This window comes from Oncorhynchus masou, chromosome 29, assembly GCF_036934945.1.
Source record: "Oncorhynchus masou masou isolate Uvic2021 chromosome 29, UVic_Omas_1.1, whole genome shotgun sequence".
NCBI lineage: Eukaryota > Metazoa > Chordata > Actinopteri > Salmoniformes > Salmonidae > Oncorhynchus > Oncorhynchus masou.
The window spans coordinates 12,681,331-12,896,330 of record NC_088240.1 but is presented as its reverse complement, the minus strand read 5'-3'; the positions used below and the strand labels follow the sequence as shown (position 1 = coordinate 12,896,330).

The following is a 215,000-nucleotide window of genomic DNA, read 5'->3' as shown; positions in this document are numbered from 1 at the left end:
AAAGAGGGGAAATAGAGAAGCACCAGAAAGAGGGGAAATAGAGAAGAGAGAAAGATGGGGAAGCTAGCTAGGAGAGAAGGATGGAATGAAGCTAAAGAGATTGTGAGAGCACCAGAAGGATGTTAGAGAGAGAACCAGAAGAGAGAGAGAGGAGAGATCAGCGCTAGAGCACCAGAGGATGTTATGAGAGAGCGAGAGAGAGCGAGAGAGAGCGAGAGAGAGCTACTGCACCAGAAGGATGAGAGAGCGAGCAGAGAGCGAGAGAGCAAGAACTGCACCAGAAGCGAGAACGAGAGAGCGAGAACCAGAAGAGAGAGATCAGCTGCTACTGCAACAGAAGAGATGATCAGCTGCTACTGACCAGAAGAGATGTTATGATCAGAGCTACTGAACGAGAAGAGAGAGAGAGAGCGCTAGAGCAGAAGATGTTATGATCAGAGAACTGCAGAGAGAAGAGAGAGAGAGAACTGCAGAGAGGAGAGAGAACGAGACTGAGAGAGAGAGAGAACGAGAGAGAGAAAGAGAGAGAGAGAGAAAGAGAGAAATTAGAGAGAGAGAAAGAGGGGAACGAGAGAGAATGGAGAGAAAGAGAGGAGAGAGAAAAGAGAATTAGAGAAGAGAGAAAGAGAGAATAGAGAGAGAGAAAGAGAGAGAGAGAAAGAGAGAGAAGGGAGAGAAAGGGAAGAGAAAGAGAGAGAGAAGGGAAAGAGAGAAGAGAGAGAAAAGGGAATTAGAGAGAGAGAAAGAGAAAGGGAATTAGAGAAGAGAGAAAAAAGGAAATAGAGAGAGAGAGAAAGAGAGAGAGAGAAGAGAGAAAGAGGGAAATAGAGAGAGAGAAAGAGGGGAAATAGAGAGAGAGAAAAGAGAGAGAGAAATAGAGAGAGAGAGAACGAGAGAGGAAATAGAGAGAGAGAGAGAGAGAACGAGAGAGAGAGAGAGAAAGAGAGAGAGAGAGAACGAGAGAGAGAGAGAGAAGAGAGAGAGAGCGAGAGAGCGAGAGAGAGAGAGAGAGAGAGAGAGAGAAGCGAGAGAGAGCGAGAGAGAGCGAGAGAGAGAGAGAGAAATAGAGGAGAGAGAAAGAGAGAAATTAAAGGAGAGAAAGAGGGGAAAAGAGAAGGAAACGAGAGAGAAAGAGAAGGGAATTAGATAGGGAGAGAAAGAAAAGGGAATTAGAGAAGAGAGAAAGAGGGGAAATAGAGAAGGAGAGAAAGAGGGGAAATAGAGAAGGGAAATAGATAGGGAGAGAAAGAAGGGAATTAGAGAAGAGAGAAAGAGAAGGGAAATAGAGAGGAGAGAAAGAAAAGGGAATTAGAGAAGAGAGAAAGAAAAGGGAATTAGAGAAGAGAGAAAGAAAAGGGAATTAGAGAAGAGAGAAAGAAAAGGGAATTAGAGAAGAGAGAAAGAGGGGAAATAGAGAAGAGAGAAAGAGAGGGAAATAGAGAAGAGAGAAAGAGGGGAAATAGAGAAGAGAGAAAGAGGGGAAATAGAGGAGAGAAAGAGATGGAATGAAGAAAGAGATTGAGAGAGAACGAGAGAGAGAGAGAGAGAGAGAGAACGAGAGAGAGAGAGAGAACGAGAGAGAGAACGAGAGAGAACGAGAGAGAGAGAACGAGAGAGAGAGAAGAGAGAGAGAGAGAGAAGAGAGAGCGAGAACGAGAGAGAGAGAGAGAACGAGAGAGAGAGAGAGAGAGAAGAGAGAGAGAGAGAACGAGAGAGAGACGAGAGAGAGAGACGAGAGAAAGAGAAGCGAGAGAGAGAAGCGAGAGAGAACGAGAGAGAGAACGAGAAATAGAGAGAGAGAAAGAGAGGGAAATTAAAGGAGAGAAAGAGGGAAATAGAGAAGACGAAAGAGAGAAAGAGAAGGGAATTAGATAGAGAGAAAGAAAAGGGAATTAGAGAAGAGAGAAAAGGGGAAATAGAGAAGAGAGAAAGAGGGGAAAGAGAGAAGAGAAATAGATAGAGAGAGAAAGAAGAGAATTAGAGAAGAGAGAAAGAGAAGGGAAATAGAGAGGAGAGAAAGAAAAGGAAGAGAGAAGAGAGAGAAAAGAGAATTAGAGAAGAGAGAAAGAAAAGGGAATTAGAGAAGAGAGAACGAAAAGGAGAGAGAGAGAGAGAAACCAGGGAAATAGAGAAGAGAGAACGAAGAGAGAGAAGAGAGAGAAAGAGGGGAAATAAGAGAGAGAGAGAGAGAACGAGGAGAGAAAGAGAGAGAGAAAGAGAGTGAGAGAACGAGAGAGAGAGGAGAGAAGAGAGAGAGAGAGAGAGAGAGAGAACGAGAGAGAGAGAGAACAGAGAGAGCGAGAGAGACGAGAGAGAGAACGAGAGAGAGAGAAGCGAGAGAGAGAGAACGAGAGAGCGAGAGAGAGAGAGAGAACCAGAGAGAGAGAAGAACGAGAGAGAGAGAGAGAACGAGAGAGAGAGAGAGAACGAGAGAGAGAGAGAGAGAACGAGAGAGAGAGAGAGAGAGAGAGAACGAGAGAGGAGAGAGAGAGAACGAGAGAGAGAGAGAACGAGAGAGAACGAGAGAGAGAACGAGAGAGAGAGAACGAGAGAGAGAGAACGAGAGCGAGCGAGAGAGAGAGGAGAGAGAACGAGAGAGAGAGAGAGAACGAGAGAGAGAGAGAACGAGAGAGAGAGAGAGAGAACGAGAGAGAGGAGAGAAGAGAGAGAGAGAGAGCGAGAGAGAGAGAGAGAGAGAGAGAGAGCAGAGCGAGAGAGAGGGCAGCGAGCGAGAGAGAGGGCAGCGAGCGAGAGAGAGGGCAGCGAGCGAGAGAGAGGGCAGAGAGGGCGAGAGAGAGAGAGGGCAGCGAGAGAGAGAGAGAGGGCAGCGAGCGAGAGAGAGAGGGCAGCGAGCGAGAGAGAGAGAGGGCAGCGAGCGAGAGAGAGGGCAGCGAGAGCGAGAGAGAGAGAGAGAGAGGGCAGCGAGAGAGAGAGGGCAGCGAGAGAGAGAGGGCAGCGAGAGAGAGAGAGGGCGAGAGAGAGAGGGAGAGAGGAGGGCAGCGAGAGAGAGAGGGCAGCGAGAGAGAGAGGGCAGCGAGAGAGAGAGGGCAGCGAGAGAGAGAGGGCAGCGAGAGAGAGAGGGCAGCGAGAGAGAGAGGGCAGCGAGAGAGAGAGGGCAGCGAGAGAGAGAGGGCAGCGAGAGAGAGAGGGCAGCGAGAGAGAGAGGGCAGCGAGAGAGACCTAACCCACACTATTAAATTAGTCGAGAGGAACATTTTACATCTGTCTCGAAATTAACAAGGAAATTGTATATCTATATCCCCCCAGTAGAATCCCCATACTTTGACAATGACAGCTTCTCCATCATAGAGGGAGATCAACAGACTAGTCAGTGGTGACCTAAATGCAAGTGGACAAGTACCTGACAGTCTTAGCACACAGGGGGAAAAACACCTACCTGGAGGTGACAGCATTCCCTCCCAAATATGCCCCCCTAGACACAACTATGACAAAACAACCAACAAAAATGGGTCACAACTCCTGTATCTCTGTCGCAGGCTAGGTCTGTACATAGTCAATGGTAGGCTTCGAGGTAGGTACACCTAGAGCTCATCCCTTGGTAGTAGTATTGTAGATTACTTTATCACTGACCTCAACTCAGAGTCTCTCACACCGTTCACATTCAGCCCACTGACACCCCTATCAGAGCACCGCAAAATCCCAGTCTACTTGAACAGTGCAATAGTCAATGAGGTTTCAAAGCCAAAGGAATTGCATAACATTAAGGAATGCTACAGATGGTAGGAAAGTAGTGTAGAAACCTACCAAAAAAACAATTAGGCAACAACAAATTCAACCCCTTCTAGATAACTTCCTGGACAAAATGTTTCACTGTAATAGTGAAGGTGTAAACTTTGCAGTAGAAAACCTAAACAATATATTTGAGTTCTCAGCTTCCCTATTAAATCTAAAAATGTCAAGCAGACAACCTAAGAAAATTAACAACAATGACAAATAGGTTTCTGCATCAAACTAAGAAAGAAATTGAGAAACCTATCCAACCAAAAACAGAGACCCAGAAAACTTGAGCCTTCACTATGGTGAATCACTAAAACAATACAGAAATACACAACGTTAAAAAAAAAAGAAAGAAGGAACAGCACGTCAGATATCAGCTCAATGTACGTGAAGAATCCATAGACTCTAACCACTTCTGGGAAAATTGGAACACATTAAACAAACAACACAAAGAGCCATCTATCCAAAATGGAGATGTGTGGGTAAACCACTTCTCCAATCTTCTGGTTTCTATAACAAGAAACAAACAGTAAAAAAAACATATACATGATCAAATACAAATCTTAGAATCAACTACTAAAGACTACCAGAACCCACTGGATTCTCCAATTACATTGAATGAACTACAGGACAAAATACAAATCCTCCAACCCAAAAGGCCTGCGGTTTTGATGGTATCCTAAATTAAATGATAAAATATACAGACCACAAATTCCAATTGGCTCTACTTAAACTTGGGAACATCACCCTCAGCTCTGGCATATTCCCCTATAGTTGGAAACAAGGACCCCAATCCACAAAAGTGGAGACAAATTTGACCACAATAACTACTGTGGGATATGCGTCAACAGTAACCTTGGGGAAATCCTCTGCATTATCATTAGTCACATTGGCGTTTTACCAAATTACCGTACGACAGACCACGTATTCACCCTGCACACCGTAAATGGCAAACAAACAAACCAAAACAAAGGCAAAGTCTTTTCATGCTTTGTTGATTTCAAAAAAGCTTTTGACTCAATTTGGCATGAGGGTCTGCTATATAAACTGATGGAAAGCGGTGTTGAGGGAGAAACAAAAGATATTCTAAAATCAATGAACACAAACAACAAGTGCACATTTAAAATCAGCAACAAAAAAATGTTTTATTTCCACCAATTTCCATAAAGGAATTGGTGAAGGCACTCCAGTACCCGGCCTCACGCTACTAGAATCTGAAGTGAAAAGTCTACTGTTTGGTGCTTCTGTCCCTAACCAAGGAGGGCCTACAGCAACAACTAGATCTTCTGCCGACACTGTCAGACCCGGGCCCTGACTGTAGATCTCAGAAAGACAAAAAATAACAGTGTTGCAAAAAAGGTCCAGATGCCAGGACCACAAATACAATTCCATCTAGACACCATTGCCCTAAAAAACACAAAAAAAACTAGACTTACAGTTGAAGTCAGAAGTTTACATACAATTAGGATGGACTCATTAAAACTCGTTTTTCAACCACTCCACAAATGTTTTGTCAACAAACTATAGTTTTGGCAAGTCGGTTAGGACATCTACTTTGTGCATGACACAAGACATTTTTCCAACAATTGTTTACAGACAGATTATTTCACTTACAATTCACGATATCACAATTCCAGTGGGTCCGAAGTTTACATACACTAAGTTGACTGTGCCTTGAAACAGCTTGGAAAATTCCAGAACATGATGTTATGGCTTTAGAAGCTTCTGATAGCCTAATTGACATCATTTGAGTCAATTGGAGGTGTACCTGTGGATGTATTTCAAGGCCTTCAAACTCAATGCCTCTTTGCTTGTCGTGAGAAAATCAAAAGAATTCAGCCAAGACCTCAGAAGAAATTGTAAACCTCCACAAGTCTGGTTCATTCTTGGGAGCAATTTTCAAATGCCTGAAGGTACCAAGTTCATCTGTACAAACAATAGTACGCAAGTATAAACACCATGGGACCACGCAGCCATCATACCACTCAGGAAGGAGACTGTATGATAGAACCACCTAAAAGGCAGTGATTGCAACACTCTCTTTCATGTCTACTCCCCCTCACCAGCGCTCGACGTCACTGGTCTAACCACCGGTCCTGGCAACAATCATTGCGCACACATAAGTATTCAGACCCTTTACTCAGTACTTTGTTGAAGCACCTTCGGCAGCGATTACAGCCTGGAGTCTTCTTGGGTATGATGCTACAAGCTTGGCACACCTGTATTTGGGGAGTTTCTCCCATTCTTCTCTGCAGATCCTCTCAAGCTCTGTTAGGATGGAAGGGAGCATTGATGCACAGCTATTTTCAGGTCTCTCCAGAGATGTTCGATCAGGTTCAATTCCCGGCTCTGGCTGGGCCACTCAAGGACATTGAGACTTGTCCCGAAGCCACTTGAGCGATATCTTGGCTGTGTGCTTAAGGTTGTTGTCCTGTTGGAAGGTGAACCTTCGCCCGAGTCTGAGGTCCTGAGCCCACTGGAGCAGGTTTCCATAAAGGATCTCTCTATACTTTGCCCTGTTCATCTTTCCCTCGATTCTAAATAGCTCTAGGCTCTAGGGAGAGTCTTGGTGGTTCCACTTATGACCGAAGTCAGTTTGCATGCGCCCGGCTGCCACAATGAGTCGCTAGAGTACGATCGGACAAGGACATCCCAGCCGGCCAAACCCCCCCCCCCCTAACCTGGACGACGCTGGGCCAATTGTGCGCTGCCCCATGGGTCTCCCGGTCGCTGCCGCCTGCCACACAGCCCGGGATTGAAACCGTATCTGTAGTGACACCCCTAGCACCGCGATGCAATGCCTTAGACCTCTGCACCACTCAGGAGGCCCTATTAATTTGGCACTGAATAAGCAGTTAGTATAGTCATTTATTTAACCTCTTGAGATGGAAAAACCTTAATAGGTATTTACTATAGTAATTTATTGAACCTCTTGATGGGAAAACCTTTAACATTTGCTCTTTATGACCGAATGTTAAAACTAGATGAAATCAAACTTATTTTTTCACCAAGTTACACATCTCGAAAGTCACCGAATTGGTGGAACAGTCCAGAAGCCTGTTGGAGGGGGGAGAGCGAGAGAGAGGTTTCAGTCTATCTAGTGGTATATTCTCACACCTGGTCTTCTAACACAAGTTAAGCGAAGCAGGAGATTACAGTACTGTGTGGCAATCCGTGTCTATTCAGTGTCCCTATTATATGTGCCACCATATGTGATTGTACGCGTGTGTGTTTCTGTGCGCTTGTGTCTGTGTGCGTGTGTGTCTGTGTGCGTGTGTTTTTCTGTGCATGTGTGTCTGTGTGCGCGTGTGTTTCTGTGCGTGTGTGTCTGTGTGCGCGTGTGTGTCTGTGCGCGCGTGTGTGTCTGTGCGCGCGTGTGTGTCTGTGTGTTTCTGTGCGCGCGTGTGTGTGTCGTGTGTGTGTGTGTCTGTGTGTCTGTGTGTCTGTGCGCGTGTCTGTGCGCGTGTGTGCGTGCGTGTGTGCGTGTCTGTGTGCGTGTGTGTGTGCTGTGTGTGTGTGTGTCTGTGTGCTGTGTGCTGTGTGTGCGTGTGTGTCTGTGTGTCTGTGTGCGTGTGTGTGTGTCTGTGTCTGTGTGTGTCTGTGTGCGTGTGTGTCTGTGTGCGTGTGTGTCTGTGTGTGTCTGTGTGCGTGTGTCTGTGTGCGTGTGTGTCTGTGTGCGTGTGTGTCTGTGTGCGTGTGTGTCTGTGTGCGTGTGTGTGTGTGTCTGTGTGCGTGTGTGTCTGTGTGCGTGTGTGTCTGTGTGCGTGTGTGTCTGTGTGCGTGTGTCTGTGTGTGTGTCTGTGTGTGTCTGTGTGCGTGTGTGTCTGTGTGTCTGTGTGCGTGTGTGTCTGTGTGCGTGTGTGTCTGTGTGCGTGTGTGTCTGTGTGCGTGTGTGTCTGTGTGCGTGTGTGTCTGTGTGCGTGTGTGTCTGTGTGTGTGTGTGTCGTGTGTGTCTGTGTGCGTGTGTGTCTGTGTGCGTGTGTGTCTGTGTGCGTGTGTGTCTGTGTGCGTGTGTGTCTGTGTGCGTGTGTGTCTGTGTGCGTGTGTGCGTGTGTGTCTGTGTGCGTGTGTGTCTGTGTGCGTGTGTGTCTGTGTGCGTGTGTGTCTGTGTGTCTGTGTGCGTGTGTGTCTTCACTCACCCTCGATGTAGAGCGGCTCCACCACGTCGTGGTTGATGAGCTCAAAGTTCTCGTGGCCGATCCAGTGCTCCACGTTCCTCTTGCGGCCAGTGAAGAAGTTGTCCACCACCGTCACCTCATGGCCGTCCATCATCAGCTTATCAGTCAGATGGGAGCCAACAAAGCCTGCACCGCCCGTTATCTAGGGGATAGAGGGTTACACCATGAGGGAGGGAGGGAGGGAGACAGAAAGAGACCCCATGAAGACCACCCTGCCTATGATCTAGACCGGGGCATAGAGGATCACACCATGAGACGGGGAGGAGACAGAGGGCACCAAAACCATCTAGACAGAGTAACATGGATCTAGTTCAGGATAACCATTTCAGAGGGAAGACGGGAGAGAGCAAACTTTCAGTGTGTCCGAATTCTGGTAAAATCTTAACCTCAGATACAAGAGACAACTTGGGACATCTAACTTGGGGGAGCTTAACATGGGGGAGCTTAACATGGGGAGCTTAACATGGGCGAGCTTAACATGGGCGAGCTTAACATGGGCGAGCTTAACATGGGCGAGCTTAACATGGGGGAGCTTAACATGGGCGAGCTTAACATGGGCGAGCTTAACATGGGCGAGCTTAACATGGGCGAGCTTAACATGGGCGAGCTTAACATGGGGGAGCTTAACATGGGGGAGCTTAACATGGGGGAGCTTAACATGGGGGAGCTTAACATGGGGGAGCTTAACATGGGGGAGCTTAACATGGGGAGCTTAACATGGGGGAGCTTAACATGGGGGAGCTTAACATGGGGGAGCTTAACATGGGGGAGCTTAACATGGGGGAGCTTCACATGGGGGAGCTTCACATGGGGGAGCTTCACATGGGGGTGCTTAACATGGGGGAGCTTAACATGGGGGAGCTTCACATGGGGGTGCTTCACATGGGGGTGCTTCACATGGGGGAGAAAGAGAATAATAGTGCAGGCTGAGGTTAATAGAAAGCTGTTTATATTGAGATTGGGAAAGCACCATTTCAGTCAGACACACCTGCCTTCAAGCTAGTTGCTGTTGCTTGTCCATTAAAAGAGCAAGTGTAAAATGTTTGGATACGGGTCTAGCAGTCAGCCAACCAGCTGGACAGACACAACAGACCTGTCCGAAAGTGGAATCCCTAGTGGGAAATGATCAGATGTATCAGACGAGAGGATGTGTTTAGTATGGAACAAGGTTTGCCAGCCAGACAACTCAGTGGGGAGTCAACTCAAGTGTCAGTGAGTGGTGGCTTACGCAAGTCCAGGAAATCATGACCCTGTTGGGGCTCTCAGCCTCAGAGCAGCACAACAGGCAATGAAGTTACTGCCACAGGCACATAGTAACGTACACACACATTTCACACACACACACACACACGTTCCCTGACATGGTTTCAGAGCATATATATATATATGAGTGTCAAGCCAGGGAAGAATGAGGACCATTGAAAAGTAATTGGACGTCTAAGGGCTGACTGGCGGAGGGCAGCAGGAAAGGAGGATGGGTAGAAGAGATGGATCCATTAAACAGATTCATGCTTTAAGTCCCGGGTTGTGATCTCAGAGGTAAGAGAGGAACGTGTGTGTTTGTGTGTGGGGTGCATGCATTTTGAAACACTCACCAAAATCCTTTTACGATCCTTCTCCGAGAGGAACTTCACAGGGGGGTATTTCTGAGAGAAACTGGAAATCAGGATAAACATTACAGAAATTAAACCTTCGATCGGAGGAAAGTACATTAATACAAATCAAAGCCATGATATCCATCTATAAGTCATGTGTGAGCATCATGTTGATGAGAGCTGTAAGGCTACTGGGTCTATCATGCTGAGAGATGAATAACAGTCCAGAACAGAACAGTAAAGGACCTCTTTAGGGACATCATCTGGTATTATTATGAGGCTTGGCCTCTCTGGCCTGTGGGTTAACACTGATTGTGGCAGGGAGTACTGTGATTGTGGCAGGGAGCACTGTGATTGTGGCAGGGAGTACTGTGATTGTGGCAGGGAGCACTGTGATTGTGGCAGGGAGCACTGTGATTGTGGCAGGGAGCAGTGTGATTGTGGCAGGGAGCAGTGTGATTGTGGCAGGCAGCAGTGTGATTGTGCCAGGGAGCACTGTGATTGTGGCAGGCAGCACTGTGATTGTGGCAGGGAGTACTGTGATTGTGGCAGGGAGCACTGTGATTGTGGCAGGGAGCAGTGTGATTGTGGCAGGGAGCAGTGTGATTGTGGCAGGGAGCAGTGTGATTGTGGCAGGGAGCACTGTGATTGTGGCAGGGAGCACTGTGATTGTGGCAGGGAGCACTGTGATTGTGGCAGGGAGCACTGTGATTGTGGCAGGGAGCACTGTGATTGTGGCAGGGAGCACTGTGATTGTGGCAGGGAGCACTGTGATTGTGGCAGGGAGCAGTGTGATTGTGGCAGGGAGCAGGGAGCAGTGTGATTGTGGCAGGGAGCAGTGTGATTGTGGCAGGGAGCAGTGTGATTGTGCCAGGGAGCAGTGTGATTGTGGCAGGCAGCACTGTGATTGTGGCAGGCAGCACTGTGATTGTGGCAGGGAGCAGTGTGATTGTGGCAGGGAGCACTGTGATTGTGGCAGGGAGCAGTGTGATTGTGGCAGGGAGCACTGTGATTGTGGCAGGGAGCACTGTGATTGTGGCAGGGAGCACTGTGATTGTGGCAGGGAGCACTGTGATTGTGGCAGGGAGCACTGTGATTGTGGCAGGGAGCACTGTGATTGTGGCAGGGAGCACTGTGATTGTGGCAGGGAGCAGTGTGATTGTGGCAGGGAGCACTGTGATTGTGGCAGGGAGCACTGTGATTGTGGCAGGGAGCAGTGTGATTGTGGCAGGGAGCAGTGTGATTGTGGCAGGGAGCAGTGTGATTGTGGCAGGGAGCAGTGTGTGCCAGGGAGCAGTGTGTGGCAGGGAGCAGTGTGATTGTGGCAGGCAGCACTGTGATTGTGGCAGGGAGCAGTGTGATTGTGGCAGGGAGCAGTGTGATTGTGGCAGGGAGCAGTGTGATTGTGGCAGGGAGCAGTGTGATTGTGGCAGGGAGCAGTGGGAGCAGCACTGTGATTGTGGCAGGGAGCACTGTGATTGTGGCAGGGAGCACTGTGATTGTGGCAGGGAGCACTGTGATTGTGGCAGGGAGCACTGTGATTGTGGCAGGGAGCAGTGTGATTGTGGCAGGGAGCACTGTGATTGTGGCAGGGAGCACTGTGATTGTGGCAGGGAGCAGTGTGATTGTGGCAGGGAGCACAGGGAGACTGTGATTGCAGGGCAGTGTGATTGTGGCAGGGAGCACTGTGATTGTGGCAGGGAGCACTGTGATTGTGGCAGGGAGCACTGTGATTGTGGCAGGGAGCAGTGTGTGTCGTGACAGAGCAGTGTGTGTCGTGACTGAGAGCAGTGTGTGTCGTGACTGAGAGCAGTGTGTGTCGTGACTGAGAGCAGTGTGTGTGTCGTGACTGAGAGCAGTGTGTGTGTCGACTGAGAGCAGTGTGTGTGACTGAGAGCAGTGTGTGTGTCGTGACTGAGAGCAGTGTGTGTGTCGTGACTGAGAGCAGTGTGTGTCGTGACTGAGAGCAGTGTGTGTCGTGACTGAGAGCAGTGTGTGTCGTGACTGAGAGCAGTGTGTGTGTCGTGACTGAGAGCAGTGTGCGTCGTGACTGAGAGCAGTGTGCGTCGTGACTGAGACCAGTGTGCGTCGTGACTGAGACCAGTGTGCGTCGTGACTGAGACCAGTGTGTGCCGTGGCAGGGAGCCGTGTGTGTAGTGGCAGGGAGCCGTGTGTATTGTGGCCCTCCATATCCCCCCCAGGGAAGACTGGGCCACAGGGAAGACTGGGCCACAGGGAAGACTGGGCCACAGGGAAGACTGGGCCACAGGGAAGACTGGGCCACAGGGAAGACTGGGCCGGGAGATGGAAAAAACACATAACCAGCGTGACAACACACTCTTTTCTTTGGGGAGTTGCAAACCATCTACCCCCTAAACCATTCAGAAAAGAGGGAGACATATTCACTATTTCACCCTCATCTCACAGCCCATTCAAAGCCATTGTGGGGCCGATATGTTACCCAACAGAACAGGAGTCATTCCCCCCTCCAAGAACTGGTTGAGGTCAGGGCTTTGTGATGGCCACTCCAATACCTTGACTGTGTTGTCCTTAAGACATTTTTCCACAACTTTGGAAGTATTTTTGGGGTCATTGTCCATTTGGAAGAGCCGTTTGCGACCAAGCTTTAAGCTTTTCACTGATGCCTTGAGATGTTGCTTCAATATATCCAAATATATATTTGTGAAGTGCACCAGTCCCTTCTGCAGCAAAACACCCCCACAACATGCTCCCACCCCCGTGCTTCACGGTTGGGATGGTGTTCTTCGGCTTGCAAGCACTTTTTCCTCCAAACATAATGATGGTCATTATGCCCAAACAATTCTATATTTGTTTCATCAGACCAGAGGACATTTCTCCAAAAAGTATGATCTTTGTCGCCATGTGCAGTTGCAAACCGCTGTCTGGGTTTTTGTGGCGGTTTTGGAGCAGTGACTTCTTCCTTGCTGAACGGCCTATCAGGTTATGTCGAAATAGGATTCTTGGATATAGATACTTTTGAACCTGTTTCCGCCAGCATCTTCACAAGGTCCTTTGCTGTTGTTCTGGGATTGATTTGCAAAACCGATTGATTTTTCCTGCTTCGCAGTCCTTCTTGCTCATTACTGATTTGTCCCCCTCACGACTTACCTCTGAAAAATGTGCCGTTAGGGCGAAATTAGATTTCCATCCAATTTGGCCGTGTTTGGTCGAGACGGCATGGTGAGTCTTTAAGAGGCGTACTCAGGAAGTTGGGTGAACTTAACGTGGGGCAGACAGGTGCCCATAGAGGCATTGATATGGGATTTAGTTCCATGATTAATCATGTCTGGGGACCTTCTGATGACTCTCTCTGTGTGTGTGTGCGTGTGTGAGTTAGGCGGTATACTAGGGTATTTGTAAATAGCCACGGCTTTTCAAAACCATCAATAACGTTGAAATTACACTGAACCAAAATATAAACACAACATGTAGAGTTGGTCCCATGTTTCACTAATGTGTTGACTTCCCTGTTAGTGAGCATTTCTCCTTTGCCAAGATAATCCATCCAACTGACAAATGTGGCATATCAAGAAGCTGATTAATGATCATGCTGTTTACACAGGTGCACCTTGTGCTGGGGCCAACAGAAGGCAACTTTAAAATGTGCCGTTTTGTCACACAACAATGCCACAGAGGTCTCAAGTTGAGAGTGTGTGCAATTGGCATGCTGACTGCAGAAATGTCCACCAGAGCTGTTGCCAGAGAATGTAATGTTAATTTCTCTACCATAATTTTTGAAAATTTGGCTGTATGTCCAACACAGCTCACAACCGCAGTATGGCGTTGTGTGAACAGAGTGCCCCGTGGCGGCAGTGGGGTTATGGTATGTGCAGGCATAAGCTACGAACATCGAACACAATTGCATTTTATCGATGGCAATTTGAATGTAGAGATACCGTGACGAGATCCTGAGGCCCAATGTTGTGCCATTCATCTGCCACCATCAGCTCATGTTTCAGCATGATAATGCATGGCCCATGTTGCAAGGATCTGAACACAACTCCTGGAAGCTGAAAATGGCCCAGTTCTTTCTATGACCTGCACACTCACCAGTCACCCATTGAGCATGTGTGGGATGCTCTGGATCGACTTATACGACAAGCGTGTTCCAGTTCCCGCCAATATCCAGCTACTGCACACAGCCAATGAAGAGAAGTGGGACAACATTCCACAAGGCACAATCAACAGCCTGATCAACTCTATGTGAAGGAGATGTGTTGTGCTGCATGAGGCGAAAGGTGGTCACATCAGATACTAACTGGGTTTCTGATCCACCTCCCTACCATTAATTAAGGTATCTGTGACCAACAGATGCATATCTGTATTCCCAGTCATGTGAAATCCATAGATGAGGGCCTAATTTATTTATTCCTTATATGAACTGTAACTCAGTAAAATCTTTGAAATTGTTGCATGTTGCATTTATCTTTTTGTTCTGTACATTGTCTTAGAAGTTTTTTTTTTATATATAGATGTGAATATTTGTAGCTACCTTTTGAGTAAAATACCTGCAGTCAACTTGTGCAATACATTAGGAGATTGCATTCTTCATTTCACCTGTCACATCATTGTTCATAATGAAGCGTACTGGTAGACTCCAGTCACATGGTGTTTGTTTACAAGCACACAACAACAAGAGACCGGAGCCTTGCTAGTCACTCACTGTTGTGCAACACTCAGCATGTGATCTAGTTACAGTATTGAGTTCACAACTAAATGTTTGCCTGCTAGATCTCTCATAACTATCAAGTTTACTGTCTAAAATGTGATAAATGCTCTGCAGCTGTGCATTTGTTATGCTAATTTAGTAAATAGTTAGATATCTAGCTAAGTGGTTAGCTTCTTCTAAAACAGGGGTGTCCAACTCATTCCATGGAGGGCCTGATGTCCACTGATTTTTGTTTTTTCCTTTCAATTAAGACAGACAACCAGGTGAGGGGAGTTACGTAATAACTAGTGACCTTATTTCATTATTTATTTATTTTTAAGTCCAAGGAGGAGAGAAGACCACAGACACTCAGCCTTCTGTGGAATGAGTTTGACACATGTTCTAAACTCAAGCTTCAAGGTAACATCAGAGAACCCCCTCTTGGATCAAGAGCTTTGCGGTCTCATATTTGTTTTGTCCGTGCAGCAAACTGTGAGTAACGTTTTTTAAAGTTACTTGTATACATTTGACCTGGAATGCCTGTCCTGAAAATACTTTAGGCCAGAGACTGTTAGCATTTAGCGTTCTCTGTGGAATTTTACAAGTGCTTGTTAGCATTTAGCGTTCTCTGTGGGATTTTACAAGCGCTTGTTAGCATTTAGCGTTCTCTGTGGAATTTTACAAGTGCTTGTTAGCATTTAGCGTTCTCTGTGGAATTTTACAAGTGCTTGTTAGCATTTAGCATTCTCTGTGGGATTTTACAAGTGCTTGTTAGCATTTAGCGTTCTTTGTGGAATTTTACAAGTGCTTGTTAGCATTTAGCGTTCTCTGTGGAATTTTACAAGCGCTTGTTAGCATTTAGCGTTCTCTGTGGGATTTTACAAGCGCTTGTTAGCATTTAGCGTTCTCTGTGGGATTTTACAAGTGCTTGTTAGCATTCTCTGTGGGATTTTACAAGTGCTTGTTAGCATTTAGCGTTCTCTGTGGGATTTTACAAGTGCTTGTTAGCATTTAGCGTTCTCTGTGGAATTTTACAAGTGCTTGTTAGCATTTAGCGTTCTCTGTGGGATTTTACAAGTGCTTGTTAGCATTTAGCGTTCTCTGTGGGATTTTACAAGTGCTTGTTAGCATTTAGCGTTCTCTGTGGGATTTTACAAGTGCTTGTTAGCATTTAGCATTCTCTGTGGGATTTTACAAGTGCTTGTTAGCATTTAGCGTTCTCTGTGGGATTTTACAAGTGCTTGTTAGCATTTAGCGTTCTCTGTGGGATTTTACAAGTGCTTGTTAGCATTTAGCGTTCTCTGTGGGATTTTACAAGTGCTTGTTAGCATTTAGCGTTCTCTGTGGAATTTTACAAGTGCTTGTTAGCATTTAGCGTTCTCTGTGGAATTTTACAAGCGCTTGTTAGCATTTAGCGTTCTCTGTGGAATTTTACAAGCGCTTGTTAGCATTTAGCGTTCTCTGTGGAATTTTACAAGCGCTTGTTAGCATTTAGCGTTCTCTGTGGGATTTTACAAGCGCTTGTTAGCATTTAGCGTTCTCTGTGGAATTTTACAAGTGCTTGTTAGCATTTAGCGTTCTCTGTGGGATTTTACAAGTGCTTGTTAGCATTCTCTGTGGGATTTTACAAGTGCTTGTTAGCATTTAGCGTTCTCTGTGGGATTTTACAAGTGCTTGTTAGCATTTAGCGTTCTCTGTGGAATTTTACAAGTGCTTGTTAGCATTTAGCGTTCCCTGTGGAATTTTACAAGTGCTTGTTAGCATTTAGCGTTCTCTGTGGGATTTTACAAGTGCTTGTTAACATTTAGCATTCTCTGTGGGATTTTACAAGTGCTTGTTAGCATTGCTAACTTTTAGATTCTTGAAGGCTCATTGGTGGTTGAAAATAGCGCATTTTGTGTTCAGTGCCGGTATTACCGAATATCCCGGTATGGCACAAGGTCATTATGAAGGTATGGAAATCTGGATACTGACCAAACCTAGTGTGTGTGTGTGTCTCTGTGTGTGTGTGTGTGTATTCATTCATTCACTCGTGAGTGAGTGAGTGAGTGAGTGAGTCTGAAGGAAATAGCAGGAGGTAAGTGACTATAACTTCACAGGTAAATCTCATTGAGGTTGTAATGAGGTACAGTGGCCAACTCAAGAACTGCACAATGTGTCTGGAGGGCTGTGATGAACAAGTATGCCCTTATAGATGGAGCAGTGTGAGCTAAGACCAAGTTTGTCCTTCACACCTGATAGCCTAGTTAGTGGAATCAGATCTCTCCGCCTCAAGAGACTACACTGCAGAGGGGACTTGGGGGGCACACACACCCCAATGACAGAAAGATACATCAACACCGCTATCTGTTACCAAACTCCAACATGATCTTAGCCCAATATTTACATTTACACCTACTATCGTCCAGAAGGATTTAGGGTAGAACACCCACTATTCTCACAGGGCTTTAGTTTGCAGATTCCCACAAACAGACCGGTATCCCTTTCTTTTTCTTTCTAAAATAGTTGAGCTTTCAGTCTTTGAACAACTCTCTCAGAATGATCTTCTTGACCCTATCTAGTCAGGCTTCAAGACGGGTTACTCAACTGAGACTACTCTCCTCTGTGTCATGGAGGTTCTACGCACTGCCAAAGCTGACCCTCTCTCCTCTTGTTCTCATCCTCCTAGATTATGGAGACCTGCACTGCCAAAGCTGACCGTCTCTCCTCTTGTTCTCATCCTCCTAGATTATGGAGACCTGCACTGCCAAAGCTGACCGTCTCTCGTCTTGTTCTCATCCTCCTAGATTATGGAGACCTGCACTGCCAAAGCTGACCGTTTCTCCTCTTGTTCTCATCCTCCTAGATTATGGAGACCTGCACTGCCAAAGCTGACCGTCTCTCCTCTTGTTCTCATCCTCCGAGATCATGGAGACCTGCACTGCGAAAGCTGACCGTCTCTCCTCTTGTTCTCATCCTCCTAGATCATGGAGACCTGCACGGCCAAAGCTGACCGTCTCCCCTCTTGTTCTCATCCTCCTAGATCATGGAGACCTGCACTGCCAAAGCTGACCGTCTCTCCTCTTGTTCTCATGCTCCTAGATCAGGGGCCTCCAACAGGTAGAACGCAAGCTACGAGTAACTCATATCCCCACTGTGAGTAGCTTGCCAATCTAATCTGAAAGAAAGTACATGCGTTTTTCTATGTGTTCCATGGCAAACTGTCATACACATAAAGCTCCTGGCTACTTTCCAATCAAAGCCACATTGACATTATCCCAACCCTGGTTCGCCACTACTGGCATAAAAAGCCAGACTTAACACAATATCTGCTAATTCATTTCCAGCAATATTGCCCGTCTGTCTGTTTTGTGCGCTCATTTGTATCAGTCCATTTGTAGCCAGTTAGCGATGCAAATGATAACTGGCATCTTGTGGGTAGACAGAAATACATTCCCCATAAACCTTCGAAATGAAATGCAAACAGCAAAGTAGGCATACTTGACAGAACAAGACTATATCATGATTATTTGTATCAATTGGCTGGCCATTGTTTTGCAAAGATGACATTTTTTGCAGCAGAAACATCGCTAGACTGACACATTTCGCTCTTGCAAGATGTACAATTGGGAGGCAGATAGCCTCGTGGTTAGAGCGTTGGACTAGTAACCGGAAGGTTGCAAGATCGAATCCCTGAGCTGACAAGGTCAAAATCTGTCATCATTGAAAATAAGCATTTGTTCTTAACTGACTTGCCTAGTTTACATGAAAGTAAAACAAAACATGTTTTTTTTTAATTAAAAGGGGAATTTAAAAAAATATATATATATTTTTTTTTAAACTCTATCCCTCCTTCTCGTTGTTGTGTTGTGCACGTTCCTCTCTCATGCGGTCTGTGTGCATCAAACCTAACGTTGTAGTTGTAAAAGTCTCTGTCCGAGCCTGAAAGAACGGGCGCAATGGATTATGGTCATTGTAGTTAATTACCACGTTTCTGCAATGAGCTCGGTTGAATATTTTGCTTAATGAAAACTACAACTCTCTTACATAGTTCTTGATTTGATTTCTCTCGTGAATTATCCAATTTCCCTCTAGAGAAACAGAACATTGGGCTCTGGACAACAAATCAAATTTCATTGTTCACATACACATACGCATGGTTAGCAGATGTTATTGCGAGTGTAAGGAAATGCAACACCCTGTCATTCTCTGCAAACATCAAAGCTGTGACTTGCTCCTGCAGGTTCATGCTCTACAACAGCTGCAGAGTAGGACCCTACTGCAGCTCTCTGTTGGCTGGGCTCCCTGAGCTACCTTGTGCCATCAAACCTCTGCAACTTATCCAGAACGCCACAGCCTGCCTGGTGTTCAACCTTACAAAGTAACCCCATGTCACTCTGCACACTCCACTGGCTACCAGTTCAAGCTCACATCCACAACAAGACCACGGTGCATGAGAAACTGACCCTTCCTACCTTCAGGCTATGCTCAAACCCTACACCCCAACCACTCCGTTCTGCCACCTCCAGTGTCTCAGACACACACACACATACCCTCTCAGACACACACACACACCCTCTCAGACACACACACAGTCCCTCTCTCTCCGAGACACAGTCCCTCTCTCTCCGAGACACAGTCCCTCTCTCTCCGAGACACAGTCCCTCTCTCTCCGAGACACAGTCCCTCTCTCTCCGAGACACAGTCCCTCTCTCTCCGAGACACAGTCCCTCTCTCTCCGAGACACAGTCCCTCTCTCTCCGAGACACAGTCCCTCTCTCTCCGAGACACAGTCCCTCTCTCTCCGAGACACAGTCCCTCTCTCTCCGAGACACAGTCCCTCTCTCTCCGAGACACAGTCCCTCTCTCTCCGAGACACAGTCCCTCTCTCTCCGAGACACAGTCCTCTCTCTCCGAGACACAGTCCCTCTCTCTCCGAGACACACAGTCCCTCTCTCTCCGAGACACAGTCCCTCTCTCTCCGAGACACAGTCCCTCTCTCTCCGAGACACAGTCCCTCTCTCTCCGAGACACAGTCCCTCTCTCTCCGAGACACAGTCCCTCTCTCTCCGAGACACAGTCCCTCTCTCTCCGAGACACAGTCCCTCTCTCTCCGAGACACAGTCCCTCTCTCTCCGAGACACAGTCCCTCTCTCTCCGAGACACAGTCCCTCTCTCTCGGAGACACCCATAGCTCCATTTATGTATTACTATATATGAAATATTATAATAGCTGTTTACCAAAACTGAGGCGGGGTGATCTGCATTATTATTGTTTGAACTGCAGCTTGCCTGTGTAAGATATGGAGCATCTGCAGCACAGCAGACCAGTTATGAATAAGCATTCCACTGCTGGGAGATTAACTGTGTGTGTGTGTGTGTGTGTGTGTGTGTGTGTGTGTGTGTGTACTGTATTCTTCCGTATTCTAGTCAATGCCGTCCTGACATTGCTCGTCCTAATATTTATATATTTCTTTATTCCATTCTTTTACTTTTAGATTTGTGCATTGTTGTGAATTGTTAGATATTATTTCACTGTTGGAGCTAGGAACTCAAGCACTTCGCTACACCCACAATAACATTTGATTTAATGTGCGTGTGTGTGTGTTTGTTTACTTGCGTTTGTGTGTACGTGTGTTTGCTTGCAGGTGTGTGATGAAACAGACATACCTCAGCTCCAGATCCCGGATCTTCTCTCTGAGGGGAGCAACTGCCTGTGAGAAAGAGAGACAGATAGAGAGAAGAATATAAAGACAGATTAGACTGATCCTGCAGGGACAATGTGTTACCATGGTATTATCCTGCTGTAAGGACACACACAGTGTAAAGGTAATGCTCATCTGCTGAGGAGTGATGTCATGTGGAACTGTTTTGCCTGTCGGGTTTACAAAACACACCCGACGACAAGACTAAGTGACACATCAATCATTTAGTTTGTTGTATTCCCTTAAGCTTGCATTGTACGCACCACACACACACACACAGTTTTGCTTGTTACATTCCCAGACACCCCCCCCCCTATTTGCGTGAGACGTCTCATCAGAGATCAGTGTGTCTGGGGAGAAATGTCACCCTGGGTAAAAGCCTGCACAGACACCCAGACATGAGTCTTCAGAGACACTTTGAACCGTAACATACAAAAGAGCCCTATTCTAATGAGGAAATTGACAGAGATAAAGATGCCATTTTGATTCAGTAACAGACTGATAATTCTCTCCCTCCCACAGTGATAGCCAATCCATATTCACTACCTTGTAGTAACACTTGTAGTAACAAACCGTACACATTGCTAAACACATCCCAGGGTGACACAGTGTCCAGTATACAGGACAACTAGAAACAGGTGTGTTTAGTGCTGAGCTGGAACAGAAGCACAGTGTGACCTGCTAGGAGGAGTCGTCTCCAGACATCCACTCCTGCTCTAAATCATCGTTTGTAATGCCTCCCATTGGGCCTGTCAGTCTGTCTATATCGGCATCATTTACAGCTCTACCTCAGCGGGTGTTTGGGCCTTCAGGGTAAATAAAACAAAGAGACAGATAAAGAGGATAAAAACTAAACTTCGCAGCACAACGAGAAAAGTGGCAAGATGTTTGAACACCTCAGGTGTCAGGCCTCTGACTGGGAGTATTAATTAAAATGCCTTCACACACAGAGTCATGTCAGTGTGTGTGTACACTGTGTGCGTGTGTGTGTGTGTGTGTGTGTGTGTGTGTGTGTGTGTGTGTGTGTGTGTGTGTGTGTGTGTGTGTGTGTGTGTGTGTGTGTGTGTGTGTGTGTGTGTGGTGTGTGTGTGTACACTGCTGGACGGAGGATTTTGTGCTGGGGACATATTATTCATATTGATCATACACTGCATGATGGGAAAAACAGTAAGGAAGAGAGAACTCACCTCGTCAATCCTTTCCTCAATCTTCATCTCTCCATGTTCCTGTATGGATCTAGAGAGATAGACATACAGTGAGGCATGAATGAAACGCTAATCACTTCAGCCCAGAGTCAATAACTCACCACAGGAAGCCCACTTTTAGGTACCCACGCTTCCTCCGTGCGTCTGTCTGTGTCTGGTTGTCTGTCTGTCCCCCATTCCTCCAACCCTGTCTGTCTGTCTGTGTCTGGTTGTCTGTCTGTCCCCCACTCCTACACCCCCATCTGTCTGTGTCTGGTTGTCTGTCTGTCCCCCACTCCTCCACCCCCATCTGTCTGTGTCTGGTTGTCTGTCTGTCCCCCATTCCTCCAACCCTGTCTGTCTGTGTCTGGTTGTCTGTCTGTCCCCCACTCCTACACCCCTGTCTGTCTGGTTGTCTGTCTGTCCCCCACTCCTACACCCCTGTCTGTCTGTGTCTGGTTGTCTGTCTGTCCCCCACTCCTCCAACCCTGTCTGTCTGTGTCTGGTTGTCTGTCTGTCCCCCACTCCTACACCCCCGTCTGTCTGTGTCTGGTTGTCTGTCTGTCCCCCACTCCTCCACCCCCGTCTGTCTGTGTCTGGTTGTCTGTCTGTCCCCCACCCCCGTCTGTCTGTGTCTGGTTGTCTGTCTGTCCCCCACTCCTACACCCCCATCTGTCTGTCCCCCCCTTTACTCCTCCACTTCCTCTCATTCCCTATATTGCATCATTTGCTCCCTCCACCCCCATCCCCTTATTCCTCGGCCTGCATCCTCCTCTTTCTCTCCCTCCAATCCCCCTCTTTCGCTCCCTCCAATCCCCCTCTTTCTCTCACTCCAATCCCCTTTTCTCTCCCTCCAATCCCCTTCCCTCTCCCTCCAATCCTCCCCTTTCTCTCCCTCCAATCCCCCTCTTTCTCTCCCTCCAATCCCCCTTTCTCTCCCTCCAATCCTCCCCTTTCTCTCCCTCCAATCCCCCTTTCTCTCCCTCCAATCCTCCCCTTTCTCTCCCTCCAATCCTCCCCTTTCTCTCCCTCCAATCCCTCTTTCTCTCCCTCCAATCCCTCTTTCTCTCCCTCCAATCCCTCTTTCTCTCCCTCCAATCCCTCTTTCTCTCCCTCCAATCCCTCTTTCTCTCCCTCCAATCCTCCTCTCTCTCTCTCTGTCCCCCCCTTCCTCTCCTTTTTTCCACATTATGTTACGTTACAGCCACATAAATAATCAGCAATCAATACACTATACCCCCATAATGACAAAAGCGATGTACTCAAAATAAAAAGATACCTTATTTACATACAGTGGCTTGCAAAAGTATTGACCCCCCTTGGCATTTTTCTTATTTTGTTGCCTTACAACCTGGAATTAAAATATCATTTTTGGGGGGTTTGTATGACTTGATTTACACAACATGCCTACCACGCAAAATATGTTTTATTGTGAAACAAACAAGAAATGAGACAACAACAAAAAAACTGAACACTTGAGCGTGCATAACTATTCACCCCCCAAAGTCAATAGTTTGTAGAGCCACCTTTTGCAGCAATTACAGCTGCAAGTCTCTTGGGGTATGTCTCTATAAGCTTGGCACATCAAGGCAGAACTGCTCTAGCTCCTTCAAGTTGGATGGGTTCCGCTGGTGTACAGCAAGCTTTAAGTCATACCACAGATTCTCAATTGGATTGAGGTCTGGGCTTTGACTAGGCATTACAAGACATTTCAATGATTGGACTATTTTGTGTTTGTCCATTACATGAAATAAAAATAAAAATCCACTTAAATTACAGGTTGTAATGCAACAAAATAGGAAAAAAGCCACGGGGTGAATACTTTTACAAGCCACTGTAAGTATTCCGACCCTTTGCCATGAGACTCCAAATTTAGCTCAGGTGCATCTTTTATCCGGGGCGGCAGGGTAGCCTAGTGGTTAGAGCAATCAATACACTATACCCCCATTGCTCCCTCCACCCTCTGGAGGAGTAGAGCGTTGGGCTAGTAACCGGAAGGTTGCAAGTTCAAATCCCCGAGCTGACAAGGTACAAATCTGTCGTTCTGCCCCTGAACAGGCAGTTAACCCACTGTTCCTAGGCCGTCATTGAAAATAAGAATTTGTTCTTAACTGACTTGCCAAGTTATAAATAAAGGTAAAATAAATAAAAAATTGTGACTGCAGTCAAATTCCACGTGACCGTTGAGTCACGGTGATCTCCTCTTATGCACTCTGGACATGTGTTGGTAGTAGTATGCACCAGGCAGGTCCGAGATACTGTTGTGCAGAGATCTACAGCTGAGGTGGGAGACTCTGTCCATAGGACAACAATCAGTCGTATATTGCACAAATCTGGCCTTTATGGAAGAGTGGCAAGAAGAAAGCCATTTCTTAAAGATATCCATAAAAAGTGTCGTTTAAAGTTTGCCACAAGCCACCTGGGAGACACACCAAACATGTGGAAGAAGGTGCTCTGGTCAGATGAAACCAAAATTGAACTTTTTGGCAACAATGCAAAATGTTATGTTTGGCGTAAAAGCAACACAGCTCATCACCCTGAACACACCATCCCCACTGTCAAACATGGTGGTGGCAGCATCATGGTTTGGGCCTGCTTTTCTTCAGCCGGGACAGGGAAGATGGTTAAAATTGATGGGAAGATGGATGGAGCCAAATACAGGACCATTCTGGAAGAAAACCTGATGGAGTCTGCAAAAGACCTGAGACTGGGACGGAGATTTGTCTTCCAACAAGACAATGATCCAAAACATAAAGCAAAATCTACAATGGAATGGTTCAAAAATAAACATATCCAGGTGTTAGAATGGCCAAGTCAAAGTCCAGACCTGAATCCAATCTAGAATCTGTGGAAAGAACTGAAAACTGCTGTTCACAAATGCTCTCCATCCAACCTCACTGAGCTGGGAAAACATTTCAGTCTCTCAATGTGCAAAACTGATAGAGACATACCCCAAGCGACTTACAGCTGTAATCGCAGCAAAAGGTGGCGCTACAAATTATTAACTTAAGGGGGATGAATAATTTTGCACACCCAATTTTTCAGTTTTTGATTTGTTAAAAAAGTTTGAAATATCCAATAAATGTCGTTCCACTTCATGATTGTGTCCCACTTGTTGTCGATTCTTCACAAAAAAATACAGTTTTATATGTTTATGTTTGAAGCCTGAAATGTGGCAAAAGGTCGCAAAGTTCAAGGGGGCCGAATACTTTCGCAAGGCACTGTATATAGTATAACTCCCGAACAGTCCTGGGTTGTTGAGTGTGTTTTGAGTCTATCCAATGCAGTTAAGGGTGAAGGGAGTAAAGTGGGTAGGGAAACAAGTTAAATGGATTGCAACAGAATGGATAGAAAAGGAATGGTATGAACGAGGGGACAGACAGTGTAGTAAGTTCATGGTACCCATGCATTTGTTTTTATGAAGAAAGGAAATCGTCATTAAAGCATACTGTACCTCATATTGGTGTAGGTTCCCCAGACAGCTACAATGAAGGATGAGACAAGGGGAAGAAAACATTATCAAAAAGGTGCTTTTCAAAATGACCTTCCACACAATGACATGGTGTAGGCTTAGTGTTCTGGTTTAGTGGTTTCATATGTCCACATTCTCCTATTACTATACATAGATGTCTACAACTCTCTCTCTCTGAATAGGGAAATAAAAACCAGCACCAAATTATCTGAATACACTATAGGATAAAGAAACAATCCTTGGAGCTGCAGCTCCATGCTACTTGTCAAACATATAGAGTTGACACTAATATATCTGTTGATGGGGTAGTATTGGCATGGGGTTTGTGGTGTTTTGACCACTTATTTGGATTCCTCATGTCTTACTCATTGTTAGAAAAACGTTTGGTCCAAATCGGATGTACAGTACTATAATTATTGAATATTAAATTAATCCTATCATTTAAAATGGCCAATTTAGGTGCAATCAATTAGCTTAAGTTTCTCCGAGTTCAAAATAGATTTCAACAAGATAATGTTGCAGGAATGCTGATCTTATTTGTTTCTAAACTGTTGGGATCATGGCTAGACAGCAGTTGTCAAGTCTTGCAATAGATTTTTAAAGCAGATTTAAAGATATAAGTCAAATCTGTAACTTTGGTGGTAAGCAACTCCAGTGTAGATGTGGCCTTGTGTTGTAAATTACTGTCCTGTAGAAAGGTGAATTCCTTTCCCAGTGTCTGGTGTAAAGCATACTGAACCAGGTTTTCCTCTAGGATTCTGCCTGTGCTTAGCTCCATCCCGTTTCTGTTTATCCTGAACATCTCCCCATTCTATACCAATGTCAAGCATGCCCCAAACACAAGGATTTGTTTGCATTTCCTTTCCTGACTTACCTCGTTAAATAAAGGTTCAAGGAAAAAAAGGAAAAAAATAACAATAATTTGCATTAAGGGAAAAAAGTGTATTCCTTTGCCGTGCTTTCTTCACCTGCAGTATTACTTTAGTGCCTTGTTTCATACAGGATTTTGCATATTTTTATCATTCTTTTCACTCTGTCATTTAGGTCATTATTGTTGTTGATCCATTCTGTTTTCTCCCATCCCAGCCATTGAACTCTGTAGCCGTTTTAAAATCACCAATCATCATCATGGACATGCCTGAGCATTTTCCTTCCAGTCCTGAGCTCAGTTCAGAAGGACGACTATCTTTGATGTACCCTGTGTGGTTTAATACATCCTCCACAGCAACATTACTAACTTTACCATGCTCCAAAGAGATATTCAATGTCTTGACTTGTTATTGTTACCCATCACTGCCCTTCTTTATGAGGCTTATGGAAAGCTCCCTGGTCTTGGTAGTTGAATCTGTGCTTGAAATCCACTACTTGACTGAGGAACATTACACAGCTGTTGTATATATGGGGAACAGAGGAAGAGGCGGTCATTAAAAAGTCATGTTAACTCCTATTATTTCATACTGAGTCCATGGAACTTATTATGTGATTTGTTTAGGCAAATTTTACTCCAGAACTAAAAGGCTTGTCTAAACAAAGGGGCTGAATACTTATGCAACGACTATATTTATGATAATTAATTTGTAAAATATCTATATATATATATATAGAAAAAAAAACAGAATGAAATTTAATTGAATCCCACTTTGTAACGCAAAACAAAATGTGAAAAAAAATCTGAGGGGGGTGAAAATAGTTCTGTTACCCACTGTAATTGGACTCCTCATGTCCTCATTATTAGGACTCATTATGGTCCAAATCAGATGTTAAGTACTATATTTATTTACGATTACAGGAATCCAATTAATTAAAATGGCCAATTTGGGTGCAATCAATTAGCTTAATTTCTCAATGATAAAATTACATTTCATCAAAATATTGTTTCAGAAACACTAATCTTATCTAACTACAGAAACAATTTCAGAAATCTGAGATGGTGGATGTCAAAATCCTCTGTAAATAAATCAATATGTCTAGGAAAAAGGAGAAATCTCCCCCAACTCTCTTTCTCTGGTTTGTGTATTTCTGAGTGTATCATATAGGTGCACACACACACACACACACACACACACACACACACTTGCTACAGTATGACCTGCTAGTGGCCTGTGACAGTTTGATAGCCTTGTTCGTATGAACAGGGATACTCTGTATTCAGCTCGCCTGCAGTTCACTCTCCTCCTGTCTCCGATTCTAGCCTTCTCTCGTGCTTTTCTGCCTCACAAAACCAGGGGACACAGTCTAGTCCAGTCTTGGTGCCAGGGCATGCCTGAGGCAGGCAAGGAGAGAGAGGAGAGAGACGGAAAGAAGGAAACAGGGAAACATGAGAGATAGCAACAGCCTACTGTTACAAATAGCCAAACTCCAGATGTAATAAGGAAACTGTAGCAATAACTGTCACTTATACTTATCTGCCATACCCATCTATCCATCGCTCTCTCCAGTCATAAACAACCCAGGGCAAGTGTCTCTCCTGCCAACCAACCTGCCATCCAACTGGGGCTTATCTATCTGGCCTACTTGGAGTAGAGTGGCTGGCCCTGAACTTGATCTAACTCCATCTCTAGTCTCTACCATGGCCAGCGGCTGACCTAGCTTATGCTGTATGTGTTGGCGCAGCCAGCCACTTCGTGTACAAGCAGCAGTTGGCTTTCAGGATCTCCACGCTATTGGACTAGAGCCTCAAAAGGAACGGCAGAGACATGGAGAGGGCGAGAGAGATGATCTCCAAGGGAAAATCCACACTTTGTACCCTGGGACTTGGTGACAATCATACGCCGTTGACTAGCCGAAGTCTTAGCGGTGTGTGTGTGTGTGTGTGTGTGTGTGTCTGTGTGTGTGTGTGTGTATGAGATGAGCGCAAAACAATAAAAGACAAAACACTTCCATTGTAGTGCCAACTGGATCAAAGTGGCTTCGGAACACCCTCAATTGTGATCGATATCACATATTCACAACCCATTCAACCAGAAGAGTGCAAGCAAATGTTGATTGAAGCATACAATGTCTTTAATTGAAAGAGGAAAAATCCTTTGCGATGGGTTGTTGAATGAGACTCCCAAGGGCAGTAAGAAGCTGTGGGTGGGTGGGTGGCTGTTGGGTGGGTGGGTGGCTGTTGGAGTGGGTAATTCTGAAAATGCTAGCGGGGGTGTGTGTTTTATGATTAACGACTCATGGTGCAATTGTAACAACATACAGGAACTTAAGTCCTTAAGTTCACCTGACCTAGAATTCCTCACAATCAAATACCGACCTTATTATCTCCCAAGAGAATTCTCTTCCGTTATTGTCACAGCTGTGTATAACCCACCTCAGGCCGATACCACAACGGCCCTCAAGGAACTTCACTGGACTCTATGCAAACTGGAAACCATATATCCTGAGGCTGCATTTATTGTAGCTGGGGACTTGAACAAAGCTAATTTGAGAACAAGGCTACCTAAATTCTATCAGCATATCATCTGTAGCACTCGTACAGCATTTTGCCTGCGCCACTGTTACTCTAACTTCCGCGATGCATACAAGGCCCTCCCCTGCTCTCCTTTTGGCAAATCTGACCACAGCTCTATTTTGCTCCTCCACTCCTATAGGCAGAAACTCAAATAGGAAGCACCCGTGCTAAGGACTAGTCAATGCTGGTCTGACCAATCGGAATCCACACTTTAAGAATTGTTTTGATCACGCAGACTGGAATATATTCCGGGTTGCCTCAGGGAATAATATTGACGTATACGCTAATTCAGTGAGTGAGTTTATAAGAAAGTGTATAGGAAATGTTATACCCACTTTGACTATTAAAACCTACCTTAACCAGAAACTGTGGATAGATGCGCAAAACTGAAAGCGCATACCACCGCATTTAACCATGGAAAGGCAACTGGCAATATGGCCGAATACAAACAGTGTAGTTGTTCCCTCCACAAGGCAATCAAGCAACCACAATGTGAGTAGAGAGACAAAGTGGAGTTGCAAGTCAACGGCTCAGACACGAGACGTATGTGGCAGGGCCTTCAGACAATCACAGACTACAAAAGGAAAACCAGCCACATCACAGACACCAACATCTTGCTTCCAGACAAACTAAACACCTTCTTTGCCCGCTTTGAGAATAATACAGTGCCACCGACGCGGCCCACTACCAAGGACTGTGGGCCCTCCTTCTCCGTGGTGAGAAAGGCATTTAAACGTGTTAACCCTCGCAAGGCTGCCGGCCCAGACGGCATCCTTAGCCGGCTCCTCAGAGCATGAACAGACCAGCTGGCTGGTGTGTTTACGGACATATTCAATCTGTCCCTATCCCAGTCTGCTGTCCCCACATGCTTCAAGATGGCCACCATTGTTCCTGTATCCAAGAATGCAAAAGGTAACTGAACTAAATGACTATTGCCCTGTAGCACTCACTTCTGTCATCATGAAGTGCTTTGAGAGACTGAACTAAGGTTCATATCACCTCCAACTTATCTGTCACCCTAGACCCACTTCAATTTGCTTACCGCCCCAATAGGTCCATATACTACGTGATCACCATCACACTGCCATCTCCCATCTGGACAAGAGGAATACCTATGCAGAATGCTGTTCATCAACTACAGCTCAGCATTCAACACCATAGTAGCCTCCAAGCTCATCATTAAGCTTGAAGCCCTGGGTCTCAACTCCCCCTGTGCAATTGGGTCCTGGACTTCCTGACAGGCCGCACCGAGGCGGTGAAGGTAGGAAACAACATCTCCATGTCGCTGATCCTCAACACTAGGGCCACACAAGAGTGTGTGCTCAGCCCCCTCCTGTACTCCCTGTTCACCCATGACTGCGTGGCATGTACGATTCAAACTCAATCATCATAGTTGCAGACACAACAGTAGTAGGCTTGATTAACAACAACGCCGAGACAGTCTACAGGGAGGAGGGGGTACTATGATATGGAATTATTAAGGTCATAACAACACCTATTAGGTGTTTCTAATGTTTTGTACAGTAAGTGTTTTATATACATGTGTATATATATTTATATTCCAGTCCCTGACATTGCTTGTTCTGATATTTCTTAATTTCATTTTTTGGGATGTATTTGCTTGCTAACAAGGTAGAACAGTCTAACTGTTATGAATACACCCTCCTGTCCATCTTCAACTGTTCGAACAACACGGCCTGTTCACTTTGTATAGATGTTGCAATTAAGTGACCTACCTGGATAAGAAGATGCTTAATTTCAGAACAAAAACGAATTGCCAATTCTTCATATGAAAGCGTATTTTAATGCTCATTGCACATTTATATAACACAGACTAGACAGCTAGCACATAAGTCTGTGGCTAAAATGCTGCTAGCGTAAGTACATTGTAGTGCAGACCTCTAGTACGTGGTACCACAATACCGTGCGCGACAGAAACTGAGCCTTCATTTTCCATAATCACAGGTTATTGACACTCCCGCTTTAGTAGGATCAGCCCTGTTCTAAGTTTTAGGAGTTGATACGTAAAAAGGGTATTGTTAGACCAGTTAACTTCTCCTCTATTACAGTAAAATAATGTCTTAATGTGTTTCGGTGTCCATTTCACCGATTCTGTTGGACCAAACCTCAAATAGCAAGTTGAAACTGCTTGTTGTGAGAGAAGAAAAAGTGAACTTTCGTCAATGTTGTTGTGTGTCAGGGGGAGGAGTTTGGTATCGGTGTATGAGTGGGAAGGTGCCTAGTTTGCACAGCACAGAAGTAGACGAGAACAAAAATAATTAAACAATCATAAAAACACAAACTTAATTCTTGTGATACGGGCAATTGGTTCATTGCGCCAAATTAACCTAATGACCCTTACGAAAAAAGTTTGCAGTAAGAGTGCAGTGTAACGTATGCAGTATGCAGCAAATACTGGGTCCAAAATAACACTGTTTTTATTACTGCAGTAATTTTTGCAGTGTAACTGCAGTTATACTACAAAATTACTGCATCCAAAATACCAGTCGACTCAACTGCAGTTACTGCACTTTTACTGCAGTTTCAAAACGGCAATCTTTTTTGTAAGGGATTGCCCAGCCCTAGTCCTAAGAGCAGCTGGGACTTTACTCTCCCTCCAAAACCCTGGCAACTTGCCAAAGGCCACACTCAGTGGCTAATTGGAAAATAAATGTTCAAAGAAAATAATTGAATGAATCTTCTTCTGTGAATGTGACTGTGTGTTTTTTCAATTTTATCCATTTAAAAGGCCAGGGTATGTGATGTTCTCTTAATTCAGAGGTGTTGTTTTTTTACATGAGCTGTGGAGAACAAAGCAGTGCATTAGGCCTAGAGGCAAAAACAAAACAAGTGTAACAACAACAAGCCTAATTAACACCCAGATACTGCCACACTTTTTATTTTAGGCAAAATATGAATCCCTACGCTTCCAAGGCTAACTCCTAAACAAATCTCTAAAAATATGTGAAAAACTATAACTAGCTTTACATCCCCGTCTTCCCTCTTCAGATAGACACCCTGGTGAACAGCTGGCCAGGGGACAGCAGCCAGCCTGGTTGTGCCTTGTCAATCCTGGATGTCTCTGCTCTGCTCCAGAGTTCTGGGACTGGCATCTGACATTTTGTAGAGAATGGAGCAGAGGACCGAGTAAGTGTCGATCTTTGTCTACTCTATAGAAAATCAATAGGAGGAGTGGAGTGTAGGAGGGCAGCGACAGGCAAGAGAATTGACGGATTTGGGGCACTTCTGGAAAAAGTATCAATAAAATCTCTCTTCTAAATTATCTTGAAAGGATTGGCATGATGACAACAAGTACACAACAGAAGTCAGAATTCTCAGACAAAGGCTTGTTATTAAGGACAGTAAAGTAGAACTAAAACTTAATAGCAAGTCACCATTAAGTCGTTCTACTACAGCTAGTAGTGATGTCATTTATATGACTGATCAAAATGAATTTTCTCATGCTCTCTGCAGCAGACATATAGTGAGACATATAGTGAGCAATATGTTTGGAACATCAAATTGCAAGCAGTATCAAATCGCAATACATATAGAATCAAATCAAATGTTATGAGTCAAGTCCATCATAAACTACGGGTGAAGACGAACAGCGAAATTCTTACTTACGGGGGCCCTTTCCAACAAACCAGAGAGAGCGAAAATAGAGATGTGATAGACAAGTAATAACATGTAATAATAAATACACAATGAGTAATGACAACTTGGCTATATAGACAGCGTACCAGTCCAGAGTCCATGTGCCGGGGTACGAGGTACATTAGGTACATATGTACAGTTGAAGTCGGAACTTTACATACACCTAGGTTGGAGTCATTAAAACTTGTTTTTCAACCACTCCACACATTTCTTGATAACAAACTATAGTTTTGACAAGTCTGTTAGGACATTTACTTTGTGCATGACACAAGTCATTTTTCCAACAATTGCTTACAGATAGTGAATTATAAGTGAAATAATCTATCACAATTCCAGTGGGTCAGAAGTTTACATACACTAAGTTGACTGTGCCTTACAACAGCTTGGAAAATTCCAGAAAATGATGTCATGGCTTTAGAAGCTTCTGATAGGCTGATTGACATCATTTGAGTCAATTGGAGGTGTACCTGTGGATGTATTTCAAGGCCTACCGTCAAACTCAGTGCCTCTTTGTTTGACATCATGGGAAAATCAAAAGAAATCAGCCAACACCTCAGAAAAAAAAATTGTAGACCTCCAAAATGTCTGGTTCATTCTTGGAAGCAATTTCCAAACGCCTGAAGGTACCACGTTCATCTGTACAAACAATAGTACGCAAGTATAAACACCATGGGACCACCCAGTCGTCATACCGCTCAGGAAGGAGACGTGTTTTGTCTCCTAGAGATGAACGTACTTCGGTGCGAAAAGTGCAAATCAATCCCAGAACAACAGCAAAGGTCCTTGTGAAGATGCTGGAGGAAACCGATACAAAAGTATCTATATCCACAGTAAAACGAGTCCTATATCAACATAACTTGAAAGGCCGCTTAGCAAGGAAGAAGCCACGACTCCAAAACCGCCACAAAAAAGCCAGACTACGGTTTGCAACTGCACATGGAGACAAAAATCATACTTTTTGGAGAAATGTCCTCTGGTCTGATGAAACAAAAATAGAACTGTTCGGCCATAATGACCATCGTTATGTTTAGAGAAAAAGGGGGAGACTTGCAAGCCGAAGACACTACAGAGGGTAGTGCGTACGGCCCAGTACATCACAGGGGCTAACCTGCCTGCCATCCAGGACCTCTACACCAGGCAGTGTCAGAGGAAGGCCCTAAAAATTGTCAAAAACCCCAGCCACCCTAGTCATAGACTGTCCTCTCTACTACCGCATGGCAAGCGGTACCGGAGTGCCAAGTCTAGGACAAAAAGGCTTCTCAGAACTCCCCAACCCCTATTTTTACGCTGCTGCTACTCTCTGTTTGTCATATATGCATAGTCACTTTAACTATACATTTATGTACATACTACCTCAATTGGGCCGACCAACCAGTGCTCCCGCAAAATGGCTAACCGGGCTATCTGCATTGTGTCCCGTCACCCACCAACCCCTGTTTTACGCTACTGCTACTCTCTGTTCATCATATATGCACAGTCACTTTAACCATATCTACATGTACATACTACCTCAATCAGCCTGACTAACCGGTGTCTGTATGTAGCCTTGCTACTCTATATAGCCTGTCTTTTTACTGTTTTATTTCTTTACTTACCTATTGTTCATCTAATACCTTTTTTGTACTATTGGTTAGAGCCTGTAAGTAAGCATTTCGCTGTAGGGTCTACACCTGTTGTATTCGGCGCACGTGACAAGTAAACTTTGATTCGATTTGTATGTGAACTTCTGACCCACCGGGAATGTGATGAAAGAAATAAAAGCTGAAAGAAATACTTCTCTCTACTATTCTTAAAATTAAGTGGTGATCCTAACTGACCTAAAACAGGGAATTTTTATTAGGATTAAATATCAGGAATTGTGAAGAACTGAGTTTAAATGTATTTGGCTAAGGTGTATGTACCACCCACCACTGCGACCTGTAGGCTCTAGTCGGCTGGCCCTCGCTACATGTTCGTCGCCAGACCCACTGGCTCCAGGTCATACACAAGTCCATGCTAGGTAAAGCTCCGCCTTATCTCAATTCACTGGTCACGATGGCAACACCCACCCGTAGCACGCGCTCCAGCAGATGTATCTCACTGATTATCCCTAAAGCCAAAACCTCATTTGGCCACCTTTCCTTCCAGTTCTCTGCTGCCTGCGACTGGAACTAATTGCAAAAATCTCTGAAGTTGGAGACTTTTATCTCCCTCACCAACTTTAGACATCTTCTATCTGAGCAGCTAACCGATCGCTGCAGCTGTACATAGTCCATCGGTAAATAGCCCACCCAATTTACCTACCTCATCCCCATACTGTTTTTATTTTATTTACTTTTCTGCTCTTTTGCACACCAGTATCTCTACTTGCACATGTTCATCTGATCATTTATCACTCCAGTGTTAATCTGCTAAATTGTAATTATTCACTCCTATGGCCTATTTATTGCCAACCTCCTCATGCCTTTTGCACACAATGTATATAGATTATTTTTTTCTACTGTGTTATTGACTTGTTTATTGTTTACTCCATGTGTAACTCTGTGTTGTCTGTTCACACTGCTATGCTTTATCTTGGCCAGGTTACAGTTGCAAATGAGAACTTGTTCTCAACTAGCCTACCTGGTTAAATAAACGTGAAATTAAAAATAAAAACAAATGTAAACTTCCGACTTCAACTGTACATATACAGTGCCTTCAGAAAGTATTCAGACCCCTTGACTTGTTCCACATTTTGTTGTGTTACAGATTCATTTTTAAATGGATTAAATTAAGATTTGTTTTGTCACCAGTTTATACACACTACCCTACAATGTCAAAGTGGAATTGTGTTTTTTGAAATTGTAACAAATTAAATTAAATATTTAAAGCTGAAATATCTTGAGTCAATAAGAATTCAACCCCTTTGTTATGGCAAGCCTAAATAAGTTCAGAAGTAAACATTTGCTTAACAAGTCACATAAGTTCCATAGACTCACTCTGTGTGCAATCATAGTATTTAACTTGATTTTTGAATGACAACCTCAACTCTGTACCCCATACATACAGATTTCAAACAGATTCAACAACAAAGACCAGGAAGGTTTTCCAATGCCTCACAAAGAACATATTGGTAGGTGGGTAAAAATAAAAAAGCAGATATTGAATATCCCTTTAAGCATGTTATTAATTCCACTTTGGATGGTGTCTCAATACACCCAGTCACTACAAAGATACAGGCGTCCTTCCCAACTCAGTTGCTGGGGATGAAGGAAACCGCTCAGGAATTTCGCTATGAGGCCAATGGTGATTTTAAACGTAGAGTTTAATTTCTGTGGATGTTAACTTGTTTAAGGAATTGTGAGAATGTCAATACATATTGGGGACCTAAGTATAGTGATAATATCGCATCTTTAGGTCCCTGGCAGTTCTATCACTGAATGGACTAGTGTACTCTGCTCACACCCTCAAACAACCCTCCCAGTCATAGAGCTATGAAGGGGAAATAACAAGGCCTATAGCCTTCTATTGACTATATTGTTATTCATGTGAGAGCGCTCTGACCCTGCCCATTGACCTTCCAGCAGTAGAGACTTGAGATGAGACCCATATTAGCCTACTCACTACACACATACTCCATTGCATAGACACTCAGGAAGAAAATATTCAGACCATTAGACCTGAATTGTCTTCATCGTCATTACCACCATAACTAGTCACCACCACCATCATCAAAACTAGCAACACCAGCATTATTGTCATCCTGATTATTGTATAAGTGGGATACTACCGCCTACTGTTCGGGCCATTTTAGCAATGTAAACAAAAGTTAGTCTTGCCATTAAAGCCTGTTGTTGGATTCGAGAGACTGAGAACCAGACACAAGATGTATTGATTGAGCTGGGCAACTGCAACACAGTAGGCCGATACAATAGTATTGCAGATATACTGTACTCACAGGCAATGTAGGCGATCAAAGCGAGGGCGACCAGTAGCTTCATCATCCTTCTGTTTAGTCCTGAGATCACCCAGATGATCCGCTTCATCATCTGCTCAATGCAACATCGAACCCGGAAGCACGCGAGGCTCCGGTTTATAACATTTCAGAACTATGGACCAAAACGCGCGCTCCTTCTAGACTTGTTTTGAATATCTAATATATATCCTGCTAAATTAAGAGTTTTTAGCTAGTATATTACAAGCAGGAATTAGGCACCTACGACTGGACAGAGGTTCATACGTGGCTACCTCCTGTCCTGTAAAAGCACAGCTAATTGTTAGCAAGTTAGCTTAGTATGCTACGTTAAACTCACTGCCACTTGTGGCTATTTTACTCTCTGGGTCGTAGTACGACTTTCATTATCAGTGCCGCAAACCCTCGCCAGCTTCCAATTCAAAATGTACTTAATACACACAGTAGATTTCTGTACAACCACTGAATATTAGCTAGCTAGCTAACTGCCTGGTCACACACAACATTAGCAATTTCTTGATGAGCGAGACCTGCTATCTTTCATTACCGTTACTTCCGCATAGTTTTCTAAAACATAACCTTATAATCAAAACAAGTTAGGAAGAAATATAATATCTTCCTAATGTTTAACTTATCCGGATAAAATTGTGAGAAATTCAGAGTTTATTCCCCTACTTGGCCGATAGCTGTCCAGGGTGATCGAGTATTCCTGACCTTGATTGAGCAGCCTGCCGCGATAGCACATATTCAACATCTGATTTTGTAAGTGAAGACGTGGCATTTTTTGCATTTATTTGCGTACATACATATCTTATAATTATATTATACATGTACAATATTACCACCCAAAAGTTACAACTGCTCTATTTAAAAAACAAATCGCGATAGTGTATGATGAACTTTAACCTTAGGTGTTAATCACGCAGAGAATGTCGATCACAGAATCATTCACCGCATGCACAGTGGCTCATTCATAAACCTATGCACAGTTGAGTAATTGTCCACACCCATTCAAGGAGCTTCTCTGTTCCATGCGTCATTATAAAATATATTTTCTTTCCCCTGTCTATACTAGTAAGGGTCTTACGCTGGTCCTAGTAACCCTGGTTGGGACAAACTGCTTTAGTTCATGGTGGCTGCTTTTTTAAAGGAGCCATTACTGCCTGGTGGTGATGTGGATGTGTGTTCTCTGTGGAAAGTGATCCAGCTTTAACACTGGGTCTATTGCAATGAACATAAAAAAGAAAAGGGACTAGTTATTAAGTCAAAACATTGAATAGATCTTCAGCAAAGCAGAATGAGATTAAGTGTTTTCTGAATATCACTTCTACACAGAGAGAGGTTGTGTGTTTATATAACCTTCATATCTAGTACATTTATATTTGCAGAATAACCCTTAATGAATGATCCGTGGTTCGATTATTTCAACAGATAAAAAATGTAACCTATCTATGACTAAAGACATTTTATTTCCTACAGTGATATTTTCAACTCCAGAGTTACAGTTAGAGTGCATTCGGAAAAGTATTCAGATCCCTTCACCTTTTCCACATTTTGTTACATTACAGCCTTAAAACTGATTATATCCCCCCCCCATCAGTCTACACACAATACCTCATAATGACAAAGCAAAAATAATTTTTTTGAAATTTCTGCAAATGTATAATTATTACTATTTCTACTGAAATATTACATCTACATAAGTATTCAGACCCTTTACTTAGTACTTTGTTAATGCACCTTTGGCAGCAATTACAGCCTTGAGTCTTCTTAGGTACTATGCTGCAAGCTTAGCACACCTGTATTTGGGGAGTTTCTCCCATTCTTCTCTGCAGATCCTCTCAACCTCTGTCAGGTTGGACGGCGAGCGTTGCTGAACAGCTATTTTCAGGTCTCTCCAGAGATGTTCGATCGGGTTCAAATCCAGGCTCTGGCTGGGTAACTTAAGGACATTCAGTCACTTGTCCCGAAGCCACTCCTGCGTTGTCTTGGCTGTGTGCTTAGGGTTGTTGTCCTGTTGGAAGGCAAACCGTCGCCCCAGTCTGAGGTCCTGAGAGCAGTTTTTCATCAAGTATCTCCGTTCTTTGCTCCAGTCATCTTTCCATTGATCCTGACTGGTCTCCTCGTCCATGCCGCTGAAAAACATCCTAATAGCATGATGCTGCCATGACCGTGCTTCACCGTAGGGATGGTGACAGGTTTCCTCCAGACGTGGCGCTTGGCATTCAGGTCAAAGACTTCAATCTTGGTTTCCTCAGACCAGAGAATCTTGTTTCTCATGGTCTGAGAGTCTTTAGATGTCTTTTGGCAAACTCCAAGTGGGCTGTCATGTGCCTTTTACTGAGTAGTGGCTTCCATCTGGCCACTACCATAAAAGCCTAATTGATGGAGTGCTGCAGAGATGGTTGTCTTTCTGGAAGGTTCTCCCATCTCCACAGAGAAACTCTCGATTCTGTCAGAGTGACCATCGGGTTCTCTGTCACCCCCCTGACCAAGGCCCTTCTCCCCCAATTGCTCAGTTTGGCCAGGCAGCCAGCTCTAGGAAGCGTCTTAGTGGTTCCAAACTTCTTCCATTTAAGAATGATGGCGGCCACTGTGTTAAGAAGACCTTCAATGCTGCAGAACTGTTTTGGTACCTTTCCCCAGATCTCTACCTAAACACAGTCCTGTCTCGGATCTCTACAGACAATTCCTTCGACCTCATGGCTTGGATTTTGCTCTGACATGCACTGTCAACTGTGGGACCTTATATAGACAGGTGTGTGTCTTTCCAAATCAATGTCACGCCCTGAACATAGAGAGCTCTTATTTCTCTATGGTGTAGTAGGTCAGGGCGTGACTAGGGGGTATTCTAGTTGATCATTTCTATGTTGTGTTCTAGTTTATATTTTCTATGTTGGTGTTTTGTATGATTCCCAATTGGAGGCAGCTGGTAATTGTTGTCTCTAATTGGGGATCATATTTAAGTAGCTATTTTTCCCACCAGTCTTTGTGGGATATTGTTTTGTGTTTGTGCATGTGCACCACGTAGTCACATTTAGTTTTTTGTTTATTGATGTATGTTGTTTTAAGTTTCTCTTTGAATTAAATATGTGGAACAGTCCCCAGTCCAGAACCGCCGGCGACGGTCCCCGGTCCGGAACCTCCGGCGACGGTCCCCGGTCCGGAACCTCAGGCGACGGTCCCCGGGCCGGAACCTCCTGCGACGGTTCCCGGTCCGGAACCTCCTGCGACGGTCCACGGTCTGGAACCTCATGTGACGGTCCCCAGTCCGGAGCTTCCAGGAAAAGCGTCCAGTCCAGGGCAGGAGCCTTCCTCTTGATTTGATTTGATTTTTGATTTGTCCAGGCACGGCGGCCAGCCCAGCTCCAAGGCCGAAGCCCTCCTTTGCACCGGTGCCCAGTCAAGGCATGGCGTCCAGCCCGGTGCCATGGTCGGATCCGGGGTCTGGAGGGGGCTATGTCCCGCACCGGAGCCGACACTTGTCACCCCAGCCATTACCTCCCCCCATTTAGTTTCAGGTTTTGCAGCCAGAGTCCGCAACTTTAGGGGGGAGGGTACTGTCACGCCCTGACCATAGAGAGCCCTTGTTTCTCTATGGTGTAATAGGTCAGGGCTTGACTAAGGGGTATTCTAGTTTATAATTTCTATGGTGTTGTAGTTTATATTTTCTATGTTGGTCTTTTGTATGATTCCCAATTGGAAGGCAGCTGGTAATCTTTGTCTCTAATTGGGGATCATATTTAAGTAGCTATTTTTCCCACCTGTGTTTGTGGGATATTGTTTTGTGTTTGTGCATGTGCACCACGAAGTCACATTTAGTTGTTCGTTTATTGATATATTTTGTTTTGTCTAAGTTTCTCTTTGAATTAAATATGTGGAACTCAACATCCGCTGCGCCTTGGTCCCGTTCTTACGACAGCCGTGACAATCATGTCCAATCAATTGAATTTGCCACAGATGATCAATGGAAACAGGATGCACCTGAGCTCATTTTCAAGTCTCATAGCAAAGTGTCTGAATACTTATGTAAATAAGGTATTTCTGTTTTTTTATTTAATATATTTGCAAAAAAATTCTAAACACGTTATGGGGTATTTTATGTAGATTGCTGAAATGTTTTATTTATTTAATACATTTTAGAATAAGGCTGTAATGGAACAGAAAGTGCAAAAAAGTCAAGCGGTCTGAGTACTTTCCGAAGGCACTGTATATATTTGTTTATATTCCTGACTTACTAACATTGATAGGAAATGATGTAAAATATATCACTAGCCACTTTAAACAATGCTACCTTATATAATGTTTACATACCCTACATTATTCATCTCATGTGTATACGTATATACTGTACTCTATATCATCTACTGCATCTTTATGTAATACATGTATCACTAGCCACATTAACTATGCCACTTTGTTTACATACTCATCTCATATGTATATACTGTACTCAATACCATCTACTGTATCTTGCCTATGCCGCTCTGTACCATCACTCATTCATATATCTTTATGTACATTCTTTATCCCCCTACACTTGTGTGTATAAGACAGTAGTTTTGGAATTGTTAGTTAGATTACTTGTTGGTTATTACTGCATTGTCGGAACTAGAAGCACAAGCATTTCGCTACACTCGCATTAACATCTGCTAACCATGTGTATGTGACAAATAAAATTTGATTTGATTTGATTTGATCTTGCTCACTCTGATATTTCTTGTCACGCCCTGACCATAGTTTGCTTTGTATGTTTCTATGTTTTGTTTGGTCAAGGTGTGATCTGAGTGGGCATTCTATGTTGGATTTCTATTTTGTCTGTTTCTGTGTTTGGCCTGATATGGTTCTCAATCAGAGGCAGGTGTTAGTCGTTGTCTCTGATTGGGAACCATATTTAGGTAGCCTGTTTTGTCATTGTGGGTTTTGGGTGATTGTCTATGTTAGTTGCTTGTGTCAGCACAGTTCTTATTATAGCTTCACGGTCGTTTATTGTTTGGTATAGTTTGTTCAAGTGTTCTCTGTTCATTAAATTCACGATGAGCACACATACCACGCTGCATTTTGTTCCTCCGATCCTTCCAACTACGATCGTGACATTTCTTCATTTCTTGGGAGTTTTTTTTTATTTTTGGATGATTATGTGTGTATTGTTATTGTTTATATACTGCACTGTTTGTGCTTAAAACATAATAATTTTCCTTGCACTTGCGATCTTCAATTCTGTGTACGTGAATAATCAACTTTAATTTGATTTAATCCATTGCTGAAGAACATTATTTGTGCAGGGCTCCCTTGTAAAATGCACCTTGGTCTTAATGGTACTCCACGCTGATAGGATGAAGGTCAAATAAAGTATTTTGAAAATGTTTTTGTCCATAAGTATCATTTGCAATGCCTTTTCACATTAGCCTTATGTGGGCCAATATATTGAGTGCGGTTTTATACATGCATGATATTGCCTGCCTATGGCAGCAGTGGGAAGTCCATTTCAGCCCTGCTCTGACTGCTACCTCATTCACCTACCTCTCTCTGTCCTGGGTTTACCCTCTGGGGATTAAGAGACAGAGTAGGAAGGAGTGTTGAGTAGGAGTTGTCTTCGTCTTCAACACTGTTTGGTGAAGAGCAGAGAAGGGCACTTGTGGAGGACCGGTGGTGAAGAACATTCAGGAAACAGTGGAACAAACGAGATCATTAGCGACGGAGACATGGAACGCTGGTGAACTTCAGAGGCTGTATTCAACCCTCCTCGCTGTGTTGTGCCCATCCATCAGGAGGGGCCAGAATTGTGTCTGGAGAGCCATTGTATTAATCCCTTAACAAACGGAGAACATCAATTGTGCTTCAACATATCAACTCATCGTAATCTTAGTTGTCTCAGGTGTGTTTGTGCTGGGTTGGAAGAAAACCTTACACCCACTGCGTTTCCTCGTGTGATATTTTCCAATGTGAAAATGTTCTAATGCAACATCATAGAAAGAATCGCTCACAAATAGTTCATGCACGCACACACACACAATAACACTCGCATGACTGTATTCATCTTCACCTTGAAACCAGGCCAGCCATGACATAAAATAAACTCTAGAACTGAACATAAGGACTCTCATCTAAAATGTAATTACACTGTAAGAGAAGTAAGAAGTCTCAGCAATGGGTACATCAAGCACTGCTCCAGCACCCCTGAAACCCAGGTGTAATAAGCAAGCTGCTGCTGTCACATTTCTCTCAGATGTGTCATTTACTAACCACACATGTTGAGCCTTTGTACAGAACATGCCCTAAACTACTGAGAATAACAATCTATTCAATATATTATGATCCAGGTTGCTTTATTGAGAGGTAATGCATTACCAGTTAGGAAGCTGGCTTTTCTATATATGAATCAAGCAGCCCACCTTAATCACACACACTTCACATTTGCAGACATTTGTTGTGACAGTTTTGGCAGGTCAGGAGGGGAAGCAAATTATGTCAGTCTCTTTTCAAAGTCATGGATTCTGTGTTAAGATTGTCACTTGACTGGTGGTGTTTAAAAACACACATACACACGTCACCTACACTGACTTGCATTGATGTAAAATGCACATGTTTAATCTCAAACACACACACACACGCGCCTATTTACTCCCATTTATTTCCCGGCTTCTGCTCGGCTTCCCACTGCCAGGCAGGTGTTTGGTTTAATTTGTTTTCGCGAAGATTCCCCCTGTCTCTATTTATAATGTTTACACCCCTCCAATAAACCTGAATTATTCCATTTGATCTGCAGGGAAACTATTGTACCCTAATATCATCAGAAATGTATCATGAATCCAATCTCTATTAACAAGAATACTCCAACGTACATCTGGAACCCGGTAACATGGAATTCTGCTGCTAACAGCTTCCTTTTTTTCTCATCTTGTTCACAAGTCGCCAGCAGACCAGCAAATAAGCGTGAAGCTCCTTGGAATCGTCCCAAGACAAATTGAGTGTTTACAAGCAAATAATCAACAAAACAACTTTTAGAACTTTGAACGATGTCCTTAAGTGTACAGCAGAAACCAGGTTTCCATCCAACTTTTTTTATGCGAGTAAGGTAGGCCTACATGTCGGATAACAAACAACGACAGGCTTAATGGAAACAGTACATTTGTCTGTAAACTTTCCAAATGTCTACAAAACAAGATACGCTAGACAAGGTGGGATATTTTTGTGTCGGTAAAATTTATTATGTGAGAAATTGCAGTGGAAATGCCTTTATGGGCAAATATTGATATAATAAACGTTATATCGAAGTAAACTTGGAGTCACGCATTGATATTATGTGTGGAAAGCATGCAAATTTTATTAGGCAACAGATTAAATCATTTATAATGAACTTCACACGGTGATGAGCTTGATGCTCCTTTCCAATAAATATTGAGGGTCTTAATCATGTGACATGATGATTGATGCTTGGCTGCCGTTTGACAAATTGTCACGATCGTTATAAGGACTAGACCAAAGCGCAACATGATCTGGGTTCCACATATTTTTATTACTAAGTGAAACACACAAACAATAAACTCAAACGAAATGTGAAGCTAACATAGTGCTCACAGGCAACTATACAAAGTCAAGATCACACAAAGCACAAAGGGGAAATGGCTGCCTAAATATGATCCCCAATCAGAGACAACGATAAACAGCTGCCTCTGACTGGGAATCATACCAGGCCAACATAGATATATAAGTACCTAGATGACCCACACTAGTCACACCTGACCTAACCAACATAGAGAATAACAGGCTCTCTATGGTCAGGGTGTGACAGTACCCCCCAAGGTTGCGGACTCCGACGGCAAAATCTGACTCAATAGGGGAGGATCTGGATGGGCATCCCCAATCAGAGACAACGATAAACAGCTGCCTCTGATTGGGAACCATATCAGGCCACCATAGAAATACAATTTCCCTAGATAACCCACCCTAAATCACACCCGACCTAACCAACATAGAGAATAAACAGCTCTCTACGGTCAGGGCATGACACAAATAAAAATAATCTTGCTCTTTTTGTCCTTAATAATCTCATCACGTAGGCTATACCCGAAGTGTGTCTGCGAGCTGTTGGTGGAATTGTATGGTGGAATTGTAAGCCAATTGTATGGAAACCTAGCTAGAGATAGCAACATTTTCTGTCCACTGAAATGCTAAGAAAATACCATATTACAGGCCAAATACCATATAACAGGCCAAAGTTGTGTGATTTATCTCAAAAGTTTCTGTTTTTAATATGTCCAAGAGAAGGGAGGGTTTAGACCGATTTTAACAAGTAAACAGTGCGAAAATGCACTGCAAACAAAATCACACCATGCATTCACAAGCCATAGTTCACACCATTACATTGTTTATCAGAGTGTGTGTGTGCTTGTGTGTTTATCTGAACTGTCTTTCTCATTATTATGACACAACAGGGAGCTCTTTAGGTGATGTGCAGTGAAATATGAATGAGTGGGAATTAGCCTTCTGAGACATCATACACACATAGACACAAACACCCCCACACACAGAAACATAAACACACATACTCCCACAGTAGAAGCTACCAGTGTTTATCATAACTAGACCAAAACACACACTCGCCAACAAAAGATGTGATCTGAAACTCAATCGTGGTTGTTGTTTACAGAAAAACACCTTTACTGCAGGAACGATGGGAGTGGAATGGCATCTGATGTCGGAGCAGTGCGGCAGAGAATGATAAGGATTCAGAACACCGCCTGCTCGCTCCTCGTGGGAAATTCTCCATCTGATTGGTAATAAGACAACAGTTTGTCACAGAGCAGAAAACAAATCAGAGAAATGAGGAGCCGCATTTTTATGCCTGTCCTGTCCACCTGTTGAATGGTAGCACAAGACAAGAGGAACGATGTATGGTGTGCGTATGTGTGTGTGTGTGTGTGTGTGTGTGTGTGTGTGTGTGTGTGTGTGTGTGTGTGTGTGTGTGTGTGTGTGTGTGTGTGTGTGTGTGTGTGTGTGTGTGTGTGTGTGTGTGTGTGTGTGTGTGTGTGTGAGAAGAGGCCCTCTTCCGGGGGTCCGGAACTGTATGAATCGTCCCAGAATCAGGTGTCGGACTCAGCCTGGACTCAAAAAGAATGCCCAGCGCCGGCCCAAGTACATCGTCCGTTTCCGTCTCCCGGAATTCAGCCGACTTTGCAGACAACAGAATCCCCCCCTGAAGCGGCCCGATGCAAATTTAAATAAATGTATACAAAATGGCCCGATTTAGTAATTTTATATATTACTATTTTACATTTTACACATACAAATTATACACATTCACAAAAGAAAAGATTTTGTGTGGGAGGAAACACCATACACCTGGTGACTGTGTCAGCATGCACTGCGGACGGCCTGCCACAGGAGTTGCTAGAGCGCGATGGGACAATGACATCCCTGCCGGACAAACCCTCCCCTAACTCGGACAACGCTGAGCCAATTGTGCATCGCTTCATGGGCCTCGGGGGGAGGTGTGGGCGAGGACAGGTGCAGCACAGTTCTGGACATATTGTAGCCTGTTTAGGAACTTGGAAGATGCGCCAACAAACATGTCCATTACAATAGTCCAGATGAGATTAAAGGATGAGTGGCTCCGCTGCAGGTTGTGATTGCATAGGTCGTAACTTGGTAATGTTCCGTAGATGGAAAAATTTGACTCTTAATGTGTGCCTCAAATGAGAGCTGACTGTCAAATATCACACCCAGGTTGACACCATCCATATTGAGGCTGTAGCTGCTGAACATCCTGGAGGGGAGGACCTTGACACCATCAGTATTGAGGCTGTAGCTGCTGTTGTTTATGATGGTGCGAGGGCCAATCAGTACGACCTCCGGCCTTCTTGCAGATTAACTTCAGGAAACTCAACTGCATCCACGCTTTTGATGTCCTGCAGGTAACTGACCAGGAGTGCAATGTTATTAGCAGTGACAGTGTTTGTGGAGACATACAACTGAGTGCTGTCAGCATAAAAGTGAAAGCCCAGTCTGTGTTTCCTCAAGATGTTTCCCAGTGGCAGCATGTAGATACAAAACAGTAGTTTCCCCAGGACCACAACTGTGTCTGACCTACTAGAACCGATGGCTACAAACTGGTTGCGATCAGTGAGATAGGACCTGAAACAGTCTGGGACAGAATGGCATGGCTGACCATGTCGAATGCTGCACTGAAGACAAGCAGTTTGAGGATGCCCGCAAGCCCAGAGTCAGCATTCATGAGGAGGTTATTGGTGACGCTTACCAGGGAAGTTTCCATTACATTGACAATCATCATCATGATCTTCATCATCATCACCGTCACGTCAAACATCCTTCACCAAACAGCCTCCATCAAGATACCTCCATTATACTGACAATCATCATCATGATCTTCATCATCATCACCGTCACGTCAAACATCCTTCACCAAACAGCCTCCATCAAGATACCTCCATTATACTGACAATCATCATCATGATCTTCATCATCATCACCGTCGTCAAACATCCTTCACCAAACAGCCTCCATCAAGATACCTCCATTATACTGACAATCATCATCATGATCTTCATCATCATCACCGTCACGTCAAACATCCTTCACCAAACAGCCTCCATCAAGATACCTCCATTATACTGACAATCATCATCATGATCTTCATCATCATCACCGTCACGTCAAACATCCTTCACCAAACAGCCTCCATCAAGATACCTCCATTATACTGACAATCATCATCATGATCTTCATCATCATCACCGTCACGTCAAACATCCTTCACCAAACAGCCTCCATCAAGATACCTCCATTATACTGACAATCATCATCATGATCTTCATCATCATCACCGTCACGTCAAACATCCTTCACCAAACAGCCTCCATCAAGATACCTCCATTATACTGACAATCATCATCATGATCTTCATCATCATCACCGTCACGTCAAACATCCTTCACCAAACAGCCTCCATCAAGATACCTCCATTATACTGACAATCATCATCATCATCATCCTGTGAAATACTGTTTATCTTGTTGTCATGGCAAACGCTTCAAACATGCATTTCCCCTGAAATCTATTTCTCCTGCTAAGCAGCTTGAATCCCGTTTTAGAAATAGTCTTTCCACAGGACTTAAAATCATCTTAAAAGCATCTTTAAAATAAATAAAATAATGAAATATAAAGTGAGGCCTTCCAATGTAGAACAATATTATGTGAAGCATGGAAGCAATTTGTCTTAACATCTTCATGTAATTCAGTCTGAAAACAAGGATGAGGAGTTTTAAATGTGCATTGATCATGGTTAGGAGTTATACTCTGTTTAATTAGCCCTCCAGAGCATTAGGGGAATGTTGTTAAAAACGTCTTCATTCTAGGGTCTATTTTTCTCAATTTCCGCCTGACTTGCCCAAAGTTGCTTAGGCCCTGAAGCCAGAATACGCATATAATTGGTACCATTGGAAAGGAAACACTCTAACGTTTGTAGAAATTTTAAAATAATGTAAGAGAATATAACACAATAGATATGGTAGGAGCAATTCCAAAGAAAAACCAACCATATTTTTTTCTTTTTGAGAGCCCATGGTCTTCCAATGGAACATATAGGGAAATAATTAAATCGAGCTCCCAGTACGCAATTCCTATGGCTTCCACTGGGTGTCAGTAGTTTTTGTTCAATGTTTCAGGCTTGTTTCTTTCAGAAAGAGTAAGAAATATGAGTTTTACTACAGGGACACAGACTATGAAATTCATGAATGCGTGCGATGAAGAGGACGCGCACCTGCTACTATCGCTTTCCAATTGAACATACTTCTTTCCAACATGAAATATTATAGTTTGATTACATTTTAGGGTATCTGAGGATTAAATAGAAATGTATTTTGACTTGTTGAAACAAAGTTTAGGGGTACATTTTCGGATTCCTATCTTGGCATGTTGAACGTGTGGATTACTCAACTCGATGGCGCCAACTAAACTGACTTTTTGGGATATAATGAAGGATTTTATCTAACAAAACGACACTACATGTTATAGCTGGGACCCTTTGGATGACAAATCAGAGGCAGATTTTCAAAAAGTAAGTGAATATTTCATCGCTATTTGTGAATTTATGAATCCTGTGCCGGTGGAAATACATTTTGATTTGGGGCGACATCCTCAAACAATCGCATGGCATGTTTTCTAAGGTTCAAAACCTTAGAACCTGTTGTTATTTAGACATTAGCTAACATGAATGGTTTTATGGGTCGTACAGGACTGGCACTACATAGTGTAATAATTCCTGTACACATCAATGGCAGATATCTCTGTAGGAACATAGGCCTCTGTGATCAAAGGGTTTACAATCTGCCATTTTGTTGTACCCCAGTAACAACAATATCTACCTTTAACCTCTGACCTCTGACCACTTTCAGCTCTCAGAAAGGAGGGAGTGTTTTTTTTGAAGGGCCTTTGAAATAGGTGAGGTGAAGGCGAGAGAAAGGTTAGGGCCACCAACAAAATCATCCTTTCATCCATGCCGTGTCCTGAAAAGCCAGAGAGAGAGAGAGAGATGGAAGGAGGAAGTGAGAGAGAAAGAAAGAAAAAAAGGGTCAGGCGTGAGGGAGAGAGAAAGACATATAAAGCTTACATGAGTGCAGATTGTTCCTGTAAAAGAGCAGATCCTGTGTGTTTGATGTGACCTGCAGTTGATTGACCTTATCCAGCTATTGTATTTACTGCAGGCAACATCCTCCCCCATCCATCCCCACCGGACCCCATTCCCATCTCTTCTATCTTCATTCCACTAACCAAACCATGTGCAAATCAATTCCAAAATCCATCTATCTTAGCGCTTTGACTCACGCTGTCTGTTGGATTACAGCATCAAGTTGCAGTTTGGAACACAAGTACTGGCACACATTTTTACATCGCTGTCTCTCTCGATCATTGTTCAGAGTGGTGTACTACAAATCTACTGTAAACAAATGACAGTGTTCAAAAACGACATTATTAGACCGCTTTTTATGAATAATGTTTTGTTGTTGCATTTGAACTCAGGGATGATAGACGAGTTTCCCACTAGAAATGGCAAGATGGAGGGGTGTTCGAGTGAATGTTTCCCAGTCGGATACCGTCTTAGCAGTTGGTTATGGACACAGAATGAAGAGGTAGAGTGTGTTGTCATCCCTTCATTCTCCCTTCATATTTTATTAACCAAATGTTCATGTGTTTTAATACTAATAATATTCAAATACATATCACACAACACAAGTTAGTAATGAAAGGGTGCAATACAATTATTGCATTGATAAGCACACAAAAGCACACTAAAGAAATAATATGAGTCAGAAAGACTCCACTTCTAATAGCCCATTTCACACCATAGCCTGATCAATTTGCAGGTTAACTTCACTTCCATTTTGATTCCGGCAAAAAGATTAATGTGGCACTGACTCGCCCATGGATTGATGTTACAGCATTGTCTCAATGAAGATATTTACCTTCGTAACATGGATGAAGCCTGAGCTGGAATTTGAGTCTGACTGAAGCTATTTTTAGCAGCATAGGAGCACAGGACATATTCCAAGAAAACACAAAACCACAGTCATGGAAAACAACCAATTACTCAGTAAAGAGGTCCTCAACCAAGTGCCTTGCCCAAAGGCCACCTGTTCCTACTTACAACAGATGCCATGAGTGCAGAGGAAGCTGAAATCATTTAGAAAATAGCTTAACAATATATATATATATTTAAAAACCAAATGAATGATAAGAACAATACCTCATCTCAGAAAGAAAACCTACAGTACCGTCACAAGTGTTAGGGGCTGTAGTCTTCTACTGGGGATAGGTCATACAGATAGGTCATACAGATAGGTCATACAGATAGGTCATACAGATAGGTCATACAGATAGGTCATACAGATAGGTCATACAGTGCCCTCAGAAAGTATTCAGACCCCTTCACCTTTTCCACGTTTTGATATGTTACAGTCTTATTCTAAAATTCATTAAATAGTTGATTAAATGAAACAATTTCCTCAGCAATCTATACACAATACCCTATAATAACGAAGCTAAAACTTTTTTTTTTTTTTTTTGCAAATGTATTAAAAACAAAGAACAGAAATACCTTATTAAATAAAGGTTCAGTTGAACAAAAATTAAAAATTATGGTTTACTTCTTAGTTTTAATGTCTTCACTATTATTCTACAATGTAGGAAATAGTAAAAACAAAGAAAATCCCTTGAATGAGTAGGTGTTCTAAAACGATCGACCGGTAGTGTATTTAAATATCACAATATAAATGTATTGGTCAATTGTACAAGCAAAATGTTACCTCCGCTTTTAAATTATTTCTCATTTTACTTTTGACACTTAACTATATTTTAGCAATTACATTTACTTTTGATACTTAAGTATATTTAAAACCAAATACTTTTAGACTTTTACGCAAGTATTATTTTACTGGATGACTTTCACTTTTCTCATTTTCTATTAAGGTATCTTTACTTTTAGGTACAGTACTTTTTCCACCATTGCTGTGCGCCCGGGGAGCTGTTGTTGTTGGGGGTCAAGTGCCTTGCTCAAAGGCACAGTGGCAGGCAATGTCATCTAGGAGTTGCCATTAAAGGGTTATGTCTACATCCATCTCAACACAGAGTCCCACAGTAGATCACAGGACAGGAATTAACTGAAAGTCAGAGTGAGGGGGTGGGAAACCACACATTCCAAGGACGAGGAAGGAAATAAAAACATGACTCTCTCTCTCTCTCCGGGTAGTTCGTCTCTCTGGTATGTTATTAGTACTGGAGAGAGGGCTCATTAATCAGATCGGTTAAATCTGGAACGGCCCATCTGTCTATTTGTGTGGTTAGTAATGAACCAGTAGACAGCTGCTAATGGCAGGATAACACCAAAGTGGAGCTTCACCAAAGGCCCGCTCCCTCAGCCCTGTGCAGATTGAGCCGGGCATAATTAAAATTGATTAAATCGTTTTTTTCCCTCATTAATCTACACTCAAACCTCCTTAATAACAAAGAAAAAAAGGGGGTTTAGAATTTTTTGTACATTTATAAAAAATAAAACACTGAAATATGACCTTTACATAAGTATTCAGACCCTTTACTCAGTACTTTGTTGAAGCACCTTGCAGCTTCAGGTCTTCTTAGGTATAATGCTACAAGTTTGGAACACCTGTATATCTGACACACCTTGGCACACCATATCTTCTCTGCAGATCCTCTCAAGCTCTGTTAGATTTGATGGTGAGAGTTGCTGCGCAACTATTTTAAGGTCTCTCCACAGATGTTAGATCGGGTTCAAGTCCGGGCTCTGGCTGGGCCACTCAAGGACAATTAGAGACGTGTCCCGAAGCCACTTCTGCGTTGTCTTGGATGTGTGCTCAGGATCGTTGTCCTGTTGGAAGGTGAACCTTCACCCCAGTCTGAGGTCCTGAGCACTCTGGAGCAGGTTTTCATCAAGAATCTCTCTGTACTTTGCTCCGTTCATCTTTGCCTCGATCCTGACTAGTCTCCCAGTCCTTGCTTCTGAAAAACATCCATACAGCATGATGCTGCCACCACCATGCTTCACCATAGGGATGGAGCCAGGTTTCCTCCAGATGTGAAACTTGGCATTCAGGCCAAAGAGTTCAATCTTGGTTTCATCAGACCAGAGAATATTGTTTCTCATGGTCTGGGAGTCTTTAGGGGCCTTTTGGCAAACTCCAAGCGGGCTGTCTTGTGCCTTTTACTGAGGAGTGGGTTCCATCTGACCACTCTACCATAAAGGCCTAATTGGTGGAGTGCTGCAGAGATGGTTGTCCTTCTGGAAGGTTCTCCCATCTCCACAGAGGAACTCTGGAGCTCTGTCAGAGTGACCATAGGGTTCTTGGTCACCTCGCTGACCAAGGCCCTTCTCCCCCGATTGCTCAGTTTGGCCGGGTGGCCAACTCTAGGTGTCACAGATCCCTCTGGATCTTTCATTGCGAACACCTGGCCCCTATTACCACTGATTGTATTTGTATACAGTTGAAGTCGGAAGTTTACATACACTTAGGTTGGAGGCATTAAAGCCCGTTTCTCAACCACTCCACAAATTTGTTGTTAACGAACTATAGTTTTGGCAAGTTGGTTAGGACATCTACTTTGTCCTTGACACAAGTCATTTTTCCAACAATTGTTTACAGACAGATTATTTAACTTATAATTCACTGTATCACAATTCCAGAGGGTCAGAAGTTTACATACGCTAAGTTGACTGTCCATTTAAAAAGCTTGGACAATTCCAGCAAACTATGTCATGGCTTTGGAAGCTTCTGATAGGCTATTTGACATCATTTGAGTCAATTGGAGGTGTACCTGTGGATGTATTTCAAGGCATACCTTCAAACTCAGTGCCTCTTTGCTTGACATCATGGAAAAGTCAAAATAAATCAGCCAAGACCTCAGAAAAAAATTGTAGACCACAAGTCTGGTTCATCCTTGGGAGCAATTTCCAAACGCCTAAAGGTACAACGTTCATATGTACAAACAATAGTACTCAAGTATAAACACCATGGGACCACGCAGCCATCATACCGCTCAGGAAGGAGACGCGTTCTGTCTCCTAGAGATGAATGTACTTTGGTGCGAAAAGTGCAAATCAATCCCAGAACAACAGCAAAGGACCTTGTGACGATGCTGGAGGGGGGGAAAAAGTACTTTATTTAAAAAATGTGAAATGTCTAAATAATAGCAGAGAGAATTATTAATTTCAGCTTTTATTCATTTCATCACATTCCCAGTGGGTCAGAAGTTTACATACACTCAATTAGTATTTGATAGCATTGTCTTAAAGTTGTTTAACTTGGGTCAAACGTTTCGTGTAGCCTTCCACAAGCTTCCCACAATAAGTTGGCTGAATTTTGGCCCATTCCTCCTGGCAGAGCTGGTGTAACTCAGTCATGTTTGTAGGGCTCCTTGCTCGCACACACTTTTCAGTTCTGCCCACAAATTGTCTATAGGATTGAGGTTATGGCTTTGTGATGGCCACTCCAATACCTTGACTTTGTTGTCCTTAAGATATTTTGCCACAACTTTGGAAGTATGCTTGCGGTCATTGTCCATTTGGAAGAGCCATTTGCGACCAAGTTTTAACTTCCTGACTGATGTCTTGAGATGTTGCTTCAATATATACACATACTTTTCCTCCCTCATGAAGCCATCTATTTTGTGAAGTGCACCAGTCCTTCGTGCAGCAAAGCACCCCCACAACATGATGCTGCCACCCCCGTTCTTCACGGTTGGGATGGTGTTCCTCAGTTTGTAAGCCTCCCCCTTTTTCATCCAAACATAACGATGGTCGTTATGGTCAAACAGTCTATTTTTGTTTCATCAGACTAGAGGACATTTCTCCATTTAACCCACCCCTCTGAATCAGAGGAGTGCAGGAGCCTACCTTAATCGATGTCCACGGCACCCGGGGAGCAGTTGTTGTTCGGGGTTAACTGCATTGCTCAAGGGCAGAATGGCAGTTTTCCACATCGCTGGCCCAACACTCTTAACCCCTCGGCTCCCTGCAATGTAATGCAACGTACATCTAATCCATTCTAACCGAGCCTGATGAGCACTAACAAGCAGACGGCTCAGCTTTGAGGAAAATGGAATGAAAACTGTATGAGACTTTACTCACAGATATTCTAATGTGCAGGCATTAATCGTTCAACATGCATACAAAGGAATCCCAAAAGTTACTAATAAACTTTGTCCATACAAGTCAAAAAATGTTTCGAATCAATCCTAAAATGTAAATAAACAATCAAATTTAAGACGGAATGTAGTATGTTCAATACCGGAGATAAATCAAATCAAATCAAATGTATTTATCTAGCCCTTCGTACATCAGCTGATATCTCAAAGTGCTGTACAGAAACCCAGCCTAAAACCCATAACAGCAAGCAATGCAGGTGTAGAAGCAAGGTGGCTAGGAAAAACTCCCTAGAAAGGCCAAAACCTAGGAAGAAACCTAGAGAGGAACCGGGCTATGAGGGATGGCCAGTCCTCTTCTGGCTGTCCTGGGTGGAGATTATAACAGAACATGGCCAAGATGTTCAAATGTTCATAAATGACCAGCATGGTCAAATAATAATAATCACAGTAGTTGTCGAGGGTGCAGCAAGTCAGCACCTCAGGAGTAAATGTCAGTTGGCTTTTCATAGCCGATCATTAAAAGTATCTCTACCACTCCTGCTGTCTCTAGAGAGTTGAAAACAGCAGGTCTGGGACAGGTAGCACGTCCGGTGAACAGGTCAGGATTCCATAGCCGCAGGCAGAACAGTTGAAACTGGAGCAGCAGCATGGCAATGTGGTCTGGGGACAGCAAGGAGTCATCATGCCAGGTAGTCCTAGGGCCCAGGTCTTCCGAGAGAGAGAAAGAAAGAGTGAAAGAGAGAATTAGAGAGAGCATAGGACACCGAATTATCAAATCAAATCAAATAACAAACTGACCCTAGCCCCCCGACACATAAACTACTGCAGCATAAATACTGGAGGCTGAGACAGGAGGGGTCAGGAGACACTGTGGCCCCATCCGATGATACCCCCGGACAGGGCCAAACAGGAAGGGTATAACCCCACCCACTTTGCCAAGGCCGAGTATAGCCCACAAAGATCTCCGCCACGGCACAACCCAAAGTGGGCGCCAACCCAGACAGGAAGATCACATCAGTGACTCAACCCACTCAAGTGATGCACCCCTCCTAGGGACGGCATGAAAGAGCACCAGTAAGCCAGTGACTCAGCCCCTGTAATAGGGTTATAGGCAGAGAATCCCAGTGGAAAGAGGGGAACCGGCCAGGCAGAGACAGCAAGGGCGATTCGTTGCTCCAGAGCCTTTTCGTTCACCTTCACACTCCTGCCAGACTACACTCAATCATATGACCCACTGAAGAGATGAGTCTTCAGTAAAGACTTAAAGGTTGAGACCGAGTTCGCGTCTCTCACATGGGTAGGCAGACCATTACATAAAAATGGAGCTCTATAGGAGAAAGCCCTACCTCCAGCTGTTTGCTTAGAAATTCTAGGGACAATTAGGAGGCCTGCGTCTTGTGACCGTAGCGTATGTGTAGGTATGTACGGCAGGACCAAATCAGAGAGATAGATAGGAGCATGTCCATGCAATGCTTTGTAGGTAAGCAGTAAAACCTTGAAATCAGCCCTTGCCTTGACAGGAAGCCAGTGTAGGGAGGCTAGCACTGGATTAATATGATCAATTTTTTTGGTTCTAGTCAGGATTCTAGCAGCCGTATTTAGCTCTAACTGAAATTTATTTAGTGCTTTTTCCGGGTAGCCGGAAAGTAGAGCATTGCAGTAGTCTAACCTAGAAGTAACAAAAGCATGGATTAATTTTTCTGCATCATTTTTGGACGGAAAGTTTCTGATTTTTGCAATGTTACGCCGACAGAGATGGCCGCCTCGCTTCGCGTTCATAGGAAACTATGCAGTTTTTTGTTTTTTTACGTGTTATTTCTTACATTAGTACCCCAGGTCATCTTAGGTTTCATTACATACAGTCGAGAAGAACTACTGAATACAAGATCAGCGTCAACTCACCATCAGTACGACCAAGAATATGACTTTCACGAAGCGGATCCTGTGTTCTGCCTTTCAACCAGGACAACGGAATGGATCCCAGCCGGCGACCCAAAAAAACGACTTTGCAAAAGAGGGAAACGAGGCGGTCTTCTGGTCAGACTACGGAGACGGGCACATCGTGCCCCACTTCCTAGCATTCTTCTCGCCAATGTCCAGTCTCTTGACAACAAGGTTGATGAAATCCGAGCAAGGGTAGCATTCCAGAGGGACATCAGAGACTGTAACGTTATTTGCTTCACGGAAACATGGCTCACTGGAGAGACGCTCTCGGATGCGGTGCTCTCGGATGCGGTGCGAACCACTGCTTTTAATCAGAGCAAGGTGACTGGTAACATGACCGAATACAAAGAGTGCAGCTATTAAGGCTATTAAACAAGCTAAGCGTCAGTATAGAGACAAAGTAGAATCTCAATTCAACGGCTCAGACACAAGAGGTATGTGGCAGGGTCTACAGTCAATCACGGACTACAAGATGAAATCCAGCTCAGTCACGGACCAGGATGTCTTGCTCCCAGGCAGACTAAATAACTTTTTTGCCCGCTTTGAGGACAATACAGTGCCACTGACACGGCCTGCAACGGAAACATGCGGTCTCTCCTTCACTGCAGCCGACGTGAGTAAAACATTTAAATGTGTTAACCCTCGCAAGGCTGCAGGCCCAGACGGCATCCCCAGCCGCGCCCTCAGAGCATGCGCAGACCAGCTGGCTGGTGTGTTTACGGACATATTCAATCAATCCCAATACCAGTCTGCTGTTCCCACATGCTTCAAGAGGGCCACCATTGTTCCTGTTCCCAAGAAAGCTAAGGTAACTGAGCTAAACGACTACCGCCCCGTAGCACTCACTTCCGTCATCATGAAGTGCTTTGAGAGACTAGTCAAGGACCATATCACCTCCACCCTACCTGACACCCTAGACCCACTCCAATTTGCTTACCGCCCAAATAGGTCCACAGACGACGCAATCTCAACCACACTGCACACTGCCCTAACACATCTGGACAAGAGGAATACCTATGTGAGAATGCTGTTCATCGACTACAGCTCGGCATTTAACACCATAGTACCCTCCAAGCTCGTCATCAAGCTCGAGACCCTGGGTCTCGACCCCGCCCTGTGCAACTGGGTACTGGACTTCCTGACGGGCCGCTCCCAGGTGGAGAGGGTAGGTAACAACATCTCCACCCCGCTGATCCTCAACACTGGGGCCCCACAAGGGTGCGTTCTGAGCCCTCTCCTGTACTCCCTGTTCACCCACGACTGCGCGGCAACGCACGCCTCCAACTCAATCATCAAGTTTGCGGACGACACAACAGTGGTAGCCTTGTTTACCAACAACGACGAGCCGGCCTACAGGGAGGAAGTGAGGGCCCTCGGAGTGTGGTGTCATGACAATAACCTCACACTCAACGTCAACAAAACTAAGGAGATGATTGTGGATTTCAGGAAACAGCAGAGGGAACACCCCCCTATCCACATCGATGGAACAGTAGTGGAGAGGGTAGTAAGTTTTAAGTTCCTCGGCATACACATCACAGACAAACTGAATTGGTCCACTCACACAGACAGCATCGTGAAGAAGGCACAGCAGCGCCTCTTCAACCTCAGGAGGCTGAAGAAATTCGGCTTGTCACCAAAAACACTCACAAACTTCTACAGATGCACAATCGAGAGCATCCTGGCGGGCTGTATCACCGCCTGGTACGGCAACTGCTCCGCCCACAACCGTAAGGCTCTCCAGAGGGTAGTGAGGTCTGCACAACGTATCACCGGGGGCAAACTACCTGCCCTCCAGGACACCTACACCACCCGATGTTACAGGAAGGCCATAAAGATCATCAAGGACAACACCCACCCGAGCCACTGCCTGTTCACCCCGCTATCATCCAGAAGGCGAGGTCAGTACAGGTGCATCAAAGCTGGGACCGAGAGACTGAAAAACAGCTTCTATCTCAAGGCCATCAGACTGTTAAACAGCCACCACTAACATTGAGTGGCTGCTGCCAACACACTGACTCAACTCCAGCCACTTCAATAATGGGAATTGATGGGAAAGGATGTAAAATATATCACTAGGCACTTTAAACAATGCTACCTAATATAATGTTTACATACCCTACATTTTTCATCTCATATGTATACGTATATACTGTACTCTATCATATACTGCATCCTTATGTAATACATGTATCACTAGCCACTTTAACTATGCCACTTTGTTTACATACTCATCTCATATGTATATACTGTACTCAATACCATCTACTGTATCTTGCCTATGCTGCTCTGCACCATCACTCATTCATATCTTTATGTACATATTCTTTATCCCCTTACACTGTGTATAAGATATTAGTTTTGGAATTGTTAGTTAGATTACTTGTTGGTTATTACTGTATTGTCGGAACTGGAAGCACAAGCATTTCGCTACACTCGCATTAACATCTGCTAACCATGTGTATGTGACAAATAAAATGTGATTTGATTTGATTTGATTTAGATGGAAAAAAGGGTCCAGAGTAACGGCGAGGTCCTTCACAGATTTTTTTGAGACGACTGTATAAATAAATAACGAAGTGCCCGCACTCATCCACGGGCGCCACAAGACTACAGTCCAAAATGAGAGCCACCTTGAAAAACTGCAATTACTAAGTCATTTTTCAAAAACAAGCCTGAAACCCTTACTAAAGACTGTTACCATCTAGTGGAAGCCATAGGAACTGCACTCTGGGAGGTATTCTTTTGAATCTCCCATAAACAAGCATTTGAATGGGCTGTGACCTCAAAAAACGACATTTCCAGATGGATTTCCCTTGGGTTTTCCCCTGCCCTATCAGTTCTGTCATACTCACAGACATTATTTTAACAGTTATGAAACTTCAGAGTGTTTTCTATCCAATACTACCAATTATATGCCTCTGGGCCTGAGTAACAGGCAGTTTACTTTGGGCACGTCATTCATCTGAATTTCCAAATACTGCCCCCTATCTCTAAAAAGTTAAATTAGGAAAACACATTTGTGTATACAAGACATCCAGCGAAAGAGTAAAGTAAGAATATGACATACAGTATTTTTGTATTTGACAAGAGCTAATCTGGCAAGCAGGACTGTTTAAATCCCATCAAATCAAATCAAAATTGTATTTGTCACATACAGACGTTTAGCAGATGTAATTGCGGGTGTAGCAAAATGCTTGTGTTTGTGAAATGCTTGTGTTTCTAGCTCCAACAGTGCAGTAATATCTAACAATTCACAACAATACACACAACCTAAAAGTGAAATAATGGAATTAAGGCTAAATAAAAATATTACAATGAGCAATGTCGAAGTGGCATAGACTAAAATACAGCAGAATAGAATACAGTATACACATATGAGAGGAGTAAAGAAGGATGTAAACATTATTAAAGTGACTAGTGTTCCATTAATAAGTGGCCAGTGATTTCAAGTCTATGTAAATGGGGCAGCAGCCTCTAAGGTACAGGGTTACGTAACCGGGTGGCAGCCTCCTAGTGACGGCTATTTAACAGTCTGATGACCTTGAGATAGAAGCTGTTTTTCGGTCTCACAGTCCCAGCTTTGATGCACCTGTATTGACCTCGCCTCCTGGATGATAGCGGGGTGAACAAGCTGTGGCTCAGGAGGTTGATGATCTTTTTGGCCTTCCTGTGACATCGGGTCCTGTAGGTGTCTTGGAGGGCAGGTAGTTTTGGGCAGACCGCACCACCCTCTGGAGAGCCCTGTGGTTGTGGGCGGTGCAGTTGCTGTACCAGGCTGTGATACAGCCCGACATGGATGCTCGCAGTTGTGTAAATGTATAACTGATTGCTGGATGTTCGTTTCGAACTCAGACAATATATTCATGAATCCTTCAGCTCACAGCATCTCCAGAATTTTATTTTGGATGAGGTTACCCATTCTTAGCTCTCATTTTTAGCTCTAAATCTGCTGCTTTTGCCCATAAGCTGGCCAAACCCTTTTGGGGGAATTGATCAAATACTCATTCATATTAATTGTACATCTCTAGATTGGTTTCTCTCATTCTATCCACAAGTCCAAATTCCACTTTATTATGACAAATACTTAGGTTGTTTTCACACTTGGTCCCTTTCAGACATTTTTTGTGTGTTTTGTGAACAGTGTGTTTGGCTTAATTTTTTTGTGCAGTGTGAACACTCCAAAGGAACTCAGACCCCTCAAAAGAGCCCCCAAAGCGAACCGAACTGAGACCCTCTCCAGAGGTGGTCTGAGTTCAGTTCGCTTGAATTCCGTGGTCTGTTTCACTTTTTTAGGACAATGTGAACACAAAGCTACCCAGGTTTGCTTGTTTTTATTCCCACACCACACACTTGACGTACTACACACTAGACTACTGCCAGTGGTGTAAAATACTTAAAATACTTAATTAAAAATACTTCAAAGTACTACTCAAGTAGTTTTTTGGGGTATCTGTCCTTTACTATGTATATTTTTAGCAACTTTTACTTTTACTTCACTACATTCCTAAAGAAAACAATGTAGTTTATACTCCATACATTTTCCCTGATGCCCAGAAGTACTTGTTTTTGACAGGAAAATTATCCAATTCACACACTTATCAAGAGAACATCCCTGGTAATCCCTACTGCCTCTGATCTGGCGGACTCACTAAACACAAATGCTTGTTTGTAAATTAAGTCTGAGTGGTGGAGTGTGCCACAGGCTATCTGTCAAAAAAATATTTTAAAAATTGTCCTGTCTGGTTTGCTTATTAATGTAAGGAAGTTGAAATTATTTATACTTTTACTTTTGATACTTAAGTACATTTTAGCAATTACATTTACTCTTTTTACTTACCTACAGTGGGGCAAAAAAAGTATTTAGTCAGCCACCAATTGTACAAGTTCTCCCACTTAAAAAGATGAGAGAGGCCTGTAATTTTCATCATAGGTACACTTCAACTATGACAGACAAAATTAGAAGAAAAAAAATCCAGAAAATCATATTGTAGGATTTTTAATGAATTTATTTACAAATTATGGTGGAAAATAAGTATTTTGTCAATAACAAAAGTTTATCTCAATACTTTGTTATATATCCTTTGTTGGCAATGGCATAGGTCAAACGTTTTCTGTAAGTCTTCACAAGGTTTTCACACACTGTTGCTGGTATTTTGGCCCATTCTTCCATGCAGATCTCCTCTAGAGCAGTGATGTTTTGGGGCTGTTGCTGGGTAACACTGACCTTCAACTCCCTCCAAAGATTTTCTATGGGGTTGAGATCTGGAGACTGGCTAGGCCACTCCAGGACCTTGAAATGCTTCTTACGAAGTCCTCTCTCATCTTTTTAAGTGGGAGAACTTGCACAATTGGTGGCTGACTAAATACTTTTTTGCCCCACTGTATATTTAAAACCAAATACTTTTAGACTTTTACTCAACATTGGGTGTACAATTTTCAATTACAGCATTATTTATTCTGCAGTTATTCTATTGCTTTTTATTCTGTTAAAAATCAAATTGACAGGGTAGCCTAGTAGTTAGAGCGTAGGACTAGAAGTCACAAGGTTGCAAGTTCAAACCCCTGAGCTGACAAGGTACAAAGCTGTTATTTTGCTCCTGAACAGGCAGTTAACCCACTGTTCCCAGGCTGTCATTGAAAATAAGAATGTGTTCTTAACTGACTTGCCTGGTTAAATAAATTAAAAATTAAATAGTATCTTCTGATTACAATTATGATGTCTTATATTTTTAAATGTAAGTAGGTACAGTATATCTAGCTGTCCATATAACGCATTATGATTGAATGGCTTGTCCTGCACTTTGTAAAAACCCAGGGGGCATCTTGGGAAAAGATCTTGGTTCTATTGTAAACATAGCAATGTGAATGCAAAGAGGACTAGGTCCACAAAGTAGTTGAAGTGAAAAGAGTTGAGTCTTCATTTAAAGGCAAGGGCCGTGTGAATACAAAGAGAACTGCGTTATTTTCCTTCCAGTGTTATTTTCCTTCAGAGTTCACATAGAGTGTCACGGAGTGTCACTTCTTTTTTTAACCCATTTTCATGATTTCATTCTTGTCTCATCGCTGCAACTCCCGCATGTCCTCGGGAGAGACGAAGGTCGAGTGCGTGCATCCTCCAAAACACAGCCCAGCCCAGCCTAGCTTGAAACAATGCCCACTTAACCAATGTGTCGGAGGAAACACCTTGCAACTGTGTCAGCGTGCACTGCGCCCGGAGCGCAGGAGTCGCTAGTGCACGATCGGGCAGGGTCATCCCTGCCCTCCCCTAACCCGGACAACGCTGGGCTAATTGTGCGCCGCCCCATGGATCTCCCGGTCGCGGCCGGCTGCAACAGAGCCTGGACTCGAACCCATAATCGCTGCAGTGCCTTAGACCACTGCGCCACTCGGGAGCATCATCACCGAAGTTTTTTTGTCAATGTTCCCAGTGGGCGCACATTGATTGAATCAACGTGGTTTCCACTTTATATCAATTAAATTGTTGAACCAATTTGGAATATATGTTGAATTGACTGACGGCTGTGCCCAGTGGGTTATTATTGTCACATAATTAAACTGACTTTTCTATGTTTACAACATTTAACCATGGATCATTTGGATTTGGAGGTAAAGTGTCCATTTATGCTTTGTATTGCAGAGCGCTGACGGCTCGGGTTCGATGCCAGTCGATTACTCGAGCAGGACGATTCTCTCTCTCGTGACGTAAAATCTGGCTATAATAATCTGCACTGTATTTGGAACGGAGGACTCTCAGGCTCGCGCGCCCTCACTGATCACTAAATTCAACAGTAGCAAAGGAGCGAGGTACACAAGAACTGAAAATGGGATTAAGATCACAAAGACAAAAGAGAGCCAACTTTTACAGTCGTCTGGCCATTGAATCAAAACATAGAAATTGTATACTATCTTGAACAAAAACATAATATTGTAGGCTAAATCTAAAAGTATTTGGCAAGAAATCTGCCAAATTAAGATAAATGGTTAATGCGCTCTTAATGTATGTCGGTCAGCGATAATATAATGAACAATAATTAATCATGTATTTTAGTAATTTCCTAGCAATTGGGAACAGTGTGTGAAACACGTTACGCACCCACCCCGTGACATTCGAGATTTGTGAATGAACGGTGAAGCCCGCGCGTAACGGCGACGGACACCCGGGACGAGCCTCGCTGCACACCCCGGGATTGCCTTGCACCATCGCCACGCAGTTGAGATATCACCTTCTCCAATCTTCAGTAGACTTGATGGGACACAGTATCACCACAAGTATGTTGTGAGCTTGCACGTGTAAGAACGTTATTTGAAAAACACATTTTTTTCCCCCAGTGAAACTCAAAGCTAGAGAAAACTACCGCCGCGCAGTAGTCTAGTGGATGTGTTTTTTGACGTAACAAAATTGTACTGATGGAAAGAGTAATATTTCACCGTGAATAACGGCGTGGATTAACGCGACAAGCGGTAGACGAGTCTATTAAACATAGGTCTGGACATTATGTGAAGGGCTGACATGGGGTTGAGAGATACAGAGACACATGGCCAGGTAATGATGGTATGAGCTCCGCGCGCACTGCATGCCCCAACTCAGCCAAACGTCTCCCAGCCTGAGTAATATGAGCGTTCGTGAACATCATCCAGGATGTTTTCTGATCTGGCTGGCCTCAACTACACCTACAACGTGAGCGACGACCCGTTCAGGTTCCTGGACCGGGAGTGGCGCGACGCGCCGAAAGAGACTCTGTCCAGGACTGGCTTCATCGTGCTATCTGTGTTCCTGGGCTTGATCATGACCTTCGGCTTCCTCAACAACTTCGTCGTACTGCTTCTCTTCTGCAAGTTTAAAACTCTGCGTACTCCGGTCAACATGCTCCTACTCAACATCAGCGTGAGCGACATGCTGGTGTGCACGTTCGGCACCACGCTCAGCTTCACCTCCAGTATCAAGGGAAAGTGGCTCCTGGGCCGCCACGGCTGCTTGTGGTATGGCTTCATCAACTCCTGCTTCGGTGAGTCGACCCGAGATGCGGCTCTATAGCCTAATAAAGGCTGTTAGTGAGAAATTAGAGCAAATTGATTCATGTATATTGGCAGTAAATCTGTTTCCAATTTATTCCTTGGCCACAGACCTGGTGGCATAGCAGGATTTTCCAGTGGCTTTCACCAAGAAAGGTTCTGATTTCAAACTCCAGATGAGGTTTAGTCCCAATTGTGCTTGCTCATGGTGAATCATTTTACAAGAATGTTACTTTAGACTAAAAGTATCAAATTCACTCAACATGTCATTTAAAACACATGTATCTGTTCCACTTACTATACTAAGTTGAAAATACTTTAGATTAAGTTAACGCAATATGACATTCAGATATTATTTAATTGAAACGTTTAAGGCAGCAGGGTAACAAACGTTTTTAAGTTGACTCAACAAATATTATTTTACAGTGTAGTAGGGCTGCTGTATATTTACTCAGTTAATGGAACTTTAAACTTTTATCATCTTTAAAAAGTAATTTCATAGTCCTTATTAAATGTTTAGCCTGAACTAAAACCTTCAGATGGTTTTGCATGCCCTATTCATGTAGGTTCGTTTTATCTGGTCTTACTGCAAGAATTTCAACCGCTCTGGCAACTAAATCACTGGGTAGCAGCTTCTTATACTCAAATCAAGTTTTATTTGTGGATTCTGCAGGCAAGTCAGTTAAGAACAAATTTTTATTTTCTATGACCGCCTAGGAACAGTGGGTAAACTGCCTCTTTCAGGGGCAGAATGACAGATTTTTACCTTGTCAGCTCAGGGATTTGATCTTGGAATTTTTCGGGATACTAATCCAACGCTCTAACCATTTGGCTACCTGCTTCTAACCACTAGGCTACCTGCCTCTAACCACTAGGCTACCTGCCTTTAACCATTAGGCTACCTGCCTCTAACCACTAGGCTACCTGCTTCTAACCACTAGGCTACCTGCCTTTAACCACTAGGCTACCTGCCTCTAAACACTAGGCAACCTGCCTCTAAACACTAGGCAACCTGCCTCTAAACACTAGGCAACCTGCCTCTAACCACTAGACTACCTGTCTCTAACCACTAGGCTACATGCTTCTAACCACTAGACTACCTGCCTCTAACCACTAGACTACCTGCCTCTAACCACTAGACTACCTGCCTCTAACCACTAGGCTACCTGCTTCTAACCACTAGGCTACCTGCCTTTAACCACTAGGCTACCTGCCTCTAAACACTAGGCAACCTGCCTCTAAACACTAGGCAACCTGCCTCTAAACACTAGACTACCTGCCTCTAAACACTAGGCTACCTGCCTCTAACCACTAGGCTACCTGCATCTAACCACTAGACTACCTGCCTCTAACCACTAGGCTACCTGCCTCTAACCACTAGGCTACCTGCCTCTAACCACTAGGCTACCTGCCTCTAACCACTAGACTACCTGCCTCTAACCACCAGACTACCTGCCTCCAACCACCAGACTACCCATCTCTAACCACTAGACTACCCGCCTCTAACCACTATGCAGCCTGCCTCTAACCACTAGGCTACCTGCCTCTAACCACTAGGCTACCTGCCTCTAACCACTAGGCTACCTGCCTCTAACCACTAGACTACCTGCCTCTAACCACTAGGCTACCTGTCTCTAACCACCAGACTACCTGCCTCTAACCACTAGGCTACCTGTCTTTAACCACTAGACTACCTGCCTCTAACCACTAGACTACCTGTCTCTAACCACTAGGCTACCTGCCTCTAACCACTAGACTACCTGCCTCTAACCACTAGGCAACCTGCCTCTAAACACTAGGCAACCTGCCGCCCCAGTTTTTTGGAATATTATTCTAAATGTCTTCAAATTAGTTATTTTCACAAAAATGAATAGCTCAAAGTTGTTTTCTAAACGTGTCCCCAACTTGTCACAATAATGTCAATGGAGCATTTTGAGTTTGTCTCTGTGTTGATGTCCAGATGCGCAATGTGCGTAATAGCCTACCCACTTAGCTGACTAAATTCTGACGGTGAGACAGGGTGTCGGCTAGTGGTTTTTGAAATGCGCTAAAGCAGAGCATAGGTTCCAATGCACGGAGTAGTGAAGAAGGCATAGTCTACATCAAGCATACAATATCATCAACACACTGTACTATAAGCACACAATGCATTGTGGAATAAAACATTGAAGGCAAAGGCTACATACACTAAGGCATAATAATGATTATTTATTGGACTTATATATAGTATATATACAGTAACGGTTAGATACATTAGATATTATATGGATAAATGTTTGGATTATATATAAATCCATATAATTATTGGATTCTATACAGTATATTTGCAGTGCCTTTGGAAGGTACTCAGACCTCTTGACTTTTGTCAACATCTTGTTACTTTACAGCCTTATTCTAAAATGGTTTCAATAAATAAAAACTGTCCTGAGCAATTTACACACAACACTATATAATGACAAAGCGAAAACAGGTTTTTAGAAATGTTTGCAAATGTATAAAAAACAACAACAACCAAAATAAATTATTTACATAAGTATTCAGACCCTTTGTTATGAGACTTTATCTCAGGTGCATCCTGTTTCCATTGATTATCCTTGAGATGTTTCTACAACTTGATTCCACCTGTGGTAAATTCCGTTTATTGGACATGATTGGGAAAGGCACACACCTTTCTATGTAAGGTCCCACAGTTGACAGTGCATGTCAGAGCAAAAACCGAGCCATGAGGTCAAAGGAATTGTCCGTAGAGCTCCGAGACATGATTGTGTCGAAGCACAGATCTGGGGAAGTGTACTAAAAAATATTTGCAGCATTGAAGATCCCCAAGAACACAGTGGCCTCCATCGTTCTTAAATGGAAGAAGTTTGTAACCACCAAGACTCTTCCTAGAGTTGGCCACCCAGCCAAACTGAGCAATTGGGGGAGAAGGGTCTTGGTCAGGGAGGTGACCAAGAACCTGATGATCACTCTGACAGAGCTCTAGAGATCCTCTGTGGAGATGGTAGAACCTTCCAGAAGGACAACCATCTATGCAGCACTCCATCAATCAGGCCTTTATGGTAGAGTGGCCAGATGGAAGCCACTCCTCAGTAAAAGGCACATGACAGCCCGCTTGGAGTTTGCCAAAAGGCACCTAAAGACTCTCAGACCATGAGAAACAAGATTCTCCGGTCTGATGAAACCAAGATTGAAGTCTTTGGCCTGAATGCCAAGCGTCACGTCTGGAGGGAACCTGGCACCATCCCTACGGTGAAGCATGGTGGTGGCAGCATTGTGCTGTGGGGATATTTTTCAGCAGCAGGGACTGGGAGACTAGTCAGGATCGAGGCAAAGATGAACAGCGCAAAGTACAGAGAGATCCTTGATGAAAACCTGTTCCAGAGCGCTCAGGACCTCAGACTGGGGCGAAAACTTTTGACCGGTAGTATAAATATATATATATATATATGTGTGTGAATTTATATATAGTCCAATAATTTATTCAATAATTTATATCGTTTGGATTGATATTGACATATTAAATAAACATTTAATTTAATAGTCAGAGTCAGCAGAGCAGAGGTTGCTGTCCTTATTCTCCCAGGGACCACAACAACACAAAAGTGCCATGTGGACTGAGGTTAGAGCTCCAACATAAGACATTATATTTCCTGCTGAGGAGCTTTTAGCCATGTGGGCTGCAGTCTGCAGACTCTTAAGTCTCTTTGGACAGATGTATTTTCTCCCCTTTTGAAGTGGCCAAGAGAATCCAAAATTATTCCCAGACATAGTGCTGTTGCTCTAGGTCTGGGATGTCTGAGATGACTCCCTTGCTATAACAAGACACGTGGTTCTGGCTGAGATTTGGCAAATGTCACAACGAGTTATCTGAATTCTGTGATAACCGTCCTGGCCATTTCCTAAACTGAGATTGGCAGTAACATGGCCATGGTCCGTTTATATACACAAATGCTATTCCCTCACTGTGGCTGGGAAAAGGGATTGAGGAGTGTGGCGTGAAGAAAGAAACTCCACATGGTCATGCTTTTCAAGTGGACTACTGACTCTTTTGATTTCATTTATTTCGGTAATGTTATGCAGAAAAACCCATCCTCTCTTCCGTGTGATGTGTTCAACTCCATCTAGGCTTTGAAGTAAAACCATTTGCTTTGGGTGATCCGAATTAGCAAACAGGCTAATTAAAGGAATAGCTATTTGTAACGACATCCGTTACTCTGAGGAGGGTTGCTGGGGAAGCCAAACCACTGGGCACACACTGGTTGAATCAAATCAAATCAAATCAAATTTTATTTGTCACATACACATAGTTAGCAGATGTTAATGCGAGTGTAGCAAAATGCTTGTGCTTCTAGTTCCTACAATGCAGTAATAACCAACAAGTAATCTAACTAACAATTCCTAAACTACTGTCTTATACACAGTGTAAGGGGATAAAGAATATGTACATAAGGATATATGAATGAGTGATGGTACAGAGCATCATAGGCAAGATACAGTAGATGGTATCGAGTACAGTATATACATATGAGATGAGTATGTAAACAAAGTGGCATAGTTAAAGTGGCTAGTGATACATGTATTACATAAGGATGCAGTCGATGATATAGAGTACAGTATATACGTATGCATATGAGATGAATAATGTAGGGTAAGTAACATTATATAAGGTAGCATTGTTTAAAGTGGCTAGTGATATATTTACATAATTTCCCATCAATTCCCATTATTAAAGTGGCTGGAGTTGAGTCAGTGTCAGTGTGTTGGCAGCAGCCACTCAATGTTAGTGGTGGCTGTTTAACAGTCTGATGGCCTTGAGATAGAAGCTGTTTTTCAGTCTCTCGGTCCCAGCTTTGATGCACCTGTACTGACCTCGCCTTCTGGATGATAGCGGGGTGAACAGGCAGTGGCTCGGGTGGTTGATGTCCTTGATGATCTTCATGGCCTTCCTGTAACATGGGTGGTGTAGGTGTCCTGGAGGGCAGGTAGTTTGCCCCCGGTGATGCGTTGTGCAGACCTCACTACCCTCTGGAGAGCCTTACGGTTGAGGGCGGAGCAGTTGCCGTACCAGGCGGTGATACAGCCCGCCAGGATGCTCTCGATTGTGCATCTGTAGAAGTTTGTGAGTGCTTTTGGTGACAAGCCGAATTTCTTCAGCCTCCTGAGGTTGAAGAGGCACTGCTGCACCTTCTTCACGATGCTGTCTGTGTGAGTGGACCAATTCAGTTTGTCTGTGATGTGTATGCCGAGGAACTTAAAACTTGCTACCCTCTCCACTACTGTTCCATCAATGTGGATAGGGGGGTGTTCCCTCTGCTGTTTCATCTCAATCTCCTTAGTTTTGTTGACGTTGAGTGTGAGGTTATTTTCCTGACACCACACTCCGAGGGCCCTCACCTCCTCCCTGTAGGCCGTCTCGTCGTTGTTGGTAATCAAGCCTACCACTGTTGTGTCGTCCGCAAACTTGATGATTGAGTTGGAGGTGTGCGTGGCCACGCAGTCGTGGGTGAACAGGGAGTACAGAAGAGGGCTCAGAACGCACCCTTGTGGGGCCCCAGTGTTGAGGATCAGCGGGGAGGAGATGTTGTTACCTACCCTCACCACCTGGGGGCGGCCCGTCAGGAAGTCCAGTACGGGGTCGAGACCCAGGGTCTCGAGCTTGATGATGAGCTTGGAGGGTACTATGGTGTTGAATGCCGAGCTGTAGTCAATGAACAGCATTCTTACATAGGTATTCCTCTTGTCCAGATGGCTTAGGGCAGTGTGCAGTGTGGTTGAGATTGCATCGTCTGTGGACCTATTTGGGCGGTAAGCAAATTGGAGTGGGTCTAGGGTGTCAGGTAGGGTGGAGGTGATATGGTCCTTGACTAGTCTCTCAAAGCACTTCATGATGACGGAAGTGAGTGCTACGGGGCGGTAGTCGTTTAGCTCAGTTACCTTAGCTTTCTTGGGAACAGGAACAATGGTGGCCCTCTTGAAGCATGTGGGAACAGCAGACTGGTATAGGGATTGATTGAATATGTCCGTAAACACACCAGCCAGCTGGTCTGCGCATGCTCTGAGGGCGCGGCTGGGGATGCCGTCTGGGCCTGCAGCCTTGCGAGGGTTAACACGTTTAAATGTTTTACTCACCTCGGCTGCAGTGAAGGAGAGACCGCATGTTTCCGTTGCAGGCCGTGTCAGTGGCACTGTATTGTCCTCAAAGCTGGCAAAAAAAGTTATTTAGTCTGCCTGGGAGCAAGACATCCTGGTCCGTGACTGGGCTGGATTTCTTCCTGTAGTCCGTGATTGACTGTAGACCCTGCCACATACCTCTTGTGTCTGAGCCGTTGAATTGAGATTCTACTTTGTCTCTGTACTGACGCTTAGCTTGTTTGATAGAAGCTGTTAATGAGCCTCTTGGTCCTAGACTTGGCACTCCGGTACCGCTTACCGTACGGTAGCAGAGAAAACAGTCTATGACCTGGGTGACTGGAGTCTTTGACAATTCTTTGGGCCTTGCTCTGACACCGCCTAGTATAAAGGTCCTGGATGTCAGGAATCTTGGCCCCAGTGATGTACTGGGCCGTATGTACTACCCTCTGTAGCGCCATATCAGGTGGTAATGCAACCAGGCAGGATGCTCTCGATGGTGCAGCTGCAGAACCTTTTGAGGATCTGAGGACCCATGCCAAATCTTTTCAGTCTCCTGAGGGGGAAAAGGTATTGTCGTGCCCTCTTCACAACTCTCTTGCTGTGTTTGGACCGTAGTTTGTTGGTGATGTGGACACCAAGGAACTTGAAACTCTTGACCCGCTCCACATCAGTCCCGTAGATGTTAATGGGGCCCTCCTTTTTCTATATTCCACAATCAGCTCCTTTGTCTTTCTCACATTAAGAGAGAGGTTGTTGACCTGGCACCCCTGTTGTGCTCCCTGGTCACCCACAACTACAAGGCCAAACACCAAACACTAAGCATTCACCCCTGATTGCCCCATTGTTGAGGATCAGCGTGGCAGATGTGTTGTTGCCTACAATTACCACCTGGGGGTGGCCCATCAGGAAGTCCAGGATCCAGTTGCAGAGGGAGGTGTTTAGTCCCAGGGTCCTTAGCTTAGTGATGAGATTTTTGGGCACTATGGTGTTGAACGCTGAGCTGTAGTCAATGAACAGCATTCTCACATAGGTGTTATTTTTTACAGGTGGGAAAGGGCAGTGTGGAGTGCAGTTGAAATTGCGTCATCTGGGTCTAGGGTTTCTGGCATGATGATGTTAATGCGAGCCATGACCAGCCTTTCAAAGCACTTCATGGCTACCGACGTGAGTGCTTACGGGGCGGTAATCATTTAGACAGGCTACCTTTTCTGTCTTGGGCACAGGGACTATGGTGGTCTGTTTGAAACATGTAGGTATGACAGACTCAGTCAGGGAGAGATTGAACATGTCAGTTGGTCTGCGCTTTGAGTCCTGGTAACCCATCTGGCCCCGCATATTATTAGTGAATGTTGACCTGTTTAAAGGTCTTGGTCACATTGGCTACGTAGAGCGTGATCACACAGTTATCCAGAAAGGCTGGTGCTCTCATACATGTGTCAGTGTTCCTTGCCTCAAAGCATAAAAGGCATTTTGCACATCCCGTAGGCTCGAGTGACTGGGCAGCTCACGGCTGGGCTTCCCTTTGTAGTACCGAATCGTTTTTACGCCCTGCCACATCGACGAGTGCCAGAGCCGGCGTAGTAGGATTCATTCTAGGAGGCAGTTAACATTATTATAAAGATGTATTTTCTTCTTGCTCAGCTCATCTCAGGCCAGTGTATAGATCTTCCCGCTGCCTCAGATTTTCATGTTTCTGTGGACTTGAATTCTTGATCTACAGTCACTAAATAGGTGTCAGATATTTTTTTAACATAAAAATGGAGAGAGAACTACATAAGTGAGATTGGAAAATCTTTTAAGGTTGTGTGTATTTTAAAATCATTCAAGGCTATAACGAGTGCGCTGAGAGTCAGGAAGCAAGTTCAGGGAGTGAGTGTTTTAATAAATAAAAGAAACAATGAACACGAAACAAACAATGCACCGACATGAAAACAGAGTCAATAACACCTGAGGAAAGAACCAAGGGGAGTGACAGATATAGGGAAGATAATCAAGGAGGTGAAGGAGTCCAGGTAAGTGTCATGAGGCGCAGGTGTGCGAGACGATGGTGACAGGTGTGCAGGATAATCAGCAGCCTGATGACCTAGAGGCCGGAGAGGGATTATACGTGACAAATGCAGTGTACCAGTGAATTTTCTGTCCTTTAGTGAAATTGATTCGCATCTCAACTACACACATACACACAGGAGGAGGAATAATGGTCCGGGGCTGTTTTTCATGGTTCGGGCTCGGCCCCTTACTTCCAGTGAAGGTAAATCGTAACATTAGAGCTTACAGTAACATTCAAGACAATGCTTCCAACTTTGTGGCAACAGTTTGCGGAAGGCCCTTTCGTGTTTAGGAATGACAATGCCCCTGTGCACAAAGCGAGGTCCATACAGAAATAGTTTGTCGAGATCGGTGTGGAAGAACTTGACTGGCTTGCACAGAGCCCTGCCCTCAACCCCATCTAAGATCTTTGGGATGAATTGGAACGCCGACTGCGAGACAGGCCTAATCGCCCAACATCAGTGCCTAACCTCACTAATGCTCTTTTGGCTGAATGGAAGCAAGTCCCCGCAGCAATGTCCAACATCTAGTAGAAAGCCTTCCCAGAAGAGTGGAGGCTGTTATTGCAGCAATGTTCCAACATCTAGTAGAAAGCCTTCCCAGAAGAGTGGAGGCTGTTATTGCAGCAATGTTCCAACATCTAGTAGAAAGCCTTCCCAGAAGAGTGGAGGCTGTTATAGCAGCAATGTTCCAACATCTAGTAGAAAGCCTTCCCAGAAGAGTGGAGGCTGTTATAGCAGCAATGTTCCAACATCTAGTGGAAAGCCTTCCCAGAAGATTGGAGGCTGTTAAAGCAGCAATGTTCCAATATCTAGTAGAAAGCCTCCCCAGAAGATTGGAGGCTGTTATAGCAGCAATGTTCCAACATCTAGTAGAAAGCCTTCCCAGAAGAGTGGAGGCTGTTATAGCATCAATGTTCCAACATCTAGTAGAAAGCCTTCCCAGAGAGGATTGGAGGCTGTTAAAGCAGCAACAGGGGGACCAGCACCACATTAATGCTCATGATTTTGGAATGAGTGGTTCGACGAGCAGGTGTCCACATACCTTTGGCTTTTGTACATCCCTGAAATTGCAACCGTGAAGAAACAGCAGGTGGATTCTTCATGAACAGTGCGGAAATGTTTGAAGTGAATAAAAAATGTCCTTCCCTATTCGTTTCCACTCCGCTATCTAACTCAGACAAGCAGGGAATATCTCATTCTTTCCATAAGGCCAACCCCAAGGCTTTAAGAAGGAATATTTGAAGATATTCTCGGTTATATCCTCCTTTCTCATTATTCTCACTTCCACTGTGACCGGATTGGACTTTCTCTGAACTCAGAGATCATGTCTTTGGGTCTGGCTGCTTCTTTCATTTCTACTCTCACAAACATGTATTTCACCGTCTCCAACTGATATTTATGTCTGTGTTTGACTGTCTCTCACTGACATGTCTGTCTGTGTTTGACTGACTCTCACCGACATGTCTGTCTGTGTTTGACTGACTCTCACCGACATGTCTGTCTGTGTTTGACGGTCTCTCACCAACATGTCTGTCTGTGTTTGACTGACTCTCACCAACATGTCTGTCTGTGTTTGACGGTCTGTCACCAACATGTCTGTCTGTGTTTGACGGTCTGTCACCGACATGTCTGTCTGTGTTTGACGGTCTGTCACCGACATGTCTGTCTGTGTTTGACGGACTCTCACCGACATGTCTGTCTGTGTTTGACGGTCTGTCACCGACATGTCTGTCTGTGTTTGACGGTCTGTCACCGACATGTCTGTCTGTGTTTGACGGACTCTCACCAACATGTCTGTCTGTGTTTGACGGACTCTCACCGACATGTCTGTCTGTGTTTGACTGTCTCTCAATGACATGTCTGTCTGGGTTTGACTGTCTCTCAATGACATGTCTGTCTGGGTTTGACTGTCTCTCAATGACATGTCTGTCTGGGTTTGACTGTCTCTCAATGACATGTCTGTCTGGGTTTGACTGTCTTTCACTGACATGTCTGTCTGGGTTTGACTGTCTTTCACTGACATGTCTGTCTGGGTTTGACTGTCTTTCACTGACACGTCTGTCTGGGTTTGACTGTCTCTCACTGACACGTCTGTCTGTGCTTGACTGTCTCTCACTGACACGTCTGTCTGTGCTTGACTGTCTCTCACTGACACGTCTGTCTGTGCTTGACTGTCTCTCACTGACACGTCTGTCTGTGCTTGACTGTCTCTCACTGACACGTCTGTCTGTGCTTGACTGTCTCTCACTGACACGTCTGTCTGTGCTTGACTGTCTCTCACTGACATGTCTGTCTGTGCTTGACTGTCTCTCACTGACACGTCTGTCAGTGCTTGACTGTCTCTCACTGACATGTCTGTCTGTGCTTGACTGTCTCTCACTGACATGTCTGTCTGTGCTTGACTGTCTCTCACTGACATGTCTGTCTGTGCTTGACTGTCTCTCACTGACACGTCTGTCTGTGCTTGACTGTCTCTCAATGACACGTCTGTGTGTTTGACTGTCTCTCACTGACACGTCTGTGTGTTTGACAGGTTCCTCCAGGGGGAAACGGCTCAAACACCCAATGTGCTGTGTCTTGCTAAAATTAAAATAGTATGAAATAGTGTCGTGAAATTGTAAGAAGATGTGTGTACAGGCTTGCGTGTGAGCTATAAATCAAGATAATTCAATGTATTTTTTGAAAGAGGAGACATTGAGGATTATAATAAATACCGCTTTGATGTAGGTTTGTGTTCCAAACAAAACAACTATAAGTGTGCGTGCTCTAGTTCCTCAACAACACAGCTAGGAGAGAAACAAATATATAGAGACAGTTGAAGACTCTTATTTGAGTCATAAAAGTGCATTCAAATGACTTAGGAGCTGCACACTTTGGAGAGGGGGTTGTCATGTATACTCCCTCTCTGACCTCTAGGTCACCAGACTGCTGATTGTTACACACACCTGTCACCATCGTCACACGCACCAGCTCTTATTGACACTCACCTTGACTTCATCACCTCCTTGTATTACCTGTCCTCTTCATGTCACACCCTTTGGTTCCTTCCCCAGGTGTTATGGTTCCTGAATCTGTTTCATGTGGTGCGTTGTTCGTGGTTTGTTCATGTTCATTTATATATTAAATGTATTCACCTCCTGAACTTCCTTCCCCGGTGTCAGCATGCATCTTTATAGGGGTGTGGTCACTTAGTCCTCAAACCATCACTCAAACCCTCCTAGTTGTCTTGTCTTATGTTACACCTACCCCACATGTTGCAGGTTATCATGTTATCATGTTACTGAATGCATCCAAAAGTATTTTCAGATTTCGTTATCATCATATGCGGCAAAAAGTACAGTGAATGTAAAATGTATGTAAAATCAACAGTGTAAAGTTTGGATTCAGTCCTGTGTCAGGTGAACTGTTGTGTTCTCACCTTTGGTCTAGTAATTTTCCCATTATCTCTAAACTGTTGCCTTTCAATTATTACCATGGTTATGCATATGCTTTTCATATTTCTTCTGTAAGAAACATTTAAATATAGCCCTATCCATATAGGCCAAGAGTTAAAGGATTAATGACTTCTAACTACTTAATGACTTGTAAATACTTAATGACTTCCCACAATTTTATGTCAGATATAATAGCGCCTCTGGTCAATATTGACCAATTACAGACTTTGGAAGTCTATTACAGTCTATTGACCAATTACCGTATTTTAAAAGCTTAAACCAAAACAGAATCCACATGCTTCTTATTGCTTGTTGGTTATTGCTTGTTCAGAAGCAGAAATATGGCATTCATATCTGAAGTTAGCCAAGTTCATATCTATGTATGACTTATCCAATGTTTGTCTCTGACACTGTCTTTTCCCACCAATTAAAACATTTCTCACTTCATCACTCCATACTCTCCCCTCCCTCACGCTTGGCTCTTTACCACTCCACATTTCATTTACTGTTCATTTCTTCATGTGTGTCACACACACACACACACACACACACACACACACACACACACACACACACACACACACAGTTTTGGATGGGGATTGACTGAAGTGGGTGGGAGAGATGGAGAAGAAAGAGATGGAGACGAAAATGAAAAGAGAAGGGGTGAGAAAGGTAGAGGAGTGGATAGAGGAAACGGGTGGATAGAGGAGAGGGGTGGTTAGAGAAGATGGGTGGTTGGAGGAGAGGGGTGGTAAGAGGAGAGGGGTGGTAAGAGGAGATGGGTGGTAAGAGGAGATGGGTGGATGGAGGAGAGGGGTGGATGGAGGAGATGGGTGGTAAGAGGAGATGGGTGGTTGGAGGAGATGGGTGGTTAGAGGAGATGGGTGGTTAGAGGAGATGGGTGGTTGGAGGAGATGGGTGGTTGGAGGAGAGGGGTGGTTGGAGGAGATGGGTGGTTGGAGGAGAGGGGTGGTTGGAGGAGATGGGTGGTTGGAGGAGATGGGTGGTTGGAGGAGATGGGTGGTTCGAGGTGATTGGTGGTTGGTGGAGATTGGTGGTTAGAGAAGAGGTGTGGTTAGAGGAGAGGGGTGGATAGAGGAGAGGGGTGGTTAGAGGAGAGGGAAGGTAAGTGGAGATGGGTGGCAGAAAGGGAGAGGGGTGGTTAGAGGAGTGGGGTGGTTGGAGGACATGGGTGGTTGGAGGACATGGGTGGTTGGAGGACATGGGTGGTTAGAGGAGAGGGGTGGTTGGAGGAGAGGGGTGTTTGGACGACATGGGTGGTTAGAGGACATGGGTGGTTGGATGAAATGGGTGGTTGGATGAGATGGTTGGATTAGATGGGTTTTTAGAGGGGAGGGGTGGATAGAGGAGATGGGTGGTTAGATGAGATGGTTGGATTAGATGGGTTTTTAGAGGGGAAGGGTGGATAGAGGAGATGGGTGGTTCGAGGTGATGGGTGGATAGAGAAGAGGTGTGGTTAGAGGAGGGGTGGATAGAGGAGATGGATGGCTGACATGGAGAGGAGTGGTTAGAGGAGATGGGTGACAGAAAGGTAGACCGAGTTCGAGGAGATGGGTGGTTCGAGGAGATGGGTGGATAGAGGTGATGGGTGGTTGGTGGACATGGGTTGTTGGAGGACATGGGTAGTTGGAGGAGAGGGGTGGTTAGAGGAGAGGGTGGTTAGAGGAGAGGGGTGGTTAGAGGAGAGGGGTGGTAAGAGGAGATGGGTGGTAAGAGGAGATGGGTGGTAAGAGGAGATGTGTGGCAGAAAGGAAGAGGGGTGGTTAGAGGAGATGGGTGGTGGGAGGAGATGGGTGGTTAGAGGACATGGGTGGTTGGATTAGATGGGTTTTTAGAGGAGAAGGGTGGATAGAGGAGATGGGTGGTTTTATGAGAGGGGTGGTTAGAGGAGTGGGGTGGTTGAAGCGTATCGGATTTTGGAGGACATGGGTGGTTGGAGGAGATGGGTGGATAGAGGAGATGGGTGGTAAGAGGAGATGGGTAGTTGGAGGAGATGGGTGGCAGAAAGGGAGAGGGTGGTTATAGGAGATGGGTGGTTGGAGGATATGGGTGGTTAGAGGACATGGGTGGTTGGAGGAGATGGGTGGTTGCATTAGATGGGTTTTTAGAGGAGAGGGGTGGATAGAGGAGATGGGTGGTTGATTAGATGGGTTTTTAGAGGAGATGGGTGGTTAGAGGAGATGGGTGGATAGAGGAGATGGGTGGATAGAGGAGATGGGTCGTTAGAGGAGATGGGTCGTTAGAGAAGATTGGTGGTTGGAGGAGATGGGTGGTTGGAGGAGAAGGGTGGCTAGAGTAGAAGGGTTGATAGAGGAGATGGGAGTTTGGAGGAGATGTGTGGTTTGAAGAGAGGGTTGGATAGAGGATGTGGGTGGTTAAAAGAGAGGGGTGGTTAGAGGAGATGGGTGGATAGAGGAAATGGGTGGTTAGAGGAGATGGGTGGTTTGAGGAGATGGGTGGTGTGATGAGATGGGTGGTTGGAGGAGATGGGTGGTTGGAGGAGATGGGTAGTTGGAGGAGATGGGAAAGGGAGGGAGGTTAGAGGAGATGGGTGGTTTTAGAGGAGAGGGGGTGGATTAGTGGGTTGGAGGAGATGGGTGGTTAGAGGAGATGGGTGGTAAGAGGAGATGGGTGGCAGAAAGGGAGAGGGGTGGTTAGAGGAGATGGGTGGTTAGAGGTCATGGGTGGTTGGAGGAGACGGGTGGATGGATTAGATGGGTTTTTAGAGGAGCGGGGTGGATAGAGGAGAGGGGTGGATAGAGGAGATGGGTGGTTGGAGGAGATGGGTGGTTAGAGGAGATGGGTGGTTAGAGGAGATGGGTGGTAAGAGGAGATGGGTGGCAGAAAGGGAGAGGGGTGGTTAGAGGAGATGGGTGGTTGGAGGAGATGGGTGGTTAGAGGACATGGGTAGTTGGAGGAGATGGGTGGATGGATTAGATGGGTTTTTAGAGGAGAGGGGTGGATAGAGGAGAGGGGTGGATAGAGGAGATGGGTGGTTGGAGGCGATGGGTGGATAGAGGAGATGTGTGGATAGAGGAGATGGGTTGTTAGGGGAGATTGGTGGTTGGAGGAGAAGGGTGGTTGGAGGAGAAGGGTGGATAGAGGAGAAGGGTTGATAGAGGAGAAGGGTTATTAGAGGAGATGGGTGGTTGGAGGAGATGGGTTGTTGGAGGAGATGGGTGGTTAGAGGAGATGGGTGGTTAGAGGAGATGGGTGGTTGGAGGAGATGGGTGGTTGGAGGAGATGGGTGGATTGGAGGAGTTGGGTGGTTCGAGGTGATAGAGGTGATGGGTGGTTGGTGAAGATTGGTGGCTATAGAAGAGGTTGTTTAAAGGAGAGGGGAGGTAAGATGGGTGGCAGAAAGGGACAGGGTTGTTTTGAGGAGATGGGTGGTTAGTGGACATGGGTTGTTGGAGGACATGGGTGGTTAGAGGTTATGGGTGGTTAGAGGACATTGGTGGTTAGAGGAGTGGGGGTGTTGGAGTATATGGGAGTTTGGAGGACATGGGTAGTTGGAGGAGAGGGGTGGTTGGAGGAGAGGGTTGTTTGGACGACATGGGTGGTTAGAGGACATGGGTGGTTGGGGAGATGGGTGGTTGGAATTGATGGGTTTTTAGAGGGGAGGGGTGGATAGAGGAGATGGGTGGTTAGATGAGATGGTTGGATAGAGAGGTGGGTGGTTGGAGAAGGGTGGTTAGAGGAAAGGGGTGGTTAGAGGAGAGGGTGGTTGGTGGAGAAGGGTGGATAGAAGAGATGGTTGGATAGAGGAGGTGTGTGTTTAGAGGAGATGGGTGACAGACAGGGAGAGGAGTAGTTAGAGGAGATGGGTGACAGAAAGGTAGACTGGGGTTTAGAGGAGAGGTTAGAGGAGAGGGGTGGATAGAGGAGATGGGTGGCTGACATGGAGATGAGTAGTTAGAGGAGATGGGTGACAGAAAGGTAGATGGGGGTTAGAGGAGGTGGGTTATTAGAGGAGATGGGTGGTTTGAGGAGAAGGTTGGATAGAGGAGATGGGTGGATGGAGGAGATGGGTTGTTAGAGGAGTTGGGTGGATGGAGGAGATGGGTGGATGGAGGAGATGGGTGGTTGGAGGAGAGGGGTGGATAGAGGAGATGGGTGGTTAGAGGAGAAGGGTTGTAAGAGTAGATGGATGGCAGAAAGGTAGATTGGAGATTAGAGGAGATGGGTGGATAGAGGAGATGGGTGGTTAGAGGAGAGGGGTGGTAAGAGTAGATGGATGGCAGAAAGGTAGATTGGAGATTAGAGGAGATGGGTGGATAGAGGAGATGGGTGGTTAGAGGAAATAGGTGGTTAGAGGAGAAGGGTGGATGGAGGCGATGGGTGGCAGAAAGGGATAGGATTTGTTAGAGGAAATGGGTGGATAGAGGGGATAGGTGGTTAGAGGAGATGGGTGGATAGAGGAGACAGGTGGTTGGAGGAGATGGGTGGTTAGAGGAGATGGCTGGTAGGAGGAGATGGCTGGCAGAAAGAGACATGGGTGGTTGGAAGAGAAGGTTGGTTAGAGGGGATGGGTAGTTAGAGGATATGGGTGGTTAGAGGATACGAATGGCTGTTGGCTGTGAACAGCAAAAGGTGAAGACCTTAGATTGTTCATCTCTCCTACACACCGCACTCTACAGGGTAAGACAGAGGGGAGAGCCTAGTATAATGCCCTTTGTACAACACACATGCATGCTTGCAAGCACACACAGACACACAAAAACACACAGAGACACGTGCGGCAGGGTAATCTCTGTTTTTTAAATCCAGATTATATGCAGAATAGGTCTCAGCTGCAAGGGAGGCCAGATAAATCTCTATGATGATCAATTTTATTGCCTTAGATATTTACACTAAACCTCCTCCATCCAGCTGTGGCAGAAAAACATACTTTTTTCGGATTCTGATTTGCTGGAATTCAATTCAATTTGCATAGTGGGAGACCTGGCACTGCCAAACAAATCACATTATTGCCTGCCCAACATCAAAGTGCATTTTTAGTAATCAGAGCGAGCCAGGCGGAGGCAGAGGTTTTAATGGCCAGATGGCGGGACAGAGACCTTCCCATCAAAGAGTAGCAGATATACATCCTGGTTGTTTATTTCAGGCTATATATACCACATTTAAGGTGCAGGCTAAATAACTGCTTAGATGCCCATAGAATGTTAATGAAGAACCCTTTGAACCACTGGTAACCCAACAGAACCCCACAGTGCTGGAGGATTTGCTGTGGTAAAACTCTGCAGAGAAAAACTCAGAGAACAAAAAACTGTCACATCTGTTACATCACAGAGTTAAGTAGTCAGGAGGAATGAACATTGAACAAGGACAAAAACACAAACAAGATAAGTTAAATAAGTCGTGGCCAAAAGTTGAGAATGACACAAATATTAATTTCCACAATGTTTGCTGCTTCAGTGTCTTTAGATATTTTTGTCAGATGTTACTATGGTATACTGAAGTATAATTACAAGCATTTCATAAGTGTCAAAGGCTTTTATTGACAATTACATGAAGTTGATGCAAAGAGTCAATATTTGCAGTGTTGACCCTTCTTTTTCAAGACCTCTGCAATCCGCCCTGGCATGCTGTCAATTAACTTCTGAACCACATCCTGAATGAAGCCCATTCTTGCATAATCAATGCTTGGAGTTTGTCAGAATTTGTGGGGTTTTGTTTGTCCACCCACCTCTTGAGGATTGACCACAAGTTCTCAATTGGAATTTCCTGGCCATGGACCCAAAATATTAATGTTTTGTTCCCCGAGCCACTTAGTTATCACTTTTGCCTTATGGCAAGGTGCTCCATCATGCTGGAAAAGGCATTGTTTGACACCAAACTGGTCCTGGATGGTGGGAGAAGTTGTGTTGGTACCATTCTTTATTCATGTCACGCCCTGACCTTAGAGAGACTTTTTATGTTTCTATTTGGTTTGGTCAGGGTGTGATTTGGGTGGGCATTCTATGTTCTTTATTTCTAGGTTTTGTGTTTCTATGTTTTGGTATGGTTCTCAATCAGGGACAGGTGTCTATCGTTGTCTCTGATTGGGAATCATACTTGGGCAGCCTGTTTTGCCACCTTAGGTTGTGGGATGCTGTTTTTTGTTAGCTCTGTGTCGCCTTCAGAATGTGACGTTTGTTGTTCTTTTGTTTGGTGTTCGGATTAAATAAAGAATCAAGAACACGTACCGCGCTGCACCTTGGTCCACTTCTTCCGACGAGCGTTACAATTCATGGCTGTGTTCTTAGTCAAAATTGTGAGTGAACCCACTCCCTTGGCTGAGAAGCAACCCCACACATGAATGGTCTCAGGATGCTTTACTGTTGGCATGACACAGGACTGATGGTAGCGCTCACCTTGTCTTCTCCGGACAAGCTTTTTTCAGGATGCCCCAAACAATCGGTAAGGGGATTCATCAGAGAAAACTACTTTACCCCAGTCCTCAGCAGTCCAATCCCTGTACCTTTTGCAGAATATCAGTCTGTCCCTGATGTTTTTCCTGGAGAGAAGTGGCTTCTTTGCTGCCCTTCTTGACACCAGACCATCCTCCAAAAGTCTTCTCCTCACTGTGCGTGCAGATGCACTCAAACCTGCCTGCTGCCATTCCTGAGCAAGCTCTGTACTGACGGGAGACTCTGGCAGCTCATGACAGACGGGAGGCTCAGGTGGCTCATGACAGACAGGCAGCTCAGGCGGCGCTGGGCAGATGATCAGCTCAGGGGACGCTGGAGAGGAGAAAGGCTCTGGCAGCACTGGACAGGCGAAGCGCAATGTAGGCCTGGTGCGTGGTGCTGGCACTGGTGGTACTGGGCAGAGGACACGCACAGGAAGCCTGGTGCGGGGAGCTGCCACCGGAGGGCTGGTGCATGGAGGTGGTACTGGGTAGACCGGACCGTGCAGGCGCACTGGAGCTCTTGAGCACCGAGCCTGCCCAACCTTACCTGGTTGACTGCTCCCGGTCGCCCTGCCAGTGCGGCGAGGTGGAATAGCCCACACTGGGCTGTGCAGGCGAACCGGGGACTCCATGCGTAAGGCTGGTGCCATGTATGCCGGTCCGAGGAGACACACTGGAGACCAGATGCGTAGAGCCGGGTTCAATTCCTTTAAAAACAGCTCATACATTTTTTACATCATTTATACACATAAAAATGGCAACAAAGCATGAAACACAGCATTTGAAAGTTACATTTAAATTTGCTAAAAATTACATGTTGTTAAAACCAATGAAAACAACCATGAATAAAAGTACTTTCCTTGTAATAACATCAAATCTGTAGAAGCCATTTAAAATGTGTACTAATGATCTAACAAAGGTAAAACCTTTTTAAGACATGAAAAACATGTTAAAAAGCCACTTTGTTGAAAGGCTGTCTTCGGTCCCTTGTACAGGAGCGGGGTGAGTCTTTATCAAGATCACCTCATCCTGCTCTTCCGAATAGATCATCGTCCCGTCCTTCGGGGCCCAGAGGAGATCCCTCCCCTAGGCGCCGCAGCGCTGTCAGGCCGTGGCCGCCGGGACCTAGGGTGTTGTGGGTGACCCTTCGCCTGGGGTTGAGGCCCCCTTCCTTCCGTACCACCCCAGGGCTTCCGTGACTACCATGGCCACTGCCTGGGGGGTGATCTCTACGTTTTGCGCTACCAGCAGGTTACGGGAGGACCACAGTGCTTCCTTCAGGCACGTGAGGGTGGGCCAGAGCCTTCGGCCCACCCCATACAGCATGAGCTGAGGTGTTAGGTCCTCCCCTGCTGGCAGACACGAGGTGATCAGGGGACCTGCTTCCTTCCACAGGTCCCTGGCAGCTCTGCACTCCCAGAGCATGTGCCTCACCGACTCTTCTTGGCCGCAGCCTGGTCGGGGACACGCGGATGTCCTCGCCATGACCCGTGAGTGCATAACAGCCCTGACCGGGAGGATCTCGTGGGCGACCATCCAGGACAGGTCCCGATGCCGATTCAGGAGAGCAGGATGGGCCACGTTGTGCCAAACCGTTGTGGGCTCACCTACAGCGAGCACGCGCACTGGACACACTGGTTCCCGATCCTGCACAAGAGAGAGAAGAGAGCGGTGTTTTGTTAAGACCGTGACTGTTTCTTTTTCCAGTTTAAAATGTCTTAAAAACTTCTGGAGCTGGACGTAGTGCGGGGGTAGCAGGAAAGATGTCTCAATTGCCTTTATCCATACTGAAAGAAGTGGATATAACAAGTGACATCAATAAGGGATCCTAGCTTTCACCTGGTCAGTCTATGTCATGGAATGACACAATTAAGCACTATAATACATTCATATGTAGTTTTGTTAAGTATTTAAAAGCTTCCTGAAGTATTGGACAGGAGTACTCTGTATTATGTAGTATTACACACAGACTAATGACTCCTCTGTAATAGAGTTCCATTTCCCCGTTTGACTGCTAGGTTTTATGGGTATTATAAGACCTCTACTGTTAATTTTTTATTTTTTATTTCACCTTTATTTAACCAGGTAGGCCAGTTGAGAACAAGTACAGAGGGGCTCTATGGACTCTCACATTCTCTCTGTTTCCCTGTATCTTTTATCTTTATTAATTTAATTCACTAACGTTATAATCAAATATAACCAGTACTTAGGTTTTGAATGACCAGCAGTTCCTCCTCCACCACCACCAGCCTTTATTCTTAATAAAATGGATATCAGATGGAACATCCTGAACGCTAGAAAAAAAAGGGAGCAGGTTAGGCAGGATAAAATTGACTGAGCGGATCCATTTTTGGGGGGCATTCTCTGTACTCACTCGTAGTATATGCCTGTTTGATGCCCCCCTTTATTTAACCTTTATTTAACTAGACAAGTCAGTTAAGAACAGCCTACTGGGGAAGGTTTACTGCCTTGTTCAGGAGCAGAATAACAGATTTTTACCTTGTCAGTTCAGGGATTTGATGAAGCAACCTTTCGGTTACTGACCCAACACCCTAACCACTTGGCACTGCCGCCCCACCGTCATGCCTACATTTACAAAGTAGGCATGATGATGATGATGCATCTAGCAGCATTTTTATTATTAGCATTATCATCATCACTGGAAGGGAAGCTCCACATGATGAGTTGGCTGACCGAGGGACATGGCTTTGGCTGACTGTGGCAGTTTCACCAAGATTAAGCTCATTGTTCAGATCATCAAACACACTCTCTGTCTTCAGCTCTCCGGCAGAGTCCTTGGAATAACCTTAGTTGTCCAACGTAGATTGTTTTTGTCTGTAAACTTTACGTGCCCCATAACACAATCGATAGAAGCTCCAATACATAATGATTGTGTCACCCATGGAATGTTTCTTTTTAGGCTTTGATCTACTGAAACCCTATCTTAGTCCTGCAATCGGGAAGGAAGCATGAAACACTGCAACGAATAAGCTTTGATTGACGATTTGGGGCTCTTGGTTGTACAGATGACTTGTTTTTTCCTGTTCACTGTTAAGGTAAACAGTGGATTGTCAACAAAAGTCGATGTAGGTAATCGACAGATGTACAAACAAATCGTAGACTTAGCTTGCTGCTTTTACATTCTAACCAATGTCATAGCTGCTGCTTTCTTAACGCAACCTCTATAGAGGCAGGTTTCCTGAGGACAGCAGTCTGTTAACATAAAGAGGGTGGCAGGTAGCCTAGCGGTTAAGTCTGTTAGCGGTTATGTCTGTTAACATAAAGAGGGTGGCAGGTAGCCTAGCGGTTAAGTCTGTTAGCGGTTATGTCTGTTAGCATTTGGTGGGTGGCAGGTAGCCTAGCGGTTAAGTCTGTTAGCGGTTATGTCTGTTAGCATTTGGTGGGTGGCAGGTAGCCTAGCGGTTAAGTCTGTTAGCGGTTAGGTCTGTTAGCATGTAGTGGACGGCAGGTAGCCTAGCAGTTGAGTCTGTTAGTGGTTAAATCTGTTAGCATATAGTGGACGGCAGGTAGCCTATCGGTTAAGTCTGTTAGCGGTTAAGGCTGTTAGCACATAGCAGATGAGTAAATAACAGGAGAAACTGCCTGGAATACACATGGCTTGATCTGCTCATCAGAATGTAGAGTCACTACTACTGCTGCTATCACTCTTCATGTGTAACAGGCATCCCAGGGGTTCTCTGTGGGTTGTATGTGGGTTGTCTGTGCTCAGATTGAGAATGAGCTCTCAGCAGAGCACTGATGGAATGCTAACACCTCCCAGGACGACTGACATGTCAACGTCACAAATGTCAAAAGAGACAAAGGGAAACGTTCTCTTCAAATATTCGATGTGAAGGAAAAGTGTGTGTGTGAGTGGGAGGGGGTTGCACTTGTGTGTTGATGTGTTTGGTTGTGCTTGTGCGTGCATACATGTGTTCATTGCAAAGACCTCTAGATTCCGACTCACACGGTTTGGACGACTCTATCAGAGCAGTGGACCCGGACTCGTTTAACACAAGCATGCATGGTTGGAGGGCTGTGTGGAATGTTGCTCTAAACAGATTCCATCACACTGTTGTTATCCCTGTTGATGTAGAAACAGCTGATGAGAACGGAAGGGAGCAGTCACAGACCCCATGATAAATGCAGCTCTGTATCAATAATATCAACTGGGTTTGTGTAGGTGCCCAGAGTTCATGAAGCCTTATACTGTATTTGACAGTGTTGAAAGAGTGAAGGACTGAGAAAGAGAAATGGTGGTGGAAATGGAGGGAACGGAGGGAAGAAAGTAATAGACAAAGGGAAAAGAAAAGGAATCAGCAAAAGAGGGGAAGAGGAGGTGGGGAGGAGGTATGGAGGGGAGGAGTAGATAGGGAGGGGTTAGGGAGGGGTCGGGGAGGAGGTAGGGAGGAGAGAGAGGTTCGGGAGGCGGGAGGGGAGGAGGAGAGGCGGTAGGGAGGGGAGGGGAGGTAGTTTGGCGGAATGGAGGTAATGCAGGGACAAGGTAGGGAAGGGAAGCGGGGAGGAGATAGTGAGGGGTAAGGTAGGAATGGAGGAGTGGTGGTAGGGCGGGGACAAGGTAGGTAGGGGAGGAGGAGAGGAGGGTAGGAGGTAGGGGAGGGGGAGAGGAAGGGATGAGGTAGGGAAGGGAGGAGGGAGTAGGGAGGTGGAGAGAAGGTAGGGAAGAGAGAAGGGAATAAGGAGGGGAGGAGAGGAGGTAGGGAGGGCAGGAGGAGAAGACGTAGGAGAAAAGGCAACAGGAGAAAGCGTAACACAACTACTTTAAATAGATGTCCTTCATGTCAACTTGTTCTGGTGTACTCATGCAGGACCCATTTGTAGCTGTCAATGACAGGAGTTCAAATTAAATTTGCTGTCCCGCTCATTATAATGTTCATAATGATGATTCTCTTTACCCTGTGCTCCTGTGTGGCTCAGTTGGTAGAGCATAGCACTTGCAATGCCAGGGTTAAGGTTTCAATTCTGATGCGGGACCAGTACAAAAATGTATACACTCACTACTGGATACGAGTTGCTGCTAAAAACATTATCCATAAAGCTCCTTTTACGAAGAAAATGCAGATATGAAAGTACACAATTAGCAGGACAATGAAATTAGAACAGCAGAAGGCTTGTGTTAGCTCCCTGAGCTGATGCCTCGGCTTAAACTAATGCAGACAACCCAGGTTTGCAGTGCTCTCTGAGTTTCAGTGTACATAACCAGGAGCCATTTGTCTCTGTTTTGGATGAAGCTAAGATTAGACTTGATCCTCACCATAAATTACTGTACCTTAGCACTAATTAGGGTTGCATCACTCCAGAAAAATGGTTTCCACTGCCCCAGAGTGCAATGGCTGCGAGCTTTACATAACTCCAGCCTACGCTTGGCATTGAGCAGTGTGATCTTAGGCTTGTGTGCGGCTGCTCGGCCTTGGAAACCCATTTCATGAAGCTCCCAACGTTGCTTCCAGAAGCAGTTTGGAACCGGGTAGTGAGCGTTGCAACCGAGGACAGACGAGTTTTACATGCTACGTGCTTCAGCATTCCATGGTCCCATTCTGTGAGCTTGTGTGGCCTACCGCTTCACGGCTGAACCGTTGTTGCTCCTAGACGCTTCCACTTCGCAACAACAGCAATTACAGGTGACTGGGGCAGCTCTAGCAGGGCTGAAATTTGATGAACTGACTTGTTGGAAAGGTCACATCTTATGACGGTGCCACGCTGAAAGTCACTGAGCTCTCCTATGGAGATTACATGGCTGTGTACTCAATTTTATACACCTGTCGCAATGGGTGTGGCTGAAATAGCCGAATCCACCAACTTGAAGCGGTGTTCACATACTTTTGTATATATGGTGTATATGACGACATAATTTAACAACTACTGCATGTTACCTTATGGTAGGAGTAATACAATGCCTTCAGAAAGTGATAATACCCCTTAATCTATTCCACATTTTGATGTGTTACAGCCTGAATTCAAAATGGATTAATTAGATTTTGTTCTCAATACCCCATAATGACAAGGTGACAATATGTTTTCAGAAATGTTTGCAAATGTATTGAGAAGGAAATACAGACATATCTCATTGACATAAGTATTCACACCCCTGAATTAATACTTTGTAGATGCACTTTTGGCAGCGATTACAGTTGTGAATCTTTCTGGGTAAGTCTCTAAGAGCTTTGCACAAGACATATTTGCCCATTATTCTTTTGAAAATTCTACAAACTGGTGTTGATCATCACTAGGCAACCATTTACAGGTCTTGCCCATATATTTTCAAGTATATTTAAGTCAAAACTCTAATTCGGCCACTTTGTCTTTTTATAACCATTATTACTCTGAAATAATAAAATATTTAAGTTGTGTATATTACTTAGTTTTTATTTGATGACTTTATTATTTTTCATTCTGTAAAGTCATCATCTGTTTCGTCTCTGCTCAGACAGTAGCAGTCTGCCAGTCAAACCTAACGTTATCTACAGTATGTGCTCCCCATGCTGTACTGTCTGTAGTCATCCTAGTTATCTAGCCTGCCTAAGTAGCCTATGCTGCAGAGTTGTTTGACAAAATCCTTTTACTAGTTCTTCAAAGTAGATAAAGCGTACTTTCACAAACTGTCTCTGTCCCTCTCATCGTGTTGTGCACATTCCTCTCTCATGCGGTCTGTGTGCAGCTGTACATAGTCTATCGGTAAATAGCCCACCCAATTTTACCTACCTCATCCCCATACTGTTTTTATTTATTTACTTTTCTGCTCTTTTGCACACCAATATCTCTACCTGTACATGACCATCTGATCATTTATCACTCCAGTGTTAATCTGCAAAATTGTAATTATTTGCCTACCTCCTCGTGCCTTTTACACACAATGTATATAGACACTTTTTTTCCTACTGTGTTATTGACTTGTTTATTGTTTACTCCATGTGTAACTCTGTGTTGTTGACTGTTCACACTCCTATGCTTTATCTTGGCCAGGTCGCAGTTGTAAATGAGAACTTGTTCTCAACTAGCCTACCTGGTTAAATAAAAGTGGAATATATATATATATATATATATATATATATATATATATATATACATACATATATATATATATATATATATATATATATATATATATATCATATATATATATATATATATATATATATATATATATATATATTTATATATAAAAAAAGTAGGATATATATATATATATATATATATATATATATATATATATATATATATATATATATATATATATATATTTATATATAAAAAACATATATATATATATATATATAATATATACATATATATACATATACATATATATATATATATATATATATATATATATATATATATATATATATATATATATATATATATATATATATATATATATATATATATATATATATATATATATATATATATATAGCATATATATATATATACATATATATATACATATATATATATATAAATAACTTAACGTAGCAGCACAGACAGAACAATGAGACAGATATTTAACCAGATGCATAAATGAAAAGCATCCACTTGGCTTAGAGAGAGGAAGCACACTGGCTGGTAGTGGAAGAAGATGGAACAAGATTAATTTTGGCCAACATTCTGCTAATTCTGCTAATTTTCCTGGCAGTGGTTCTCCTGGCAGTGGTTCTACTGGCAGTGGTTCTCCTGGCAGTGGTTCTCCTGGCAGTGGTTCTCCTGGCAGTGGTTCTACTGGCAGTGGTTCTCCTGGCAGTGGTTCTCCTGGCAGTGGTTCTCCTGGCAGTGGTTCTCCTGGCAGTGGTTCTCCTGGCAGTGGTTCTCCAGGCAGTTGAAGGAAGGAGAGAAGAGGGGAGACAGTGAGGGAATGATGGAGGTTTATGGAGAATGGGAATTATCTGTCAGCCACTAAAAGTATTTTTATTTTCTGTTTGACACAAATGCTCCAATTGTCTTCAGGCAGGTTTAAGTGTTGTCATGCATCACCTAGCCTGGAGATACATTCAGAACACCCCAAGTAAGGGCCTTTTAACGAGGACACTCCCCACCTAGCCTGGAGATACATTCAGAACACCCCAAGTAAGGGCCTTTTAACGAGGACACTCCTCACCTAGCCTGGAGATACAGTCAGAACACCCCAGGTAAGGGCCTTTTAACGAGGACACTCCTCACCTAGCCTGGAGATACAGTCAGAACACCCCAGGTAAGGGCCTTTTAACGAGGACACTCCCCACCTAGCCTGGAGATACATTCAGAACACCCCAAGTAAGGGCCTTTTAACGAGGACACTCCTCACCTAGCCTGGAGATACATTCAGAACACCCCAGGTAAGGGCCTTTTAACGAGGACACTCCTCACCTAGCCTGGTTATACAGTCAGAACACCCCAGGTAAGGGCCTTTTAACGAGGACACTCCTCACCTAGCCTGGAGATACATTCAGAACACCCCAGGTAAGGGCCTTTTAACGAGGACACTCCTCACCTAGCCTGGAGATACAGTCAGAACACCCCAGGTAAGGGCCTTTTAACGAGGACACTCCTCACCTAGCCTGGAGATACATTCAGAACACCCCAGGTAAGGGCCTTTTAACGAGGACACTCCTCACCTAGCCTGGAGATACATTCAGAACACCCCAGGTAAGGGCCTTTTAACGAGGACACTCCTCACCTAGCCTGGAGATACAGTCAGAACACCCCAGGTAAGGGCCTTTTAACGAGGACACTCCTCACCTAGCCTGGAGATACAGTCAGAACACCCCAGGTAAGGGCCTTTAACGAGGACACTCCTCACCTAGCCTGGAGATACAGTCAGAACACCCCAGGTAAGGGCCTTTTAACGAGGACACTCCTCACCTAGCCTGGAGATACAGTCAGAACACCCCAGGTAAGGGCCTTTTAACGAGGACACTCCTCACCTAGCCTGGAGATACAGTCAGAACACCCCAGGTAAGGGCCTTTTAACGAGGACACTCCTCACCTAGCCTGGAGATACAGTCAGAACACCCCAGGTAAGGGCCTTTTAACGAGGACACTCCTCACCTAGCCTGGAGATACAGTCAGAACACCCCAGGTAAGGGCCTTTTAATTTGGACACTCCTCACCTAGCCTGGAGATACAGTCAGAACACCCCAGGTAAGGGCCTTTTAACGAGGACGCTCCTCACCTAGCCTGGAGATACAGTCAGAACACCCCAGGTAAGGGCCTTTTAATTTGGACACTCCTCACTGAGCCTAGTGATACAGAACCGTCCAGCTAATGGCATTTTAATGAGGACAGTCATTGCTGTTGCAGGAGAGGACACAGTGTGGGCATGTGTGTGGGCTGGCAGTTGGGTGGGTAGCTGTGTGTTTGCATAGTAAGGAATCTTAGTTCATTATTCAAAATGTGTATCTCAACAAATGACGGCCTCTAATCTTTAGAAATTGTGTACTTTTCTTAAATGTAGTTTTGTAATTTGCTAAAACAACCAGACAAGAAAATTGTGTTAACCTAGGTAACCACAGGTTGTTTTCCCTACAGGCGGGAGTTCTAATACTGGGACTATTCTATACATTTTTCAAAATGCATTTTACCTTTATTTAACCTGGAACAAATTCTTATTTTCAATTTTCTTATTTTCAATGACATTCTGCCCCTTGTTCAACACTCTAACCACTAGGCTACCTGCCACCCCTCTGCATAGCTAATACATACAGGGGGTACCGGTACTGTGTCAAAAGAAACTGCCAATATAACAACAAGCCATTCAAACAAATCAAAACAAATTGTGCCAAATACAACAGGTGTAGTAGACCTTACAGTGAAATGCTTACTTACAAGCCCTTAACCAACAATGCAGTTTAAAAAAAAAAAGTAAGAGATAAGAATAACAAATAATTAAAGAGCAGCAGTAAAGTAATAATAGTGGGACTATATAAAGGGGGTACAGAGTGAATGTGCGGGGGCACCGGTGTCGAGGTAATTGAGGTAATATGTACATGTAGGTAGAGTTATTAAAGTGCAGTCAATGCTGTCAATCCACACATACGCTGTCTTAAATCAGTTGATGATAGGACTTAGACTTTCTGATATTGTATCATATAATAACACTCACAGCTTTCCAAGAAAACTAAACATTTAGGCATTTATGGTCTGTTACATATATTTTAGAGCATATTTATGCAGAACATTTGTATAAAACATGTATAAACGGTATTATTAATTATATGTTAATATTTTAGGTTGGCAATAACTCTAACACAATTTCTGATGCATCAGATGCTCTATTGTATGTTTCCTGCATCAGTCAAAGCTATTGCTGTTCATTCCAATTAGACTGTGTTGAAAACCCTTACAGTTGCACATGAGTCCTTCTCTAACTCTCAAAGTTTAAGACACTTTATTACATGTAGGTAGGGGGATGGACGTTCCATTGTCTACAGTCACTCAGCCCCCAACTTTCACACCTTTTCCCCTGGAACACTCTGTTGCTATGGGTAACCAGAATCATGTGACACCTGGTTAGCCAATCAGTGGCCAAGCCTGGGGTTTCAGCTGCACCTGAATTATTTAGTTGCATCCAGGAGCCCAGGTTGACGACAGCTCTATAAACTCCAGGGCTCCACACCAACTCATCAGCTGGACCCTTCCACATGGGCAATACACGTGTGTGGCTGACCATGAACCACTTACACTATCACATGTAAAATATATCACTAGCCACTTTAAACATTTACATTTACATTTAAGTCATTTGGCAGACGCTCTTATCCAGAGCGACTTACAAATTGGTGAATTCACCTTATGACATCCAGTGGAACAGCCACTTTACAATAGTGCATCTAAATCATTTAAGGGGGGGGGTGAGAAGGATTACTTTATCCTATCCTAGGTATTCCTTAAAGAGGTGGGGTTTCAGGTGTCTCCGGAAGGTGGTGATTGACTCCGCTGTCCTGGCGTCGTGAGGGAGTTTGTTCCACCATTGGGGGGCCAGAGCAGTGAACAGTTTTGACTGGGCTGAGCGGGAACTGTACTTCCTCAGTGGTAGGGAGGCGAGCAGGCCAGAGGTGGATGAACACAGTGCCCTTGTTTGGGTGTAGGGCCTGATCAGAGCCTGGAGGTACTGCGGAGCTGTTCCCCTCACAGCTCCGTAGGCAAGCACCATGGTCTTGTAGCGGATGCGAGCTTCAACTGGAAGCCAGTGGAGAGAGCGGAGGAGCGGGGTGACGTGAGAGAACTTGGGAAGGTTGAACACCAGACGGGCTGCGGCGTTCTGGATGAGTTGTAGGGGTTTAATGGCACAGGCAGGGAGCCCAGCCAACAGCGAGTTGCAGTAATCCAGACGGGAGATGACAAGTGCCTGGATTAGGACCTGCGCCGCTTCCTGTGTGAGGCAGGGTCGTACTCTGCGGATGTTGTAGAGCATGAACCTACAGGAACGGGCCACCGCCTTGATGTTAGTTGAGAACGACAGGGTGTTGTCCAGGATCACGCCAAGGTTCTTAGCGCTCTGGGAGGAGGACACTATGGAGTTGTCAACCGTGATGGCGAGATCATGGAACGGGCAGTCCTTCCCCGGGAGGAAGAGCAGCTCCGTCTTGCCGAGGTTCAGCTTGAGGTGGTGATCCGTCATCCACACTGATATGTCTGCCAGACATGCAGAGATGCGATTCGCCACTTGGTCATCAGAAGGGGGAAAGGAGAAGATTAATTGTGTGTCGTCTGCATAGCAATGATAGGAGAGACCATGTGAGGTTATGACAGAGCCAAGTGACTTGGTGTATAGCGAGAATAGGAGAGGGCCTAGAACAGAGCCCTGGGGGACACCAGTGGTGAGACCGCGTGGCGAGGAGACAGATTCTCGCCACGCCACCTGGTAGGAGCGACCTGTCAGGTAGGACGCAATCCAAGCGTGGGCCGCGCCGGAGATGCCCAACTCGGAGAGGGTGGAGAGGAGGATCTGATGGTTCACAGTATCGAAGGCAGCCGATAGGTCTAGAAGGATGAGAGCAGAGGAGAGAGAGTTAGCTTTAGCAATGCGGAGCGCCTCCGTGATACAGAGAAGAGCAGTCTCAGTTGAATGACTAGTCTTGAAACCTGACTGATTTGGATCAAGAAGGTCATTCTGAGAGAGATAGCGGGAGAGCTGGCCAAGGACGGCACGTTCAAGAGTTTTGGAGAGAAAAGAAAGAAGGGATACTGGTCTGTAGTTGTTGACATCGGAGGGATCGAGTGTAGGTTTTTTCAGAAGGGGTGCAACTCTCGCTCTCTTGAAGACGGAAGGGACGTAGCCAGCGGTCAGGGATGAGTTGATGAGCGAGGTGAGGTAAGGGAGAAGGTCTCCGGAAATGGTCTGGAGAAGAGAGGAGGGGATAGGGTCAAGCGGGCAGGTTGTTGGGCGGCCGGCCATCACAAGAAGCGAGATTTCATCTGGAGAGAGAGGGCAGAAAGAGGTCAGAGCACAGGGTAGTGCAGTGTGAGCAGAACCAGCGGTGTCGTTTGACTTAGCAAACGAGGATCGGATGTCGTCGACCTTCTTTTCAAAATGGTTGACGAAGTCATCTGCAGAGAGGGAGGAGGGGGGGGAGGGGGAGGAGGATTCAGGAGGGAGGAGAAGGTGGCAAAGAGCTTCCTAGGGTTAGAGGCAGATGCTTGGAATTTAGAGTGGTAGAAACAATGCTACCTAATATAATGTTTACATACCCTACATTATTCATCTCATATGTATACGTATATACTGTACTCTATATCATCTACTGCATCTTTATGTAATACATGTATCACTAGCCACTTTAACTATGCCACTTTGTTTACATACTCATCTCATATGTATATACTGTACTTGATACCATCTACTGTATCTTGCCTATAACGCTCTGTACCATCACTCATTCATATCTTTATGTACATATTCTTTATCCCCTTACACTTGTGTGTATAAGACAGTAGTTTTGGAATTGTTAGTTAGATTACTCGTTGGTTATTACTGCATTGTCGGAACTAGAAGCACAAGCATTTCGCTACACTCGCATTAACATCTGCTAACCATGTTTATGTGACAAATACAATGTGATTTGATTTGACTTGTGCCACTAATCTGCAGGACCGTTACCACTGTTTTAGTTTTTGTGGTGTCTGGAAGGGGACATTTTTTGAAAGTTGAAGCTCATTCACTGTATTTCTATACAATTAAAGAATGTCAAAATGTGATTTGGAGAACAGAAAAAAAGAACAGGAAAAATGACCCCAGCCATTATCAACTGGGCTGCTGTAGGTTCATTCACCTCAGTCCATCTACAAACACATCAAATCTAACTTCATTCGTCACATGCTCCGAATACAACAGGTGTAGTAGACCTTACCTTGAAATGCTGACTTACATGCCCTTAACCAACAGTGCAGTTCAAGAAGAGTTAAGAAAATATTGACCAAATAAACTAAAGTAAAAAACAATAACAAAGTAACACAATAAAATAACAATAACGAGGCTATATACAGTGGGTACCGGTACTGTGTCAATATGTGGGGGTACAGGTTAGTCGAGGTCATTTGTACGTGTAGGTAGGGGTGAAGTGACTATGCATAGATAATGAACAGCCTATTAGCTATGCAGTTGAAAAGGGGGAAATGTGATAAATGTAGCATCAGCTGCTGCTCAGTCAGCTGTAATGATGAATTGCTCATCAACTCTTTACATAGATCTCTCCTTTCTGGAATTACACAGCGTTCACATTTTATTACCAGTCATTACTAATCAAGCACTGCACAAACAGACATCAATGGAGCACACAGATGATCGTATTATCACATTAATATGAATTATTAGAATATTACTTACTATTCTGTATTAATATCAGTGAAGTCCTTACTTGTTTGATAAGAGTAGTGCAGATTTTCTCAGGGGTCCTAACATGGGCTCCGACCCCAAGTTTGGGAACTACTGTACTCTCTCTGCTTGCTTCCTCTCTCTCTCTCTCTCTGTGTCTCCTCTTCTTCCTCCTCGGCAGTGGAGATTTGTGGGGCAAAAAATAAATAAAAAGTGGGATGCATGCCAGCAAAGCCATTACACAACACAACACTAAACAATACATGAATTGCACTATAACGGTGACAAACGGTGCCCACAAACGGCTTTCGTAAATCTGTCCCAACAGCCATACCAACACCTTACCACCGCTACACCTGGCTATCAGCAGAGCCTTGTCTGGCAGCCAAACAGTTCATTCAGCCTCATTTACTGCCTTTAAAAAAACATAGCTGATATGGCTGACTAACTTAAACAAATGTGGTTCCTACTGACAATTGAGATGTACTAACTATGGCATAAGGGAACAATGAGCGGATAAGAGGCCATCCGTAATTTCGATTAAGACATTAATGAGCGAGCTCAGATGGACGTAGTCAATATAACTATTTGTTTTGCACTTTAGAAATGTACAGCGACAGAATTCAGAACATGGGCCGTTCTTACAGTATTCTCCCTGTACACCAAGTAGGATAAATAAAGGGGGCATATATGCAGACAATGAAAGCTCTTACCATATTCGATGGTGACATTTCTCTAAAACAGGTTATAGGCTACATGTTACCACCAAGATAGACCAGATAATAGACCAGATTATTAGGGTGAGGCACGTGGGCTACGAACATCTTAATACACAACATACACAGTATCACTTTCTTAGCTACAGTGTACATATCTCTCTGGCATAGTACATAATTATTTTGCAGCAGCATACAATGCATTTTTTGGACATTGTTTTGTTGTGCTCACTTGAACAGGAATGTGGCATGGAGGTCCTTCATGGACAAATTTTGTCATCAAAGTCTGGCATTCTCTGGATTTATGGTGCTTTCAAAACAACTGGGAACTGGAAAATAAAACAAGGTCGAATCATGATGACGTCATTGATCTTCAGATCGTAGCTCTAGAAATAGGCCGGATTTATAATTCTGAGTTGGATGACCATTCAAAACGTATTTTCCAAAACAGTTTTCACAATTCCGAGTTAACAGTTGTTTTGTGCGCGGCACAAATCATGCTTCATTGACAGCATGGCCAATGTTGAATGTTTATCATTTTAAACCTGGAAAAGAGCCCCTTAATCCCAGATGTGGGACCACACAGCCACTTCACTGAATAGCAGGCTAGTGATCACTTTGCAATGCTTGCAGTTACTCACTGTCACTGATCCCTTCCAAACCACTCATTGTTGAATTTACGATTTCCAACTTGTTGTGTAATGTTTATGTCCAATGGCCGATGAGCACCGATACATTTTATTTATAATGTCTCTTCATTATTTCTCTTCATATGACAAGGATTAAAAAGGATACGCCAGTAGATTGTCGACATGATTCATGATGACTGCTAGTTAAGATTTTGTAAGTATGATGTTGACATGATCAGTCCAATCAAAGCTACTGTACATATAACGTGATTTGACTACATTTTATCTGTGGCCAATGACCTTGAGCCTTCTTTGATGGGCGCTACTAATGTTTCTAGCTCTACCCTTATACTTGGCGGTGACGTAATGTCCCCATGAGTGACAGAACACTGAGCCAATCACTGCGCAATGCTCTGTATTTTCTGCTGCCTTGCCCCACCACCACAGAAAGCACTGAGCTAAACTGCAACACGCTGCCTTCTCAAGAAAACAACAAAGAGACAATGTTTGTATGCAGCTTTATTAACTCAATGATATTGTACATTGTTTGCAAACTGATATGTGACATGTATTAATACCAAAATAACATGCAAAACAGACAAACCCCCCATCCAAAAAATGTTGAAGAGCTCCACCTGGCTCCTGCTCCATGGTGCATTGCAGCCTGCCTCAGCCTCACCACTGAGCACCACATCTGTGTCTGTCTTAATAGCCTACCCCCATAAAGCAAAGTTATGAAAACTTAGTAGCCTATTTTTTGCCCCTGCTGAGGTAGGCTTCGTTTAATGTTAGCTTTTTACTTCATCCTTCTAGCTGGCTAAGTAATACCAGCCAATGCTAAAGGCAATAGAAGTCTCTGCTGGCAGCTAGCCACCTAACTGACTGACATATAAGTGACTATTTACCAGTTGTGCACTCATTCTCCGTTGACATGTCAGGAATTGCCGGACGGTTTTAAAGTGGCCATTTGTTTGGCATCTCGCAAACACTTGGTGTCAGCAGCGTCTCTAGTTGCTTAATTGAGCCGACTCCAAGCTGGGGTAGTTCGTTTCACTTCTCAGGCCCTAGGCCGCGAGAGGGCGGAGTTAACTGTTTGAGAGTGTTAGGCCGATACCCACTCATAATCAAATTCCAGAAAAGAGCCATTAAATTCTACCACATAAAAGGAAGCGATTCCCAAACCTTCCGTAACAAAGCCATCACCTACAAAGAGATGAATCTGGAGAAGAGTCGCCTAAGCAAGCTGGTCTGGGCCTCTGTTCACAAACACAAACAGACCCCACAGAGCCCCAGGACAGCAACACAATTAGACCCAACCAAATCATGAGAAAACAAAAAGATAATTACTGACACATTGGAAAGAATTAGCGAAAAAACAGAGCAAACTTGAATGCTATTTGGCCCTAAACAGAGAGTACACAGTGGCAGAATACCTGACCACTCTGACTGTCCCAATCTTACGGTAAGCTTTGACTATGTACAGACTTAGTGAGCATAGCCTTGCTATTGAGAAGGGAAGACGGGCTTTTGTTTATTTCACTTTTGTTCATTATTTATTTAACTTTCTTTGGCAATCTAAACATATGTTTCCCATGCCAATAAACCCCCATAAATTGAAATTGAGTGGTGAATGTGTTGCTAAAAAGGCAAATCCTGGGAACACAGGTGAAAATATCTACCAAACCACTGATGATGATTCCACTCGTCCGCAATGAGGGTAGCCGCGATTAGAACTCAGTCAGATCAAGAATATAAGTGTTCTGAGCTTTGATCTCTACTGGAAGCAATATTTATGTCACGGCTTTCGTTGTGGGAAGGAGGAGCGGACCAAAATGCAGCGTAGTTGGGATTCATTTTATTTAATAAGGAAACTATACACGATTAAATTAACAAACGTACGAAAACCAAAAACAGCCCTATCTGGTGCAAAACACAGAGACAGGAACAATCACCCACAAACACACAGTGAAACCCAGGCTACCTAAATATGGTTCCCAATCAGAGACAATGACTAACACCTGCCCCTGATTGAGAACCATATCAGGCCAAACACAGAAATAGACAAACAAGTCATCCAACATAGAATGCCCACTCAGATCACACCCTGACCAACCAAAACATACAAAGTAAACTATGGCCAGGGCGTGACAATTTACATGATGACCCGTAAATTGATCTTCTTTGTGTACAAAATGTATTTTTTCATGGTAATATTTTTTTCCAAATTAGAACAAACATTCTGTGTCCTCATATGTAGTTACGTCCCTGCTTCTCTCCTCTTCCTGTTTTCTGTGTGTGTGTGTCTGCTTGGTCTATGGAAATAATGTGTGAATTATATCCCTGTTCCCTACTGGTTATTTAGGTCATCTAACCGGGGCGCTTGGACAGTTGTATCTATAATCTAAACCGGCACCTCTTTCAGAGACATGGTGGCTCTCTGTTACGAATCCCTTTTGGCCCGACAGTCTAGGGGGGATGGTAATGAGACCCGTAACATAACTCATGCAAATTATTATTGTGACAAAGGAAAAGTGTGAACGAAATAACCACGACAACTGAAATCTACCGTCAAACTCTAGATTTATTTATAAACACACGGTAATGGGGGGAGCAGGAAAAGGGTCTGAGCTGGACCCAAGGAAAGAAACAATTAGTATTCAAAACCACCCCTAAGCTAGACTAGCCTACTTTAACAACAGCTAACTAACCAACCAAAAATACAGTGGGTGGTCCGCCCAGTTCTAACTAGTGTATTTAACAAAGTTCACCTACGGGTAGTGTATGCCCATGGGCGACTTGTCTTGGTTTCCCACCAGCAACAAAACACCCTTTTTCCCACCAGCAACAAAACACAAACACCATAACCAAAAACAATACTCACAGGTGATGACAAAGTGCTATGAGGTGCTTAAACAAAAGAGAGGTTAAGACACAACGCGAGAGTGAAACACAGAGACCTACAGACATGGCATTTACAGAGAGATTGAGCTGAGCTGAGCTCTAGAACAAACAAATGATGGGGTTTTTAAACCATGGGGAAGGAACTGTGATAGGTCAGGAAATAGGACGAGGTGTGTTTTCTGATTGATGATTGATTGTTGACTGATTGGGGAGTGATGATTTTCACCTGAGAGGGGAGAAGGAGAGAAAAGAAACACACACACAGGATACACACACACAGGATAACTGTATCCGTAACACTCTCTCTTTGACACTGGTTTTGGATTTCGTCCCTGACCACAATAGCTGCCATTTTCAGACCATTCTGGACCTTTTTGGGTTTATGACACAGCCCCTCTAGTAATTTAATAGGATCTCTATAATCCTAATCTTTATGACATCATCACATTCTAAACTCAGCATGTCTGTATGACGTTATCACACACATTGTTACCTACCTTACCAGTGTCGTCACGACATCATCATATTGTTATATCCCCAAGTGTAATTTATGATATAATCAATCCTGTGTCAACAAGGCAATTAAAATAATGATAGTCAGAAACATTTCCACATTGTTGAACATAACAGAAAGGCTAGATGTTGTAATTTTAATATGCTTGCACATAAATTGATTTAGAAAGCATACAATTACCACATGGTCTTCCAAATTAAAGCAAGGTAATAACATCTTTGATCTGGCCAATGACACACCACGGTAGACAGTCACCAACAGCTCTCTAGGCAGATGCCAGGCAGACACAATACATGAAATACAACAAAAAAATGTAATCCTTGTATTTCCATTCTCACTATGAGAGAGAGAGCCTCCCCCCGCCCCCCCAGAATGCTGCTGCTATTCTTTGTTATCGTCTCTGCATAGTCACATTAATGTCTCTACCTACATATTACCTCAATTACCTCGACACCTGCCCCCGCACATTGACATTGACATTACCTCGACACCTGCCCCTGCACATTGACATTGACATTGACATTACCTCGACACCTGCCCCCGCACATTGACATTGACATTACCTCGACACCTGCCCCCACACATTGACATTGACATTACCTCGACACCTGCCCCTGCACATTGACATTGACATTACCTCGACACCTGCCCCCGCACATTGACATTGACATTGACATTACCTCGACACCTGCCCCCGCACATTGACATTGACATTACCTCGACACCTGCCCCCGCACATTGACATTGACATTGACATTACCTCGACACCTGCCCCCACACATTGACATTGACATTACCTCGACACCTACCCCCGCACATTGACATTGACATTACCTCGACACCTGCCCCCGCACATTGACATTGACATTACCTCGACACCTGCCCCCGCACATTGACATTGACATTACCTCGACACCTGCCCCCGCACATTGACATTGACATTACCTCGACACCTGCCCCTGCACATTGACATTGACTCTGTACCGGTAGCCTTTGTTTGCCTTTACCTCCATTATCTCACCTCATCTGCTCACATCGTATATAGACTTGTTTATACTGCATTATTGACTGTATGTTTGTTTTACTCCATGTGTAACTCTGTGTCGTTGTATGTGTCGAACTGCTTTGCTTTATCTTGGCCAGGTCACAACTGTAAATGAGAACTTGTTCTCAACTTGCCTACCTGGTTAAATAAAGGTGGAATAAATAAATATAGCACCTCTATTGTTATTGGCTGCTGCTCTTTAAATATTTGTTATTCTTATCTCTTACTTTTTGGTGGGGTATTTTCTTAAAACTGCATTGTTGGTTAAGAGCTTGTAAGTAAGCATTTCACTGTAAGGTCTACACCTGTTGTATTCAGCATTTCACTGTAAGGTCTACACCTGTTGTATTCAGCATTTCACTGTAAGGTCTACACCTGTTGTAAATGGCGCATGTAACAAATAAAATGTGATTTGATTTGAGAGAGAGAGAGAAAGAAAGATAGAGAGAGAGACAGAGCGATAGAGACAGATGGAAGAGATAGAGAGAAAGAAAGAAATAAAGAAAGAAAGAAAGAAAGAAAAAGAGAGTGTGTGCGTGTGCTTGTGGTATGTGTGTGTTTAGTCAGTGACGTGCCTAATAGAATCCCACTGTGTTCTGTTGACGTGAGACTTTATGCGTTATTAAATCAGTTCAGAACCTTCCTAGAAGCACTGTTACATAACTATGGAGATGAGATAACTATTTTGTTCATGTTTATATTCAGTACATTTGCATGTGTTCTCTATGTGTTGTTTCACGTTCAGATGTTACAATTAGACACAACGTTGTGCTAGATTAGACTGTGGCTGCGATCAAAGCCTCTTAGAGAAGCGATTTGTGAATTCGGTAGCTCTCTGGTACAAAAAGAGCAGGGAAAAGAGGGAGAGAAAGACTTCCTCACTTGCTGTAGGTCAGAATCTGCCTCCAAGGCCAAGGTTAGATGGAGTTTACAGACAATCCCACCTCTGTAGAAGGAAAGCTGGGGTGGTAAACTCAACTCCTGAGGGACAGCAGCAGTATTGCAGATTTTAATTATTTCCCTTGACTCTAACACACACACACACACACACACACACACACACACACACACACACACACACACACACACACACACACACACACACACACACACACACACACACACACACACACACACACACACACACACACACACAGCAAAGTTCAATGTCCCCAATGTGTTGCTTGTTGTGATCCTTTCCACGTGTTTCTCATTAAAAAGTCAAGCTGTGGGTGTTGGCATTCAGAGCAGAACCTCCACGTATCGAGACAGGAATAAACAACACATTTCTATCACCAAGTACTACGAAATGATGTATTCAGATCCTCCGGGATTTAGTGGGGATTTCTAGTGACATTTGCGGGCAAAAATGATTGATTTTGGTGTGACAAGTCTGACAATTTGCAAGGCAATTTGCAATGAATTTGTTGCGAAAATGTATTGATGTGGTGTGATTGGTTGAAAATACAAGCCCTCTGTTTTGTACAGTGGTGGTGGGTCAGTTTTATGCAATAAATATTGCAATGATTTGACAATTTTATGCAGAAATAGTGTGGGGATTTTTAACACTTGCAAGCCCTCACTTAATATGCAGGAAGCTGTTGATTTTGTAGAAGGAATCCTGGAGGGACAAATATTTTCACAATGTCTGTAAACGTTCAGTCTTTAAGCACAGAGTCGGTAGAAAGAGGTTACCAATAGAGATCGTTGTGCAGAGCTGTGCTGTGGTGGTAACACTCCCCACTAGAGATCAGGGTTCAATCCCAGCATCCACTGTTTCTCCCACTTGCTTGTTTCCCCACCTAATTTCCTTACTGTCTGCCTGAATGTTAAAACACCTAAATATGTTCAAGCACCAAAAATATAACAGAAGTGTTGAGAGACGTGCTGCCTGTCAGACATGTCAGGTAAGATTTATCAAAGCGGCTAATACAAATGCTAGGGGATCACTGTGCTGTTAAAATATCACCAGAGGGATCAACGAGCAGACATCTATGTATCTGTCGTCTCATCCAACTCCTATGTTTAGTGCACACACTGACTTTAGAAGGTCACCATTGGCTGCGGTCCAAACACTTAAAAGACACACCCTCGTCTACTTACCCTCGCCTTATGCCCTTGGAGGAATCCTTGTCGCCATCTTGGAGGGTGGTCCAAATTATTATCCAAGCAAGGGAAGTTTACAACATCAGCCCCTCAGCCCCCGTTTTTAGTCGGCTTTGCGAGTGTACAATTATGTTCACTCCAGGACCTGAAACTCCCCATAATTCAATTTGCGACGATTGTACATCCGCTAAGAAAATTCAGTGAAAACTTAAAAACAACATCAATGGAGAAGTCAGCATACAAGTGTAAGTAAAAACGAATGCAAATAAGTTCGAAATTTTGCTACTACGTAAAAAGTAAATATGTTTTTGTTTGGTTAGCTTTTGGAAATTGTAGAAATAAAACATTTTACTTCTTTCAGAAGTTCCAGCTAGGCAGCTAATGTTATTTATCTAATTAATTTGCTAGCTATCATACATTAGGCGTATATTAATATTTATATATTTGATATAAGTAGACATAATACTCATAATTGACTGTAGTGGATATAAAGCACCACAAGCTACCGGGGGCTGAAACACAATCATGATGAACGAGTGACCAATTTCCCGGCCAAGGGTGGTCCATTTAAAAATCATTCCTTCCTCCCACACCCCTCGCCCTGCAAAGGTATACTCGTCAGACGTCATGATACATCATCAGATGTGCCCACTTCATTTGAGGGCTGAGGGGATAGGGTGCGTCTTTTAAGAGTTTGGACCGCAGCCCATGTCCACCAAGTTCCTGTTTATTACTAACCCTTTATGAGTGTATTGATCTCCCAATAGATCAATCTGTGGAACTCTTCAACTCTATCTGTTTTCTCATTTAGTCAGCCAATAATTGGTCAATGAATCTCTCTTTCTCCCCCTTCCTCCTTCCTCACTCTGTCCTTCTGTCTTCTCTCCTTCTTCCCTTCCTCACTACCACCCAATGTCTCTCTCCTTCTTCCCTTCCTCACTACCACCCAATGTCTCTCTCCTTCTTCCCTTCCTCACTACCACCCAATGTCTCTCTCCTTCTTCCCTTCCTCACTACCACCCAATGTCTCTCCCCTTCTTCCCTTCCTCACTACCACCCAATGTCTCTCTCCTTCTTCCCTTCCTCACTACCTCCCAATGTCTCTCTCCTTCTTCCCTTCCTCACTACCACCCAATGTCTCTCCCCTTCTTCCCTTCCTCACTACCACCCAATGTCTCTCTCCTTCTTCCCTTCCTCACTACCACCCAATGTCTCTCCCCTTCTTCCCTTCCTCACTACCACCCAATGTCTCTCTCCTTCTTCCCTTCCTCACTACCACCCAATGTCTCTCTCCTTCTTCCCTTCCTCACTACCACCCAATGTCTCTCCCCTTCTTCCCTTCCTCACTACCACCCAATGTCTCTCTCCTTCTTCCCTTCCTCACTACCACCCAATGTCTCTCCCCTTCTTCCCTTCCACACTACCACCCAATGTCTCTCTCCTTCTTCCCTTCCTCACTACCACCCAATGTCTCTCCCCTTCTTCCCTTCCTCACTACCACCCAATGTCTCTCCCCTTCTTCCCTTCCTCACTACCTCCCAATGTCTCTCTCCTTCTTCCCTTCCTCACTACCACCCAATGTCTCTCCCCTTCTTCCCTTCCTCACTACCACCCAATGTCTCTCTCCTTCTTCCCTTCCTCACTACCACCCAATGTCTCTCCCCTTCTTCCCTTCCTCACTACCACCCAATGTCTCTCTCCTTCTTCCCTTCCTCACTACCACCCAATGTCTCTCTCCTTCTTCCCTTCCTCACTACCACCCAATGTCTCTCCCCTTCTTCCCTTCCACACTACCACCCAATGCCTCTCTCCTTCTCTTTCTCTCTCCCGCTGCTCCCCTTCTCCTCTCCCCCTCTCCTCTCCAGGTATCGTGTCGTTGATCTCCCTGGTGGTCCTTTCATATGACCGCTACAGTACCCTGACTGTGTACAACAAGCGTGGTCCCGACTACCGCAAGCCCCTGCTGGCCGTGGGGGGCTCCTGGCTGTACTCCCTGATCTGGACAGTGCCCCCCCTGCTAGGCTGGAGTAGCTACGACCTGGAGGGGGCCGGCACCAGCTGCTCCGTATCCTGGACCCTGAGGACGGCTCAGTCCCACGCCTACATCATCTGTCTGTTCGTCTTCTGCCTGGGCCTGCCCATCGCCATCATGGTCTACTGCTACTGTCGGCTACTGTGGGCAGTCAAACAGGTGGGAGGGGAACACAGATACTGTTGACTGATGGGAGGGAGAGAGACAGAGACAGATGCGGAGAGAGTAAAGTATTGACATTGAGAGATGTACAATGTACTAAAAGAGAGACTGAGAGAAAATAAAATAATGTGTGTTTGTAGATAAATAAATAAAAATAAAATTTTATTGGTCACATACACATGGTTAGCAGATTATTGCGAGTGTAGCGAAATGCTGAGTTGTGAAAGAGTGAGTAATGCGTGTGTGTGTGTGTGTGTGTGTGTGTGTGTTAGAGAGCCCTCCAAATTGATTTTAATCTGGCTCACTATTGAGATCAATTTCAGCACTATACTCACAACTAAACTAAACCCTTATTGTGTTTTAATCAAAATTGGTGTGATCCATGCGCCTGACCATTCAATTTATTCTGGGGGTCAATTAACTCCAAGATCACCCTGCTAGAACACCTAGTGAGTCTGGAGAAGGAGATCACCCTGCTAGAACACCTAGTGAGTCTGGAGAAGGAGGTCGTGGGAATTAGGGCTGGGAATTGCCAGGAACCTCATGATACGATATTATCATAATACTAGGTGCTGATCCGATTATGTATTGCGATTCTCCCGATTTATATATGTATTGTGATTCTCCCGATTTATATATGTATTGCGATTCTCCCGATTTATATACAGTGCCTTGCGAAAGTATTCGGCCCCCTTGAACTTTGCGACCTTTTGCCACATTTCAGGCTTCAAACATAAAGATATAAAACTGTATTTTTTTGTGAAGAATCAACAACAAGTGGGACACAATCATGAAGTGGAACGACATTTATTGGATATTTCAAACTTTTTTAACAAATCAAAAACTGAAAAATTGGGCGTGCAAAATTATTCAGCCCCCTTAAATTAATACTTTGTAGCGCCACCTTTTGCTGCGATTACAGCTGTAAGTCGCTTGGGGTATGTCTCTATCAGTTTTGCACATCGAGAGACTGAAATGTTTTCCCATTCCTCCTTGCAAAACAGCTCGAGCTCAGTGAGATTGGATGGAGAGCATTTGTGAACAGCAGTTTTCAGTTCTTTCCACAGATTCTCGATTGGATTCAGGTCTGGACTTTGACTTGGCCATTCTAACACCTGGATATGTTTATTTTTGAACCATTCCATTGTAGATTTTGCTTTATGTTTTGGATCATTGTCTTGTTGGAAGACAAATCTCCGTCCCAGTCTCAGGTCTTTTGCAGACTCCATCAGGTATTCTTCCAGAATGGTCCCGTATTTGGCTCCATCCATCTTCCCATCAATTTTAACCATCTTCCCTGTCCCTGCTGAAGAAAAGCAGGCCCAAACCATGATGCTGCCACCACCATGTTTGACAGTGGGGATGGTGTTTTCAGGGTGATGAGCTGTGTTGCTTTTACGCCAAACATAACGTTTTGCATTGTTGCCAAAAAGTTCAATTTTGGTTTCATCTGACCGGAGCACCTTCTTCCACATGTTTGGTGTGTCTCCCAGGTGGCTTGTGGCAAACTTTAAACAACACTTTTTATGGATATCTTTAATAAATGGCTTTCTTCTTGCCACTCTTCCATAAAGGCCAGATTTGTGCAATATACGACTGATTGTTGTCCTATGGACAGAGTCTCCCACCTCAGCTGTAGATCTCTGCAGTTCATCCAGAGTGATCATGGGCCTCTTGGCTGCATCTCTGATCAGTCTTCTCCTTGTATGAGTTGAAAGTTTAGAGGGACGGCCAGGTCTTGGTAGATTTGCAGTGGTCTGATACTCCTTCCATTTCAATATTATCGCTTGCACAGTGCTCCTTGGGATGTTTAAAGCTTGGGAAATCTTTTTGTATCCAAATCCGGCTTTAAACTTCTTCACAACAGTATCTCGGACCTGCCTGGTGTGTTCCTTGTTCTTCATGATGCTCTCTGCGCTTTTAACGGACCTCTGAGACTATCACAGTGCAGGTGCATTTATACGGAGACTTGATTACACACAGGTGGATTGTATTTATCATCATTAGTCATTTAGGTCAACATTGGATCATTCAGAGATCCTCACTGAACTTCTGGAGAGAGTTTGCTGCACTGAAAGTAAAGGGGCTGAATAATTTTGCACTCCCAATTGTTCAGTTTTTAAATTGTTAAAAAAAGTTAGAAATATCCAATAAATGTCGTTCCACTTCTTAATTGTGTCCCACTTGTTGTTGATTCTTCACAAAAAAATACAGTTTTATATCTTTATGTTTGAAGCCTGAAATGTGGCAAAAGGTCGCAGAGTTCAAGGGGGCCGAATACTTTCGCAAGGCACTGTATGTATTGCGATTCTCCCGATTTATATATGTATTGCGATTCTCCCGATTTATATATGTATTGCGATTCTTACGATTCTATATGTATTGAGATTCGATACTGTGATTTTATTGCAATTTTATGTTACCAGAACATTATTCATTATATGTCTTCTGTAGAGAGACAAGAGAAAGCAGGAGAAAATGAGTTTTGATCAGTAATGGAAATAAAGTGGTGAAAACTTGTTGCTCGCCATTTAAAAAGATTTGTCACATTTGCAGCCAACTAGCGCTAACTAACGCGACCCATAGCTGCAGGAAGTAGTTTGGGGGTGCTGTATATTTTATGGATTTTTATTGTATTTTCAAGGGGGGTGCTGAAAAAATATGTTTGCCCTCTCTACAGAGCTATATTGGGCTGCTAATACAGCACCATTAAAGGCCCAGTGCACTATTTTTTTGTGAATTTTAGTATTACATTTTTTAAATATTTTATTTTATTAATACATCATTTTTTTTATTCAGATTTTTTCAAGGTTACTGCAGCAACCTCAGAACCCCTACTTTCCGCAGCAGTGAGAGAAAAAATAGAAATAAATGTTTTATACAAATCAATACTTGGAGTCAAACTATCGATATAATATCATTCAAAATAATATTGCGATATGTAACTGTATCGATTTCCCCTCATCACTAATTTCAACCTTGTTATTTTATACTCCATTATCCTCCAACATCCCATTTCTGGGGGATTAATGCTGCCTAAACAAGTGTTAAAGTAGAGCAGCTGCGGTGTGTTAATATTGCCCCAGCCTCAGCCATTGTCTGTCGTTGACGTGTGAGTGTTTGGGTTTGGATTAAGGGACCTTTCTCAGTGGAGGTTTGTACTGAAGAAGACTGTTAAGCTGAAACGTCTGTGTATGCGATCCTGATGTCAACCCATCACACTTTAATGCCCTCAGATAGAGCCAGGGCCAGGAATGAGTGAATGAGGGGGTTAGCTGAGTGCTGTCTGGATTACCCAATACCAATCTGTTTTTAGTGGGACTCAGAGTCCCGGACTCACAAACAGCAGCTTTCACAAAGCTCTAAATGCGTCTTGCTCACGCAATTACTGCACTGTGGGTCTCAATGGACAAATGAATTTGAGTCCACAGCATTACTCAACAGCATCCCTATGGGGCGCCAGGGTCATGGTCACCGCATGGTGTGAAGAACTGAGCAGTCGATGGCGATACAGCTGTTCTGGTATTAGAGCTGTGTTTACATTGCCCCTGGCCACTCATCCTGAATTTACTTTCGCTGCTTTATCGATCGTTCCATACATAAATCTGAACCTGCCATCCTATAAATATTTTGAGCTGACGTCCAAATTACGTGTTTCATGATTTCTGTAGGCCAGCTCTGGCCCAACCCATCGGTTTCTGGCCTAATGGAGGTTATTGGGACAGTAGCCTATTACGCCCATGTATGTGACCAATACAATTTGATTTAAATTGTTAGATAACAAAAGTATGCTGTGACAATGAAAGTATAAAACTATTGACTATAAAAGTCCATTTATACAGCTTGAGTCATGACGGGAGGTCCAAGGCAGGCTGGATGAATTTGATTCAGGGAGGTACCAGGGAATCTGGTCATAAATAGCCACTTTATGTTGGTGTTTCCTTTATTTTGGCTGTTGTGTGATAATTAAATCTGAACGCCAATAGGCATTAGCTCAATACATGAACACACTGGGTTTGAACGCCAGGATCGTCAGTCACAAGGGGTCTGTTTATGTGCATGTTCTCACTCAGTTGAACAGTGAACAGGATGGAGAGAGTGGGGCAGTGCTTTAATCCTCTAAAATGGAAAAAGGAGAATATAATCTCTCTCTGATGTCCCTTTCGTTATTTGGGCTGACAGGGAGACTGGGGAGATGGATGGAGAGTTAGGCATACCATTGCTGAAATGGGAGGTTAGCGGCACAGAACGGATGGACTGATTATCACTGTCTCTCTGTGTGTTAGGAGAGAAGCCCTCAGGCAGAACAATGAGCATTCTGCAGGGACAGAGCACAACCAGAGAGAGGGAGAGTAGGAGGGAGGGGAGCTGTCAGCGTGAGATAGTTAAAGAGATATTAGCTCTGAACAGATTGTGTGTTTATCCCCCGGGGACTCTGTCGTGTCTAAAGGGAAATCTATTAAACTCTAACCTCTATCACCACCAAGCTGTTTCAGCACACACACACACACACACACACACACCCTCTTCCCTCCCTATCATCATACTATTTCCTCCCAAATATTTACACATTTATCAAATGTATTAGAGTCCAGAGCCTTACATTAGGTGTGTGTGTGTGTGTGGTGTCCAGAGGATTGACAATAACAAATACAGAAAACAGCAAACAAATGTCTATTTGGACAAAATACTATTTTAGTCTCTCCCTGGGGTGAAAACACATTATCTCCTCCTCTTCTCTGCTGTTCTTTCTCCTTCTCCCCTCTCCTTTTCCCCTTCTCCCTCCTCCTCTCTCTCCTCTCCTTCTCTACCCTCCTCTTCTCCACTCCTCTCCTCTTCCCCCTCCTCTATCCTCTTCCCCCTCCTCTCTCCTCTTCCCCCTTCTCTCTCCTCTTCCCCCTTCTCTCTCCTCTCCTCCTTCTCCTCTCCACCCTCCTTTCTCCTCTTCCCCTTCCTCTCTCCTCTTCCCCCTCCTCTCTCCTCTTCTCCACTCCTCTCTCCTCTTCCCCCTCCTCTCTCCTCTTCCCCACTCCTCTCTCCTCTTCCCCCTCCTCTTCTCCACTCCTCTCTCCTCTTCCCCCTTCTCTCTCCTCTCCTCTCCTCCTTCTCCTCTCCCCCCTCCTCTTCCTCTCCCCTCCTCTTCTCCTCTCTCCCCTTTTCCTTTTATCTCCCTCTCTCCCCTCCTCCTCTCCCCACTCATTCTCTCCTCACTCACACTGTCCTTTCATCTCTCCTGTCTCTAGGTGGGTAAGATCCGTAAGACTGCGGCACGGCAGAGAGAGCACCACATCCTGTTTATGGTGCTGACCACAGTGGTGTGTTATATACTGTGCTGGATGCCCTATGGCGTGGTGGCCATGATGGCCACATTCGGCCGGCCCGGCATCATCACCCCCGTGGCCGCCGTGGTACCCTCCCTCCTGGCCAAGAGTAGCACCGTCATCAACCCCATCATCTACATCCTCATGAACAAACAGGTGAGGCAGCAGGGGAGTTTTGTGGAGGGGGGGTGTAGTGTGTATTGGATGGTGCTTGGTAATGTGTGTGTGTGTGTGTGTTTTGTCGGTAATCTAAGGCCGAGATTCAATCCGATCTCGCATAGTTGAGAATGTGTCTTTTAAAGGCAAGGTTCCTGAATGCATTTACGTTAAACACTGAGACTCCGGCTCAAATGGAAATGACCTCCAAATGGCGCGTTGTGACAGCACTCCAAGGGTGGAATCCTGGTCTTTATCTCTCCAGACTAATCCTTTGTACATGTAAAATGTCTTTATTTACATGGTAAAAATAACAATGAATTAACAACAATTTAATTTTATACCAACAGTCAACTTAAATACCTTTGTGTAAAAAACCTGTAATGACAAATCAAAAGGAACGTTTTGGTCATAACATTTTTTATCCCAAGGCTGAAAATGAAATGTGCTTTTCAATAACACTTTGGTCATGATGAATCCCACACTCTCTCTCTCCCTCTCCTCTCAGCCTTTGCTCAAAGCCCTCTTGGAAATCTCAGAGGACAACTTACAAGTTGTCCAACTTAAAAACCGTGAAATGTTTCCATTTTAAAGGCAGTGTTGTGGCGCTGTGAATCTCCACCCTACAGAAAAGGATGCGAGTGAGAGAGATATCAAAAAACATACTGGAGGAGGAATCAAGTTAAGCAGTGACCTCCAAAACAAACTCTTTCTCTTTGTTGTCTGGCATGCCAGTCCATACAGAGATGTCTGGCATGCCAGTAAATACAGAGGTGTCTGGCATGCCAGTCCATACAGAGATGTCTGGCATGCCGGTCCATACAGAGGTGTCTGGCATGCCAGTCCATACAGAGGTGTCTGGCATGCCAGTCCATACAGAGATGTCTGGCATGCCGGTCCATACAGAGGTGTCTGGCATGCCAGTCCATACAGAGGTGTCTGGCATGCCAGTCCATACAGAGATGTCTGGCATGCCAGTCCATACAGAGGTGTCTGGCATGCCAGTCCATACAGAGGTGTCTGGCATGCCAGTCCATACAGAGGTGTCTGGCATGCCAGTCCATACAGAGATGTCTGGCATGCCAGTCCATACAGAGATGTCTGGCATGCCAGTCCATACAGAGGTGTCTGGCATGCCAGTCCATACAGAGGTGTCTGGCATGCCAGTCCATACAGAGGTGTCTGGCATGCCAGTCCATACAGAGGTGTCTGGCATGCCAGTCCATACAGAGGTGTCTGGCATGCCAGTCCATACAGAGATGTCTGGCATGCCAGTCCATACAGAGATGTCTGGCATGCCAGTCCATACAGAGATGTCTGGCATGTCAGTCCATACAGAGATGTCTGGCATGTCAGTCCATACAGAGACAGTCTTTATCCCCTTAAACACCTGCTAGAAGACAAACATAGCCCCCTTCCACCCAACCACCTACCTGCATCAGCAAGTAAACGTTAAATAAATAAATAATTGGGAACAGTATCAAGATTCCACTACCGTTGCCAAAGGCATTGCATTTGATCAAGGAGTGCTTCTACAGAACACATGAAGATGCTAATAATAGCTGCTCTCGTTTCCAGCATGGTATTTCCTTACGCACACAATATACACAGCGCCAGTAGAAATATTGGACATTTTTCCAGCATGGTCTTTTTTGTTTTTTTACTTGGAGCTCTAAAGACTAAGTTACAGTCAATTACAGAACAGTAAAGTACAGTATACATGGACAATTTAAACCTCATAGCCCTGCTCCGGTTAGACTTGCATGCTCTGTCCATTGGAATATAAACAAAGTTATTACAAATTAATTTCATATTTTTTTTGCACCATCACTGTGTCACAATCACAAGCGTAACAGTTACAATTAGTTAGGGTTGCAATGCTATTGGTAATTTACCAAACTTACTGGATCTTTAGTCCTTTTGGTAATTAACAGAAAATATGGCAATCATAACTTTGGTAGTTTATACCATGTAAAAATGTATTCATATATAGCATTCATTTATTATATCTGTGTCCATATCATCCATGAGGTTCTCGTAGATAGACCAGATGGTTCAAGAGAAAATATCCCAATTCATGAAAAAAAGCATCTAAGCAACAAGGGAATTATCTTCAATTAACTGCAACTCTTCCATTTATTGCCTTTTTACACAACTGCCACCAGTTTGACACCAAAACATGAACAAATACGTGTAAAAAACTAAAAAAGGAAACTTCATGCTAAAAGCCTCATTAAAACACCAGTGGTATTCACCAAGTTGATGGTTTATAATTAAGATAATGTTTTACAGCTGTCATCATTTTGAAAAATATCTTATTTCATTATTTTAGATATTTTACATGTGATAAGGCCACACAGAGGGCCAGAGATAATTACAGACACCCATGATTTTCTGAAGTACCCAAATGGGCCACTAGATATCTTGTGAAAGAGTACATAAAATCTTTTTAAGATACCAAATTCTGGTATTTTACAGAGATTCCAGTAATGCACCCTCCCCTTGTAACCCTAGTTACAGTTGATGATTTGTAAACATCAATAATAAACAACGCATGGAGATGAATCAGAGATGATACTTCTGATATAGTGTGTGTAAGAGACTCTTCCAGACAGCTTGACAACTGCCTTGTTTCCCTCAGTCAGATCTCTCAGTGAGAGGTTGGCCCTAGGCGATCATACGACACAGCGGTGTGTCTGGCTCCTCAAAGCCAATGTTTTCTTTCCATCCGGTGTGATATTTTGCTTGACCTGGAGTGCCGGTGTAACCGTTATTCGGAACCACGCATGCGTGCTGAGTAACCTTGCCTGAGACCTGAACTTGCGTTAGCTCCCCGAACTACTGCAAAGGCTTTATTTATTTTATTTAACCTTTATTTCTACAGGGAGTTCCATTGAATATACAAAGGACTCTATCCAAGGGAGCCCTGCATGAACACAATTTATAAAAAATGTACAACATTCAATGTAATAAGAACATACAATACTACAAGAAATTAAAAAAATTGCAAAGAGCCATCAGAGTTCCCTCATACCGACACATCACATATTTAAAACAGCTAACTCTAAATGGTATTCCTGTTCGGTCTCTCTTCTATCACCTGAATACAACAACAGTTGCCTCGGTTTATCGCAAGCAGCGTTTGTTTGCCATGTGTAGGACTGAATAAACTCCTTTATGCAACCCTGGTTAGGCATGGTTCCTGGAGCAAGGGCATAGCAACACGATACAGAATAACACACGCTAACACACATCTCTTATTTGCATTCTGTCACTGACTGCCAATATCAACCCCTTCCATGTTTTCCCTGGCCAGGGAATGGTCACTAGCTGGCCGCTACGGAGAGAACTACAGTGACAAATAGGATAGATGGACAAGTACATGATCTGTTTGTTTTCATTGGGTCAGCTGGGGATAAAGGTGAGGCTTAGTAGTTGTAAGCGGATTTGTGATTGGAAACAACTAAGCCTCCATTGTCCATTCCAGCATGGCCAGATATTGATCCTACAGAACAAACTATTAGACTAGGTCTCTGAGAAATCCCCCATCTCCTTTCCTTTCCTTTCCTTTCACACACACACACACACACACACACACACACACACACACACACACACACACACACACACACACACACACACACACACACACACACACACACACACACACACACACACACACACACACACACAAGCTAGCTGAAATGTACTGTAGGCAAGTCTGGCACAGAGTCAGGGTAAATAACAAAGCCATTAAAACACAAAGTGAGTCTGGAGATATTACTGCTTGAAATCCCTGCCACGATAAGAAATGTCCTCCGGCAGCGCACCAGGGCAGGCTGCTGCAAGCTCAGGCAAAATAGTCATTTCAGACCAATATTGGAGTATTGAGTCAAAATGACAACGGTAAAGACATAATGAACGATAGTCTCAAGGTAGAACTAGACTACGCTCTGCTGTATGCCTGGGAGGCAGTCGAGCTACTAAACCCTGCAGACTGAAACCCTCATTCTCTTGACTCCATCAAATGGCACACAGTCTGGGTCGTGCTCGTAGAGAGAAATGCCCTAAGGAGAGGTTTGATTACATTCAAAGTGACAGGTCAATCAGCGCAGTAGCTACAGCTGCTTTTAAAGAGACGTCAGATTGCCTTTTGGCATGGGGTGGACACTGGACAGTATGGGAATTTGACTAGAGATCTCTCCTACTCGCCACTAACAGAACACAGGGCGGTTTGAGTTATGGGCGGATTAGCAGGCTTCTTTAAATCTCAGCTATTAAACAATGAAATAAGCAACAAAAAGTTCAACAATGACACTGCAGTTAAATGGATGGCATATGTGAATAATCAGTCTGAGGGTGTTTTGAAAGGCAACCCAGTGTTCTTTTGGCCACTAGGCACAGGGTTATAGCTATTCTGAGAAGGTTTTGTGAGTCCTTTCTCTTACCACCAAGCTCCTTTCCACTAGCCTCTCATCATTTGGTGTACTGGATTAAACTTAAGAATGGGCAACCAATGTTTTTTCCAGGGTTTGGTACCCAACTACCCACCAGACATGCCTTTGAAGTGGCAGCCTTGAAGTGGCAGCCTGTCATTAGCCAGTCTTAAAGTGCTAAGTGGGGAGTATGACAATCTTTTTATTGGCAACAGGTCCGGTGCAGTCAAGCTTGGGGATTGGACAGGAGAGTAACATAAAGCGCAGTAGCAGCAAACACTCAAAATCATTGACAACAACAAATAAGAATAGAAAATAACATTTAAGGAATGTCAAATACAGCAACATGTGACAGTTGTAGATCAAAAACAATGTACCTCCATCTTGGTTAGATAATACTTAGAAGGCGAAGAGGGTTTGGTGTAGTTCCAGTGTGCCTGTATGTACAGTGTACAGGTGTGTGTTGTGTATGTATTGTTTTAAGGTACATTTCCAATACAACTTCAGGTGTGTCACATGTTGTCGGGAGTGTGGCTGATGGACGCAGAGTTTGTACCTTTTCAAAAGTGTGTGTTCGATATGGACGTGTGTGAGACATTCAGTGCGGACCACTGCTCATTTTCTTAAACATTAATTTACCACCCCATGAGAGCCATAACCCACCATTAAAAAAACTGTGGACTGTCCTTTTAAGAAAGAAGAGCAACCAGAGCTCTGGAGAAACAACGCTTCACAACAGCAAAAAACATCCAAATATATCAAAACCGTTTCTCTATCTAAAAACACTTTTCTATTGCTACCCTAGACAGCTCTGCTCTCTTCCGGCTCAGCAATGGCAGAGATAGAGGTGGTCATATTGGGCATGTCTTGGGCTTGTTAACCCTCTGAGGGTTGAAAAGTAGCTGATTGAATGTAATCTGATTACAACAACTGGTAACTGTAATCAGTTACGTTACCAGCAAAAATACTATCATCAGATTACAGATACTTTTGAAAAACTAGCTCATTACTTTTTGGATTACTTTTTAATTTAGAAAGGATGTTTGCGAAAAAATACATTATGACACCTTTCTGTTTTCTCAGTGACATTCAATTAAGCATTGAAAAAAAGGGGCAAGGTTAAGTTTGTTCCACCTGAGCGAGTCTGACCACAAGTCAGAGACCACTATGATGACACACCAAATGATGACCACCAATCAAAGACCACTATGATGACACACCAAATGCATTTGATGATCTTTTTGTCTTTTTCTACGTAATCCAAAAGTAACTGAGCGTCATCAGATTACGTTACGGAGTTTGGTTAATCCAAAAATTACATTACCGATTACAATTTTGGACAGGTAACTAGTAACTGTAGTTGATTACATTGAGAAAGTAACCTACCCAACCCTGCCTCTGAGGAAGGCAAGGTTTTGACCGATGTGGGTTCTGTTGATAAATCCTGATTTATGTAGTTAGACTAGAGCTGCAGCCTTCAATTTGATCCCATCCCACACAGAGGGGCTATGGCTTAGGTCCTCCACTGTTCTACATGGTTCTACATGGTTGCCTCAGGATTCCCCCTAAGGTCAGAGTCCAGAGGGTTCTTATTGAACCGTTTTCCCTTAGACGCGTGGAGTCATGGTGGTTCCATGTGTGGCTTCCTAGTTCAGAGTTCACAGTTGACGGTGTTGAAGCCGGGGAGGGTGACACGGCCCTTCCTCTTCAGGTCTCTCACAGGGCCTGTGTTGATGCGCTGCACCAGACTCTTCTCATAGAGCAGCGGGTGGTACGCCCCCAGGGTGCATGCAGCGTCGTAGTAGCGCTCGTGGTAGTGGCACAGGTCTGTCTGCCGCAGCGAGGGGATGTACTCGTACACATGGACCTCTTCGCACAACGCCATCATCAGGAGGATGCCTGTAATTACAATGGCAGGGCAGAGCATGAGGGGTTAGATATTCTAGCATTTTTGATCGACTGAAAGTCATCTGTTCTTTAGACGAATCGATTGGTAGGAATTTTAAAACGTGTATTTTTACATGCATAGACATTAAGAAAATTAAGAAAAATAACTATATATGTATTGAGCTTGTTTGATGCTTTAAGCGCACTGTTAGATGAAATAAGACAAATGACTCCAGAGGGAGCCAAAGATCAAGATAAGCAGAAGAAAAAAACCTAACCAGACTCTCCTCCTCCTGCTCCTATTGGCTTTCACAGATTCTGCCTTCACTCTCCTGAAGTTGTTGGTTATAGGCTGCATGAGGAGTCACCAACCTTTCTCACCTGGAATGCCAATTTATCTTACCATTTCTACCTTCCTGCGTGCCAGTTGTGGCACATTTTCATGGAACAGTTTCATTTAATTTATAATAATGTCTTCGTATCTCAAATTCATTGTCATGAAAATGAATGAAAATGATACAAACCTAAAAAGTAACGTATTGCCATTGCCAACTATGTATAAATAGCCAATAAAGCCAACAAATAAAAACATTGCAGACTGCAGATAGAAAATATCCTGATAAAAATAAATACCCTCTAAAATCACATTGGCTACACATGGCCTGTCTGCAACGAACATTGTATCAACTATTAACTTGGGTCTGGCCTAAAGCTGGTGCGAGCTAATTTATATTCTGGGCCCTCAGAGTTTCCTGAGCCAGTGAGCTCGTTACAGACACAGCTGTAGGCTATTTGCGCAAGGGGTAAGAGGTCATCGGGCCTGTTTTCTGATGTTTCCACTGGATCAGAGCATAACATTATTCTCTTCCATGCTGTGTGGTTATTGAAAGAGAGAGAGCTGGAAGGATGTTTCAAATACATTGAGGAACTGTTGTAATTCTCAATGGATGTAAAAACAGACTTTGAGAAGCTCCACAGCCAATCAGAAACATCATCAGATCCTCAAATGGACACTATAGGTTTACTTCTATGCGTAATCAGGGGCGTGTCCTTACTCGACAGAAGCACTTCAAACAAAAGACAATGACTAAATTGACAAAGCTTGTAAATGGAATGAAATAAACCAAAACTTGTTTCTCACAAGTGTAGCATAGGTTGTGCACTCTGAAAAACAATGTGTCCCCTCGGACAACGAGAACAGTAAAATACTGGAATAATAATATATTGAATGCATTAACAGAAATGACTGTAACCAAACAAACATTGCAGATTAGAAAATATAAGAATTAAGTCAAAAGTTTGGACACACCTACTCATTCAAGGGGTTTTCTTTATTGTTTTACGATTTTCTACATTGCAGCAGCAGTAACTCTGGGTCGACGGCACTTGAAAAAAAATTCTAAGTTCTTGACATTTTCCGTATTGATTGACCTTCATGTCTTAAAGTAATGATAGACTCTTGTTTTCTTTGCTTATTTGAGCTGTTCTTGCCAAAATATGGACTTGGTCTTTTACCAAATAGGGCTATCTTCTGTATACCACTAATCACTGAGCCAACTGATTAGCTCAAACGCATTAAGAAGGAAAGGAATTCCTCTTTTAACAAGGTTCATTGAAATGCATTCCAGGTGACTACCTAATGAAGCTGGTTGAGAGAATGCCAAGATTGTGCAAAGCTGTCATCAAGGCAAAGGGTGGATATTTGAAGAATCTCAAATATAAAATCTATTTTGATTTGTTTTAACACTTTTTTGGCAGAGGCAAAGAGTGGCTACTTTGAGGAATGTCAAATTAATTTGGATTTGTTTAACACTTTTTTGTTTACTACATGATTCCATATGTGTTATTTCGTAGTTTTGATGTCTTCTCTATTATTCTACAATGTAGTAAAAATAAAAGAACACCTACTTATTCAAGGGGTTTTCTAAAACTTTTGACCGGGATATATATATATATTTAAAAAAAATGTTTTATATATATATAGAGAGAGAGAGAGACTAGAGTCTGGATACCCCCAAATCCATCCCCGTTTTCACACTCCTTAGTTGATAATTTTCTCTAAATCTAAATGCAAAGATTCCAGCCAATGTTTTAAGTAGGCGAAACTGTCATTGTCACTTGCACAAGATTTGCAGTAATCTGACATTTTAATTATCATCAAAACCAACGTAATAGCGAAGGAGTGTCTTTGATTTGATGGCCTGCACATTCGAGTTCGGCGCCACACAACCGTTGGACCCAATGAGGTGTTTCTGTGCATGAGCTTAGATAGCTAAAGTCGCCATGACGTCGCCTACAAGTGTGATCTGGGAATTCTGTTGGAGAAGCAGTTTCTGCCTATCTTCACACTGTACTGTCTTTGATGCTATACTGCTGATGCAGTGAGGTCCGTAGAGGGGCTTTTCCTCTCCGCCTACCTCATTTCCTGTTTAGCTTTGAGACATCGGAGAGAAATGTGACAGGTCAAACTCAGAGAACGGATACATTTGTCCAACCTCTCGAGGGAGACGGAACAAAGGTTACACCAACTCACTCTGTGGGTGACCGTTCCACAACCTCTCTTGCTAGTGTCTGTTGTTGCTATAGACACAAAAGGGAGAAGGTCACCAAATAATCAAAGTGCAAATGAAGTGTTATTTGCCAAGAATAGAAGTGACATATCAGCACTCTGTTCATACAACCCAGAGAAATGGCATGATACAGGCCATAGAACCATCAGCTGCCATGGTAACATGGAACAATAGAAACATGGAGCACATAGACAATGATAAAGGATCTCCATGTACGAGTCCTGGTTGGTTCATGCAACCAAAATGAGCAAAAAGAGAAGATGGATAATGATGTTTTTTGCTTCTCATTGCCGTAGCAACAGCTTTCCCCTCCACCTCTTCCTTCTGTCCTGCTCACCTCACCCCCTTCTGCCATATCTGCCCTACCTGTTCCCCCCTCAAATCTCTCCCTCCCCACTAATATCTCCTCCCTTCCTCAGTTCTACAGGTGTTTCCTGATCCTGTTCCGGTGTGAACGGCGCTCCACGGAGAACGGCCTCTCCTCCATGCCCTCCAAGACCACCGCCATCCAGCTCAACCGGCGTGTCTACAGCAACACGGTGGCGTGCACCGCCCGGGTCTCCACTGGTATCCACAACCATGGCTGCAGCACCCCGGCCACTGAGCGCAACAACCCTCCCGAGGTCACTTCCTGAGCAGGCACGCCGGGATGACCAACGGGGAAGAGATGACCGTTGGATGATGATGATACAGTAGCTGACTAGCTGAGCGGTGTACTGTGCAAACCAATAGACCATCACAACGTGAACGCTCCAAGCCCCACGCATAACTACCCTCGGGGGTCTCTCCTCTGCTCGTGCCCAGCCACTTCGATTTGTTTACTGATTGCTGTGTTTACCTGTGCATGTGTGAGAAATTGTCCATGTGTGTGCAAGAGAAAGTAAGTTTATGTGAGTGGATGGGGCGGAGGGTGTAATATAGTGAGCATGTGTCCTGCATGCAAAAGAGGAAGTGTGTGTATCTCTGTGTATGTGTGTGCATGTGTGTGTATAAATTCTGTGTGTATGTAAGAATTCTGTGTATGTGTGTATGAAATGTGTGTCTGTGTGTGGCTATGAATTCTGTGTATGTGTGTGCATGAATTCTGTGTGTGTCAATTCTGTGTGTGTATGTATGAATAATGTGTGTATGTATGAATTCTATGTACTGTATGTGTGTGAATTATGTGTGTGCGTATGAATTGTATGTGTGTGAGTATGAATTGTGTGTGTGTGTGAATTATGAGTGTGTGTGTGTGTGTGTGTGTGTGTGTGTGTGTGTGTGTGTGTGTGTGTGTGTGTGTGTGTGTGTGTGTGTGTATGTATGAATTATCTGTGTGTGTATGGATTCTCTGTGTGGGTGTGTGTATGGACTCTGTGTATGTGTGTGTGTATGAATTAATGTGTGTGTGTGTACCATTGAATGTCACTCTGCTCTATTGACAGTCTGCTTGTCTTGGTGTAAATACCATCGCTCAACACACTGGCAAACCACAAAACACACAGCACTGCCCAAGTGAAAAGGTGTATCTCTGTCACATTTCACCCCCCCCACACACACACACACACTCCGACCCCACGCCTCAAACACACACACACACACACACACACAGTGCGTATCCCACTCCCAGCCTCTGTGCTGTCCGATATGTGAAGACTGATGAGAGCGTTTGAGGCTGTGCCTCAAATTGCACCCTATTCCCCAAAGTAGTGACCACATAAGGCTCTGGAAAGAAGTGGAATGAGATGCAGCCACGGACTAAAGTGCAATAAGCTATGGGATATATTAGGTATATTATATTGGGATATCCAGTAAAGAGATGGTAAAGGCTACAAAGACTGAAAGTTTATCCAGAGAACAAAGACTACTTTCTACAGGAAATAGATGAGTTCAGCTCAGAAGGATACTGGTGACTGCTACACTGGTGGCTGTGGGTGATCTGGCAGCTGCGAGAGATCTGGTGACTGTGGGTGATCTGGTGACTGTGGGTGATCTGGTGACTGTGGGTGATCTGGTGACTGTGGGTGATCTTGAACTTTTGTATTGAGGAACGACATGGATTTCAAATATGGGGAACGGGACTTTGCCGGACCTGCCGGCATTTTGATTGGGGAGAATTGACTTTCAATTCATAAATTCATGTGTGACGTTTGGGGTGCCCCCATTGTCCACATCTTGTTCCCCCTCCCACCCCCTTCATGCAAACCTGTACAAAGAAAGTGCTGAATTCAGTCTCTCTGTGTTTGTGTGATTTGTTTTTTCACTGGTCTACTGAGAAATCCAAACTGACCAAATTACCTAAACAATATGTAATATCACACTGCAATACACCACCACATCACTGGGGACAATAAAATGTTTGAGACATCATTCCCCCCCAAATGGGACTAAACGACTACCGTATAACTAAACAACACCCTAATCCCACCGCAACACAAAATACCGCCCTGTAACAGTAATGCATGCATAATCTATTCAGAAATAACTGGTCTTAAGAGGTCGGGAGAAGGGGAGTTACAGCAGAAGACACGTCAACTTCCTGTGGCTATTAAAAATGCACTGGAGTCTGCATTATCTACTCTACACACACACACACACAATTTAGACAATCAAGTGTCATTAACCTCTTGAAACTCTGGGGGCGCAATTTCATTTTTGGATGAAAAACGTTTTAAACAAGATATTTTGTCACAAAAAGATGCTCGACTATGCATATAATTGATAGCTTTGGAAAGAAAACACTCTGAATTTTCCAGAACTGCAAAGATATTGTCTGTGGGTGCCCTAGAACGGGAGCTACAGGCAAAACCAAGATGAAACGGCAACCAGGAAATCAGCAGGATTTTTGAGGCTCCGTTTTCCATTGTCTCCTTATATGGCTGTGAATGCGAGAGGAATGAGCCTGCCCTTTCTGTCGTTTCCCCAAGGTGTCTGCAGTATTGTGACGTATTTGTAGGCATATCATTTGAAGATTGACCATAAGAGACTACATTTTCCAGGTGTCCGCCCGGTGTCCTCCGTCGAAATTGGTGCGTCTTTTTCAGCTGCTGGTATTTTTCCATGCGATTCTGAGGGGAAAGCAGGCTTCCACGAACTGCATATCAATGAAGAGATATGTGAAAAAACACCTTGAGGATTGATTCTAAACAACGTTTGCCATGTTTCGGGCGATATTATGGAGTTAATTCGGAAAAAGTTTGACGTTTTGGTGACTGAATTTTCGGATCATTTCGGTAGCCAAATGTGATGTACAAAACGGAGCGATTTCTCCTACACAAAGATCCTTTCAGGAAAAACTGAACATTTGCTATGTAACTGAGAGTCTCCTCATTGAAAACATCCAAAGCTCTTCAAAGGTAAATGATTTTATTTATTTGGTTATCTGGTTTTTGTGAAAATGTTGCGTGCTAAATGCTACTCAAAATGCAAAGCTAGCTTGCAATACTCTTACACAAATTAGTGATTTGCTATGGTTCAAAAGCATATTTTGAAAATCTGAGATGACAGTGTTGTTAAGAAAAGGCTAAGCTTGAGAGCAGGCGCATTATTTTCATTTTATTTGCGATTTTCAGAAATCGTTAACGTTGCGTTATGCTAATGAGCCTGAGGCTTTATTCACGATCCCGGATCCGGGATGGGGAGTATCAAGAGGTTACTAAGTCAAAGAGAAATATGGAAGGCCAATCAATCAAGTGCTCATAAAGGACCAGCTCCTAGATGGCATCCAACAGTCTGTCTTCTGTTTACTCTGGTCAAATACTATGATTTAGCTCAGGGGTGTCAAAGTCAAATGGACGGAGGGCCAAATAAAAAATTTAGCTACAAGCCGAGGGCCGGACTGTTCGAATGTTCATTGAAAAATTTTTAAATGACGCATATAGTCTAGTGAACCTAATTGAACCTACTGAAAACCTAACAAATATATTCCAATATGATCAGATAGCAATATTTTCTATGGCTCTGTCAGTAATCTTTAATTTTCAACAGACACAAAAGACAAATTTCCTTTATATAAAAATCCCCATAACATGAACATTAAATGAAAGAAACCGGTATTCAAGGCAATCAGTACTATATTTTCTATTTTAGCTGGCTAAATTTACCAAAGAAAAAAACACAATTTTGTTCATCCACTCAACTGAAATATTTTTAAAATATAATTGGATTGAAATCAATAAAATAAAGTGCAAAAATCTATTAATCAAAAACAACACTTTGTTTAAGGAGAAGTAACATGCAGTGAAAACAAATATTAAACTTTAACTTTTAAACTTGAACTGAGTAAAAACTCTAAATATGTGATTGCACAGTAATGTTCACTTGTTTTTGAGGGTGATACTTGGTGGTGTCCCATCTTTTCCACAAGTTCATCAATGGTAAGGCTCTGAGCTGAGGAAATCCTCAAGTGGATACTATGATTGATGTTTTGCAGGTTCATCAAAGAAAAAGTTGTTCACACAGGTATGTGTGCCAAACATAGACAACGTTTGAGCAGCCTGGATGCGCAGCTGGGGCATTGTGTCGGGAAACGGGCGAACTCCGCAGCACCCACTGCCGCATATTTTGCCCTCAGTGCATCATTGCATTGGAGGTCCAGCTTTCCACGTCAACAGCAAATGGGTTACCGAGCAGTTCCAACCTGCTTTTTTGTGCTTCAAAGTCACTCGGCGTCGAAAGTGCAAGCATACCTATTTTATCAGCTGTGCGTCACAGCTTCTCTTTCACAGCTGGGAAAGTGGCTCAAATTTTTTCCGCACGTCTCCCACAGAGTCAGTTTGGTTTTAAATGCCTTCACTGTACTGTACATTCAGAGATGACAGCTGCAGCTGCAAGTTCATTGCATTCAGATGACTCGTAATGTCACACAGAAAAGCCATTTCACACAGAAACATTTCGTCTCGGAGTTGTGTTGTGTCTTTCCCTTTGCTGTCCAAGAACAGACAAATCTCCTCATGATTCTTTGAAGCACCTTTCCTGGCTTAGCCATCGCACCTCTGTGTGATAAGGCAAATCACCATGCTCCGTTTCTAACTCCGTCAGAAATGCCTTGAACTGGCGGTGATTCAAACCTTTGGCTCTGATAAAGTTAACTGTGCGCGTGATGATGCTCATTACATGCTCCATTTTCAAGGTTTACCGCTCTCCTGGTCAAATGATAAGCTGTCAGCTCACCTGTCGCGTTTTCCTCTTGCATCTTTTTAGCCACCAGTCCGGTCCACACATCGCACGTGTTGTCAAACCCACGAGTTTTTCCCAAGGCAGCTCCATCTCATTTACACATCTTGACACCTCTTCATACAAATCATGCCCCGTAGTTGTGCCATGCATAGGACGTAAAGCCAAAAACTCCTCTGTCACGCTTAGGCTGGAGTCCACTCCGCGGATGAAAATTGACAACTGGGCAATGTCAGAAATGTCGGTGCTCTCATCCACAGCCAAGGAATATGCAATGAAATCTTTTCCTTTTTCACAAGCTGTCTTTTAGATTGATGGACAACTGGTCTACTCTCTCGGCAATGGTGTTTCTGCTCAGACTCACATTTAAAAAGAGTTGCCTTTTTTCTGGGCAAAATCACAAACTTTAATCATGCAGTTTTTGATGAAATCCCCCCTCCGTAAATGGCCGGGCTGATTTAGCGATCTCTTCTGCCAAAATAAAACTGGCCTTGACAGCAGCCTGGCCTTGTGATTTGGCTTTTTGAACAGAGCCTGTCGAGATTTGATTTAATTCCTCTGCCTTTTGTAGCCTTTGTTCCATGTCCATATTCTTGTTTTTGTCCGCGTTTTCGTTTCATAATGTCGTCTCAGATTATACTCTTTCAGTACCGCCACACTTTCTCCACACAGAAGACACACAGGTTTTCCAGCTACCTCTGTGAACATATACTCCGACTCCCACCTTGTTTGGTTCTCAGTGTCCACCTTCCGTTTTGCCATTTTTGATATCTGAAAGTTAATTTTACTGTGATGCTGACGACTGCTGTGCCAATAAATATTGAAATTACTGCTCGGTGCGTCACCGTTGCATTGTGGGAAATGTAGTACTAAAATGCGGGCTGCCGGCTTGCTGCGGTCTGCGGGCCGGTTCTAATAATAAATCAAGATCATCCCAGGGGCCGTAAAAAACCTTCTCGCGGGCCCGGGCCTTGACTCTGACATATGTGATTTAGCTGGTCCAGACTGTTTACTCTCGTCAAATACTATGATTTAGCTGGTCCAGACGGTTTACTCTGGTCAAATACTATGATTTAGCTGGTCCACACTGTTTACTCTGGTCAAATACTATGATTTAGCTGGTCCACTTTACTGTCAAATACTGTTTACTCTGGTCAAATACTATGATTTAGCTGGTCCAGACTGTTTACTCTGGTCAAATACTATGATTTAGCTGGTCCAGACTGTTTACTCTCGTCAAATACTATGATTTAGCTGGTCCAGACAGTTTACTCTGGTCAAATACTATGATTTAGCTGGTCCAGACTGTTTACTCTGGTCAAATACTATGATTTAGCTGGTCCACACTGTTTACTCTGGTCAAATACTATGATTTAGCTGGTCCACACTGTTTACTCTGGTCAAATACTATGATTTAGCTGGTCCAGACTGTTTACTCTGGTCAAACACTATGATTTACCTGGTCCACACTGTTTACTCTGGTCAAATACTATGATTTAGCTGGTCCACACTGTTTACTCTGGTCAAATACTATGATTAGCTGGTCCAGACATGTCAAATACTATGATTTAGCTGGTCCACACTGTTTACTCTGGTCAAATACTATGATTTAGCTGGTCCACACTGTTTACTCTGGTCAAATACTATGATTTAGCTGGTCCAGACTGTTTACTCTGGTCAAATACTATGATTTAGCTGGTCCAGACTGTTTACTCTGGTCAAATACTATGATTTAGCTGGTCCAGACGGTTTACTCTGGTCAAATACTATGATTTAGCTGGTCCAGACTGTTTACTCTGGTCAAATACTATGATTTAGCTGGTCCAGACTGTTTACTCTGGTCAAATACTATGATTTAGCTGGTCCAGACTGTTTACTCTGGTCAAATACTATGATTTAGCAGGTTAAGGTGGTGGCTCAGGGGAATTAGAACAAACAGGATTCACACACACACACACACACACACCCTATTGTCATAATTGCTGTATCTAGGGCATAGAAAATTGCACATAATGCCAACTCCCCCCCCCACACACACACACACACACACACACACACACACACACACACACACACACACACTTATGTCGTTGGCATGGCGACTGGACCCCGAGGTGACAGGAGGACTGTAATATATAATAATAATTACATTGTTCTGATGATGACATTCGCTAGATTTTAATAGCCCAATGAGTGGTGCTATAGGACGGGTCCTGTATGGCTGTTTTATAATAATAACATGACTCCAAGCACTCTATTACACAACATAGAGAGGTCGACTGGCCGCATCTCACACTCTCTAACGTTAACATTAGAACCACAGAGGCGGCTTTATAGAACCCTTGTGTAAGTGTGTGATTTTGTGTGTGAGCGTAATGTGTGTATGCACGTGCACTTGTACGTGTGTATGTGCGTGTATGCAATAGTCTCACCTATAAACCCAGAGGAGGGTGGGTTGGGCTGGATGGTCTCCTGGGTGTTGCCCTGGATCACGTCCCAGAGATGCCACACATATTTCGGGTGTAGGATGTAGAAGGGCTGGGTGGGGTGGAGCCTCCGGTGCTCCACGTACGGACTGAACAGGTTATAGTCTGGACTGGCATACCACTGTTTGACAGCACGAGAGAGAGAGGGGAAAGAGGGAGGGAGGGAGAAAGAGGTTTGAAAGGGGGGGGGAGAAAGAGAGGGAGAAAGAGGTTTGAAAGGGGGGGAAGAGAAAGAGAGGGAGGGAGAGAGAGAGAGGGTAATAGTTATAGTCTACTCTAGACTGACATACCTAAGAAAAAAAGAGAGACATCGAGACAGCCAGACAGAAAGACAGACAGTGAGAGAGGCACAGACAGACAGACAGCGAGAGAGGCACAGACAGCCAGACAGACAGTGAGAGAGGTAGACAGACAGACAGACAGACAGACAGTGAGAGAGGCACAGACAGACAGACAGACAGACAGACAGACAGACAGACAGAAGTTTAAATACACTAAGTTGACTGTGCCTTTAAAAACAGATTGGAAAATTACAGAAAAGGATGTCATGGCTTTAGAAGCTTCTGATTAGAGGTCGACCGATTAATCGGAATGGCCGATTAATTAGGGCCGATTTCAAGTTTTCATAACAGTCGGAAAATCGGTATTTATGGGCACCGATTTCGTCGATTTATTTATAAAAAAATAAAAAAAACATTTTTAAAAACCTTTATTTAACTAGGCAAGTCAGTTAAGAACACATTCTTATTTCCAATGATGGCCTAGGAATGGTGGGTTAACTTTTTATGCCTGCAGGGGCAGTATTGAGTAGCTTGGATGAAAGGTGCCCATATCAAACGGCCTGCTCCTCAGTCATAGCTGCTAATATTTGCATATTATTAGTAGTATTGGATAGAAAACACTCTGAAGTTTATAAAACTGTTTGAATTACGTATGTGAGTATAACAGGACTCATATAGCAGGCAAAAACCTGAGAAATTCCACTTCCTGTTTTTTTCTGGAGGTGGCAGATTTTCAACCAAGGTCTCATTGAAATTACAGCAAGATATGGATGAGTTTTCACTTCCTGCGCCTTCCATTAGATGTCAATAGAACTTTGTCTGATGACTCTAATGTGAAGGGGGGTCGATTGACACAGGAAATAGTCACCACAGCCATGAGTGGACCATGCTTTCACCAGGCGCGTTCACAGATGAAGGACCTGCATTCCATCGCTCATCTGAAGTCATTCTAATTCTCCGGTTGGAACGTTATTCAAGATATATGTAAACAACATTCTAAAGTCACAAAGCGCGTCCACTATAACGTGACAAAATGTCCAAAGGTCCTGTAACAGTCAGTAGAAACATGTCAAACAATGTACTGAATCAAGATTGATTCAATACATCGTTTGACATGTTTCTACTGACTGTTACAAGATTGTAACAGTCAGTAGAATCAAGATTGATTCAGTACATCGTTTGACATACCTGGATTTCTAGGACTGCATTCTGATGAAGTTCATCAAAGGTAAGGAAATATTTATCATGTATTTTCTGGTTTCTGTTGACTCCACGGCGGCTAATTTGGCTACTGTTCTGAGCTCCGTCTCAGATTATTGCATGGGTTGCTTTTTCCGTAATACTTTTTTGAAATCTGCATTAAGGAGAGGTATATCTATAATTCCATGTTTATAACTTGTGTTATCATCTACATTTATGATGAGTATTTCTGTTGAAACGATATGGCTATGCAAAATCACTTGATGTTTTTGGAACTAGTGAATCTAACGCACCAATGTAAACTCAGATTTTTTTTTATATAAATATGAACTTTAGCAAACAAAACATGCATGTATTGTGTAACATCCTTGAATTATCTTTATTTCTGTTTTTTGTGAATGCTATATTTTGCTGGAAAATGGCTGTGCTTATTGTGGTTTGGTGGAAACCTAACATAATTGTTTGTAGTGCTTTCGCTGAAAAGCCTGAAATCGGACACTTTGGTGGGATTAACAACGAGAATAGCTTTAAAATGATATAAGACACATGTATGTTTTAGGAATTGTAATTATGAGAATTCTGTGGTTTGAATTTGGCGCCCTCTATTTTCACTGGTAGTTGTCATATCGATCCCGATATTGGGATTGCAGCCATAACAGGTTACCTGCCTCGTTCAGGGGCGGAACGACAGATTTTCACCTTGTCAGCTCGGGGGATCCAATCTTGCAACCGTACAGTTAAATAGTCCAATGCTCTAACCACCTGCCTCTCATTGCACTCCACGAGGAGCCTGCCTATTACGCGAATGCAGTAGAAGCCAAGGTAAGTTGCTAGCTAGCATTAAAGTTATATTATGAAAAACAATCAATCATAATCACTAGTTATAGCTACACATGGTTGATGATAATACTAGTTTATCTAGCGTGTCTTGCGTTGCATATAATCGATGCAACGCTGGTGGATGATTTAACAAAAGCACATTTGCGAAAAATGCACAATCGTTGGACGACTGTACCTAACCATAAACACCAATGCCTAAAATTAAATGCCAATATTAAACAGGGGAAATTGTGTCACTTCTCTTGCGTTCATTGCACGCAGAGTCAGGGTATATGCAACAGTTTGGGCAGCCTGGCTCATTGCGAACTAATTTGCCAGAATTTTACATAATTATGACATAACATTGAAGGTTGTACAATGTAACAAGAATATTTAGACTTAGCGATGTCACCCATTAGATAAAATACAGAACGGGTCCTTATTTCACTGAAATAATAAACGTTTTGTTTTAGAAATTATAGTTTCCGGATTTGACCATATTAATGACCAAAGGCTCGTATTTCTGTGTGTTATTATGTTATAATTACATCTATGATTTGATAGAGCAGTCTGACTGAGCGATGGTAGGCAGCAGCAGGCTCGTAAGCATTCATTCAAACAGCACTTTTGTGCGTTTTGCCAGCAGCTCTTCGCAAGCACAGCACTGTTTTGACTTCAGCCTAATGGCTGGTGTAACCGATGTGAAATGGCTAGCTAGTTAGCTGGGTGTGCACTAATAGCGTTTCAAATGTCACTCGCTCTGAGACTTGGAGTAGTTATTCCCCTTGCTCTGCAAGGGCCGCGGCTTTTGTGGAGCGATGGGTAACGCTGCTTTGAGAGTGGCTGTTGTCGATGTGTTCCTGGTTCGAGCCCAGGTAGGGGCGAGGAGAGGGACGAAAGCTACACTGTTACACTGGCAATACGAAAGTGCCTATAAGAACATCCAATAGTCAAAGTTATATGGAATATAAGAATGGTATAGAGAGAAATAGTCCTATAAATACTATATTTAACTACAACCTAAAACCTCTTACCTTGGAATATTGAAGTCTCATGTTAAAAGGAACCACCAACTTTCATATGTTCTCATGTTCTGAGCAAGGAACTCAAACGTTAGCTTTTTTTACATGGCACATATTGCACTTTTACTCCAACACTTTGTTTTTGCATTATTTAAACCAAATTGAACATGTTTCATTATTTATTTGAGGCTAAATAGATTTTAATTGGTGTATTATATTAAGTTAATACAAGTGTTCATTCAGTATTGTTGTAATTGGCATTATTACAAATACAATTATTATTATTATTTTTTTAAATCGGCCGATTAATCGGTATCGGCTTTTTTGGTCCTCCAATAATCGGTATCGGAGTTGAAAAATCATAATCGGTCGACCTCTACTTCTGATAGGCTAATTGACAGCATTTGAGTCAATTGGGGGTGTACCTGTGGATGTATGTCAAGGCCTACCTTCAAACTCAGTGCCTCTTTGCTAGACATCATGGGAAAATCAAAAGAAATCAGCCAAGACCTCAGAAAAATTGGAGACATCCACAAGTCTGGTTCATCCTTGGGAGCAGTTTCAAAATGCCTGAAGGTACTGCATTCATCTGTACAAACAATTGTATGCAAGTATAAACACCATGGGACCACGCAGCCGTCATACCGCTCAGGAAGGAGACGTGTTCTCTCTCCTAGAGATGAACGTACTTTGGTGCGAAAAGTGCAAATCAATCCCAGAACATCAGCAAAGGACCTTGTGAAGATGCTGGAGGAAAGAAGTACAAAGGTATCTATATCTACAGTAAAACGAGTCCTATATCGACATAACCTGAAAGGCCGCTCAGCAAGGAAGAAGCCACTGCTCCAAAACCGCCATATAAAAGCCAGACTACAGTTTGCAACTGCACATTGGGACAAACATCTTACTTTTTGGAGAAATGTCCCCTGCTCTGATGAAACAAAAATAGAACTGTTTGGCCATAATGACCATCGTTATGTTTGGAGGAAAAAGCAGGAGGCTTGCAAGCCGAAGAACACCATCCCAACCGTGAAGCACGGGGGTGGCAGCATCATGTTGTGGGGGTGCTTTGCTACAGTAGGGACTGGTGCACTTCACAAAACAGAAGGCATCATGAGGCAGGAAAATTATGTGGACATATTAAAGCAACATCTCAAGACATCAGTCAGGCAGGTAAAGCTTGGTCGCAGGTGGCTTTTCCAAATGGACAATGACCCCAAGCATACTTCCAAAGTTGTGGTAATATGGCTCTTCCAAATGGACAATGACCCCAAACATACTTCCTAATGTTGTGGCAAAATAGCTTATGGATAACAAAGTCAAGGTATTGGAGTGGCCATCACAAAGCCCTGACCTCAATGCTGTAGAAAATATGTGGTCAGAACTGAAAAGGGTGTGCGAGCAAGGAGGCCTACAATCCTGACTCAGTTACACCAGCTCTGTCAGGAGGAATGGGCCAAAAGTCATCCAACTTATTGTGGGAAGCTTGTGGAATGCTACACGAAACATTTGACCCAAGTGAAACAATTTAAAGGCAATGCTACCCAATACTAATTGAGTGTATGTAAACTTCTGACCCACTGGGAATGTAATGAAAGAAATAAAAGCTGAAATAAATAATTATCTCTACTATTATTCTGACATTTCACATTAAAGTGAATAAAGTGGTGATCCTAACTGATCTAAGACAGGGACTTTTTAGTCGGATTAAATGTCAGGAATTGTGAAAAACTGAGTTTAAATGTATTTGGCTAAGGCGTATGTACACTACCGACTTCAACTACACACACACACACACATATACATACATACATACATACATATACACACACACACACACACACACACACACACACACACACACACACACACACACACACACACACACACACACACACACACACACACACACACACACACACACACACACACACACATATATATATATAAATATATATATACATACATATACATATATATACATACATATACATATATATACATACATATATACATATATATACATATACATATATATACATATACATATATATACATATACACATATACATATATATACATATACACATATACATATACATATATATACATATATATACATATATATACATATATATATATATACATATATATACATATACATATACATATATATACATATACATATATACACATATACATATATATATATATATATAGGACCAGTCAACAAGTTTGGACACACCTACTCATTCAAGGGGTATTCTTTATTTTTTGTATCTTCTACATAGTAGAATAATTGTGAAGACATCAAAACTATGAAATAACACACATGGAATCATGTAGTAAACAAAAAAGTGTGAAACAAATCCAAATGTATTTGAGATTCTTCAAAGTAGCCACTCTTTGCCTTGATGACAGCTTTGCACACTCTTGGCATTCTCTCAACCAGCTTCACGAGGTAGACACCTGGAATCCATTTCAATTATCAGGTGTGCCGTGTTAAAAGTTAATTTGTGGAATTTCTTTAATTCTTAATGCATTTGAGCCAATCAGTTGTGTTGTGACAAGGTAGGGGTGGTATACAGAAGACAGCCCTATTTGGTAAAATACCAAGTATTTATGGCAAGAACAGCTAAAATAAGCAAAGAGAAACGACAGTCCATCATTACTTTAAGACATGAAGGTCAGTCAATCTGGAACTTTTCAAGAACTGTGAAAGTTTCTTCAAATGCAGTCACAAAACCATCAAGCGCTATGATGAAACTGGCTCTCATGAGGACCAACACAGGAAAGGAAGACCCAGAGTAACCTCTGCTGCAGAGGATAAATTCATTAGAGTTACCAGCCTCAGAAATTGCAGCCCAAATAAATACTTCAGAGTTCAAGTAACAGACACATTTCAACATCAACTGTTCATAGGACACTACGTGAATTGCTGCAAAAAAAAACTACTAAAGGACACCAATAATAAGAAGAGATGTGCTTGGGGCAAGAAACACGAGCAATGGACATTAGTCTGCTGGAAATCTGTCCTTTGGTCTGATGAGTCTAAATTTGAGATGTTTGGTTCCAACCTCTGTGTCTTTGTGAGACGCAGAGTAGATGAATGGATGATCTCTGCATGTGTGGTTCCCACCGTGAAGCATGAAGGAGGAGGAGTTAAGGTTTGGGTGTGCTTTGCTAGGAACACTGTCAGTGATTTATTTTAGAATTCAAGGCGCACTTAACCAGCATGGCTACCACAGCATTCGGCAGCGATACGCCGTCCCTTTTGGTTTGTGCTTAGTGGGACTATAATTTGTTTTTCAACAGGACAATGATCCAAAACACACCTCCAGGCTGTGTAAGGGATATTTGACCAAGAAGGAGAGTGATGGAGTATTGGATATCAGAGCGACGTCAACTTACCAGCACTACGACCAAGAATATGACCTTCCCAAGGCAGATCCGTTGTTCAAACGATCCAAGGAATTTGAACTGATTTCAGGGTCTGACCCAAAACAACGTCACCACAGAAGAGGTAGACGGAGTGGCCCTCTGGTCAGACTTCGGAGGCGCGCACATCACCCACCGCTTCCGAGTATATTATTTGCTAACGCCCAGTCTCTAGATAACAAGGTAGATGAAATTAGAGCAAGGGTTGCTTTCCAGAGAGACATCTGGGATTGCCACATCCAAATATAACAGTGTAGTTATTCCCTCCGCAAGGCAATCAAACAAAAGACAAAGTGGAGTCGCAATTCAACGGCTCAGATACGAGACGTATGTGGCAGGGTCTACAGACAATCAGGGACTACAAAAAGAAAACCAGCCAAAAGAAAGTTGCCCGCTTTGAGGATAGCACAGTGCCACCGACACGGCCTGCTAACAAGGACTACGTGAGTTAGACATGGCCGACGTGAATAAGACATTTAAACGTGTCCTCAACGTCAACATTGAAGAGGTGACTCCGGGATGCTGGCCTTCTTGGCAGAGTTGCAAAGAAAAAGCCATATCTCAGACTAGCCAATAAAAATTAAAGATTAAGATGGGCAAAAGAACACAGACACTGGACAGAGGATCTCTGAGCATCCCGGAGTCGCCTCTTCGCTGTTGAAGTTGAAACGTGTTTGCGGGTACTATTTAATGAAGCTGCCAGTTGAGGACTTGTGAGGCATCAGTTTCTCAAACTAGACAGTCTAATTGTAATTGTCCTCTTGCTCAGTTGTGCACCGGGGCCTCCCACTCCTCTTTCTATTCTGATTAGAGCCAGTGAAGGGAGTAGTACACAGCGTTGTATGAGAGCTTCAGTTTCTTGGCAATTTCTCGCATGGAATAGCCTTAATTTCTCAGAACAAGTATAGACTGACGATTTTCAGAAGAAAGTTCTTTATTTCTGGCCATTTTGAGCCTGTCATCATACCCACAAATGCTGATGCTCCAGATACTCAACAGCTTTATTGCTTCTTTAATCAAAACAACAGTTTTCAGCTGTGCTAACATAATTGCAAAAGGGTTTTCTATTAGGCTGATTTTTAATGGAATATCGACATAGGCGTACAGAGGCCCATTATCAGCAACCATCACTCCTGTGCTTAATGGCAGCTTCATTAAATAGTACCACACTGCCTTGAAGGTAGTGTGTGTAGATCTGTGTGTTTGTTTTGCAACATTTCAGGCAACACCTGCTAACCGTCTCCACTTATGTTACCACCTGTTTAGTTAAACAGCGTATTAGGCTAACGGCCATTGTAAAAATGTATTCGAGAGAGAGAGAGAGAGAGAGAGAGAGAGAGAGAGAGAGAGAGAGAGAGAGAGAGAGAGAAGCATGTCTCCTGAAGTGATGACATAACAAACAAGAGCTAAGGACTAAATAATTCTAAGGGGGGAGAGGGGAGAAATGGTGGGGGGGGGGGTGATTAATGAAGTCTATTAATCAGTGATTCACGATGATCATCATAGCCTTGTCCTTTACCCCAGGACTTATTACTGAGCATGCACCTCAGCTCAGAGAGAGGTAGGGATAAAGTGAGGGGGGTACATGAAGAAAGAGGAGGATCAGAGAGAGAGAGGCTGATTGATCCTGAGGCATAATAATCATGGAATAAAGAGAGGAGGTGACAGGAGGAGGGGGAAATGAGGAAAGGGAGACAGAGAAGGAGGGGAGAGAGAAAAGGAGGGGAGAGAGAAAAAGAGGGGAGAGGGAAAGAGAAGGAGGGGAGAGAGAAAGAGAAGGTAGGGAGAGAGAAAGAGAAGGAGGGGAGAGAGAAAGAGAAGGTAGGGAGAGAGAAAGAGAAGGTAGGGAGAGAGAAAGAGAAGGAGGAGAGAGAAGAAGGAGGGGAGAGAGAAGGAGGGTAGAGAAAGGGAGGGGAGGGTGAAGGAGGGGAGAGAGAGAGAAGGGGGAAACCTAAAACTAGCAGCCGTATGACTGTCAACATACATGTAGGTGGCGATAAAGAAGAAACCGTAAAATATATAAAAGAGAAGAAGAAGAGGTGGCAGAGAAGGGAAATAGGGAAGCAATGTCAGAGGAAAAGAAGAACAGAAAAAGAGGAGAAGAATGAGGGGATTGGAGAGAGGAGAAAGGAGGAGGAGTGTGGGTTATAGAAAGTTGACATGTAATAATTAGACAGTGTGTGGGTGTATGATGTAGCAGTCTGTCACTTCAGGCCGTGGGTTAGAGAGACCAATGAGGCTAACCTGTCCACGCGTGGTCTTTCACAACTACATGTCCTCATTAACATTACTATCCGGCGCCGACAGAGATGGCCGCCTCGCTTCTCGTTCCTAGTTTTTTTACGTGTTATTTCTTACTTTGGTACCTCAGGTAGTCTTAGGTTTCATTACATACAGTCGGGAGGAACTACTGAATATAAGAGGACCGTCAACTCACCATCATTACGACCAGGAATACGACTTTCCCAACGCTGATCCTGTGTTTTACCACCCAGGACAATGGATCATATCCCAGCCGGCGAACCAAAACAATGTCGCCGTAAAAGGGGCAGACGAAGCGGTCTTCTGGTCAGCAGACACATCGACGGCCCTGAACGAACTTCATTTGACTCTATGTGAACTGGAAACCACATATTCTGAGGCTGCATTCATTGTAGCTGGGGATTTTAACAAGGCTAATCTGAAAACAAGACTCCATAAATTCTATCAGCATATTGATTGTGCTACCAGGGCTGGTAAAACCCTGGATCATTGTTATTCTAACTTCCGTGACGCATATAAGGCCCTCCCCCACCCTCCTTTTGGAAAAGCTGACCACGCCTCTATTTTGTTGCTCCCAGCCTACAGACAGAGACTAAAGCAGGAAGCTCCCGCACAGGTCTGTTCAACGCTGGTCCGAACAATATGATTCCACGCTTCAAGATTGCTTCGATCACGTGGATTAGGATATGTTCCGCACTGCGACAAACAACAATATTGACGAATACGCTGATTCGGTGAGCAAGTTTATTAGCAAGTGCATCAGCGATGTCGTACCCACAGCAACTATTAAAACATTCCCAAACCAGAAACCCTGGATTGATGGCAGCATTCGCGCGAAACTGAATGCGCGAACCACTGCTTTTAACCAGGGCAAGGTGACCGGAAACATAACCGAATACAAACAGTGTAGCTATTCCCTCCGCAAGGCAATCAAACAAGCTAAGTGTCAGTATAGAGACAAAGTAGAGTCGCAATTCAACGGCTCAGACACAAGAGGTATGTGGCAGGGCCTACAGTCAAATATGGATTACAAAAAGAAAACCAGCCCCTTCGCGGACCAGGATGTCTTGCTCCCAGACAGACGAAACAACTTCTTTGCTCGCTTTGAGGACAATACAGTGCCACTGACACGGCCCGCTACCAAAACCTGTGGACACTCCTTCACTGCAGCCGACGTGAGTAAAACATTTAAACGTGTTAGCCCTCGCAAGGCTGCAGGCCCCGACGGCATCCCCGACCGCGTCCACAGAGCTGGCTGGTGTGTCCTTATCCCAGTCTGCTGTTCCCACATGCTTCAAGAGGGCCACCATTGTTCCTGTTCCCAAGAAAGCTAAGGTAACTGAGCTAAACGACTACCTCCCCGTAGCACTCACTTCCGTCATCATGAAGTGCTTTGAGAGACTAGTCAAGGACAATATCACCTCTACCCTACCTGACACACTAGACCCACTCCAATTTGCTTACCGCCCAAATAGGTCCACAGAAGACGCAATCGCAACCACACTGCACTCTGCCCTAACCCATCTGGACAAGAGGAATACCTATGTGAGAATGCTGTTCATTGCCTACAACTCAGCATTCAACACCATAGTACCCTCCAAACTCATCATCAAGCTCGAGACCCTGGGTCTCGACCCTGCCCTGTGCAACTGGACTGGACTTCCTGACGGGCCGCCGCCAGGTGGTGAGGGTAGGAAACAACATCTCCACCCCGCTGATCCTCAACACTGGGGCGCCACAGGGGTGCGTTCTGAGCCCTCTCCTGTACTCCCTGTTCACCCACGACTGCGTGGACACGCACGCCTCCAACTCAATCATCAAGTTTGCAGACGACACTACAGTGGTAGGCTTGATTACCAACGACGACGACGCGGCCTACAGGGAGGAGGTGAGGGACCTCGGAGCGTGGTGTTAGGGAAATAACCTAACACTCAACTTCAACTAAAACAAAGGAGATGATTGTGGACTTCAGAAAACAGCAGAGGGAGCACCCCCCTATCCACATCGACGGGACAGTAGTGGAGAGGGTAGTAAGTTTTAAGCTCCTCGGCGTACACATCACGGACAAACTGAATTGGTCCACCCACACAGACAGCGTGGTGAAGAAGGCGCAGCAGCGCCTCTTCAACCTCAGGAGGCTGGAGAAATTTGGTTTGTCACCAAAAGCACTCACAAACTTTTACAGATGCACAATCGAGAGCATCCTGTTGGGCTGTATCACCACCTGGTATGGCAACTGCTCCGTCCACAACCGTAAGGCTCTCCAGAGGGTAGTGAGGTCTGCACAACGCATCACCGGGGGCAAACTACCTGCCCTCCAGGACACCTACACCACCCGATGTCACAGGAAGGCCATAAAGATCATCAAGGACAACAACCACCCGAGCCACTGACTGTTCACCCCGCTACCATCCAGAAGGCGAGGTCAGTACAGGTGCATCAAAGCGGGGACCGAGAGACTGAAAAACAGCTTCTATCTCAAGGCCATCAGACTGTTAAACAGCCACTTTAATCATGCAAAAATTGATGTAAACATGTATCGCTAGCCACTTTAAATAATGGCACTTAATATAATGTTTACATACCCTACATTACTCATCTCATATGTATATACTGTACTCTATACCATCTACTGCATCTTGCCTATGCCGCTCTGTACCATCACTCATTCATATATTTTTATGTACATATTCTTCATCCTTTTACTCTTGTGTGTATAAGGTAGTTGTTGTGGAATTGTTAGGTTAGATTATTCATTGGTTATTACTGCATTGTCAGATCTATAAGCACAAGCATTTCGCTACACTCGCATTAACATCTGCTAACCATGTGTATGTGACAAATAACATTTGATTTGATTTGACCGTAACCTTGGCCCATCCTCCACCCATTCAACAGGACTTTGGGGCTCTCCTGGGTGACGTTCTTTACATATTGCCTGCTAGATGCCATTACTGGGCATCTCAGACAGAGTGGGCAAGGTAAGAAAAGAGAATAGTGTCTGCTTCAAACACACAGACACACACACCTTGTGTAGGTTGACAGCATACGGAGCAGGGTCCCAGGCCACCAGAGTCACGTTCTTATACAGGGAGCTGGTGTTGAAGCGGTGATCAGGATTGGCCAGGATCTGTTAAGGGGAGGGGTCAAAGTTGACACAGGAAACTAGATGCAGCATTGCAGTGCCCATACAAATAGAATAGAAACTGAAATCTGGAAACTGACTATAGGTCTATAACCCCTAACCTGTAGAGTAATATAATATTAACTGTAGGTCTATAACCTCTAACCTGTAGAGTAATATAATATTAACTGTAGGTCTATAACCTCTAACCTGTAGAGTAATATAATATTAACTGTAGGTCTATAACCTCTACAGGTTAGAGTTATATAATATTAACTGTAGGTCTATAACCTCTAACCTGTAGAGTAATATAATATTAACTGTAGGTCTATAACCTCTAACCTGTAGAGTAATATAATATTAACTGTAGGTCTATAACCTCTACAGGTTAGAGTTATATAATATTAACTGTAGGTCTATAACCTCTAACCTGTAGAGTAATATAATATTAACTGTTGGTCTACAACCTTTAACCTGTAGAGTAATATAATATTAACTGTAGGTCTACATCCTCTAACCTGTAGAGTAATATAATATTAACTGTAGGTCTATAACCTCTAACCTGTAGAGTAATATAATATTAACTGTAGGTCTATAACCTCTAACCTGTAGAGTAATATAATATTAACTGTAGGTCTACAACCTCTAACCTGTAGAGTTATATAATATTAATTCCTGCATAACTATGCATTTCTTGTAGTAAAATAGTAGCTACAACAAATGTTAATTTTGTCTCTGGAACAGGAGAGAAGAAATTGGATTTCTTTCTTTCAGCATCTCTTGAGAGAATGGGAATGTGCGGTTAGGAACTCAATCACATAACACTGACAGTATTTCAAACACATAAATGGATCCAAGTCGAACTGAAATCTCATCAGAAATATGTTTGATCGTTTTCACAGTGTTTAATTTCTTTACAACCGGTCAAACTGATGTCATTTGTAAATGGGAAGAATGGTATGTTTTCTCCCGGGCCCCTAAACATCCTCGTTGCACGAGAGAAGCAGAAATGAAAGAGAAAACTGGACGATTTCTGACATTCTGGTGAGCAGCGCTTTATTTAGTCTTCTAGAGCAAGAAGTTATGACCGAAGAGAAGCTTCATGTATCTTATTATAGACGAGTTGACAAATAGCCTACCAAATGTCAGAAATGATAACTAGAACATTCTCAATTGGGCTTAAATCATTTTATAATAAGCACCCCATGTGAAAAATCCTTCCTTCATCCCTGACTGACACACACACACACACACCTGCGAGTTAATGATGCGGATGGTGGTCTTGTTCCCCACGTCCCTCTCATAGCCCTCTGTAGGTGCTGTGTTGAACCGCAGAACTGCATCATGGGAATCTGGGGGTTAGGCAAAGACAACATAAGTCAATTTAATGTCACTGAACAAAGAAAATCAAATGCCACTCAGCTAAGAAAATCAAATGCCACTCAGCTAAGAAAATCAAATGCCTCTCAGCTAAGGAAATCAAATGCCACTCAGCTAGGAAAATCAAATGCCACTCAGCTAGGAAAATCAAATGCCACTCAGCTAGGAAAATCAAATGCCACTCAGCTAGGAAAATCAAATGCCACTCAGCTAGGAAAATCAAATGCCACTCAGCTAGGAAAATCAAATGCCACTCAGCTAGGAAAATCAAATGCCACTCAGCTAGGAAAATCAAGCATCATTCAATTTAGACAATCAAGTGTCATTAAACTGAGTCAAAGAGAAATATGGAAGGCCAATCAATCAAGTGCTCATAAAGGACCAGCTCCTAGATGGCATACAACAGTCTGTCTTCTGTTTACTCTGGTTAAATACTATGATTTAGCTGGTCCAGACTGTTTACTCTGGTCAAATACTATGATTTAGCTGGTCCAGACTGTTCACTCTGGTCAAATACTATGATTTAGCTGGTCCAGACTGTTCACTCTGGTCAAATACTATGATTTAGCTGGTCCAGACTATTCACTCTGGTCAAATACTATGATTTAGCTGGTCCAGACGGTTTACTCTTGTCAAATACTATGATTTAGCAGGTTAAGGTGGTGGCTCAGGGGAATTAGAACAAACAGGATTCACACACACACACAGTCGAGAAGAATTACTGAATATAAGAGCAGCGTCAACTCACCATCAGTACAACCAAGAATATGACTTTCGCGAAGCGGATCCTGTGTTCTGCCTTTCACCCAGGACAACGGAATGGATCCCAGCCAGTGACCCAAAAAAATGACTTCGTAAAAGAGGGAAACGAGGCGGTCTTCTGGCCAGACTCCGGAGGCAGCACATCGTGCACCACTCCCTAGCATTCTTCTCGCCAATGTCCAGTCTTTTGACAACAAGGTTCATGAAATCCGAGCAAGGGTAGCATTCCAGAGGGACACCAGAGACTGTAACGTTCTTTGCTTCACGGAAACATGGCTCACTGGAGAGACGCTATCGGAGTCGGTGCAGCAAGCTGGTTTCTCCACACATCGCGCCGACAGAAACAAACATCTTTCTGGTAAGAAGAGGGGCGGGGGCGTATGCTTCATGGTTAACGAGACGTGGTGTGGTCACAACAACATGCAGGAACTCAAGTCCTGTTCACCTGATTTAGAATTCCTCACAATCAAATGTCGACCGCATTATCTACCAAGGGAATTCTCATGGATTATAATCACAGCCGTATATATTCCCCCCCAAGCAGACACATCGATGGATCTGAACGAACTTTATTTGACTCTTTGCAAACTGGAATCCATATATCCTGATGCTGCATTCATTGTAGCTGGGGATTTTAACAAGGCTAATCTGAAAACAAGACTCCCTAAATTGTATCAGCATATTGATTGCGCAACCAGGGCTGGAAAAACCTTGGATCATTGCTATTCTAACTTCCGCGACGCATATAAAGCCCTGCCCCGCTCTCCTTTCGGAAAAGCTGACCACGACTCCATTTTGTTGATCCCTGCCTACAAACAGAAACTAAAACAAGAAGCTCCCACGCTGAGGTCTGTTCAACGCTGGTCCGACCAATCTGATTCCACACTCCAAGACTGCTTCCATCACGTGGACTGGGATATGTTTCGTATTGCATCAAACAACAACATTGACGAATACGCTGATTCGGTGAGCAAGTTCATTAGAACGTGCGTTGAAGATGTCGTTCCCATAGCAACGATTAAAACATTCCCAAACCAGAAACCGTGGATTGATGGCAGCATTCGCGTGAAACTTAAAGTGCAAACCACTGCTTTTAATCAGGGCAAGGTGACCCGAAACATGACCGAATACAAACAGTGTAGCTATTCCCTCCGCAAGGCAATCAAACAAGCTAAGCGTCAGTATAGAGACAAAGTAGAATCTCAATTCAACGGCTCAGACACAAGAGGTATGTGGCAGGGTCTACAGTCAATCACTGATTACAAAAAGAAAACCAGCCCCTTCACGGACCAGGATGTCTTGCTCCCAGGCAGACTAAATAACTTTTTTGCCCGCTTTGAGGACAATACAGTGCCACTGACACGGCCCGCAACCAAAACATGCGGACTCTCCTTCACTGCAGCCGACGTGAGGAAAACATTTAAATGTGTCAACCCTCGCAAGGCTGCAGACCCAGACGGCATCCCCAGCCGCGCCCTAAGAGCATGCGCAGACCAGCTGGCTGGTGTGTTTACGGACATATTCAATCAATCCCTATCCCAGTCTGTGTTCCCACATGCTTCAAGAGGGCCACCATTGTTCCTGTTCCCAAGAAAGCTAAGGTAACTGAGCTAAACGACTACCGCCCCGTAGCACTCACTTCCGTCATCATGAAGTGCTTTGAGAGACTAGATAAGGACCATATCACCTCCACCCTACCTGACACCCTAGACCCACTCCAATTTGCTTTACCGCCCAAATAGGTCCACAGACGATGCAATCTCAACCACACTGCACACTGCCCTAACCCATCTGGACAAGAGGAATACCTATGTGAGAATGCTGTTCATCGACTACAGCTCGGCATTTAACACCATAGTGCCCTCCAAGTTGGTCATCAAACTCGAGACCCTGGGTCTCGACTCCGCCCTGTGCAACTGGGTACTGGACTTCCTGACGGGCCGCCCCCAGGTGGTGAGGGTAGGCAACAACATCTCCACCCCGCTGATCCTCAACACTGGGGCCCCACAAGGGTGCGTTCTGAGCCCTCTCCTGTACTCACTGATCACCCACGACTGCGTGGCCACGCACGCCTCCAACTCAATCATCAAGTTTGCGGACGACACAACAGTGGTAGGCTTGATTACCAACAACGATGAGACGGCCTACAGGGAGGAGGTGAGGGCCCTCAGAGTGTGGTGTCAGGAAAATAACCTCACACTCAACGTCAACAAAACTAAGGAGATGATTGTGGACTTCAGGAAACAGCAGAGGGAACACCCCCCTATCCACATCAATGGAACAGTAGTGGAGAGGGTAGCAAGTTTTAAGTTCCTCGGCGTACACATCACAGACAAACTGAATTGGTCCATCCACACAGACAGCATCGTGAAGAAGGCGCAGCAGCGCCTCTTCAACCTCAGAAGGCTGGAGAAATTTGGCTTGTCACCAAAAGCACTCACAAACTTCTACAGATGCACAATCGAGAGCATCCTGTCGGGCTGTATCACCGCCTGGTACGGCAACTGCTCCGCCCACAACCGTAAGGCTCTCCAGAGGGTAGTGAGGTCGGGACAACGCATCACCGGGGGCAAACTACCTGCCCTCCAGGACACCTACACCACCCGATGTCACAGGAAGGCCATAAAGATCATCAAGGACAACAACCACCCGAGCCACTGCCTGTTCACCCCGCTCTCATCCAGAAGGCGAGGTCAGTACAGGTGCATCAAAGCTGGGACCGAGAGACTGAAAAACAGCTTCTATCTCAAGGCCATCAGACTGTTAAACAGCCACCACTAACATTGAGTGGCTGCTGCCAACACACTGACTCATCTCCAGCCACTTTAATAATGGGAATTGATGGGAAATTATGTAAAATATATCACTATCCACTAACAATGCTACCTAATATAATGTTTACATACCCTACATTATTCATCTCATATGTATACGTACAGTGCCTTGCGAAAGTATTCGGCCCCCTTGAACTTTGCGACCTTTTGCCACATTTCAGGCTTCAAACATAAAGATATAAAACTGTATTTTTTTGTGAAGAATCAACAAGTAGGACACAATCATGAAGTGGAACGACATTTATTGGATATTTCAAACTTTTTTAACAAATCAAAACCTGAAAAATTGGGAGTGCAAAATTATTCAGCCCCTTTACTTTCAGTGCAGCAAACTCTCTCCAGAAGTTCAGTGAGGATCTCTGAATGATCCAATGTTGACCTAAATGACTAATGATGATAAATACAATCCACCTGTGTGTAATCAAGTCTCCGTATAACTGCACCTGCACTGTGATAGTCTCAGAGGTCCGCAGAGAGCATCATGAAGAACAAGGAACACACCAGGCAGGTCCGAGATACTGTTGTGAAGAAGTTTAAAGCCGGATATGGATACAAAAAGATTTCCCAACCTTTAAACATCCCAAGGAGCACTGTGCAAGCGATAATATTGAAATGGAAGGAGTATCAGACCACTGCAAATCTACCAAGACCTGGCCGTCCCTCTAAACTTTCAGCTCATACAAGGAGAAGACTGATCAGAGATGCAGCCAAGAGGCCCATGATCACTCTGGATGAACTGCAGAGATCTACAGCTGAGGTGGGAGACTCTGTCCATAGGACAACAATCAGTCGTATATTGCACAAATCTGGCCTTTATGGAAGAGTGGCAAGAAGAAAGCCATTTCTTAAAGATACCCATAATAAGTGTTGTTTAAAGTTTGCCACAAGCCACCTGGGAGACACACCAAACATGTGGAAGAAGGTGCTCTGGTCAGATGAAACCAAAATTGAACTTTTTGGCAACATTGCAAAACGTTATGTTTGGCGTAAAAGCAACACAGCTCATCACCCTGAACACACCATACCCACTGTCAAACATGGTGGTGGCAGCATCATGGTTTGGGCCTGCTTTTCTTCAGCAGGGACAGGGAAGATGGTTAAAATTGATGGGAAGGATGGAGCCAAATACAGGACCATTCTGGAAGAAAACCTGATGGAGTCTGCAAAAGACCTGAGACTGGGACCGGGATTTGTCTTCCAACAAGACAATGATCCAAAACATAAAGCAAAATCTACAATGGAATGGTTCAAAAATAAACATATCCAGGTGTTAGAATGGCCAAGTCAAAGTCCAGACCTGAATCCAATCGAGAATCTGTGGAAAGAACTGAAAACTGCTGTTCACAAATGCTCTCCATCCAACGTCACTGAGCTCGAGCTGTTTTGCAAGGAGGAATGGGAAAGAATTTCAGTCTCTTGATGTGCAAAACTGATAGAGACATACCCCAAGCGACTTACAGCTGTAATCGCAGCAAAAGGTGGCGCTACAAAGTATTAACTTAAGGGGACTGAATAATTTTGCACGCCCAATTTTTCAGTTTTTGATTTGTTAAAAAAGTTTGAAATATCCAATAAATGTCGTACCACTTCATGATTGTGTCCCACTTGTTGTGGATTCTTCACAAAAAAATGCAGTTTTATATCTTTATGTTTGAAGCCTGAAATGTGGCAAAAGGTCGCAAAGTTCAAGGGGGCCGAATACTTTCGCAAGGCACTGTATATACTGTACTCTATATCATCTACTGCATCGTTATGTAATACATGTATCACTAGCCACTTTAACTATGCCACTTTGTTTACATACTCATCTCATATGTATATACTGTACTCAATACCATCTACTGTATCTTGCCTATGCCGCTCTGTACCATCACTCATTCATATATCTTTATGTACATATTCTTTATCCCCTTACACTTGTGTCTATAAAGTAGTAGTTTTGGAATTGTTAGCTAGATTACTTGTTGTTATTACCGCATTGTCGGAACTAGAAGCACAAGCATTTCGCTACACTCGCATTAACATCTGCAACCATGTGTATGTGACAAATATAATTTGATTTGATTTGACACACACACACACACACGTTAACCTACGGCTCAAACAGACAAAGAGGGTTATATCCACAAAGAGCCCAACATAGAGAGAAAGAGAGCATGAGTACCTGCATCTTATTTACCTCCTGAGATACTGCAGTTGAGCTGAAGCACTTCACTAGCAAGTCTCCCTGGCCTGAAAGAAGTGACCTCCCTCCCTCCATCCATAGAGACAGAAAAAGCCCTCTGCTTTCAGCCATAGTCAAAACACTTGAGCGGAATGACTGGTAAGCGTGAATAGCCATTTGACATGAACAATCCGGTACATGAACGATCTGGTGCAGGATTCAGCTCTGTTCTTTGTATATGACCGTATCACTACTCATAGACACAGAAAGAGCGCAACCTTGTGGTCAACGTGTGTAACTGAAGGGACTTTGACAGGCACTGGTCTGCTCTTCCAGTATGAACTCAATCACCACCAGGAAACAACATTTTCAGACTGAACCTAGTCTAGAGGCTATCAACAGGCTAGTACATAGCATAGAGACAGGGAGTGTGTCCTACTGGACACACATGAACGTACACAGATACACACATAGGCCTCCACGCACGCACGCACGCTCACACACAGTTATGATTGATGGTCATGGCTAAACTCAGCCACTCTTAATCAGTCTCTCTCCGCTGGTCGAGCAGTCCATTGAGACTTCAGCAGGGCTACATGACACTAGGATGAACGATCATGTATGGTTGAGCTGACACTTCAAAGGATGGGCTTCCACAGCAAAGCTATCCTCCACTTCCTCAATGACACCAGTAAACCACGTGGAAGCTATTGGCATTCAGTAGATCAACACTTAGCTTAACCCCTGTGGACGGACTCCAAGTTCTCACTGACATTCAAAGAGTAGGTTTTGGTCTTCATGCCTCTAGCTCGTACGGCCGATGGACCATTTATTTGTCCCAGGACTAAACCTAATAGAGTAATGTTACTGCACACAGTCTTCATCTCAAAAGGTACTTCTTAGATTTAAAATGAACAGCCATGAACAAGCCACATGGTCATGGCTCTAAGAGTGACTAAGGTAAGTGATAGCCAAGGAATGGGGGTCTATTTGGAATTCAGAAGGACGGTGTGTGATAGGGGGTGGAGGTGGAAAGATGTGGAGGGAGAGAGCGGTTAGGTGGTGAGAGGACTTGAACATAAAAGGCCGTTGAGGGTGTTATTCAGTCAATTCACAACATGGTGGCAGCAAAACAGTACAGTACAGATGATTCAAAAGACCTCTCACTTTGCGGACTATTATCCCAAACACACGCTCACATGCTTGTACACACACACACACACACACACACACACACACACTTGTACACACACTTGTACACATACACTAGTACACACACACACACACCTTGCCATGAAGGAAGGAAAGGATGGGAAGACAGGAAGGCATTTCCACCTCAGGAGTTCAGAAACACCTACTGGGACTATAAGGTTCTATCTAGATTTTGGTCAAAATGTAGTTATTGACATAGCCTTATTCCGTTCAGTGTTCTCTACCTAAATAGTATTATAAATACACTAATTCATGTTGTTAAGTTGAAAAGAATAATCGTTTTTTTAAATAGCTGACACTGTTCAAACCAATGAGGGTTCTGAACTTTAAAGTGAACTATCTCAGAATTTTATTTTAGCAGATAGAACCTTATAGTTCCAAGCTCTCCATTTGGCGTAACTAAGTGTGATCAATGTGGTTTTATTTCCTGTTCGCCAATCTATACAGTCAATTAAACTAGATTTGTCTCTTCTAACCTCACAGAGGTTCAATACTGAATGAGTTTATTATGTGGCTCATCACAAAGGCCTTTATCTTGCAGGAGTTCCCCCTAGGCCGGTCGGTTGGTTGTTTGGCCGGTCGGTTGGTTGTTTGGCCGGTCGGTTGGTTGTTTGGCCGGTCGGTTGGTGAGTGGCCGTTGTTGCTTCTAGATGTTTCCACTTCACAATAACAGCACTTACAGTTGGCGGGGGCAGCTCTAGTAGGGTAGACATTTGACAAACTGACTTGTTGGAATGGTGGGATATTTTAATCTCTGTCACATATGGAACTGCTCGCATTAGGACCGCAGTTTATAACTGGATATTTTCAGTGAATTGCATTTGGGAAAATATTTGAAAATAAGTTTTATTAGCCGCTTCATTACAGGAGTTGCATGTTCAATAAAGCCTTTTGACTGTGAGACGATAGGCTTGCCATTGTTGAATGTTTCCACCTTTTGTGACTAGGGGGCAGTAATTTCATTTTTGGAAAAATAACGTTCCCGTAGTAAACGGGATATTTTGTCAGGACAAGATGCTAGAATATGCATATAATTGACAGCTTAGGATAGAAAACACTCCAACGTTTCCAAAACTGTACAAATATTGTCTGTGAGTATAACAGAACTGATATTGCAGGCGAAAGCCTGAGAAAAATACAATTCGGAAGTGCCTCATGTTTTGAAAGCGCTGCGTTCCAATGCGTCTCTATTGAGCAGTGAATGGGCTATCAACCAGATTACTTTTTCTCCGTATTCCCCAAGGTGTCTACAGCATTGTGACATAGTTTTACGCATTTATGTTGAAGAATACCCGTAAGCGGCTACATTGCGCAACTGGTCACCTGATGGCTCCCAAAGTGATTCTCGAGTAAAATACAGAGGTAGCCATTATTCCAATCGGTCCTACTGAAAAACCAATTGTCCCGGTGGATATATTATCGAATAGATATTTGAAAAACACCTTGAGGATTGATTATAAACAACGTTTGCCATGTTTCTGTCGATATTATGGAGCTAATTTGGAATATTTTTAGGCGTTTTCGGGACTGCAATTTCCGAGCGATTTCTCAGCCAAACTTGAAGAACAAACGGAGCTATTTCCCCTACAAAAATAATATTTTTGGAAAAAAGGAACATTGGCTATCTAACTGGGAGTCTCGTGAGTGAAAACATTCGAAGCTCATCAAAGGTAAACAATTTAATTTGATTGCTTTTCTGATTTCTGTGACCAAGTTACCTGCTGCTAGCTGGACAAAATGCTATGCTAGGCTATCGATAAACTTACACAAATGTTTGTCTAGCTTTGGCTGTAAAGTATATTTTGAAAATTTGAGATGATAGGGTGATTAACAAAAGGCTAAGCTGTGTCTCGATATATTTCACTTGTGATTTTCATGAATAGGAATATTTATGTCCGTTGCGTTATGCTAATTAGTGTCAGTCGATGATTACTCTCCCTCATGCGGGATGGGGAGTCACTAGCTCTTAATGAATAATGTCCTGTCCTTGTAAGCATGCATAGTATCAAAGAGGAAAAGGCAAAGCGAGAGGTTACACTCTCGCCAAAATCTGTCCTAAATAAGTCCAATGCGTTTCTATGGGCTTATTTTCGGTCTTCTTCGCCTTGGGCCGGCTTCCATTGTAATGGCGGAAACATAAGCATCTCGTCATTATATACAGATCTCTGATAGTATTTAATGTTGGTCATGTCATTTTACTTTTTGAAAAAAAGAATACAGTTTGTTGACTGATTAATGAGGGTCAGTTAGTCTGCAGCAAAATGTACCAAAATGTGCATCCCTAATCTACATGGGTCATGTGAACTAACTTGATTCGTTACCAGTTGCTTTTCCCCCCCAAAGTGAGCCATCTGTCCCTGAGTTCACACTCCCCATACACCATACAGCCTCCAACACAGAGAACAGAACACACAAACACACACAGATAATGCAATGCAGTCGGCCAACGTATTCTAAAAGTCTATAGAGGATCTCCAAACTAACTCATCAAGACCCTTCTGGGGATCTGATTGGCTTTGAATTACTTATGCCAAAGCCCTTTCAGCCAATCACAGAGATTGTTACTACAGGGTGACAGATGTCTGCTACTCAGTGTGTGAGAGAAAGTATAGAGCCCAAGCCAAAACGTCTCTCTCTGCTACAATAAACTAATACTATGCTAGAGGCGAATGGGGAAGTCAATAGTGACATGACAATTTGACTTTCCAATCAATGCTGTGGATGTCACGTCGTAAAGAGTCATCATTCTCCCCTCGCACAGGCAGACTGCCACAGAGACAGGGTTGTCACAGAGAAAGTTGATCAGGATCAATGATGTATTTCACACTGACACACAGTCACAACAGTCACAACACAGTCACAACACAGTCACAACACAGTCACAACACATAGGGTATTATTCATTAGGGTATTACGTTAAAACATTTTATTTAACCTTTATTTAACTATTGGGTAAAGGGAAAACAGAGTTGTTGTTTTTTAATCTACTGTACTGATAAAAGTTTCCCAGTTCTCTTTAATCCCTTAATCCCATTTAACCTGCATCCCTCCATCACCCTGCCTTCGATATCTTTCCCTCCCTTCTCTCTCCCCCTCCTCTGCTCCCCTCTACCTCTTTTCCCTCCCCTCTCCTGACCCCTCTCCCCTCCACTCACCGATCTCCTTCCCCAGGCCTGAGTGCAAAATAGCCCCAGCAGAGGTCACCACAGCACAGCTCCTAAAGCCTCTCTGGCCCCCTTGTCTGTAGAGCTGCTCCAGGGCCAGGCGCGGTACCAAGCGGGCCCAGCCCAGTGAAGAGAAAGGCTGCTCAGACCCGTCCAGCGTCCTCAGCCGGGCCTGGTCCTTCAGCTCACACAGTAGTTCCCTGGAGCTCTGAGCAGCTCGCCGTCCTCCTTTATAGGATACATGGTGCTTGTTGGCACTCAGGTAGTCCCGCTTGGCATGCTGCAGTCGCGGGGACAGCATCCCAGAGGACACTTTTCCCCGCCAAAGTCGCTGCACCAGTGAGGCAGACTTGGAGGAGTAGTCCTCCTCTAAACCATCCTCTTCTTTTCCTCGCCTCTCCCCCCATGATCCCCCACCATGATCCACCTCTTGTGGCTTTTGTTCGTCTCTACCCCCTCCTCATCCTCTTCATCCTCACGTGAGGACCGGCGTGTGGTTCGGTTGGGCCCCCGGCCGGCGGTCCAGGCAGGTCTCTCACTGTTTCGAGTTACTGTCTGGTCGGAGTGGGAACCCACGTTCTCCGTGCTAGAGGAGGACCAGGCAGCCAGGGTCTGGGCGTCCAGGTAGTCCTGCTGCTGGCGGCTGCCCCCCTCCGTCTCTTGGCTGGTCCCGTAGCTCAGCTCCAGGCCAGGCTCAGGGGTGGTGGAGGAGGAGCTAGGCTCAGAGTCTGGGTAATGGTTAGGGTCTTGGTTGGGATATTCTGTGGTAAAGGTGTTGTAGGTGGGTTCGGGCTGGGAGCCCATGATGGAGCGGTGCTGCTGGTGGGAGGCGCCTTGGATGGAGGCCAGGCGCCGTGTGTCGGGGTGCTGGGAGAGCGAGGAGCTGGCGGAGGTCAGGGGCTCGTTGTGCACAGGGGTATCTAGGAAGTAAGAGAGCAGAGCCAGGAAGAGGAGGGCCCATGCCAACATGCCCAACAACAGCAGCCTCCGCCACTGACGCATACTGGACTTCATCTCCTTACAATCTCTCACACACCTATAAGCACACCAGGCCAGCTCCAATCAGCAGTCAGAAGCCAGGACACAGCAGAGAGGACAGCCGGAGGGCCTGCAGAGGTGAGAGGTCAAAGGTGACAGTTAGTCTTCACCTTAAGTGGACCTGAATGTTTTGACTTTGATTAAAATAAATCCCCAGTCTTTTCAGATGTATTGGTATTGGTGTGTGTGTGTGTGTGTGTGTGTGTGGTATCTTATTGTCTTTTCCTAGACTTACCTCAGCTGGTGCCCCTATACCATCTGGTGCCCCTATATATAATTTGTGCTTCTCAAACTAACGTGGAAATTCTGGTAATATCTGAAACTTGGCTAAAGAAGACTGTGCCGGATACTGCCGTGTCTCTGGCTGGTTATAGATCTGGCAGAGGTGAAGGTGTCATCACATTTACAAGAGACAACTTACATTTTCAACATGTGCTCTTCGCCAATTGTCTGACTTGCTATCTAACTTGGTGAATCTGAAAGATTAATTTTGGGTGATATTAATCTGGATTAGTTAATTTCAGTTTCTGATATGCTGATATCTTTCAGCCTCATTTGATAACTGAACGAAGCCATCTCAACTTTAAAACACACTGAAAAATCTATTTTACAGGGCCTTGCAAAAGTATTCATCGCCCTTGGAGTTTTTCCTATTTTGTTAAAAATACGTGCACTTGTATTCACCCGATTTGCTATGAAGCCCCTAAATAAGATCTGGTGCAACCAATTACCTTCAGAAGTCAAATAATTTGTGAAATAAACTCCACCTGTGTGCCTTCTAAGTGTCACATGACCTGTCACAAAAGGCCCCAGAGTGTGCAACATCACTAAGCAAGGGGCACTACCAAGCAAGCGGCACCATGAAGACCAAGGAGCTCTCCAAACAGGTCAGGGACAAAGTTGTGGAGAGGTACAGATCAGGGATGTGTTATAAAAAAATATCAGAAACTTTGAACATCCCACGGAGCACCATTAAATCCATTATAAAAAAATTGAAAGAATATGGCACCGCAACAAACCTGCCAAGAGAGGGCTGCCCACCAATACTCATGGACCAGGAAAGGAGGGTATTAATCATCATTAATCCCCTTTTTGGACATCAAGGAAAACGCTATGTCTGGCGCAAACCCAACACCTCTCATCACCCCGAGAACACCATCCCCACAGTGAAGCACGGTGGTGGCAGCATCATGAGGGGGGACGTTTTTCCATTGGCAGGGACTGGGAAACTGGTCAGAATTGAAGGAATGATGGATGGTGCTAAATACAGGGAAATTCTTGAGAGAAACCTGTTTCAGTCTTCCAGAGATTTGAGACTGGGACGGAGGTTCACTTTCGAGCAGGACAATGACCCTAAGCATACTGCTAAAGTAACACTCGGGAAACATTTAAATGTCTTGGAATGGCCTAGTCAAAGCCCAGACCTCAATCCAATTGAGAATCTGTGGTATGACTTAAAGATTGCTGTACACCAGCGGAACCCATCCAACTTGAAGGAGCTGGAGCAGTTCTGCCTTGAAGAATGGGCAAAAATCTGAGTGGCTAGATGTGCCCAGCTTATAGAGACATACCCAAAGAGACCACTCTCTGGCAACTTGTCTGGACTTCTGGCAATCTCTATGGGGGTACCACAGGGTTAAATTCTCGGGCCGACTCTTTTCTCTGTATATATCAATGATGTCGCTCTTGCTGCGGGCGATTCCCTGATAAACCTCTATGCAGACGACACCATTCTGTATACTTCTGGCCCTTCCTTGTACACTGTGCTAACTAACCTCCAAACGAGCTTCAATGCCATACAACACTCCTTCCGTGGCATCCAACTGCTCTTAAACGCAAGTAAAACCAAATGCATGCTTTTCAACCGTTTGTTGCCCGCACCCGCCCGCCCGACTAGCATCACCACCTTGGACGGTTCTGACCTAGAATATGTGGACAACTACAAATACCCAGGTGTCTGGCTAGACTGTAAGCTCTCCTTCCAGACTTTCTATTTCGCAACAAAGCCTCCTTCACTCACGCCACCAAACGTAGTAAAACTGACTATCCTACCGATCCTCGACTTTGGCGATGTCATCTACAAAATAGCTTCCAATACTCTACTCAGCAAACTGGATGCAGTTTATCACAGTGCCATCCGTTTTGTTACCAAATCACCTTATACCACCCACCACTGCGACCTGTATGCTCTAGTCGGCTGGCACTCGCTACATATTCATCGCCAGACCCATTGGCTCCGGGTTATCTATAACTCTATGCTAGGTAAAGCTCCGCCTTATCTCAGTTCACTGGTCACGATAACAACACCCACCCGTAGTAAACGTTGCAGCAGGTATATCTCACTGAGCATCCCCAAAGCCAACATCTCATTTGGCCGCCTTTCGTTCCAGTACTCTGCTGCCAGTGACTGGAACGAAATGCAAAAATCGCTAAAGTTGGAGACTTTTATTTCCCTCACCAACTTTAAACATCAACTATCTGAGCAGCTAAACGATCGCTGCGGCTGTACATAGTCCATCTGTAAATAGCCCACCCAATCTACCTACCTCATCCCCATACTGTTTTTATTTGATTTACTTTTCTGCTCTTTTGCACACCAGTATCTCTACTATCTCTAAAAATGTAAAAAGCTCTACTTGCACATGATCATCTGATCATTTATCACTCCAGTGTTAATCTGCTAAATTGTAATTATTCGCCTACCTCCTCATGCCTTTTGCACACAATGTATATAGACTATTTTTTTCTACTGTGATATTGACTTGTTTATTGTTTACTCCATGTGTAACTCTGTGTTGTTGTCTGTTCACACTGCTATGCTTTATCTTGGCCAGGTTGCAGTTGTAAATGAGAACTTGTTCTCAACTTGCCTACCTGGTTAAATAAATGTGAAATAAAAAAATGTAAAAAGCACATCATTATCTGCTCATTTATCACTCCAGTGTTAATCTGCTAAATTGTAATTATTCGCTCCTATGGCCTATTTATTGCCTACCTCCTCATGCCTTTTGCACACAATGTATATAGACTTTCTTTTTTATACTGTGTCATTGACTTGTTTATTGTGTTATTGGCTTGTTTATTGTTTACTCCATGTGTAACTCTGTGTTGTTGTCTGTTCACACTGCTTTGCTTTATCTTGTCCAGGTCGCAGTTGTAAATGAGAACTTGTTCTCAACTAATCTACCTGGTTAAATAAAGGTGAAATAAAAAAATAAAAGACTTGCACCTGTAATTTCTGCAAAAGGTGGCTCAACAAAGTATTGACTTTGGGGGGGGGGGGTGAATAGTTATGCACGCTCAAGTTCCGTTTTTTTTTGTCTTATATGATGTTTGTTTCACAATTAAAAATATTTTGCATCTTCAAAGTGGTAGGCATGTTGTGTAAATCAAATGTTACAAACCTCCCATAAATCTATTTTAATTCCAGGTTGTAAGGCAACAGAATAGGAAAAATGCCAAGGGAGGGTGAATACTTTCACATGCCACTGTACATATTATTTTGACGAATGCCCTTTATAAGTATACAGCCAATGGAATCTTTGTTAATGAGTTTAGTCACCATTGTCCATTGCCTGCATAAGAGATGGAAAGCTACCTAAATCTTGGCCTCACATTATTACAAAGAGAAATTATAGGAATTTCAATGAGCAAAAATTCTTGTCTGATCTGGGAATGTATGAATGGGGGGGATTGTGTCAGATATCTCCGACTTGGATCAGGCCCTAAATTGTTTTACTTATTTGCTACACTCTATTGCAGATAAGCATGCTCTGTTCAAGAAACTTAGGGTAAGGGACAGACTATTATGGACTACAAAGGGAAGACCAGCCGCAAGCTTTCCAGTGACACAAGGATTCCAGACGTGATAAATGACTTCTATGCGCGCTTCGAGGCAAGCAACACTGAGGCATGCATGAGAGCACCAACTGTTATGGATGACTGTGTGATCATGCTCTTCATAGCAGATGAGTAAGACCTTTAAACAGGTCAACATTCACAAGACCGCAGGGCCAGACAGATTACCAGGACGTTTTGCAAGTGTCTTCACTTCACTGCATTGTCGGAACTAGAAGCACAAGCATTTTGCTACACTCGCATTAACATCTGCTAACCATGTGTATGTGACAAATACATTTGATTTGATTTTTCACTGACATTTTCCACCAGACCCTGACCGAGTCTGTAATACCTACATGTTTCAAGCAGGCCACCATAGTCAATGTGACCAAGAATGCCATGGTAACCTGCTGAAATGACTATCGACCCGTAGAACTCACGTCTGTAGCAATGAAGCGCTTTGAAAGGCTGGTCATGGCTTACATCAACACCATCATCCCAGAAATCCTAGACCCACTCCAGTTCGCAAACCGCCCCAATAGATCCACAGATGACACAATGTCTATTGCACTCCACACTGCCCTTTCCCACCTGGACAAAAGGAACACTTATGTGAGAATGCTGTTCATTGACTACAGCTCAGCTTTCAGCACCATAGTGTGCTCAAAGCTCATCACTAAACTCATCACTAAGCTAAGGACCCTGGGACTAACCACCTCCCTCTGCAACTGGATCCTGGATTTTCTGACGGCCGGCCTCAGGTGGTAAGGGTAGGCAGCAACATATACCACGCTGATCCTCAACACAGAGGCCCCTCAGGGGTGCATGCTTAGTCCCCTCCTGTACTCCCTGTTCACCCACAACTGCGTGACCAAGCACAACTCCAACACCATCATTGAGTTTGCCAATGACAATGGTGGTAGGCAACGTCGAGACAGCCGATAGGGAGGTGGTCAGAGACCTGGCCGTGTGGTGCCAGGACAACAACCTCTCCCACAATGTGATTAAGATCAAGGAGATGATCGTGGACTAGAGGAAAAGGAGGGCCAAGCAAACCACCATTCACATCGATGAGACTGTAGTGGAGCAGGTTGAGAGCTCCAACTTTCTTGGTGTCCACATCACCAACAAACTATCATGTTCCAAACACACCTATGACAGACAGTCGTGAAGAGGGCAAGACAACGCCTATTTGCCCTCAAGAGACTGAAAAGCTTTGGCATGGGTCCTTATATCTTCAAAATGTTCTACAGCTGCACCATGTAGAGCATCCTGACTGGTTGCATCACTGCCTGGTATGGCAAATGCTCGGCATCCGCCCGCACGGCACTACAGAGGGTAGTGCGTACAGCCCAGTACATCACTGGGGGCAAACTTTCTACCATCCAGAACCTCTATACTAGGCGAAGTCAGAAGAAGGCCAACAAAATTGCCAAAGACTCCAGCCACCTTAGTCAAATACTGTTCTCTCTGCTACTGCACGGCAAGTGGTACCAGAGTGCCAAGTCTAGGTCCAAAATGCTCCTTAACAGCTTCTACCCCAAAAGCCATAAGACTGCTGAACAGTACTATTTGCATTGACCCCCTTTTTTTACACTGCTGCTGCTACTCGCTGTTTATTTTCTATGCAAAGTCACTTTAGTTTATTTAGTAAATATTTTCTTAACTCTTATTTTTCTTAAAACTGCATTGTTGGTTAAAGGCTTTTAAGTAAGCATTTAATAGTAAGCGCTACACCTGTTGTAGTCAGCGCATGTGACAAATAACATTTGATTTGAAAATCTAAATCAATATTCTTCTTACATTTACATTTGAGTCATTTAGCAGACGCTCTTATCCAGAGCGACTTACAAATTGGTGAATTCACCTTCTGACATCCAAGCTTCTTGAACTGTGTATCTGAGAATTTTGGGAATCCAGCTGCCTTCTGGAAGGGAGTCAAATCTCTGAAACAAAACTCCACCCCCTCATTACCCCAGCAGGGTATGACAGCCTCTGGTCCCAGAACAGATAAGACAGATGTTCTAGACTATAATTTTACAGATGCATGTTGAAAACGTTTTTGGGAGATGCGATGGATCATTGGGGATCATTCAATTCTCCCTTTCTTTTGTGGTTCAGTAATATATATAATATAATATATCCCATTTAGCAGACGCTTTTGTCCAAAGCGACTTACAAGTCGGTGAACAACATTACAGTTCGGGTGAAAAGGGCAGAAGTTAGAAAGGGGAACCTTTGCTTTACGGAAATTACATATGGGTGCGTAACTAGTGAACTGGAGTCCAGGAGAGCAGAGAGCTTCATTTGGCAGGCGGAAAACATCAGAATCAACTGCGTAACGCCACTCCCGACGCGAATAGCGCACTCATCACACAAATAATGCGCATACAATACCACAGGTTCCAAACAAGCGCCATGCTCTACCGACTGAGCCACACCAGAGAAAACATTGGTTTCTCCTTTTGGTTTGGGAGGGAATGAGTCCCATCTGGTCCGTCAAAAACACCAATACAAAGGACTTGTGCAAAAGTCAGGATGGAAATAAACTTTTCATAAACCCTTAAAACATTGGAAAGAACTTCAAAAACAACTGTATTCTTTTGCGTGGGTTGTATTACCAACATAAATGATTACACACACATATAATAATATAACACAATGAGTTCTGGTTCCTCCAGAAATGTCCTGTACCTCGGGCCTAAAAAGTCCAGCCCGGTAAAGGAGTTCAGGGAACTCAAGTGACCTTTGTCACGCAATGTTTGTCCATTCATTCAAGTGTAGCGTAAACCCAGTATTAATCATACAATCAATATAACAATTATTTTACCACAGAACTTTAAAGCGTATCAACTCTTACTAAGTCCTCAACTACAGTGAAATCATCCTATGTGAAGAGTCAACTCATTTAATTAAAGTTCGTAACTAAATTGTTTTTTAAATTTCTATTAGAAGGATTTAATCATTTGCAATTATGTCTACTTATAAGGTAAACTGTTTATGTTTCTGTCTCCATATGAAATGGTAAATATATCCAATGCAAAAAACATCTACATTTAAATGGCATTAATATTAATTTGCATATATTTCCGTTAATTCCCATATATTCCTGTTCATTCCCATATATTCCCAATAATTGATGGACTGTTAACGACAACGATAAACAGCTGCCTCTGATTGGGAACCAATCTCAGCAACCATAGACATATAAACACCTAGATATACAACAACCCCTAGACATACAAAAAACCCTAGACAATGCAACCCTGGGCTACCTCTGGAGAAGGGTACACACAATGGAATATGAAATACAAGGAACAAAAAAGAGTGCAAACTACACAAACCACCCTCGTCACACCCTGACCGGACCAAAATAATAAAGAAAACAAAGATAACTAAGGTCAGGGCGTGACAGGTACTACACACAGGTAAAGCACAGGCTAAGCATTTTGTTCCTCATACATTATTTGAGTGTTCTAAAGTGAATGTGTACAGTACATTGTGTTCTGTCCAAAACATCAAGCCCTTCTCCTTTAATATTTATCTGTTAACAGTCCATGCTGGAAGCATGCTGTTGGATGCTCAACTTCAAATCCACTCCTAGCCCCTATCAGCTAGCACAGTTTATTTCATTGTTTATTTTTATTTCACCTTTATTTAACCAGGTAGGCCAGTTGAGAACACCTCTATTTAACCAGGTAGGCCAGTTGAGAACACCTCTATTTAACCAGGTAGGCCAGTTGAGAACAAGTTCTCATTTACAACTGCGACCTGGCCAAGATAAAGCAAAGCAGTTCGACACATACAACAACACAGAGTTACACATGGAATAAACAAAACATTCAGTCAATAATACAGTAGAACATTCCGTTGGAACTTCCACCGACATGGCACACAATTCAATCACCGTTGTCAAACACAAATAACACCGTATGTGGAGAATGATTGACCAAATAAATATACGGTTCCCATAAATAAATATACGGTTCCCCGTTTTTTTTGTACTACGTCATCTAATTGGTGTAAAGAACTTAAGTAAAAATACTTTAAAGTACAACTTAGGTTGTTTTTTGGGGAAACTGTACTTTACCATTTCTAAAGAAAATTCTGTACTTAGGTCATCCCTACTGCCACTGATCTGGCGGACTCACTAAACACAAATGCTTTGTTTTTAAATTATTTCTGACTGTTGGAGTGTTATCCTGGCTATGTGTAAAAAAAAACGTTTTTTAAATTCGCAACCCATATTATCATCCTGTTTAACCTCTCTTTCTGTATCGTCTGAGATCCCCAAGGATTGGAAAGCTGCCGCGGTCATCCCCCTCTTCAATGGGGGAGACACCCTGGACCCAAACTGTTACAGACCTATATCCATCCTGCCCTGCCTATCTAAGGTCTTCGAAAGCCAAGTCAACAAACAGATCACTGACCATCTTGAATCTCACCGTACCTTCTCCGCTGTGCAATCTGGTTTCCGAGCCGGTCACGGGTGCACCTCAGCCACGCTCAAGGTACTAAACGATATCATAACCGCCATCGATAAAAGACAGTACTGTGCAGCCGTCTTCATCGACCTGGCCAAGGCTTTCGACTCTGTCAATCACCATATTCTTATTGGCAGACTCAGTAGCCTCGGTTTTTCTAATGACTGCCTCGCCTGGTTCAACAACTACTTTTCAGACAGAGTTCAGTGTGTCAAATCGGAGGGCCTGTTGTCTGGTCCTCTGGCAGTCTATGGGGGTACCACAGGGTTCAATTCTCTGGCCGACTCTTTTCTCTGTATATACCAATGGTGTTGCTCTTGCTGCGGGCGATTCCCTGATCCACCTCTACGCAGACGACACCATTCTGTATACTTATGGCCTTTCCTTGTACAATGTGCTATCTAACCTCCAAACGAGCTTCAATGCCATACAACACTCCTTCTGTGGCCTCCAACTGCTCTTAAACGCTAGTAAAACCAAATGCATGCTTTTCAACCGTTCGCTGCCTGCACCCGCACGCCGACTAGCATCACCACCCTGGATGGTTCAACCTAGAATATGTGGACATCTATAAGTACCTAGGTGTCTGGTTAGACTGTAAATTCTCCTTCCAGACTCATATCAAACATCTCCAATCCAAAATCAAATCTAGAGATCTAGTCGGCTTTCTATTTCGCAACAAAGCCTCCTTCACTCACGCCGCCAAACCTACCCTAGTAAAACTGACTATCCTACCGATCCTCGACTTCGGCGATGTTCCGCCTTATCTCAGTAGACCAGCAGGTGTATCTCACTGATCATCCCTAAAGCCAACACCTCATTTGGCCGCCTTTACTTCCAGTTCTCTGCTGCCTGTGACTGGAACGAATTGCAAAAATCGCTGAAGTTGGAGACTTTTATTTCCCTCACCAACTTTAAACATCTGCTACCTGAGCAGCTAACCGATCGCTGCAGCTGTACATAGTCCATCGGTAACTAGCCCACCTAATTTACCTACCTCATCCCCATACTGTTTTTATTTATTTACTTTTCTGCTCTTTTGCACACCAGTATCTCTACCTGTACATGACCATCTGATCATTTATCACTCCAGTGTTAATCTGCTAAATTGTAATTATTTGCCTACCTCCTCATGCCTTTTGCACACAGTGAATATAGACCATTTTTTTATACTGTGTTATTGACTTGTTTATTGTTTCTCCATGTGTAACTCTGTGTTGTCTGTTCACACTGCTATGCTTTATCTTGGCCAGGTCACAGTTGTAAATGAGAACTTGTTCTCAACTAGCCTACCTGGTTATATAAAGGTGAAATAAAAAATGTTTAAAAAATTGAGCCGTCTGGTTTGCTTAATATAATGATTTTTTATTTATTTGTACTTTTACTTCTGATACTTAAGTATATTTAAAACCAAATACTTTTAGACTTTTACTCAAGTAGTATTTTACATGGTGACTTTCACTTTTCTATTAAGGTATCTTTACTTTTAGTCAAGTATGAGTATTGAGTACTTTTTCCACCACTGACTACTGCAACACCGTTTCTTCTGCCATATACCCTCACATTGGTGCCACAAAACAGAGACGATGATTTGGAGGTTCGCGGAAAAACTTTTGGATATTGATTTAGTGATTGTTAGGGAGGCAAAGAAATTCCATGTGTGGAGTTTTTAGTTGAGATTATTTGACAAAACCACATACTGAAATAGAAATAGAGAGAGAGGGAGAGGGGGGCTAGAAAAACAAAGGGAGATACAATGACAAACTATTGAATGTAAGGGTGAGCAAAAGAGAGAGAGCGAGAGAGTGTGTGGAAGAAAGGAAGAGGAACGAGGATGAGAAAGGGGGATTATGGTGTGGGAGAGGAAGGGAATGAAAGAGGAGAGACAAAAGACAAAGGCAGCATGACAGGGAATAAAAAGAGAAACAAATATACAACCGAGAACTACAAATATACCCATACAAATCTGTCAAACAGAAGGACAGACGGACGAGGCTCTCAGTTTTTTTATTTCACTAGGCAAGTCAGTTAAAAACAAATTCTTATTTACAATGATGGCCTACACTGGCCAAACCCGGATGATGCTGGGCCAATTGTGCACCGCCCTATGGGACTCCCAATCACAGCCGGATCTGATACAGCCTGGAATCGAACCAGGGTGTCTGTAGTGACGCCTCAAGCACTGAGATGCAGTGGCTTAGAGCGCTGCGCCACTCAGTTGATGCTGGTTGATAAGACTTTACCAAAATGTTACCAAAGTCATGTAAAGAACCATGGCATAACTACAGCCAGAAAGATGGGAGAGATTTAAATGTGAACAGTCTGTATGGAAAATCATTTAGCTCACAGTTCCATTTAAACCGCAAAACTGTTAAACTGTGAACTGAGATGCACCCAATCACCTCATCTGCCCTTGAGCAATGCAGTTAACCCACACAACAACTCCTCAGAGGGATTCGGTTAAATGTGGAAGACGCATTTCTTCTAAATGCATTCAGTTGTGTAACTGACTAGAAACACTTTCACTTTCTCTTTACACATCCTTTTATATACACGTTTTCCCTTATCAAATCTACGCACAATACCCCATAATGACAAAGCAAAAAACAGGTTTTTAGAAATGTTTGCAAATGTATTAAACATAAAAACTGAATTATGACATTTACATAAATATGCAGACCCTTTACTCAGTACTTTGTTGAAGCACCTTTGGTATAGGTATTTGGTATTTTATTAGGATCCCCATTAACTGTTGCAAAAGCAGCCGCTACTCTTCCCGGGTCCACACAAAACATGACATAATACAGAACATCAATAGACAAGAGCAGCTCAAGGACAGAACTGCATACATTTATGTAGTGATTACCGCCTCAAGTTCAATCTTGGTTTCATCAGACCAGAGAATCTTGTATCTCGTGGTCTGAGGGTCCTTTAGGTGACTTTTTTTCCCAAGTGGGCTGTCATGTGCCTTTTACTGAGGAGTGGCTTCCGTCTGGCTACTCTACCATAAAGGCCTGATTGGTGGAGTGTTCCAGAGATTGTTGTCTTTCTGTAAGGTTCTCCCATCTCCACAGAGGAACTCTGGAGCTCTGTCAGTGTGGGTTCAAGGCCATTCTCTCCCGATTGCTCAGTTTGGCTGAGCGGCCAGCTCTAGGAAGAGTCTTGGTGGTTCCAAACTTCTTCCAATAAAGAAAGATGGAGGCCACTGTGTTCTTGGGGACCTTCAATGCTGCGGAAATGTTTTGGTACCCTGCCTCAGATCTGTGCTTCTGCACAATCCTGTCTCCGAGCTCTTTGTCCTTCAAACTCATGGGTTTTTTTGACCCTCTTTTTCTACGCAATTTTGTGATTAGATCTTGTCTCATCGCTGCAAATCCCAACAGGCTTGGGAGATGCGAAGGTCGAGTCATGCGTCCTCCGAAACATGACCGGCCAGGCCACGCTTCTTAACATCCACTCGGTTAACCTGCTGCAACCAATGTGTCAGAGGAAACACCGTTCAACTGACGAATGAAGTCAGCCTGCAGGCGCCCGGCCCACCACAAAGTGACGCTAGAGTGCAATGAGCCAAGTAAAGCCCCCCCCGGCCAAACCATCCCCTAACACAGACGATGCTGGGCGCCACCATATGGGACTCCCGGTCATGGCCTGGGATAAAACCCCAGGCTGTAGTGACGCCGCAACACTGCGACGCAGTGCCTTAGACCGCTGAGCCATTCGGGAGGCAATGACTTTGTTTTTGCTCTGACATGCACTGTCAACTGTGGGATCTTATATAGACAGGTGTGTGCCTAACCAAATCAATTTAATTTACCACAGGTGGAATCCAATCAAGTTGTAGAAACAGCTCAAGGATGGTCAATTGGAACAGGATGCACCTGAGCTCAATTTCGAGTCTCATAGCAAAGGGTCTGAATACATATTGTATAGGGTTTGGCTTTGTCATTATGGGGTATTGTGATGTCATTATGGGGTATTGTGATGTCATTATGGGGTATTGTGTGTAGATTGATGAGGAAAATGTTTTATTCATCCATTTTAAAATAAGACTGTAAGGTAACAAAATGTGGAAAAAGTCAAGGGGTCTGAATACTTTCTGAACGCACTGTGCCTCAGCAATTTTGTCACTTAGATAAGGGTGACAAGACATGAATTGACCCAGTGTGTACTTGATTAAACTCACAGATTTGCACTTTCGGGACTATTCTATTTGTGCTATTAGGCTGGGCCAGCAGGGCTAGATATAACATAACACTATTTCTACTCAGGTTTGCCAGGCATCACTTTGGAACAGCCACTGTCATAAGATTGCTATTGAAACCAAATCGTGTTCTATGACCCATCGCAGCCTTGTACTAAAACTATAATGCAATATTGGAATCCATTCAACATTTTGGGTTCATATTACATTAGACTTTCCTTAGACCAAAGGCATTTTTACGAGTATCGATTCTCTCACAGTATATGACAGCAGAGCAGACACCCGAGTCGCTCGGGTTTTAGAACATTTAAATTAACAAATTACAGCGAGCAAAGGATGGAATGGAATAAATGTAATTAATCGGCTTTAGAGGAAGAGGAGAGATACATTACGAGAGGGTGAGAGGGATAAAGAACGAGAGAAAAAAGGGTGGTGGAGAGAGGGAGTAGGCAAAGATAGAGGAAAGGAAAGAAAGAGGAAGAAATGTAGATGTCACACAGGAAGGGTAAGATGCACAGGAAGAATATAAATCAATGAGGTCATATCCTGCCTGCCAGACTACATAAACAGTGCATCCGTCTTCACTCGCTCCCTGCTCCTCACCTACAGGTTCAGCCTACACCACTTGCAGGGGCCAGAGAGGTGATATTACTCTCATATCCAATACTGTATCTAATAACTGCAAGCGTTTTAGTTTGTTTTGCTGAAAGGGCATATTGGATCTCCCAGCTCGAGTGCTAGTGGAGGGAAATGCCAGCACAGAAGGTTGCTATGATAACCCCCCTAGTTTGGCCTGGAGATATTCAGGGATTTTCCTGAATTAAATATAAAATAACTGAAATGTAAACAATGTTAAAGAAATCGCATAATCCCCAGGTTTGAGGTGGTCTGAGTTGGCAACCCTGCTTTCTCCTATTACCATCAAGTTGCCTATAGCTGCCACGGGATAGCATAGGACTGGATCAGATTACAGTGATGTAAAGGGTTATAGTAAAGTAGGACTGTTCCATTGGATTAGGGCTGGATTGAGCAGCAGTATGTTATGAAATAGGATTACTCCTAGTAGAGGATGGGATAAGGTAGAGTGGTGAAGTGAACCGTTAGGTTGAAAAGAAAGTGTGCATGGATCTCCTGCTCACGCCCACGCACTCTTATTCTCTCTCCCGCTCATTCTCTCTCCCGCTCATTCTCTCTCCCGCTCATTCTCTCTCCCGCTCTGCCTCTCGTTCGCTAAGTAGCTTGTTTTTAGTCACAGGTTCAGGAATGGCTGAAAAAGCTAAACATTTACCTACAACTAACTGTGCAAATAGCAGTGCTGGGTGATCTGAAAAGTTAAAGTCGTTTGATTAATAACTCTTAGCAAAAATGTTCATCTTTCATTTACAATCTGTAGAAACTATGAGAATAAAAGGTTCAGAACTTTTGTGAAACATCACAGCACAGTTGAAAAATAGATGGCAAATAGAAATTAAAACTGGATGGTTTTCAGGGATAGATGGGAGGGGTTGAGGGTGGTACTAAAGAAAAAGAGGGATAACTAAAAGGTCAAATGCACCGTGCCCGTAATATGCATATGTATAAATTGGAAGTAGAAGTATTGATGTCCATTAGTTTACTCCAATTAGGATGGCAGGGTTAGGGAAAATAATACAACAAAACAAGAGAGAGACTCAGGAAGATAGAGAGAAATGAAGATGAAAGAGAGATGGAGGAAGAGAGGGATGCTGAGGGGTGGAGATGGAGGGAAGCAGAGCAGCAGATCTCAGTTGGAGAGAGGGATAATCTGTTGTTCATATCTCCTCCTCCTCTTCCTATGAGCTAAACATTGGAGGGTAAATCCGTCCCACACACTCAGCCAAAACCTTAATCCATCGGCCAACAACAGCATTATTTCAGAATAAAAACACTTCTCTCCTTCCTTCCTTCCTTCCTTCCTTCCTTCCTTATAACTTTCCTGCCGTCACCCTTACTTCCCTGATACTTTGTGTGTACAGGTGTGTGTGTGTGTGTGTGTGTGTGCGTGCGCACGCATGCATGTGCGTGTGTGTCCAAACTGAAGATGAACTTGAAGGATGAACAACAATATGAACCTGAGAGGAGAAGAGTTAATGAAGGGCTTAACTGAGACAGTAGAACTCCCACATCTCATCAACGGTCTGAACGAGTGACATTTCTGATGTTTCAGTCAGAAGGGTAAAAAAGGGAGAGAGAGGGAAAGATATGGGGGTGAGAAAGAGAACCCCTCTTAGAAGCAGACAATAACAGCCAGGCCAGTCCCTGAAAAAAGCCCTGTGAAATCAGGAGAGATCTAGGCCATTGGCCCTGCAATGCCCTTCCTTGCAATGCCCTGCAATGCCCTTCCTTGCAATGCCCTGCAATGCCCTGTCCTGGTCCTGCCCTGCAATGCCCTTCCTTGCAATGCCCTGTCCTATCCTGCCCTGCTCACTCCCATTGTCATGCAGTCTTCTTCTGCTCCCGAGTGGCGCAGCAGTCTAAGGCACTGCATCTCAGTGCTCGAGGCGTCACTACAGACCCCGGTTCGATTCCAGGCTGTATCAAAACCAGCGGTGATTGCGAGTCCCATAGGGCAGCACACAATTAGCCCAGCGTTGTCTGGGTTAGGGTTTGGCCGGGGGTAGACCGTCATTGTAAATAAGAATTTGTTCTTAACTGACTTTCCTAGTTAAATAAAGGTAAAATAATCCTAAAAATAACACAGGGTTTCCCCAACTCGTCCTGGGGGCCCCCCTGGGTGCACATTTTGGTTTTTGCCCTAGCACTACACAGTTGATTCAAATAATAAAAGCTTGATGAGTTGGTTAATTGAATCAGCTGTGTAGTGCTAGAGAAAACAAAACAAATGTGCACCCAGGGGGGGCCCCAGGACCGAGTTGGGGAAACCCTGGTCTAATCCTAGATTCCAAAGAGAAAAGCTGGGGAAAATGTGTGTTTTTATGTGAGCATGTATGTTTGTATCCTCTTTCTTCATTGCAGAGCTACACTGTACAGGTCAAATATATAGCCTAACAGTTCCTTGAAACAAATGTTCATATCACCAGTTGAAGCAGCTCTCAGCTTGTTGGGGTTGGGGCTGGAGAGAGAGAGTGAGACATAGCTTTAGCTGAGGGGAGGTTCAGGCTGGGGGAGCCTGCTGGGTTAGAGCTAGGACAGGAACAGGTCAGCAGAGTGCCTTTTATTATTGGGTCTTGTGGGACGAAGCGGCTGTGGAGAGTCGATTCGGCCTAGATTTACAGTGCCTTGCGAAAGTATTCGGCCCCCTTGAACTTTGCGACCTTTTGCCACATTTCAGGCTTCAAATATAAAGATATGAAACTGTATTTTTTGTGAAGAATCAACAACAAGTGGGACACAATCATGAAGTGGAACGACATTTATTGGATATTTCAAACTTTTTTAACAAATCAAAAACTGAAAAATTGGGCGTGCAAAATTATTCAGCCCCTTTACTTTCCGTGCAGCAAACTCTCTCCAGAAGTTCAGTGAGGATCTCTGAATGATCCAATGTTGACCTAAATGACTAATGATGATAAATACAATCCACCTGTGTGTAATCAAGTCTCCGTATAAATGCACCTGCACTGTGATAGTCTCAGAGGTCCGTTAAAAGCGCAGAGAGCATCATGAAGAACAAGGAACACACCAGGCAGGTCCGAGATACTGTTGTGAAGAAGTTTAAAGCCGGATTTGGATACAAAAAGATTTCCCAAGCTTTAAACATCCCAAGGAGCACTGTGCAAGCGATAATACTGAAATGGAAGGAGTATCAGACCACTGCAAATCTACCAAAGCCTGGCCATCCCTCTACACTTTCAGCTCATACAAGGAGAAGACTGATCAGAGATGCAGCCAAGAGGCCCATGATCACTCTGGATGAACTGCAGAGATCTACAGCTGAGGTGGGAGACTCTGACCATAGGACAACAATCAGTCGTATATTGCACAAATCTGGCCTTTATGGAAGAGTGGCAAGAAGAAAGCCATTTCTTAAAGATATCCATAAAAAGTGTCATTTAAAGTTTGCCACAAGCCACCTGGGAGACACACCAAACATGTGGAAGAAGGTGCTCTGGTCAGATGAAACCCCAAAATTGAACTTTTTGGCAACAATGCAAAATGTTATGTTTGGCGTAAAAGCAACACAGCTCATCACCTTGAACACACCATCACCACTGTCAAACATGGTGGTGGCAGCATCATGGTTTGGGCCTGCTTTTCTTCAGCGGGGACAGGGAAGATGGTTAAAATTGATTGGAAGATGGATGGAGCCAAATACAGGACCATTCTGGAAGAAAACCTGATGGAGTCTGCAAAAGACCTGAGACTGGGACGGAGATTTGTCTTCCAACAAGACAATGATCCAAAACATAAAGCGAAATCTACAATGGAATGGTTAAAAAATAAACATATCCAGGTGTTAGAATGGCCAAGTCAAAGTCCAGACCTGAATCCAAATCGAGAATCTGTGGAAAGAACTGAAAACTGCTGTTCACAAATGCTCTCCATCCAACCTCACTGAGCTCGAGCTGTTTTGCAAGGAGGAATGGGAAAAAATTTCAGTCTCTCGATGTGCAAAACTGATAGAGACATACCCCAAGTGACTTACAGCTGTAATTGCAGCAAAAGGTGGCGCTACAAAGTATTAACTTAAGGGGGCTGAATAATTTTGCACGCCCAATTTTTCAGTTTTTGATTTGTTACAAAAGTTTGAAATATCCAATAAATGTCGTTCCACTTCATGATTGTGTCCCACTTGTTGTTGATTCTTCACAAAAAAATACAGTTTTATATCTTTATGTTTGAAGCCTGAAATGTGGCAAAAGTTTGCAAAGTTCAAGGGGGCCGAATACTTTCGCAAGGCACTGTATGCCTTCAACAGCCTCTGTGTGTGTGTATAGTGCCTTCAGAAAGTATTCATACCCCTTAAACTTTTCCACATTTTGTTGTGTTAGAGCCTGAATTTAAAATTGATTAACACAACACCCCGTAATATCAAAGTGGAATTGTTTTTGTTTTTTAAATTACAAATTAATAAAAAATTCAAAGCTGAAATGTATTGAGTCAATAAGTATTCAACCCCTTGGTTATGACAAGCCTAAATAAGCTCAGGAGTAAATATTTGCTAAACAAGTCACATAATAAGTTGCATGGGCTCACTGTGTGGAGTAATAGGGTTTAACATTATTTTTTTTATGACTACCTCATCTCTGTACCCCACACATACAATTATCTCTAAGGTCCCTCAGTCAAGCAGTGAATTTCAAACAGATTCAACACAAAGGCCAGGGAGGTTTTCCAATGCCTCACAATGAAGGGCACCTATTGGTAGAAGGATAAACAGAATAAGAAAAGCAGATATTGAATATCCCTTTGAGCATGGTGAAGTTATTAATTACACTTTGGATGGTGTATCAACACACCCAGTCACTACAAAGATACAGGCGTTCTTCCTAACTCAGTTGCTGGAGAGGAAGGAAACCACTCAGGGATTTCACCATGAGGCCAATGGTGACTTTAAAACAGTTACACAGTTTAATGGCTGTGATAGGAGAAAACTGAGGATGGATCAACAACATTGTAGTTACTCCACAATACTAACCTAATCGACAGAGTGAAGGGTAAAATATATATAGAAGTAATATTGCAAAAATATGTACAAAGTTATGTTTGGGGCAAATCCAATACAACACATTACTGAGTACCACCCTCTATATTTTCAAACATAGTGGTGGATGCATCGTGTTATGGCTATGTTTGTAATAATTAAGGACAAGGGAGTGTTTCAGGATTTAAAAAAGAAACTAAGCTAAGCACAGGCAAAATCCGAGAAGAAAACCCGGGATTCACCTTTCAGCAGGACAATAACCTAAAACACAAGGCCAAATATACACTGGAGTTACTTACCTAGAAGACAGTAAATGTTCCAGAGTGGCAGAGTTACAGTTTTGACTTAAGTCTGCTTGAAAATCTATGGCAAGACTTTAAAATGGCTGTCTAGTAATGATCAACAAACAATTTGACAGAGCTTGAAGAATTATTAAAATAATAATGGGCAAATATTGTACCAGGTGTGCAAAGCTCTTAGAGACTTACCCAGAAAGATTTGCAGCTGTGATTGCTGCCAAATGTGATTCTATCATGTATTGACTCAGCGGTGTGAATACTTACTGCATTCAGACCCCTTGACATTTTACACATTTTGTTATGTTGCAGACTTATTCTAAAATTGATTCAATTGTATTTTTTTAATGACAAAGCAAAAACAGGTAAGATTTTACTGCAAATGTATAAAAAAATTACAATGATATCACATTTACATAAGTTTTCAAACGCTTTAGTCAGTCATTTGTTTTGGCACCTTTGGGAGTGATTACAGCCTCAAGTCTTCTTGAGTATGATGCTACAAGCTTGGCACACCTGTATTTGGGGAGTTTCTCCCATTCTTCTCTGCAGATCCTCTCAAGATCTGTCAGGTTGGATGGGTAGTGTCGCTGCACAGCTATTTTCAGGTCTCTCCAGAGATGTTCGATCGGGTTCAAGTCCGGGCTCTGCCTGGGCCACTCAAGGACATTCAGAAACTTGTCCCGAAGCCACTCCTGCATTGTCTCGGCTGTTTGCTTAGGGTCGTTGTCCTGTTGGAAGGTGAACCTTCGCCCCAGTCTGAGGTCCTGAGCGCTCTGGAACAGGCTTTCATAAAGGATCTCTCTGTACTTTGCTCTATTCATCTTTCCCTCGATCCTGACTAGTCTCCCAGTCCCTGCCGCTGAAAAACATCCCCAAGGCATGATGCTGCCACCGCCATTCTTCACCGTAGGGATGGTGCCAGGTTTCCGTGACGCTTGGCATTCAGCCCAAAGAGTTCAATCTTGGTTTCATCAGACCAGAGAATCTTGTTTCTCATGGTCTGAGAGTCCGTTAGGTGTGTCATGTTCGTCGTATGAAGGAGACCAAGGCGCAGCGTGAATAGAGTTCCACATATTTTTAATGAACTGAAACTCACCAAAAACAAAACAAAACAACCAACCAACCAACCAACCAACCAACCGTGAAGCTACTAGTGTGCCAGGCACCTAACTGTAGACAAGATCCCACAACAGAAAGTGGGAAACAGGGCTGCCTAAATATGATCCCTAATCAGAGACAATGATAAACAGCTGTCTCTGATTGGGAACCATATCAAGCCAACATAGAAACACAAAAAACCCTAGACCTACAACAACCCTAGACATACAAAACCTTAGACATACAACACTAGAGTACCCACCCTAGTCACACCCTGACCTAACCAAAATATATATAAAACAGATATCTAAGGTCAGGGTGTGACAAGGTGCCTTATGGCAAACTCCAAGTGGGCTGTCATGTACCTTAAACTGAGGAGTGGCTTCTGTCTGGTCACTCTACCATAAACACCTGATTGGTGGAGTGCTGCAGAGATGGTTATCCTTCTAAAATGTTCTCCCATCTCCACAGAGGAACTCTAGAGCTCCGTCAGAGTGACAATCAGGTTCTTGGTCACCTCCCTGACCATGTCCTTCTCACGCGATTACTCAGTTTGGCCGGACGGCCAGCTCGAGGAAGCGTCTTGGTGGTTCCAAACTTCTTCCATTTAAGAGGCCACTGTGTTCTTGGGGACCTTCAATGCTACAGCCATGTTTTGGTACCCTTTTCCCAGATCCGTGCTTCGACACAATCATGTCTTGGATCTCTACGGACAATTCCTTCGATCTCATAGCTTGGTTTTTGCTCTGACATGCACTGTCAACTGTGGGACCTTATATAGACAGGTGTGTGCCTAACCAAATAATGTACAATCAATTGAATTTACCACAGGTGGAATCCAATCAAGTTGTAGAAACATCTCAAGGATGATCAATTGTAACAGGATGCACCTGAGCTCAATTTCGAGTCTCACAGCAAAGGGTCTGAATACTTATGTAAATAAGGTATCTGTTTTTAGTTTTAATAAATGTGCAAACATTTCTAAAAACTTGTTTTCTCGTTGTCATTATGGGGTATTGTGTGTAGATTGACGAGTGGAAAAAACAATTTAATATATATTAAAATAAGCTTAACTTAACAAAATGTGGGGAAAAGGAAGGGGTCTGAATACTTTCCGAATACACTACATAAATTAGATTTCTCTATTTTATTTTCAACAGATTTGCAAAAATGTCTAAATACATGATTTCGCTTTATCATTATTGGGTATTGTGTGTAGATGGATGAGCAAAAAATACATTTGATCCATTTTGAATTCAGGCTGCAACAACAAAATGTGGAATAAGTCAATACTTTCTGAAGGCCCTGTATGTGCTGTGCACTAGGTTGTATGTGTTGTGCACTAGGCTGTATGTGCTGTGCACTAGGCTGTATGTGCTGTGCACTAGGCTGTATGTGCACTAGTCTGTATGTGCACTAGTCTGTATGTGCTGTGCACTAGGCTGTATGTGCTGTGCACTAGGCTGTATGTGCTGTGCACTAGGCTGTATGTGCACTAGGTTGTACGTGCTGTGCACTAGGCTGTATGTGCTGTGCACTAGGCTGTATGTGCTGTGCACTAGGCTGTATGTGCACTAGGCTGTATGTGCTGTGCACTAGGCTGTATGTGCTGTGCACTAGGCTGTATGTGCACTAGGCTGTATGTGCACTAGGCTGTATGCACGCTAGGCTGTATGTGCTGTGCACTAGGCTGTATGTGCACTAGGCTGTATGTGCTGTGCACTAGGCTGTATGTGCACAAGGCTGTATGTGCACTAGGATGTAAGTGCTGTCTACTGGGCTGTATGTGCTATGTACTAGGCTGTATGTGCTGTGTACTAGGCTGTATGTGCTGTGCACTAGGCTGTATGTGCTGTGCACTAGGCTGTATGTGCACTAGGCTGTATGTGCACTAGGCTGTATGTGCACTAGGCTGTGTTTGAGTTGCAGGCGGTGTGATGGCTGGAACGAGCTGTGGGTCTCAGTGCCCTGCAGTGTGAGCTTAGCTCCACATGCTAGGTGCCACAAGGAGCCACACACACAACCTAGTGCACATACACACACTCCCAATCAAACACAGAGAATGCAGTGCACGCTTACTCGCCGCCTCTTGCTTTCAAAAACACACACCCATCCATGTGGTTACATAATCTCTGGTAGGGTCTCATGATGTTTCAGGAAAGCGATTTGACCTAACATAATGAGCTGTATGTGCTGTGCACTAGGCTGTATGTGCACTAGACTGTATGTGCTGTGCACTGTCAACTGTGGGACCTTATATAGACAGGTGTGTGCCTAACCAAATAATGTACAATCAATTGAATTTACCACAGGTGGAATCCAATCAAGTTGTAGAAACAGCTCAAGGATGATCAATTGTAACAGGATGCACCTGAGCTCAATTTCGAGTCTCACAGCAAAGGGTCTGAATACTTATGTAAATAAGGTATCTGTATTTTGTTTTAATAAATGTGCAAACATTTTAAAAACTTGTTTTCTCATTGTCATTATGGGGTATTGTGTGTAGATTGACGAGTGGAAAAAACAATTTAATATATATTATAATAAGCTTAACTTAACAAAATGTGGGGAAAAAGGAAGGGGTCTGAATACTTTCCGAATACACTACATAAATTAGATTTCTCTATTTTATTTTCAAAAGATTTGCAAAAATGTCTAAATACATGATTTCGCTTTATCATTATTGGGTATTGTGTGTAGATGGATGAGCAAAAAATACATTTGATCCATTTTGAATTCAGGCTGCAACAACAAAATGTGGAATAAGTCAATACTTTCTGAAGGCCCTGTATGTGCTGTGCACTAGGCTGTATGTGCTGTGCACTAGGCTGTATGTGCTGTGCACTAGGCTGTATGTGCTGTGTACTAGGCTGTATGTGCACTAGGCTGTACGTGCTGTGCACTAGGCTGTACGTGCTGTGCACTAGGCTGTACGTGCTGTGCACTAGGTTGTACGTGCTGTGCACTAGGCTGTATGTGTACTAGGCTGTATGTGCTGTGTACTAGGCTGTATGTGCACTAGGCTGTATGTGCTGTGCACTAGGCTGTATGTGCGCTAGGCTGTATGCGTGCTAGGCTGTATGTGCTGTGCACTAGGCTGTATGTGCACTAGGCTGTATGTGCTGTGCACTAGGCTGTATGTGCTGTGCACTAGGCTGTATGTGCTGTGCACTAGGCTGTATGTGCTGTCTACTGGGATGTATGTGCTGTGTACTGGGCTGTATGTGCTGTGTACTAGGCTGTATGTGCTGTGCACTAGGCTGTATGTGCTGTGCACTAGGCTGTATGTGCACTAGGCTGTATGTGCACTAGGCTGTATGTGCACTAGGCTGTATGTGCACTAGGCTGTATGTGCACTAGGCTGTGTTTGAGTTGCAGGCGGTGTGATGGCTGGAACGAGCTGTGTCTCAGTGCCCTGCAGTGTGAGCTTAGCTCCACATGCTAGGTGCCACAAGGAGCCACACACACAACCTAGTGCACATACACACACTCCCAATCACAAACAGAGAATGCTTACTCGCCGCCTCTTGCTTTCAAAAACACACACCCATCCATGTGGTTACATAATCTCTGGTAGGGTCTCATGATGTTTCAGGAAAGCGATTTGACCTAACATAATGAGCTGTATGTGCTGTGCACTAGGCTGTATGTGCACTAGACTGTATGTGCTGTGCACTGGCTGTGGGATGTATATAGACAGGTGTGTGCCTGTGCAAATAATGTACAATCAATAATGAGTTATTACAGGTGGAATCATGTCATTAGGGTAGAAACAGCTCATTAGGATGATCAATTGTAACAGGATCATGAGCTCATTTAGGGTTATCATGTCAAAGGGTCTGAATACTTATGTAAATAAGTTATCTGTATTTTGTTTTAATAAATGTCAAACATTTATAATGTCATTGGGTTATCGTTGTCATTATGGGTTATCGTGTCATTAGGTTATCGAGTGGAAAAAACAATTTAGGGTTATATTATTAGGGTTAACTTGACAAAATGTGGGGTCATTAGGGTCTATCTGTCGAATAGGGTTATCATAAATTAGGGTTATCTATTTTATTTTACAGGTTAAAATGTCTAAATTATGGTTATCGCTTTATCATTATTGGGTATTGTGTGTAGATGGATGAGCAAAAAATACATTTGATCCATTTTGAATTAGGGTTATCAACAAAATGTGGAATAAGTCAATACTTTCTGAAGGCCCTGTATGTGCTGTGCACTAGGCTTATCATGTCATTAGGCTGTTGTGCATGTCATTAGGGTTATCATGTCATTAGGGTTATCATGTCATTAGGGTTATCATGTCATTAGGCTTACGTCTGTCATTAGGCTGTTGTGCTGTCATTAGGCTGTATGTGTCATTAGGGTTATCATGTCATTACTGTTATGATATTAGGCTGTTATGTACTGATATGATATTGTTATTATGCGTTAGGCTGTATGTTATGTGCATTAGGCTTATTTATATTATAATGTGCTGTTATAGGCTTTATGTGCTGTTATAGGCTGTTAATGTCACTAGGCTGTATGTGCTGTGCACCAAGGCTGTATGTGCAATAGGATGATAGTTTTAATGGGCTGTAAGAACAGGCTTAACTATACAAAACAACAATGTGCTGTGCACTAGGCTGTAATGTGCTGTGCACTAGGCTGTATGTGCACTAGGATGTACGTGCACTAGGCTGTAACTAGGCTGTATGTGCAAGGCTGTTTGAGTTGCAGCGGTGTGATGGCTATGGCTTGTCAAGTGCCCTGCAGTGTGAGCTTAGCTCCACATGCTAGGTGCCTCTAATTGCGAACACAACAACCTAGGCATACACACACTCCCAATCACAAACAGAGAATGCAGTGCACCTAGATAGCCTCTTGCTTTCAAAACCTACAAACCCATCCAGTGGTTAGAAAACTCTGGTAGGGTCTCCATGTTTCAGGAAAGCGATTTAAACAAAACAATAAATGAAAACAAAGAATGTGCTGTCTAGGCTGTGTGACAGTTAATGTTATAGTTAGGTTTGTATGTGGCTGTTATGTTATTGTTGGCTGTATAATACAGCCTAATAATGAGTTATTATGGTTATCATGTCATTAGGGTTATCATGTCATTAGGGTTATCATGTCACTAGGGTTATCATGTCACTAGGGTTATCATGTCATGTCTTAGAGTTATCGTGTCATTAGGGTTATCGTGTCATTAGGGTTATCGCTGTTATGGTTGGGTTATCGTGGTCATTGGGTTATCGCTGTTATTTGGGTTATCCTGGTATTGGGTTATCGTGTTATTGGTTTGTGTTATTCCTGGTTATTGTGTTTACTGTTATCGTGTCATTACTGTTATCGTGTCATTACTGTTATGTCATTAGAGTTATCATGTCATTAGGGTTATCATGTCATTAGAGTTATCATGTCATTAGAGTTATCATGTCATTAGGGTTATCATGTCATTACTGTTATGATATTACTGTTAGTACTGATATGATATTGATATTATGGTTAGTACTGTATTTATAGTAATTATGTTATTTATATTATAATTACTACAGTTATATTTAGTACTGTTATGATGTTAATGTCTGTTATGGTTATTAAGCGGATTGTGTTGCGTGATGTGAATACATGATATTTTAATTCGAAGAACACTTAACTATACAAAACAACAAATTGAACGTGAAGCTATAATAACACTAGTGCAGACCAGGTATAGACATAGACAATATGGTTACGAAATCCTGGTAAAGAAGATGGCAGCCTAAATATGGTTCCCAATCAGAGTGTTAAACAGCTGCCTCTAATTGCGAACCAATCTGGGCTGTTATAGAAATACATAACACCTAGATTGTGTTGGTGCTAAACCTACAAAACCCCTAGACAGTAGAAAACACATACATCACCCATGTCACACCCTGAACAACATAAAACAATAAAAGAAAACAAAGAATACTAAGGTCAGGGTGTGACAGTTAATGTCATTATAGTTATTATGTTCGTGCTATTGTGTTGGTGCTGTTATGGTTGTGTTATTCCTGGTATTGTGTTGGTGCTGTTATGGTTGTGTTATTCCTGGTATTGTGTTGGTGCTGTTATGGTTGTGTTATTCCTGGTATTGTGTTGGTGCTGTTATGGTTGTGTTATTCCTGGTATTGTGTTGGTGCTGTTATGGTTGTGTTATTCCTGGTATTGTGTTGGTGCTGTTATGGTTGTGTTATTCCTGGTATTGTGTTGGTGCTGTTATGGTTGTGTTATTCCTGGTATTGTGTTGGTACTGTTATGGTTATTCCTGGTATTGTGTTGGTACTGTTATGGTTATTCCTGGTATTGTGTTGGTGCTGTTATGGTTATTCCTGGTATTGTGTTGGTGCTGTTATGGTTATGTTATTACTGGTATTGTGTTGGTGCTGTTATGGTTATGTTATTCCTGGTATTGTGTTGGTACTGTTATGGTTATGTTATTCCTGGTATTGTGTTGGTACTGTTATGGTTATGTTATTCCTGGTATTGTGTTGGTGCTGTTATGGTTATGTTATTCCTGGTATTGTGTTGGTGCTGTTATGGTTATTACTGGTATTGTGTTGGTACTGTTATGTTATTAAAGTTAGATGTTATTACTGTTATTATGTTATGATTTATTACTGTTATAGTTATTTTATGTCAGTATTGTTATGATATTACTGTTATGTTGTGACTTACGGTATTATTGACAATAAGTTATAACAGTGGTGTGTGTTTGTATTGTTGTGTTATAACAGTGGTGTGTGTTTGTATTGTTGTGTTATAACAGTGGTGTGTGTTTGTATTGTTGCGTTATACCAGTGGTGTGTGTTTGTATTGTTGAGTTATACCAGTGGTGTGTGTTTGTATTGTTGTGTTATAACAGTGGTGGGTGTTTGTATTGTTGCGTTATAACAGTGGTGTTTGTTTGTATTGTTGCGTTATAACAGTGGTGTGTGTTTGTATTGTTGTGTTATAACAGTGGTGGGTGTTTGTATTGTTGTGTTATAACAGTGGTGGGTGTTTGTATTGTTGTGTTATAACAGTGGTGGGTGTTTGTATTGTTGTGTTATAACAGTGGTGGGTGTTTGTATTGTTGTGTTATAACAGTGGTGGGTGTTTGTATTGTTGTGTTATAACAGTGGTGGGTGTTTGTATTGTTGTGTTATAACAGTGGTGGGTGTTTGTATTGTTGTGTTATAACAGTGGTGTGTGTTTGTATTGTTGTGTTATAACAGTGGTGGGTGTTTGTATTGTTCATGCTTAGATCACGCTTCATTCACCATAGAGAAGAATAATACATGTTTACAACTGCTAATTGATCACATGGTGCCAGAATGAATGCAATTCTTATAGAACGTTATGAGGGTTTGTAGAATCCCTGAAGGGCTGTGATCTCCACAACAGAACATCTGCATTAGTGTTTCAGAACATATTTTCTAGCTCATTATAGTGGCATGCAGGCTGGCACCTCTTTCTCTTTGTAGCTGGCTATTTATGGGGGTGAACTGGCTGGGCCACGCTCCCCCTGGGGGGGTGTTGTAAAGCCCACAGGTGTGCAGTGCTACCTCTCCCCTGAACCCCCACACCACCTACAAACACACCAAGAACTGCACACACACCCCACAACCCCCCGGTAGAACTACAGAAGGACACTCTTGTGACATCTGCTGATGTCCTCCGAAGGACAGATGTATGATACTAGGATATTCAGCGCAGCATAGAACATGCAGTGCAGTACAGCACACTACCTTATCATGACTTTCCCCTCCCCACCACAGTAGAAAAGGAAATAATCGGCTATGTTGTCTGAAGATTTGAGCAAGTACATAGGCAGAGATATCTGTCCTTAATTGGAGGGTTATGGTTTAAGAGCAGCGGTTATATGAGCCCAGCCTTCAAAGGAGGAGGGTTGCAGTCATCAAGACCAGCTGGGGCCCTCACTCTGTCTGTCTCTGTCTGTGTGTGTGTGAGAGGGGAGGAGGATGAGGACATGAGGGCCAATGAGGAACACGTGGGAGAGGTAATTAGACAGTAATACTTGGTTATAAACACCCTGAGAAGTCATATAGGAGTTTTAGTGGGACGTTTGTTTAGCTGTTGTGTCTCTCTATTAGGTGACAGGAGCTGTAAGTCATCTGTTTTTCAGTGTGGTATACTGTCTATGTAAAGACCAGTTTGGGCAATGCAACTAGAGCAGGAAAAACTCATTTATCTAGATGCACCTAGTTGGCAGAGAGAGGTCAAGCTGTCAGAAGAGATATACATCCGAGTTCAGCGGTCATGTTCTGTGGTTTAGTGAAACCACACACCCTCGTATAGTCCACCAACCCTAACATGTGAAAGCCTGTGATGTAATCAGCTCAAATCCTGTTAACTTCTCGCTGGAACATAATGTTTTAGCACCTGTGTGTGCACGCACTTCACCTCCGGGGCTATCAGAGGTTATCCGAGCCTGTCTAAGCCCCTTATGTAATTGACTGTCTCTTGTCCTGTGATTAGTGGTAATTTATTGCAGGCCGTAGTCAATCAAAATAGATGGCTGAGTTTCCCAGCCTTCCAGGCTAAGACAACTTCTTAGACGTCTTGTCCTGCGGTGTTGCAGGATTTGAAAACATTTTCTATTCAAAACATATATAATCATTTCAAACCTCACTGCAAGGCAGTGCCTCAGACCGCTGCGCCACTCGGGAGGCATAACATTATTTTCCTACTGCACAAACATGGGTTTTTTTCTCTGTCATCGCCTCCAGACAGTCCACTCCCCTGGGTGAGGTCACCTGAGATATTCTGGTCCCCCAGAGCGTTTACAGAAGGTCATCCTTCCTATGGACATTACTCCCAAATGGCCCTCCAGAGGATGATGAGAACGGCGTATAGCGGCCAGGGGGAAGTGTCCTTTAAGTGTCCCTGTGAGTTGACTCTTCAAATGCCTGTGCTGCTGCCAGCCCCTGTATTTATGGGCCAGAATGGGAGATGTAGTGCTGCTGTAGAGCTGGGATCCTTTCACAGGACCTTGTTCCTGGCCAGGCTACGTTTCAGAGCACTCAGCGGTCTGTCTCCGCAGCCCAAAGGCTGTCATTAAAAGACGTGTGATTTATCAGAGAGAGGATGCGCTGTGAAGGTCGCAATTACACAAGAGACCATGCACTGCCTGGACTCTTGTCTTGTCTGTCCTCTGTTCTCTTCCCTTCCAGGGTTTTCTTTGGATCAAAAAGGGGCTTAGGTGGTGGGTGCGGCAGGGGGCGTGGCAATGGGCACGGTCAGAACGACTGAATTTTAGAGGCCCCCCCAACTTGACCTTGTGGAGAATTGTTTGCCTTTTTAAAGCACATTTTCTGAAATTCTACACATTTTGCCTTGGAGCTGACAGAAAATGTTATGGTTTTAAAAAACCTTTCCTGCGATTTGACATGGAGCTGAGAAAACATTGTGCAGTGTTGAAGCTAAATTCCTGCAATTTGGTGCATTTTGACAAGGCAAATGCTGTTTGTTTTTGGTTGTGTTTCAGATATTTTTTTCCCCAATAGAAATGAATGGTAAATAATGTATTGTGTCATTTTGGAGTCACTTTTGTTGTAAATAAGAATAGAATGTTTATAAACTCTTCTACATTAATGAGGATACTACCATGATTAGGGATTAGGGATACGTGTCACACCCTGACCTTAGTATTCTTTGTTTTCCTTGTTATTTTGGTTCGGTCGGGGTGTGACATGGGTGATGTATGTGTTTTTGTCTTGTCTTGGGGTTTTTGTATGTTTATGGGGCTGTCTCCGTTCTAGGTATTTTGTATGTCTATGGTTGCCTAGATTGGTTCTCAATTAGAGGCAGCTGTCTATCGTTGTCTCTGATTGGGAACCCATATTTAGGCAGCCATATTCTGTGTGTACTTTGTGGGTGGTTGTTTCCTGTCTCTGTGTTCTCTGCACCAGATAGCACTTTCGGTTTTGCCACGTTTGTTATTTTGTGCAGTGTTCACGTTTTGGTCTTTCATTAAAATATGTTGAACACAAACTACGCTGCATTTTGGTCCGATCCCTGCTACACCTCTTCAGACGAGGAGGAGGAAATCAGCCGTGACAAAATGTGAACTATTTTGCAACCTGTATGGCACAGCCGTCCATTTTTTGGACCTCAAGTGAAACTGGTATACTTTTTTATTCATGACAAATTTCTTTGACCAGTTTTGGTCTTTAATACAGCACCGACAAACAAGTTCCTTCCCCGTTCACTTTCCTCATCCATTTTTGCAGAAATGATGTAATTAGTTGGTTGTAATTTTGGATAGAGGAGACATTTCCATTTATTTTTGTTAGGTGCATGTGTGACAACTCCACCAGTCCTATTTGTGATATCATTTTTAAGATTGCAGTTTACATTTTTCACAAAAATATATTTTATTTAATAAATTAGTATGAGTTTTACTATAATATTTGTTTTATTTTCTGGTGGATGAAACTGAAATAGTAACCAACTTTCTAAAGGCATGTTTTAAAAATAGCGATATTTTGGAGATTATTTCATTTTCAAATAATGGAAAGTGAGAGGTTGTAATCTGAATAAAGAGAAAAAGATCATTCTTGAACATGGCGTTGGCCATTACTAATCTGCTAGAGAACCAGTTTGGATTTAGGTATAGCTTTTGTATGACTGAAGCCTTTAGTGAGAGGTCTAATGCTTTAATATTTAATCATTTCTGCCCTCAGAATTCATATTCATTATATAAATAGAGCCGTTTAATTTTGTCTTGCTTGCCATTCCAAATAACATTTGATCTTTTTTGTTCGTATAATTTAAAAAACAAGTTGTTAGGTGTAGGTAGGGCCATAAGGAAATAGCTAAACTGGGAAATAACTAAAGACAAATCTGGGATTTTTCCACAAATAGACAGGTATTTTCCTTTCCATCTAGCAAGATCTTATCTATTTCTGATAACTTTCTATTTAAATATGTCTTTCGTTCGGGATATGATTACCGTCAGACCATTAAACTGCACGGTAATGGAAAATATATATATTTTTTGTGATCCAGAGAGGTTTGAAAAATGATCTAGATCTTCTGAGGCTGTGGAGGGATCCACAGCCTCACATTGTGGGTTTAGAAGAACATGAATCAGGTGCTGTGTGTATTAGCACTCATAGGGTGTAATGTCTGTGCTTGTCCATTTAAGATTTTAAAAAATGTATCTTGAACAACGCTTGTTAATCAATCAATGAGTCAAAGCAGTGCTACCGTCTGGCTGCGACAAAAAAAACCTGGCAAACTGGACATCTGTAGACTAACAAATGTGTTTTCGTGTATGTTAAACAAGAGATCATGCACACCGCATGATTAACTCATTGGTCATGTATTTTGGAGGGATCACTGTCTCCCCTTCCCTCTCAATTTCTCTCCCCCTCTATTTTCATGTCTCTCCTCTCTCTCCCTGTCACTCTCTTTTCCTCTCTCCCTCCTTATTTCTCTCTCTCTCCATTTTAAATTAAATGTCCTCCACTCTCATACTTACAGGAAGTCTTTACCCTTCCCATGGTGCACTGGTGGGTGGTGGAGGACTAAATTGGTGCTGTGTGGGTGTCCGTCCAGGTGGCTGCTAAATATAAGCATAGTTACAAAGGTAGAGGCACACAGTTTGGTGCTGTTGGGGATTGTTTGTTATAAGCCTTATGATCTAACAACCAGGTGGAGCACTGACACTGTGTGGGCGGGGGGCTGGCTGGCTTTCGGCCTGACACAGGCCCTCCCCGTTCTGAGCCACAGGTCAGGTGTGAATCCTGTGGAACAGATGGAAGGTGATACAATCACAGATGTGTGAATGGGGGGTGTGTGTTGTTGGAGAGGGTTCTGGTCCCCTACGGTACATCTTATCTAGGGTGTAACTCATTCAATAACAAATATGTCAAAATAATACCAATTACAGTACTAGCACAACGGTACCTGTTTGAGAGCATTTTAGCACTACAAATGCAGACACTGCCATTATAAAGATGATCATCATTAATATTACACTTTCCAGGTGTTCAAAGTTCTTTCCATGGTACAGTATGGGAACAACTCACCTCGTTTTCTTTTCACTAACAATGTGATGGTTTAGTAAGAGATTGCTACAGGGGGAGGATATTTAGAGAGACCATAATCCAGTAATAACCATAATAACAGTCATAACATACTAACAGTACTAACATAACCATTATAACTAACATAATAACAATAATAACAGTACTAACATAACCATTATAACTAACATAATAACAATAATAACAGTACTAACATAACCATTATAACTATCATAATAACAATAATAACAGTAGTAACATAATAGCCATAATAACAGTACTAACATAACCATTATAACTATCATAATAACAATAATAACAGTAGTAACATAACCATTATAACTAACATAATAACAATAATAACAGTACTAACATAACCATTATAACTAACATAATAACAATAATAACAGTACTAACATAACCATTATAACTATCATAATAACAATAATAACAGTAGTAACATAATAGCCATAATAACAGTACTAACATAACCATTATAACTATCATAATAACAATAATAACAGTAGTAACATAACCATTATAACTAACATAATAACAATAATAACAGTACTAACATAACCATTATAACTAACATAATAACAATAATAACAGTAGTAACATAATAGCCATAATAACAGTACTAACATAACCATTATAACTAACATAATAACAATAATAACATAATAGCCATAATAACAGTAATATCCTAACAGGAATAACAGTAATATAAGTCAGTTATAACATAAGTTATTACATCTCAGTAATAACAACCATGACATTAATATCATAACAGTAATAACAGTAATATAACCAGAGTCAGTTATAACATAAGTTATTACATCTCAGTAATTATGATTTTTCAACGTCATAACCAGATACCGATTATGATTTTTATTGGTGGACCAAAAAAGGCCAATACTGATTAATCGGACTATATACATACACATATATATACACACACACTGTATGACAATTACAACAATACTGAATGAACACTTATATTAACTTTTAATATAATACATCAATAAAATCAATTTAGCCTCAAATAATGAAACATGTTCAATTTGGTTTAAATAATGCAAAAAAAAGTGTTGGAGAAGAAAGTAAAAGTGCAATATGTGCCGTGTAAAAAAGTGAATGTTTAAGTTCCTTGCTCAGAACATGAGAACATGTGAAATCTGGTGGTTCCATTTAACATGAGTCTTCAATATTCCCAGGTAAGAAGTTTTAGGTTGTAGTTATTATAGGAATTATAGGACTATTTCTCTCTATACCATTTGTATTTCATATACCTTTGACTATTGGATGTTCTTATAACCACTTTAGTATTGCCAGCCTAATCTCGGGAGTTGATAGGCTTGAAGTCATAAACATAGCTGTGCCTCAAGCATTGCTAAGAGCTGCTGGCAAACGCATTAAAGTACTGTTTGAATGAATGCTTACGAGCCGCTGCTGCCTACCACCGCTCAGTCAGACTGCTCTATCAAATATCAAATCATATACTTAATTATAATAAAAACACACAGAAATATGATCCTTTGGTGATTAATATGGTCAAATCCGGAAACTATCATTTCGACAACAAAACGTTGATTCTTTCAGTAAAATACGGAACCGTTCCATTTCGCAACTAGCCAGGCGGACCAAACTGTTGCATATACCCTGACTCTGATTGCCCTGAACGCAAGAGAAGTGACAATTTCCTTTGTAATATTGCCTGCTAAAATGAATTGCATTTAACTACATATGCAGGTTCAAAATATATACTTGTGTAGTGATTTAAGAAAGGCATTGTTGTTTACAGTTAGTTACATTTGCACAACAATTGCCCTTTTGGCAAAGTTGAGGCTGTGATTCGATGATAAATTAACAGGCACTGCATTGATTATACACACAATGCGGAACAAGCAGGTTAACGTAGTAATATCATCAACCATGTGTAGTTAACTAATGATTATGTGGAGACTGTTTTTATAAGAAAAGTTTAATGCAAGCTAGCAACTTACCTTGGCTCCTTGCAGGTCCCTTTGATGCTGAACTCGCGTAACAGGTGGTCAGCCTGCCATGCAGTCTCCCTCAGCCATAAGGCCGATTACCGATTGTTAAGACAACTTGAAATCACCCCGAGGCCAATTTAATCAGTCGACCTCTAGTTAAAACTCAACAATGCAAACACACCACTGTTACAATTCACCAATACAAACACCCACCACTGCTATAACTCACCAATACAAAACACCCACCACTGTTACAATTCACCAATACAAACACCCACCACTGCTATAACTCACTAATACAAAACACCCACCACTGCTATAACTCACTAATACAAAACACCCACCACTGCTATAACTCACCAATACAAACACCCACCACTGCTATAACTCACCAATACAAACACCCACCACTGCTCTAACTCACCAATACAAACACCCACCACTGTTACAATTCACCCACCACTGCTATAACTCACCAATACAAAACTCCCACCACTGCTATAACTCACCAATACAAACACCCACCACTGCTATAACTCACCAATACAAACACCCACCACTGCTATAACTCACCAATACAAACACCCACCACTGTTACAATTCACCAATACAAACACCCACCACTGCTATAACTCACCAATACAAAACTCCCACCACTGCTATAACTCACCAATACAAAACTCCCACCACTGCTATAACTCACCAATACAAAACACCCACCACTGCTATAACTCACCAATACAAACACCCACCACTGCTATAACTCACCAATACAAACACCCACCACTGCTATAACTCACCAATACAAACACCCACCACTGCTATAACTCACCAATACAAAACTCCCACCACTGCTATAACTCACCAATACAAAACTCCCACCACTGCTATAACTCACCAATACAAACACCCACCACTGCTATAACTCAACAATACAAACACCCACCACTGCTATAACTCAACAATACAAAACACCCACCACTGCTATAACTCACCAATACAAAACACCCACCACTGCTATAACTCAACAATACAAACACCCACCACTGCTATAACTCAACAATACAAAACACCCACCACTGCTATAACTCAACAATACAAACACCCACCACTGCTATAACTCAACAATACAAACACCCACCACTGTTATAACTAGAGGTCGACCGATTAATCGGAATGGCCGATTAATTAGGGACGAATTTAAGTTTTCATAACAACCGGAAATCTGTAATTAAGAACACATTCTTATTTTCAATGACGGCCTAGGAACGGTGGGTTAACTGCCTCGTTCAGGGGCAGAACGACAGATTTTCACCTTGTCAGCTCGGGGGACCCAAACTTGCAACCTTACAGGTAACTAGTCCAATGCAATAACGACCTGCCTCTCTCTCGTTGCACTCCACAAGGAGACTGCCTGTTACGCGAATGCAGTAAGCCAAGGTAAGTTGCTAGCTAGCATTAAACTTATCTTATAAAAAACAATAAATCATAATCACTAGTTAACTACACATGGTTGATGATATTACTAGATATTATCTAGTGTGTCCTGTGTTGCATATAATCTGACTGAGCATACAAGCATCTAAGTATCTGACTGAGCGGTGGTAGGCAGAAGTAGGAGCGTAAACATTAATTCAAACAGCACTTTCATGCGTTTTGCCAGCAGCTCTTTGTTGTGCGTCAAGCATTGCGCTGTTTATGACTTCAAGCCTATCAACTCCCGAGATGAGGCTGCTGTAACCGAAGTGAAATGGCTAGCTAGTTAGCGCGCGCTAATAGCGTTTCAAACGTCACTCGCTCTGAGGCTTCTAGTAGTTGTTCCCCTTGCTCTGCATGGGTAACGCTGCTTCGAGGGTGGCTGTTGTCATTGTGTTGCTGGTTCGAGCCCAGGGAGGAGCGAGGAGAGGGATGGAAGCTATACTGTTACACTGGCAATACTAAAGTTCCTATAAGAACATTGAATAGTCAAAGGTTAATGAAATACAAATGGTATAGGGGGAAATAGTCCTATAATTCCTATAATAACTACAACCTAAAACTTCTTACCTGGGAATATTGAAGACTCATGTTAAAAGGAAACACCAGCTTTTATATGTTCTCATGTTCTGAGCAAGGAACTTAAACGTTAGCTTTCTTACATAGCACATATTGCACTTTCTTCTCCAACACTTTGTTTTTGCATTATTTAAACCAAATTGAACATGTTTCATAATTTATTTGAGGCTAAATTGATTTGATTGATGTATTATATTAAGTTAAAGTAAGTGTTCATTCAGTATTGTTGTAATTGTCATTATTACAAATAAAAAATATATTTTTAAATCGTCCGATTAATTGGTGTTTTTTGGTCAAATAATAGGTCAACCTCTAGTTCTAACTCAACAATACAAACACAAACCACTGTTATAAGTCACCAATATAAACACCCACCACTTATAACTCAATATAAACACCCACCACTGTTATAAGTCACCAATACAAACACCCACCACTTATAACTCAATACAAAACACAAACCACTGTTATAAGTCACCTATACAAACCACTGTTATAAGTCACCAATACAAACACCCACCACTGCTATAACTCACCAATACAAACACCCACCACTTATAACTCAATACAAACACACACCACTGTTATAAGTCACCAATACAAACACCCACCACTTATAACTCAATACAAACACACACCACTGTTATAAGTCACCAATACAAACACCCACCACTTATAACTCAATACAAACACCTACCACTGTTATAAGTCAACAATACAAACACACACCACTGTTAAAACTCAACAATACAAACACCCATTACTGCTATAACTCAACCTATAAATACCAACCCGTGTTATAATTTAACACAGACACACACCCCTGTTGTCATTCATCAACAATACAAAGACACACCCATTAAACTGTCCTGCTGCACACATATAACTAGGGCTGAGAATTGCCAGGGACCTTCACGATACGATATTACCATGATACTTAGTTGTCGATAACATTTGTACTGAAATTCTATATGTTTCACGATTCTACAAATATGTATTGTGATCCGATACTAAGATTTTAATGCGATTCAATGTTCCAAACATATTGCTCACTGTTATGTCTGCAGCAGAGGGACAAGAGAGAGCCATGGAAAACAAGTATTGATATAGTATCGTCTAAAATAACATTTTGACACAGAACTATTGATGATTGTTTTGCCCCATCACTACAAAGAACACACTACCAAGGTAGCAGAGTTCCCACAGCAACCCCAATCAGTAAAAGTCCTCTGGGTTTCACCTTCCCCATGCTGCAGAAGGACACCATTTCAAAAGAGTGAAACTGTGACTCACTCTTTGTTATGGTATCGGGATTTTACTCGTTGTTTTTTTGCATTCATCACACATCACCTTAGAAATGCTGTTGGTTCAAGGACTGTAGGTTGATCCAAAAATAGATTGGTGTATGCTGCTGAATATATTACACAGAAATCATGTTTCTTTCATTCCTCACCTCTTTTTCCATCAGATGAGTCTTGGTTTTGATTTGTTAGGTGATGGAATAAAAATGGCTCGCTGTTCTAAAACAAACGTAGCCCTGTCTGTAGATCCCAGACAAAGAAAGAAGGAATCCAACCACTTCAAAGCCTCTACCACATACACTCCCAAACCAAAACTGTTAGCTAGCTTATGGGGATAATTCCTACAACTCTTCGTCCTTGGCACTTGTGTCTTTTCATTTCTCATCATTTCTCTCAAAATGGCGTAACTACCGGCACTTCGTTCAATTTGTCTAATACAATGGACCATAACACTGTTGGGTTTATTCAAACAGCTGTTAAAGCCAATAATGATACGTTTTAAATGGTCCGGACAGCGAGCTGCCAACGACCGCCTGCCAAACTACCATTGAATGTCCACAGGACTGGCATGGCCACTGTGTTGAACGGAACTGCATGAAGGAGATCAAATCCAATTTGATTTGAACCAGTCACCGTAGCCAACTTGAAGTTAGCCCTCAAGTAAACTCAATTAAAACTCAAGTAAAAGTCACCCGGTGAAATACTAGAGGAAAAGTATTTGCTTTTAAATATACTTAAGTATAAAAAGTACATGTAATTTCTAAAATACATATAAGTATCAAAAGTAAAAAGTATAAATAATTTCAAATTCCTTATATTAAAAAAACAGACGGCAATGGGTTTTTTTCTTCTTTTTTTTTACAGATAGCCAGGGGCACACTCCAACACTCAGAAATTATTTACAGATAGCCAGGGGCACACTCCAACACTCAGAAATTATTTACAGATAGCCAGGGGCACACTCCAACACTCAGAAATTATTTACAGATAGCCAAACTCCAACACTCAGAAATTATTTACAGATAGCCAGGGGCACACTCCAACACTCAGAAATTATTTACAGATAGCCAGGGGCACACTCCAACACTCAGAAATTATTTACAGATAGCCAGGGGCACACTCCAACACTCAGAAATTATTTACAGATAGCCAGGGGCACACTCCAACACTCAGAAATTATTTACAGATAGCCAGGGGCACACTCCAACACTCAGAAATTATTTACAGATAGCCAGGGGCACACTCCAACACTCAGAAATTATTTACAGATAGCCAGGGGCACACTCCAACACTCAGAAATTATTTACAGATAGCCAGGGGCACACTCCAACACTCAGAAATTATTTACAGATAAGGGGCACACTCCAACACTCAGAAATTATTTACAGATAGCCAGGGGCACACTCCAACACTCAGAAATTATTTACAGATAGCCAGGGGCACACTCCAACACTCAGAAATTATTTACAGATAGCCAGGGGCACACTCCAACACTCAAATTATTTACAGATAGCCAGGGGCACACTCCAACACTCAGAAATTATTTACAGATAGCCAGGGGCACACTCCAACACTCAGAAATTATTTACAAACCATGCATTTAGTTGCAACAGCGCCTCTTCAACCTTAGGAGGCTGAAGAAATTTGGCTTGTCACCCAAAACCCTGACAAACTTTTACAGATGCACAAGCGAGCGCATCCTGTCGGGCTGTATCACAGCCTGGTATGGCAAATGTCCCGCCCTCAACCGCAAGGCTCGCCAGAGGGTGGTGCGGTCTGCACAACGCATCACCGGGGGCAAACTACCTGCCCTCCATGACACCTACAACACCCAATGTCACAGGAAGGCCAAAAAGATCATCAAGGACAACAACCACCCGAGCCACTGCCTGTTCATACCGCTATCATCCAGAAGGCGAGGTCAGTACAGGTGCATCAAAGCTGGGACCAAGAGACTGAAAAACAGCTTCTATCTCAAGGCCATCAGACTGTTAAACAGCAATCACTAACATAGAGAGGCTGCTGCCTACATTGATACCCAATCACTGGCAACTTTAATAAATTGATCACTAGTCACTTCATACAATGCACTCTAAATAATGCCACTTTAATAATGTTTACATATCTTGCATTACTCATATCATGTATATACTGTATTTTATACCATCTATTGCACCTTGCCTATGCTGCTCGGCCATCGCTCATCCATATACTTACATGTACATATTCTCATTCACCCATTTAGATTTGTGTGTATTAGGTCATTGTTGGGGAATTGTTAGATTAATTGTTAGATATTACTGCACTGTCAGAACTAGAAGCACAAGCATTTCGCTACACTTGCACTAACATCTACTAACCATCTGTGGCAAATACAATTTGATTTGATTTTAGTAACGTTAGTTGGATGGAGGACAGGACACCTCCAATCTCACATTATAGAAAGGCATGGTCCTCCTCAATCAAACGTACTTCTTATGCCAGACAGGGTTTCACCACACACACGCGTGGAACTTATGACCTTATATTGCTAATTTAACATGCAGTCTAAATAGATGAAATTGTCTAATTTCATGAGCTAACAGTACTGTGTTAAACTCAAATACAGGAAGGCGTAATACAATTGGACAGCTATGAACAGGCAAATATTTACATAAAGATTCCATAAAAAGTAGGAAAGTAGGCTGTTAAATGAGTGATTTGACAACAATGTTGCCGCACGAGGTATTGCATGCTTTAATTAGGATCCAAAATCTATCAAGTAGTAGGCTCATGAATGATGTTGATAGCCTAGGATTTTAAAAAAAAACTATTTTATCGGTGCAGTTGGCTATGGTTTTTTCATCATTCTGACCCTGCAAAGATAAACCCGTTAAACCTAAACCGTTCAGGCTATTTATTTGCTACTGAATATTCTTGCTTAATTATGTTTCATGTATATGTCCATTCTAGAAACCAAATCGACCGCTGGCTGAATCTCTTCTAGCCACATATTTTGCCAATTGACTGCTCGTCATTACAATGTAGTCTACCGCGGGGCTGTTAGCACAACGCGCTCTGAAGCGTGAGGAGCAATTGCCTGCAAATCCTGCGGGGAGCCATTAAAGCCTTACCTAGGAAATATGTTTGTCTTCATTGTTTTAGAAGGCAGGCTCGTGTCCGTTTTTTCCTCCGTTAACCGAGCTGTGCGGGCAGTGGTCCGGTTTCACAGCGCTGCTTGAAATCAGATTCATGAAAGCTGCACATTCGGTGTCGTCTCACATTGTCGCAAGCCTTTTTCGTGCACCCTCAGCATGAGAGTGGTGGGCGGAGCCTCGATGTCTCTTTTGCTTTGAGGTTGTAACCTAGCGTGAAATATATCGCCTTTGAGTGTTTGGGATCAACCACGAGTTTATTTGAAGCCTTCCTAAACATGAATAATACCTTGCGCCCAGTTCGTCGCGCATGGACTCTACAAGGTGTCCAAAGCGTTCCACAGGGATGCTGGCCCATGTTGACTCCAATGCTTCCCACAGTTGTGTCAAATTGGCTGGATGTCCTTTGGGTGGTGGACCATTCTTGATACACACGGGAAACTGTTGAGGGTGAAAAACAGCAGCGTTTAAATTCTTGATACAAACTCGTGCCGCTTGCCACTACTACCATACCACTTCAAAGGCGCTTAAATATTTTGTCTTGTCCATTCACCATCAGAATGGCACACAAACACAATACATCTCAATTGTCTCAAGGCTTAAAAAAACCTGTCTTCTCACCTTCCTCTACACTGATTGAAGTGGATTTAACAAGTGACATCAATAAGGGATCATAACTTTAACCTAGATTCACCTGGTCAGTCTAAGTCAGTGGTTCCCAACATTTCAGTTACTGTACTACCAACTGAATGTTGCTCTGCCTGTAGTACCCCCTCAGTGTATTTTACCAGTTGGCCTACGGTCTCATGACTCTTCCCAAGTACCCCCAGTGGGTAGGCCAAGAACGCCCCAGGGGTCCTAGTAACCCTGTGGTTAAGAAACACTGGTCTAGGTCATGGAAAGAGCCGGTGTTCTTAATGTTTTGTACATTCAGTGTATAATAATACGCTTTGATGTAGAAAATGGAAACTTAAATATTTCACCTCATAGGCCTGCTTGTGTGGTGACAACTCATAGCCTATCATGAAAAACATGGAGCCTAATATGCTTGACTGCTAAATCTGTCAAATCAGTATTCAGACATACATGAAGACATTATCTGTAGGACACTTAATAGCAAAGTCACATTTATGTTTTATTTCACCTTTATTTACCCTGTTAGGCAAGTTGAGAACAAGTTCTCATTTACAATTGCGACCTGGCCAAGATAAAGCAAAGCAGTTCGACACATACAAAGACACAGAGTTACACATGGAGCAAAACAAACATACAGTCAATAATACAGTATAAACAAGTCTATATACGATGTGAGCAAATGAAGTGAGATAAGGGAGGTAAAGGCAAAAAAAGGCCATGGTGGCAAAGTAAATACAATATAGCAAGTAAAACACTGGAATGGTAGATTTGCAGTGGAAGAATGTGCAAAGTAGAAATAAAAATAATGGGCTGCAAAGGAGCAAAATAAATTAATTAATTAAATACAGTAGAGGTAGTTGTTTGGGCTAAAATATAGGTGGGCTATGTACAGGTGCAGTGATCTGTGAGCTGCTCTGACAGTTGGTGCTTAAAGCTAGTGAGGGAGATAAGTGTTTCCAGTTTCAGTGCTTTTTGTAGTTCGTTCCAGTCATTGGCAGCAGAGAACTGGAAGGAGAGGTGGCCAAAGAAAGAATTGGTTTTGGGGGTGACTAGAGAGATATACCTGCTGGAGCGTGTGCTACAGGTGGGAGATGGTATGGTGACCAGCGAGCTGAGATAAGGGGGAAATTTACCTAGCAGGGTCTTGTAGATGACATGGAGCCAGTGGGTTTGGCGATGAGTATGAAGCGAGGGCCAGCCAACGAGAGCGTACAGGTCGCAATGGTGGGTAGTATATGGGGCTTTGGTGACAAAACGGATTGCACTGTGATAGACTGCATCCAATTTGTTGAGTAGGGTATTGGAGGCTATTTTGTAAATGACATCGCCAAAGTCGAGGATTGGTAGGATGGTCAGTTTTACAAGGGTATGTTTGGCAGCATGAGTGAAGGATGCTTTGTTGCGAAATAGGAAGCCAATTCTAGATTTAACTTTGGATTGGAGATATTTGATATGGGTCTGGAAGGAGAGTTTACAGTCTAACCAGACTACACAAGTATTTGTAGTTGTCCACGTATTCTAATTCAGAGCCGTCCAGAGTAGTGATGTTGGACAGGCGGGTAGGTGCGGGTAGCGATCGGTTGAAGAGCATGCATTTAGTTTTACTTGTATTTAAGAGCAATTGGAGGCCACGGAAGGAGAGTTGTATGGCATTGAAGCTTGCCTGGAGGGTTGTTAACACAGTGTCCAAAGAAGGGCCAGAAGTATACAGAATGGTGTCGTCTGCGTAGAGGTGGATCAGAGACTCACCAGTAGCAAGAGCAACCTCATTGATGTATACAGAGAAGAGAGTCGGTCCAAGAATTGAACCCTGTGGCACCCACATAGACTGCCAGAGGTCCGGACAGCAGACCCTCCGATTTGACACACTGAACTCTATCAGAGAAGTAGTTGGTGAACCAGGCGAGGCAATCATTTGAGAAACCAAGGCTGTCGAGTCTGCCGATGAGGATGTGGTGATTGACAGAGTCGAAAGCCTTGGCCAGATCAATGAACACGGCTGCACAGTAATGTTTCTTATCGATGGCGGTTAAGATATTGTTTAGGACCTTGAGTGTGGCTGAGGTGCACCCATGACCAGCTCTGAAACCAGATTGCATAGCAGAGAAGGTATGGTGAGATTCGAAATGGTCGGTAATCTGTTTGTTGACTTGGCTTTCGAAGAACCTTAGAAAGGCATGGTAGGATAGATATAGGTCTGTAGCAGTTTGGGTCAAGAGTGTCCCCCCCTTTGAAGAGGGGGATGACTGCAGCTGCTTTCCAATCTTTGGGGATCTCAGACGACACGAAAGAGAGGTTGAACAGGCTAGTAATAGGGGTGGCAACAATTTCGGCAGATAATTTTAGAAAGGATCCAGATTGTCTAGCCCGGCTGATTTGTAGGGGTCCAGATTTTGCAGCTCTTTCAGAACATCAGCTGAACAGATTTGGGAGAAGGAGAAATGGGGAAGGCTTGGGCGAGTTGCTGTGGGGGGTGCAGTGCTGTTGACCGGGGTAGGAGTAGCCAGGTGGAAAGCATGGCCAGCCGTAGAAAAATGCTTATTGAAATTCTCAATTATGGTGGATTTATCAGTGGTGACAGTGTTTCCTATCTTCAGTGCAGTGGGCAGCTGGGAGGAGGTGTTCTTATTCTCCATGGACTTTACAGTGTCCCAGAACTTTTTTGAGTTAGTGTTGCAGGAAGCAAATTTCTGCTTGAAAAAGCTAGCCTTGGCTTTTCTAACTGCCTGTGTATAATGGTTTCTAGCTTCCCTGAACAGCTGCATATCACGGGGGCTGATCGATGCTAATGCAGAACGCCATAGGATGTTTTTGTGTTGATTAAGGGCAGTCAGGTCTGGGGAGAACCAAGGGCTATATCTGTTCCTGGTTCTAAATTTCTTGAATGGGGCATGTTTATTTAAGATGGTTAGGAAGGCATTTAAAAAAAATATCCAGGCATCCTCTACTGACGGGATGAGATCAATATCCTTCCAGGATACCCCGGCAAGGTCGATTAGAAAGGCCTGCTGGCTGAAGTGTTTCAGGGAGCGTTTTACAGTGATGAGTGGGGGTCGTTTGACCGCTGACCCATTACGGATGCAGGCAATGAGGCAGTGATCGTTGAGATCTTGGTTGAAGACAGCAGAGGTGTATTTAGAGGGCAAGTTGGTTAGGATGATATCTATGAGGGTGCCCGTGTTTAAGGCTTTGGGAAGGTACCTGGTAGGTTCATTGATCATTTGTGTGAGATTGAGGGCATCAAGTTTAGATTGTAGGATGGCTGGGGTGTTAAGCATGTTCCAGTTTAGGTCGCCTAGCAGCACGAGCTCTGAAGATAGATGGGGGGCAATCAGTTCACATATGGTGTCCAGAGCACAACTGGGGGCAGAGGGTGGTCTATAGCAGACTGCAATGGTGAGAGACTTGTTTTTAGAGAGGTGGATTTTTAAAAGTAGAAGTTCAAATTGTTTGGGTACAAACCTGGATAGTAGGACAGAACTCTGCAGGCTATCTTTGTAGTAGATTGCAACACCGCCCCATTTGGCAGTTCTATCTTGTCTGAAAAGGTTGTAGTTTGGAATTAAAATTTCAGAATTTTTGGTAGTCTTCCTAAGCCAGGATTCAGACACAGCTAGAGCATCCGGGTTGGCAGAGTGTGCTAAAGCAGTGAATAGAACAAACTTAGGGAGGAGACTTCTAATGTTAACATGCATGAAACCAAGGCTATTACGGTTACAGAAGTTGTCAAAAGAGAGCGCCTGGGGAATAGGAGTGGAGCAAGGCACTGTAGGGCCTGGATTCACCTCTACATCGCCAGAGGAGAAGTAGAATAAGGGTGCGGCTGAAAGCAATAAGAATTGGTCGTCGAGAACGTCTGGAACAGAGAGTAAAAGGAGGTTTCTGGGGGCGATAAAATAGCATCAAGGTATAATGTACAGACAAAGGTATGGTAGGATGTGAATACAGTGGAGGTAAACCTAGGTATTGAGTGATGAAGAGAGAGATATTGTCTCTAGAAACATCATTGAAACCAGGAGATGTCATTGCATGTGTGGGTGGTGGAACTAATAGGTTGGATAAGGTATGGTGAGCAGGACTAGAGGCTCTACAGTGAAATAAGCCAATAAGCCAAACACTAACCAGAACAGCAATGGACAAGGCATATTGACATTAAGGAGAGGCATGATGAGTGATTGATGGAACTCCTCAGACTGGCCAGGCCGGAACAACTGATGATTCGCTAGCCACCCGCGAATCCGTCGGTAGATTAGTGGGGCTTTAACTAGCAAAAATTCAATGATTAGCTTCTAAAAGGCTAGTTTCTATTCAGATAGCAGCCTGACCTAGCTTGTGATTAGCTTCTGGATTAGCTCCTGGCTAGCTTCTGGCTAGTTTCTTGGAGTTTGGAGTTTCTGGCAGCAAAACAGCTTCTGGCTAGCTGACCTTGGATGATTACAGATTTGAGGTAAATAATACTGTTTTATAAATATAAATTGGTGAGGCGGGTTACAGGAGAGTGTTTTGAGTCTATGGAAAATTTAAATTAAAAAAATGTATGAAAAAAGTTGTGTGTATACAGACACACACACACACATAAATATAAACACACACAGTGTTTTGAGGATGAGTTTACAAAATTTAAACACAAACACACACACACACACACACACACACACACACACACACACACACACACACACACACACGAGGACAAGAGACGTCTGAACTGCTATGTAGTCCCATGGAGGGAAGCATGGCCGTTGCATGTGTTTGTGTGTGTGTGTGTGTATCTTACTGACTTTTCCTAGACTTACCTTACCTGGTGCCCCTACATCACCTGGCGCCTTTGTGTGTGTATCGTGTGTGTGCTTGTGTGTATATCGTGTATGTGCGCTTTTTTCTGAGTATATCGTGTGTGTGTGTTTGAGCTCCACTTTTGGTTTGTGTGTGTTCGTCTTTCATTTGTGTGTGTGTGTGTGTGTGTGTGTTTAAACTGTCTGTGGGCGTGTGTGTGTGTGTTTAAACTGTCTGTGGGCGTGTGTTTTCCTGCGCTGCTGCCTGTGTGTTTGTGCGCTGCTCACTTAATTGTCTCATCAGTAAATGTCAAATGTCCAAATGGCTCCACGTCCCGATTTATTCATTCATTTGTGTTCCATCAGACGCAGCCACTGCTGTAGCACACTGCAATTACAACAGAACACAGACATATTACCGTGAATAATATATCACTACACAGAGAGAAGCTGGCCAGACAGATGGCCATGTACTGTCACAGTGACAGAGAGAAGCTGGCCAGACAGATGGCCATGTACTGTCACAGTTACACAGAGAGAAGCTGGCCAGGCGGATGGCCGTGTACTGTCACAGCTACACAGAGAGAAGCTGTCCAGCCAGATGGCCATGTAGAAGCTGGCCAGCCAGATGGCTATGTACTGTCACAGCTACACAGAGAGAAGCTGGCCAGCCGGATGGCCATGTGCTAGCTGGCCAGCCGGATGGCCATGTACTGTCACAGCTACACAGAGTGTAGCTGGCCATGTGCCAAGAGAGAACGGACTTAAAGAGAGAGCAATACTGTTTTTTTGCAGGTATAGGGCCTACTAGATACTGTATACTGGCTTAGAGCATATTTGGGTTTGGCCGGGGTAAAACGTTGTAGATGAATAAATATTAGCAGCAGAGATGACCCATGCAGCTTAGACTAACAGAGGATGTGCTGCACTAAAAGACACAAAACACCACCAAAACTCACTAATACAACCTTTACACAGAAAACATCCATTTATACACACACTTACAGATCTATTTACTGAAAATGAATGCGTGATTAGTTGCACACACTCACACAGATTTCACCACTTGGGGTGGCAGGGTAGCCTAGTGGTTAGAGCGTTGGACTAGTAACCGGAAGGTTGCAAGTTCAAATCCCTGAGCTGACAAGGTACAAATCTGTTGTTCTGCCCCTGAACAGACAGTTAACCCACTGTTCCTAGGCCATCATTGAAAATAACAATTTGTTCTAAACTGACTTGCCTAGTTAAATAAAGGTTAAATAAAATACCCCCCCACACACATATGCACAGACAGACGTACACTCAGATGTCCACAGAGAAACACTCACAGACCACTTCAGAGCATATGACTCAGACTGTAACAGTTGAGCTGTCACCATGTGAATTCTCTCCCAACTCAAATGACATAATGTATAAGGGTTGGGTGTGAGTGAGCGCGTGTTTGTGTAAATTGTCTGTATGGCCTAAGCAGTTTCAGGATATAAATCATATTAAATTGCCTCAGGCTATCCTGAAACCTGCCTCCTCACCCCTCCTGTACCCCCAGGTGAGGAAGCGGAGCTCTGAACCAGGTGCTCATCATCTTATCCAGGTATGCCAGTGTCCATATATGTACAGTATAGAGTGTCAATCATCAAGACTTCATATCCCGGGCTTGGATTATAGTGATTGACTGATGTATGTGTGTGTGTGCGTGAATATCTCACCTTTCAACATGCAGTAACTCCTCTGAGCCAATTCTTTGAACATAGAAATTTACCAGGCCTGGCTGCTTTAAGAATGTGAACCTGCATCTGGCCTCCTATTGGAATACTCCTCATCGCAAAATTACTCTCCTCATCGGAGATTACTCTCCTCCTCACCATCTTAGATTACTCTCCTCACCATTTTAGATTACTCTCCTCATTTTAGATCAATCTAAAATGGTGAAGAGGAGAGTAATCTAAGATTGTGAGGAGGAGAGTAATCTAAGATGGTGAGGAGGAGAGTAATCTAAGATGGTGAGGAGGAGAGTAATCTAAGATGAGGAGAGTAATCTAAGATGGTGAGGAGAGTAATCTAAAATGAGGTGAGTAATCTAAAATGGTGAATAGGAGAGTACTCACCTCATTTTAGATTGTGCTCATCCTCACCATTTTAAATGACTCTCCTTACCATCAAAGACACACGCTCCTTCTTCCATGCCCCCCATTTGAGATGAAATCACCTCTCATTGGCGGGTGAGCTTTATCACTTTCTCTCACTGATGGCGTTGGTGCTGTAGTTCGGTAGCTTCCTGTCTGATGTTTTGAAACTGAAGAGCAGTGTTTGGGTGAGGAGAGCGTGATAAGCGTGTCGCCAATGTGGTTTCCTTAATCTCCTAATGAATTAGTCTCTATGTCATCATTATCAGATGTATGTCATCACTGTTACTGTGGTCCTCGTCTTCCTGCTCTCTTTCTCAACGCTGTCATCATCATCATCGTCATCATTTTCTGTTCAGTATTATGATCATATAATGGAGTCAGGGAGTGTATCATCTTCTTCATTTTTTGTTTCTAAACATCCTCTGAACATCTGGTCATTGCTCGGATCCATCCCAACGTGCCGTTCGCCGTCACTGTAATCAGGGCTGTTAGCGACGCAAAGGAGCATAGCCGTTTCCATAGCGATGGAGCCACCTTATCACCGCGGTCATCCTGGTTATTTTATCCCATCTGTTTCCACTGCTTAGCGTGTCGCCACCGATTAAGTCAACATGTCACAAAGCAAAACACCCGTCCGGGTACAACTGGTTTGGCTCTTAGAAGATGGGCTGAAGGCAGGGACACCAGGAACCACGACTTGGATTATAGCATTCTTTATAATGTTCTCCATGGGTTTTAAACTTCTGTGCATTGAGAGGTGACTCCATTATTAACCTCACCCCTAACCCACAAGTTGTAGTTGTCCTTGATCGAATAGTTGTGATGACATAGCCAATCATGTCCTTGGTAGCATGGCCATCTAAAAGTAATGCATGGCCATCTAGTAGTCAGGGTTGGGGTCAACATCAAATCAAATTTTATTAGTCACATTACACAGGGTTATCAGATGTTAATGCGAGTGTAGCTTGTGCTTCTAGTTCCGACAGTGCAGTAATATCTAACAAGTAATCTAACAATTCCCTAACAACTACATAATACACACAAATCTAAAGGGATGGAATAAGAGTATCTACATATAAATATATGGATGAGCAATGGCCGAGAGGCATAGGCACGATGCAACAGATGGTATAAGATACAGTATATACTGTACATATGAGATGAGTAATGTAAGATATGTAAACATTATTAAAGTGGCATTGTTTAAAGTGACTAGTTAGTCTATGTAGGCAGCAGCCTCTCTGAGTTAGTGATAGCTGTTTAGCAGTCTGATAGCTTTGAGATAGAACATGGCAGGGTTGGGGTTTTCAATGAGGAACATTTTGAATTAGAATTGGAGTTTGGTTTCGGGATTGAATCAGAATTGACCCCAACCCTGATGCATGGGCATCAGCAGGCATGCTTAATAGGTTGAGCCAATCTCTGACCACTGCTGGCAAGATTTGATGACCGTTTCAAATTGATTAAATACAGTGAGTGACGTGGATCTGTAGACATGTTCTGCGGCACATGCAGCATTTGACTTGACGAATAACAATAAAACTGAAAGATTCTTGGAATCTGTGGGCGTAGCAGGACAGGTAGGATGACTGACAGTAGTGAGGGTGAACAGGTGGTCGTGGGTCAGGTGACTGTGTGGAATGGAGGAGACTGAGGCAGGAATTGCTTTAACCACAAAGTGATCTATTTACTGAATAGTTTCTTTGTGTGCTGCATAACAAAGGAAACAGAATGACGTGTATCCAATCAGATCCATAATCACAAAAGCCAAAGCATAATACTAATTATTCTCATCTTTAACATAATACATTAATGCAGCAATTCAGTTCAATATGAAACATGATTATTTTAGTTTTTGGTTGGTATTTTACCCCCCTTTTTCTCCCCAATTTCATGATATCCAATTACGATCTTGTCTCATCGCTGCAACTCCCCAAAGGGCTCGGGAGAGGCAAATGTCGAGTCAAAAGTCCTCCAAAACATAAGTCGCTAGAGCTCCAAAACATAAGTCGCTAGAGCGCAATGAGCCAAGTAAAGCCCTCCCGGCCAAACCCTCCCCTAACCCAGACGATGCTGGGCCAAACCCTCCCCTAACCCGGACAAAGCTGGGCCAATTATGCACCGCACTATGGAACTCCCGGTTATGGATCAAACCCGCGTTTGCATTGACACCTCAAGGACTGCGATGCAGTGCCTTAGACCACTGAGCCACTCGGGAGAACCAATACGAAGAATGATTGAGTCATTTAGGATCATAACCATTCATCATAATCCTGATACCGATAATGCAAATAAATCAATCAGCTATCAATTATTCAATCTATAATCTCAATCAGTTTGATGGACCATTGAACATTAATATAACATAATAGGTTTGAAGCGTGAAGTCCAAGTCGCGCTCTGCAGTAATAACTATAAACAATAATTGATGGCCCGCTCTCCCGAGCGCAATATATATTTATATTTTACATTTAACTAGGCAAGTTAGTTAAGAACAAAGTATTATTTACAATGACTGCCTACCCCAGCCAAACCTGGATGACACTGGGCTAATTGTCCTATGGGACTCCCAATCATGACCAGATGTTATACAGTCCAGATTCAAACCAGGGACTGTAGTGACGCCTCTTGCACTGAGATGCAGTGCTTTAGACTGCTGCGCCACTCGGGAGCCCAAATAAATAGTTCAGATGAGAGATATGGTGGATTCACGTGGATTTGTGGATGCACACAATGTCTGGATAAGACACAGTTGGGGGAGAGAAAGCAGCGAGGGCGAGCGGTGGCGATTTCCTCCTTTTAATGAGTTGAGATCTGTCGGACATTTCCACCAAACCTAATTAAAGCGCTCTGGCCCAGCCACGCAAACGGACATGAATTAAAGAGCTCTGGTCCAGCCACGCAAACGGACATGAATTAAAGCGCTCTGGCCCAGCCACGCAAACGGACATGAATTAAAGCGCTCTGGCCCAGCCACGCAAACGGACATGAATTAAAGCGCTCTGGCCCAGCCACGCAAACGGACATGAATTAAAGAGCTCTGGTCCAGCCACGCAAACGGACATGAATTAAAGCGCTCTGGCCCAGCCACGCAAACGGACATGAACACTTCTTACAAAAACATGTAGTGATGAAGTCAATCTCTCCTCCACTTTGAGCCATGAGAGATTGACATGCGTATCATTAATGTTAGCTTTCCATTTGCATTTAAGGGCCAGCCGGGCTGCCCTGTTCTGAGCTAATTGTAAAAGTCCCTCTTTTTGACACCTGACCACACAACTGAACAGTAGTCCAGGTGTGACAACTACGGCCTGTGGGACCTGCCTTGTTGATAGTGTTTTTAATAAGGCAGAGCAGGGCTTTATTATGGACAGACTTCTCATCTTAGCTACTGTTGTATCAACATGTTTTCACAATGACAGTTTTACAATCCAGGGATACTCCAATCAGTTTAGTCACCTCAACTTCCTCATTATTCATGAAGCTGGTTCAGAATACCAGTCAAAACTTTGAAAGTTCCACAGGGGGGAGATTATGTTGGAGAAATAATTTTTACAGTACCTATACTGCTTTCTTTGAAGTAGAAAGTAAAGTCAATAAGGTTAATTATTAGACATGTGTAAGCAAAATGAAGGCTGAACCCATGAAGGCTAATCCAATGCTGGATCAACATCAAGTTAACCATTAGACATGCAAAAACAGAAAAAATCTTTTAAGCAGAAATCCATGTGGATGAGGCAAGGTAGACCAACACAGACTTGACTGGTCTGGGCCATATCGGACTTGTGAAGGCTACTGGACATGCACATGGGTTAATCATACATAGACAACATCGGCATGAACTTGTGAAGACCTTTGGACAGAAACATTAGCTAATCAGTTATAGGCACCATTAGACTTGCAGTAGGAGTGTGCATGTCTGTGTGTCACGCCACCAATAAAATCTATGCCCAAATGTCTGAGCCAATCAGAGAATAGAAATGGATTGGGGTGGCCAAGGCTAGAAGGTATTAAGAATTTACATGAAGTGGAGTGACTATGTTATGTAAGGGTAAAACTGTATAAAAGCAGAGTACTGAGAATGGCGAGATCAGTTCTTACATGGAATTGCTCGGCTTTGTTACTTTTGTAATGAAGTCTATTTGAATTCACAAGCTCCGGTATCTGAGAAATATTTGCTTCAATATTTCTATGACAGACACCTCCTCATTCAAAGGTTTTTCTTTATTTTTTACCATTTTCTACATTGTAGAATAATAGTGAAGACATCAACACTATTAAATAACCCAAATGGAATCATGTAGTAACCAAATAATTGGCTGCTGTCCCTGTACAGGGATCAAAATCAGCAAAATCCCAGAGCGCCAACTAATAGTACTCCATACAACTCAAACTTTCATTAAAACACACATGCCGGGTACTCAATTAAAGCTACACTCGTTGTGAATCTAGCCAACATGTCAGATTTGTAAAATGCTTTTCGGGCGAAAGCATGAGAAGCTATTATCTGATAGCATGCAGCCCCAGAAACACACGAAGGGGACGTAAACAAAAAAATTATCGTAGCCGGCGCTACACAAAACGCAGAAATAAAATATAAAACATTCATTACCTTTGATGAGCTTCTTTGTTGGCACTCCTATATGTCCCATAAACATCACAATTGGGTCTTTTTCTTTATTAAATCGGTCCATGTATGCCCAAAATGTCCATTTATGAACACAGTCAAATCCAGGAAAAACTCTGTTTCAAAACGCAACGTCACTTTTTTTAAATTACAAAAGTTGCCTATAAACTTTGACAAAACACTTCAAACTACTTTTGTAATCTAACTTTAGGTATTAGTAAACGTTAATATACGATCAAATTGATCACGGGGCGATCTGTATTCAATAGCTGCAAGTTTGGAAATCGTCGTCCATTTTCTTCCTGTCATAACATCCTGCTGTGTACTCGACGACAGGATGTGCCTATTACTCATCTGACCAAGGATTAACTTCAATACAATTCACAACACTAGCGACATCGTGTGGAAGCTGTAGGAACTGTAAACCGGTCGCTATCTATTTTACCTTGCCATAGACAACACAGAGACTGGCGGATTGATATTTTTTTCTTAGATTTTGTGGACAGGTTTCCTTGGGATTTTGACTCCGACACACGTTCTGTTATAGTCACAGACATCATTTAACCAGTTTTAGAAACTTGAGTGTTTTCTATCCACACATACCAATCATATGCATATACTATATTCCTGGCATGACTAGCAGGACGTTGAAATGTTGCGCAATTTTTAACAAAAAGCTGCGAAAATTCACAGCATCCTTAACCTCTTACATCTATGGGGGCGCTATTTCATTTTTGGATGAAAAACGTTCCCGTTTTAAACAAGATATTTTGTCACAAAAAGATGCTCGACTATGCATATAATTGATAGCATTCGAAAGAAAACACTCTGACGTGTCCAGAAATACCAAGATATTCTCTGTGCGTGCCCTAGAACGTGAGCTTCAGGCAAAACCAAGATGAGATGGCATCCAGGAAATGACAAGGATTTTTGAGGCTCTGTTTTCCATTGTCTCCTTATATGGCTGTGAATGCGAGAGGAATGAGCCTGCCCTTTCTGTCGTTTCCCCAAGGTGTCTGCAGCATTGTGACGTATTTGTAGGCAGATCATTGGAAGATTGACCATAAGAGACCACATTTACCAGGTGTCCGCCCGGTGTCCTGCGCCGAAATTGGTGCGCAAAGTCGCCTGCCAGTATTTTCCCATGGGATACAGAGAGGAAAGCAAGCTTCCACGAACTGCATATCAATGAAGAGATATGTGAAAAAACACCTTGAGGATTGATTCCAAACAACGTTTGCCATGTTTCGGTCGATATTATGTAGTTAATCCGGAAAAAGTTTTACGTTGTAGGTGACTGAATTTTCGGTTCGTTTCGGTAGCCAGACGCAATGTAGAAAACGGAACGATTTCTCCTACACACAGACGCTTTCAGGAAAAACTGCGCATTTGGTATGTAACTGAGAGTCTCCTCATTGAAAACATCAGAAGCTCTTCAAAGGTAAATGATTTTATTTATTTGGTTATCTGGTTTTTGTGAAAATGTTGCGTGCTAAATGCTACTCAAAATGCTATGCTAGCTTTGCATACTCTTACACAAATTAGTCCATTTCTATGGTTCAAAAGCATATTTTGAAGATCTGAGATGACAGTGTTGATTTTCAGAAATCGTTAACGTTGCGTTATGCTAATGAGCCTGAGGCTTTAGTCACAAACCCGGATCCGGGATGGGGAGTTTCAAGAAGTTAACAGGTTTTAAACAAATCAAAATATATTAAATATTTGAGATTCTTCAAAGTAGCCACCCTTTGCCTTTATGACAGCTTTGCACTCTCTTGGCATTCTCTACCAGCTTCATGGGGTAGTCTGGAATGCATTTCAATCAATTAACAGGTGTGCCTTGTTAAAAACAAATTTCTGGAATTTCTTTCCTCGTTTAATTTGAGCCGGTCAGCAGTGTTGTGACAAGGTAGGGGTGGTATACAGGAGATAACAGCCTCATAAATTGCAGCCCAAATAAATGCTTCACAGAGATCATGTAACAGACACATCTCAACATCAACTGTTCAGAGGAGACTGCGTGAATCAGGCCTTCATGGTCAAATTGCTGCAAAGAAACCACTAGTAAAGGACACCAATAATAAGAAGAGACTTGGCCAAGAAACACGAGCAATGGACATTAGACCGGTGGAAATCTGTCCTTTGGTCTGAGGAGTCCAAATGTTAATTTTTTTGTCTTTGTGAGATGCAGAGTAGGTGAACGGATCTCTTCATGTGTGGTTCCCACCATGTAGCATGGAGGAGATGTGATGGTGTGGGGGTGCTTTGCTGGTGACACTGTCAGTGATTTATTTAGAATTCAAAGCACACTTAACCAGAATGGCTACCACTCTCTTCCCCTGATCGGTTTCACCTGTCATTGTGCTTGTCTCCACCCCCCTCCAGGTGTCACCCATCTTCTCAATTATCCCCTGTGTATTTATATTTGTGTTCTCTGTGTCTGTTGCCAGTTCGTCTTGTTCGTTCAAGCTTACCAGCGTTTTCCTGTCAGCTCCTATCTGTTCCCAGCCTCTCTTTGCTAGTCCTCCCAGTTTTGACCTTTGCCTGTCCTGACCCTGTACCCGCCCTCCTGACCTCTCTGCCTGACCCTGAGCCTGCCTGCTGTCCTGTACCTTTGCTCCACCTCTGGATTACTGAACCCTGCCTGTCCCTAATCCTGAGTCCGCCTGCCGTCCTGTACCATTGCCTTACCCTGGATTTTCAACCACTGCCTGCTTTGGCATGTCTTTGCCTGCCGCTGTTGCTACAATAAACAGTGTTACTTTGACAGTCTGCATCTGGGTCTTACCTTGATTCCTGATAACCACAGCATTCTACAGCGATACGCCACCCCATGTGGTTTGCGCTTAGTGGGACGAGCTTGTGTTTTTCAACAGGACAACCTCAATCCAATTGAGACGGTTTGGGATGAGTTGGAAGCAAAAGCAGCCAACAAGTGCTCAGCATCTGTGGGAACTCTTCAAGACTGTTCAAGCATTCCAGGTGAAGCTGGTTGCGAGAATGCCAACAGTGTGCAATGCTGTCATCAAGGTGAAGGGTGGCTACTTTGAAGATTCTAAAATCTATTGGTTACTACATGATTCCATATGTGTTATTTCATAGTCTTCACTATTATTCTGTGATGTAGAAAATAGTAAAAAATATACATGATAATTTACTAAACTTAGAACCAGCTATTAAAGACTACCAGAACCCATTGAATTATCCAATTACATTGGATGAGCTTTAGGACAAAAATACCCTCCAAAATACCCTTTTCTCAAACTCAGAAAGGCCTGAGCGCGGTAAGCTATACCAATCCCCCCGACAGGAACATATAACCTAACAGGTGGTGGCTGCAGTAGCAGTAACAGAAAGCAGTAGCTAACTGAGTGAGGAGACCTGGTCAGCTTGAATAGACCGCCAATAAGGTAGGCGTGATTGTTACTAACCTCTAATTGATGCCATCTCAGCTGATGCGTCAGCCTGAGGCGGGGCACTCGGGAACCAAAAACTAGAACAGTTAGTTTAATTAGTCAGATATGAAACTTAATAGCCTAGAACAAAATACTAAATAATGGAAAGCAAAACTAATATAAACCAAACAGATTGTTTTATTGTTTAACATTTATTTTTAAGAATTTCTCTACATCATACATTATATCAGCAGCTCATTTGAGTTAGCCTGCACACAAAGTTCCTGTAGCTATCATTTTCTAAATATATTTACTTACTTCAATAGGTTCTCCCACTGCCGCCGTTTTCTGGGTAATCTTCAACGTTTCTGGTGGTAGCAAAACACAGCCAGTCATGTGGACGATTGGAGGACTTCCAACAGACTGACTGGTCTTCCAGCATGGCGCCTGGTCTGGTTGCTACAGTAGGTGATCTGTGAAGAAACTTCAAGCCCTCTATAGTGTCACAACCTGTTTATACTTATCTGTACACAATATCATTGGTTGATTAGTTTGACTTGATTATCTATCTACACCTGGGGCCTGTTCAGGAGAATGGAAATTCCCAGATTTTTCAGATAGAAACATTTTGTGTAGATCAAACATACTTTCAGATAGATTGAAATATTATAGGACATTGAGTGTGTGCTCCATTAGTTGAAGGTAGCAAATCCAAAAGTTTCTGAAGAGTAGTCACTTCCTTAGATCTGTATTCAAATCTTTTTTTAAAGTAGTTGCTTTCTCAGATCTGTATTCAAATAGTTGTAGTCACCTCCAATGTAACTATCTGTTCTGCTAAAACAATTGTTACTTTCCACAAAGCGTATTTTAAACTATAGTTGTCAAATGTGTCGTGCCCACTGTCCACAAAATGGACAACTGAGCTGCACTTTCTAACCTCCTGCCAAATGTATGACCACATTAGAGACACACATTTCCCACAAATCAGAGAGACAGAGAAAATGAGCCAAATGCTTTGTCGGTCATTTCTGAGTGAAAACACACCAACCTTCAGGCCAGGAGATCCCATTGGAAACTAGCTATGACTGTAAACACAACGCTACACCTCTGTGTGTGTGGCTAGCTCTCTCACCTCTCTCCAAAGACCAATTAGTACCCACACCCCTCTCCCTTTCCCTTCTCTCTCATCTTCAACTCCTGTCCCCATCTCTCCCCCTCTCCCTTTCCTTTCTCTCTCTTATCTTCAACTCCTGTCCCCTTCTCTCCCCCTCTCCCTTTCCTTTCTCTCTCTTATCTTCAACTCCTGTCCCCATCTCTCCCCCTCTCCCTTTCCTTTCTCTCTCTTATCTTCAACTCCTGTCCCCTTCTCTCCCCCTCTCCCTTTCCTTTCTCTCTCTTATCTTCAACTCCTGTCCCCTTCTCTCCCCCCCTCCCCCTTTCCCTTTCCTTTCTCTCTCTTATCTTCAACTCCTGTCCCCCTTCTCTCCCCCTTTCTTCAACTCCTGTCCCCTTCTCTCCCCCTTTCCCTTCTTTTTCTCTCCACGTCATTTGCACTTTGCATTCTGTTCTCGCTCTCAATTTTCACACAAGAAATTTGAACCCTCTGGGGTTTCCCAGCATCCTTTACACTTTCTCAGAATTGTCTGGGTTTGGCCGGTGTAGGCCGTCATTGTAAATAAGAATTTGTTCTTAACTGACTTGCCTTGTTAAATAAAAATAAATCAACAAATACATATTTTAAATATAACCCCTTCTCAATTCACAGAATGTTAGGGACTTTCCTCCTGTCATTGCCACCTCGGTTACTCTGTCACCTTCTCTTTTCCCTCCAAAATGTTCTCTCTAGCTCTCTTTTCTTTCCTCCGTCCTCTTCCTCCGTTCATCTGTCGCTTACCCGCTTACTCTCTCTGAATTAGAAAATGGTGTTCCTTACCAAGGCCCCCACCAGTATGCATACAAACACACACACACACTAACACACAATCACTCGCTCACTCATCATACTCATCTAATGAAACAGTCTCCTCTTCATATCCAAGGCAAGGTGCTAATACAGTACTATATTTCAATACGATAAACACATTTTGATCTTAATGTCTTAGACAAATGACTTATGTCATCACATCATCTGTGGGATATAGTCGGCTAAGCTTGGCACGTTTTTCATATTTTTTTTCTCTTTTACAGACACACACATACGCATGCACACACACACACACACATATGCACACACACACACACATGTCAAATCTGTCATACACTCTCTCCCCTGATCCCTCTCAGTAATTTGCTCATTATCAGGCTGGTGGTGAGATGTAAGCTGGATGTAATGTCTGTAATGGTTACATGGTGTTTGACAGATAAGGCTCCAGGCTCACTGTCAGGACTGTCAGAATCAGTCCAATTAGACAACCAGTTGGGAAAAGGTTGATTCCTGAAAACACTTGCACAGACACGAATACACTTACATACACACACACACACGAATACACTTACATACACACACACGCATAACCACACGCACACAGGGACACGTCCACTTCCATCTACACAAACAGGCTTGCTCACACACAAGCACAACACACTTATACCCAGGCACAATAATGGAGAAATGGTTCCAGTTCACTTCTAGTTGTTTCACAGTTATTGGTGTCTCTCTCATGTCTCTTTCTCTCCTCCCCCTCACTCCTTTTAACACAACCAGACATGGTGGGGATGGTAATAACCACGACACCTTCCTCTGGCAGAGCTCTGTCATTCTCATACTCCTCCGACAAGGGTTTCGTTACGCTGGCCCGCCGCTCGCTGGGAAGTAGGTTGTTGCCATGGTGACAGAGCGCTTGACGGATAGGTCTGTGTGTGTGCACTGGCCCTCAGTGAGGAATGTCTTCATCGGTTGCTACAGCTCCACCAGCGAGACGCTAAGCAATTAGCAGCTCTGTCACGCCACACGAAAACACACACACACACACACACACACACACACACACACACATACAAACACCTATTCACACATATACGTCAATAGTCAAGACATACATACACAAACGCCTAGACTCAATACAAACACTTGACTTATACAACAACAACAACGCAGTCACATCCTGTACAAACAGAAGCAGTCACACACCTCACAGACCGCATATTACACAGTCACACACACTCTGTTTTTCTCAGCATATCAGATTATTTTTCATCTGCTGTACAACAGCACACACACACACACACACACACACACACACACACACACACACGTCCAAACTCGAAACAAACAAACCAACAGCCAGGCCCTCTCAGATCTATACATAACACACCGTGTTCACTCTGCTGTTGTGACACAGTTGTCATGGCTCTGCAGCCCTAATCTGATGTGCAGGAAGTCTTTGTGTGAAGTCAAGCATTCTTTATTTACAGCACAATAGTTCCATCACTAGTCCACAATCAAAACAAGAGAGTTGAGATTATTCAAATCGGCTATATATTTTTCAAGAATATGTTACAGGCAACTTTGATTATTTGGCACTACTTGTCCTATTGCTGAGGTATTATCTAGGCAGATCTGGTCTCTTTCATCCCCAGAACTCCTACTGTAGCCACTACGCAAAGCAGAGCAGAAGTTGTCAAATGTCAAAGAGATTATAACACAGTCAGTTAATGCAAACAGCCTCGGTAAGAACATTAGCACTTTACAGGGGGGTGGATCCATTATAAAGGAAACATGATGCTGTCGAATGAATCATATAGCATCGCTCATACAGAACTTCTAACAACAAAATCCTTTTATGACAAAAGTTAAAAGTTAGACCCAAGTTGTTTTCTGTGTTATTTGCCATAACACTGCAGTGCACTTTCACTAGTTGTGACAGGTGATGTTAGTCTCATGGCAGCCTTTTCTGACTTCAAATAAAGTTGATGACAATTTATATCCCTCTCTTTATCGCTCTCCCATCCTGCACTCCTAGTCCTTCCTAATATTTCCCTCTTATTGTTCTCATCCCTTTTATTTCAGTCGTTCTTTTGAAGGACACATCAGTGTTTGGCAGTGGACTCATGCAAATCCTTCCTTAGAGGATTAGTGTGTGTTGAGCGCATTAAGACCTGATTTCTCGCTCTCCTTTTTTCACTCATCCCTCCCTCTTTCTTCTTTCTCGCCTCAAACATAAATACCCAGTTGTCAGGAGACTGCTGCCCTCTTACATCTCGTTTGACCGTACATCCTTCATTTAATGCAGATATTTAATGCAGATATTGTACCTGGTTGGTACAATTCTAATATGTCACGCCCTGACCTTACAGAGCCTTTTAATGTCTCTATTTGGTTTGGTCTTGGTGTGATTTGGGGTGGGCATTCTGTTTTATCTATGATTTTGTATTTCTATGTTTTGGCCGGGTATGGTTCTCAATCAGGGAAAGCGGTCTCTGATTGAGAACCTGATTGAGAACCATACTTCGGTAGCCCTTTCCCACCTGTCTTTGTGGGAAGTAACTTTGTTTATGGCACTTAACCTTCACAGTTGTTTGGTATTGTCGGCGCCGTCACCTAATAAAAGGGAATATGTACGCTGACCACGCTGCACCTTGGTCCTCTTCTTTCAACAGCAGTGACATAATAGTTTGCCTAATTTCCTTTTGTTGACAAAAACAAGCATGTATAGTGTATGGAATCATTTTACCATCTAAACCACTGTCAAATATATTTTCCATAACCAAAAATATTGTATTGTCAGCTGTTTGAAGCAGGTGTAAAAGAAAACAAAACTGAAGGTAAAAGAAGCAACAACAAAAAAACATTTAAGTACAGGAAGCATAGAAATAGTGCATGTAGAACAGATCTACCACTTTTTAGACTTGCTTTTAATCAGAATGACACATCTATAGCACACATTATGTGAATTTGGTCTGGTCACCCCAAAAACATATATATTGCAGCTTTAATAGAGAAGCCACCACCAACCTCTCATCTGGTCACTAGTTTGTTATGACAGAACTGTCTTGATTAAGGGGACCATAAAAAACTCCAGGCACACAGAACAGTATACATGCACATGGCTGGATGACACTTCTCTAGCACAACATCAACCTGCCAGCGTTGTCCGGGTTAGAGTTTGGCCAGGGTAGACCGTCATTGTAAATAAGAATTTGTTCTTAACTGACTTGCTTAGTTAAATAAAGTTGAAATGAATACAATTAAAAGCTTAAAAACATGTTCTCTAACAGTGTTACTTTTGAAACCAAGCATTTTGCTACACTCACAATAATACCTGCTAACCATGTGTATGTGACCAATAACATTTGATTTGATTTAAAGATGTCAAGCTGCTTGCTTAGTGAGTACAACTTCCTCCTAATTCAGCTCACACCCAGGACCTCTTCCTTGCCAGTACAGGTGACCACCCTCCTGAAGCATCTTCCCAGGCAGCGCCATCCAAAACGCCAGCTATTCAGTGGCGTAAGTAGTAGGTGACACTTCGCGTTGAGGAGTAGGTTTCACACATCCCCATGTGCTACACATACAACGCATAGTTGAGTTACCTAGAGACATTTCTACAAGTATTTTCACTGTACTGGTCCAATTACCAAAGGAGGGGGCAGCAGGGAACTTTAAACACTTGAGTGTGAGGAGAAAACATCACAATGAGCATCAGAATGCAGAATGGCCAGATAGTAATGGAATTGACAGGAATTTTACTTGCAGTCTGATGTTCCGTGGACGAGGGCTTCTTGATATCGGTATGCAAAAGGGACAAGAGAGAAGTTAACAGACATCAGAGGGATGGAGGAAAATATGTATTTTGAGAGGACAAGAATTCTGCCTCAATCATATGACCTTCAGTTCCACAGAGCTGAAAGCATGGAGAGCTTGGGCCAAGTTATTATACTGTTGCAAGGTGCAGGATCTTTCATTAAATACCGTTGATAACATCAACCAAGGTCAAGTAAATATAACATTATAGTTACAGTATAATACATTTTAGATGCCTTTCTGGAATCTCAAGGTTACCTAACATACAGCATTCTGATTCACTGCTTGGGTCTGAACAATATAGGTAAGCTGGAAATAGTAGAAATAGTTGTATTTGGAATCAGAAGGGAGCATTATAAACCCACCATCCCATTGCAATGCTCTGCAGAATTCAAGGCAACAACACACCTTCACATGCTGTACATGATCATAAGTACACAGTGTATATCATGACATTCACAACAAATGATTAGGGTCACTACACACACTTTGAAAACAACAGCACCACAACACAGTGGAGGGTATCCGTACAAATACAGTTTACACTCAAACACACACACACCAAAACACTGAAAGGAGGCCTGTTCGTACTCGGTGTCGGCCAGAGAAGACACCAGTTTTGCTTAGTGGGTGTGGGAACACCACCATGTAATTTGATTTGTCCTCTGGTGGTTTCAAACCGCTGTGTGTTCCAGACTGCCAGGGCTGGCCCTCCTTCAGACAATAATGAGCCAAAATGGCCACCAGTCTTACCAAGCTGGGGAAGTACTGACTAGGCATCCATGTTACTGGGAGACAGGAGAAATTGAAATTACATGGCAGAATTAGAAAGGAGTAGAAAGGAGAGGGGAATGGACAGGAGCACATTTAGATGAGGTCATATATTTAACTGTGGTGTACTGTGAATTTAGTAACACTATTAATACTACAAGTCATATTTTAAGCACAATGGTTCCCATGACCATGTCTGCCAACTTGGAAAACAATTGTGTAATCTTCAGGTAGCACTTGACTTTAAATGACCTGGTATTTATTATGAAAATATATAGTGAAATGGTATGAATGTACACAGCAATAACCTATGAATTACTTACATTTTACATTACATTTAAGTCATTTAGCAGACTTTTGTCTGTTCCTTATAATTCTTAACCAACAATTATCTCTAGTTAAGCAGCTCAGTTCACTGACCCTCCACCAGCTGGTATAACATCCTATGAAAGTCCCACCTACTTCAATCAATCAATCAAATTTACATCAGCTGATGTCACAAAGTGCTGTACAGAAACCCAGCCTGAACCCCAGCACTTCCTGGTACATGTCCAATACTGTTTTTGAATGGGATTCAAGCTTACATTATCAAATTAATGAAAACATGTTCATTTAAGATATATGTAAAATTATAATTGCATTCGTGGATTAATTTACTTCTTTCTAGCTGATACCTTTCATGAAGGTTTTTGATTGCGTTTATTTTTTCATAATCGAAAACCTTCATAAAAGTCATTGGGTAAAGCTAAATACAAATATGTAAAATGATATCTCTTAAATGACCCCATTTTCATGAATATGATGATATATTCTTGATAGCAAATTCAAAAAACAGTATGGGTCTTGCACCAGGAAGTAGGCGGGACGTTCATAGGGTATGGGCTACATGCTGAATATCCACTGAAGTCTGGAAGCACACACACACACACTCACACTCACACACACTCACACTCACACACACTCACACTCACACTTACTCTCACACACACTCACACTCACTCTCAC

The 215,000-nt window shown here is 43.3% G+C and overlaps 3 protein-coding genes across 3 annotated transcripts in view; 1 reads left to right on the top strand and 2 right to left on the bottom strand.

The window, feature by feature from the left end:
• The window catches only part of uxs1 (UDP-glucuronate decarboxylase 1), a 98,862-nt gene extending 62,576 nt beyond the window's left edge, over window positions 1-36,286 (bottom strand). The window contains exons 1-6 of the mRNA XM_064944050.1: window positions 35,539-36,286; window positions 24,503-24,530; window positions 21,052-21,100; window positions 19,830-19,873; window positions 9,512-9,572; window positions 7,878-8,058 (exon numbers count right to left, since the gene is read on the bottom strand). Of these exons, the coding sequence (XP_064800122.1) occupies window positions 7,878-8,058; window positions 9,512-9,572; window positions 19,830-19,873; window positions 21,052-21,100; window positions 24,503-24,530; window positions 35,539-35,629 (454 nt within the window). The 5' untranslated portion in view covers window positions 35,630-36,286. The remainder of the gene's footprint in view (window positions 1-7,877; window positions 8,059-9,511; window positions 9,573-19,829; window positions 19,874-21,051; window positions 21,101-24,502; window positions 24,531-35,538) is intronic.
• Window positions 36,287-61,955: 25,669 nt separating this feature from the next.
• tmtops2b (teleost multiple tissue opsin 2b) lies at window positions 61,956-121,714 on the top strand. Its single transcript, XM_064944049.1, has 4 exons — window positions 61,956-63,179; window positions 104,805-105,130; window positions 110,377-110,610; window positions 119,923-121,714. Exons 1-4 carry the CDS (start codon window positions 62,813-62,815, stop codon window positions 120,136-120,138), a joined length of 1,143 nt encoding a protein of 380 aa, XP_064800121.1. The 5' UTR covers window positions 61,956-62,812; the 3' UTR covers window positions 120,139-121,714.
• On the bottom strand, window positions 112,593-192,070 carry LOC135519014 (beta-galactoside alpha-2,6-sialyltransferase 2-like). The gene is given in 7 exon segments (XM_064944048.1): window positions 112,593-116,945; window positions 127,090-127,264; window positions 139,194-139,295; window positions 140,544-140,641; window positions 150,797-151,207; window positions 151,210-151,913; window positions 191,902-192,070. Coding segments are annotated over 6 exon segments (1,644 nt in total). The 5' UTR covers window positions 151,820-151,913; window positions 191,902-192,070; the 3' UTR covers window positions 112,593-116,697.
• Window positions 192,071-215,000: the final 22,930 nt, after the last annotated feature.

Coding starts and splice junctions, on each gene's coding strand:
- tmtops2b (XM_064944049.1), top strand. CDS start 62,813: ATGTTTTCTGATCTGGCTGGCCTCAACTACACCTACAACGTGAGCGAC. Junction 63,180..104,804: donor CTTCATCAACTCCTGCTTCG/GTGAGTCGACCC, acceptor TCTCCTCTCCAG/GTATCGTGTCGTTGATCTCC. Junction 105,131..110,376: donor TACTGTGGGCAGTCAAACAG/GTGGGAGGGGAA, acceptor TCCTGTCTCTAG/GTGGGTAAGATCCGTAAGAC.